Source organism: Falco punctatus (genome assembly GCF_963210335.1).
Source record: "Falco punctatus genome assembly, chromosome: 4".
NCBI lineage: Eukaryota > Metazoa > Chordata > Aves > Falconiformes > Falconidae > Falco > Falco punctatus.
In genome coordinates, this window is record NC_137583.1 from 47,435,445 (window position 1) to 47,715,412 (window position 279,968).

The window sequence follows — 279,968 nt, forward strand, 5'->3', positions numbered from 1 at the left end:
GGCTCGGTGCAAAGCCCTTCCAAGCCTCAGGACAATCCTGCCCTTGCTTACGCCCACGCTCAGCTGCACAGCCCGGTGTCACCCCAGCAGCGGTGATGGAGGAGCCACCCGACAGGCAGGACCCTCTCCCCTCGCCTGCCTGCGCCTTTGGTGGCCGCAACAGCCTCCCTAGGGGGAAACAGGAAAATAAGCAAAAAAAAACAAAACAAAAAAAACACCAGCCAGAAAGTGCCTGGAAACTTGGTCCCTTTATTGCCCGTTTCTCACCTGAGCTCCCCAGCCTGTGGTCCCCTCAGGGCAGTGCCCCAGCACTGGGGGTCGGGGGGCTGAGCCCCTTCCTTAGAGCAGCCCCAGTGATGCCACTGGGGTGGTGTGAGCTGCTCTGGACCCCGGGTGGGCACAGTGGCCTCAGCATGGCACAGCTCCCGGTGCTGCTCAGCATCTCGCCTCGCACACTGACCCTCCCCGAGCATCGTCCTTGCCCCAAACTCCTGTCCCCTGCAGCAGCTGCGCCACCACCGCCCGCAGCTCTCGGGGGCCACAGAGAGTTCTGCTGCTCGAGAGGAGAGAAAAAAAGAAAAAGAAAACACCCAGAACCCAAACGGAAAGGATCCTCAGTGCCGGAGGATGAGCAGAAGAGGTGAATCTAGCCCTGGAGGTGGTCTGAGGACCGTTCGCCACTTCCCCAGCCACGCTCCCTCGTTTGAGAGCTGCTGCAGCAAATCAAAGGCAGAGAGCAGAGCCCAGCTCTGCACCACCAGCACTTTGCCAGGACACAGACAACCCAAGGACCACCTCCTCATACACCTCCCCAGGGACAGCCAGAGCACACCCAGACACCCCCCACACAAAGACCAACTCCCACCCCAGCTGGCTGGCACCATGGGCCGCCTACCTTCTTGAAGGACGTCAGCACTTTGATGCTGACAAAGCCCATTTTGTTCTTCGGGACATGTTTCAGGAGGAAGGCATCCTTAGCCAGGTTCTCATCTGAGAGGTAGAACTCCACCTGGGACACAATCCTGCGGACCAGCTGTGGGTCAGGGATGGAGAAGTTGCAGTCCAACAGATCAGCTCCCAGAGCATCGTTCACGTTGCAGAAGCCCCTGGCAGGGCAGCAGGGACACAGGTGTGAGCTGGTGGCCTTTGGTACATGCAGCCCTGCTTGGTCTCAGCTGCAACGGTTCAGCGAGCGGAGACACCAGGAAGACCCAGGGCCACCCACCAGCTTTGCTCTGGCTGCAGGGGAGCGATGTCAGCCTGCACCCTGTGAACCTCCTGCGGAGCGATGGCTGTGTGCACAAACCTGCTCCAGGGCCAGTCCTCCGAGTGGGCTCTCCTCAAACGGCATCATACCGAAGATATTTTTGGGGTGCAGGTGAGTGCTATCATCCTGCTAACCAAACAAATGGTAACTCAATTCGGAGGAGAAAAGCTGCTTCTTGAACCCCCGTAACCTGTCCCCCTGTGGGAGCTGGAGGGAGCGTTCCCAGACACGATGACCAAGTGTGCAGAGCTCCTGAACCAGACAATTGAAGTGGCTTTGTAGACATCAATGTTGGCTGTCCCATTGATTTGGTCTACAAGAAGGTAAGAAGATGTTCTGTGGCGTGTTTTGCTTCCTTCAGTAGATGTTTGTGTGACCTGCCAGTCTGACCCAGAGCTCCCCGTGCATTTATGGGCGCTAGACTTGAGCGAGAAGGCAAATCAGTGGTCCAAAGAGCAGGGGACGGTTGCTGTCTCTGCCTGTCAGAGGCAGAAGTCGGAAAGGAAAAGAGCTGTCAGGGTTTTTCTGTTGACGATCCCTGTTTCTCCAAGTGTTGAGATGCTCCAAGCCTTACCTGCATCCCCTGAGCAGAGGGCTGCTGTTGGGCAGCTCCACGGAGGCCGGGACCATCCCCCCTCCCACGAGCCGTTGCCAACGAGCAGGACCAGGCGGGCACCTTTTGTGGTTGGCGCCCTGAGTCCTTGCCACAAGAAGGTCCCATCTCCCACCGGTTTTAGGAATTTCCCAGCTCGGTACAGCCACAGGCTCTTCCCAGCTGGTGTCCGGCAGGTGGAAACTGCCGTCAGGACAAGGGCTCCCGACCCCATCCAGGGATTTCTGCGAATTGCCACCGGGACACACACAACCGCCTCGCTCCCCACCGGCCTCCTCCTCCCCCCGAGGCTCCCAGCCACTGCGAGGGCTGGAGCTCAAACCTCCGCCGCCCCCCGGTGCAACACCTGCCGCCCCACGGCCCCCCGCACAGCCCCCCCCGCCGGCCCAGCGCCCCCGCTGGGGCTCCTTCCCCGTCCCGCTGATCCCCAGGGTGTCCCAGCTCGGGGAGGGGACCGAGGCTTCCAGCCGAAGGCACCTGCCCCCACCCCGAGAGCCGCCTGCAGCCCCTTAACCCCTTCCCTGCCGGGGGGCGGGGCCGCCGCGGCCGTTGGAGCACGGGGCGCCCCAACATCGCACCCTGGTTACGGCCGAGAGTCCTTGGCAGCCGAGGCCGGAGGGACCATGGTGCGGCCCCCGCTGCAGCTCCCACCTCTGCAGCTCTCGGGGTGCAGCCCCTGGGGCCCCCCGATGCTCCAGCTGCTTCCCAACTTTGAGCTCCCCAAATCCTTCTGCCCCCAAGGTAGGAACCGACCCAGCCCCCCAGCCCGGGGACGCTCCCGGGGGCACCGGTGGAGGCGACCCCCGGCCACCGCTCCTGTCTCTCTTCCAGGCTCCGCCAGCCCGTCCCAGCCGGCCAAGCAGGAGCAGCCCCCCCCTGCAGCCTGGGCACCCGAGGTCCCCCTGGAGCCCCCAGCAGGTACGGAGACTCCTGTCCCCTCTGGCACCCCTGTCCCCTCGGCACACACACACACCCCCCCCCCCTTCCCTGGCAGTTTCCGCACGGGGCGGGGGTTCAGCAGCCTGCACCAGTGTGTCTGCCCTCGCCTGCTGCTGTGTGCCCAGGAAATCCCATTTCCAGAGAATTCCCCGAGGCTCACGCCCCACCCGCAATTTGCGACCCTGTCCCCCCGGCACAGCTGCTCACCCCACGGGGAGCTCCCCACGCACCCGGTGCAGGGCTGGGGGATGTCAGCGATGGGGGCCGGCTGGGTCGGGGGGTGGCCCTGGAGGGTCCCCCCAGCTCAGCACGGCTCCCGCTCACCCACGCAGGGCTGCAGAGGGCTCCGTGCGGATGCTACTTTGATCCCCGCTTCTTCCATCTTCAGTGGACCAGCAGCATCCTGCCTCCACCAGTCACCGCCATAGCCAACTACAGCAGCACCTCTCTGCTGGGGGGTGCCCGGGGGGGCTCCGGGACCCCCCGGGGCCAACTGCCACACCTTGTGCCTGACGCACAGAAGGGGGGAGCCGTGGCCCCGGCGCCCCTGGTGCTGCCAACGTCCATCGCTGGCTCCCAGCTCATCCAGGGCCAGCCCGAAGAGACCATCTGCAGCACGGCCACCCCTGCGGGGGCACCCCCAGGCAGCCATGTCCCCCCCAGCCCCTCTGCTGCCCCCCACAACCAAGTGGTTGGGGACCTAGAAGACAGCTATGATGTGTCCGAAGAGGTGCTTCTTCAGGAGGCCCTGAGGCTCTTTGGTTTATCCTCGGACACGGCAGGGCACATCCAGGAGGGTCCCAGCAGCGTCCCCACCCCTGGGGACACCAGCCCAGCTGTGCCCTGCTGTGACTTGAGCTCCCTCGCCCTGCCTGAAGACCTGTTCGATGGCGATTACAGCGTCTCCGAGATGACGGACACCCTGGCGAGCCTGGAGGTGTTCAACACCATTGAGATGGAGCCCCAGGAGCTGTGGGGGGACATGGACTGGGACCTGTCACCGTCCCCACCTGCAGCGCCATAGCAGCAGGGCAAGAGGCAGAACACCTGGCTCCTGCCCCCCAGCAAGGGCAGAGCCAGCACCTGGGGAGATTAAATCCACATGAGGGATGGGGAGAGGGGGAGTCAGGGGAGGAATGTTCTGTACTGGGGGGAGTGGGAGCAAAGGGTGCTCTGTACTGGGGGGGATTTAGCAAGTTTGATGTTTTGGCAAGTCTTATTGTTTTCCATTAAATGTTGTTTCTCCATCCCGCTCCGTGCCTGTGTGGGAGGGAACACGGGGAAATGGCACCCAAGAGGTGCAGAAGCCCCAGGTCAGAACCAGGGAGCCCCAAAGGGCATCGAGACCAACCCCACACCCCACCAGGGCCAAGCCCCTGCCAGAAGACCACTCCCCTGTCCCCCTCCCCAGGGGAAGCAGCCCTTTGGGGAGAGCTACGACAGACAGGTCCCTGCAGGACCCATGGACACGGCCCCACACAGAAAGTGGCACAGAACCCCCGGGACAAGGGCAGACCTGGGGGCTGAGGGGGGGACTGGACACACACCACAACAAGGGCTGCCACCCCTTAGCCTTGAACACAACCAGTGTCCCCTGCAGCAGGGACAGGGCTCGGTGCAAAGCCCTTCCAAGCCTCAGGACAATCCTGCCCTTGCTTACGCCCACGCTCAGCTGCACAGCCCGGTGTCACCCCAGCAGCGGTGATGGAGGAGCCACCCGCAGGGCAGGACCCTCTCCCCTCGCCTGCCTGCGCCTTCGGTGGCCGCAACAGCCTCCCTAGGGGGAAACAGGAAAATAAGCAAAAAAAAACAAAACAAAAAAAACACCAGCCAGAAAGTGCCTGGAAACTTGGTCCCTTTATTGCCCGTTTCTCACCTGAGCTCCCCAGCCTGTGGTCCCCTCAGGGCAGTGCCCCAACACTGGGGGTCGGGGGGCTGAGCCCCTTCCTTAGAGCAGCCCCAGTGATGCCACTGGGGTGGTGTGAGCTGCTCTGGACCCCGGGTGGGCACAGTGGCCTCAGCATGGCACAGCTCCCGGTGCTGCTCAGCATCTCGCCTCGCACACTGACCCTCCCCGAGCTAAATGCACCCACCCCAGACAGCCTTGGACTCTGAAATTATCTGCAAAAACTTTTATTAGCTTCAAATAATTAAAAAGTGGCCAAAGCCCCAGCTCAGGACTGCCATGGGCCCTGGCTGTGCCACAAACAAGACACTTGAGTTACAATAAATAAGTCACTTCCCAGAAGAATGGCACACAGTGCTGTACCCCCAGGATTTGGGGCCATCCCACCCCTCAGGGGGTCCAGATACCCCTCAGTGGGGCACGGAGAGCAGCCTAGGGCCTGACAAGGAAGGCCAGGTTGAGGGCATCAGGGATGTGGAGCTCATCCAGGTGCAGGGGGGAGGTAGTGAAGGGCAGGTGCACAGGGAAGAGGTGGCTGGTGTCCACCAGGAGCTGGCTGGGTCCCCCTCCATACTGGTCCTGCAGCTGCTTCTGTGGGGACACAGCACTTGCATTCAGGGCTGCTCCAGTTAGGGGGGGGTCATACAGGACAGCCTCTCCCCCCCCCCCCCCCCCCCCCCCAAACTAGACCCCCAATCCTGCTTACCTCAACCCTGCTGATGAAGCTGGGGCTGATCCTCTCCTCCAGCCCAGCAGCCGGGGTGTAAGCCCGGAGGATCTTCACAACCTTGAAGGGACAGAGGTGACCATGAACAGGGAAAGGCTGGGCACATCCAGACCCTTCTGGGTACGGTGTGGTCCCCACCCCAGCGCATCCCTGGTACACCCCCTCCCCACCCAGTACCTGCTGGGGTGACAGCACCGTGCACAGGCTGCAGAGAGCTCCAGCATCCGCCTCCGTCACCTTCTTCACCTGCAGCAGCTGGGCAGCCTGGACCAGGGGCTCCAGCACCTCACGGGCCCCACTCTCCTGCAGCCCCTCTGCCCGCAGCCACTGCTCCACCTGGCTGATGTTGTACCTGCCAGGGACAGCAGGTCACAGGTGGCACAGGCCATGCCCCAGCTCCCCCAGCCATACCCATCCTGCACGGGCACAGACCTGAGCTGGATGCTGCGGCTCCAGGAGCACGTGTCCTTCCTCAGCAGCAGGTAGTTGAGGGTGGTGCCACTGACCAGGAAGAGGAGCTGGCGCAGGACCTGGTGCCCCACACTGGGGGCCAGCCCGTGGTGGTCCAGCACTGCACGGAAGGAGCCCAGCTGCTGCAGCAGCTCGGGCAGGGTGTGGGCAGAGGCTACTGAGGACCGGCGGTGGCGGGGAGGGCAGGAGAAGGACAAGCCCTGTATGGGCTCACTCTCCAGCATCGCTGAAACTGAAGGGTAGAAAAGGCTCGTTGTAAGGAGGCAGAGACCCTGCGTTGTGCCCCAAGCGACCAGTACACAGCTTCTTGGTTCTGTGTCCCAGTTGGGGATACAGGGGCTGATGACACCTCCAGGATAGCTGGCCAAGGCTAGGTCAGGGACTGGCCCTGCTCCATGTAGCTGCAGAGCATGGCATGGGGGAATAGAGCTCCCCATGGATGCAGCCCAAGGTCCCTGGGGTGCTGAGCCCACCTTTAGCTCCCCAGCCACCTCCTGCAAGCCAGGATGCTCAAGGAGCAGATGGTCCCTTGTAGAAGGCATCCCCCGGTTCAGAGCCTGCCTTCCCACTCTGGGCACAGCCCTGGTAACAGAGCCGGCAGCTGACACAGCCGAGCACACCGTTCCCTCCCTGATCCAGCATCCCCCGAGCACCCCCCAAGCCCTGGCCATACCAATCATGGGCTTGAGGCACTTCTCGGCAGTGCGGATGAGCTGCTGGTAGAGCTGGACAGCCAGGGCACCCAGGCTATGGCAGGAGCTCTGGGGGTCCACATTCTGCAGGCGATGTTTGTTCTGCTGCGCTGTGTTCCCCTGCCAGTAGCTCTGTGGGCACAGGCTGGGTCAGAGCCAGCAGGTACCAGGGGACAGCCAGGTCCCCAAGCAAGCACAGAGCAGCATCAGCCCCACACATCCTTGTATGCCTGGGCTGGGGTAAAGAGGATGCAGCCCCAGGTGGGGACAAACCCTGTCCCCACTAAGCTCCCACCCTTGCCAGGGAGGTGGCAGACCCCCTGCAGCCCAGCCCTACCTCATCCTGGCTGTACTGGCACAGGCAGTTCTGGAGTCGGCAGGTGTTGGCAAGCCAGAGTGCCACCACATTGAAGTCATCGCTGTGCTTCTGTGGGAGGGAAGCGAGAGCACCAGGGTCAGCAGGGCTCTGGCAGTGACAGCAGCAAGCCCTAACACCCCACGGTAGCCCTGTGAGCCACACTGAGCTAGCTGCAGCCTGGCGAGGGCTGTAGGACCCTCTCACAGGACACCTGCGGCACCCAGGGGCACCCATCACCCTGGGAGATGCTCAGGCTGGACACTGCAGCCAGGCACATGTCACTGCCCCAGCACCACCTCTGCCTTGGCCAGTGAAGTGCCTGCTCCTCAGCCCACCCCACACCCCCAAGCCCAGCACCTTCATGATCCCTTTGATGGCACCAATGGCTGCATCCAGGAGCGAGCGAGCCCGCGGCTCGTCGCAGCAGTGGTCTGCGTGTCGGAAGCACAGGAAGAGGATGTAGGCTGGCAGGTCTGGAAGTGCCCCAGGACAGCTCTGTGGTTTATAGTCTGCAGGGGAAAACAGGACAGTTGAGATCCAGGCAGCTACAGAAAACTGGTCCCGAACCAGGCAGGATGCTGCGCCAGCAACACTGAAAGTATGAGCTCACACAGAGGTTGGCAAGAAACCCTAGCAGGGACCAAGTTGGGGTAAAGAGTCCCCATCTGTCCAAACCCTACCTGTGATGATGGCCTTGATAATGCGCCCTTCATCCTCCATCCTCCATGCCAGCATGGCTTGGGACAGCCCAGACAGAGGTGGGACGACAGGGGACTGGGACAGGACCACAGCAGATGCTGCCAGCTCCTGTGCTGGCCTGGTGGCCTCTCTCTTCACTGGAGAAAGAGGAGCACAGGTCAAATCCTGCTGTGTCCTGGGCCGTGGGACCCAGATCAGGATCCCTCAGCTCAGTCCAAGCAGATACTCCCCAGTATCTCTGTCTGGGGGGACTCCGCTCCTCATGGCGAGGCTGGGCGATGCTCCCACCAGCCCCATGTCCCCATCTCATGCAGACACTTGCCTGCGAGCTCCTGGGTCTGCTTTGTGTAGGCTCTCAGCTGCTTCTGGAGCTTCAGTGTGATCCTCTCCTGCTTCTCCAGCTTCTGGGCCAGCTCCTGGGCAGGCACAACCCTGGTAGGGCTCAGCCAGCTCCCTCAGCTGGAGGCCCCCACCAGCACCCACCCAGTGAAGCTGAGCTGGGAGGATGCATCAGGGTCCCCTGCACCGCCCCTTAAGGGGCTGCTGCAGCTCACCACAGGGCAAGGGGGTGGGAGCCAGCCCCAAGCCCAGTCCTGCCTGTGTCCACCCACCCCCCATCACCACCCCCTTACCTTGTTCTCCTCCCTGAGCTGTAGGACATGCTGCTGCAGCCCCTCCTGCCCCTGGTGCCACTGCAGGTCCTGGATGAGGGCTGCTTGCTGCTGGCTCAGCTGCTTGAGTGAGCAGATGTCGAGGCGCAGCCCTTGTACCTCCTCCTCGTGCTGCTGTTTCTCCTCCTGCAGCTGACTCTCCAGCAGCCTGCTCACACGCACCAGGGGAAACTGAGGCACCAGCCTCCTTCAAGCTGCCGCACCCCATCCCGCAGGGAGGCTGCTGAGGAGGTTTTTCCTCCCCCCTGAAGCCTCAGAGCTGAGGACTCCCCCCTTGCCCAGGCCCTCCAGGGCAGCCAAGACCCAGCTGGACTGGTAGAGCATCTCCCCTCTGGCTGCACCCAGCCCAGGGACAGGCTCCACCAGCCTGCTCCTCTTAGGAGGCTCCTCTCGAGCCCAGGGTACCCGTTCTGCTCATGCAGCAGGTGAGGCTGTGCCTTGAGCAAGGTGTGCTGCTCCAGTCCCCCAGCAAAATACAGCTGGGTGCACTGGAAAAAAGGGAAGAGCAAGCAAGGGCTACCCCCCACCCCGCTGGGCAGTGAGGGGCAGCTGCCCTTGCTCTCGCAGCCCACCTGGGGCTACGGTGCCCAGAGCATTGGAGGAGGTGGCTGCTCCAGTGAGGATGTGCAGCCACCCAGCACCACTGCAGAGGCCAGGCAGCTGTCACACCAGCCCTGGCTGGCCAAAACACCAGAGAAAGCCCCACCAGCTCATTATGGGGACACCAGCCTATTGTGGGGACCACCTCCCTGGGACCACACTCACTTGTTAGCAACCTGCACTGCATCGTACGCGTGCTTCAGGTCATCATCCACTGCCACCTTCTCCGGGCTCTTACCCAGCCCCAGCATCTCAGCAAAGTTCTGCAGGGAGAGAGGAGCAGGATGAGGCTGGCCTCGCCATCCTGGGTCTCGCCCTGCTCTCAGCAGTGGGACAGGGGCTCACCCTGCGCTTGAAGAAGTCCAACAGTTTCCTCTCCTCTGGCTCCACAGGAGCCTGGGACCGCCGCAGCTCCTCCTGGGTCCGGGCCAGCTCCTCATTAGCAGCATTGAGCTGCCCCAGGAGGAGGAGGTATGCCTTCTCAAAGGGATCCTGGCTCACACCACCGTTCAGCACCGCCTCACTGCTGGGCTGCAGCCGCGACCCCTCTGGCACAAGCTGCCACCGCTCCTCCTGCCCCTGGGTGCAGAGACAGGGGCTGGCACAGCAGCCCGTGCTGGGCACCAGCACCAGGATGCCTGCAGGAAGCCCTCCCTGATGGCACTAGCTCCCAGCCAGTAGCCCCAGGGTACAGTTGTCACCATCACCAGGGGAAGGGACAGCCCACTTGTGACCCCCACCCCACTGTCCCAACCAGTGTCACCACTAGCCTCAGCCTGCTGGTCAGAGACATCTCGTGAGGGAGCCGTGGACATGGAGGACAAGCAGCTGCTCTCGGAGCCCAGGAAGCTCTCTGAGGAAGGGGACCGTCTCAAGGTGCTTTGCTGAGTGGGGAAGAGAAGGACAACGTTGTTCCCCCGCACCCCAAACATCTGCTGGGGCAGAGCAGCGACAGCCTCGAGAGGACACCTCAGCTTGGGGATCCCCCGGCACGTGAGCTGGGGAGCCCACTTCTGCCACAGGAGTGTGCCCTGAACCAGCCAGCACTGCCTACTCCCTTCACTGAGCTGAGGGAGGGGGTGCCCTGAGCCCCCCCCTCACCCTGTGGAAGGCCATCTCATCCCGCAGGTTCTCATAGCCCTGCTCCAGGCGGGTGTACTCCTGCACCAGGCTCTGGTAGCGTGCCCGCTCCTCTTCCAGCTCCTGCAGCAGCCCTCGGCTCTCCCTTGCTGCACACTGGTGCTGCTCTGTGGGGACAGACACAGCAGGGAGTGGGGACAAGCAGAGCCACGTCCCCTCTGCCAGGGAACATGCAGGAACACACCAAGCCTGCAGGACCAGCCCATACCCAGGGGAATGAGATGAGCAGATCAGCGGATCCTTCTTACCTTCTAGATCCTGCGACCGCTCCAACACACGCTGGATCAGGGCATCCTTCTCCTCCTCCAGCTGCAGCTTCGTGGCTTCCACCTCTGCCAAGCGCTGTGGGAAAGCAGAGGGGCAGGTACAGCTACAGCCCTGCCTGGGGCCAGCCCTGGCTGCCAGAGGTTTCCTCCAGGGACCCCCCCAGCAGAAAGCGCAGCATGATGCCACCTCCCTGGAGAGCCCCATGGAGCCCCAGCAGAGTGAGAGCATCCCCTGGACAGACTGACCTGCCTGAGCTCCTCAACCTCCTGGACCAGGCAGCTCTTCATGCTGTGCCTCTCCAGCTCGGCCAGCCGTTCCTGCAGCTGCTGGACCTGGGCATCACGGGTCGTATCCTCCCGCAGCCGCCGCACCTCAGCCCGCAGGCACTGTACCTCCTCAGCATGGGCAGCGTTCAGCTCTGAGAGCTGCTCCATCAGCTGCTGCTTCTCCTGGGCCTTGAGCCAAAGAGCAGAGCATGTCAGGCAGGTGGCTGGGAACAAGGGCATACCCCTACATGTCTCCCATCAGTAAACGTCCATGCATACTCATGGATAATACACTCCTAGCCCATGCATGCTTCCCTTCTGCAAGGAACCTGGGTACCACGTATCCCACCCATCTGTTTGGATCCCTGAACCTCTGGTGTCACCTCAAACCTGGGAGAACAGCTCTCTACAACATGTCATCCCACACACAGCCATGCATGAGCTCTGCCACAGCTTTGCAGCCCACCACCCACCTCCTGGCCAGCCTCAACAGCAGGATTTACCAGCCCTGCTTCCCCCCACCCCCAGAAACAGGATCGCAGCACAGGAGCCCTCCCTTCCCCTCCACAGACACCCCCAGAAAGGGAGTGGGGACAGCTGAAGCAGAGACACCCAGATGGTGACAGCAGATGCTGCCAGCAGGAGCACGGTGGGACAACACACCATGCTGGAACTGCTCCGAGCACATGACACTGTGCTGCAAGGCTGCACCCAGCCAAGCACCCAGGAGGGTGCCCATCCCACCCCCAGGGCCACCAATCCCTGCATCCACAGGGAGCACTGAAAATCCAGGAATGAGACCCAACTCCTGCCTGGAAGCACATGTCAGGCAGGGTTAGCTCCTGCCCTAGGGCTGGGAGAGGACTGAAGACACCAGCAGGCATGGTTTTGGCTACACAGGGACTGGTAAGAAGTGGTCAGCAAAAAGTAGCTACCCCCACGCAGGGATGAAGCCAGCACCCACCTGCTCATCCAGCCTACACTGCAGCTGGATCACCTTGATCTCCATGCCCTTGTGCAGCTGCTTGTAACGCTCAATGGAGCGTGCCTCGACACGCAGCCGCCGCAGCTCGCGGCGTGCTTGCACCCGGCGGTAGCAGCACTGCAGGTAGATGACAGCCCCACGCAGGCGGCTGTAGCGGGTCCGGGCCAGCCAGCCCCTGACAGCAGCCTGGATCACCACGGCTTTCTGGTGCCACACCATCTGTGAAGCAAGAGATGGGGCAGTGGTACAGTGTCCCCAGGCGGGATGGGGACACCTGCTGCCCTGCCAGGTTCCTACCTGGTGGTAGAGACGTCGGGCAAACATGCCCCGGGCAAAGGCTTGGATGGTGATGATAGCCTGGCACACACGTAGGTAGAAACGTCGTGCCAGAACCATCCTCACAGTTTTCTGCAGCATCACAGCAGCCCTGGTCCTTCGCAGCATCCTGGTGAACCTGCAGCGAGGGCAGGGCGCTGGGCAGGGGGGTGGCAATGCCCCCCACAGCCCAGCCCACACCACAGGGACACCCAGGTCCAAGCGCAGCCCAACGCCAGCCCAGCTGCCAGCTCACCCCAAGGCTGAGCTCTGTCTCAGCTCATTGCTGCTCCCCCCAAGCCCCATCCCTGCTCACCTGCGGGCCAGCATGCCCCGGGCATGGCGCTGCAGGCAGATCGCTGCGGCACGTGCCCGTCCAAAGTGCCTCCGTGCCAGCCAGCCCCGCAGGTGCCTCTGCAGCAGGACACAGGCTGCCCTCATCTGCTGGTACCGCAGCTCCTCCAGGTGAGCCACTTGGCCAGCCCGGAAAAACACCTTGTTCTTCCCACACTGGTACTTGCTGGGGTCCTGTGTGCAAGGGTAGAGTCAGTCCCAGAGACAAAACGTACCCCAGCCAGGCTCCCCCAAGAGCGATGCTCCTCATACCACTAATCTCCTCATCCAACCTTCCTGGAGGTTGAGTTCCTCCTCATCTCATCCACTTCTGTATCCCACCGGGCACCCACACATGGTGAGAAAGGTGCCCACCCCCCACCTGCAAGGGATACTCCGGTACCACAGCTGCACTCCCCCAGCAGGACCCTTACTCGGAGCAATCTCTCAAGGGCACGGCTGCAGGTCTGCTTCTCGTCAGTGCCCATCAGCTCCTCTCTGCTCACCAGAGCCCTGTACCTCTCCAAGAACTCCTGGTATGTACACCTGTGGGGGACAGAGGGGGATCAGAGGTGCTGTGGCTGGAGGTGGGGGAGCCCCCAGGGTGCTGCTGAAGCAGGGGGATACCTGGAGGGGTAGCCTGAGGCACTGATCTGGATCGTCTCCAGGATTCCGCAGGCTCGTAGCTGCTCCACTGCTCGCCTGGAGTCAAACCTGGGGCAAAAAGGTGCTGAGCTAGGCTGGGTCCCAGCCAGCTTGGCATGCTCCAAGCTACGTAGGAGCAGGGCAAGAGGGACACAGATCGGAGGGACAGCGGTGCCCTGCAGTGTACCCATCCCCTCCCTGGCCGGGCACTCACACAAAGGGCTGCTTGCCATCATTGGGCTTGATGCAGCGGATGTAGTGTGGTATGGTGCTGCTCAGCGTCTCCATCAGCTGGTTCAGGGAGGCTCTGAACTGCCAAGGACAAGGCAAGCGTGGTCAGGAACATCCTGGTGCTTGTAGGGCACACACAGGTCCCCCTTGGGGCTGCCCCAGCTGTCCAGGGCCAGCACACGTTTCTCCCTCCACACCACCACCACCATACCTGGCTGGAGATGGAATTCTTCTTGCTCTTTTGGCTACTGGGCAGCGATCTGCTGCTGGGACAACCAGCCATCCTGGGCCTGCCGGACCTGCGGGACTGCAGGGACGTGGGGCCATCCCCTTCCTCCAGGAAGAGCTCAGTGAGCAGGGCAGACTGCACAGAGCAGAGCCGTGAGCCAGGCAGACCCTGCAGCAAGCACCACCCAGTACCTAGAGCACCATGGCCACCAGGAGACAGCCCCAAGGGACCAAAAGCTCCACAGCGGCCAGCCCAGTGCACAATCCTCTGACCCACCACAGCCCAGATGTGCCGGATTCAGCTGTGCCCCTGCCTACTGCTTCCCCCAGGAAAAACTATGTGTGAACCATGGACACCTCCCCAGGCATGCTTGAGAGCCCTCCAAGGTGTCCCTTACCTTCTACCAGGGACACGCAAGGGTAGAAGGGACAAGTGACAGTGTTACAGACCTGGAAGCAGCAGGACCCTCCAAGCCCTTGCATCAGGGACACGACCAAGATGCTCCCCAAGGTAGGAAAGCTCAAGGCAAGGTGGGGAGCACCCACACCTCAGGGCACCCTGCCCACGGCCAGCACTGCCCTGGGCTGTGCCAGCAGATCAGACAGGGATTTATCCTGCGTGGCTTGTATCCTCCTGCACCATCAGTCCTTCCACCCAGGCTCCCAGGGCCACAAGCTAGCCAGGCTCTGCCCTACACAGCCCCTGCTCAGGGTGGCTCTTACCTTGCTGGCTCGCAGCAGCCCCACCAGCTCCTCGGGGACAGTGTCCCTGTTCTTCTCCACAAACCCATCACACTGGTATTCCACCTGGTGGGAGACCAGGCAAGCCTCAGTATCAGCCTGCAGCTTCCCAGACTGTTTTTGTGCAGGGCTCTGCTCGGACACAGGCAAATGCTTTTTGGAAGAAGTCCTTGCAGGAGTCAGGGCTGGTGGCCACACCGCCTAGCTCCTGCCCTGCTGCAAGGCTACTGATGGGACCCAGCAGAGGGTTTCAGAATTTTTACCCTCAGTTAAAGGGCTGCAGCCCAGCACCCAGCTGCAGAGCCAGCAGGATCCATCCCCTAGCCTGAGAGGCTGCAGAAGCTACAGCCATCTGCTCTGGATGGGTGCCCACTGGTGCAAAGCTCTCCCTGCCCCTGCCTGCACTGCCACAGCTTCCCCTACCTTGCCAGCAAAGTGGCAGACAACGAAAGCATCCGTGGACCTCTTGGGCTTCTGGAAGTAGGAGCTGCTGAGATGCGTCTGGTAAAGCTTCCGGGCCCAGCTCCCATCACTGCCTTGGGGCATCTAAAGAGCAAATGGGTCAGAAGGGACAGCTCCGGGTGGCCGTGGCAGCCTGCTCCCAGCGCCCCTTTGCCCACCTTGCACTCCTCATTCAGCAGGCTCAAGATGCCAAGCCGGCCCTCGATGAGCTCAATGCATGGCTGGTTGTCACAGAAGTCAACAAAGACCCAAGGGATCTCCTCGGTCACATATTCCTCCTGCTCCAGCTTGAAGACATGCTAAAGGGCAGGGACAGCAGAGCAGGACTGAGCCAGGAAGGGACAGAGGTGGCCAGCCACCAGGCAGTGGCTTGGGTTCTGTCAGACACCCTTCTCCTGCAGCAGGAACACTTTGGGAGAAAGGAGGGGACCGTGCCCAGCCCCAGCAGCCACATTCAAGGCAGAAAGCACCAGAAGCAGCAGCGCAGCAGGGATGTGCGGCGCCCACCCTCACCAGCTCCCAGCAAGGGGACATCTCTGTGGTACCCACCCGGTTGAAATGCTGCTGCAGCTTCTCGTTGGCATAGTTGATGCAGAACTGCTCAAAGCTGTTGACATCAAACATCTCAAACCTGCAGGTGGCAGAGACCTGCCTGAGGCAGCTGCCAGGGACACGGGCGCTGCCCCACATCCCCACCAGAGCTGTTGGTGGCTGCAGTCCTACAGCCTCAGCTGATGCAGGAACAGGACTCTGCTCTTCCAGGCAGCCCAGGAGGAGGGAACTGCTCTTACCCATAGATGTCCAGGATGCCAATGGAGTTATGGTGGCCCTCCAGTGACCGCAGAGCATGGTTGACCCTGCTCACCATCCACCTGAAGATCTGCCCATACAAATACTTGGCCAGGGCATCCCTTGAGTCGAGCGCCTGCTGCCTGGAGAGGGGCTTCACGTAGGTCTCACCAGCAGTGATCAGCTTGCGGTGGCAGAGCCAGCGTATCACCTGCGATGCCTCAGTGCCCAGCAGCGTGCAGAACAGCCCCAGGGCCTCATCAGCAGGCTGCAGAGGGACAGACCCTGTCACCACGGTACTGCTGAGACCAGCACAGCTCAGGGGCCAGGCTGGCACGCAGGGTGGGGGCAGCAAGCTCTTGCCCACCTCCACGAAGCAGCCATCCCCACGGCGGTCCCTCCCTCTGAGCACGATGTTGCCCAGGTGCAGGATGGCAGCCAGGACACGGAACAGCTCCAGCTGCTCCGCCTCAGGGATGCCTGCAGGCACAGCGCAGGCACCAGGTTAGCCAGGCTCCCCAGTACCGGCTCTGGCACCAGCACTCCCACACCAGCGTGGGGGTGAGGGCAGCAGGAAAAACAGCCCTGGGGACCAGCCCTGCCCACCCCCTCCCCACCGTGCCTGGCCAGGACAGTACCCAGGAGTGAGAAGGCATGCCGCGTGCTGTCCAGGTCAGCTGCATCATCGGTGCTCTGTGCCACGGCGCACTGGCCCTGGCGGGTGTAGTGGAAGGACTCTGCCCCACCTGCGGGTGAGATGTTTTGGACTGGGAACCAGCACAACCTGCCCCACAGGGCTCCCAGTTGTCCTCATCCCACCCTGGGGTGCCCAGCAGCAGCAGAGCCCCCTCCAGCACCCAGTGGAGGGGGGGCAGGAAGGTCTGGGCAGTGCCAGCACAGGGTGGGCTGGCACCCAGCTGTGCCATGGGACTCGTGGGGGGGACACAGAGGCACTCACAGAGACCCAGGCCCTGGAGCTCGGGCAGGGTGGCGGAGGCACAGAGCTGGTAGAAGATGTGGTAGTTCCTCTCCGCTTGTGCCTGTGGATGAACAAGAAAAATCACTGAGAAACCAGGTCACTTTGGGCCACCCTGCTCATCTGCAGCAGTGCTTGCAGCCCCAGATTTGGGGACAAGGGACACCTTCCCCTCTCCCAGCTTGACTCACCAGTGCTGGGGTTGCACCCCTGAAGGATGCCCAGGAGGAGCACCCTCCCGCTCTGAGGACTGGGGCTGCCACTCAGTCCTGTCCCCATGCCACCCCAGAGGCCCACCTGGAAGGTGACACGGGACTTCTCCAGCAGGTAGGTTTTGATGGTGGCCCCTGTGACGTGAGCTTGGCTAAAACCGATCTCGATGTACTTCCCAAAGCGGCTACTGTTGTCATTTCTCGTTGTCTTTGCATTCCCAAAGGCCTGGGAGGGGAAGGAGGGCAGGAGGTTTTAGCTGGCTCCAGATCTCCAGGTGCTCTGGGGAAGTTCAGTTGCTGCCACCCATTTTACAGTGGGGGACACACAGAGCATCACATCAGGGGCACAGGCCACAAGGAGCACAGGGACACCCCAGTTATCCCCATGCAGAGCCTAGGGACTCTGAGGGACCCACCTCCATGACAGGGCTGGAGGCCAGCACCTTCTCCTCCATGCTGGAGTCGCACAGGCAGCCCCCGATGGTGGTGAAGTATCTCATGGCATACTTGGCCGATGCAGTCTTCCCTGCACCTGACTCCCCACTGATGATGAGGGACTGGTTCTTCCCAAACCTGCCGGAGAAGGACACGAGCTGGGAACAGCCTGTGACGGAGCAGGACTGCTCCATGCAGACACAGCACGGTCCATGGGGGGCTTCAGCCCTTCCCCAGTGCAACCCCAGGGATGCTCCCACATCACACTCACCTCACCATCTGCTTGTACGCCTCCTCCGCCAAAGCAAAGATGTGGGGATCCATGTCCCCAATTTCACGGCCGCTGTAAGCATAAATCACCTCCTCTTCATAGATGGGCAGCGGCTGGTAGGGGTTGATGGCGACGAGGACGATACCTGGAGGAAGAGGGCTGTGCGAAGGGCAGGGCAGGACGGGCATCTGCCCCGGGGAGCCAGGGGAAGTGGGACAGGGTGGGGAGTAGGAGGGGGTGCACCGGGCTCACCACAGTAGGTGTAGATGGTGTTGGCCTCCAGGAAGCGCCGGCGGAGTGAGTGCAGCACAGCCGGCTCATGCAGGTAGCTCAGGGCCACCAGGTCATCAGCACCTGAGAGGCAGTCAGGGTTGCAGAGAGGTGGCAGCTGGAACTCAATGGGGTAGGCCAGTGCCTGCAGGGATGGAGATGGAGCAGGCTAAGTGCTGAGCAGGGTCGGCCAGCCCCACAGAGGCGGGATGGGTCTGTAGGAGCAGGACAGATACTGTCTGCAGGCCATGCTTGGGCTGTTAGTCACCAGGAATCACAGCAAGCCAAGCTGGAGACCTTCGGGGAAGTCAGGCAGGAGCAGGCGGTGAGGACCAGCTCCCTGGGCAGGCAGGGGACACGGGACACAGTGAACCAAGCACAGCCGCAGTGGCCTGGGCTGCTGCTTGGTCACCTGATGGAACACATCCAGGCAACATCTGAGCCCCCCTGTATCCTGCTGAGGACCCCAGGCTGGGTTGGGAGCGCAGAGGTGAACTGTCCCATCTGGGGATGCCCGACCACGTGGCAAGCGCAGGAGGGACGCACTGGGCTACGCAGCTCCAGCCTTACCGAGCCATCTTCCAGGCGGAGGTGGAGAACAGCATCTCCTTCCTTGTAGCCTCTGGTTATTTCTGCCGCCCTCCAGACTTCGATACAGTCAGGGATCCAGATGCGGGCACCCTGTGGGGACATGGGAGGGAGGGGACCCCTGCAGAGTGCCACAGCCAAGAGACAGGGACAGCATCTGGCCACCACCAAGCCAAGCACGGCAGCCCGCCCCACGGTTCTCACTTCAGGGGTCAGCCTGAGCTCAGCATCACTGCAGTGGGGCGAGCTGAGCAAACAAGCACCGAATGGGCTGGAAGCCTGGAGAGGGGGAAGGGAAGGAAGGGCTGGGCTTGGGGTTCACATCCAAGGAGTCGTCAGAAGAGCGGAGCATCCAAATTTGTGGTTGGACTAACTTGGGCAGGATGGGGCTCAGGGTCCAGGGCTCTGCTGAGGAGCAGCAGGAGGAAGCCGTTATCTTTTATGAGCAGTAGCCGCCGGAGGGAGCAAAAATTGCCTGACGTACAGCTTCCCAGCAAGGCACGAACGGATTTTAGTCCGAAATCAGGAGCTGGACAAAAAAGCATCCCCGCTACCATGCCCAGCTCGCCCCTCGCTCGCTCCCCTCCGAGGGTACCAGTATGGCACCAGTGGGGTGTGCTGGGCCATAACCTCAGGGCCGGGCTAAGCCACTCATGCAGCCACTTCTGTCCCAGTCTAACCAGTGACATGGGACAAGGCAAGTTGCTCTGCCTTCAGCGCACGAACCTCCTAGCTTCACCCAGGCAAGCACCCCAGTCACGCCACAGCGAGGGATGCTGCACCTCTGACTTCCACGGAAACCTCAGCACCCTCCAGCCTCACAGGCAAACAGGGGTCACCCTGGGAGAGAGGACACGTCCAGGGCCTGCCCTGCGGCTGCAGCTATCACTTTTGATACGCAGCAGCAGAAGCAAGAAGGAAGAGCCTGTCCTGTTGCCTGCACGCTGCAGGAGCATCTCCAACAGGCAGAGCTGGACCGAGGTGGAGGGAGGACGATCTGGGCCAGGGTCCTGGAGGTGAGAGCACCCCACCCCCCCACCGGGCAAGAAGCAAGAGAGATGGGTGCCCAGGCAGCACCAAGCCCTTCTCCTCACCCGTGACAAGCACCCCTGTGAGGTGCTGTGCTTGCCAGGCCATGGGTCCCCGTGTGCCAGGGAGCCCCACGGGCAGCCTAGGGGGCTGCAGCACCCACGCAGGGCGGGCAGGCAGCCCACGGCTGAGGCACCTCCCCCAAGGTGCCATCCAGCCAGGTGACCAGTGGGGAGGTGGCCCTAAGGGACACACAGACCACAGCACCCACAGCTGCTCCGGGTGCTGAGCTCTCAGGGGAGGCACAAGACACCCCCCTGCCCAAGTCTGCCACAGGCACCCCAGACCCGCGGGCTGGGCTCCCCCCCTCCCCAGCTGCACGGTAGGGACCCTTCCAGCCCCCCCCAGGCCAGGACCCCCTGAGCCCCCTCACCTGCACATATGGCCCCCCCGCAGCCATGGCAGCCCCCCACTGCTGCCAGCACTCCCACCCCTGCTGCCTACAGCCCCTTTATGGGAGCTAATTGCCACTAATTGGAGGGGCCGGTAGTAGAGGTCCCCGCCCCACTCCACCTCCCGTTCCACCCCACAGCCCTTCCCTGGAGCTGCTGGGACTGGTTCCCCCCCACCTCTGCAGGGTACCTTGAGACCCCCCCATTCAGGACATCCTGAGAAACCCCATAAAGGGCACCCCAAAATCCCACTTGGGACACTCTGAGAAACCTTATCTGGGACCCCCCACCCACACAGGTCACTCCAAACTCCCCCACTAGCTGGGACACCCCAAGAGCCCATCGAGGGTGTGCAAAGTCCCCTCCTATCTAGGACACCCCCAAACTGCCCTCATCCAGGGCACCCTGTCCCCTGATCACCTGCGCCACAGGTTTCCCCCCCCCAGGGTGCTCCCAGCACCCACGCATCACTGCAGCCCCACGGCAAAGCCACCCCCACCCCCCCCCCACCCCCCACCCCCCCCCCCCCCGAGAGAAACCCTGATAACGAGGAAAACCTGCAGCGAGGTAATGAGGTTGGTAACGAGGTATACTGACAGCTGTCTGGGTGCTGCTGCCCATGGGTCCCCATGGGTGCCAGTCCCTGCAGGTGCCACTGCCTGTGGGTGCCACTGTCTCTGGGTCCCCACTGCCCATGGATGTCACCATCTGTGGGTCCCTACAGCAGGTGCCGCCCACGGATGTCACTGTCTGTGAGTCCCCACTGCCCAGGGATGTCACTGCCTGTGGGTCCCCACTGCCCAGGGATGTCACTGCCTGTGGGTCCCCATTGCCCATGGATGTCACCATCTGTGAGTCCCTACAGCAGGTGCCACCCTCCATGGGTGCCACTGCCCACGGATGTCACTGTCTGTGAGTCCCCACTGCCCACAGATGTCACTGTCTGTGAGTCCCCACTGCCCAGGAATGTCACTGCCTGTGGGTCCCCATTGCCCATGGATGTCACTGTCTGTGGGTCCCTACAGCAGGTGCCACCCTCCATGGGTGCCACTGCCCATGGATGTCACTGTCTCTGGGTCCCCACTGCCCAGGGATGTCACTGTCTCTGGGTCCCCACTGCCCGTGGTGGCTTGGCCAGCCCCACAGAGCCAGGACGAAGCCTGGGCAGCCAGCTGCCACGCGGAGGTGGCTGTGGCTGGGGACAGTGACAAGGGAACGCCCTAGCAGGGTGAGAAGTGGGGGGCAGCAAGCAGCACCACCTTGCCGGCAGCAGGAGCAACTGTGGGGACAAGGAGGCAGCCAGACCCACAGTGGGGTCACTCGGTGCAAAGAGGGACAAATCCACCTGCTGGGAGAGGGCAGATGTCCCCCCCCAGTGGTGGCTCTGGTCCCTGTCCCCAGCACCCAAGCTGGCACCTGCTTTTTCCCCAGCTGGGAGCTGCATCACTCGGGGGAAAGAACGTGCCCCCCAGCAGCCTCGGGAGGGTCCCTCGAGGGCCGGTGGCACCTTCTGGCAGCTGCCTTGGGAGTCTGGCAGAGCACCCAGGGGAGCAGCGGGACCCTGGGGTGCTGGAGGGGTGCCTTAGCCCCATCCCAAGCTACCCTGGCTGCAAGGTTTGTGGAAAGGGGTCTGTGCCCCCATCCCGCATCACAGCCCATGGCCAGGAGGACCAAAACCGGGGCTGGTGCTGAGGATGCTGGAGCAGGCGCCGAGAGGCTGCAGGAAGCGAGACACCGCAGGCAGCACATGAATGCATATATAGTAAAAAGTCTTTATTAAGAAGGCTTTGAAGTCAAAAAATAAAACTCTTGATACAATTTTCATAACCGTCAAGTCAGCTCAGCAAATATATAATCAGTACTTTAGCCATGTAAGGTTAAAGGTCCGTTATTTTCTTTTTAAAATAAAATATATTTTAGTTTTTAAAATTTATTCAATAAAGTACATATTTTCCTATAAATTCCCTACATATACATAAAGAGGTAAAAAATAAAAAAATAAAACTAAAAAAAAAAAACCAACAAACAACAAACAAACCCAAAAAACAAAACCAACCACAAAATTAAGAAGGAGATAGAAATCTGTCTGGGTTTTGCAACATGGCATGGTAACTGTGCCCACTCCGTCCCCCCCGCCCGGCCTGGCCCCCCCAGCCATGCCCCCCCAGCCTCTCATCGCATGTTTTTTGGGCAGTCTTCACATTGGCAAAATAGAAGATAGACCTGCGTTACAAAAAAAAAAATATATATATATACGTATTCATAGAACTGTCAAGAATCATCCAAAAAAATAACTACATACAAAAAGAAAGACGACGACCAAAAAAATTATAATAATAATAGAATGATTTTAAAAAAATAAAAGACAACCCTTGCGTGTCCTCAAATAAAAAGTGCAACCGGACCTTTTCTTTCTGTTTATTTAACTTTGCAAACTGAATACTGTTATTTGGGAAGGACTGGTGAAGAACAGCTGGGCTTCCTCCTCCCAGCCGCCACAGCTGGGCAAAGAGTTAAAGCTATTCTGTAAACATCGGAGTTTCCTCTTCTCTGCAGTTTCACACCCCTTCTTCCTCATCGTCCTCGTCGGCCCCTTCTCCCCCATCCCTCCCGACCCCCCGGCTTTCGGCCACCCCCCCCCGCCCCACCGTCCTGCCCTCTCCGCCTCTCCAGCCAGCAAGCAGCAGCCTCTCCTGCCCCCCCCCACCCCGTGCGCCCATCGGATCCGTTATTAAATAAAAAGGTTGATTTCAACAGTTTTCAAGTCCTTAAAAAGCTGTGTTGGGGGGGAGGGGAGGGATGCTCGGGCGAGCCGGAGACGGCTAGGAGAAGATGTGGATGGCTTGGGTGGCGGGAGTGTGGCACGCGGGGCACTCGGGCTCAGCTTTGCCGCAGATGCGCATGGCGCACTCCATGCAGAAGAGGTTGTGGCCGCAGGGCACCAAGGCGGCGATCACCTCGCTCTCGAAACACACCATGCACTCGCGGGAGCTCTTGCGGTGCCCGTCGGAGCTGCTGGAGTCGGTGGGCGAGCCCGAGGCGGCGGAGATGCTGCCGGGCAGGGAGGAGGAGGAGGAGGAGTAGCCGGTGCTGTTGGAGAAGGAGGAGAGCGAGCCCTGGGTGGGCAGCCAGGACAAGGTGCTGACGGGGTCGCTCTGGATGCGGCGGGCTAAGGGGTGGTCCAGGGCCACGCCGCCGCTCTCGGGGAGGGTGGGCGAGTGGCGCGGTGTGGCCGCGCTGCTGTTGCGTCTCTGCGAGCCGTTGATGGAGGAGCAGCTGCTGAAGGCTTGCAAGGGGTTAGCCGAGCGCTCGAAGGGCGACCAGATGGTGGTGGGCGTCGTGAGGTCGAGGGCCAGGAAGTCGAAGCCGAAGTCGCACTCCTCCGAGCCCAGCGGGGCCGGGGGCTCGCTGAAGGTGAAGCCACTGCTGGTGCTGTAGGGGCTGGTGGGGCTGGCGTCCGCCACCCGCCCGCTGTAGTAGGACTCGGTGGAGGCGCTGCCCAGGGAGCTGAGGCTGTCGTTGCGGAGGGCGGCCGAGGGGCGGTGGGCAGGGTGGGGGGCCTTGGCCCACAGGCTGGCCGTGCTGCCCTGCAGGTCGAGGCAGACGTCGGTGCCGTTGGAGTGGAAGTCGTTGTCGGCGTTGACATCGATGAAGGAGCCTGTCCGCATGGTGATGTGCGCCTCGATCTCCTCCCTCGCCCGGTCCACGTTCTCGGGCATGCCCGTCACCTCGAAGACAGGCTCCTTGTCCCGACTGGGTGTCACGATGTAGGTGTGCGTCTGCTGCTGGATCCGCTTGATGGTGGCTCCCTTGGGCCCCACCACCAGCCCCACCACCCGGTACGGGACCCTCACCTGGATGGTGGTCTGTCCCGGCAGGTTGGGGGGGCCCTGCATCGCTCCTGTCAGACCATTCACTTTGTTGCGCGTCGCCCGGATCATGGAGAAGTGCTCGGCGGCCGAGAGGATCTCCCTTTTCGCCATCTCCACGTCCTCCTTCCTCCCAGTCACGATGAAAACGGGCTCCTCGCCCCTGACTGGCGTCTTGATGTACGTGTTGGTCTTGGCACGTAGAGCTTTGATTTTGCAGCCTGCAGAGCAAGAAGAAGGGGAAAATAAAATGACACGTCAAAGCGGAGACTGCGCAGGGACCCCCTGCCCACCCGGGACGGTGAGATGCAGGACCAGCGGGTCCCTTGGGTTCCGCACCCGCAGCACCGACACCCCTGGAGCAAGGGGGTCACCCCCACTTCAAAGGCAGCCAGGGGCTTGCAGTGTGGTGCTGGGGGGCTGCACCATGCCAGGCTCCAGCGTGACCCTCTGCCACTGCCCGCCCTGTGCCGCAGCGGGGACTGAGGACCTGCAGGATGCAGGGTGCAGCCTGGCTCCGGGGGGCTGCGACCACACGTGGGCAGAGGGGCCGGGGCCAGCAGCCACAGGGGCACCTCCTGGGCTGTTGTGGGGAGGGGGAGTCGGGTTTACGTGAAAGGTGTTCAAGGAGGTGCAGGATGTCAGGGAAGTGGGATCCTGCAGGTGTGCCGGCACCTCTCACCACCAGCTAAACCCGAGGAACAGCCCCAGCTGCACCCCGACGGCAGCAGCGACGGAGCCGGGGCACCCCGCAGCTGGGCGGCACAGCCCCCCCGCCACCCCCTCCCTGCCCCCAGGGAGGGAAGCCCAGGGCAGCGAGGCTGGGGCAGGGGTGCTCACGGGACACCGGCTCTCCCCGTACTGGAAAGACCTGCTTCCTCCGCCCCAGGAACATGATTCAGCAGGCAGAGCCCAGGCTGGGCTGCAGGAGAGCGGGACTGGGCTGCCAGCTCTGCCTTCACTTCGCAGAACCCTGGGCAAGCCCCTGCCCCTCTTCTCCCGTGGGCAAGCTGGGCTCCGTGGGCAAGTCCCTGCAGTGCCCAGCTGGCCAAAGGCTCCTGCCCGCGCCGGGGTGGCTGCCACTGCCCTCGCCCGCCGGTGCAGCCCCGCTCCCCGCAACCCCAGCCTTGCTAATTGCATCCGCTCTGCCCGCTCCGGTGCATGCGCTTAATTAAACCCACATGAGCCAGGAGCTCAGCACCACCGGCTGCCCTCCGCTCCCGGCACACGAGGGTGAGTGACCCCCCCTGCCTCCCACCCCCCACCCTGAGCTTTACCCAAAGCAAAGTAGGGAGCCCGGGGGGCTGGAGGCTGCCCCAGCAGAGCCCCAAGAGCCAAGAGCCACACGCCGGCGTGGAGAGCTCGGTCCTGGCAGCCACAAGCCCTGGCCGGCTCCTCTGCAAAGGGCTCAAGGGCTCGCTCCGGGCGCTGCTCCTCCTCTTCCCAGACACTCCTGGAGGATGGGCAGAGCTGCTCTTCCAGCTGGAGAAGGGAAAGCCCTGGAAGGCTGAAGGGACCCGGCCAAGGGGGTGGCACATGGCACTCAGGGACGTCTGTCCTAGTCAGGCAAAGCAACCCGTGCTCGCTACCAGCTGGGAGCACGGGGGGCACGCTCCTCCTGCGGACCCCAGCGCGGGGCATTTACTGGGGTAGGAAGCATCATGAAGAACAAGAAATAAAAAAACCTGCCAAAATAAGCGAGCTGCAGCTGTCCCAGGGGGCACAGCCCGGCTCTTTGGAAGAGCTAACCCCTCCGAGAGCAGGACACCAGCCTCTCCGGACACTGCCTCCAAAAAACCTGGAGAGCAGCCCTGGGATGCTGCAGCCCTACACCCACCCTGCTGCTGCCTGCAGGGTCCCGGGATGGCGACAGGCGGACGGGAGGGGCAGTCTGGGACGGAGCAGGCAGAGAAGCAGCCAGACGGACCTGGGGGGCTGAGATCTCCCTCCGAAGGGGGGAAAACCCTCTGGGTTTCTTACAAGCCAGGCTGGCAGCGTTGGAAGGCCACCTCCAAGCACGTGACGTTGGAAGGCCACCTCCAAGCACTTGATGCAATCAAAGCAATGTCCACCCTGCCTTGCCCCAAGGATTTGCTCCCGGCCTGGGGCAGCGGGACAAGCCTATGTCTGACCCTCGGTGTGAGCCCGGCCAGGCAGGGCTGGGGACTGGGGACACACGGTGCTGCCCGTTCCCCAGAGCCGGGGAAGCCACCGAGCGGCTGTGGGGACGCACAGAGCAGGAATGTGGGTGGAGAAGGGTTTGTCCAGGCTTCTCCTAATTTAGGACAACAACTGGAAGGTGTATTTGTGGCTGGGGGCAGATGGTGGGGAAAGCAATAGCCCAGTCACTGGGGCACAACCAGCAACCATCAAAAGTGGTTTTCTTGGTTGTTTTTTTTTTTTTAAGTGTGTGCCAGCTTCTAGAGGCTGTCCAGAGCGAGGTGCCTCCAACTCCCATGTTTTCCTCCCCAATTTATTCTGGTACCTGCTATAAGCTCTCCCCCTGCTTGGCAAACTGGGATGAGCGTGGTGGCAGCGGGCAAGGGCAGCCGCCCTGCGAGCCACCGCGGGGCTCTGCCGGTGCTGCCCTGCACACCAGCCTCGCACCTGAGGTCCAAAATTTGCCCTTCGCAGTAGGAAGCTGCAATTCCAAGATCCCAAGGTATCGGCAGCCGCCAGGAGCTGCAAACAGGAGTTGCCTGGGAGCGTGTCCCATGGGGGACACGGCACAGCGAGGCTTTTCCTCGCCCCACTCCACCACGCCGGCTGCACTGGTGGGACCGAACTGATGCTACGGCAGCACAAAATGGAGGAAGAGCATATCCTGCTGCTCCTTGCCAGCCCTTCCTAGGGGCAAAGCCAGAAACCTGGGTTAAAAATTAAAGGGGTGCCCGGCTGGGCCAGCTCCACTCTCCTCAGACAAGCAGGGCAGGAAAAACACACACGACCCGCGGCTGCCAGATGCTGCCGGGGCCACTCATGGCACAGCAAATCGCACTGTGGGTCAGAGCTGGTTTTTCTAATCCTGGCGTAAAAGAGGACGGCAGTGGGGGTGCTGGCTCGCCCCCCTGCCTGCCTGCAGAGCCACGCAGGGAAACCTCATGGCACAGGAGGCAGCCACCGGGGGAAGTTGCTTGCTCGAGGCCACGTGCTGGCATCTGCACCAGGAACCGCGCTTGGAGCCTCCATCACTGCAACACCCTGGCGAGGGCTCCCAGATGGCTGCGTCAGGGATGTGGTGGGGGCAGAGCCAGGACCACCCCATCCCTCAGCCACCCCTCGGCCGCGGGGACCCTCGGGAAGCAGCAGGTCCTAAACGCCCTGACTGGGAAGGATGCGCAGCCCCCCCGGGGTAGGGTTCAACGAAGCACCTAACCCGCCCCCGGCACAGTGAGCTACAGGTCTGCAACACCAGGACCTGGTGAGGACACCCCGTCACCGCAGTACAACCTACCCGCAACGCTGTCACACCATGCCCAAGCCCCCCGAAAGCCAGATGTACCCAAACCGCACAGCACAGGCGGTTTAACCAGCAACCTGCAACTGGGGGAACGATCCACACCAGTACAAGGTATTTCAGTTGCGTCCCCACAAGCCCCAACCTGAGCACATCATCCCGGATGGCTGCATCCCCGTGATACGCTGCTGTGGCACCAGCATCCATCCCACCGGAATGGGGCTGGAGCGGGGGCCACCAGGCGTTGCCGGCAAACCCACCACCTCGCCCTGGCACCGCCGGACCCAGCACCTCACCTCAGCCAAGTGGCAGCAGTTGGCATCCCCAGGTCCTAACCTTGCCGAGGGCCAGCACGCAGCGTTAATGATGAGAGGGGAGGAAGACAAGGTGCCAGACTTTGCTACACGGCTATAAAGAAGACAGCTTTAAAATCACTTTTCAGATCCAAACCAAAAACCCAAAAGCAGGGTGAGGGGACGGGGGATGGGGGGCAGCCCCAACAGACCCTTCTCAACACCACAGCCTGGGTCTCACCAGGGCCCGGGGGTGGCTCGGTCCCCACGTTACAGAGCTCAGAGTCCCTGTGGGGCCAAGTTCATCACAACCCATGGCCGTGCTCAGCTGCGAGCCAACATTCCCATTCTGGGGGTCTCAAGCACGTGCAACCCCACCGAGCCCCAGCCCCTCGCATCGTCACCCAGCTCTGCCTGCAGAGACGGCACCAATGGGAGGGTGTGTGAGCCGGCTGCTCCTCTCAAACCCTCCTGTCTCCACACTCTTCCTCCCACTGCCACCAGCTCCCAGCCGCCCTCTGCCCACCCCGTGCAGCTGCCGGCACGTTCTGCTCCGCAAAGCTGCCTTGCAGAGCCACGGTGCCCTAGCTGCACCATCCCACCTGCCCTTGGGCTGGGAAGTCGTCAGTTTTGGACAAGAAACAGAATCCCAGGGGATTCTCCCTGGGATGATGCATTGATGGAGGCTGTGCGCCCTGAAGGCCCCCTGGGCACCACCAAAGAGGACATTGCCCCCTGCAGGAGCCCCAGTTGGATCAGGGCTGCGAGCGTCGCAGGAGCCCACGCAGACCCGCAGAGCACAGGCTGGGAAGTGCCTCCCCATCCTCTGCGGTCCGGCCGTTCCCCAGCCCAGGGAGAAGAGACCTGGTGCAGCTCATCCGCTCGCCGGTCCCCGGCACGTCCAGCACCTGCTCCGACGGAAAGTTGCCTCCTCCACCTAATACGGGCAAAGCCAGCTGATCCCCTTGGCCAGGCCACGTCTCCGTGTGCCCAAGGAGCTCTGCAGCTGCAGTGCCCCGCTCGGAGCTACAAAAACCCAAGCAGGAGCCTCTGATGGCATCAACCAGGAGGACTGTGTTTGTCACAGCCTCCGCAGCCCAGGAGCCAGCTGATGCCTCATGCCCAGCCCTCTGGAGCCTGCTACCCGTTGCAGAAAGATGTTGCCTTGCCTCTTCCCCAGCTCTGCAGCATCTCCCAGGCTCCGACCCGGCGTTACAGCCCTCACACTCCCCTTCGCTGCAGGCGAATGGCACAGGACGCACCAGGACGGGGCCAGGGGCAGAAGATTGTTGCACCTCCATTGTATCTCACCTCCCCTCTTGCCGGGTGCTTCTTCCCACCTCTCTGCAAACAGTAATTAATTCATACTTGCAACCACACTGCAGGAGGCAAGCACATCACACCTTTGCTGCTTCTTCTCCAGACACCAGGAAAAGCGAGGCAGGAAGGCTGGGCTCCGCGCCTCGGGCCAGAGAGGAAGAAGCTCGTGCCAGAGCCAAGACGTGCAGGCAGATACTTCAGCGATCAGATCAATCTGCGCGACCAACTTCAGGAGTTTCTGGCTCTGCTGTGACTCGGAGAGCTGGGCGGAGGCAGCCGGGCCAGCCTCAAAGGATGCAGCGTGATGGGCAGAGAAGAGCAGAGAGCAGCAGCCCAGGTCTCAGAAATAACAAGAGGATTCACGGCGGCCTCAGCAATCCACTGCAAGTTTGCAGATGCTCGGGCTGGCCCAGAAACTGGGGCCTGTGGTCTCCCTGTGCATCCTCCCAGCGCTGAAACACCCGCCGTGCTTTGCCAGGGAGGAGAGCTGCTGTATTTCATCCTTCCCTGGATCTCCCCTTCAAGCATCCCAGCATCTTGCATAAACAGCAACTTTCCCAAATCCTTCACAAAGCTGCCAACAGTCCCTGCATGTCGCAGATGGGGAAGCAGAGCCCGGGAAAGGAGCTGGGTCCCACGGGAGGCACGTGGCGTGGGAGGGGAGCAGAGCCTGGGGGGCTCTTGGCTGCGCTAGCCACCCGTCACCCCCCTGGCCTCGCTGGGGTGCTGCTGGAAATGCACCTCTGAAGCCGGGACACCGGGGAGCGGTGGCAGCACGGTGCCGACACAGGAGAACCAGGGTGACTCTGACGTCCAGCCCGCCCCACGCTCCCGTCTCCCCTTCCCACAGCGATTCTGTGCCCAGCACCGCTCGCCCTGCCGGTCAGCAAGCTGAGCCCGCACCACTGCCCACAGCACTTTTTGGAGATGGTCCCTCCCACGGCAGGAGTCATGAATGGGCTTGCACGCAAAGGCACGGCCACGTAACCCCGCCAGGCCACGCTGCCTTTTGCTAGCCAGCCGGGCAAGGAGAAGAAACGCTGCAGATCCCGGCTGGCAGATGCTGATCCGGACGAGAGGTCGTAGCAACAGCCTCTCCAGCCCAGTCAAGAAAACACAGATCAGCTTTTACACAACAGAGATTGACATGCTGAGGTGCTGCTGCTGATCCCTTTTGGAAAGGGTTAAATTAGCAGGTCTGGAGGAAAGAAATTGAAGAAAAAACAGAACTCTGAGATATCATGTCGGTCCAACAGCCTCTGCCCCACCTCAGCCCGCGCAGGACAGCCACGTGCTGGTCCAACAGGCAAAGCTGGGACCTCCCAGGATGTCCCTCCTCGCCCTGATGGTGGCAAGAGGCCACCAGGCTCTGGGGACAGCAGGACCAGTCCCAAAGCTGTGGGGAGAGACAGCCAGCCTCAACTCAAGACCTTTCCAGGGCACCCAACACCCCCATCTTCAGCCCTTCCCACACTCCAAGCTCGGCAGCACCACACGTGCCAGCTCTCCCTGGGCTGGGCAGCGCAGGAAAGAGGGGATGATGGAGGAACACAGTGAGGGAGGCCAGCCCAGCCCTGGCACACCTCACCAGCGGGGCGATGCCAGGCCTGCCAAAGCACCCCCAGACTCAGCCCCACGCTGCTGCACAGCCAGAGCCCTGCTGCCATGGGACTGCCGAGGGAAACTCGCGCAGAGGGACCTGGGGACCAGAAGGACCCGGGAGCCAGCACGGCTGTGGGAGGAAGAGACAGGTAGGTGGGCTCTGCCTGTTCTCGAGCTTGGTGCGAGACCCAGCGAGGCGGGCAGCTGCGGGCGACCACAGCATCGCCCCTGCTCGTGCTGCCCTGCCCTCACACACCCCTGATTCAACGCAGCTACCGGAGAGGAGCTGGAGCACAAAGATGCTCCTGTCCCCTCGGATGCTGCCCAAGCACACCTCCTGCCAGCAGAACCAGGGCTGGGGGGTCCCAAGCACCCCCCTCCATGCCAAACACCCAGCACAATGGGCCGCGAGCTGCAGAAAAGCCGAGAGCAGGAGAGGGGCAGGAACAGGCTGTGGGGAGAGTCACTCCAGCCCATTACCAGCCGACCTTCAAGCCCACCGGTGGGCCACGGTGCCCCCCGGCCCCCCTCCTCAAGCTGGTGTACTAATTGCTTTCACAGCTCTCTTCTAGGAGTGCCGTGAGCCCGCAGAGCTCAGCAAGCACCCGAACCCCGCACCAGGCAACCGGGACAGGTCCCTGGGTGCACGTTTAACGTGTCGGGGTGCCAGAGGCGCAGCACAACCCCCAGCCCCAGCCAGCCAGAGTGCCAAGCAGCAGCTCACCGGACTCGCCGAGCCAACGTGGTCCAGACCCCGTGATGGGTTTTCCCTCAAGCTGCCAGCCCCCCCGGGTTGCATGGAGCCCACTGGCGAGGCCACAGCATCCAGGTCCCCATCCAGCGCATCCAGCAGCACCATCCTCCGGAGCAGGGCGCGGCGCTGAGCTCCGCTCCTCGGGTGCCATCAGCGGGCTCCGCCGTGCCGCTGGGGTACCCCGGTGGGGCTCAGCACCCGGGTGGGGCTCAGCCCCTGGGGTGGTGGGACTGGTGAGGGGTGTGCGGAAAGTTGGGGAGCCGGACGCGGGGCCGGCTGGGAGGCGGCGCAGGCCAATGGGAAGCGCAGAGCATGATGTCACCGCGCTCATCGCAGCGTGGCTCTGGCTAACAAAGAGAACAATGAGGCTGCCCAGCGCCCCGCTTCCCCCCAGGAAAAACAGACCCTCCAGCCCCCTGCCCCGCAGTCCCCCGGCCGGGGGAGGAGGGGGGGAAGCCGGGGGCAAGGCTGACCCTGCGTGGCCGAACCCCCCCGGAGCCAGGCTCGCCATCGCCACCGGGATGCCTGCGGACCGCTGCCCCCCTTTCTGATTTTTCCCCCCGAAATTCTCCTCCCCGGGATCTTTTTTTTTAATTTTTTCTTTTTTTTTAAAAAGGTGAAACTTTGGTCCGGGGCGATTACGGCTCTCCCGGAGACAAAGCCCCGGCGGCACACCCACCCGGGGGAGCGGGGCCGAGGCGTGCCCGGGTCCCTTTGTGACAGCTGAGCGGGGCTCCGCGCCCCCCCCACCCTCATTACCCAGTGGATTAATTATCGTTGATAGCCAAAGCCCGCGACACGGAGCGGCGCTGACACGCCAAGACACGGAGCCGGAGGGAGTGGGGCGGGGGGGGTGGGCGGCGCCCGGGTACAATGAACCGGAGCCTCCGCCGCGCTCCGGCGGCTCCCACGGTCACGCGTGGCGCCGGGTACACGCCGTTACCCCGCAGCGCCGGGGCCCGGGCCGGCACCGAGCGGCGCCGCTCGCCCTCCCCCCCCCGTTAAGCTGCCGCCCCCGCGCCGCCGGGACAAAGCCCCGAGAGCGGCCCGAAGGCAGCGGGGGGCAGGGGGGTCCCCGCGCGTCGGGGGTTACCTTGCCGGCCCACGATCTCGGCGACGTGCTCGGAGCTGGGCACGGGCACGCACTCGGTCATGTTCACGCTCTTCTTCCTGCTCCCCGGCGCGCCCAGCGGCTCGGCCAGCAGCGCGCCGGCCGGCGCCAGGTGCGGGGCGAAGTTCCCGAAGGCGGCGGGCGGGGAGGCGGGGCCGGGGGCCGGGGGGGAGCCGCCGCCGCCGCCGCCGCGTTCCCGCACCTGCAGGCCGCCCGCCGCCGCCTCCGGTTCCGCCGGCCCCGCGCCGCCCGCCTCCGCCGCCCGCCGCCCGCGCTCGCCCGCCTCCTCCAGCCCCAGCAGCGAGAGCTGGTCCAGGGCGAACCTCAGGGCGGCGGCTTCGTCCTGTGCCGGCGGCGGCGGCGCCTCCCGCTCCCGCCCGGGCTCGGGCTCCGGCGGCGGGTCCTGCCCGGCGGGCGGCGGCGGGCTGAGCAGCGCCAGGCAGCGCGGCGGGCCGCGGGCGGGCTGCCCGCCCTCGGGCTGGTAGATGGAGCCGGGCATGGCGGCGGAGCGGCGGCTGGCCGGGAGGGAGCGGAGCGGGGCGGTGGCGGTGCCCGGTGCCCGCCGCACGCCGCCTCCCTGCGCGCTCCCCCCCCCCCACCCGCCGCGCCGCCCCGCCCCGCCGTCACCACGCCCCGACAATGGGCCGCGCCCCGCCGCGCGCATGCGCCCCGCCCCGGCCCCGCCCCACCGCAGGAAGGGGGCGGCCCCGCCCCGCCCCCGCCCCGCCGGCTCCCGCGTGTCCCACCGCCTCGCTCCCCGGCCCGTTGCCCCCCCGCCCCGCCCCCAGCCCCGCCCCCCTCCAGACACCGTACCCCCCGTATCCCACTGCCCCCAGCCCCACTCCCCCGCGTGCCACGCACCCCCGGGCCCCGCCGCGCCCACACCCTCCGGGCGCCGTACTCCCCCCCCCCGCGTCCCATTGCCCCCAGCCCCACTCCCCCGCGTGTCTCGCCGCCCCCAGTCCCCTCCGGACACCGTAACCCCCCATGTCCCATTGCCCCCAGCCCCACTCCCCCGCGTGTCCCGTCCCCCCGAACGCACGAAGCCGGGTCGAGCCCCGTCTATTGCGCCACGGCAAAACGCGGGGGGGGGAGGGAGGGGGGGCGGCGCGGGCAGGGGGCCACGGGCCCCATAACCAGGTTGCAGGGCACAGCCGCGGCAGCCCCCTCCCTCCCCCCACAGCTCCCACCCCGGCGGCTGCTGTCCCAGACCCCCCACGGCAGGAGGGCGCAGGCCAGAGAAGGGGGCAGAGGCTGGAGGAGGGGGCGCTGCCCTGCGCAGCCCCTTTATTAATAGACACCAGGGCCAGAAGGGGAGGCCCCCCGCTGGCACCAGTGCCCCCCGTGCCAGCGCCACATGCACTCAGGGGCGCAGAGCTGCAGCCAGCGGCTCCTGGGGCACCCCAGGGTTCTTCCCTCTTCCCGAGTCGCTCCAGAACTGAAAAATTTTTGTCCCGTCTCCCACCTTTCTCCCTTGGTTCTTTAGCTGCCGCGCGGCAGGACTCAGCAGCTGCTGCTGCTTCAGAGCCAGGATGCCCCGAGACCACTGGGATCTCGCCACATTCCCAGGCCACCACTGCCAGGGCTACTGGCCCCACGGCAGCCGCTGGCCCACTGCACAAGTTACCTCCAGTCACTTGTTCCACCTGGAGCCTCCACAGATGGAGCTTGATGGAGCTTGTGGAAACCCCGGCGGCGATGGCACAGCCCACGACTTCACTGTCGCAGCATCGAGACCATGATCAGCTCAGGTGCCACCTCAACTGCCCAGGCGCTCCACAGGCCCTGTCCTCAGGCTTCATCTTCTCCGTCCTCCCGGGACTGTCTCCCCCAGTCGCTGCCTTCGGGACTAATACAGCCATTTTTCTTGGGATTCTCTTTAACTGCAAGAACCATCGGTGTCTGGTCCAGGAACCCCCATGGCAGATGTTTCAGATGCTGGGAAACATCAACTCTCCTGGTCAGTGGCCCAAGTGCATGAACCACGTGGCCCATCCTTGTGCCCCCAAGTTTGGCCCTTCAGCCAGTGACACTTCTATGGGGAAGGACTTTCACCTTCTGATACTCGCAGGGGGTGACCTTAAACTTCTGTGGGATCTTTCCAGCGAAAGAACAGCCACCAGGAACTGCCGACTCCTTTCCATTCCTCTTACGTGCCAACTTAATGTCTTCCAGGTGCAAAGAAGTTTCTCAAGAACAAGCAAGCAGCTTCTTCTCCTCCTGTTTTACCTCTGGAGGCCTTGGCACCGAGCTCCCATCAGCTCATTCTGGCTGCCGCAGGCGACTTTAGCAACTTCTGTTTTCCCCCAAAGTGTTCATGGCTCAACTTCATGGAGATCCGTCCGTCTGTACCCATCCAGACTCCCGGGTGTTTACACGGCACGAGCGCAGCTCCGGGAATCCTCCCACTTCAAACTCCTCTTCCCCACGCCACGAGCTGCTGGGAGAGCGGCAGGCTCCGGCATGCTGCAGGCAGCTCGCACCCACTGCGGGCTGGAGCGTCTCCTCCGGGGACACATGCAGCAAAATCAGCAGATTTGAGCCACGCAAGCTGGCGGTGAGACATCTCCTGCTCTCACTTCCCGAAATATTTAACCTAGTAAGTTGAAACACCTCACTAAACTTCTAAAAATAGTGGCATTTCCATTACTTGAGACAGAAGAGCACAACCCCTCCCTTCTGAGTTTCTCCCCTTTGCAGAAAATGTAGAAAACTTGCTCATGACCAACACTGTCTCTGCTAATTTCTCTGGGCCACCTGCACCAACACCAAGGGCTACACCTGCCTCTGAACCTGCCTGCATGGCTCCTTGTGTCCCTGCAGCAACTCTGACACCCACTGCCATGCTCCTCGCCACCGCGGGCCACCGTGTCACCGTCTCTCCACCCCCACCAGAAGCGCTGCACCGTGCAAACTCACCTCGGGACCTGCAGTGCTGTCCCCAAACGCTGCCATTTTTGCCTACTCTGTGTTCAGTCCTCTGGGGAAATTACTACATCAAGTCCAACACCACCCAAAGAAACTGCCAGTTGTTATTTTAAGTGCTTTTGGCAAACTTGGTTTGTAAATCTTATGCCTGTGATCTGCTCCATTTTCAGTAGAACTAGCTCGCATTTTCCTTCTTAGGAGTCTTACTTTCCCTCCTGACATGAAGTTGCCTTTGGGTTTTTTTTTAACCTGAGTAATTAGCAAGTCTTTAAGAGACTCCTGTCTTCCATTAACAGAGAAAATGGATGATACAAATCAAAGAAGTTCTTTAACACGACTCCATTTCTTTACGAAAGCACAACCAGACAGAAGTTCCAACTTCCCTGAACACAAGAGAAGAGAGAAGGCACTTCTGCTTCCCAGACCATCCCTCCGGCTGGTTTCCCCGTTCCCTAGCAAGGCACAATCCCTGTACATTAACAGGGAATTAAGGAACGCCGGACTAAAAGCAAAGCAGAGGTGTGACACCAGGCTGTTTTCTGTATGGGGAAACAGAGCAACGTAACTACAGCAGAGTAATCGGTACCACCACCGCTATGCGAGCCTAACTCCCCCAGGTACAATTCTGCAACAGCCACTCTTACTCCAGGTCAGGTGTGCAAAGGCAGGCGTTACCACAACCTAGCTAGGATATTTATTCTCCTATAAAACCCATCCTTTTATAGACCATCGTAAACCTTAAACTGACCAACACCCCACCCGCCCCTGTTATCCATTTGCCTAAATCACTGCACATCAGCCAAATGTTACAAATGGGATCCAAAGTTTAGAGGGGAAAAAAGTACTTTTAAAGAACTATTGTAGTTGCCCCTCTCGCTCTTCAGGAGATCAAACTGCTTTCTGCACTGTTCTTCAAGCACATGCAAACATAATGCAAAAAGCACGGGCTTTGAGCACAGCACAGAAGAGGTGGTGCAGCTTGGAGAAGAATTAAAAAAAAGTCCTTATTGTGTGTGGGAAGGCTTAAGGGAATATTTCAGCACATCAGGAGCTGAATCACTGCATGTAGGTGGAGCCAGACAGATTGACAAGATCTCTAACTTGAAAAATGACCTAAGTCTGAGATCAATCATCTCACAAAGTAGCTGACTGAGGGAACAACATATGGAGACAGCTCAAGGTGATGAGGCTCAATGTCAACATGACATGCAGAAACTGTATTAGAGAGACACGCTGCAACTGACCAACTGTTTTATAACTCAAAACATGGCCCCCTGCGATCCTGTCGGCACCAACGGCTGAGCAGCCTTTTTTCCGTTACCACCACCACGTTTCCTTAATGGAGCTCCCCGCCACAGCAGCGCGGAAACCAGCCGCCAGCAAACAGCTCTTCTGCGTGCATTAAATTAGCAAAGAAGCTGACTTTCAGGGAATGACCCCCGAGAAGCTGTGGAGTAGCTACTCGATGGAAAACTAAGAATTAATTGCAGATCAGACAAAAGCATGAAAAATAAAAAGACGGTACACCAAAGCTTTCAAGTTTTACAGCCCTTCGGATCACTCAACCCCACAAAATGTGGTTGACAGGCTAATCCAGGAACTGGACTCAAGTTACAAATGAAACCAGGTAGTAACTTTTTAGTATTCCTCTCCTTCCAAAAGCTTAGACGTGGGGGTCTATTTATCAGAAGACCTGTAATTTGCATATGCAAATGAAACCAGATTCCTACAGCTAAGAGTTCCCACATCTCACTGCTAGAGACAAACCAGTTCAGAGGCTGTTCCTTGCCCTACTATTCCAATTCTGCATGGTTTCCATGTGTGACTCTGCAAGGTAAGAAAAATCCACTAAACGTTAAGAGATGTATTTAATGAATTAATTATTAATTTACAATTCTCGGTAAACATTATTTCTTACTAGCAGTTCATGTTGTACCATTTCTCATCAATACTAAATTAGATCGCTAACCAATAACAATTTCAAGTGCAATTTGGCGGGTCCTTCTGAAGGCTGAAATCTTTTTTTTAACTCCTCATTCTCATAAATGCTCTGTCACTGTAAACATTATTTAGCAAATGCTGTTCTGTGCTGCACCCTCACATACTCCGGTCAGTCATGGGGTCAAACTGAAGGGTAACGGTTTTCCCTCATTAGCTCAAGGGAACAGAGTTGATCCTGCTAATCCGAGAACAAATCCAAGTTTTTAGCTCACTCCATCACATACAGGACATTATTTTCTGTGCTGCAGAATCAGTAGTAGGCGCCTTCTCATGGCTTATCTAAAGCGGGGAGTTAAAACATGCAACACTGGGAACCTTGACGAATGACAAAGGAAAAGTCTGTTACAAAGCAGCTCCAAGCGTACGCAGAAATGTCTGTTCAGGGTGCCAACAGCTAAGAATATGCATTTTATCTGATAGTGAGGAAGTGGTATCATCCAAAGATTTGCACGGGCATCCGGACTCTTAAAGACTATTCTTATGGGCATGATCCCAAATAAACGGGATTGTCTGACTGGAGAGTTAATCCTGACAAACTTACTTTTTCTTCATTAAACAAATATCCTCCTGTTGCCTCCCCCTTGAAACATGTTATCATACCTCCTTTTTGAGGACCGGGAGAGTCAGTCTAGGTAGAATGGGCTCTCCACGACAAAAAGGACGTGACTCAAGAGTGATGAAAGACTAGTTATCCTTTCTGATGTTCTGCTTCATCTACCCCCTGCAGGTAGTAAAGAGCAGGAGGTGAGGGGAAACCCCAAACCCAGGCCACCAGGCACAGAATCAAAGGAAGAACCGAATGCGCAGGCAGGTTATCAGACCTCAGACCCCAGGAAGAGATCTAAACAGAAGGCAGTGAAAAATCCAGGTGCAGATGACACGGCCACACTTCCTTTAAGTGCGAGACTTTGCATTCGAGGTCCCAGGGCCTCCTGCCATTTGCAGCGGCTGCTCTGACCCTGCAAGTCCTGCTGGGGAGCCTGGAAGGAGCCGCTGGGTTGGGCACGCTGTCCTTTTTCATCGGAGAGAGCTATCGAGGGGGTAAGATGCTAAAACACGCTCCCACATACAGCAGTGGGAATGTTACCTCTAAGGCAACTGTCAACGGCAAACAGCAGAGAAGAAAGGCAAGAACATATTTCATAATGATCTTAAAAGAACAATTAGAAGTTGACATGCAGGAGCTAAGACAAAGTTAGACAGGGATGAATACGTATTAGGTCAGGAAATTTAAGGGGAGGGGATTAGAAGTAATATCCAACAACAGAAATAAGGCTGGAAAGAAAGCTTCAGGTGAACAGCTAGCTTGTCTGTTCTGAAGGATAAAGTCTTAAGCCAGGGAGACCGCTACTACAGGGCTACACAACACATAGGACAGAGACAGAACAGCCCCGCCACTCTGTACAAGGTGCAGCAGCATCCCTAGATTTGAAGCCTTTTAAACATACGCAGATGCAGCCTTGAGCTGTGCAAACGGGCGCCTTTTGCAGGACTCATTTGACACAAGGAAACATTTCACTAACAGGATAGCTTGCTGTCACTTCCCTCCCTTCCTCAAATCACCACGGCCAGCTTGTACAAGACTAGTTTTCAACAAGACAGCTGCAAAATACGTTTGTTTTTGTTTTTTTTCTTAGAAAATCTCTTGACTCATACTCGCATTCAACATTTTTGTACTTTACAGAAAAGAGCAGCAGGACAATCTCTTAAAGCTATAAAGAAGCAAAACTACCTCAACCAGGAGCTGATAAACCGGCATTGATGAAAAGCTTTCATTCAGCAGTCTGCCTTGTACACAGCGGGTGTTTTCAGTTCCCACACTTACCAGTTTACTGGTGAAAACACATTTCTGATTTGGGAAGTTCATTTCAGCTAGCCTCCTTTCACATGGGAGTATACTCTTACCCATGAATCCTAACTTCAAAAATATTTTGGATGTAATATTATCACTAGAAAACAACTCGCAGCCATGACACCGAAGCCTCCATAGACAGGGTTTAACATGCCTACATTCCCGGAGTCCAGCCATGTCACTCATGACTGTTTTCCTTTCCTGATGTGCTCAGTTTACAAGCAAGAAAACTCCTCCCTTTTCTTGCTCAACAGCCAGTTCAGCAAGTTCAATTTCAGATGTGAATCAAGCTAACTTTTCCTGGGCAGAACCACCTACAAAAGTTTTGCAGGCCAAATCCAGACTGTACCAATATCCATGTAAATTCATTACTTTTTTTTGACTGCACAAAATTTCATCCAACTCAAATTCAGTAAAAATAACACCAGTAATACAAACAGGGAGACAGTTACATTCCCTTTAACTATGTTAGTTTTGCAAAACAAAGCAGAGGAAAAAAATAGTTGAGCCATCTTAATGGAACAGCTCCAACACACTTTGCACAAGATAAAATCGGAAGTTTTAAACAAGGAGTCACTTTTTACAAAGTTCCCTTTGAAGAGTAAAACGGCATTTTGAGGGTTTTCATCCTATCTACCAACATCAACAAAACCACCTCCGCATCTCCTCCAACCAGTGCCCTCTAGAATGAGGCAGGCTGCTGTTTCCAGATAAAACAAGAAAAACCTGACTGAGCATGACACAGCATAAGAAATGTAGCTTTTTGAACTCGGGTGGTATGCATCCAAAATTACAGTCTACAGAAAAAGATGCAAAACCTTAGCTGTACTGGACAAGATCCTACCCCTTAGTGAAGCTGCATAAGGACCATTAAAATGTTCTTATCTATTCCCTCCAAAGAGGATTAAACCGTATCAATGTAACTATTGATACTGGTGCTATTGTTTTAGTAGGAAAAAAAAAATCACAATAGCTTACCAGTGCAAACAGCGTGCAGGACAACCCTAAGGCTATTTCACACTGCAGCTCCTTAGTACTTACATTTATAGTATCTGAGGGCAACAGGAAAGTGCCATTATCATCGATGGAAAGAACTCCCAGTTTCAAAAGCATCCCCTCACTAGCACTCCTCCAACGGAACAACAGACACCAACATGTTAACGAGTTCCCATGTAACGACTGCTGGATATTAACAGAAGGTTAAGTTTTGCCCTAATTCCACTCCAGTACTTTTCTTAAGTATGTTCTCTACTAATCATCTGCTTAACAAGATATACCTCAAGTAACAAGTGCTTTCTTCATCTTGGGGACACAGTCAATGATGGCAGACCACTCTAAGCCCATCAGTCACGTCCACGGCAGCAGGCTGTGATAAGACAAACTAATCCAGTTATTATGGCAGCAAGGCCAGAAAGAAATCAGGTTCATTTAAAAGGAATATTTTATTTACTTACCTGTCTTGATAAGCAGGTAGTTATTTATGTTTCTTTGGATGCGACAGAGTCCTGGGGCCCTTTTTGGTACACTGAACAATCAACTCCTCCATACGAATGAAAACATTAACAAACTTTTTAAAGGACTGAAGGAAAGAGAGAGCTTGACAGGGAAAGTAGAGTGGTGAAAACGCAGGAGTTGGCACATAAAGCTGCCAGCAGTTTAAACTTGATATTCAATGCATCAAAATATTAGTATCAACATCTCAGTCATCTAAGTTCTGGTGCTACATATGCTTTGAATATATTCAGGTTCAAATAAAAGTAAGCAAAGCCATCACTAGATACTAAACAAGTTTTAAAAATGAAGTCGTGTCAGAATGAGATTGCCATGGTCAAAAGAACACCCCTAGTACGGCTTAAAAACCGCTAGAGTTGAGATTCCAAGGACCGTATCAGCAACTTGCCCCCTAGACGGGACACCCTGGCAGCCTCTTCCTTGGTGAGGACACAGGATGGCTCTACAGCAAGAATGGACTGGCTTTCCACAAGTTCCACTCTGTACGCCCCTCTGCCAGGTCCCAGATCTCAAGATCTCAATCTCAGAAGGGAGCCCTCAGCAAAAAATGCAAGAGCGTGTCCGCTGAAATTACTGGAAGGGGCATAGCACAAAAACTCCGGGTAGGGGCTTGACGCAGACTAGGAGAATCTCCGCTTTGTGAGAAACATTTAATTCAACACAATGAATTACAAGAGGACAGATTTACAGAATAATAACCGTAACAGACTGTTCAAAAAGGAAAATAATTTTCACTGGCTGCAGTACCAGGTAATGTTCCCCAAAGCAAGACTTGGTAGAGCAGCAGCAAAGTACAATTCAGTCTTCTTGCAGTACTCCAAATGAGCAATAGCAAAGAATTTTGTATTTTCAAATCTTTAAGAAAAGAGTTCATATAGTATCAATCACTTTGCCATGGGATATTTTTCAAGGAGCAAAACCCTATTCAGATCACTAAGCTGAACTACTCCCAAAGGCTATTACTTTCCAGGCAATCCCCCTGGTCCCTTGCTGTCACTGCTAATCATTCTTACATGATAAAGGCTCTGGGAGCTACTTTCTTCCCCAAGTTTTGGGATACCAATAACTTGTACAATTGGTTAGTGGCACAATATTTAATCCACCAGTTTATACTGTACTCTCAGCTGAGACGTCCACGCATGAATTATGCAACGGATACCACCCTAAGACTAAAATAACTTTTGCAACCTAGTCAGCACATCCTCCAAGCTATAAACTCTCACCTCCTCCCCATCTTCTCCTCCCCTCTCCCTATCCTCCCTCCCCAGGTAAACTCATTTTTAGCCACAAGTTACCCCAATGTGCTCACAGATGTACTAGAAGAGACTGAAGAATCAATCAAGGTACCCACGGTGAAGCCAAATACTTATAAACACATTAAGGCAGGTTTCACATCATTTCATTTTTGGACACAAAATGCTGGTCACTTCACTGCACATGCAAATAAGAAAGATTTAATACTTAATAAAAAGCTTTAAATTCGTTTTTAAGATATCAATTATAGAAAAATCAACCTTTTTCCTTTCTTGTTTTAAAAGAGGTCAGAACATTACTGCACACAGAAGTAGATGTGTAGACACACCTATTGGAATGGATCCCCTTCCCTCCACACACACAGAAACAGAGGTCAGGGTTCTTGGCACCAGAAGAGAAAGGAGGAAGTTTTCCTCATTGTCAGTCAGAAATGAGGCATCCTTCCATTCTGAGTTGAGAAGGTCCTTCTGACTGGACTTAACCCAAAGTAAAATATACCACAGAGTGGGTATATTTATCTTCGAACTTTATTCGGCTACACTCAAGACATCCACACAGCTCCAGATCAAAAACGTGCATGGTAGTGCCTTCAGCGTGGTGCTGGAACTAACTACAAAACTGATTGCCATTGATGTAAGACCAATTCCTCAAGCGTAACTACCCCTACTCACCAAAGGTGGAGGAGGCACTGGCAGTTCATCTCTGAGACTACGCTTCCAAGACCAATGTGGTCTTGCGAGGAAAAGGAAATTCAGTGACCCAAATTGACACATGGAATGACAACCCACAACATAAAATGACCTCCCTACAGTCTGGTACAAACAGGTAGCCTACAGCAGAGTAGCCAAGGAGTGAAACAGCATCTCTCTCACTTGTGTTAAGAGAGAAAAGTGTTTCTATGGGTCATTGTTAAAAGGTACTTTGATAGAAAAGTTTAAAAATGTATCACCTATCACTGACCCACAACAAAAAAAGAAAAAAAAAAAAGACAGGAAATTTGGTTCCTTGTATTTTCCCTCCCACTATTTTATATTCCTTTATTCCCTCCCACTTTTGCATTTCCGATTACCCTACCCCTTTAGAAAAAGGAAGGGGAGTAGAGTTTAGTCAGGTTCCATCTTCAAAACTACCCAGCAATTAATGAACCATCAGCTTCTCAACGTTTCCTGAAGTGTACATCAAAATGGTCACAGGTACAGTTGGATTGTTGGTGCAATTTACTCGGCAGACACTCTTGGCTTTGTAAATAGTTGTGCTGACCCTGCTGATAGGGTTTATACTGGGAATTCTTAGATGGAACTCCCTAGAAGAAAGAGAAAAAAAGAGCTTGTAAGTCAGTATGAACTTTTTATACCTTTATAGAAAGTCTGCCTTTAAATGAATAAGGCACCACTGCCATAACATATCCATTCATTTCTTTATCTCCTGGTTTTCACCTTCAGCAGTTCGCTCTGGTTCTTTGCTGTTGCCAGACCTTTGTAGTAGAAAGGAATGCAAGATATTCACTGTCCAAATAAAGCTACCGTTCATGGTGTGGTAAAACAGGAAAATAGAAAGCCCAAGATATAAGATGGTATCTCCCAAAGGCCAAACAGATTTCATGTTATAATCAACCTTCCAGCTTGAAGGATTACTTAACATAAATCACTCTTCCTTCTACCTGAAATACAGCTGCCACTCCCTCCAAAGAGGCTTTTCTTTTCCTCTGCTATTCGTGCTAAAAATTGCTTTTTTTTTTTTCCTCCCTCCACATTCTTGACTCTTGCCTCACAGGCTCTCGGATGTCCATAATGGAAGCACCCAGGGTACCGGCTACCCCATTTCAGTGACAGAACACTAATTGCTTTTCTTAGGCTAAAATTTAAAACGATCAAAAATTCAAATCAGCAAGTTCTGTTTTCATCTCACTGCATGAGCTCCGCTGACGACACGCACAGCGCTCCTGGCTAGGGTTACATCAAAGGAACACAGCAAGGAAAAACTGCTTCGTAGCACGGGGTGCTGTCCCTGCCCAGCGCAACACGCAGCAGCGAAGGGAACTCCTGTTGGTGTATCTTGACTTGACCTTACAGATCTGCCTTTTTCTGCATGGCTACACTGTAAAAATTCATTATTCAGAGCTATTTTGGCTTACAAGACAATAAAAAAAGACTCTAGTTGCACCTTTAAAAAGTTCCACTGCAGAAGTGCAAGTCAGAGATCCACCTGAGAACAAGCAGTAAGCCCCCTGTGATACTTTCAAGGGATGCACAACGTAAAGGCACGTTTCTGTGCATCCTGCAGTTGTATCGTTACACAATTTTAAACTTTTCAGACATTTCCAGAGTTTAAACATATACATTCTTCTGTTGCTTTCAGTTTAGAAATTCCCACCATGCCTAAGTTTTTTAGCAACTTCCCTCTTTTGGTAATCGGCTTGCCTTTTTTCTAACTTTCTGTAAATATGATTTAGAAAATTCCATAAACATGCCCTCTAATATACCCTGCAAGAAAATGCAAAAGTGAGAGAAAAAGGCAGGCAGAGGGAGAATCTGAGTCCACGAGATGTCAGCTGTCCTTTCTGCCCACAGTGTCCTCTTGCCTATCACAGGCAGGAATAAATAAATAAATAGGGGGGTAAGTAAATGAATTTTTAAGAACTGATCCACTTTCAAGACAGAATCTTTAAAGTGTTTACGGGCATGCTCTGGTTACGCTTTCAGCCCATCTGACACAGCCCTAAGGCCCAGAACACTCCGTGACCACACAAGCACTCACCAGACATTACTCATCAAAATACTTGACTTGTAGCTGAAAGCAGGGCTACTACACCTTTAAAAGTGCACGATAAAAAGCAGATCTGTCAATATGTACTACAGGCCCTTCTGAAAACACTTCTGCCTTTAATGTAGTACAGTTTAAGGTGAGAAAGGATGCTGCCACGTTACCTGGACTATACATTCTCCATCTCCTGGTCATGGTCCTGCTCCTCCTCCTCCTCTTCCTCTTCTCCTTCTTCCTCGCCTCCTTCTTTCTCTGAAGGAGCTTCCCCATCTCTTGCTATTTCCTCTACGTGGGCAAGCATGTCAGCCATCAGGGCTTCCTCCAGCCTCTTCCGCACCTGCTGCACCAGTTCCTCTTGCTTCCTGCCCCAAATCAACGAACACCAACATCAACCCTCAAAGCTGGCTCTTTCAAGGGAAATTAATCTTAAATCACTCATGCATGAGGCTCGGCAGAAAAGCGCAGCTTTGGAAGAGCCCTCTGTAAGAAATGCATATTTTAAAAAATTGCCTGGCATTATACTATAAGTGAAGATGAAATAAACACTTTAAAAAAAGTTGTCCAATATTTTCTGTTACAAGTCCTTAGCATTGATTGCAGCATTTTTAATTCTGGCTGAAATTTGCTTAATCTAGCAGCTGACTCGAGACCTTTTTTTTTTTTTTTAAACTCCTAGTACTAATATTAATTTAAACAAGAAAAAGTCAACCTACCCTGCTCAGATTTCCAATAATGAAACTGGAGAAAATTAAGTTTCTGACCATTTCAATCTTTTTGCTCATTTCCCTTTTGGGCCACAATCTTAAATTTTACAGCTCCTTTTGTGTCAAAGTCATCGTAAAGAAGTGATCAACAGTCAGTGGCTCGCGGGACTCCTGGTTCATCTCAGCCACAGGAAATCATAAAGTTACAAAAAGACCATTTTCCCTGGTCGTTCATGTATAAATCCAGCACAAAAAAAGGCATCCTATTTATCAGTCAAACAGTCAAAACAAGTACTACCTTTAAATGCTGTTAATGAATGCAAAGTAGCGTGCTTTCAGGTTAGTGTCTTTGCTATATTCAGTTCTCTATCAAGTGCTTAAAGCTAGATTTGACCAGGCTTGATTTAGCAATATAATTAATTACTGAAAGCAAGCTATACCTAAATACATTGCATCCTTGTTCGCTGCCACCGCAGCAGTTAGTGCTTTTATTTGGTCCTGTGCTGACACAGTAAGGTGAAGAGAATCGAATCGCACTCCTCAGGATTTCTCCAATCCCTTCTTGGCTTAGAGGTGCCTTAATCAAGGTTACTCCAATTCAGACGCCTTTTTCATTAAAAGGAGACGTACTCTGACATGAAAAACAAACATGAACCTGAAACCTCAGAGTAACTGAGCACGGTCAAAATAAAAAAGAATGGGCTTCAAGTACATGCCTGTATGACAGCAGCTTTGTGTAACAATTTTTTTCTACTCTACTGATAAAGAGGCATCCAAATTAATTCAGCAAGCCACAGTGCTCCATCGGATATTTATAACTTGCCATTGGGGAAAACAAAAGAAAAATAAAAAAGGGTACTGTTTTACCACAAGAAATCTTGTTCCAAGACAGTAAGCGATATTTCTAGTTAATACCTAATATCTTCATCTGTCACCATAAATGCTTTGCAAAGTGGCTGTGAGGTATTTAGCCAAACTCCAGGATTCTTCTCTACGGCCGCAGACAGCTGTCCAGTGATCGGCATCGTGCTAGTGTGCAGAGCACTAGCAATGGCAGAGAGAAGGGTTTCATCAGTGCAACCAGGTCCAACCCCTGCAAGCAGGAGGAAGAGCTGTGATCAGCTTTGCACAAGACAAAAGAACAGCGCATCAGGACAACGGGCATTATTTTAGTTTTAATGGCAAAGCACGCACCGTCATTTAGAAATCTAACACAATGTAAATCCCACTCCTCAACATTTCTAACAGCAGCTGTACAACTCTCTCCAATGTTGTTTAAATCAGATGAATTACTGATTTTGTTACAACAAATAAAAAAAATAATGGGGAATGGAAGCTGTTTCCATTTTGCTTCTGCAAAATGAACAACAACAACAACAACAAGTCAAGAAGCTTTGTTTCAGCATCTCCCCAGGATGAAGGGCACCGAGCCTTCCAGCCAAAGCACTAACAGTTCCCGCTGAAGCAGGAACGGGCCCCAGCACTGACAAGCACTGGAGAACAAGGAGGTCAAACACAATACCTTCAGATCACTGCTGATTGGTATCAAAACGCCACCCTTGGAGTTAAGGGCAGACTCTTGATTACCTTGTAAACCTTTTGGAAGGTCCATTGTTTTCACCAGCTCCTCTGCAATGTCAAAAGCATTCAGTCCACTTAATTTCTTCTCCCAGAAGAGCTGACATCAAAGAAAGTGTTTATTGGCACAAAACAGAAATGGAATCGACAACTGCACAAAGCACCTGCTTAGTATCAAAAGAGGGAAAAACACTGCTGCAGACAATTTTATATTGGATTTACTACAGAAGGGGTCTGCCACGTCTGATGGCAGGGAACTATCCTCACAACAACTCTGTCCTCATCTGCTGCCTTGAAAAAGACTTTCTTTTCTGCAGGGACCGGTACTTTCACTGCTTCTGAACTGGAACAGCAAGGCAAGGCTTGCTGGCTTTCATGTCAGTGCACGTAGTGTCGGACAGCCCTTTTTACACTCCCGTTCCTCTCTTGCTGTCCCACATACACCACAGAAGTTAAGAAATGCAAGAATTGTATCCAAGCTCTTCCCAAGGTAAAGCGTTAGTTCATTCCTCCCCAGCTGTTTCTCACGACAACAACCACGTCTGATCCTTTACTGTATTTTGAATCACAGGTTCTCCTCAAGCTTAGGCATGTGTGAGTGGATGGCCTGGTGGGAAGTCAAGATACTTTACCTAGATACACCTTCAACTCTTAACTTACGTGTGTAAGGATGATAAATGAGTAGCTACAGTACCATTCCTCTTGCAGGAAAGCAATTTTATCTAGGCATTGAGAAACCAACAATTTACCCCAAGCAGTCCACAAACATCCTCTTTGATCCTGCCAAAATCAACCGAACCCACACTATTTTTCCGATCACCAGTTCCCAACAAGGGGAACAGGGACAGTCCCAGCTAAAGCACACGGGCTGGATATTCTCTATCCACACCTTTCAAACAGGTGAATTTTAAGCCAGCACATGACGGGACTCAGCACTGCTTTCAAATTCTGAAGAAACATTGGGAGTTGTGCTGACCAGGTTACAATATGCTGCAGTCTGGTAAAATATTTCAAAGCTGTAATTCAACAGGCCCTTAGATGTATAATGCAGAGAAGGACACAAAAAAGAGCAATTTTGCCCTATTCTATGCTATATCACAGAAAATGAAATATACAAACCAGTACATGTATATATATTACAATACAGTGTATATAGATATATTTGTTATATCTACATACATATACAGATAAAAACTTCTACAGGACCTTTTCTCAGAAAAGGGACTCCAGTGCCACCATAAACAAGAAAAGACTACATAAGGAAAGCACAAGCAGAGTCTAGGAAGCTGCATTACAACAAGTAGTAACGGGAGCAGCGAAAGCACACAGATCAGGTTACAGCACTTTTGCTACCGGAGCTGATCTCTGCTGTCTAACAGATCGCATTCACACACCAATCTGTACTCACATAGCAATATCTTCCACAACAGGGATACAAATCTCTATTCAGCTCAAAAGTTTTGCATATCAACACCGTATCTTTAGTGTCATCTTGTATTGTCTTAACTAGCCAAGGAATAGCAACGACGTTATGAACACGTACGCTCTACCTCCTTAGGAAACCATGCTAAAACCTTACCAAAAAAACCCCTGCCCCAAAACACATAAAAAAACCCCACCAAAAAACACGACAAAACCAACCACCCAACTCCATTTCAAATGGAACCTATCACACATTTCACAAAGGTAGAGTTTAAGTACGCAGAAGAAGTTTTCAGTGTGAGAGGTGGGGTAGTTTATAGGGTATTTTTGAAATTTATTTTGTTAAAATCACCTTCCTTCTTGGATTGATGTGTTTTAATTCCGCTAGACCCGCAAGAGTTTGAAATGTACTGATAATCGATACCGATGACAGCATCTGAACAGACTAATAAAGCTGAACATCTTGTTTCCGTAAGGCATAAAGATGGACTCGTTACAGGAAAGGATTCACAAACCCTTTGGTGTGAGCTTTGCACAGGACACAGCATCACAGTATGATAAGAAAACCACTTTGATTTTGTATTGTAACAACATCCCAAGTGGATTTATGACCTCATTCATACAGGTAGAGTTAACTACTAATGATACATGCATCTAAAAAAAAAAAAGGCCCACGCAGGGGTCACAATCCCTTGCACTACATCACAAACACCACATTGTATGTGGTCTGTACAGGAACAGGAATTTCTCGAAACACAGAATTCCTATACAACTGGAACATTTGATAGTGATTCTAATCACAATGTGAGTGTCCCCTAAAGTAGTTATGATGTCTGTCTAAATTTGTAGATAACACTTGATTTCAGCATTAAGGAAATGAAGGCTTAACTGCAACAGAATTGTAATCTAAACGAAGGCTGGAGTCTAGTTGTAAACCACAGTGCAGACAGCACATCGACTATATATTGGAAATGGGGTCTGGCTCAATTGTAAAAGCTGGGAGCACTGTAAGTTATTGTTTCTGAAATATGAGAGACTTCAGATTGCCACGGACTATCTGTTCAGCATCACAAATTAAAGCAGTTTATTTTGGGACCCTCCCAGCAGCAAAATCAGGAGTTTGGTAGTCCTGGAGAAGTTACTAAGCTGCACGCCTTACCTGCCGGGGCTGGTCCACAGCTTTCTGAGGGTCACTCTTCACCTTATTGCTGGGATGGTTTGTGATCTTTGTGACGGGTTGTTTGAATATGGAGGCTGTCTGCCTAACAGGCAGTGCTGTGTTCAAATCAGGCTTGCCCTAAAAATTTCAAACAAAAGGAGGGGGAAAGCCCACAAAAAGTATTTTCAAGTTTTTGAAATACTACTACAGCCATAAAGATATACAGCAGGGAAGAGCAGAGAACATGGACTTGAAAACTTGTCTGATCTCAAGCCATGTGAGATAGACTGCTAAAAATGCATAACTACATTCAAATCTTGCCTTAGACCTATCAAAATCAAACATTTTCCACTCTTTCACATTCTACTTAAAATGCTAGCCTCCTCTCTCTAGTTTATACACATTAGTTTTAACAGAAATTTGACAGAATTTAGAAGTCAGAACACTGAGTTTGCACGTTGATGAGCCACTTGTAGAACACTAGAACAAAGGATTTTGACATATTTGTAATAATCAGAAAAATCATGAAGTCTGATTTAGAAAGCGTTTTGTGAATCCAGAGTTTCTGAACCATTCTGTTTAAATCCAGTTGTGGACACCAACAAGCAAATCAATACAGGTGGAACCTTGATCACTTTTTCTACCTTCAGTTCTTAAGAAACCTCAAGTTTTTAAATGGAGCTTATAACAATCAATTTTTCACTACATGACTGCGTTTTATGTTAGTGGAAACACAGGAAGACTGTTCCGCATTCCCAAGATCTAACATGCAAATCTTGAAATGGCTGTAGGACACACTTTGTTCTTGAGGATGCAGACACCGCATCTGCTTAACATATTTATTCATGAGATGTAGAAAAGATGTATTCAGGACAAATATTCTGAACCATCTGTGTGCTAATCCATTTATAAGCCAATGATAACTATTCATACATTTATTAGAAGGCCTGGCCAGAATTTTTAGCCTGTGAGATGTGTGTTAGCTGCTGGTCTCTGCATCGAAGGCATGCTTCTTTTAAAATACCACCACAGCTCCTAGCGCTATAAGAAAATGCTCTAATCACTCTGATGGTGATGATTCTTGACTGGTTGACATATTTAGAAAACAAGCATTAGACTGTTTTCCACATTTAACGTTTAGGTGCACAGGAATAAGCTTTTGGGTTCTGAAAAAGCTTTTAGCATCCAAGGAAGATACTCAAGAATGCCTTGAGCCCATCTATCCAGACAAGCAGTATACCAATGTCACTGTAATCCTGACTAAACCTGAGCAATCAAAATTACCAGGTGGCAAATGGACTCTTATTTTGTTCTACAAACAGGCCTTGCCACCCTCTTGCCGCTTCAGCTTTTTGCCCGCAATGCATGCCCTCCTTAGCTCAATTCCAAAGCAGAGACACCAGCATGGCCTACGGAGAGTTCCAGGGAGCTGCTCGCAGGAGGCTGCGTTATCTCCTCATCCCTGCTGCCCCACACCACTCCTCTTCCCCAGAGCAAACGCTAGCGCAGAGCGGAGCCACTGCACAGACACAGGAGTCAGCTGGAGATCCGGGGCTCTGGAGGAGATCCTGCTGGAGAAGGTGATCTCACACTCCAGGAAGGGGAATAAAGATGCCAGCCCTCCCTCCAGCCCTTCTGTACAGAAGATTTAGCAGTTCCGCAATATTCTTCCACGGTGTCAGTACCCTGGAAGAATCAGTGAATTGCAGTATTTGTCTGACACCTCGTAACAGAGATGTTATCTCATACAACTTGAGTTACACACATTAATTACAAAATGCTTAATTTTCATGCTATCACAGATACTGTTCCAAGAGGCAGTCAGGCCAGAACAATAGAAGACAGAAAGGAGAAAGCTGCCACTGCCTCTTAATCTTACTTTGGCTTGGTTGGAACAGTCATAGCGCATCCTCTGCCTGTTCTTGTTCATTTTATTCATCAACATTTTTCCTGTGCGGAAGTCAAAAGTGCTCAGGTCCATCGAGCTCCCCAGGTAGCGTGCCAGCTGGGGCTTACTTCGGAACTTTTTACCACTTGGGCTGAAAAAACACAGAAGAGAAACAAGGAGGAAAATTAAAACCCTTTGGGACTTCAATACCAGCACTCGCTGCAACTCAGGAGAGGCAAATTTTATTTCCTTCATGAAAAACAACACAAGCTGAACTTCCCAGAATAAAGCTCACATTAAACTCTAAATGGATATTACTGCTTTCATATAACTCCTTCTCACGATTACTGTGGAAGAGGCAAATTAAGCGCAGGTCATGTTAAAATGTTTTTATACATGAAAAGAAAGATTCAGACCAGGTATAAACAAACATAGCATAATTCACACAGTAAGTGCCACGGGAGATACCAGCACTGATGCACTTATCACTCAGTTGTCTCAAAAAATAAATGCCCATTTCAAGTCTAACTTCCTCTCCCGGGGGTGTTAAGTTTGAGTAGCACCACAAACATATTGGACTCCTTCCCCCTCTGCCCTGAACAGTACATTCAGGGCTGACCACAAGTCTTTGGAAGCATTCTGAACACTTCAGGATTACACAGGAGTGAGGAGGAAGAACTGATGTTAACTGCTGACAAGCTGCAAAGCGAAGAATTACAAATCTTCAGCGATGCAAAGATAGAGGTCAAAACCTTGGAAAACTTTCCGTTAGTGGCAAAATGGAAGAGAGATTCTTTTTAAACACCTGGTTTCACAGGAAAGACTACAACCTGGCAAGGAGGCACAGTTACTCCATCTCCTCACTGTTGCTGGTTTTGTGTTTGGTTGTTTTTTTTTTTTAATAATAGAACATGACCTTTTGCACTACTTCAAAAAGCACTGCTAGGTAAGCTCTTTATTTTTTTATGCATACAGCAAAAATAAATTAATGTGTTATGATTGCAGTATAGAACTGTAAGCATGAAGTATTCTTCACATTCTCATTTAGCATCATAACAATGCCTCTTTTTATTCCCTTAATTTCTCTCATTTCTGGTTTTCTGCATCTTGCTACTTGCATATTCAGTCTTGGTACCCATCTAGGAGAAGCTTACTCCACACACCAAGCACAGGTTAGTTGGGTGAAAGGCATTTTAAAACCAGAAATGCCAGTTACCACCCCACTCCTATTTATCCATTTTCTTCTTTTAAAGAGCTGTTAGTAGCGTTTGAATATTTTTTTCAGCCATACTGCATGGCAGCAGGGTGATCTCCTCCCTCGCCTACAAACACCCTCCGCTCTCGGTGTACCACCACTGAGAAGAGGTAAGGCCACTTCCCAGGGAGACCTCACTGACAGGCACCCACCGTACGCCGTGGTGGTACCTGCGAGTTCAACAACTCGTAACTTCACAAAATGCCAAGCGTTGAACTTCAGGTGACTGGAAGCAACACCTACATATTAGAGTCTCTCCCTGGTTTTTCTACTGAGGAGAGAAATTATATCAATGCAACTTAGACCTGCCAGAGACAAATCAATGCCAATGAGGTTCAGATGCTTTCTAAGGACAGCTGGAGCTCTGTAATTAAGGTTACCTTCTGTCACTCCTGAAGTCAGAAATGCAGGCTATTTGTTGCAAGGTTTCTACTTGAAGGCCAGGAATAACTTGAAATAGTAAAGTCCTCACAGGATGAGAGGAAAGAAGCATTACTATCTCAGCAGCATAGACTCTGCTCTGCCACAGGGGTGGTGTTCCCGTTGGTAAGATACCAACGGTCTCTCTGGGGTCTTCTCAATGGAAAAAAAAAGCTCAAAGGAAAAAGCCTCTTTTCCACACATTAGCTGCTTCCCCAAAGCCTTTATTAGGGGAAAGGTCTGAAAAAACAGCATAAGCATACAATTTCTAGCACGGGACATTGGTAAACCAATTAGTTCAAGTCAGACTGTATATGCAAAAAAAAAAAAAAAAATTACAAAAAACCAAAACAACAGAGAGAACCAAAGTATTAAATGCTCTCAAAAAACCTGAAAGCCAAGGTTAATACGAATAATACTAAAACTGAAAAAGTCTTTCAAAGGGCTTAATAACCAAAAGGTTGTGATCACCCCCCATACAGCATCTGCTCAGGAAGCTCCTGGCCCCAGTTGCTCCCAAGCTGCTTATCCTGCCGTGTATCTGCTCCCTGCCACCACCGCTGCTCAAGCATGAAAGCATTCATGCAAATGTACAGTTACCCAGATGGGGAAAATAATCCATCTTTAGAAGGTAGGGAGAAGAGGAAGAAACACTTTATTACTGGTTATTCCTCAGCTGGACCAGTTCACTGCAGAACTGCACAAATACTCAGGCCAGAAGATGACACACAGAGTAGGGGTAAGCAGAGAGGAACAGAGACTGGATCCAGACTCAAATCTGAAACCACTTTTTAAAAATGTAAAGGGAGTTATATGCCTCTGTCCAGAAAAAGTAATAATAACCAACTCCAGCAGCTTTCAGGCCAGAGCCATTGCTGCCATCAGGAGAAAACCCTGCTATATGAACAACGTGACACTGCTTCCTCTTCCAAGATCTGCAGCTCTAGTTTATGGTTTAGTGTCTTAATAGTTTTAAAAACAATACATTACAGCGAATCGTGCACTTAAAAGCACAGTGTAACTTTCAGAACAGAGCCAGACATGCTCAGAGACAGTATATTAAATGAACATAGCCCTTCAGCTTTTTGGTTCAGTATGTGTTCTAGTAATTTTTGCAACAAATCTGAAAAGCTGCTCAAAGTCCACATACATCTGAAAAAACCCACCTGAAATGACTCAGAGTCCTGTCTCTTCCTGGGGAAGCTTGGCCCAAAGGAAAAGCACTGAAATGTTCAGAAGAAAAATTTTTATTATGTCTTGAAAAAGGCATAATTTCTGGAACAATGGGGAACAAAGCTAGAACTCAAAGCAGACAGTAAAGTTGCTCAGTAAACACAAGCAGAAAGGAAGCAGCCGGTGTGCTCTGGAGCTCCTGGGGTCCCCGCCGGCAGCAGCGTGCTTGGTAGGACACCACCACTGAGGGCACCTACAGACACCGGAGAGGGTCAAAGGGCAGGGTGGGGGCAGCCAAAAACCCACAAAACTTGAGCAGCTGCGATTGCCTGCTGCACACCACAAGGCACAGAAACAGTAAACCAGCACTTACGGATTCTGAACATTGTTCAAACACTTACGTGCCCTTTAAATGTCACAAAATAGAAAATTTACCCCCTTCCACTCCAGAGCAAAAGCTTTGCTCTGCACTCGTGTTTTTGATATGCAAAGACTTTGAAGAGACACACCTTGGTATGAAGCTGCAAAAGCCAACCTCTTCTGAACAACGCTGATACTGCGATCGCCTTGTACTTGGTTCCTGAATTAAGGTCTTTCACACTTCAACATGTTACGAAAAGCAAGGCAACTGCAAAGTTGCAAACGATTTTACATGCTCGTCCATCAAAAGCTCCGACACATTATCTGCTGGCACAGCCCGCCTAACAAAACGAACCGAAGAGGACTGAGGGGTGGTAGGAGCAGACCCAAGCCACCCTCATTTATTATTCACAGACTTTTTGGGCGCAGACTAAGCTGAATGCTTGGCAGCCTATTGAAAGGCCAGGAGCTGCCAGGTGCCTGCTGCTCTCCATGTGCAGCTCAGCCTTTGTTTCCTGCCTTATATTCTTAAGGGGAGACCGACTGCAAGCCCAGGCCCTCTCCCCTCCTCCCTCATTACACAAGTCTCCTCCCCTCCGCTCTCCCCGTTTAGCCTACACAGGATCTGCACAACTTAGAAAGCAAAGGACAAAAGACAAAAAAAAAAAAAAAAAAAAAGCCACGAACAAACCCAGATGTCGCCTGCCTTTCACAAAAAATGGAGAGAGGAACAGCCTAGGTAAAAAGGGTGATCAACAGCATATACTCAAAGCCTCATCTCCTCGGTGGAGGGGTGATGGGTATAATGCAAAATGTTTTTTCCTTCCCTGTTTCAATCGTGCTTCCTCCTGCACAGAGCTGGGGAGTCACAGCCCACCCCAGCCTCCCCCCCACTGCACTTCTCTCCCCATCTCTACTCCAGGCAAAGTGCGGCGTGGGGGGCCCTTTGGGTACTGTATCCCACCAACACTGCTTCCTACGGAGAGATGTGTACCCTGGGACACCTGACAGACTGCCACTGCTGGTCCCCCCTTCCTGCAGCATCTGCACCAAGTCCTGCCTCAGTGGTCCCACACTCCACCAATTCTGTTATCCTGGGACAGGCCAGCACAGACACTCGCAGCTTTCACCAGAGCACATAACAAGCATTGGTGTGAACAAGCAAGACCAGGCGACTCCTCCAGTTGCCATAACCCACCCCACAACTTCACAAATCTGAACAGCAGCATCTCCCCATCCCTCCATAAACGGGTGCCCTGCATGGAGCAGCCGTGGGGAATCGAGCTGTCCCTTGCCAGCACAGCTGTCCCAAGCAATATTTACAGGCACATGGCGGCCCCACACCACTGCCAGCAGTGGCGTGTAAGGGATGCTCCCTGCCCCACAGGGCAATGGGGTTGTCTTTGTTCAGTAACTTGGGCTCCGACCACACAAAACCCACCAGAACAAAGAACTTTGATACAAACTCTCTCAGATTTCCAGAAGCACCTCACCCCCAAACAAGAACCTGAGTGGCAGTCCCATAACACAGGAACCAGTCCAAATATAACCATACATTTTTATAAGGCTCATCTCGAGTATCATAACAACTTCCCTGGGGGTGCTGCAGGTAAAACAGAACAACCAAAAAGGACCAAAGTACAGGCCCAGTAAAAGCATTCTCCTCCACAATTTTTTTTTTGGGGAAAAAAAAAGTATATAGACCAAAATACACTTTGATTGTGTTAAAAACACTTTCTTCAACTTTTTAGGTAGGTGCTACATAGGTAAGATATTCACAACAAAATAAGCTTCACCCAAGAGATTAGTCAAGTCTTCCAGAACACCGATTATCAAGCAACTCCTTGAAGCAGAGATGAGCAGCAATCCCAAACTTCTTGGACACTTCGCCATCAAACCTTCAGCAGAAAAACACTATGAAGAAAAGCCACACAAAGCAGCACTAAATTCTCCTTCCCCTAGTTGAGAACACTGAGTTTGAAGAGAGCCTTTGTAGCTAAAACTCTCTCAAAGATGACCCACCACTTCAACAACATCCTTGATACACTTCCCCTCCTGAAATCCTGCATCCCTGCATGTTTCCTGCTCACTCTGAATTTGGCCCACAAGCCCCACCGCATCAGCCAGCCGCACTCCTGGGCTTCCCAACAAGCCAAAGGCAGATGAGAGAACACACTCCAGCTGAAAAACTTCTGCACAATCAACAGCTGGTAAGCACGAGGTTATAGGCCTGTTCCTAAAAATCTGCCCAGTGACTTACACCTCAAGGAGGGTTTAATTTCCAGCCAGTGATCGGCTCGCACAGCCTCAAAACTCACAGGCTGAACATACTTGGCACAACCCCATTTGTCTTGCCACCCCCAAAGCAGAACTCGACAGAAACCTTCACACAAAAAGCACGTGCTGCTAGTGCTCAGGGTTACAGAAGGAAATCTCCAAACAGCGAGCACAGCAGCCCTAAACAACGGTTCGGGAAAAAGCAGTAACTGCCACCCCGCTGCTGACCACCTCGGCTCAGCATTAATTCTCAAGGCTGGTTATTGCAGACATGAGCGCTCGTTCCCAAACCATGCATGCAATTTTCCACAAGCACTTATTGCATCTGTACAGTCAGGGTAGCCAGACAAAAAAAATCATCCAGGTAAACAACAGGCAGAAATAGCAGAGGGATTAATAAATTGCCACACACATTTTTTCTGCTCTGAGGTACAGCAAAATGCAACAGTAACCAAAAATTAGTGCAGCAGGGCCCTATTACACCTTTGATCTCTGTCCAAATTGATATAAAGGGAAAATCCATTATAACTCAGGAACAACAAATATGCTAAAAAACATCCTCTCTCCCCCTCTTTTTTAAGTTCAGCTCTGAGACCACAACTTTACAAATGAAGTAAGTTCTTGGCAAAACAGACATCTTTAAAGCTTTCAGCTGCACCTCCTCTAGTTGCTGCTGGTGGTCTTTTCTTCTCCCTGCAGACTCCTAGCTGCAGTGACGGAGCCAGCACCTCCAGTTTTACACTCTACAGGATGATGTTTGCTGGTTCACCCGCCACCCAGCATGGCACGCTTGCCTCACCACCATAATCTGATTTTTTTTAAAAAAAACCCATGCAATCTAACACGCGCAGGAGTTGATCGCATACGTTTTGCTGACTAGAAAGGCCAGATAAGGACACCTGGATAACTTCTGCGACGCTCCTGCAGCTCCCGACGGACCTAAGTTTCACACATCAGCTCACGGGTGCACTGAGGCTGCTTCTTATGGGTGCAGGAAGGATCCATATGGCCCACCTACAGCCATATGAGACACACACGGGTATTAATAGCAATCCTGCAGGCAGAGCAAGCGGCTCCCCAGCCACACGCTTCCCCCACCGGCAAGACTTTCAGGATAGCGCATCCTGAGCCCAGCCCCTCGACTCCCACCTGCAGCAACAGCCACCACCGCGGGCAGGTGCTTCTTTTTGATGCTCCCCCAAATTCCTCAGCGGACAGAAAAAGCAACGGACGGAGCCACGGGGCGGCCACTCGCGCCCGGGGCTACTTCACACACACACCTCGCTCGGCTGCTGTTAAAATAACCCACCTGTGCTGGCCTGGCAGCAGCCCCCCGAAGCGGATGAGCAGGGGTCCCCCCAAAGGCCGCTGCCCCTCCACACTGGGTGGCTGACAGCTGGGCTGGCGGGGGGTAGCGCAGAGCCCCCCACGGTGGTGCACCCCCAGCAGTGCCCCCCCGGGCCGCAGTGTCCCCCCAGCAGTGCCCCCACCGGGCCCCAGTGGTTCCCCCCCCCCCAGCCCCAGTGTCCCATCAGCAGTGGCCCCCCCAGCAACAGACCCCCGAGACTCAGTGCCCCCTCAGCAGTGTCTCCATTGAGCCCCACTGCCCCCCCCCCCCAGCAGTAGACCCCCGGACCTCAGTGCCCCCCCAGCTATGCCCCCTTCGAGCCCCAGTGTCTCCTCAGCAGTGTCCCCCCCCTGCAGTAGATCCCCGGGCTTCAGTAACCCCCAGCCGTGCCCCCTCCCCAGCCCCAGTGTCCCCTCAGCAGTGCCCCCCCCCCCGCAGTAGACCCCCGGGCTTCAGTACCCCCCAGCTGTGCTCCCTCCCCAGCCCCAGTGTCCCCTCAGCAGCCCCCCAGCACGTCCACCTGTAGCGACAGGCAGGGCCCAGCGACCCCCCGCCGCGGCCTCCCGCCCCGCCCCCCGGCAGCGCGGCCCGGACCCCCGGGGGCAGCGCGGCCCGGCCCGGCGCTCCCACCTCTTCCGCTCCATCGCGGCGCGGCCCGGCCCGCCGCTCCCTCCGGGCTCCGGTCGCCTCCGCCGGCTCTTCCCGGCCGCCGCGCTCTCCTCCCGCCGGCGGCTGCTCCCCGCTCCCCCCGCCCCGGGAGGCGGCGCCGGGGCCGCGGCTCGTCCCGCTCCCGCCCGCCGCCCTCGCCCAGCGCGGCCTCCGCCGGGCCCTGGCTCCGCGCTCCGCCGCGGCACTCCCGCCTCCCCGCGCCGAAGGCGGCCGCTGATCTCCGCCCGCCCCCACGGTTCCGCTCCCTCCCCTGCCACCGCTCCGCCTCCGCTGGATCCCTCCGCCCGCGCGCGCCGCGGCAATATAGTCCCTCCCCACCGCCCCGCTCGGCGGGAAGCCAGCCCCGGCGCCCCCCTCCCCCTCGGCCCCCGCCTTACTCCAGCGCCGGGCGCCGCGGCCCCCCCCGGTGTCCCGGCAGCGCCGCTTTGGGCATCTTCCCCGCGCCCGCCCCGGCCGGACTGGCGGCGGCTCGGCCCGCGGCTCCGCTGGCGCCCCCTGCAGCCCTGCACCGGCGCGGCAGCCCGGCCCGCTCCAGGGGCACGGCTGGAGGCGGCACCCCCGGGCACACGGCCCCACGGAGGGGCCCCACGGAGGGGACCCTCGGGCGCACATGGCCCCACGGGCATATGACCCCACAGAGAGAACCCCCCAGGTGCACGGCCCTCCAGAGGGGACCGCCCCCGGCGCATGGCCCCAGGGGCACACAGTCCCACAGAGGGGGGACCCCAGGGCTGTACGGCCCCCCGGCAGGGGCACAGCCCCAGAAGGGACCCCTGGCTGCATGGCCCCCCCAGAGGTAACTGTATGGGCACACGGCCCCACAGAGGGATCCCACAGGCACATGGCCCCATGGAAGGGACCCCCCAGGGCACACGGCCCCATGGGCATCTGGCCCCACGGAGGGGCCACTGGCAGAGCCAGGCCTTGCCCGGTGTTACCTTCCCCCGGGCCGGTGGGCTCCACACCACGGCCCCTCGCGGGGGCTCCTCCACAGCAGTGGCTCCACGCAGCGTACGGAACCCCCTCTCCTGGAACAGTGTCCAAAAGGAAGTCCAGCAAGAAAGAGAGAAACCTGCTCCGGAGGAGATGATGCGAAGACAAAGCAATGACAAGTTTTTCCAAGAAAAAATGCAAACCACAACCTACGGCGGATGGCCAAACCCCACCACAGCACCCGGAGTGTCGGGCATCGCTCACCCTCTCCGAACCCACGTGCTGGAAAACACCAGAGTGGCCAAAGCATGTCAGAGTCTGTAATTTTCCCCAACGAAGGAATGACATAATAGGAATTATTTTTTTTAAGAATCCTGCACCGACCAACAGTGCCAAAGCGATAACCATCAGGCTTCCAAACAGCGGCGATGCCAGGGATCCTGGCCGCAGGCACCGCTCCGCTTTTCCAACTTTTTCTTTAGTCCATTTGAACCTCCGCTGCTTCCTCCGGCCCTCATCTGTGCAATAAGCTGGTGGTGTATTTACTTGTTCGGGTTTCTTTTTTTCTTTAAAACAGAGCTTGCTCATTTGTCCCAAGCTCCAAAATTTGGAAAACAGCAGGGAGTGCGAGGAAAGATACGCCAACGTGTCGTGGGTGGGAGAAAACCCAGAGCCCCCACGCACAGGGTGCAAGTTGGACAGACTCTGGGGTGCAAATTGAAAACTACTTCCAAGAGCTGGGTGCGCCTGTAGATGCTGGGTTACATTTGCTTTGTACAGGAAGATTTTTATATTTAAGATATGGGATGGTGGGAATTTTGTCTTTAATTTAATCAATACAGTTTTCTGTTGCCCTGAAGGCACTCCATCTCTCTTGCTTGTTTTTTGTTTTGGTTTTGATGGTTTGTGTTTAACATGGTCTCCTGGGCTCACACTTATGAAATACTTTGCTCTGCTACCACCGTTATTTCCTGCAATCTCGAACACACAGGTCAGAAAAGTTCCAATTGCCAGTATTGCTCAAAAGCATGTTATTTTTTATAAATCCACTTTCCCTTTCTGTAAAACCAAAAAAAACACACAAAAAAAACCCCCAAAAACCCCAAAACCAACACCTTGTAACCCAGCCAAACTCATACTATTTTAGCCAAAAACTTCTAGTGAAATACAGCTCGATTAAAAATGAGCCTATAAAGGCAAAGCGAGGCACAGAGGGACGCAGTTAGCTCTTGTTGAGCACAGCAAACAGCGAAACTGGGTGCAGACCTCAGTAAGGGCGAGACTGCAGCACCCCCCACATGCTGCGGGGTTCCCCTCTCGATCCCACTGGCAACTACATCTGGGAGCAAAAGCAGAAGCAGAGTCCTGCCCATATCTCACCCCCCTGCTCCAAGCCACCAGGGATGGAAACCTGGTAGCCCTCTCTTTCACACGAACCACTTCATTTATTTTTTTTTACCCTCTTTTGCTAAATAAAAATTAAAGCCCCCCAAAAGAGCAAACCTTTCACTAAGAAATGAGATCGTGCAAGACACACCATTCACGTTGGGATGCTGCATTCTGAGAAAGACAGGGAGTGACTGGAAGCAAGCCAAGAGGAGAGTGATGAAAATCATCGGCTGTCTACAAAATTACCTGTGATGGAAAAGGGTTGTTTAGTCTCAAGAAAACAGCTGAGATCTCATAATAGCCTTCAAATACATAAAAGGGAAAGAATTACTGGGCTTGTATTGCAGGAGGGGAGGCGAATTTCTTTTTTTCCAGACATATGAACTGAGAAGTCAAGCACAGAAACGGATGATGTAGAGGGACCGTGAAATGTGCCTCAATGGCAGAATAATAAGAATAAACTGGAAAAGCTGGGGAGCGGATCCCGTTGTGGGGTAGGAATGGAGAAGGTGACCTCTTAAACATCCACTGAACCTCAAGCTCAGGGTAGCAGGAGTTCGAAAATCGGTTTTCACTGATAATTGGCTCAGCAACAGCTTATAGAAGGAAAACATTTACTCGCCTACGACCACATGAAATGTTTGAGTAGGAACTCTCCCTTGAGCCCAAGGTACAGACACGAAGGTACTTGCAGACACTGCCACCAGCTGAAAGCGCATACAGCTGCCAGAAAGCCCAAGTTGTTCCAGAACTAGTAGATAATCCAAAAATCACCCAGGTCAGTTGTCGTCAGCCATGGAAGCACGCCACAGGATATCCTGACAGGAGAAACACCCCGATTTAGCCCTGCAGGTAACCAGCTGAAAGCTTCCCACTCCGCAGCCACATATCCCAGGCCCAAGAGAGGAGCCTATTCCAGAGCAGGATTCACTGGGGAGTTCCCGACCTACCAGCCCCTGGAGAGGGGCATAATCTGAGGCTGGTCCAGGAGAAGAGACAGACAAGGGCTGAATGTAGCAGTTGTCATTGCAACCACCTCAGCACTGTCCAACTGCCCTGTCCCATCTCCACTCATACCCCTCCTGATGAAAGTACAGTGGAGGTACCAGCATGGACAGACGCCCCAGAACGGCAGGCAGGAATGCGAGCTTTCCTTTTCTTGGAGGTGGTTTTGAAGTTACATCGTTAACCCAGAGCTGAAGATGCTTTTTGATTTCTGTAAATCCAAAGCCCTGTGAGCTCAGCTGCCACTGTGCCCTCCAGTGGAACTCGCCAGGTTTTGCAGGAGACGCTTCTCTGTCGGGTCATTGTCTTTTAACTGATTTGTTCATACAAATGTATGTGACATTTGGTTAGCTCATTCTGAAAAATATTTAACTGTCAGAAAAGAGGCAATGCTACAATATTAAAAATGAGAAAGATCACTCATGACGCTTGAACAGTAATTATCTGAATTTTAACAGAAATTTGCCCAAGAATGCACAAGATACTTGTAATAGCATATTTCTGAAGTGTGCTTGGTCTTGTGGAAGGAGAAATACTAGAAATTAAATCAGTTATACACTAATCCTAGTGTTAATTAGAGACAAAGCTATCATTTGAAATGCTGCAGAAAACACAAGCAGCTAAACAATCGCCAAAGGGCAAACAAATCTAAAGTCTGTACGGTTCTTGCAGTGCCTGCCTGTGCAGGTTGGTATTTTAGGCATGTTTTTCTCCTTTAAGTATCTTCTAATCTTATCTGCCGTGCACGATGTTATCGCTGGGGCTTCGCTAAAGGTAACTCTCACTAACGAGGACTGCAGCCAGATGAGATCAGGGTCCCTAGAGGAACAGGCAACACAGACAGACCCTCGGCTCGAGGCCTGAAAAGCTCTCAGCCATGCGAGCAGAGAGGCTCTCCCACCCCACAGGAACAAGCCAAAACTAGGTCATTTCTAAAGGCAGCAGCATATTATGCCCGTCCTGTCTAGACATGTTAAACAGAAAAGTAAGAGCAGAGACTCTAATTGTTCGATTCTGAACTCGCAACCCTGATGACATGCAAGCGCAAGCTAATATAATGACCACTTCCGAGGCGTACTTTGGCTGAAAATGGATCAATATCGCTATAAATAGCGTAAGGCTGTTGCTGTCAAGCATTGCCACCGAGAAAAACTTCCTGGGAGTCAGCCAGGAGTTCAGGAGCACTGCTGCAGCAGGGCAGTGGGACAGCCTGAGGAAATGGCACGCTTATCCCATTCAGCCATAAGCTTTTGTCCCATCTTATGGGACACAGTAGGGCAGCAAGGTGAGTTTTGCACGTGAAAATTATATTCCCTGCCCTCCTCAATTAATTATTGGTGGTGCTGTTGAAGCAATGCTAAAGAAATTATTTTGCTAAATAAGTAGTTCAAGCATCCTGCGCAGTGCCACTGTTTAGGCAGGTTTTACAAGAGTTTTCCATAGAAACATCACTCAGAAACCTTCAGCCCTGAAGGTGACACCCGAGCACCACAGCTGCTACAACTGAGATTTTTCCCTAAAGAGATTCAAACCTTTTATTACAACCAGAAAATTATAACAAGGTGAAGTTTGGCACTAAACAGAGAGAAAACAAGCGATCCTGTTCTTACACAGAGAGAGGGTTATTTGCAAATTCTAGTCTTTGCAGAAAGGGATGCACCCTCCCCCCTAAATCCAAGTAATCTGCCGTGACTTAGATGCAGAGACCAGATCAAAAATAATCCTTGTACTTCCTTTTCCTAACAGCTAAAAACTTTTTCATCTAAAGGGTACTGGTAGTGGGTTGTTTCATCACCAATTTACGTTGGCAAATGTAACTACACCTATAAAGTATTGATACATACTCTTTTCCTACTCAAAACCCACATTAAGAAAGTAACTGAGCAGCTCTCTAAACCACTGGTTTTCACCCTGGTAGACAGAAAACCTCCCAGGGTTTGCAGACTGCCTTCCTTGAGCCCTAGATTAAGTCAGAAAAGCTAGCCATTCTTCAGGCAGCGCACACTGCTTTAAAATGGTGTGTACCCAATCAGACAGTTTACACGGTCCACAGATTGATGTTAAAAAGAAACAAACCTCAGGAATGTGCATTACCACGAAATTCCGTGATACTGGTTGCACGCTTGAGTCCACAGTTGCTACCGATCTAGGAACGATTAGCTTAAAATCAACACATCCCCAAGAACAGCTGAAGAACTACAGCAGTATTAACAGTGACGAGCAACAAGGATCTGAGGACAAACAAAAGGCTCATCAAATCCAGCAGCCACTGGCTGATGCCTGAGAAACCTGCCCAGGAAGATGCAAACACGCAGCAGGCCTTCCTTCAGGCACACATCCAAAAAAAGACATAACCCAAACCAGGAGTCTAGTCTAAAGAATGTGAACTACAAAGGTAACACAAAAACCCCCAAAATATCATTGACTTGGTTTATTTTGTACATCAGGTTTATAAGTAACTCCCATTAGGACAAAGATCTGCTGTGAAAGTGATCAGAGGAAAAGTACTAGACAGGCTGGTCAGTAAAATTAAATTCGTTCACAATCAAGCGGTCACAGCTGTTCATGGGAGAGAGGGGGACACCACAACCTGTTGCAGAATCTGTACTGGGCATTTCAAGTTCACCTCAAAGCAGGATCTCAGCGGACGGATGGCTCCAAAACATTCTATCCAGCAATAAATTTCCTACAATAAACACAAAGCAATCATTAAGTAGTGCTTCCTGCAAAGTGCTACAACAGCCAACACTAACAGGCAGATTTCAAAAGCCTCCAGTATCCAGGCAAGAAGTTTCTGTGACAGAAGCTGGTACAGGCGCAGCAGAACGCAGGCATGCAGGCCCATAGTCTCTTTGGAAGAAATCACAGGCCACCAAAGAAACATCCTTTTTCTCTACGCCTCTTCCCAGATGATTTATGCACAATGACACATCAAAGCTCTTGCTTCAAAACACAGAACACAAGCTGTGCTCTCAGGAATGTATCCCTGATCCAACTTACTACTGGCTAAGACAATTTTTAAGTACAGAAAGCCCTTACTATATAATTTAATTGCCTCTACATAACTCAAAAGCTTTTCCACTGACTGGTCTGTAAACGTCTACAGTCATTCCAGATGCTACAAGTGCAGCTGACTTTCACAAAAGGTTTCTTTCATCCTTTGGTTACACAAACGATCTGTGTGATATGTATTTTGAAAATGGGGAAGACACAGTAAATTGTTTAAACTGCAGCAAGTATCTCTGGAAAAAGAGACTTACAAAAGTACTAACAATTTGCTCTGTGACTTCCAGACATGCTAATTTCCCTATAAAATCCCGTGTAGCTTGAAGGTGAGTATCTTACTTTATCAGCATTTAAATGTAACTGTTATTTTGACCAGAAAAAACAAGTATTGAAATGTATGCAGTTTCCTCCAGACCTTTTACCCATCAGCAGCCTTTAATGCAAAGCAAAAATCTTCCGAACTGCCTTCTATCTGTGGCAAGGAATAAAAAAGTTTTAAGCCTGCCTACCACACAGATACGCATTTAGAAGCCCAGCAAGGTATTGTCCAACAGCTGCTCTAGCTCTGTGGATGGTCAGTCTTATAGAAGATTCAGAACAGCACATTTCATACGCAATTAAAGAAGGGGGAAAAAAACCTGTGAGAAAGCCAATTTTCCAATTAATTTGTGGTACACAGCAACCAGCTCTGAACTTTTGATAACAGTTACAAAGAACAGAAAGGAGTCTGAATTTGCCTAGCAACAAAACTAGTCATGAGCTTGAAGCCATTCTACCTAGGAACAGAAGGGAACAGAAGTAAACAGACCGGCCAAGTTCCAAATTACTGCAGAACACCTGATTTAACTTCAAGAACCTATTAAAGTTGTGAAAAATCCATTGCTTGCAAAATAATCACTTGAAAAAACATATTCTTGCATCCTCCTGGCGCTCTGTAAAGCCAGATGAAAAAAAACCCGACAAAACAAATCCCTAAAAAATGCCCTGAACAATCAAACTGAGCAGGTCTGGTTTGGACCAACAATAAGATTGTGCCCTGGCCAAAGAGGACACATTAATGTCATGCTACCGCTTAAGCAAAGAGATGCACAAACAAAACTTACCATTAGAGGGAAGCTTAGTCTTCAGTTTTAAACTTGCCACTGATGTAGGGAACATACTGAAGAATCAGCTTCCAGTCTGTGAACCATATTAAACCAGTACCAGCTACACCACCCCATGTAATGAGGGTGGGAGTCCTAAAAAGAGAGACACACACACGTGCAGGTAAACGACATTAATTCTCCACTGGGAAAGGTTGGGCAAGTGCTGAAGGAGGTACCGGGGAAAGTCACTGCCATCGAGAAAAATGCCCGGCAGATGTCTTGAATCTCACACAGAGAAAAGTATTAGTGCCCAGAGTGGTCAAGACACTTAACAGGAAGAGGCTAATATGCTTTTATTTAAAAGGGCATTGCCAAGGTAAGAAAAGACACTTATTTAACTATCCCACTGTGACAGCCCGTGTCCCCTCGCTCGGCCTGCAGGCTGCCCCGGCCTGCCGCACTCAAGCAGCCGGAGCACGGGGGAGGACCCCTGCCCCCCCCAGCCCGGGGCTAGCGGCCCTCACGGGGACACGGGTGGGGGGCACCAGCCGCAGGGGGTGGCAAGGAGCTCGGGATGTCCCTTCAGTGCGCGGGGGGCTGGGGACAGGGAAGGGGGAGACGGACAGGTCCGGGGAGGGGGGGGCTCGGAGACAACACGACAGCGCCGGGCAGGGGGGGACGACACACGACACGACAGCAGCACCGGGCGGGGGAGGGGGGACGCGACGACACACACGACACAGCGCGGGCTGCAAGCGGCGGCGGGGGGAGGGGACAGCGCAGGCCGCGGCGGGGGGCGCAGCGCGGCCCGGGCCTCACCAGTTCTGCAGCAGCTGCACGTAGCGCGGCCCCACCAGCTTGCTCAGCATCCCGCCGCCCTCAAAGTCACCCCCGCTGCGCATGCGCGGCCGCGCCGCCGCGCCTCGAAGGACCCCGGGAGCTGGGCCGGGTGCCCGCGGCGCTGCCTGAGCCGGGCGGCGTTGCCATGGCAACGGCCCCGCCCGCGCCTCGGCCCGCAGGCGTGCGGCCCCGGCCGGAGCCGGGACAGGCTGTCCCCATGGTGGAGAGGGGACATGAACCTTCAGACGGGCTGTCCCCGTGCTGGAGGGGGGACAGGAGCCCTCAGAGGGGCTGTCCCCATGGTGGTGGGGTGACAGGAGCCTTCAGACGGGCTGTCGCTACACTGAAGAGGGGACATGAACCTTCAGACAGGCTGTTCCCATGGTAGTGGGGGGACAGGAGCCCTCAGACAGGCTGTCCACATGGTGGAGGGGGGACAGGAGCCCAGAGGGTGGGACTGGCCCCGCATGGCACTGGGGCTGCCCCTCATCCCCCACGCTGAGCCCCCCAGTGTCTCTGCAAACCCTCCCGCCTGTGGCCCAGCCTCTCCCAGCTGGGCCGGGGGTTTTGAGCCAGCTTTTTCAGCAGAGGGTCCTAAACCCACCACCAATCCCACAACATCCCCCAGGCCTCGCTCCGGGGCCACTCAGCCCCTCCTGAACCTCCAGAAAATCCCGGGGGACACGGGATCCTGCAGCGCTGGGCTGCTTGCTGCCTGCGGCTGGGCTGCCACCACCACCGAGGCGCAAGGGAGGGTGAATGATGAATGATGTACCACTTATCTATAGGATGATGTACTTATGTTTATCTGAAAGTTGGGAAACGTCCAAGGGCCCTTATTGCTAACATGCGGGATGTACTAATTGCCAAGTCCTTGGATTTGTCACCTTTAAAAAGGCTATCTGGTCCTAAGTTCCTGTGGTTTGTACAACGTGGCAAAGACAAGGAATTAAATCATGGTCACTAGTTTAGTGAGATATGTAAATGAGTTCCTGGAATTGTAATGAATATGTAAATGAATTCCTGGGAAATTAATGAATATGTATGAGTTGCTTGTATAAAGAGGGGACTGAAAAATCCCCTCGGGGTGCATGACTTCGGTGGAGCGATCCCCCATGCACCCAGCGCTGCCGAATAAAGATAACCTCCGCTCACTCGAATATTGCTAATTGATTCTTTAAATCAAGGGAGCGAAGGCGAAGAGGATGAGGATCAGCCCAGACCAGGAGACCCAGAATTTAAAGGACCCTCATTCCATGCACTCGGTGCAGCTCAGGAAGGGCAGTGCCCGGCCTCAGAGCTGCTCACTGCCAAGAGAAGGGCAGCCAGGGTTTAGGGAGATTCAACTGGTGGCCAGAGCCACTGCTCAGTTATTGGACTGGTTTTCCAGCTCAGCCCTATGCGGACAAGTCCCGAGTTGCAGCAGCACAGGCAGCAAAAATGAGAAAGGAGGGATGCTCTCAGGCAGCATCTCCTCTTCAGAACCAGGGTCTCCCAGAGGATCCGCGAAGGCTCGGTGCTCCTGGATGCAGCTCTGGTTCCCCCCCGAAAGTTTGTCTCTAACGCACTGAGCGAGCTGCTGGTGGAGGGCTAACCCAGCCACCACGAGGGCTGATGATTTGGGGGGGAACACCTGCGATGAGGGGGGCAACACCTGTGTGGTGAAGCTTGGAGGCTGAGAGCAGGGAGAGCCTGGCTGGGCAGCACAGCGCAGCAGTGGTTTGAAGATGCTGTGGCCGAGGCTGAGCCCTCGGCAGAGGGTGATGGAGATCCCACATGATTCAGCCCCACAGCAGTGGTGTGAAGATGCTGTGGCTGAGGCTGAGCCCTCGGCAGAGGGTGATGGCGAGAGATCCCACATGATTCAGCCCCACAGCAGTGGTTTGAAGATGCTGTGGCCAGGGCTGAGCCCTTGGCAGAAGGTGATGGAGAGAGATCCCACATGATTCATCCCCGCCATGGCAGAGCCTCCCTCCACAGATGAGTCTGGGAGGGTGAGCACCTACGAGGCTGGGCTGTCTCCTGGTACTGGATCAAGCCCCTTCTTGCAAGGTTTAAACCCTCGTAAATGCTCTGCCACGTTGTCTCCTGCATTACCAGTCTGTGCTGGGCTCCTGGTACAGGCTGGGTGCGTTTGACCCGATTTCCAACTTGCACCCTACCAATACCACCCTCACTGGATGCTGCCCAAGCCGCCATGCTGCAACACCCCCTCCTTCCAGCCAGGCAGGGGCCGCACTCTCAACGCAAATTTTTCCAGCAATAAAAATTAAGAAGAGATCCCTGCCACGTGTAACCCGGGCTAAAAGGCACCCTGCCCCACGCGAGCAGCACCCAGAGGCAGTAAAGGACCCCACTGAGCACAGCAGGGGTAAGTGCCCAAATCCCACGGTGATGGGCAGCGCTGGAGACCCTCACCAGAGGCCATGTGCAGGGGGGTCAGAAGCACTCGCAGTGCACGAGTTCATGGTTTTGGGTGGGCAAGACCTGTGCCCAGAGCACAGGAGCAGCGAGAGTGGACAGTGTTGGAAAACCTGTCTCGTCTTTTTTTTTTTTTTTTTTTTTTTTTAGTACAAGGTAAAACCTTTATTACAACTTTTCATTCATAGGTATACAACATCTGAAAAACAGATATGGGGAAAAAAAGTAATATTGTTATAAAATGTCACATTTATTGCTACATTACTGTTATATACAGGACAGTTCTCAAAATCTACTTTAAAAAAGTTAGGATTATTTAAAAATTCCAAATAATCCAGCCAGCTGTTTTGACACTTGTATAAAATTATTTAAAAAAATGAAAACAATTCATATCTTGAGGCACTCAGAAACACAATTTTATCCCCCAATTGTGATTCATTTCAAAGAACAACACATTTCCCCACCCCCAAATACTTTATTTTTTTTATGTTTTTTTTTTTGCTGGGTTAGGCATATATATATATATATTTACTATATATATAGTTCAAAACTATAATGTGTATCTGATTTAAGAACAAGGATTTCAGCCACTTAAGTACATCTGGATTTACAGGTAGGCAGCATAAACATCAAAAGCAAGGACCATTTTTTTAAAGGCCAAAAACCCAAACCCAAAAACAACCCAAAACTTTCTACGGGGTTAAAAATAAACTTCCGCAGGCATCTCCCATCTGCTCTCCCACCCCCCGCCCCGTCCTACAAAAATATATAGAAAGAGCAACCCAGTAACACTTTGTTTCCCCAACAAGCTGGAGCCCTCCATAAAAATGGGTCATTTCTGCAGACCACGAGGTCCAAGCATATGGTTGGGGTCATCCCTGCTCCGCTTCACCAGGTGCCTCTTTCTCCTCTCCCGACACATTAAGCACCGCCGGTTGGAGGGTGCACAGCTTCCCACAGCTCCCTCCCTCCCCAAGAGGCCCCGTGTTACCAGGTTTCCTCAAAAAAGCTGGTGGGTTTCAAGTGATTTGGGAAGACGTGGCACCAGGAAGGGGGAATCACGGCGTTCCCAGCTCGCTGCTGCAGGGAGCTCCACGGTCCCCTCGGGCACAGCCCAGGGATGTGGGGCTCTGGGATGCTCTTCAGCAAAGGACACCCTATTTTGAAGCACAAACTCCTCTGCACTCCCGTACTGGTGCCGGCAGCTGCGCTGTGCCAAGAAACAGGGCACAAATTTTATTCCGTGGTGGGTGCTTGGCTGGACCGGGGTGGGTATTGCAAGACCTGAGGAGCAAGAGGCGTACAAAAGCAAGAGGAATAGAAATACCAGCACAGAGGCCCATGGCAGGGCTGCCTCTTGCCCCTGAGGGTGGGACGCAGGATGGACGCAGAAGGTCCAGCAGAAAGGACACCTGCAGCCTGCACCCCCCTCCTGCCCAGAGCCCACCTCCACGCTCGGCTCACGCGGGAGTCCCGCAGGTAAAGGCACTGCAGCTGCTGGCTCCCCAGAGGGGGGCATCACCCTGAAGATCATTGAACCTCTGCACCGAGCACCCTGTTCCCCCCCCGCCTGCCCCAAGGACAGCCGTGCCGCAGGACTGACCCGCAGTGTCCACCTCCCAAACCCTCCCACCTCCGGGCAGCTGGTGGCAAGGCTCTACCCCAGCCACGAAGAAACCCACGGTGGTTGCATGAGAAGGAAAATGGCTCAGAGGTGCTGGAGAGACTGGGGAGCACAGGAGGAAGGGAAACACACCGTCAGGCTTGAGGCAGCTGAAGGAAGGGCAGCCAAGCCAAGCCTGAGGCTTAGGCATAAGCAAAACGGTCCACAGAACCCGGGAGCAACAAGGTGGGACACAGCATCTCCGTTCAGGGGTGCTGGGTGAGATGAAGGGTGCTGCCAGCGAGCCACCAAGCGTTGAGCAGAAGGCACAGGAGGGTGAAGGGTGCATGGAGGAGCCCTAGGACCAGGCCTTGCCTTCTCCAATTCAGTGCTCAGCTCCTGCAGCATGAGCTAGAAGGAGTGTTCCCACCATCTCAGCCCTCGTCCACCCCACCACCCGCCCAGCTCCAGGGCACAAGTCTTGAAATGCTTTCAGAGCTGCTAGAAATCAAGCCGGACCCTGAGAGCAGCAGGCAGTAGGAACTTGTCATGGGCAAGAGCACAGAGAATGGGATGGGATGGGATCTGGAGAGTCCCAGGGGAGAGGAGAGGGGGTTGCATAGGATTTAACAGGGTAAAGAACTTGTGCAAGCTTGTGATATGGAAAGCAGGTCTTGCTATTGCTGGTGTCGAGCAGGAACAGGGGAATCCAGCGGCCACAGCTGGCTCCAGGTTAGCCAGCGCTGCACCTCGGGGGCTGATGGCTTGCCCTGGCCCAACTCCAGTGCCAGCTTTGCCTCACCTCCCCATTCTCAGCTCTTTGCTCAAACCCCATGCCAGGGGCTCGCTTTAACTGGAGCCAGCTAGCCCAGTCACCAGCACAGCACACAACAGGGCCACAGGCACCGGAGCTGGCAGCCTCCCCATGGCACCAAAGCTCAGGGGTGCAGGGGACTGGGGGCTTCAGAAGCCTCCTGTCTCTCAAGGGCCTCCTGCCTGCCCACGGGGAGGATGCGCTGAAGCACGCTGCAAGCGTCCAGGGCCCAAAGGCTCTGCTGGCTTCACTGGGTACACGCATGAGACACAAAGGACCTTTGAGAGCGGCTTCTGCACTGAACCTGAAATTGTAGACTCCTGGGGAAATCCCAGCCTGCTTCTGCCCTTCCTGCTCAACTGCTACCAGGCAGAGAGTGCAAAACCTCTAGGAAACGGGCTCATCACCGACAGGGGCTAGGGGGGAAACCGGCTCGCTGAAGCCACAGCCGGGGAGGTTTCACATCGTGCTTCTGCACTTCGCTGCTGGAGACAGCAAAAACCCCAACTGCAAAGCACTCAGATCCCTGGCCCTGGCGCGACGGCGCACAGGGATGGGGCAGCAAGTCAACCCCACCATGGGGGGCTGGCAGGGACCTGCCCCCCAACAGCCAGATCAACTGCCCCGACGCCTGCAAACCGTCTGCCCAGCCACTGCTGCACCCCTTGCTCCCAGGCTGCCGCTCAGCACAGGCAGGAGGGGCACAGACTGGGACCCTGATGTCCCAGGTCCTGTCCCTCCTGCCAGCACACCTCCAGAGGACACCAGCGCGAGCCGTACAAGCAGAGAGCCCGAGGAGATGTTGGCAAAGAGCTGGAGCTGAACTCAAGCCAGTAGGTCTGACTAGTGGGTCGCAGGCAGGGGAGCAACTGCCAAAGCAGGGGGTTAGCTGGAATTTTGCTCCCCAAGGGCGCTGGCAGCGGGAGCAGGCAGACTGCCACTGCCTCCCGACAATGCCGAGTGCGGCCGGTACGAGACCATAAAGGTGCAGTCTCTGGGAGGCTGCAGCTGTTTTGCTCTGGGGCAAAAGCAGGTGAAGAAGGCGGGGGGGGGGGGAACCGAACAAAAATCTGCAATTTTTACTGTTAATAAACTGGATTCCAGACACTCCCCAGCACCTGGCGGCATGCAGAGCTCTTGGGTAGGATGTGCAGGGAGACAGGGAGCAGCTCGGGAGGGGGGAAAGAGGAGGTCCCTTGCACCACAGACCCCAGTTCTGCTGTTTGACCACGATGCAGCTCAGCTACTGCAGCCTGGGAAAGGAGAAACAGGACAATGCACCCAGGGGAAGGCGGCCCCTCTGCCAATTCTCTCTCTGATGAAGGACGCTTTGCGGAGGCTCTGTGGCCCCCAGCGACGAGGGGCGCACAGCCCAGGAGACCCCACGCATGCAAGGCTGAGAGAGGAAGCAGAAAGCTGAATGCCACCCCGCAGCACGTCACCCAGCCGCGACACCTCTCTTTACAGAAGCACTGGTGCAAGGGACACGCAGAGAAGCGGTTTGGAGAGAAAAGTGATCCCTAAGATTGCAGGGCTGAATGCCAGCAGAGCCGGGGGCTGGGGAGGGCGCAGACCCTGGCCCCCCCTGACGAGGAGAGTTTCATTGCAACAGGCTGGTATTTCAGGGTGGTATTTTGGGACAGCAGCTGACTGCTCATTTTCAGAAAAGCCACTTTCCCTAGCAGGTTACAGGCACCACATTCACACTGTGCCAAACACAGTGGGCAAGCCAAAGTTATTTTTTTCCTTGCTGCACTCCAAAATTGCTCCCTGTGCACCTGGAGAGCAGAGATGCCACCGAGGCACCCACAGCAAGCACGACAGCACCCAAAGCACCCTGTGGCATGGAGGCAGCTCCCGGGCACAGCACCACCAGCCCCTGACATCACACTTCCCTGCTGGAGGATCCAAGATCTCCTCCAAACCCTGGCACTGGGGCTTTAAGCTCAAGGACCTTCATCCAAGCCTCGCCACAGAAGTCAGCTGGTTTTGTTGTCGAGAAAACAGCACCTAGATCACCTCAATGCAGATGAAAAGCCCCATCTCTGTTGCAAAGCCTGGTGGCTTGGGGATGACGGGAAAGGCTGCATCTCATCAGGAGTCCCCCTTGGCCTGCAAAGCATCAGCCAGGACTCGGAAGGGATGAAGGAGTTCAGCAAAATTTTGAACAAATCATAAATCTTCTCAATTTTCCAATTTTGCTGACTTTCTGGATTTTTGTTGACTACAATCTCTTGTCTTTAAATCCAGTTGTACATGACTGCTACTCAAATTCTTGTTGCAAAATGGAAGTGTTGGGGAAGCACTTTCAAATTTTTTTATACCATTTCAAGCTTGCCAGGGCTGGGACATTGCTCCATCCCTCCCTGGTCCTGGGGCAGCAGCACTGAGGCAGCAGAAAACCCCAAGCAGTGAGCGCCCTGCTGGGTCCAGCACCATCCTGCTGATGAAGCAGAAATGTTTGTGGGATGAAGCAGCCTCTTAAGGCTGCAGAGAGCAGCCGATGCGTCCCCGGTTCCTACCCCAGAGCATCAGTCGGGGCTGTCTGAGCATCTGGGCCTATGGAGGGGCACTGCCCCCCTCCCTGCGTGTTTTACCATCCCCGAAAACCAAACTCGCTCCAGCATCTGAAGCACAACCCAACCCAGCAGGATGCTTCAGGAAGACATGGCTTTTGCTGCAGGGGAGCTCCACAGGGGCAAGGCTGTCACACACGGTGGAAAACCTCATCCGTCTCACACTGCTCAGTGCTTAAGCAGGCAGAATAACCCAAGGGAGGGGAAGAGTGTCATAACCTGACGAGCTAATTAGGCTGAAATATGTCTGTTGACACAGGCGAGAAGAACACGTGTTCCTGGGCTGCAGGGACCACAGCCACTGACCTTTCCAAGCCTTTCTGGGGACAGAGCTGGAGCCTGCTGCTGTCTCAGGTCTCACCACACAGAAGCGATGGTGGGAGCGGCAGGCTGTGGGCAGGGAAAGCCAGAAGCACCCAAAAGCCTCAGAGCTACAGCTGGATGTTGCAGAGCCCCAGGGCAATGCCAGGGGCAGCAGGGAGAGATGGTCCCGTACAGCTCTGGCACTTGGAAGTGGCTCCTCTCTGAGATGCTACAGGGGCTGAGCCCACGGTACCCGGTGTAGGTGGGAGATGAGCGATGTCCTGAGCATTTCCCGCAGGCTTTGCTGGAGTACAAAGTATAGCTACAAGCACAGAGGAGCACCAGGAGGTTCTGCCGAAGCCTGAGGTTGCTAGGAAGTGCCACAGGACCTAATCCTGTTTGCCAGTCCTTCCCTTTCCCTGTGCCTAAACAACACAGCTTCCCCAGGAGCACAGGCCAGAGAAGCAGAGGGGGGAAATGGACCCTGCGGCTGGTGGTCCTGCCGTGCTCACCATCCCCATGTACCCCCAGGCCCGTACCTGTGCCCCACAAGCTATCCTGCCTGCCTGGGCTCTGCCAGGCAGCTCTGGGCAGCAGCCGGCCCCACATCGACAGCACCACTGACACCGCTGAGATGGGATGTAACATCCCCTGTCTGCCGGCACAGCTCGGAAGAACCACGGACAAAATGTTTCTGAAGGGGAAGGAGAAGGAAGAAACAAGAATAAATTCCCAATGGACGCTTTTCTATTGCCAACTCCAGAACGGCTGCTGCAGCTCAGCACCACCAAGCACCTTTGTTTGATCCCACATCTCTGGGGCACCCTGCCTTGTGGTGGGGCTGCCAGGGGTCTTCCTCCCGCTGAGCACACTGGAGCGGTCTGGAGTGACTCTGGGAAGCCCTTGGAGCAAAGGGATCGTTGGCCCAGCTTGGCTGCTGGAGCATCTTCCACAGGATGGGCGCCTGCTGCTCCCCTCCTTTCCAGCACGGAGAGGGGAGCCCACGTGCAGGTGAGAGCGGCCACTCTGCGTCCCCACGGCATGCCAGGCAGCATGCCGAGCCCAGTTTGCCTCCAAGGACGCTTTGGAGATAGGACAGCGGGTGAAGGTGGCGTGCGACACCGCCCCTCTCCCCAAGCCTGCAGCATCTTGCACTGCCGATGGTGGTGACTCCAGTGCGGGGAGCAGCCGTGTCGAGACTGGGATCCTGCTGCCGGTGGCGGCTTGCTGAGGGCTGGAGCGAGCGCAGCAATGCCTCCCCTTCCCGCTGCCAGCATCTGCGGGTCCGTCTGCTGCAGGGGCAGGGGGCTTGGTGTCCCGCTGCTGCCTTTGCTTTGTCCGCCTCTGCCTCTTCCCACTCCTCCAGCTTTGTTCAGTTCCTCTTTGTTCAGTGCTGCCCCGACAGCGGCATTAGCTCTTGCGTGGGCAACAGGTGCCTTCCTCCGGCCCCGGCTTTCCTCTTGCATCCGTGTGGCTTCGTTGCTTACCTTGGAAGCGCCCTAGTCCCTCGGTTCTCTTTCACCCCCCCAAGGCCCACTCTCTCCCGGCAGTTCGTCCTCCCCATCACGATGCTCTGGGACAGCCGTGGGGCACCTCCTCTCCCAGGTGGGACCATGGCCTCCAGGATCCTCCGACAGTAAAGCAAATCTTGCAGAGACCCTCGATGGACCTCGGTCACCTCCCAGGGGGAGCGGGAGCACCGTTGAGGGATACTGCTGCTACTTGCTTTGCTGTTTAACTTCCTTTTCTCAAATCAGAAGCGGCCAAAGCAAAGAGATGGTGAATTCAGCACGAGTTTGTTTTTTTTATAATGGAAGGTACAAGCCAGGCAAGGAAGAACATCCCCTCGCTGTGGCTACATTCGCTTTTAGTGGCTTTCAGAGCCGAATCTGAGAATTCCTCTCTTTATATCCAGTCTCTCTTAATACAATTTTAATATTCTGGTTGATCCTAAAGATGCAACGTTAACTATAGAAACAGCAGCAGAAAAGCATGGGGTACAAGACATTTTTTTATACAAAAAAAAATTCTTTTTGTTGCTTACAAAACATATGCAAAAGAAGCTAAAAAAAACCAAAAGGCATTGCTATTTGTTCTACATAAAAAATCTCATAACTAATGTTCTTTTTTTTTAAAAAAGAAATATCAAGCTTAGGCACAATTTTGCTGCTGGCTGCTTGTGAACAAGCCAAGAGAACACGCCACCCCCTCCTAACTGAGTGATATGTATTGACTGTTCTGCACTTTATACTTAAGGCAATTTTTTTGTTTTCGTTTTGTTTTTGACAAAGTGTTTTTTCCACCCCTTACGTCATGCCAGGATCCGTCCATGTGTGTCAGTATTAGCAGTACTAAAGTTTATGGTTCGAGAAGGTTGCAGGTCACACCGAGGGTTTTCTTCCTACAGATCTCCGTATCCAGAGGAACAAGAAGATCTACAAATAGAAAAAAACAAAAGCCTGAAGTGAGAGAAACCCAAATGAGAATAAAACTTTGCTCCCTGCAAGGGTGGGGGGTGTCGCAAGCCCCAAGAAAGCCCCAAGGCTCGATGTGGCTGCAGCGGAGCCCAGACATGAGCTCGCTATTCTGCTGAGACAACAGCTTTGCCTTTTTTTTTTTTCCAGGGCAGCCCCAGGCAGCCACCAGCACAGGGGATGTCAGGGGACCACAGCCCCTCCACGTGCCTGAGGGGGTTCAGCCTCTGCCCCACCGCTGTGGGTCTGCTCAGTCCCTCGCTGACACCCCTGTCACAGCCCAACAGGCTCAGCTGCTCCTGGCCACGCACCATGTTCCCTTTCAAATGCAGACAGCCCAGCAGCGCCTGCCACGGTTTTGCTGGGGGGTGGGGAATGTCACCTTCTGTGTCTCTCTTGGCATTTCTAGGACCTGCCCATTCCCTCCCATAGAGCCATCGGACAAAGGAGTTGCTGGTTTCCAGTAGCCAGCTGTGGCAGGGCTGGGAGGTGCAGAGCAGAGCTGAGCTGAGCTCACTCAGGATGGTGGGAGCACCAAAACCCTCCGTCCTGGCTACATGGCTGCACCTCTCCTGTGGTGCAGAGGCTCTGGATGTCCACGGAGGAGCAAGTGACATGCGTGTGCAAGTCATTTACTTATAGTAAATTAAGAAGGACTTGGCTGGTGCTGAGCACATGGGGCTGAGCAGCCAAAGCAGAGCAGCGTGCGTTGGCAGCAGGCTGGAGCTGCAGCAGGGTGCTGGGATCATGCGATGGGGGACGGTACCTTTACATGTGTCCAACAGGGTTGTGACCATCTCCTAGACCAGGATGTGAAGCTGAAAGTGTCATCTGGGGATCTCCTACTACTCCGGACACTTTCTCCTCTTCCCGACGCTTCAGGCAGGCTGCTTTAGGGTTCAGATTGCGCTCTATGCCAAAAACAGCAAGGGAGGGAAGGAAGCAACCTCAGTTTGGGCAACAGCGTCGCGCACGGTAGCAGCATCCCAAAGAGAGAGCGAGGACAGAGTCCCAGGACAGACACACGGGACCATGCGAGGAAACAACCTCAGTGCAAGCTGCTCCTTGCAGTGGCTGCAGTAACTTGGCTGGACCCCTGCTAGAGCAAAACCCCCTGCCCAGCTGAAACACCGTGCCAATTTAAACATGTGCTTGCTTACAGAAAACCCCCAAGTGCCTCAGCCAGCTCTCGGAGCCCAGGACTGAGTTTTCCAAAGCTGCTTAATGGGATCCAGGTGCCAAATTCCCCATTAAGCATGAGGGGAGACGGACAGAGCGGCCTCAAATCTACCCCAGGCCGGGGCTTTGGAAAGCTCAGCTTGCCGCGTGGTGCAGCCGAGGGTGCTGCTGGCAATGCAAACACACGACCTCGCGCCGAAAGCAGGAGTCACAACAGAGATGCACACGCACACAGAGATGTGGGGGGAAGAGAAAGGCCCCGAAATGCACCTGCCAGCTGGTACCATACCTCGTACTTGCTGCTCCAGGCCCAGAATGACCTGCACCGCTTGCTGTAGGATGATCAGTTTGGTCTGTGCTTTGTCCGTTTTTAAGTGCATCTGACACATGCGTCCCAGTTCTTTAAAGGCCTCGTTAATGTCCCGCACACGCACCCTTTCCCTGGCGTTATTGGCCATTCTCCTCTCCCGGTCCCTCAGATCTTTGTCCTCCAGTGACAAGGCCTCGTCTGTACTGCTGGGTTCATAGCACCACAGGGATTAGTCAGGGGGGTGGTACCAAGGAGGGGGGCTATACGTTGCCGTGCTGGTAGTGCTTCTGGTGTCCACTGGAAACGGCTCAAACAGCCTCACTTTGCAAAGCCAATTGGTCTCAGGCGCTTTCTGGAGCAGCCCAGGCTCTCTGGGCTGCGTGTTGCCTCTGCGAGCCACGTGAAGGTGCTGCCAGTACGGGGCCAGGCGGCCACGGGGCCAGAGGGTGCTGCCGGGGGTGAGGGTGGGCAGTGGATGCAGGATCGACACCGACACCTTCTCCCCTCTGCAAAACTTTGCCTTCCTGTTCATTTTTGCTTTGAAACTATAAGTTCCGGGGGTGGTCTCAGCCAAAAACATCGGCTTCATCCCCCAAGGGAAGACTTTTTGACAGAAAGCAAATCCCTCTTTGTAAGATTTCCTTCAAAAATCCCATCTGCAGCAAAATCCTCCCAAGGAAGGCACCTGGGGCAGCCGTGCGAGGCAGCCTGGCCTGGCACCCTCTTACGGGTTGGGGGGCAGTACCAGGGGCAGGAGCCAAGTGCCCTGGCTGCTGCCGAGGGTCAGTCTCAGATGCACAGACACTGAATCCAAGTCTTTCACCACAGCTAAAATCACTCTGGAAGGGGGTGATTTTCTTTTCCAGGCACGGCCAGGAGCTTTGGGAGAGCCCCCACCACTGGCAGCACCCCAGGGGTGTCCAAAACACACAGTGACAAGGGCAGAAGGCAGAGTCGTGCTGGCAGCATCTTAAACCATGGCCTCACCTGCAGCCCATCTCCTCCAAACCCCAATTTACTGTACAGACGACCTTCTCCCCCAGAGCAAAAATTCTTGCAGGAAAGACACCTATCTGAGGAGGGTCCTTGGGTGAGACCTGGAACTGGGACAGACTGGCCTTTGGCTCCAGGGGAGCCCTACAGGGATAAGCCTTCAGCGAAGAGGGGCCGCAGCATCAGAGCCTTCCTGGGTGTGCCGGGGGGGCTGGAGAGCCTCCAGGCGGTGCCCGATTGCGTGGAGCAAAGCAAGGGCTCCCCAGGCAAGCATGTGCCTGTGCTCACTGCCCCTGCCTGCCTCCTCTCCTTGCTACCTTGTCCCTGCCTGTGTCCCCTTCTCACTGCCTTGGTGCCCCGACCGGCACCGCTACTTTCTCTCCAGCGCGCCCAGGGTGGCCAGGGGGAGCGGAGCCACCAGCCACCCCAGTACCTGAGCCTGCCCCGCTCGTTCCTCCGAACACAGGCTGGCGGCTCCCCGCAGTGCAGACACAGCTCCAGCAGCGCTTTGCACGCCACAGCGGGGCAGGATGGAGCCGTCTCCCTGCCACCAACAACTGCACTGCCGTGCGGGGTCCTCTGGGTTACAGTGATGTGCGGTGCCTTGGCTGCCTTGTGCCCTGCTCAAAGGGGGCACTGACCCCCACAACACCCCTCAATCTTCACCTGTCCCTTCACACCCCATTAGTCGCTGATGGCAGCAGGAGGATCCTGGCAGCCCACGGCACACGGGGACCGATGGCCCCCTCCCACAGCAGCCCTGCAGGAGGGGACGTGGGGGTCGGCTTCTCTCCTGCAAAGCAGCCCAAAGGCCAAAACCACCAGAGAAGGGGCACCCTATCTGCCTGCTGCCGGCAGCACGTGGGGCTCGGCTCGCTTCCCCGGCTGCGTCCAAGAAGGGTTTAAAAAGGGACAAGCGTGGGAGACCAAAGTGAACACGGTGCCAACTCTGTCTAGCCCCTGCCCCCCCGCCGCCCCTCGGCTCCTGCCTCGATCCGCAAGCAGCAAGTACAAGGTAGAGAGTGGGACCACCGAGAGGTCACGGCTGGGGACTGTCTGTAGGAGATCGGAAAGAACAGAACCAAAAAATAAAAACTCAAAAAAAAAAAAAAAAAAGGAAAGGGAAATTAAAAAAGAGACAGGAAAAAATATACATGTTATGAAAGGCAAAAAATTACAAACTGAAGAGAGGCACAAAGGACTCCAACATCAATGCAACAGCAGAGGCCAGCAGAGAGAAGCACAGCCAGGCACAAACCACCGATGCGTGTTACAACAGCCTCTGCAGAGAGAAAGGGGGTTAACCTGCCACGGCACCCCAGCAGCAGCGGGCCAGGAGCGGGAGCATGCACTGCGGGATGCAGGAACAAAGCAGCAAAGTCCTCCAGAGCAGGAAGCCAAGGCCTCCGCTTCCCCTCCCGCTGGGACGCAGCACCCGGGACAAGCACCAGCAGCAGAGATGGGCACACGCGCCGGGGAAGGGAGCGAGCGTGCCCCGGCCAGGGGGAGAGCCTGCGTGCGCACACCTGCAGCTCCGGGCTCTGCTAGCGATGGGCAGCGCTCCCAGCTTGCACCGGAGCCCTGGCTGTACAGGCAGCAAGGGCTGCTCAGCCCTGGGCTCAGCGTCTCCGTCCCCTGCCCCTCGCACGGCTCCAGCGATCCCCAGGGGTCTGCCGGGTGCCCACCAACCTAGGGTGCAGCGGTGGGGACAGGAGCGCAGAGCGGGCAGGGAGGACAGGGCGTCACTCACTGCTGCTGCAGCTGCAGGCAGAGATGGGCTCTGTGCTTGGAGCAGCCCTCAGAGAGACGTCAGATCTGGGCCCCTCTGGCAGATTTGCTGGGTTTGGGGTTTGAATTTCCACCCCCCCTCCCCACCGCCCCCCTCATTCTGTTGGCCAAGCAGCTGAGCAAAATGCCTGGCTGCAGGAAAGCAAGGACGGCGCAGGTGCCCCCTCCGGGACCAGCATGCAGCACGCAGAGTGGCAGTGGGGAACAAAGAACAGCAGGGATGCAAAAAAGGGGGGGACGGGGGAGGATGGGGGGTGGGGGGTGGGGAAGAAAGAAAAAAAAAAAAGGAGAAAAAAAAAAAAGACATCAACAGCCTTGGGAACTCAAGGCCACAGGGGAGACAGACAGTGCGAGGCACCACAGCACGTCACAGGAGACAGACAGACAGACAGCCCCGTGCCGATCAGATACGTAAAATATCACCACTCCGGGACCCTCACTGACCTCTAACTTGTTGCTCCAGGTTCAGTATGACTGATACGGCCTGGTGTAGGATTAGCAGTTTGGTCTGCGGTTTTTCGCTGTTTAGGTGGAGTTGGCACATGCGTCCGAGCTCTTTAAAGGCCTCGTTGATGTCACGGACCCGCAGGCGCTCACGGGCATTATTGGCGACCCTCCTTTCTCTCTCTCTCTCGGCTTTTTGCTCTGGGGGAAGAAGATCGTCCTCCTCATCCTCATCTTGACTAATGGTTTAAAATAAGAACGAGACAGGGACATTCCTCGTGTGCACTCTCAGCACTGGTCAACTCACAGAAAAGAAACACATGTTGAGGCACCGAGATGCCAAGCCCCGTGCAAGCCGGGGCGCTGCACCCTGCGTGCTCCCACCAGGACATGCTGGCCCAGTGCCCCACACTCAGACACGGGGACACGCAGTGACTTTGGAGAGAAGCAGTTAAGGCCCTTCTTCTGCCTCTTTGCTTGTTTTGGTTTTAAACAGCAAGGATAGAAACCACAACAATGCGATTAAGGCCTGAGCTTGTTGCCAGGAGGTTGCAGCGTGGCCCGGAGAAGGTGAGGGGGCCAACACCGGTGTCCCAAGCTGGCGTTTTGGGAAGACCACCAGGGTAGAAGGTGGCTGCAGTCTGGCAGGAGTGGAGCTGGCGCTGCCCCTCCGGGCAGCATCACCCTGGTGAGGTCTCCGAGCCGATGGCGAGGTTGCAGATAAGCCCGCACGCTGGAAGGACTCTACCTGATCCACTGCCACAGATCTGGTTGGATGTGACAGAGGATACAGCAGCCTGAAGCAGACCGCGGAGACGACCTGGAGCAGGGAGGAGGTCAAAGCCTTCCCCACCCCTGGCTGAGGGAAGCTGAGCGTTCGGTCCGTCCTTCCCATGCACAGCCACAAGCTACGCCCTGAGTGACCACGCAGGGGGGTGCAGCTTGTGCAGGTCAGGCGCACGCCCTCTGCTTTACCAGCGCCAGGAAGGCCTGTGGCCATGGGGATGGGAGCCAGCAGGAAAGGGTGGCCAGGAACCTTCCCTGGCACGGCCCAAAGCGGCTGGCCACGGGGAAGCAGCAGGAGTCCAGGCTGTGCTGCCTCTGTACGAGGACACACAGGACTCCTGCAGCGGGCAGGGGCTGGCGGTTCTGCGCCGCAGGACAACCCCCAGCCTAACCAGGCTGAGCCCAGCGCCTGGTGGGTCACCGTGGCTGTACCCCAGCCCAAACGCCCCCAGCCTGGTAACAGAGTAAGTGAAGGGAGAGACCTGTTCAAAGAGCACCTTGTTCTGTTCCGGGAGGGTTTCAGCTCCTTCTTCTCCTCTTCCGAGTTATCTGCTACTGATGTGTTCTCTTCGTCCTCCTTCTCTTCCCTCTTTATTTCGCTGGTTCCTGTGGAGACGCTGCTTCGTCCCAGACCCCCTGACAAGCCTGCTGAGGAAGCAGAGCCAGACGATGGTTGGAGGGGCCAAACCCACACGGAGGGCTGGGGGGTCCCCAGGCCCTGCTCCTGCTGTGCTGCACTGCCAGTGTGTGGCCACCCCGACTCATCCTGCATCGCCTGTCTGCAGCCAGAGGAGCTGGAGGGATGCTGCCTCTGCCCTGCCACCACTCCCTGTTCTCCCCCACGCCTCCTAGGCCCTCCAGAACTCAACCTCCCCCAGCAGAGCAGGGCCCAGGGGCTCTGTGCACCCACAGCTGGCAGGAGGGACAGGAACATGTAGCTCAAACCTCTGGAAAAAGCTCAAGGTAGAAAGTGCCCTGCAGGTGCTGCAAGGAAGCCCTGACCTTGCAAGAGCACCCATCTCCCCCCAGGGCTGGACCTAACGGTGCCCTGCATCACCCCCACAGCAGGCGAGCCCCAACCGTGCATGGGTGCAGAGCTGCCTTACCGCTGTACGTGTCTTGCTGCCTGTTGAGGTCAGGGAGCGAGCTGGGCTGTGACGGAAGCGCGACGTGGTTGTGGAGCATGCTGGGGTTGCTGGACAACCCATCTTCGGGGTGACCTCCTCCCACCTACAGCAGAACAAGCAAAGCAAGCCTTGAGGGGGTGGGAGTGTCACGGCCGGTGGGCACAGGCATGGTCACCCCGAGCACAGGGGGCAGGACTCAGCAGACCAGGCTGAGGTGGCACCGCGTGTCCCCTCGCACACTCCCACCACCCGGAGCGTGGACATGCCGGAGGGAAGAGCCAACCTGCTCCAGCACCAGCTCTCCCCCGGGGCCACGGCAGGGGCACTGCAGAAAGCAGCTCCATGCCCTGCACATCAGCTGGACCAAGCAGAAAGCCCCCATCAGTGCTGTCTCCCCCCACCATGGAAAAGCCTCTCTCTGCCTGGACATGAGGCTGGCACACTGGAGAGGACACCCTGCCTGGGCTGCACATATCCCATCTCCATCAAGCACCAAGGTTTCTGCCACCTCCCCAGTGCCACCAGAGCAAGGGACATCCCAGCAGCGTGACCTTCACTCCAAAGGGCCTGGATGAAAAGGGGGAGCATCAGGCAGCCCCTCTGAGCCCACCCCCCCAGGCTGCACTAAGCTGGCCAGGGACCAGCAGGATGGAGCCAGCCCTGCCGCAAACACTCCTGTTTCTGCATGCAGACGGCAGCAGTTTGCAACAGAGGACACGGGTAATTCATCGCTTAGTAGCGGAGTCTGGGGAGTTTGGAAAGGAAGCACATCTGGTTCTCTAGGGAGACTAGAGACCAGTTACTGTTTGCTGCAGCAGGCAACCAGCTCTGCCAAAAATGCGCTTCTGTGGTCATCAGCCTCTGGACAAGAGGGGCATCGTGGTGGCCCAGCATGGGAACCCAGCATCCACATGCTCAGGGCACCCAGGACCTGACCTGCCACGCTCCCTGGAGCCTGAATGAGCCCCCACATATCAGCACCCCCCAAATGCACGGAAGGATGCGGTGCCTGCCCGAACAGTTCAGAGCAGAGAAGTCCTGGCGATACCTGGTGCTCTATACCCGCAGTCCTGCCCTGCGCCAGATCCCTCTCCTCCTTCTCCCTGTATCCCCCAGTGATGGCTTGAAGCTGTCCTGAGGGATTTCCATCCACGTTGCAGGGAAAGAAGAGCTTTCACCACCTCTGCCTGCCCTGAGAAGGGGCATGAATGAACTGCACATGGGCTTGTGCCTTAGAGCCACCACTGCGCTGAGTGCGGATTCAACCCTCCCTGCATGAACGTGGCAAGCCACTGTACCTCTGGGCACGTCACCTGCTCAAAGCTGCCACAGCTGACCCAAGCTGGTCCACACCGAGCTATTCTCACACCAAGGGCAACATCGCCAGATGCCAGGGCACCCCATGACATCTGTCCCTGGCATGTCCCTGCCAGCTGACACGATGCCTCCGCACTTACCAGACTCGGGTGCCTGTTCCCCAGGGACATGACCGAGGCGGGGAAGGCCTGGCCCAGGCTGCCCACGGTGGCACTGTGGGCTGGTGCCGAGCCCAGGAGCCCATGCATGTCCCCATGGTTGCTCGGCATGGCGGCTGTCTGGCCCACAGCGTGATTCCTCAGCACGTGGATGGCTTCGTCCAACCTGTCTTCCATTTTGTTTTGCTTGAAGGACAGGACAGAGAAACAGGTCTGCGTTAACGCCTGTAAAGCCGGCGCCCACTGCAGCTCTCTGCGCCACGGAACAGCCGGGGGCAATCGTGTGCTCAGCTATCGCGAGGCAGTGCTGTCCCCCAAAGGCACAAGGAGTCCCAAAAGTGGAACTGCCCAGCACAGGGAGGCAGAACCCAGCCACAAATCTGTTCGGCTGGGCCAGACGTGACGTACACGGGCCGTACACAGGGGGTGGGTGCAGGGCAGCGAAGCTCCATCGAGGCTCAGGGAAGCAGAGCCCAACTCGCTCAGCTGCTTCTAACCATGTCCATCTATTGACCGGCCACCCTCCTTCAGGCCCCAGATGTTTAGGGGAGAGGAATGTACCCCAGAGTCCTTTACTGCCAGGTGCACAAGGGACGGAAGAGCAAAGAAGTCTTGCAGCATCACTTACTAAAGTGTGGAGGCTCCCTTCATAGCTGGGAGATAAGGCACCCTGTCCGCTCGCTCGCGACCACTGGGATGTGCCTGCAAACAAACGGGGAAAGCTTGGGACCAGGCTTGGCTGCCGCTAGATGGGGCTAGAAGCTGGGCCACCAAGCTGGGCACAGGCCACCACGGCACGGGGTGGGCCACCACGGCACCGAACGGCGCAACCGGCTGGCCTCTGCTCTGCCTCAGCAGGAAACTGAGCTCAGGTCCTCAGACCTCAAGAGGTTTCTAAATTTCTGTCACCCCCGGGAGCGGGCAGCCAGCACACACGCTGTGCTTGCTCCCACCCCAGGGGAGCAGCGGGCTGGGGGGTGCAAAGTGCTCCGCACCCCGGGCACTGAGGACCTTTGGTGCCAGCTGTGCTGGGCAGAAAGGAGACCTCTCCTGCTGGATGGCAGCAGAGCTTTCTAGGGGTGCTGAAAATGGTTTTTAACTAGTTGGCTGCTTCACAGTTCCCACCGTGCTCCTTCCATGGGAGACAAAACCAGGGACAAGCCCCCCCAGCCTCCCTGGGACGGGACACTCGTGGACAGGGTCCATCTGAACAGCTCTGAATGGGGGGAAAGCTACAACCGACTACAGCAAAGGGCTTAAACGTCTCCTGTGAAACTGTGTGTCCAAGTTCTACAAGTTTGCTTGTCCTTACTCTTCACTCTCCTGCTTTTAAAAATAAACTGGATTTGGCAAGATTGCCAAAAGTGTCTTTAATGAGGGTCTGGGGCTGACCTGGGATGTACACTGCCTTGGACCCCCCCAAAGGCAAACCTGACATCCCCCTTTACGTGAAGAGCAACGTTTTTTACCTACCTGCAAGGCCCTGAGGGGAGCCGACCGGTGTAGAGGGGTTTGACGAGAAGTTATTGCTAGAGTGATCGGGGGAATAAATCTGGAGCGAGAGAAGCAAGGCATGGTCAGCAGCGCCCACCCCTGCAATGGCTCTCCCCCTCCCCAGCAGCATCGCCGAGCCCAGGTGCAGTGAGGACCACACAATGGGACCACAGGACCCTTCCTAGATCCACAGCAGCTCCCAGCCCACCAGTCCCCCCGCAGCTCCCCCATTAATGCTGGGGTCTCTCTCTGTCCCCACTGCTGCCACCCCTGCAGCTACAGCCTCCATTCTTCAGGTCCCACCTTGGAAGCAAGCAAGAGCCCCAGAAAATTGCTGCAGGGTGTAGTGCTGGCGAAGCAAAGGTCCCTGCACTGAATGGGACAGAGGCAACTTCAAGTTCTGATAGCCCCGTGGGACCAGTGCCTTCCAGTCTGAACTAGCACATGCAGGGCCAGGACTACTGGGACCTGCAAGTCCTGCTACGAGGGCTGCATCTTGCCAGACGAGTAGCAGGGTCCATGGCATGGGTCTGTGGGGCCACCATAATTTCCCCAGCTGCCCAAAGGTGCTTTTGCACAGCGCCAGGACACAGGGTGGCAGCGCACACAGCAGGGAAAACCCTCCCTCCTCAGAGGCTGCTGTGGTTTTGGGGTGAATTCACCCAAACTTCTCAATATGTCCATCTTCCCTGCTGCCTAGGGGGTCCCTGTTACAGAGGGGAGGTCCAACATTGCAACAGGACAGGGATCAGCGTCAAGGATCGGCAGAAACCCTTACTGAAGCTAGTGCCTTCCCGAGCGCATCTCCTGAGCTCCCAGCTGTGGTTCCTCTGTTACCTGCCGAGAGAGGACAAAGACATCACTGCCAGGGTGCCAGAAACCCAGCAGGACAAGGCACCTGTACAAGCCCTTCTCTGGGGTCACCGGCTCTGAGACTGAAATTTCTTGCTCTTACTGCTTTGCTTGAAAATTAAACGGATGCCCAGCTCAGAGCAGCCTAGATGAAGGCACCCACGGGGTTGCAGGAACGTCTTTATAAGACACTGGGTCAAAACTGTCATACCATCAACAGCGATCAGGTATCTCTGCTGCAGCACAGCCCATTTTCACAGGGCATCTTAAGCCCCTACAATGCCCAACTTGCTTCCCCTCCTCTAAACAAGGGGTTTTCTATGAATCAAGGTCAAGATCCTCATTTCCTGGGGAACACGAATCCATTTCAGTAACAGGTTTTGTAACAGGTTCAGCAGGGTTAGAGATTAAAGCACTCGGGGGTTTAACATGGTATCCAAATGCAGCACAAGCATTCCTGTTCCGGTTTTAGCCAAACAGCTTCACACATAACCCCCGCCTTCCCTCAACGCAGGTGCAAATTGTTCCCGCAACTCATTCAAGCCACAGCACCTCCCGGAGATAATGTCACAGCTCCTGGTCTCCTCCCAGATCCACCCAGCGAGGTGTAAACCCTCAAGCCAGCACCCTGTCTCCTACAGCCTGCCCAGCTGTCCGGCAGCAAAAACCTCGCCGTGCCTCTTCCCCACGCAGTCACCCCATGCACGGGCGACACGCAAGGGATAAATAGTGCCTGGGTACGTCAGACACAGGCATCACAGGCTCGGGCAGCTGAGGTTTGCATTTTCCAGTTAAGGCTCTGCAAGGCAGCGGAGCGAGGGGGGTCACGCTGGGGACCACCATGCGCCCGGGGGCCGTACGTACCCATCATGCTGTCTGTGCCACTGATTGGGGGCGTATGACTGGAGACACCGTACGGCGTGGAGGCAGAGGAAAAGCCAGACACAGAGGGGAGTCCGCCGTTAACCTCTCCTGAATGAAGCTGGTAGTTCTGGCAGAGAGGGGGAGAGGGGTGAGAAGTGCCCTCGAAAGGCTGCCGGGCTTCGGCATCTGGCCAGGACCCAGGTCCTCCCTGTCGGCAGCCGCCCTGAGCCGACAGCTCTGGGACGAGGTGACAACACTGCCACTGGCCAGCCAAGCAGAGCCCCCCAGCCCGCCCACAGGGCAGCGCGGGGACGCATTACCATGCGTTCGTGCTGATGTAAACTGTTGAAGCCGCTGGACTGTGGGAGCGGGGAGGAGGAGCTGCCCAGCATGGCACCGTAACTCGACTGGCTCATGGCACCCGGTGAACTCCACAGGTCTGGCGAGTTATGGAGCCCGTCTGGAAGGAAAAGCAGAGCTGAGCAGGGCTGAGGCAGCAGCCCACACAGGGACAAGTCCACCCAGGCTGAGAAGCCACGTCTGTCCCCACCACATCCTGCCTATGCCAAGCATCACCCACCGAGCAGATCAGAGCCATTTTGGGGCTGCTTCGTGTCTCAAACACTCCTGCCCCAAGCTCCCTCCATCTCAAGTGCTGTGCAATTCTTCCTGCTGTTTGCAATGGGCCAGGCAGCCCCTGCTCTGAGCAGCCCGCAGGACACCGGGGCTGGTAACAACTCACCTGCCATATAAAAGGCTCCGGGATACACAGTGCTGGGAGGTTTCGAGGGAGTATATCCAGCTGGATCCCTGCTGTAGTCATCACCTGAGTTGGATGGATACACCTGTGGGGCAGGGAAGAGGTTGAAGAGAAGTGCTCGGCCACTCCACGGCCCCACATCCTCCCCATGGGCCACCCCGCTCCACGCTGCTTCGCTTTTATTCATTATAGCGGATGACAGAGTCCCACAGCAAAGCCGAGGCGGGGGGGGCAAGGACGCCAAAGTCACGACAGCGGCACAGGGGACGGGGCCATGGTGCAGACACAGCCCGTCTGCCTTCCCGGAACCGCGCGGATCCCCGCAGCCCCCTCCGGCAGAAGACGCACCGCGGTGCCAGCAGAAGTTTCAACTCTCTGCTCTAGTTCCTTTTTCTGCGGTTGTAACTTTTTATGGGTAACCACAAAAGCCATCGTTTCTCTGTGCTATAACCCCGCACCCAAGGAAGGTGCCGACGGGGACCAGCTAGGCTTCGGGACCTGCTCACCCCCACGCCGGCCCTGCCGCATGCACCGTGACGGCAGCAGCTGCCTCTGCTCAAACCCTTCACCGAAATCAGCCCGTCCTGCTTGAGGGGAAACTGAGGCACGGGGGAAGCTGAGGGCTGAGCAGGTTCCTCAGAGGGGATGTCACATGGGAGGGGATGGCTCTCAGAGAGCTTCTGACCGGATTTCTCCAGCTATGTTATTTAATTAATTGAGCTATGTTATTTAACAGCATATAGAGCAAAAGAAAAGCTTTTTTCTTTTTCTTCTAAATTAACCAAACCCATCCTAGAAAGCCCTTACCGAAAACCATCTTCTGCCAGTGCAAAAACACTTTTTTTTTTTTAAACTCAGAAATTCAATACACAAAGAAACTGAAATGCCACTCAAAATTACGTGAGAACTTTTGTTACAGCTTATTTTCATACCCATTGATTCATTCTGAAACCACTAATCGTGTTTTTTTAAGTAGACACGAAAGCAGAGGAGGGTGCAGGGGCCAGCCGGGCATGCTCTGCCAGCTCTGCCTGGAAGACACAGCTCTCTTTGGAAAGGAAACCTGCCCCCAGTTTCTCTTTCCCCACACCCAGCCAGCTTCTTCTGACCACTTGTCCTCACCCAGCAAGAAGGGGCAAAAATCGCTCTTTATTTCTGTAACTGCCCCAAACATCAAGAATTTTTCTTTTTTTGGGGGGGGGCGGTGGTGATAATAGAAAATAGGGGTCTTTAGCCTATCTGGTTAAAACCAAAGCAAAACAAAAAGCTCTGCAAAGCACCAGCAATCACACTTAAATATGTAACTTCATTTTATAACTTCATTTTCCCCCTGGCAGCCGAGGTTCCTGCTTCTCAGAGCAGCTTCTCTCAAAGCTGGGGGGGTTCAGAGCCCCAGGGGCAGCCCCAGCCCCTCGCCACCCATCAGCTCTTGGGCAGCAGGCGACTGGACCCCGCGGGGCGAGGGGGAGCTGGAAGCCACTGGTGCTACAGACTGAGACTGGGCAACTTGGAAAATAAAGAAGAAATAAAAAGAAAAGAGGGGGAAGGGAAAAACCTGACAGATGATGGCAGCTGCCCTTCACCCCTCGCTTAAGAAAGAAAAATCAGGGCACTCTGCCTTTGCGTGGCGTCGCAGGATGGTGCTGGGGTGCTGCGGGCACACGGAGCCGCGCGTGGGCAGCGCGTGCGGCCGGGGAGAGCAGGGGAATGGAGGAGGCTGCAAAGAACAAGAATCCAGTAAATTGACTTTTCCTATAATTTGATTAAATAGCGGGAGCTGGGACAGGGAATCGAATGAAGCACGTCTAATAGCCCCGCGCCATCTGCCAGGGGCTGGCACCTGGCCAGCACGCGAGGCAGCTGTGCAGCAGCGGAGCGGGCGCGGGGGGGGCGCGGCGAGCTGCAACATCCATTTAATAAATCCAGAGCGAAAATAAGAAGAATAAAACAGCAGGGATGAGCGGACCAGGATTGCAAAGCAGGGGGGAGTTCGCCTTGCTGCGTCGCCACCCTGCTCCCCCATCCGCAGATACACGCCCACCCTCATCTCCTGTTGGGCCCCCAGGGGCCAAGTTTCACCCCAGGAGTGGCTCTGGCCCCTCCAAATCTTTCATTTCCCCACTCGGTGCGGGGGGAGGCTGTGAAAAGCCAACTGTGCTCTTCCCCACACCGGCCAAGAGCATCCCAGCCCCGCCGCGTGTGGGGGAGCCGGCCGAGCCGGGGGCCGCCGGCCAAGCACTGCAGGAAACAGTAAATCAGTGCCAGGTCCCCCCTCCCCACCCCGTGGCCCCAGCCCTTGCGCCGGCAGCTCCGGCCGAGCCGGCGGTGGCCTTGGGGACCTCCAGGTGAGGTCATTTCCTCCAGTTAAAATTGCCAGCGCGGCGAGAGAGCTGCATGAAAAGCCCCAGTGCTGGGATTCGCAGGGCTTTGTGGTGTTGGGTTATTTTTCCCCTCCCTGCTTTTCTTGCTTAAATGCATGAACTGGGGTGGGACTTCAGGCAGACTAAAGCTAAACAGAGCAGTGACCAGACTGTGAATTCACAGGCTGAAACGGCTCCCAGCCACCACACTCACTGTGGCAACAAAATCCTACAGGAATCAACTTGCACAAAATCCCTCCCCAGCTTCCTCCGGCAAAGCCAGACGACGTGCAGCGGGGGCTCGGGGGCCTCATCCAGCCCCAGGTCCTGTGCCTGGACATGCCAGCCTGCAGGGGAGCATGGCCACGAGCACTAACCCTGCTCTCCAGCTCCGCATTGCGTGTTTCACACTAACTAACCCCAAAGGGCCGTGGGTTACAAGCCCGGTGCCCCTGCCCGTAGCCCCGGCATCGCTTTCACATCCCTCTTCAACCGCCTCCAACGCCGCCAGTGCCTCTTGGTGCCTTTGGCAGAATCACTCCTCTTTCAGCCACCCCCAACTATTCCATCCACTGACCTCTCCGAGTTTCAAAGCAGCGAGGGAATTACAGATTAAAGCATTTTATTTTAATAAGATGCTGATTAACCTATTTATTTTGCACAGGGTCCAGCGATAACACGGGGCGGGCTCCTGCGCAGGCGAGTCAGACAAGAAAGAGCCTTTGATCCGCTGCCTTTGAGGCCGGCAACTCCTTTTGCTCTGCACTTCTGGCGCTGCCTCGGTACGGATTTTGCTCCCCAGGTGTGGAAGTCAAAAACCAAACTGAGAAGCCGGAGGTCACAGCAAAGAGAGGGCAGCAAGCACCAGCCCATCCACCAACAACTGGAGCTCTGCGGTCAAGGGGCAGCCGAGGCGACAGCCAGCGCTTTCTGGGCTGGAAAAGCCGCTGTGCAGCGTTGGCTCAGGCACAGGGAAGGCGCTGAGCTCTGGCTCTTCCTCTGGGAATCGTGGCCCTTTAGGGCACTGCCAGCACAGAGGGCAGCGAACCCCATCACCTTTTGAAATCGGAGGTCAATAAAGGGCCATTTGTTGGGAGCGATGTTTTCCCCACATGTCGACCAGGATGTAAAAGCCCTGCGTTTCACACACCAACTCGACGCAACGCGACGGATTCTGCTTGGCACAGGTTTTCCCTGTTAAAACGCAGATTGCTGGAGCAACTGAGCGCTGCTGGCTGGGGCTGGTTTCTGCACGACGAGGGTCCACACGGACCCTCCAGCCTGCAAACCCCATCTGGGCAGCCCTCTGCACCCTCCTCTCCCTCCATCCTCCCAAGAGCAGCATCTCGGGGGGCATTTCCAAAGGCAGAACCACGGCGGAGGTTACAGACCAAGCTTTGTGCGAGCAGCGAGGGAAAGGCAGGGAACAGCATGGCACGAGACCTCCCCCACGGGTGGACGCACACGGGTTTTCCCCCAGGACTGGGGGAGCGGGCACCCGCTTCACATCGCATCAGCGGCAACTTTGGCAGCCAGCAGCACGACGTGCTTGGGCAAGGGCACGTCTCCAGCACCGCCCCAGCCTGGGCTCCAGCTCGCCCGCAGGATAGAGCCTGCCCGTCCCCCTGCAAGCACGCAAACGCTCCAGCGAGGAATGCAGCCTCGGCTGCCGCGCAGCCAGACAGCTCCCATATTCCTGCAGGAACCCTCCAGTCCACTCCAATTAGCTTTTCTGGAGATCCCATTACTTCTAGCCACAAAGACATTGTTCAGTTTATTCCCCTGTAACAGCCGCAAGAGCATGGCTAAGATATTCCTACAGGCTGCTCGGCTTTCTTATAAAACAGCCCAGGCAGTGCACACACCTGGAGCAGCCCCAGCTGCCTGCCCGCATTACAACTGGTTTGGTTTCCCTTCTGGAGTGAAATCTGATCGCATAAAATATTACATTTCACTCGGGCACTCACGACATAACATCAAACAGACGAGAGCCAGCAAGGGCAGGAGGTGGTGGGTGCGGGCTCTGGCCAGGGAGGTGCCACCACCAGCCGCTCCATCTCTCCAGTCAGTCCCCCGGCACTGCAGTCCCACAGGGCTTCCCCATTTCTCCTACACAGGAAGCTGGAGTTGGGAAAACCCTTCCCCCATCCTGCTAAAATCCAAGCCCTCAGTGTTTGGGGTGGCTGGACCCGTAGGGCCAGCAGCTCTGGTGGCAGAGGGAGCCAGGACACCCAGGGGATGGAGGAATGGGGAGGAGATACTTGTGGGGGAAACGCTCCTGCCACTTACCGAGGAGGGGAGTCCAGGAGGCACCTTCCGAACCTTTTTGGGCTGTCCATCTGGTTTAAAGAAAAGAAGAGAGGATCTAATTTTTGAAGGGGGTTAGTAGGAGGGAAAACAAGCTACAGCTTTGAGTCTCCAAGGATGGAAGACACAGGTACAAACAGGGCTCAGATCCCAAATGCCCCATAGCCAAGGAATCATCAACAGTGAGAATGTCTGAGGATGAAATTCTCCTCCTCATCTCATCTGCACCCTTCAAGGGTGGGTTTCACCCAAAACCAGAGTTCACAGGGCAGCCCTTCCCAAAACACCACGGTAAGAGGCACTCGCCATGTAAAGAAGGGCTGAGCTTGCTCTTTGGAAGAGACTGAGCCCATAAGTAACCCCTCAGTTGTTTGGGGTGTTTTTTTTTGAAACAATTTAACTTGAAGTGGGTTTGCAGTGAGAAAACAAATGCAGGGATGGGGTTGCATTTTCATTTGCAAAGCGTCACTGCTGCAGGAAGGCGGATGGCGCTTGCCCTGGGCCAGTCCCTCCCCTGCCCTTCTCTCCAGGTCCAGCTCCCACGCAGGAGGACACATGGTCCTGGGGGGGAAGATAGCTCAGAGGGAGGTGGGGGGGGTAAACACCCAGCTGAGTGGCTCAGGGGGGAAGAAGCACCGGTTAAAAATTTGAGGGCTTTTTTTCAGTTCGTAATTAAGGAAAGCCCCAGGTGCGGGGGGTGCAGGCTGCTAACACAGCAAGTCTGCCAAGCCAGGGACTCTGCCAGGTTGCAGCTCAGGAGGAGAAATTCATCACACAGAATGACCTGATGCAAAAGAATCGTTTTCCTGGCTGATAATATAAAGCAGCAATGTTTTAAAGTGCCAGTATCAAAGTGGATGCCTTTTTCTGAAAAGCACTGGAAAAAATACATGTAACATACGTCACTTCTGGTTTCATTTGTTGGGGAAAGCCCAAAATAACAGTAAGAAAGTGACTTTGGAGGGTGCGGAGAGGAACTATGACAAGAAACACAAGTTCTGGAGAACTGGGGCTTTTGTCTTCACTCGGAAGTTAAATTCACACCCAACCTTAGCTTTCATTAAAAGCAAAATGGCTTATTCCCATGTAGATCCAGATACGGGCAACTCCTGCTGTGGAACACCAAAGCCGGCAGGTAGGCAGGGAGAGGTGCTGGAGCAAACGCAGTGTCCCAGGGCACAGCTCCCCCAGCCCTGGCAGAGCACCCCCACCTCGCACCGCTTCTGAGAGACTTGTTCCTGGCAGCCCCGGTCGCTTGCAGCAGGTCAGGGGCTCCCAGGAGGGCCACCGGCCATAAAACCAGCCCCAAAGGTGGCCCAAGGTTTTCCAGGAATGACTACTGATGTGCAGCGTGGCTGAAAACGTTTTTAGAAGAACCTCAAGCCCTGTGCTGCTTCCACCTAATCTGACATTTTCCAGAAAGAAGGAAATTCTACACGACTCCGAGCCCAAACCCCCGCTTTAATTTTTTTTAATATATTATATATATATATTTATATTTTATCGCCCTTCCCCCCCCCCCACAGAAAAAGCAAATGCCAAATTCACACCTACGTGCACATATGGCAACATCAGCGCTTTCATTCCCGAAGGCAGATCCCACACGGGCTCCTGCCCAACCAACAGCCCCTGCGGTTGCTTGACCAAGCGGTGGCACAAACCAGAGCAGTGGCATCCGAAGGTGACACGAAGCGACTTACCTATGCTGCTGTCAGCACCTCTCCTGCGAGGATTGTTGGGGTAAGAAAAGTACTGAGACCCCCCTTTCACCCCGGTGGGGGAAAGCGTGCTCGGACTTGCGATTCCCATTTCACTGGGCAGGAAACCAGCCTGCAAACAAGGAGACAGAAAAGCCCTTCCATATAATTATGCTGGAAAACCACCATGGTGACTGGGAGAGAACAGAGCTGCCTTGAGCCACCTTCATACAAATTCAGCTGAGGGGAAAATAGAAAAGACAAGCCAAGGGGCCAGAAGGAAAAACAAATATATAAATATGGGGGTAGCAGTGGGGGAATGTACATGCAGCAAAAAAAAGGGTCTTTCAAGCTGTGTTTTCTTGCTGGACCCCAGCAAGGAACCTCCCTACAAACCAAGGATGCAAACTGGCAGGTGTCATTGCGGGGAGCATCGCGGTCCCACACTCACCTCGCTGACACGGGGGCAGGATGAGACCCTGCCGACCGTTCTATCGGCCCAGCCTGCTAAAACCAAAGAGGAGGCAACTGTCGGGCTGAGGGGCTCGTTACACAGCGCTCCCTGCTCTGCCTTGTGGACTTACTCAGGACAAAACTCCTACAAAGAGTTTACAAGGGATTACAGTTTCTGATGCAACCAGTGCTTTGGCGCCTGCGGGCACAGCACGTCCACCCATCTTCAAAAGGTTCATCTGACCAAACAGCCCCAATCCTGCCCCTCGCCTCCGCGACGCTGCTGGGGACCCCCAAACAGCCCCAATCCTGCCCCTCGCCTCCGCGACGCTGCTGGGGACCCCCAAACAGCCCCAATCCTGCCCCTCGCGACACTGCTGGGGACCCCGCCGGGGCAGAGGACAAACACAGCGCTCGCCCACCAGCAAACGCAGGAGCCCCTGAGGCTGTCACATCCCTCCACCACCTAAACACAAGAGACAGGTCACGCAGCCAGCAGCTCACCTGACCATGCTTCTCCCAGTGCCCCCCCGTGCTTCTCCCAGTGCCCTCCCAGCCACAAAGCCCAGCCCAGAGAGCCGGCACGGATGGTTCCTCTCCCATCCCAGTGCTGTGCAGCCAGACCCACTGCGGAGTCCAGAGCTGCGATGCCTCTGGGGGTGGTGGTTTTCTCTTGCATTTTATCAGGGAAAAGTCGAATCCCTCTTTCTAAAAAGAGGAAATTCCTCCCTCGTGTTTATCCCAGCTGACCTTGGGCACGCTGGGAAGCAGCAGGAGCCGGAGCCCAGGGTGCTCGCTGGCTCCTGGAATGGAGAAAGCATGCCTTGACCTCCAGGAGCACACCCGTCAGCATCGCCCCTTTCACCTCAGAAGCAAGTTAAATGTATTTGCACGGAATTTAAGAGGGCTGGCAAACGGCCTTTAAGTAACAAAAGCTTCGCTTTGACCCATCTTCCGAGGGCAACACATTGAAATAAAGGAGGATTTCAGGCTTTTGAGAAACTGGAAATTAAAACCCACTGCTTTAAAACTGTCTCCTCCAGAAAGGGGTTGGGGAGGGAAAGAGGAGCTCATGTATTCACAGCTGGTGAAATTCCTGCAATCTGTTCCACCGGTCATATTACCTTTGCACTGAAACCGCTACGCGCCACGGAGCTGCGTGGCCAAGAAAAGCAAGCGGCACAGCACCCTGGAGGAGATCCCGGAGGGCTGGGTTGCTGCTGCCCGGTTCCTCCAGCAGGTATCTCTGGAGCAGCACTGAGATTATAAAGCAATTTCCCAACGAAAGGGATTTTCTTCCTATTCCCTCTCCCTGGGGATGCCTCCGGAGATGGTGAAGGGTTAAACAAGGGGGGAGCTGCAGCTCTGCCCCCGAGGAAGGCATTTTGGGGAGGAACTGCTCCCCATCCAGGGCATCCGCCACTGGACAATTTTCCAGCTCTTTTTCAGAAAGGAAAAAAAAAAACCCCAACAGGTCAATGCCCCACCCCCCAGGAAAAAAAAAAAACTGGAGCCAGAAGCAACAACTGTTCTGGGGGCCACAGCGAAGTGTGCAGACAGCCCCACTCGCCTCCCACCACCCCACACAAGAGGGGTTTTGTCTCCCCCTCCACATCAAACGGTCTCAGTCTCCCGCTCTGCCACCTGATCCGGACCCCCGTGCCCACGCCAGGGCCTCTCCCAGCCCCCAGCACCACTTGCCCACCCCATTTCTGTTACTTTATATCTCCCCCTCCTCCACGAAACCCCAGCAAAACCATAACATTAAAAAGCAAGGCTTGGCATCTGTCCCATTTTTGTTTTAGCAGCTTCAGTGGTAAATTAAATCCACTCTGGCACAGACAGCCAGCACAGCTGTTTCAGCAAAGGAAACATCCTCAGTTCAGAGAAGAGGAAATTATGACAAATTTGTGTAAAATTAAAACATGTAATATGTGTGTGTGTACATGTATAAAATAAAAAGCTGTCCAGCCAAAAGCTGCTCCCTTGAATAAAATGGTGGGACTGTTTCCCCGGGGCCACGCTCGGGCACTGACGGGGCAGTTGCAGCAACACATCAAAGCGGAGGTGCTCGCTCCTTCCCGAAAAACTATTTCTGGATGCTGGTGGCAGCAGGCTAGATTATCTCAGGGCTGGTCAACTGCGTTCCCGGGCTCTGATTGATGCCTGTGGTATTCCCCACAGGAAGCAAGTTTTTCCCCACGGCACAGCCCTGGTCCTCCTGCCAGGGTTCACATGGGGTGACCCAACAGGGCAGGGATGTTGCTGCAAGAGGTGGATCTCTCCCATGCCGTGTCTCCCCCCATATTGTGGATATGCGGGTCCTGCAGCAACAGAACCACTATAAAACCAAAAGGCCACCCAATATCGACCAAACCGATGCTACAACGGCACAGAAACCATCTCACAGATTCTTCCTTCCCTCATCTGGCGAGTGGGGGGACATGGGGACGCTGGTCAGGGAGGGGGAGCATGCAGCACCAGGCGTGGGGCTCGGAGGCAAAGCGAGAGCCTCAAGGCAAGCAGCCAGAGGGAGAAAGTGCCTCCTGGAGCGCTCCTCTGCCTGCAGCCACCCTGTCACAAGGAAAGGTGTTGCTTGGATCTGACTCATTGACACCCCCTCCGAGGGCAGCGTGGCTAGGTCATATCTGATTAAATACAAATCAGCTAGAAGCAGGATTAGCAATAACAGAAGAAGTGAGCCTGAAGAGGTTTTTAAAAGAACTGAGAAGCTGCTACAACCCCATTTTCTAAATTCTGACAACTCCTCTGAGCCAGCAACACATGCCTGCATAAACCACTGACACTCAACAGACGTTTCTGAGCAGAGCAGAGGCTTTCCAGGACCTCGTGCAGAGGGGCAAGATGCATATCGCCAGGTTGCTTTTCATTCCCAGGCTCCTAGCAGCTTAGCCAGTAAACGAAGCAAAAAATCTCAATGCCTTTTATCGTTACCTGGTTTAGTCCTGGCATTCCTGCGTCTCTTCCAAACGTGGAGTACGAGGCTCTTTCACTGCTCTTCCCTATAGTGCAAAAAAGAAAAGACAAGGTTTTGTGTAAGAGGGAAAGGGAGGTTGTGTGTGTCCCTCAGGGTGCGGGGTGTCCCGCCGAGGTGCGAAGCCTGCTCTCATAATGCAGCTTCCTCCATCCGTCTGCAGAGGTGACTGCCTCCCGTAATAGCTCATGGCTAAAACAGGAGGCTCTTTTTAAGTTCACAGACAGCAGGGATCGGCTGGTCCGTAAACAGCAAAACCCCAAAACTGCAGCAATGCAGGGAAGTGCTTGTGGCCATGGAAACTGGCCGTGTCAGACCAGAGGAAAAAAAAAAAAAAAAATCTCCCTCCAGACATATTAAAAAAAGCCAGGCAAATTTGGCAGAGGCAATGACAGAGCAAAGCCAGGCATGAGTGACCAGACTCTGCGGGCGCTTTCCATACAATAGGAAATACAATTCCAGCACGTGCTGAGCAGCAGCGTGTGGAGCTGAGCTCCTGCTCCATACGGCGCAGGAATTACCTTCTTCCCCTTTCCTGGTGGAGATTCAACTTTCCAAACCCCCATCCAGATCTAAAGAGCAGGCATTTGATAGAAAACCCTTTCCTTCCTTTTCAAGCCCCCTCCTTTAGATCCCACCAGGCAGGTTCCTCCTGGACCGTAGGGCTCCTTGCAGCCGAGCATCCCCATCGCCCGGGATGCCGCCCCATGCAGCCAAGCCCACGTGCCCCAGCGCTACCACATGAACTTTAGCACCCAGCGACGGCTTTTATCAAACATGCTCAACCTCACCCTGCCCACACGCTGCTGAAAATAGTGTTTTCACGGGGGGAGGGAGGAAAAAACCCACCCAACACACATGGTGAAATGTTTCCATTCTGAAATGCCCTTGCAGTCTCTTCCTTCGCAGTCACCGCCCCGGAATACATGGTGGTCCCCCAGCACCCATGGGTGCCTGGGCAGTGCTGCAGCCCTGGGGAAGAACCCCAGGCCAGGGAGAAAGGGAATGGTTCTAGGGAATGGTTCTACACTGTCTGTCCAGGGCAGCCAGAAGCACAACAGTCTGCTTTGGTGTTTCCCCCCATTCCAAAGCAAAACTAGGCATTTTTCTAGTGGGGAACAGACATGTTTTCATTGAAGAAAAAAGAAAAAAAGAAAAAAAACTGGACAGAAAATATATGAGGCATCTTCCCCTGGTGTTAGGTACGGCCTATTAATGGCACCACCAGAGAAACTAGGAATAAAGAGGGAAACAGGAGATGATGATCCAAAAGGCTTTGAACCCATGGCAGGATGGCACCGCTCCGGTGCTGGGCTCTGCCAGCACCCCCCTGCCCAGGCAAAGGCCCTTCCCTGAAAAGGGGTGATCGCATCCTGCCTCCACTCCGGCTTAGTAAGCAAAATTGGGAGGGGGAGGATTTTGCCAATCTGCTTAACCCAAAGCCATCACTGAAGCCTGCTGAGATGCAGGTTAATGCACTGGGGCGACATTTGGGCTGGCAGGCAGCTCCACACACGGCTAGGAGGTTTTGGGGTGCAGATGAAGGCAGGGGGGAAATGCAATTCCCCAAACCAGCTCCCCTGAAGGGCTGGGCAGAGATGGGAAGAGAGGGAAGGCTGCTTGGTTTTGCAGCCTTAGCACAGGGGCCTTGAACTCAACCCAGGTATCTCAGTGGGTTCCCCCACTACAAGCCCCAAACCTGAGACACTCCCCTTCCCAATGGTGCCGGGGGTCCAAACACGGCACGCCAGCACCCTGGCACCCCTCACCTCCAGCGACAGCCGGATGCACCGGGCACCATCCGCTGCCGTTTCGCTTCAGAGGCTTAAACGTTAAGTAAACAAAGGTCAAAATGTCAGAGGATGGATCTCCTAAATGACCTAATTTTTAAAAGAGCTTAGCAGCTCTATTTGCCGCAGTGCCGGCAACGTTACACAAATAACTCAACAGGTTGTGGCATCAGGCAGATCACAATTACTCCTAAACCAGAGGAAAGCCAGGGTAATGTCACGCTAGTTTATCTGGTCAGCAACTGCCAGGACTCCCATCTGATCATAAACCGCCGCTTCCACGCGTGGCTCGAGTGGTGAAGTGCCGAGCCAAGTGCCTCTGCCCTCACCAGATCAATCGGACGCTGAACCAACAGGGCTCCTGGCATGTGTGCGGCAAGAAGGACCGGCAACCCAGTGCCAGCTCTGTGCCACACTGCTCCTCATCCTGCTGCCCTCGCCTGATGGTCTTTCGTGGGACAGCGAGCATGGCCTGGCACCTGCAGGCTGCTGCACGCTCAGGCATCTCACAGGATGGGGGAGGCTGGGAAAGGGGGGGCAACCCCCAGCCCCTGCGCCCCCCTTTGTCATTACGCAGGCAGGGGAAAAAGCAGCAAAACCCTCAGCAGTAGAAAATTTTACATTTTGTTGTCTAAGAAAACAAGGCAGAAGGAAGAACAGAGTTTTCTGGATCACAATGTATCTAGCCTACTGAAATATAAAAAAAAAAGTTCACGAGTTGGGCAAGAAAATCGGAACGTGCCAGCAGAAGGTGCTGCTTTCGGCTGCCAGGAGATGCCCCCTGGCACAGGCAGCAAACCCAGCTGCACTGGGACTCACCCCTTCACAAGCACATCCCAGGGGCACCGACCAGGAAAGGTGGCGAGACCCCAGAGCCACAGCAAGGACCAGGGCGCAGGCAGGGCTCAGCAGAAAATGCCAGGAATCTCCCCGAATGCCATCTTGCTCCTGGGCCAGTTACTGAAATCCTGCAGAGAGGTGCTAAGGGATCTTGGAGGAGGGGGGGGAAATAAAAAGTCAGGAGATACTGGGAATAAAATCCCTTGAACGGGACAGGGATTTCCCTTGGAAATCCTATCTTTGGATTTACCTCTGCCGATTTTAGCGTGCAAAGGTGAAGCGCAGCGGATGGCACCTTGAGCAAGGTGCACCCAGAGACTGACTGGGAGCATTTGGCATGTCCAGCTCTTTACGGCGTTGCTTCGCTGCGAGTTCTGGCACCCCCTGCCTTTCCCACCCCTGCCTTCAACCCTGCTTAACAAGCCATTTCCCAACCTCCCTCCTCTCCCAGCATGTTCTCTCTTGCAGGATCTGGCTGTGCCGGGCTCAGACGAAGCCTCTCCCATGTCTGCCTTCACCCTGGGCTTCTGCAGAGAAACCCACACACGCCGGCTGTGCTCTCTCCTCCCAAGAGCAGATTTGCTCCCGGGCTCAGAGACAAGATAGCAGAATAAAAACTCCGCTTTCCCGAGCTTGCTGCCAGCTCTGGCAGTGGCCGGGTTTGGCCTCGGCACCCAGGACCATGGCAGCATCTCACCTCCACGGGAGCAAACCGTGCTTTGAAATAAACTTGTGGTTTTACCATTTCTCTCCCCAAGGTGCATACAAATCAGCCAAGAAGAGGTGATTCAACGCTGCCTACAGGTTTTGCCGGTGCCTGCCGGGAGGAAGGCAGGTGCCTGGCCGAGGTGCAGTGCCCCACACTGCTGCCAGCCTGCGGGGAGTTCACACTGGTGCCCCTGCATCACCCCGTCCCTGCTCCAAAACGGAGCCCCAGTGCAGCCCCCCCAGCATTCACCGCCCCAGCCACCCACCACGCACCTCCTCCCCCCAGCTCTGCCGGTAATTCCATTAGAGTTACGGCCTGGGGAAAAAGGGGAGTAAAAACACAGCCGGGGATTAAAAGGGAGGAGAAGAAAAAAAAAAAATGTTAAAAAAACAGGAGCAGCAAACCCTGTTGGTGGGCAGATTAAAACCATTGTCCAGGAAGAACCCAATCCCCAACAGCTCACAATACACACAAGATTAGAAACACTCCTCTGAAAAGAAGCTAATTACTAGAAATAATTACTAGAAAGAAATCTGTTATGGCTTATCAGTTTCCCCTGCTGTTTGAGCAATCCCCCTCCCCCTCCTTCCACTGGAGATGAATGGTAAAATAGTGGCAGATTTTGAAGACTGGTGATTTAAAACAGAAAAGCCCTCCTCACCCTCTGGGACAAGCCAGTTTGTCACCGTGCAGTGTCCTGGCAGCACCCCAGGTGGCCAGGGATGGTCCCCATCACCTTTCTCCACCCGAGGCTGGCATGCTCAGACCTCACTGGTCCCGAGTCCTCTGGGGAACAGCACCAAGGGATCAGCACGGAGTGATGGAGCTCGCAGGCATTGCTACTGCACCCTGCTCATCAGGTTCAGTGACCCCTGCCCAGCAGCCTGGGCTGATTTTTATTCAAAGCACTGAAGATATTTCCATTCAGGGACTTACTTGCTTTTTCTTTTTTTTTTTTTAAATTTAGGTTATCCTGTCCAGTGCAACACAGGCCAGACCTCTTCGCCCAGCTAGCCTTGCAGACAGCTCTGGTTTTCCCCATCACCTCGTGGAGCTGAAGTTGTGGCAGGGAAGGAACCTGAGCTTTGGAAAGCTGACAAAACATTGCCCTTGCACCATCCCCTTCATCAAGGGCATGAGCAGCCTCACCTGCAGCTCCTGGGGAGCCCAGAGGACAGGGGAAGGCCAGCTCTGACAGCAGCACCCACAGGTCCCAGCAGCCCCTCTCCTGCTCTGCATCCAAAGTGTCTCCCAAAGCCAAGCTCCCATCGTGCCTGATGCCGTATGTTCATCTAAAAGAACATCCATAAGCCCCAAATACCACATCCCTCTGTCCTACCTGACTAGAAGCCAGGACTTTTCAAAGCACGGTGTCTGAATTCAAACCGGTTTTGGACTAGGTGTGCACCCCGCAATCCGCAGGGCCATCATCCCAGTGGGGATGGGTTGGACTGTGGGCTGGACTGGGGCTGCCTCCAGGTGAGCAGGCAGCAGCCATCCCTCCAGTGATGGTGTCTCCTACTGCCAGGACGGCTGCTGCTCGCAGGAAACAACAGGCACACTGTCCCTCTGGGATTAAATCTGTCCGGCATTGCACAGAGCTTTGTGCTCACCCAGTTCCACCCTGGGATCTGAGCAGCCCCCTCCACACTGCACTTGGGAGGGGGACCCTGGGCAGGGGACAAGGGCGCGGGCTGGAGCGATGGCACAGAGCCTTGCAGGGCTTTCAGGGATGTGCTGGCAGTGCCCTCCTCCCACCAAACACAGACCTGCTTTCCTTCTCTTCTGGGCTACACAAATCCCTCTAGCCCAGCCCTTCTCATGCAGTTTGTTTGCTGCCCTGGCACTACTCCCAATTTTCCACCCCTCTAGCTAGAATACACCTGACACCAAGGCTCTGCACAGCTTCCACGCACCATCATCATCACCGCTCGCAAGCCAGACCCACCTGCAGCCAGAGCTCCCCTGGCCGGCACTGCAAAGCCAGCTCCCAGGGACGCACCGCGAAGAGATTTGGATGAACAAGCTCACACATTCCACTGCTCCTTTATCCAAACAGCCACTACACTCTGCAGTTCCTGAATCTCTCTCCTCACCCCCCCTGCTTGTGTCAGATCAGTTTGTGAGTGCCGAGATGCCTCATGTGGGAAGGGGAGTGCTCAGCTGCACCCCTGCTCCTCTCCCCATACACCACAGCCCCGAAACACTGCCAGTCTTCAGGGGCAGGTGAAGTCTCCGTCCTCAAAAGGATGCCACCAGTTTCAAAGCCCAGGCTGCCAGGAGCTCCCCAGCCCACCGAAGGCTGGTGCCAGTGGAGCCTCCTTTCCATTTGTATGCATGTAGAAAATAAGAGCCCAAAAAATCAGTTTACCTCCATTTCTTCAACAAGCGCTGCCTGGCGAGCAGTGTCCCTTCGCTGCGGGAAGGCTGCTCAGTGCCCCAGTGCACACCGTTAAGAGGGGACACTGCCCTGACTCAAGAAACACAAAAGCTGGAGGACACAGGTTCCTGGAGGAGGCCAGCCCCACCCCAACGGAGTGGTAGCTGGCACAGACCAGTGCTCAGAGCCCACGCCAAGGGGGGAAGCCAAGGTGCACCTTTTCCTGGTGGGGCCCTTTCAGCTCAGCCTCCCACTCTAGCTGGCCAAATCCAGCATTTCCAGCACAGATCACGTTCCTCCTGAAATGTTTCTTACAGCAGCTTCTGATCCTCCTTGAAGAAATAAAAGGTTGAATAGGAAGGAGACATAAATTCTGATTTTGGAGAAGGACTTAGATGATCGTCTCACACACACCTTTTGTCCACCTGGTACCACTGGACATGTCCATACCAATCTGCTCCTTCCATCACCTCACATTTTAAACCCCACAGGTTCCACTCAATTGCTTCATTAACACGAGCCTGCCCAGCCTGCTGCCCCCAGGGGGGACCTTGCTGGACACCAGGGACTGGCAGCTGAAGTGACATATCTCTAAAACTCACCCTTCCCTCCCACTTTGCCACTGCTTTTAGGCTATTGTATGCAAAAGCCATTATTTATCTTCTTTCTGCTCTCCTTTCTCACTCATTTTGCCACTAGAAAAGTTTCCAGAAGCAGCTTGGGAAAGAGGAAGAGAAAATCCCACCCATGGTCTTCCTCCAGTCCATCCTTCTCAGCACATAAGCACAGAGGCAAAGTAAAGCTTATTTATGTATTTTGGAACCTGCTCCAGGAATTGATGTTTTCTACTTTAACCACATTCAATTTTAGGAACAAAAGCATCTCTGAAACGTGAGGAGCCCCCTGCCCCTCCTGGCTGCTCCCTCCTGGCCTCCCCAGCCCCTGTTTCAAGCAGCAGAGCTATAGTGCTGCACCCAACCAGCCAGGCTGGTGGCCAAAACCTCACACCAGCGCGGGGGGATGCAGTCCCAGCAGGGACTGGAGCCTCGGACACAGTGCACGACTCCGTCCTGCCGGCCACCGGGCTGCAGCTTGCCCTTTGGGCCCAGACAGCTGGTGGAAATGACCCGCCGGGGCAGCAGAGCTGCAGCTCCACGTGCTGGGGACTGGTTGGGCTCGCAGCCTTGCCGGGGAGTGCCGCCACGCTTGCCAAAGACTGGGAGCCCTGTCTTTGAGAGGAAGCCAAACGCGTCTTCCCTGCACACATCAAAGGGGAAACCTCCGTGTTCCTCCCCGGGCAGCTCCTTCTCAGCTGGAAACTCTCAAGGCTGCCTTGGCCCCAGGTGTGGGATGGGTCCCCCCCACGCACACCCCCAAGAAACCCTGCTGAACTGCATCAAGGGTAGCCCGTCTTATTAAGATACGTCTCCTCTGCTTTGGTTACATTGTCCTGGGGCAGAAAATGAGAAGGAATAACCGTCCTTGCAGAGGGATGGGACGAGCCACTTGGAAACGCTCTTCCACGCCTGTGCAGGACCCCCAAGGGGCAATTAACCTTTGTTGTCTCTCAACAGCAAGAGGAACGACAGTGGCGAGCAGAGCCAAGAGCGAGCCCTTCGCCCCAGACACCCAGCCAGGTGGGGCAAACATGCGGCCACTCGCTTCCCAGCATGACCCCGCTCCTCTCTTCCCCTTTCCGACCAGCTCCGCAGGAGGAACCTCCTGGTGGGGTTTTTCTGTTTCGAACACAACTCCCTCTTCCATCCCCACCCTTCAAACCACCACCACACGCCGCGAAGCTACAGGACCCTGCCCCAGCACTGCTCCTGCCACGCTTGCTGCAGGATTTTAACCACCACTGCGTGGGCAAAGGTGGGGAGGACTAGCCCCAGCTCCTAACGTCATTAGAGCTCTCTAAGCCCTTCAGGATGGCTATTTTTTGCTCTTAATCTCTCCTCCCACCCCCGAGCTGGGAGAGGTAACTGGGTAAATTGTGGCAGGTATCTGGTCATGCACGATCACCACCTCTGGTACTCGCCAGTCCCCACCAGCTCCTTGTGCTGCTCCGTTGCAGCAAGGGATGGAGGAGCCAGATGGAGCCTTTGCAGGACACGAGCAGAGGCCCTCCAAATCCCACTGCAACGAGGGGGAGCAACTCCAGCTCTCAGGAAGAGCAACACCAGTTCTCTTTGGAGACTGCACTGCCCTGGGGCTGCCAGGCTGGAAAGCAAAGCAGCCACCAGCCTGTTGGAAGACCTTAACGATGAACGTGTCTTTTCTCCCCCTCTCTCCTGGCGCTTTTTCCACCCTTGATTACCAGCTCCCAAGAGCAAACTCAGCCCACCCCGTGCCAGCATGGCAGGCGTCAATCTCCGCTATTGCCTTTGGGTGCTACTGTAAAGCAGGGAAAAACAATCACACACATAAAATACAGCAGCTGTCACACACATCAAGCGCTGAGGAGACCCTCTGGACAGCAGCTCCTTCAACCACAGCTTTGGTAACACCTGGAGCAGGTCCAACATGGGGAACAGCAACACCGGCCGGTGCAAATGCTCCCACCACAGCGTGCCATTCTGCGGGAGGTTTCCCCTGCTCTGCCCAGGCACCCACCAGGCAGCTGAAAGGCTCTTACCCACTAGTCCAGCTCCCAGGAATGGCGATGAAGATATGCTGTTGTGAGACGGCAGGTCCCTGTGCTCGCTGTAGTGGGGGCCTTCCCCATAGCTCTGCTGAAGCAACAAGGGAGAGTTACCACGGGGCGTCTGGGGATGCTGAACCCAACGCCAGAATGCAAGCGGAGCTCAGTCTCTCTGATAGCAGGAAGGGTCAAAGTCAAAGGTTCCTTGTAAAAAGGGCATAGAAATGATTTTATCCTCACAGCGAGGGTGAGCAAGGCAGTGCAGCCATGAGGCCATGGCATTGGGAGGGGGTATAGCACCAAAGCAGGGACGTTTGCCCTGTGCTGGGGCAGCTTCTGCCTTTGCCTGGCAGGTGAGAGCCAGGCAGCCCCTCCCCAAGCCGGGGAGGGGGGCAAGGGTGTGAGGTGAAGGTCTATAAAGATGAGAAATGACACCGCAGCGCCTGCTCTGCCACTGACCTAAGGGAAGGGAAAGGTACCATTGCAAAAACGAATCACACAAACCCAATAAAACATGAGCATCTGTCAAAATAACACCGTTTCAATTAAGTTAATGTTTCTTCCCTCCTCAGGCCCCAGTTACGCACTGTTGCAGCCTCGACTCCTTCCCTGAGAAACCCTTCCCAGGATCTCCATCCCCACCTCGGGCTCCTCAGCTGGCTGGGGTGGTAGATCCCCTCCCAGCAGCGCACCAGTGCACAGTGGGTGCCCAGCAAGCGTTGCTGAAGGCACAGCCCGTCAGGTGAGACCCCTCAACCTGCTCGGCCACAGCCCCACGTGGGGACCTCTCCCAGCCCGTGGCCAGGAGCCCCCCACTCCCCACGCAACAGCCGAGGGCCGGGAGGGGAGCCCACATGGGGGGGTGGGCCTAGGGGAGCTTTTTGGAGGAAAAGCCTTCTCCAGGGGGACCTCAAGGCAGCAAAGCCTGAGGAGATAGGGACTGGGGGTGTGTGTCCATCCCTCTCCCTGCTGTCGTCCCCACAGGGTTACAGAACCGACATCTGAAACAGGGCAAGAAAAGCTGTTTCAGGTTTAGACCCAACCTGGGCACAAACGCACACGCCGAGAAGCCACGGTTAAAGCCCCCGTTTATTTTGGTTGGAGTTCAGTGTTTGTGCTTTATCCTTACCCTTCCTTGGTCAAATGTGGAGCTGTTTTGATCTCCCGTTCCCCAGGAACCTGATCCCGGTCTTTCATCCAAACCTACCGAAAAACAGGAAGAACAAAGGTTACTCTTGCTTTATCAGCAAAGCCTCAAAGGTGTTCTCACAATATTAACTCTTCCTTCTACAAACAAAACAATATTTTCATTAATAAACCACTTCCACTTGGCGTGACTGATCCTCCCCTCTACCTCCTCACCTTCCCACTCCAGCTGGGAGTTTATTCCACAAACTTCAAAGCAAATCCCACCACAGCCTGGAAATGCTTCAAAACACGGGACAGTGGGAAGAGGAGAAACAAGTATTTTAACTCGCTTTATTCCAAACAGCACCCATGCACCTCTTCTCCCCGGAGACCGACACTGAAGAGGACTATGAATTCCAAACTCATCGCACCCATCCCAGTGCTCCAGCAGGACCTGATTTTTGCCCATGGTGCTGCTAGGTCATGGACCAAACTCTGGCCTCCATTGCAACCAAGCAGATTAAAAGAACTGAAAGCCTGAGATGAGAATTGCTGGGGTTACAATGTTACCTGTACTGGTTCAAGGGCATTTCTTATTTAAGCCCCCCACGGTCCCACGGAGGAAGCCGGGGTCCCACAGGGGGCTGATCAGAGCACACTCCTGTCCATCTCATTTTTAGTCCTCCCAAGCCTATCCCTGGCAAAGTGTATCCGACCCCAAATGGCAAGGGACCAAACAGGAGTGTTTTGCAATGTGCCTGCACACAGACTGCGGTAGGAAATCATCTCCTTTCATGGTCTGCCAGCTCCACACAGGCTGTGCCCCATGGGCTACCAGCACAAGAAGCACCCACGGAAGATGGTGAACATCCACCTGGACACTAAAAGCCTGGGGAGTCGCATCTGCAAGGCTCTTGCCGTTCAAGCTGGTACCATGACTGCACAGATGAAACCTTTCCTGGAAGACGAGCCTTGACTCGACTCAGCATCAGGATTTCCAGCTGTGCTGGTCCATCTCCTCCACTCCAGCAAGTGACCGGGGTTCGGGGGGCAGCAGTCAGCATTTCCCCGTTCAGAGGCTCACGGGGTAAGTAAAGCTGGCGATCTGAGAGGGGGCCAGACAGGGCAGGTCCATCGCTCTGCCCCACGGCCAGCCCCTGGAGATGCTACGAAGACACTGCGAGCTCAGCCAGGGCAGACATGGAGAAATCCCAGATCAGCAGGGGGCTGAGCAGCGTGGGTGGCATTGGCCAGAGCCACCTCTCTGCCTCGTCCCATGGAAGCCCCAGCCCCGCTCAGGGGGTCTATGGCCACACTTGCCACAGGGCAGCACGAGAAACCTCTTGCAGCGACTGCTGGCAGCACCCAGCATCACCCTGTGTCACCCCCAGCCCCAGGGGCTCTCTGCGGACCCCTCTGCAGTGGCTCTTCCAACGGCAGCCACGGTGCCAGCAGGGCCTTTCAGGAGATTTTCTTTGAGGAGCAGAGACCTGCTTGCAGCAGTGGTGCCAGCGGTGGCGTGGGACAGCGGCAGGGACAGGGGTGCATGCAGGAGCAAGGACACGGAGGGGCTGAGGTTGCAGAGCACACTCCAATTTCATTTTAGCAAAGCTGATTATTATGGCAAACACGCCGTGTATTTGTCTCCTCCGCTCCCCTTACTGTTCATTTAACCAGAAACTTCTTTCAAATTACATCCTTCTATTTCTGTGCCTTTGTGTTAATCATTTCCCCAGAGAATTGGTGTTTAATTGCTGTCTAATTTGCATAATTATGCATATTAATCTATACACCTAATGAATATTCATAATTCTCATTTAGATTTTGTTTTCTAATCAAAAATTTCCAATGTGATTACTGTGCAGAGCAGGGATAAGCCTCTAATAATACCTTGGATACTAGGGAGAATTACTGCCAATTCTCCCACCTCCTACTTCCTAGAATAAACTTTTGCTTTGCTAATGTGTTTTTCTAAAGCAATTCATCTGCATACCCTGCAAACACCAACGGAGATCAGGAGGCAGAAATGCTCCTTCTATTCATTTTGCTTTCACGGGTGTTTTTAAAGCTCCCCAACGGTTCAGGGTGAAAACATGAGCAGGAACTGCAGCCTCAGACATCCTTGGCAAACCTGTCCTTCCAGCGCAGAGGGGCAAGGACTTCAGCCAGTGTCCCCACGAGGTGCTTCAGGAGCCCTGGAGCCAGAGGGGACAGCTGAGGCACAGGGGGGTCCTGATCTCCGTGCCCACCCCTGTACCATGTAGGACAGGTATTTGCAGGCCCTGTGTCACCCTGCCCTCCTGCAGAGCCACCCGGTCCTGTCTCTAAGCCACCCACAGCAGAGGAGCATCCCCAGGCCAGGATGCACTGGGTGAGGATGCTCAGTGGGACAAGCTGCAGGGGGGCTCTGGAAGGAGTTCAGGTGCCTGGAAACCCAGAATTAATTTTTAGCCAAAATTCCTGAAAGAAAAAAAACATATCACTGCCAGGTCTCCCCAAGGAAGGAGGGGAGAGGAGATGGCAGGTGTTACGGGTGACAACAGCTGGGGCCAATAGTCCCCTAAAGACAGGGAAACCCTCTGTACAAACCCTGCTGCGGTATCATCAGCACACCCCAAAGAGGGGTCAGAACCGCCCCAGGTGCTCCAACAGCACCCAGGCACCACGGCAGGCTGGGAGGATGAACCACTCTCCCCGAACGTGTGCGAGTCCCGGGCACCACTCCTTCCCTGCCCCTGCTCTTGGGGAGGTGCAGAGCTGGGGACAAGCAGCCCCCTGCCACTCTCCCCACAACAACCAGGGAAACCCTGATCTTCTCCCATCAGCTCCACAGCGGCCAAATCCTGCAACAGCGAACCCAAAAGGTTGTTTTTTTTGTCCCCTCAGGCGCCTGTGTTCATGTGGTCGCACAGCTGCCAAGGTGAAGCAAGGTTATCGCTCTCCCACCCGAGCAGCACGGAAAGCCGCCCACGGCTCTGGAAGCAGCCCCCTCAAGGCTCGGCCACCCCTGAATATGCCCGTGCCAGCACAGCACCGCACGGCCAGCCTGCTGGCCAGTACCTGCTGGCAAACAAGGTCTCACGCCTTCCCTGAGTTGCAGTCACTAGCATGAAAGGTGCTGGCGAAAATGTCCCATTCTCAGCCTGCAGGTGTTTTAAGAATTCAGGGATTTCTGGGATGAAGCCAGGAAAAAACAGACTGCCCGCTTTCAACTCCTGGCATCTGTCCCACATCCAGCGCCAACCTGCTCTTCCCTCCCTTCGTAGCCAAGTCAGGGTCTAAAAATTTGGCAGCAAATACCCTCTGCCAACCCTGCAAAACCCCAAAGCCTGGCCAAAGGGAGGTGCTTCTGGAAAAGCCCCCACCAGCAGGGTTTTGCTCCACTCACACCATAAAATCCACCAAGACGGTGCCACCAATCAAGGTGGTCATGCATTCCCCAGCCTGCAGCACTCACCGGCTGTGCCCTTGAGCCCCGTCTTCCCGCGGGCACTGCCTGGCACCCAGCAGTCTTCCTCAACCCAAAGGGAGGAAGAGAAGGAGCAGAAGACAGGGGAGCCTGGGGTGAGAAGGGTCAGCCCCATGCCAGCAGCCCCAGGGCTGTCCCCGAGCGCTCGCCCAAGGACACCCAAGCGTCCCACCCGGACCCTTCTGTCCCAGCAGCTCGGGAAGCGAGGCCAGGCACCCAGGGCACGGTCAGGAGCACCTTGGGGCACCTGGCGATGTGTCTCCTGCCTACGGGCATGGCTCACATGCTGCTGGGCTCCCCCGGGTGAGATGGAGATCCTGCAGGCATCCCCCTCGCCCCCCAACTCTGCCTCATCCCTGGGCACAGGTTTCCTGTGTTAAAGCATCCACAGTCCCAGGCAAAAAAAATATCATAAATCCAAGTCACTAACCGAGATCGGGTCAAAACTCACGTGCCACGGAGGTGAATTACGTTTGCACAAGTGAGCTTAATTCTGGCATAGCCCAGCTCTGGAGTGCTTGGCTTTGCAACATTTACAACTCTCTTCCAGCGCAGGGCGTGTGTGCAGTTTTAGAGACGCCCACGTGTGCACGCAGCTGTTGGGAGCCAACTTTATTTTAAAATAAACCCGTTTTCCAACTAACCAAGTTAAGGCACACTTTCCAATTCAGAAATGATGAAAATAGGAACTACCTCCTCTCTCCATTAATACAGTTATTAAAAAGCGTACAGACTAATTGTGCATTTTAATAACCCTGATCATGAATATTCATAACACATTTCTTGCTCATGTTCTAATTAAAACATACTAATAGAATAAGATGTAGCTGTCAGACAGTAATTTTTTTTCCCCTTACGATTTTTGTGCCGTAGCTAGGAAGAGCTGATAGACAAGAACCGTCCTAAGCTCTCCGCATGGGTAAAAATAATTTGCCCACATTTAGTCTCCGCAAAAAAGCCCTTCAACCAACAGCGAGGCGTAGTAAAAAAAAAAAAAAAAAAGGTGACACACAGGTGACCAGCGACACAAGGCACTGGGAGCCATTCCTCACCCAGGAGGAACAAAACCAGTTCAAACACACAACTCTGAACCAAGAAAAGGCATTAAGGAGGGTGCAGTTTTCTGCCCCATCCCCACACCCCAGCAGCCACTTGTGGTCCCTCCTGCTCAGTTTCATCTGTGGCTTCCAGCTCCCCCCCCCCGGGTCCCTGAAGCCAAAAACGGTCCAAGAGATGCTGCACCCAGAGATGCTGCTCTGGTTTCAATAACCCGAGCCCCAAAAGCTCCCTGGGCACACGTGCTGGTCCTCAAGCCAGCCCTAAGCCCCGAGGTGTTCTGTAGCTCTGAGCCCCTCGACGTGAGCACAGCACTGGGATGTGGCTTGGGAGGGAGCGTGGCATCAGTGCCAGCCCCTGCTCTGCCCACCTGGAGACTCCCCGATGTAGGGGCTTTGCATTCAGGCCAAGGTCTTTCCAAACAAGCTCAATCCCTACTGATTCCTTTGCGAGCAAAGCTCCAGGGGTGGGCAGCCATGCCTTCAGACCTGGAGGACATGCAAGGATGCAGAGCAGCACACAGAGCTCCTGAGACCTCTCAGACCCTGTTTGTACAGCAAGATCCAGAGTTTTTGCTCTGAAATCCTGCACAAAGGGATACCCGCAGGAGAACATGAACCACTGCGAAGCTGCGACCCAGCAGGCTCAGGTGGCTGAAGGTACCTAGATTTTGGTGTCAGGAGGATTCAGCAAGGGGTCTATCACGGCAGCCCCACGGGTGACAGTGGGGGTCACTGCTGGGGATGCTGCTGCTGCTTGAGCTGTGGCTGAGCGGGGCTGAGCATCTCCCTCCCCCCGGCCGCCCCTGCCCCTGCAATCTGCCAGCATCAAAGCACCCTCCCTAATCTGATTCCCATCAAAATGACTAGGCTAGGCATTTTTTTATTTATTTCTTTTTTTAAGTCTATTAAAAATATTTAGGCCAAGCCCTTTGTGTGGCTGGGCAAGGCTGGGGAGCAGCCGTAGCTGCCATGAAGATGGCACCTTCCATCTTCAAGGGTCTACTGACCACAAGGTGCCCACAGCGAGGCTCTGAAAGCCGGGCAGCAAATCCAGCTCTGCAGCCGCAGCAGCACCCACGGGCCACAGCAGGACAGGGACGTGGTGACAGCTGGGAATAAAAACCCCGCTGGCAGCGGCACACCACACTTATGTTACAAACACACTTAACTTCTGCTAGCCCCAAAGCTACCCCAGGAGAAGCACGGGGAACCCTGCTCCCTGCCTGCCTCCGTCGGAGGTGGGACAGCACGAGCCACCACAGACAGAGACACTAGTGCCACCGTAATTTGATTTGAAACCCAGGTGACAGAAGGCTGCTTGATAAACACTTCCAAATTAAGCGGCTTTGTGTCCTAATCGCTCTGGCGATCAGCCTCACAGCAAAATCTCTGCTAAAAGGGATTTGAAATCAATAAAATTAGTTGACTAGTAATTAGCTTTAGTCCCAGTCAAACCAGCAAAGTTGTTTTTCCTGGGAGAGTTGGCTCCCTGGACCCGCACATCGCTCAGCAAGGCAAACCCCACCGACACACCTCGTCACCTTGGTATCCCTGGGGAAAAGCTCCTGGGCAGAAGCAGAGCCCCAGTGAAGGGCAAAGTGGGCGCTGGGAGCGGCCACCAGCTCTGCCTGTTTATTTACCAGCCCTGTCCACCCCCGAATAGGAAAAAACAGCTGTGAATGGAAGGCAGCCGGTAGCTGTTTACAGGACGTCGATTGTGGATGGGACTATACAATTTGTTCACTTCCTTTTCCTGGCGCACGACAAAACAATTTCAAAAAAAAAAAAAAAAGGCAAAAAAAATCCCCCAAAAGCAAGTGGTGCCGAACACCTGGAGGGCAGCACGGGGGCCTTGGCAATACCCCCCTGGAGGTCCCTCCCCACGGGGCAGACGGGGACTCCTCACCTAGGTAGGGGAGCCCCGTTTCATCCCCTCCACAGCTTTCAAACATGAGGTTGGACCACAGCCGGCTGGCCAAGGCAGCCAGCACTCTGCTGCCTGGGAAGCAAGCACGGATTTCGGTGGATCTGGCTTGAGAGTGGGTGGTTTCGTGCCTCGACCGCAGAGCCTGTGCTGCCGTGCTGGTAGCTGCAGCCCAGTTGGTCCTCGGGGAGGGATGCAGCGTGGCGGGAATGCAGGAGGGATGCAGGATGGCTTAAAGATCACTGCTTGCTGGGATGCGCTCCCCCAAGCCCACAATTTGAGTGAGGGGCATGGGGGTGATCCCCAAGGATGAGCACTGCTGTGTCACTCCCCCCCAGACGGCAAGGTGCCAGCCCTGAGCAGAGGGACCCAAAGCCACTGCATTGTGCCCCAAGAAGGGGATGGAGCCAAACTGCCGAAGAAGCTCACAGCTTCTCAGGCCCCAGCCTGGTCTTGTCCCCTGCCCCTCCATGCTGCCACTTCCCAGCCCATCCAGGAGAGGCAAGCGGGCCAGGCGGCACAAGTGGATGCTCTAGACCATGACAGCCTGGTGAAGCGGAGGGAAGCAATGCCATCCTCCAGGTGACGTGGTGCCCAAAGAGGGGACACATGCAACTGTGCCAACACATTAAACAAACACATCATCTCAGAGCCCATTAACACAGAGCCCTGCAAGATTTACAGGGCAGACTCGGCCCATTTATCTTTGTGGTGACAAATGTACCGAGAATTCAAAGCCAAGACACGCACATCCCATCCACCCCGCACAGGTCCCCGTGTCCCTGTCCCCAGGGAAGCGCCGCTACTGCTGCCTCCCCAAATGCACACTCAGGGATAATTTTTGACTTAAAAAAAAGCTGATGCCACCACTTCAGTGATCATTAATTCCTCTACTTAGCATCTGCTCTGGCATCTCCTGCACCGTATTCTGGTTCAGCAGTTTCTGCACAATCCACACTCGGAGCTGGGGTTTAGGAAAAGTCTGGGGCTGGTGAAAGATGGGAGCGGTACCAGACAGGGAGATGATGCATTCCCTACTGGCTTTGGATAAGGGATGAGTATGGAGAGAAATTACATCTACAGCCAACAAAAAAAAAGCCAGAAAGAGGGGGGAGAAAAGGGAGCCAAAGAAGTATTTAGTTACTCCTGGTCTTTTGGAAGATGGTCTGGGAGATGATGCACAAGGCGTTTCAAAACAAAGCTGCATTCTCAGCTTCTGCTGTGGGTCAGGATGCTGCTTCACTTGCATGTCACAGCCCCTGGGTGGGTGGCTGCAACCACTCTCAAAGGACGGGGCAGGCTCCAAGGCAGCCCCCCCAGGCTGGTTTCAGGGGTGCTGGGGTGACATCCCAGAAATGCCCCAGAAGAAAAATTAAGTGTATGAAACAGGGCCCAGCACAGGCGTGAGGAAGGTTTGGGGAAAAGAAACAAAAGAAGAAAACAAGAAATCCCAACAAGCAAATTCAACCACCTTTCACTTTAGAAACAAGTGTTACTTGCAGGCCCTACAGGCAGGTCCCCACTGCATTCTGTGGGGTGGCTTTTTGGTAATCAAAATGAAAGCCTGCCTGCTTAAAGTAACAATTAAGGAAATAAATCATGTGGACTAGCCCAAACCTCATCAAGGACTTGCAAAACAACTGCACGCAGCGCCAGTGGCAGGAGAGCACTGCACCTTGGCACGGCCACCACCACCAGTGCCCACAACTCAGCCAAGGACCGGACCCAGAGCCCCGTGGTTCATGTCGCTGGCAAACTGCTGGGCTACCCTCTTCCTGGAGGGTTGGCTGAACTGGACAGCATTTATTAAATGAACGAAAAGCCAGTGAGACTAAGCAAAGGCAGCAAAGGCAGCGAAGCCATCAGCTCTGCCCAGCGCAGGGAAGAAGCCCGCTCCCTCCAGCAGAAAGGCACAGAGAGCAGAGATGGTCCTGCCTCCCAGCCCCTCGGAAAGCCAGCAAGATGCCACAGGGAGAAAGAAAACAAACCTGTGACGACAACAAGAGGGAAGAAAATAAACTTTAAAGCTCAAAACACTTCCCCCAGCTGTGAAAACAAAGACACAGCAATGACCAAACAAGAGCACAAAGGAGCAGCATGAAAAGGGGACGGAGGGTAACACAAGGCTCAACCAGTCAGTGCTTTCGAAAGGTCAGCAGCCTGCGGGGTGAACCCCCCGCGTCCCTTGTCCCCAGCCTCTCTGGGATGAGCCTACCCATGTCCCTTGTCTCCAGCCTCCATCGAAACCCAACAGCCCATCCACGCTCTGCAAGAAGCAGGATGTCAAGGAGGGTCTAAGGCACAAAAGTGCAGGGAAATGGACCAAGAATAACATTGCTCTGAGTCAAGACTGGTAACAGGTGTCAGAGAATTCCCTTTTATCTGCTAGCACCTCGGGTCAACGCATTTCGGAGGAGCAGCCCTGCCACCCGCCTTGCAGATGGAAACAAGAGGCCCAGCAAGAGGCAACAGTGGGAACCCCACTGCCACTGGCCGGCCAGCCCTGTGGTCCCACCGCATCGTGACATTGGCAAAGCAGGGCTGCAGGGACTGCAGGGGAGGGGAGAAGCATGGAGGGGCTGCCCTGAGCCCTGGGGATGAGCCTACACCTGTGATGAGCCACCCACAGCTGCCGGGAGCAGCTGGGGATAAACCCAACCTGACAGAAGCGCAAGGAAGCGGCTCAGACCCGACCACGGTGGGACCCCCTTCCCAGGAGGCTGCCACCAAGCACCTCAGCCCTCCCCAAAGTGCTTTTCGACAGGAGGCTGGGGAACACCCCCATGCCTTGAAAGCCAGCTCTAGCTCAGGGCTGCTAAATGTCAGCGGGGAGAAACACAGCGCTGGACCCCGGCACCTCTCCAGCAGCCCCCCCCCCCCCCCCCCCCCCCCCCAGCATGGCCCACACGCTGCTCCCCACGATTCCCAAACCCACACACACCACTCATCCAGGTACTCATGGGATAAGATTAATGCCTCCTTTATCCTGTTTTTTTTAAAGCCAATATTGGGGGGCCTTGCTATTCAGACAAATTCCAAATCCCTCCCATTCATTCTCTAGGATTTTTTTGTGATCAAGGGGTTTCAGCACATCCAGAACAACCAGAATAAGATTACAAGTTCCAGCAACTGCAGTGACTTGCCATCCTCTGCCTTTACCATCCTTGGCACATCCAGGCACGCAATTGGAAAATGTTGAATTAACTAAAGATTAAAACCCACGGAGCTACAAGGAGTTATCTCCTCGACCTGAACATCAGACTCATGCCACACAGGAGCTCCCAGCTTGAAAATCGTTAACGTGTGTCTACAGGAGCTCCAATCTTGCCAGCAAACCGAAACGCAACGACAGCCCTGTAGAGAACTTCTCCTCATGTTCTGCATCACACGCATTCAACAAGATCAACATGTTTGCTAGCACAAAACAATTTAAAATCAGTAGATACAGGCTTATTCGCAAAGCAAGGGGTTATATTCCATTAAACAGAAAGCTTTGGGGCGAAGAGCAACGGTAAATCCACATCCTGTTTTTTCCAGCTCATTTATTTTACCACAAAGTTGCACACTCATGAAAGATGCAGACACTCGACACTAACGCATGTATTGTTGTCCAAAGAAAGAATTCATTTTGCTGAGCGCGCACAGCAGCCCGATGCCAGTGAGGAATGAAATATGACGGCTGCGGGTCCCCCGAGACACCACTTCTTGACCTTTCGTATTTCGCAGGCAATTGTGTATTTTGCGCAGAGACGCAGATGCACAGAATAGGTGCATACACCCCCGGCTACTTTACTTAGAAGCATATACCTCTATTTCCGATCTGATTTGCATCTTTCCAAGTATTGTTTAATTTGCAATGTAAAATAAAATTACGGTATCAGTGATGCAACCAGAGTCCTTTTGCTGGGGAATAGAAACCTTTTCCCACTTGTTTTCTGTTACTCAGCAAGCCAGAAAACAGGGGACAAAAGCCTGTTTACTTATACTTGACCAAAAGAAACCCAAAAGGTTGCAAGAGAGGCATTTTAGATCAAACAAAAAGGCTTTCCTTGGTGGTTTCCCCAGGCCGTGTCAGACAGCAGTGCCAGCCATGCGTACGTGAGCCCATCCATCCCACCGCCACTGCCAGGCTCCAAAGCCAGCAGGTAGGGAGGCTGGAGGCAGTTAAAAATTAAACAAATTAAAGACCTTTTCCAAATAATGTGGAAATTACGCAGGGAAATGGCCCAACACATGCACGCACAACCACAGTGGCCTTGGTAGTTTATTTGTAAGTCTTCTCTTACCAGGGAGAGGGATGGTGGTTAATGACTTATATGATCTACTGCTAACAAGCCAGCCCTTACCCTGCAAAGTTCCTTGGAGCAAGGGGAAAAAAACCCAGATCTCAAAGGGGAGAGGAAGGCTGAAGCAAACGCACATCCAGGAGCGTTTATTCTGACCCAAAATGCAGGGGCTGCAATCCTGCTGAGTGCTGGGCAGCCCAGCACCCGGCGGCTCTGCCAGCAGCACAGGATGCCCCAGACCGCACAGGATGCGGCCATGGGGCTGGCTAGGATAGCCAACACATTCGCCGAGACGATGATTCAGCCCACAGGAAGGATCATCTAAGAAGAATTGTTCGACACAATGAGAAAAACTTTCCCAAACAAAGTGTTCTCAACACCACCTGCCTGCCTGCCTCCCTCCGCGGGGCTGGGGCAAGCCCTCAGCTCCAGCTTTTGTTTGCAAATAACTTCAAGACTATGGTCACCACAACAAAGGTTTGTCTTTTTGCTTTCTCCTTTCCCAAGGCCAGCATCGCTGCGTGCACCGCGAGCTCACGGCTGCCATCCTGCCCCCGGAGAGCAAGCCGGTGGGCAATGCAAGCCACCAACACCTGGCTGTTGCCAAAACCCCGGCCAGGCCCTGTTACGGTGCAAACTTCAGTAGCTGAATGGGACCAAAACATACACACCAGGCTTAACTAAGGCATCCCTAAAGCAAACCCAAGCGCCAGTAGTTTATACATATACAAGGTGCAGACTGTGGGGGATAACTGCACATACAGCCAAGGAGTTTGCCCTACCAGGCACTAGTTCTTACAGAATTTGGTCAACATGACACAGCACGGGGAGATATTTACCTTAAGAACAGTTTAAGGACAGATGTAACCTATTTAGAGCTCTGCCAAATATTTCTGTAATTGAATATACCATTGATTATTTAAATTGCATTAAAAAGGGCTGTATTTCATCTACTTGCTGCTAAGAAGCACCATTTCCATGAACCACGACTCTTCCCCCCCCCCTTTAAATATAAACACTTCAAGATGTTCACTTGTCCCCTTCCCCTGTGAAGAATCCACGTCTTTGCATACCCATACACCGTGCCCCAAATTCCCATTGTAACCCTAAAGCCAACAGGACAATTCACAGGAAGAGCTTACCTGAAAAAAAAAAAAATAAAATCATTAGCTTTGTTTTAAGGTCTGCAGAGGCTTATGGTGTAGAGTCCATCAGGCAAGGTCTGTCAGCCTCTTGACCTCTAGAAATCAATCATGTGCTGCACCTAGGGTTTGGGCTGTCAATTAACCTCCGAGACCCTGTTTCTAATCACACGTCAGCAGAAGACACCAAAAAGCTGCTCCAGCCCCTCATGCCCTGGTTGCCCTTGTCTGTACAACCAGATCACGACACTTGTCACCAAGCAGTGCATTTGCCCAGATGCTGGTAAAGAGATTAAGGGACCGAGTTGGAGGTGGTGGGCTGGTTTTCTTTGAAAATCATGACCTGCCACCTGGTCTGGTTCGGTATGTAGACAAGTATCTGGGCCCAGCTGAAGGGAGAGGATAAGAACGGAGGGTGGCACAGCTTCTGCCAAGAGCAGCCTGGATGCATCCCATGTTAGATCAGTCACGGAGGTACGGTACAAAACATCCAGCTCAGGCTGGGATGTGTCAGCCTCAGCAGATACCTGCTTCTGGGCTCCTCCTACACTGGGTAGGACTACAACTTGCTTGGACAATGAGGACATCGCTCAAGGAGCGGAGGGGAAGCCCACCCTTACCGCCCCTTCATCCACAGGCCGGCACACCAAGCCCTCCCTCCGTAAGTGCCACAGCAGGTCCCACGCTGCCAACCTGCACAATCGCTCTCCCCGGGCAAACACGCCAAGAACATGGATGAGGTGCCAGCAGATGGCACTCAACGTGTAGCCCGGCTCCTCAGTTTTCTAAGACTAACCAACATTTTTTTCCAGCGTGCGCATTTCAAACCATTTCCTGGGTGCAGCTTTAGCATCACTTATCGATGGCCAGCAGGAGCTGGTCCTCCTTGCTCTGATCTCTCACGATGAACAACAAAAAACAGCCCCACGAAAAACCTACCACACAGTTCTTAGGAAGGCTCCACGAAGACCTCATGAAAGTGGGTTTTATTCTTCTGACGATCAGAACATGACGGCGTTAACATTTCACCTAATTTACATCTTTCACATTACCCTGGGCACGCACCGACCCATCATTTGGGTTGCGGACAGGTGATGCAGCGCTGCCGGGAAGGGTGGGAGTGGGGTTTCTCGCCCTGCTCTGCAGCCAGCGTGGCCAACCCATGCGTGCTTCCAGCCTGGCTTCACACTCCATGTCCAAGGCCCTTAAATGCTTTTCACATCAGGGCTGTGTGCTATTCAGGGGAACAAGGTGCAGAGAAAAAGCAACCTGTAAGATTACCTTGTCTGCATCTCCTCTACACCTTGTTCCGTTTTCTACTGCTTTTGCCTAGACAAGCAGTAACACTTCTTATCAGGAATACTAATATAAATGTCTAGGAAAACTGACCATTAAGAAGTTTCTCTGATATTTTGCTCAAAGCTTGCTTTCTTTTAACTACGGGAAGCTCAAAGGAATTTTTTCCTCCATGACCAAGAAAAGCTGCATCAGTGCCCAAGTTGTAAAGTGCAGAAGCTCTGGGTTGTCTGAAGAGGGTTAAAAACTTGGAGCTCCACAGTTTGTTGGGATGGTAAGAGCTGAGCCACGTGGGAGACACCCTGTGTGCTCAGGGTGAGAAGCTGCTGCACCACAGAAAAGCGGCTGCATTTTCAAATGCAACTTCGGAAGGAATAGGTATGTATGTATAAAAATGAGGACAGGGGGAGAAAAGGAGTGAAAAAAATAAAATAAAAGCAGTGACTCCTAGCCTCAGTGCTGCAAGGAAAATGTGAAGGACCAAAGTCATCACCAAACAACCGGACTGCCCCCAGCGCACAACCTCTGCCGGCAGCTCCCACACCAGCCATGAACCAAGCTCCCTCCTGTTCCTCGCTGCACCAAGTTCATGAGATGATGCAAGGCACTGCAGTACTCGCTGCTCTGGAAGGAAAGGGCCCTTCTTGCTCTGCATTTATCTTGAGCAAGTTCTGGGGCTCACCGGACTTTGCAGGGGCTGCTGAATGTGTAAGACAGCAGGAAACCCAATAAAAACCAGTTCCCCATTTGGAGCAAAACATGCCCCAGAAGCCCCCAAGATGGGGCAGGCCAGGATGTAAGGGAAGAGGAAGACCTCAGCCGGCAGCAAGCGACCAGCAGATCAGCTGTTTGCAAAACTACAGCTCCACACCTCTGAGAGCCCCATTTGCTTCTGCCACCGTGGCAGGGGGAGCGGGTCAGCGGCTGGACGTGACACCACCTCCATGCAAGCTGCCTCAGCAGCTCCACTGGACCCCTCAACCCCAGACAGAACTGAGGGGAAAATAAGCTGCTTGTAAACCTCTCTGGTGCCCAGGTTCCGTCACACTCGAGGGTTTGGCTGTCCACTCCTGCCCACAATGCTCTGATGAGGACCAGAAGCACACATCTACCTCCAGTAACCTCGGGCATGGAGGTTTAACTCTCTCAAGGGAAGCCAATTCTGGGCTTCCACAGTTTTGTCCATCCTGCACATTCCCCCTCATCTCAGCAGCATCCCAAAGCCTCAGTTGCTCCCCAGCATCCCAGGGAGAACCCTGCCACTATGTAGCATACAGCATGCTGCCTCACTCAAAACACAGGCCACAGTTATTTAAAACTAAGAGGTACAAGTCCCCCAAGAAGAGCAAGAGCCCCTGTAGCCCACCTCATTTCAAAGCAGGCAGCATTTGTAGTGATTCAGGTTTCTCTTAAGTTAAAAACTAGATATGCACAAGCCACTTGAATTCAAGCAAGACCATCTTCAGAGAGCTAGTTTGATTAATTTCTAAAACCAGTTGAAATGAAAACAATCCCACCAGCCCCATGTAGGGTGAGGAAACCCCGCACCCAGGTCACGTTTCCCACCCAGCGAGAGCAGTAACCGTGCCAGCTACCGGCTCAGGGCACAGGGACCACAGGTCACCATCTCACCCAAGAAACCCTCGGCTATCAATTAACTTTGTTGTGTGCTGGAGCCAGCCCCCAGCTATGTACCCTTCTCTTCTCACCGTGCCACTCGCCACAGCGTGCTTTAATAGGTTTTCAGGGACTTACGTATACATTATGGGGGAAGCAGCAGAAAAAGACGAGCTATTCTTGCAGAGCCACGCATCTTGCTCCCAAAACAGGATCATGTGTCCTCAAAGCAGCATTAATACTCTCTGCTCCTGCCCAAAAGCAGAAGGGTACTGAAAGGCAGGTACTCAAGAGTGTGGGGAGGAAGAGAGAAGGATCCCTGAAGACTTCCAGCCTGACACTCCAGCCCATCTGCCTCCAAATCCCTCAAGAGGAGAATTCCCAACTGATCCATTAAAAATTATTCCTTTGCGCTCCCATCCTCCCACCCTCTGCCAAAAAAATCCCAGTGTCACCAGATGCCTGGCAGGACGACCTACCCCAAACCAGCTTGTTCTGGGTTGCCATGTCCATTGAGTAGCTGGCAGCGGAGGAGCCCAGCGCCCCGGTGCTGAGCGCCCCAGCCACAGCCCGCTCCTCCCACCCAGCCAGTAGCGCCGGGGAGGAGCACAGCTCCCGGTTCCTCCGTCCCTGCCCACTCCTGCCTGCCTTTGTTTGGGGGACTATAAAAGAGTTCACTCTAAGGACAAGCAAAGGCAGTTAAAAGAAAGTTAGCAAGGTTTATGGAGTGGATTAAGTTTACCAGGGGATTTTATGATGCACCGTCCGGAGAGCAAAGAGCAACTCGGCAGCATCTCTCCCAGAGCAGGTTTGCTCCCAGGAAGCGCTGGGACAGCCCGAGAGCACCCCAGGCAATGTGAAGCATGAGGAAAAACCCACCTACGTGTCTTATTTGTGCTTTTACCCACACATGTTATCAAGGCCAGGGTCAGGGCTTAGCTGCCCCTCTCCTGCTAGCCGGGCTCCCAACCGAGTCTGCAGCAGTGCCTTCTGGAGCAGTTGTTTGCCCTCTAGCAAAAGCCATCTCCACCCAATCCTGCGTGGCTCTGTTGTGGTGATACAGGGTATTTCTTTGGCACAGCCCTGGTCGCTGTTTATTGTCTTGCTTTCCTTTATCTGCAGATCTCAAAGCATTTTATAAATGTTAAACCTCAAAGCCTCTCTAGGGAACAAAACTGTTTCTAGCTATTGTACATATGGAGAGACTTGCCCAAAAATTAGGGCAGAGCTGGAAATGCAGCAGCAGAGACCAAAGCTGAGACAGACTTTCTCGGCACAATATAAAGCCACACAGATTATCCCTTAAATACCTGTGTGGACAAACACATCTCCGGCTATTAACCCACATGTTGTCGAGCCACCTCTGGGAACAAGCACTCGCACTCACCAGGGTTGAAAAGCCTTGCACGCCAGAGCACACAAACATCTTTACAACTGGCAATCCAAAACCACAATGTCTCACTAATCTTTCAGTTTTCTTCTTTGGGTAAAAAAGCACCAGTCCTACAGTTTCAACTTTTTAGAGAATTATTTAAAGAAAACAGAACAAAAAACCACAATGCCTTTAAAAATACAAAGCAAGCTGGGGGAGAAGGGCTGTTCTCTATTTTTGAGCTGACCCAGAAGGGCTGGAAGAGGCAGCGGGCTGTAGGAGATGCTCATGCCTGGCTCTCCCTGCCATGTGGTGCATGTCCTGCTGTCACAAGTCCTAAGCTGCAGTGGTTTCACAGTGGGGAGCGTAAGTCGCAGCTCCCCATCTTTTTCCTCAGCTTTATTTCCCGTGCATTTCAGTTGAAAGGACCCTGAAGCGCAGTAGGATGTGGGAAGTCAGTGCCATCCAGGGTTGGCTTTTCCCACCACTCCAGGGAAACGCTGCGGTGAGCTGGATGGTACAGGAATCATACCAGTGCCTTACTTGGGAGATCACTGCCTGCAGACTCCAGCTAGGGGAGAAAACTGAAATAACCCAGCACTTGGGATGGGAAGGAGCCAGCACACGGGTGCCCTAGCTAGGGAACCGCAGCTTGAAAACCTCCTAGAAATGAAAGCGATCAGCAGTGGGAAGCAGCCTAGCAGCTGCCACAAACATCCTTGTGGATGCACGAGCTCCTGTGCGACCTGGAACCGCTTCGCTTAGGCTGTAAAGGCTTTGGGACCAGCTCTTACAAGAAGCGAGTTAAGTGCAGGGCTCAAAGGAATTCCAATTTGACTGCAACAAGGCATCTAGAGAGGACCCTAGGAGTCTGCTGTGAGCTCAGGGCTCCAGGCAGCAGTTCCCCGAGATGCCTCCATTCCCAGGCCCTTCTCAGAGCATCACCTCCTCCCCTGAGCCCAAGATCTCACGCAACCCTCCTCCAGTTTCTGACCCGCACCTAGTGCTCTGCACCACAAGAAACCTGGAAAACCAAAACCAGCTACAAAAACTGTAAAAACCCTACAGGACAGAAGTCAAGACTTCTTTTCCTGCTCACATCCAAGTGGCGTTTCCAGTGCAGCGCAGCTCCATTTGGATCAACTTCATGCTTCCCTGCGGAGCCAGGCAGTTCCTGGAAAGTCAACGCCGGGAGAGCAACACCATTGTGCCACGAGCCCTGACGAGGGGGAGAAGTGGGGACAGGCCAGGCAACTGCCAGCCCCTTCCACTGCTTCCCTGCAGCCCGCCTGGAAGGGTCCAGAGCCAGAGGGGCTACAAGGCAGCTTTTACCAACACGGCAAGGACAAGCGAGGGCTTGCAGGCACCTTGGCTAGAAACAGCAGCTTAAAAATAAATGAGCACTAAGTTTTGAGTTCTGAACTAATAGAAACCGAGAGGACTTCTGCAGGATCTCTGCTGACCACAAGGCAGCAAAGACTTCTTCCTCTTCAGCTGTTTCACCCTCAGGTCGCTTTTGCAAGGTTGTGGCTGCAGCCGCTCAAACCTCAGAGGCTGCTCGTTACATCACGACCGAGAAGAAGCTAACGAAGGAAACGCAGCCGAGATGGGCACCACCGAGGCTCCACCTCAGAGCATCCCACTCAGCCAGAAGGAGAATTTGACCAAACCAAACCCAAAGCGGGAGTCTCATGCCCCAATTTCAAGCAAGAATATCCAAAGCGGACCTAGGCTGTTTGTGCAAGGAGGAGCTGCGGACGGCAGCTGTCAGGGCCCTGGGTGTTGCTCCCCAAGGAAGCTCAACCTGCAGATCCCCCACAAAGGTTCAGATCAGCTCACCAAACCACCCACTCTGCCCCTCTCTCCATTCTGCACACCTTTACTACCCACTGATTTCCAGGGAAGGGCTTTAAAACCATGATGACTGCTGAGTCTTGCAATACCAACAGTGATTTAACTGGAGGCAGCTGGGCAGAGAGAAGGAGGACAAGAACCAGGAGAGCTTCAGGATTTAGGGTGAACCCTGCTCAGATGGCACCACTGCGACTGGGCAAGTGGCTGCACGTGCAGGGAAGGAGCTCAGGACCTGTTTCTTCCACACCCATCGCTGCCACATCCCTGGGGCGCACATCCTGAGGCATCCACAGCACAAGGTAACCCCTGCAGGTGCAGAGGCACTCGCCCTCCCGTTAACAGCACTGCCAGAGCCTTCTGCCTTGGTTCTCAGCACCTGTGAGTCCGGCTCCAGGTCTGGCAAGAGCTGCTCATGCCACCTGCATGCAGGTGCCCCAGCCCTCCCAGGGCACGGACCCTGCCTTTTCCTGGGAGTCTTTCTAAGAGTTAAAGCAACACCGGTAGTGGGATTGTCAGCAGCACAAATGCACAATCAGGAGGGGAAGATGTGGGGGGAAAGCATCCAACTGGCGAATATAATACTTGGAAGGAAAAGCAGATTTAAAAAAAAATAAAAAATGAGGGGGTGGTAAAAAAAAAAATATCTCAGGAAGTCATCTAGTCATTCCTGCTCTTTGCTGAAACAATAGACTCGGGATGCTGGCTAAGTTATAAATAATCCTGCTGGCTACACAACACAAATACAAGACAGGAGCAGGGTAACTATCGGCTTGATGGAAAGTGACTCATTACCTTCTTACAGCATACCCAAAGAAGGGCAAATTCAGTGGTGCCGGGGCTCGGCCGGCCGGTACCTCTGCCCTGGGAGCAGAGGAGCAGCTCGGTGCTTCGGGAAGCCAAAGCCCACATGGCTCCGAGACATGGGCATCCCGCACCACAGCACGCCCTCGCAGTGGCGAGGCTGTCTCCAAACCAAAGCAGACCACACAGCCCGACACTGGGGCACCAATGGCGAGAAAACGCTTAAAATGGGGAAAATAATGGGAAGCCACTGACCCCGCAACATCCTTCTCTTTTTAGAAAGGAAGCTGCCATCGCGAGACGGTTTGTCTGAGCTGTTTTCCAGATCGCTCCTCCGAAATCTGAGAGAGCACGAGAGATGCGCAAAGCCAACACACCTTGAAATGCTGGTGAAACTGCCCCAGGGAAGGGCACGCGTGCAAGGGTCTCTGCCCCGAAAGTGGCACTGGGGGTCATACACGGCCCCTTTGGCCTGGCAGCTCTCTTGGGGAAGGGAAGATCCACCTTTCTGGGCATCCAGGACAACCCTGTGGTTGCTCTGGGTTTGTGGCCGACCACAACATGGAGCATGAAGTGCAGCAGCCTTTACACCAGGACCAGAGTGCCGCACACATGGCCACAGTAGCAAGGAGCCCTTGTGTCAAGAGTAACTGAGAAAGGGGAAGAACTTCCCAACTGAAGATCTGAAGATTTGGATAATTTGGAAGTGACATAAAATTCCCTTTCTTTAAAAAAAAAAAAAAAAAAACAACACCACAAAAAAAAAAACTGGGGGGGGGGGGGAAGAGCTTCCTGACTTGTTTTCCATTACCCAAATCTGGAAATGTAATCATATTAGTTCAGCTGCATTAACACAACAAAAAAAACCCAACAAAAACTGTCTTAAAGATTGAACTGATCTCCAAGGGGCCAGGAGAAAGGAGAACAAAAGTCAGAAACCTGAGGCAACCAGCTCCCCCTGTGAGCACCACGGCCAGCCCGGCACCCAAGTGATCCTCTGAAGACAGATTCACAGAGGCAGAGGATGTGAAATAATCAGGATATAAAGTGATTTTTAAGGGTTTTTTTTGCCAGGTAGGTGAGGTAAAAGGTCACTAAGAGCTGTGTGAGCACACCCAGCTCAACAACATAATGCTGAGCTTGTTACGGAGCTTAACTCAGTTTAAATGTATCTCAGACAAGGAGAAAAATCCAGCCTGCAGCCAAGTGGAGAGTCCAGGCAGCTCCAAGGGACTGCGGGGATGTGCTGCCACAGACCCAGCCACCATACAGCCCCTAAACCAGGTTGTCTTCCAGCAGTCCAAGCAGCAGCAAGATGCCACTGCTCCTGTTCTACAGCAGCTGGGGAACGCTGCTGGTGGAGCAATGTCCCCAGAGAAACCATGGCCCCAGCTGGGAAAGGGCTTGGAGCTGCCACCACTCCAACAAACAAAAAATAAAAAGCCCAAAAGCTTCAGGCCTGGTTAGAAAGCTGTGGCCACTGCACTTTTAGCAAAGCCCTGCACGCGAGGCACATGTGCACAAACCCCATCCAACGTCAGGCTAGGAAAACAAAGCCAATAACCCTCACCATGCTCCTGCTGCGGAGGCAAAAGCAACTTGGAGCCTGCACGGCCAGGCCATTGACTTGCCTCTTGAAAGAAAAGGCGCCTGTCGATACCAAAGCCTTTTTTAAGCCAGCAAAGGAGGTTACAAACCTATGAGGTACAGAGCAGCCCCAGGTAAAACCCAGAAACACGGGGAGGCTCGGCAGCAGGCTCATCTCCTGGCCCATGAGTGGAGCTACCGCTGAAAATGTGTTGCTTAAGAGTAAATCTAGTCCTGCTCCCCCAGGGTCTGAAGCCTCTGCATTTCAGATAATGTTTTAGAGGAAAGGTGCAGTTTGAACCACAGTACAAGAAATAAAGGAACCCTGCTTTAAAATTTTTTCTTTAAAAAGGCGAAAAAAAAACCCAAACCAAACCCAACCATATGCGATAGGGAGGCACGTCCACCTTCCCACAGCCTCTCAGGCCATTCATCATTTGGATAAAATCCAGTTTCACATTGAAATTCAGCTGGACTTTCAAATGCAAATACAAGGAGAAGAGCAACATATGGTAGAGGTTAGTACGTATTTTTCCTAATTAAATGGCATACTGCTGTTTTGTATAACAATGTTAACGGGGCATTAAGAAGCCTTTGGAAGAGAGACCACCTCACTTCAAAAAAAAAAAAAAAAAAAAGTCCCAGAATGCAGAAGGGGCCCTGTACCTCCCCCTCCCCTCTGTCTGAAGAGTGGTCACACACTCACCACCACAAGGACGGGTTTTGTCACTTGTCACAGCCAAGCCACCTATCCCCCTCGTTGTGCTGGACAAGGCAGAAAGGTGACTGACAACACCAGTGTCCTCCAAGGCTTGTCCTGCAGGACTGTGGCTGGGTCCCCTTCCAGGCTAGGGCCATGATGGGTTGTCCGCTGGGACATTCCTGGATGCCACCATGTCTGCGACCAAAGAGCACCACAATGGAGACCCAGGAGGGCTTTTGGAGGGGGAAAAACCTTGCTGATTCCTCATCCTGAGGGGTCAGGGACAAAGGATGGGCTTGAGAACTCTTTGAGGAGAGGAACAGCTACACCTCGAGTGGTGGCCAGCCAAACCTGCTGCCCACCGCTTCCCAGGAGAGGCAAGTGCTGCCACCTAAGGAGACCCCACGGCTCACTGGCAGCCCCCAGCACCCCACAGACAGGATCACCTGCTTTCCTGGAAGGTTCTTTCCTTTTAGGACCAGCCAAGGTTTTGTAGATGATTGTCTTTGCCCCTCTTGGTATGAAACAAGCCACCTCCACACATATACTGGGGTGCTGGAGGCTGCCCTTCCTCCCAGCCTCATCCCCAGATGCTCTGAAACAAGGACTGTTTATTTATTTTCAGTCTCTGTCTAACCAGGAAGACTCCCCTGCTAGAAAAAGCTTGTGTCATCTTAATGTCACCTCTCTTGCTCCTGATGGAATCTCCAGCTAAATTTAGAGAAAGATGTTGCATGAGGTCACTTTGGAGGGAGCGATGTGCTTCTTAGGGTTAACAGGTGGACGGACAGTACTTTTTAGATTTTCCTCCCTGCTGGCTTTGGAGCTGGGCTACCTGGAGAGTTAATTGAAAAATTCAAGATTATTAAAAAAAATGAAAATAAAGAGGGGGGGGGGGGGGGCACGGGGTGGGGGCAGATGTCCTGGATTGACTCTTTCCCTCTTTTAGTGGGGGAGCAAGGTGCTGCGAAGACATCCTTCCTCCAGAAATGTTAACTGCAACAAGAAGAGCATCATAACAGCTGCTACAGAAATCCTCTTCATGCACAGTTCAGCTTTTTCCTCTTCTGATGTTTCTTCACATCTATTTCCACCCAGGACTGACAACCCCATAATCTCTATCTCTATAACCAGATGACAAAACTACCATCCTACCCCAAACCCAGGTCAAACCAGATTTAAGATGGCAAAGACGCAGAGGCCACGGTGGCGGCTGCTGCGTCCTGGAGGGACAGCCCCCAGTGAGCCACAGGCACGAGTCTTGTCCAGCTGCTTGAATCTTGCTCAGGGTTGGATCCTCCAGCAAACAAAAAAAAAATACAGCGACAAACCCCTGGGCATGACAGCATCTTCAGACATCTTCCACTTCGGGTGGGGAGGTTGCTCCGGTCCCAGTTCCCCTGGGGAATAGTGCTGGGGTGTGTGTCCCCCATCGGCTTGCTGCTGCGGGCGGAAAGCCTGGCTGCACCGCCGCTGCTACAGGCACACATCTTGGTGCCACGAAGGCTCTGTGCCCCAGCTTGCCTCAGGTGATCTATCCTCAGCGCTCACTGCGCTCCCAGTCCCCCGTGCAATTACACATTCAGCACCACAATATATTTCACACTCTATTTCATGCCTCATTTGGCAACAAAATTAATTAAACTTTAAGTCAACACTGAAGGAGTGCAGTACCTTTCTTCCCTCCATGGCATATATAACTCAATTTGTTTAAGCTAATGCGCTAATCAAGACTTGAAATTTTTGGGAACCTTTTGGCAGAAGGGCCTCCAAAGCACGCAGTGAGATGCTCTCCGTGCTGGCTGGTCTCTGCTCCGAGGTCCGGCAGGGCACAGGCATCAACGGACTGACAACAGGCTGTCTGCAACCACCCTCTGGAAAAGCCCCACTCTCTAAAACTGTAATCCCTTCCCCAACAGGTGCCTGCATTGAGGCCAGCACAGCATCTTAGGGGTTTTCTGCAGCCTCCAAGCTGCCCGCTAGCCGGGAAGCGTGACACCAAGCGGGTCACTGCCCATCCTCGCCTCCCAAGTTGATCAGGTTCAGGCAATGGCACGTATCCAGCTGGGCTGGTGGCCTGGGGATGTGCCAGGGAAACCCCAGCACCCAGTCCTGACACTGCCCAGGTCCCTTGTCCTTGCCACACAGGAACAGGCGGGTGAGCTGCTGCTTCTCCTCCGAGCCCGCAGGCTGCCACCCCCTTGCCATGCTCCTAGGATTTCTCAGCTATTTGGAGGTGCTGGGAGAGGGCAGGATAATCCCAACCCACGCAGCTGAGAATCCGAGAGGCAGATGTGGGCAAACTTTTTGGCATTACTCAGTTGCATCAGCTGCACATTCACCACTGGCCCACCACTCGGCAGCCCTCCACGCTCTGGGGGGGCTCTGGGCAGCTGAACCCCTCCGCTCCTGTACCCGCCACAGGTAAAACAAGCCAAGCAGAAGCAGCAAGGAGCCTCGCTGGGAAGCAAAGCACCAAGACAAAAAAGAGAAATGACAGCCCACAATCAGCAACTGGGAGTTCAGCTGCACCATGATCCCTGCACCACGGCAGAGAGGTACCAAGCACCAAGCCCGCTCCCAGGAGCGCTGCGTGTTTTTCAGGCACAGTCTGGCTCACGCTGCTCCTGGGGCAGGTTTTCCAGCTGATGCAGCCAGATCACCTCCGCTCCCACTGTTAGCCGACCATGCCACATTGCTGCCAACAGGCAGCCCAGCTTAGACCACCACCATCTCACATCAGCCTCATCAGTGAGGGGATGCGGCATTTCCCCAGAGGGCTGCACCTGCCCATCAAGTTCAACGGTCTCTGCTCGTGCTCTCGGGACCGCAGCTCAAAGTGCTCAGGAAACTCTCACTACTTCACTCCGATGACCACAGGGAGCCTTGTGTCAACATTCCCTTCTTCCAGCTAAAGTGGTAGATCACCATCATTTTTCTACTGTGAAAATGTCGCTTGTGAATAAGAGCATTATCCGGCCAGGTTCAGAGTCTGCTCTTGTGTTAGAAAAGCATCGAAAATATCACCTTTACCAGTGATTTTGGGTGCTTGTGAGCACGGCATTTATAGCATCCTTCAGCTGTGTTAACACCAGAGAATGTAGTGCCAGGTTAGAGACGAGGCCATGCAGAGTAACAGAATAGCACTATGCATTATATCCACCCCCTTAAGACACCCATTTGCTGTCTCAAATTAAAAAAAAAAAAAAAAAAAAGTAATTCCACTTTGAGTTTCACTGCATGTAAGCATTAACAATGGAGATGCAATAAGCAGAGTAACTGGTCACACGCAGGACACGTGCTGGAGTAGGGCACCCTACAGAGCATGCAGAATTTGAAATTAGCAGCAGCAAGGTCCAGCAGAAATTCTTGCCAACCCTGCTGGGTCCCTTCCAAAGCCATCTCTCCCCTTTGGAAAGGGCACAACAAGCGTGCAAGGCCTTGAGCTGGGATGCTGAGCCAAAGGCTCAGCGCCGCACCAACACATATGGCTCAGACAGTCCTGTACGAGCAGGATTTGAGGTGGGCTGAGGCAGAGCTGCTGCATCCCAGCGCCAAACCCGAAGCGTGCTGCCCTCCAGATCATCATTTGTAAGGAGACCCCGGCCCTTGCAACTGAGAAGACAGTGGTACGGAGCAAAGCAACATACATTAGGCATGCAATTAATACACAGCCAGCTCCCCTTATTAAAATAAAAGCAGGTGCTTGAGCTTGTACACGTTCTTCTGAAACACAGAAGGTTCACTCCTAGCCCAGCTTCACGTCAGCCTTAATCCAGGCAAGGCACGTGATTTTTACATAAGATACACTCGTCTCATCATAACCCCTCGAGCAGGCACAGTTACACTAGCACTGAATTGCCTCACCTAGGGGAGAAAAAAGCTCTGCCGGCAGGAGAGCTGTACGGCTTGAGCTCTTCTGGGAAAGTTAAAACCGTGCGCTTAAACAAGGTCTGTGTCAAACTTGCAGTTTCTAAACATAAGCTGTCACTCATCTTGCTACAGCTTCGGCTCTCTGGCACCCCCAGCACTCTCAGTGCTCTTCCCTAGTTAAAAATCTCAAACCCAGGCAGGAGGACTCTTCGCTGAGGTGGGAGAAGAACAACCCCCCACCCCAAAAGCCCTAAAATCCATCCCCTGGAAACGGACACCTTTCACCCCCTGAAGTTAAACACACACCACGACAGGGACCAGGCTGTATTTGCCTCTCCCTCAACTGCTGGAGAAGCATTGAGCTGCTGTCAGAGCATCCCCACTGCCCCAACAGCCCAGTCACCCTTTTCCTGCTCTTCCCAGGCTCAGTCCTCATATGTCCGTTTAGAAACCAGCAGTGGCTCTGGCAGGGCACCCTTGCTCTCAGCCTTGCCCAAAAATTCAAGGAAGAGGCGAGAGAGGGAGGGAGGGATAGAAGAGGGAGAGGAGTGGGAGAATAAAGAGGAAGGCCTTCACCTTTCAACCTCACTGCAAAGGTGCAGGAGAAACAGCCGCCCAGGTGGGGAAGCCTTGGAAGCAGGAACACGCACCCCAGGACGCAAGGATCAGAGATGCAACTGGGATGCGATGCTGGACTAAGGCAGCCAGGAGTGAAGACCTTCCCCTGCCGTTTGCTCCCCCATGCTTGCTATCTCCTGCCGACCCACGCTCACTGGCCCCAGCTTTCAGGCCCCCCAAGCCTTTTTTTCCAAACCCTGCTTTCTGTATCCTGGTTAACAGGACCCACCCCATGGGAAAAACAGGGAGCAGAAAGGGGAGAGGAAGGGGAACAGGACCTTCCCGAAGGCAGAGGGGAAAACAAAGCAGAAAGCTGTCTAACGCACTTGACTAGCACGTGGGAGACGAATGAACTTCACTGGAAGTCCTCCAGGCTTCGTTACTGGAAAGGTTGGGACTGCAGCACCCCGGCTGCTTCCCTGCAGTGCCCTCAGCACACCCACAGCATCCTCCTACACCCCAGGAGCCAGCAGCAGGAATGGAAACGCTCCAGGGCTGCGGAGGGCTGCAGGGATTGTCTCTTCCCAGGCGAGCAAGACCTCACAGCTTTGCAAGCTTGACTTACCCGTGGCAAGGCTTTTTTTTTTTTCTTTTTTCTCCTTTGATAATAACTAAAAAGTAATATTTACTTTGAAAGAAACAGTCACACCAATAGACAGGCAAGTAGATTTTTCTTGCTTTGACTTTTTTGTTGTGGTGGCTTTGTGTTTAGTGACAGTTTTGCAAGCCTGCTGTATGGGCACGCATGCAACCGCAACATAAACAAGCAGCCTTAAGTATGTACTTTAATGGAAAGTGCCAGTTTTAAATATCAAGTCCCATATTGCACACCTCATGTCTGCCTTTCATCATCTATCAAAATAGCAAGCAAAGCCCATCACTCCCACTTCACCATAAGCAAAACACGTGGGAACTAGAGGCAGTTAGTAGGAAAACGTGATACATCCTTACTAATAAAAGCTCCTGCTTTCCTCACTATGGTAAACAGTTGCAAATGCGTTTCTGCAGCCTGAAACTCAATTGCTGACAGCATGGCAACTGAAACGCTGCGCTTAGCTCTTCGCAGCTCTCTAACTTAAGATGCTTTTATTGCAAACTACCCAGCCGGCTGCTCCATGAGCAAAGCGGAGCCCAGCGCCGCTCCTGCGTTTGCAGAGCTGCCGGGGCAGGCACCACACTCCCAGCCCGTGCGCCAGATCCTCCCTTCCCCACCTTGGAGCTTCCTAATACAGGGCTGCATGCACACACAAAATAATTAAATCTTCAAACAGCTCTCCCATAGCACCAATTAAAGAGACAACCTCATCTTTCATAGAATTTATTACTTTCAGTGCTGTTGCCACAGGTATCCAAGTTTGAACGTTGTTTAAAGCAGGCTTTCAAAGGGGATACAGACTCACCTACCTCCAGGGAGAATGCATTTACTTTGTTCAGTAGACTATAACTTAAAATTTGTTACATGCACCAGCTTGTAACTCTTTGAAAAACTCCCCAGTCCGCCAGCTTCAAATGTATTTTATTAACTTCCCTCGATCAAAGCAATTCCCTCAACAATGAGCCTCATCTCACCATCTCACTAGCAAAAAAGCACCGATCAAATTTTGGTGGTGGAAATCACAGCACAGAGCAGGAGGGGACTCTCCCTTCCCAACCCACCTAAGAGATCCCAAGCAAGGGAGCTCCCTTCAGCACAAAGCAAGAAGGAAAAGACATTTAACGATGAATTCACTTACTCAAAGTCGGGGGGGGAAGCTTTTTTTTTCTCAGAGCTTTTATGTGTTGCAAGCAGAATCATCTGCCAGCAGGAGACTGCCCATGCTCCTATTTCAATAGGACACAAACCTGGCATCGTGCACTGTTTCCGACACAAAGGGGAGATGGTTGCACACCCTCCGTATTAACCATGGATGCAAAGTGCTGCTCATGAGCTACTCCAGGAGATGCATTACCTCGCACAGCCATTTGCCTCCATTTCCCTGCTCCACAGAGCCCCAGCTTATTTGCTGAAGCAAACAAACAACTGGCACGCAGTGACCCTACCGAAAATGCAACAACCACAAGACGACAGCCCCATGCCCCTGCAGCAATGCCATGCCCCAGGCTGGGAAGAGACAACAAAACTTCTTTGCCTCCTGCCACTCATACCGTCTTAATGTCAATTAAAAATGGTTACTTCCATGTGAAATTTAGCACAAGTGGTTTCCTGCTAGAGACACAGTTCAATATGGTGCGCTGGGAGGGAGCGCGTTTCTGATCAGAGTTGTCATTTACGAGCTGTGACACAGGGGGGATGGAGGGCAGGGTGTAAAATGGTTTGCTGCTGCAAATAATAAACAAACAGTTTGGCAAGGGGACAATGAAACTGCTGCCTTCTAGGACCAGGACAATAGGCATATGCTGAATGTTCCGGCTAAAATAAAATACTAGCAGCAAATGACATGGCTTAAGCTGGAAAACACAAGTTGCAGCTCAAAGCCCCAGGAAGACCAACTTCCCCGTGGTGACCTATATGTGCTATAAATGCTGCAGACACGGTCTGCGTGACGTAAACTCCATCCTAGTGGCAATTGTTGGGTTTCGCCTTGCCAAGAAAACGCAAAGCGGAGGTGCTGAATTGTCCATGCGGCAGGGTAACTAAACCAGTTCCTCCCCGGTGCATTTAAGGACAGAAATAAGGGAAACAGTGGCAGAGCTTAAAATAAAATCAGAATACAAATATAAAAGCAAAGGGATCTCAAAGCTGGAGGACTTGCATTGACACTTTGAATTTTCCTGGCCTGGGAAAGAGAAATGGGTTCCCCTTCATGAAGGGGCCGCCCACACAAGCGCCAGCAGCTTGGCCAGGGCAAATATTAATTAGGATTTGAAAAGGATTTGGATTTGGGGCAATTTTATCACTGTGATTTTCTAGTAGGACTGTTTCAAATTACTGCACTCCCTTATTTACCAGTTGGACTTTGGAAGCAAGAACCTCATCTTGGCAAGTGAGGCATTTTGGCCAGGAGTCCTAAGAGTCACTGCCTTGCTCCCTCCACTCCTAACTTCGCCTGGGCAGGAAAGAGCCTCGAGTTAATAGCTCCTCCAGAGGGGAAAAAAATATACAAGCTACGTACTGCCCCAGAATTTTCCCAAGGAGGAGAAAGATGAAAACTGGGAGGCCACGAATTCACACATCCAAGGGTGGGCAGAAGCCTGAAACACTAATTTTTCTGGCTCAAGACAACATCAGTTTATTATCTTGGGGTTACTACAATAACCCCAAATAATGAGACACTGGCACCAAGGTGCACATTACAAAACTAAAAACTAAATGAAGTTATGTTTGCTCCCCCTTTCCAGGCAGCGGGATAGCAGTGGAGGGGAAATGCTGCACTACCTTTACCAGGGCTACGGGACACTGATGGAACAGGTATCTGAAAAACACGAGGCGCATTCAAGATGAAGCCTAGGCCTTCCTGCAAGGCAAGAAGATTTAGGGAGCTAATCTCCAGGTCCAGATTACGGCGTGGCTGCAAGGCTCTCTGCTTCCTCAGCAAGTCCAGGTCCCCAAATCCAAGGGCCATCTGCTCCTCACCCTCTGACCGCATCAGGGTTGGTGACAATTCGACTTCAAATGAAATTCTTAGCCGGATGGCTGGCTATGCCTTTGGGGATGAACTAGTATCTGATTGTACAGCACGTCAATTAGTGAATTAGGCTAAACCAACATCAAACAACTGTGGAAACAACCACTCGCCACTATCTAGGACGTAGTTTATACACCTTAAGTCCTTCTAATAGACACGGTGCACCCCTGTGCATGGCACATCTCGTTAACATCTTAATGCAATTATTCACCTCACCCAGCAAAAATCAATTGCCAAACATTTAGGACCAGAGAGGAGTCACCAAGCCAACACACAAATAAAACATGCCCCCCATGCTCCAAAGGTGAGGCCAAGGACAGCTGGCCAAGGGATGACTGCTGCTGGAGCAAAAGGCTTCCCCTAAACAAACCCCAAGCTGTGTTTCAAACCCGGGACATCCACGGCAGGACAAAAGAGTGAATGCAGAGGCCCGGGACCGGGACAGCAGCGATTGTGCAATGCCTTCAGTGCAGTTGTATAACATCAGTGCACTGCTTTTATGAACTGCTCACAGCCAGACGCAAAAAGCAGCAGCCCAGAGGAAGGGTGGTGTCAACATTACCTTTCATTCACCCGAAAGAAAAGAAGCCGAGCGGGGGGAAAGTAAAAGATTTTGTGTCATTTCGGCTGTTGCACAGCCAAGCAGAGGCGGGGGGGGGACGGGGGGGACGGACCGGCCACTGCACCGGCTGCACCGCAGAGCCCTGCTCGCAGCCTCTCCTTGCTGGCCAGCACTATAAACCCGGCAGCCAAGCCAGCCTCTGAGCAGGAAACAAATTAATGTGAGCTGCTCCATTACTATTCTCTCACTAGCATGTAGCGCGTCTTTTGTGGATTATTTTAACAGCAGAAGCCACACACAGGAACACTCGCTGGAGAGATCAGCTTCCATCTGGGTTAACCTGAGAGTTTTCTCCCCTCCAATTTCCTCCAGCACCCACTCAACAGCTTCCCTCCCTATAAAAATATTTGCTCAAAACCATCTTGACATGCAGCTAACAGCCCCATCTGAAAGCAACAAATTTCCCTGGCCAAAAAAGGGCAGGAGTGGGGCAGGAAAGAGTATACTCCTCCTGTCCTGCTTCTGCAGGTTTCCCCCAAGAGCTGCCCCACAGCATGTTGTGGCACCAAAGCCGCTATCCAGAAATCCCACCCTGATCTCTGGGATGCCTCCTGGTGTTGGGGCACGGCTGTTCCAGATGGCCAGGAGTTTCCCTGGACAGCTTGAGTCAAGCCCAGGGTAGAGAAGGTCAAATTTTAACCATCCACAAAGCATTCAGCATGTTTCAGCAAGAAGGGCAAATTAACCGAACTTCCTGCGTGCCAGGGGCTGCAGCGAGCCCTGCACAAAGCGGCTTCCCCAGGCATCAAAAGCCTGGCACAACACCGCGCCGTCCGCCTGGCCGGGGAATTCTCTGCTTCAGCCTCAAACGAAGCAGCGGCACATTTCCCAATCAGACATCTAAAGCTATGCGCCCTTCAGAGAGTCTCCTATCGCAGCTGGATCACCAGGCTCCCTGCAGACGCTCTGCTCCCAAAGCCCTTTGATGCTGGCACCCCTGCCCTCTCCTCTGCACCCCGGCCAGCAGATGCGGCCATGCAGCGCTCCCAGGGAGCAGGGCCAGCTGCTGGCTTTGGGGACACTGCGGCAAGGTGGAACAAGGGAGGCTCTGCTTGACAGCACCCCAAAGTCACAGCAGGGTCCACACCTTAGAGGCTGGTGAAACAGCTCCAGCCACCCTTGCTGTCAGCCTCTCTGGGGTGGCTGTGCTGCCTGGAGGCACCTGGCCAGGAGGGCTCTGCAAAGGTTCCTCTGGGAATGCCGAGATCCCACCCAACAGCAGGGAGCTGCTGGAAGGGTTGAATGGAGCAGACACCCAAACTGCACACCAGAGTCTCCCTCTGGGCAGCTGAGCCCCAGACCATGTATGTCTTCTCGGTGACGTACAGCAAAAGTCTTCCAGAGCGCACATCTAAGCAGCTTAAGAGAACAGCACTGACTGTCTGCTCTCAGACTGCTTCAATCAGAGTGACGAGACAACCACCTTCAGCTCACGCAGTGACTTCTTAACTGGAGACAGATCGGCAAAGAGCAGCTTTGCCTACCCAGAGGCATGTGGAGCAACAAGAACATCATCCAGAAAAATAGTAGCAGACCACCATCAGAAAAATACTTAACACAAAACTACAGAAATTCCTTCTTTTGTATCTCTGGAAGCAAACACAAATTTATTGCAAGAAACATTATGGTGTTAAGAGGAAAAAAAATTTAAGATGACAGTACCTGATCCTCCAAACTGAGTGCTCGCTAGGGTCGTGGGTCTGTTTTTTCCATTAGCCACTGGCAGGGGAAACATCTAGAAAAACAAGAAGATGAGAGAGAAGGGAAGAGAAAAGAGATTTCAGTATGTTAGTTTTACTGTGCTGCTGCAAAAGGGGTCAGACGGGCAGGCAGTGGGGGAGGAAAGGGGGAAGAGAAGCACTTTATTGATGCAAAAAACTTTCCTCTCCTTGGGTCCCTGCTACATAGATCAGCTGCAGGAGGGACAGGAGAGCAGCACAGCTGTGCGCTAACATACACATGCATTCCTACGTGCACGAACTTCTCCTGTGTACACAGTGTGTCTGGTTCCTTAGGTACAACTGAAAAGCATCCAAGAAGCATCACTGCTGTGGTCAAAACCAATAGTTTCTTCCCTAACTAATTCACCGAGGCTCAGACTAGAGGGTGTCCCTGGGGCCGTGGAGAAAGACCAACTCCATTCATAAAAAGCTAGCAGGGAAACAACAGCACCCCATCGAGACTGCAGCACCCAGCAGAGCTCATTTTATCTCTCAACACCCCAGCACCCGCAGTGGTCTGGGTCCCATCCTACGTCTCGCACACCCCCAGGCCCATCTCTGGCAACGTGCAGTGCGTGAGGAGGACGTGGGCTGGCACAGACAGAAATGACTGAGCCACATGCAATGGTGAGGGAAGAGCCCTCCAGCCCCTGGTGCTTCGGGGGCTCTGGCAGTGCCATGGCCTAACACAGCCCTGGGGTCTGGTGGGAGAAGCTACGCCAAGGGCAAAAGTATTTTATCACACAATTAGAAAGATTAACGTATTTTACAGTATCAGTCATTCTGGCTACTTGTTTGCTATACTGCTGCAGCTTCAGTATCACAACTAATCTTCTCCTGCCAGGGAGCTTCCTCAAAAATACTGCATACCTCATCAGCTAACCTGTATAAATATTTTTAATATAAGTTGGGAGGGTTTCAGAAGCTGTTATTTAAAAATTTATATGCACCTGCGTGCAGCAGAAAAGAAAACTAATTCTTCTCCACACAAATGGAGCTCCAGCCAATAAAACAACTGGTGGGAAAACGCTTAGTGAATTAACATTTTAATATCCTTTTACTACTCAACTCAAGATACTTTCACCACCAAGTCATTTGAATTTTTATTATTTTTAGCTTTGCAATGTCTGAGTAACTCAAAAGTTTAATGCTTTGAAGATTAAACAATGTAATGGCACAAGAGCCTACAGAAACGCAGCATTTCATGCCCTGACATAGCTGATGTCTGGCTGTGGTCAGAAACATTCCTTTGTACAAAACCGTCTGCCCAGCTTTGTTTTCACAAATGCCGGGGAGGAAAAAAAAAAAAAACAAACCAAAAAAACCCACACCAACAGTTAAATGTGGTAGAGATGCAAAGAGAGCAGTTAAGAAACCAACTGCCATTCAAAAAAACCAACACAAATTTGGGATCATATATATGTATGCACAGACGCACGTCATGCATATGTTGTATGTATGCATTTAAATAAAGGTGTAAACAGCGTTTAAGTATGCAGCTCGCGTGTGGACAATTCCTCCCGCCAGCAGCCAGCCTGCAGACACCTGCCTTCCTATGGTTTCGCCCCCGGCCGTAACCCCCCTCTCCTTACACCCTCCCTAGACACAGCGGGGCAGCGAGAGCCACCGGACGGGCACGGCTCGGGGGGCTCCTGCTGCAACCTCCAGGAGGCTGCTGCCCACCCGGGGTGTGCTCCAGAGTCATCTGGGGTGGGCCGGCAGCCCCACCATGGAATATGCCTTGTTTCCTCAGGAAGGAAGCTGGGCTAGAAAACAAAAACAAACCCTGAGGACACCAAAGACTTGCAGCCTACCTTCCTCTGGGATGCTACAGGTTTCTCCTGCCCCCTACCCTTGCAGGGCAGGGTCGTTTTCAGCAAAGATCACCAAAATCACTGAAAAAGGAATTTACAGGGTTGATCCCACTCAACCCGTGCTCACTCCCCTCCTCTTAAGGTAGGGAAAAAGATTAGGTGGTTCAAAACCCCCTTTCCAAGTGGCAACTCTGCATGCGCAAGCGGGAGGGATGGAATGTATGAACATAATGGTACCGAGCAGCAAGAAGCAAGAGGAGGATTAAAAAAAAAAAAAAATAGAAAAAAAGAAAAAAGGAAAAAAAAGCACTGCTGGTTCTTTTTTACGAGCATTTCTGCTTAATACTCGCTGATGCTGAAAAGCCCAAGGTTTGAGCAGCAAACATGAGTGGAGAAAATGAACCGCCTTGTTCCATTGTGCAACGCACGCTTTCTACTTCTGCAAAAAAGGTGGTGTGTCCCCCGCCACCGCGCTTGGCAATCCCCAGCACGCCCCCGCACCCGGCCCCACCAGGGATGCCCTCCCCACCGCTCCCCTTCGCCCGCCTTTGCCTGCTTTGAGAGATATTTCGAGACTGATGCAACACCTTCCTGCTCTCCCTCCCCAAAGGATTAAGAAGTCACAGACCCCTTTCCACACCGAGGCGAGCAGGGATGCTAAAGCAGGGTGATGACGGGGAGGGGGGAAACCCTGGGTTACCCCTTGCCTCAATACAGGCTCCAAACACATTTTTCGTTTGCCAGCTCCAGGAAATGTTTTGTTTGGGTTTTTTTCTTGCTGCCAGCTTGTTTTTCCACTGTGGTGTGGGCTGAAGCAGACCTGGTACGCTGCCTCGAGAAGCCTGGCACAAGTCGTATGTGAAGTGCCGGCTGCCTTTGCCGGCGTATGTCACTCAAAGGCAAAGTTCACCCAGCCACTGCGAATTTCCTTTCTGCTTTAAAAATATACAGGGTGGAGGGAGGAGGCCAACGGGAGCTGGCACGAACCGGAGGGACCCAGGCATCAAGGAGGGACCCAGGTATGAGCATCCCAACAGCTGTAACTGGGTCATTACTTGGCCTTTGTTGGATTTGAATAATGTAGATTTAAACAGTTAGGTAAAATCCCCCCTCTTAAGTCTCTGTATTTGGTTCCTCAAGCCCTGTCTCCAGCCTCCCTGACAGCTCACAACTTCTGTGTACCCTTGGAGCTCAGTTTCCACCCCTCCCAAAGAATTTATTCTCCCTGGCTAAAAGATGCAAATCCAGCACATGGGAAGATCCAAACACCTGCACCTGCCACCAGGGAGGTTATAGCTAAGAGACCCCATGCTTTCAACAGCAAACTCCTAAGGCAAGAAAGGGAATTTGCCAGACAGAAGTACAGTATCAGCAGCATTTCATTTATTGCGCACTTCTACCAGTGCATCGGTGTTTTCAAATTAAATAGCTGTTTTCACTTTCTCCACTCTTCCACCTTATGAACTCCAGGCTGAATCAACCTCAGGCCTGAACTCAAAACCTGAAATCTATTTTGCAGTGTGGAAAGTATCCAGCTGTTAATTCAGAGAGAAGAGGGAATTGGACTCAATAAACATTGCCAGCAGGATATTTTATACGTGTTCATTTAAGACAGACCTTCCTGACTACAGCCCCAAACATCCACCACGGCGTAAAGTCAAACTTTACAACTGCTTCGCTCTAAACAAAAGTGAGAGTTTTATCGTGGAAACACAGGCGATGCACCTCGGTTGGAGCAGGGTGCAGGGCACAGCTTCAGCATCCTCCAGCAGGGCAGAAGCATCAGCAAGGGCAGAAGGAACTTGCTCAAGCCCTGCTTGCTGGTAACAGTTTGGCTTTCACCCCCAGTTTGATGGCTGGAGCTATAAGGGCTGGCATGCAACAAGAGCAGTCACTTGCCGAGAAATCAGACGGCAGGCCCTATGTGACTGCTCAAGCCCCTGCCCACCCTGCAGCATCTCATCAAGCTAGAAACCCACCCTGACAACTAGCATCCCTGCAGCATATGGTTAATACTCTGCTAATAATCACGGCTGTTAACAGCATTTCACTTCTGCCAGAGACCTAGGCTGGCACAGAGCCGCCTGCCTCTCTGTCGAGCTTGGCAGGCGTGCCCTGCAGCACGGACAGGCCCCCAACCCCGTCCGCCTGCCTGGGCTGCTCCATCCCGGCTCCCCCCATGCCACGGGGTGCCTCTGCCCTCCGAGCACCCCAGCCCGGCCGGGATACCTGCCCGTACCTTCGCACAACACACCAACAAGGGCAGCATGGCACAGCCGAGATGCCACCCAGGATAACCATGGCGAGTCCTCGTGGCCGAGCATCTCCCGACAGCACAGACCAAAGGTAGCCCCCGCCGTACCATACGCAGCCCAGGCCAAGCTGCCGAGCCAGGCTCAAAGGACAACACACCCAAACCCACACCTAATAAGTTAAGCCGGCAACTCAAATCTATAGGCAGGATGCTTTCTCGAAAGCTCTCCTCCAGATTTGCAAGCCCGTCCTGGACAACTGCCAGGGAGTGGTGGTGAAAGAAAGCTCACAAATTACCTGTACTTTGGGGCAATTATAAAAGGCAATTTGTTCAGAGGTAGAGGTAAGCATGCTGCCGTGCACACCCCAAAGCAGCGATGAGACTACACAGCTGGGTGTCTGGCTCTGCCTCACTTAAGACACACGTTACAGGTTCCTTTGATTTTCACCCTTATTGGCAAATTGCATTGGCACAAAGCTTCGGGTGAGTGCTTTGCAGCTCAATAACTACCCAATGTATTTATTTATTATTAAAGGCACCAGCCTTTCTTTTCAGGACCGTAAGCTCAATTCATAGCACCTCACACACCCTGCCATTTACTGACCCCACGAACTCACATCCTGACTACACAAGCCCATTAGGGCCAGACCTTAAAATTCACTTGCTGCACAGCAAAAACACAGTGCAGACCTGAAGCAGAGACTACTGGGGTTCAACGTATTTTCTCTAGAAAAAAGGAATTAAAATACTGATCTGAAGCAAATGCTTCCAGCTGCTCCGAATCTCTCTAGTCTTCCCTCCCATCTACTCTCCTGGAGAGAACTAGTGGACCGATGCTCTACTCCTGCTTATTCAAAGAAAAATATAAATACACTTGAAAGGGTGAGCTTTGTGGTCAAAAAGCCTGCATCCCAATGACACGGGGAGAGCAACCCATGGAGCAGCCTCTCCGACAGACCCGCACGGTAAGCTTGCGATGCCAGGGTGAAGACAGTCTGCTAACTAGGAAGCTTCGCGGTTTAGCCACTCATCCTTCAGGAGAGATGTTAATATTCCCCTTATGCAAACTCAGGAGAAGAGTGTGCATGTGCGGAGATGAGGGTTTGTGAAACAGATCTGGCTCAAATCCAGACTGTGTCGGAGCCCATCGGCCAACTTATCCTGGAGGGAACATCTTCAAACTATTTGCTGGCAAATGACATTTGCAGGCCTTGATCCTGCAAGCAGCCTCCCCCAGTGCTGCCGCTGAACGCGTGAGCCTTACACGAACGCAGAACAAGTTCTGGTCATTCCCAGGTTGAGACCAGCATAAAAAGCATTGGAATTGAACCCAAATTCAACCATTCAGATTAACCTCCAACAACAGAAACATTAGTGTACAAAGGGAACAGGTCAGGATCCCTTCAGGGAACACAGCTCTCAGCAGGCAGACAAGGATGGTTCGCTAAATTTGAAAATAAGATCTTGGCGTTTTCTTTAAAGCTCTGAACAGTGAGTGCGAATTGATTTTTTTCTAAGGGGGAGAAAAAGCAAAGCAGGAGCCACTGCAGTCCCGGCCAGGGAGCAAGATTATGGGTTACTGACCTGGAAAGCTCCAGGGCTCCTGCCAACCCACCAGACCTCTGAGATGAGAGAGGGACAAATAACCACGCACCACTCCCCCAGCAAGCCCTGAACATGCTCCTATTTTCAAACACACACCACCAGGGCAGTCCCCCTGCCAACTGTAAAACATACTACTGTAACAATACATCACTGGTAATTTAATGGAACCAGCCTCCCAATAGAAGCAGGAAACTGGGAGAACTGGGCCTCTCTTGCAGAAGTGCTCTTTGGGGAACTAAGAGACCCCACCACTGACCCCCACCTCCAGCATGGAGCCCTGCTGGGACAGGTACAAGCCCCAGCCATATAAAAAGGTTTATTTCCTGGGTTTGTTCCACTGTTAAACCTCAGCAGCTGAGTCTCACAGGTACCAGGACAGCAGGTGCCCCTAGCTCTGCCACTGCTTTTCCCCCTTTACTCCTTCTCCAAGGGGCCAGAAAAATCAGCCCAGCAGGGACATGAGCTGGGTGACCCAGGACAGCCCAGAGCCACAGCAGTGACACTCATGGTTATTCCTCCTTGCGGAGCTGTTTTTTCTATCTTTGCAGCACGTTTGCTTATCTAAAAAGCAAGGCGCACACTTCAAGTGCCATGAGGGTGCAACACACAACACAGGAACCCAAGAGAAAGTTATTTTCTTTTGAACTTAAGCTCTCCCCTCCACAAGTCAGCTGCCAATGACAGCCAGCGCTGGTGCAGCAAGCGCACAGCACACACATCGCCAACCCTGGATGGCAGCACAGATGGGGACTAACCCTCGCTCTGCTACAACTAGAAGGGGCTTCTCCTCCCTCTGAGCTGTGCACACCCTTCTGCGGGAACTCTTAGGTCCTGTTTCTTTGAAAATAAACAGGTCCTAAATGCAGCTAAAGGTTTCCAGGATACAGAAGAGCAGAGTGTGGGGAACACAAGTGTCCAACTCCTGCAAAAATCATGCGCTGGAAAGCTTGGACACATTTGAAACTGTGACAGAATAACCTGTGGGAGCAAAAGTTTAATAGTCTGAATCTGGGGAGAGGAAAAAAAGCTTGATTAATCAGCTACTGAAGTTACATCTTTGCATGGCTTCAGAAACAGTCCACCCAGCCCATTTCACAGTGAGCATTTAAACAGAGAACACACAACTCCATCACATTTCCCCAGGATTTCCCACCAAAAAAATCCCAACAAATCCAACCCACCTCTCAGTGCTCCCTGCAAGAACACAATATACGGGGGGGGGGGGGGGGGCGGGGGGGGGGAAGAGGAGGGGCAGAGGCTTTGCTTTAACTTGAAAATAAACAAGTTGCAGCACATGTGCACGCACACAAACAGGGCACATCTGAAACCCATCATGTCCAATTTACAGGCTCACATTTCCTCCCCTTCTGCAGTGCCAAAACACTGCGCACAAGCAAAGCCCCGGGGCCTTTAAAGCCCCCCGGCCGCGCTCCCTTACCATACTGAAGTCCAGCAGGTCACTGAGCTCTTTGTCTGTCCCAACTGCAGCCATTCTCTGCTGCTGCTGATTCATACTCCCACAGACTCAACAGTGGCAGTCCTAGAGAAAGCGAGGGGGAGGGGAAAGAGATATTTTAATGACTACGGCAAACTACCCACCCCATTGATGAATATTTTAAAAAGACAAGAGAGAGAAAGGGGCGAGAAAAGAAAAATCCTTTGCGTGTCTCCAGCATCCAACTTCTCCGCTGAGAGCACAGTCGGAGTCCTCACATAGCACCCAAAGGCAGGAACAAGCACTCTATTGACCAGACACACTTGTATGTTAGTTTTTTCCTGCCAATTCCACTAGTTCGGGCCAATTCTGTTCCTGGCGTGTGGCAAATGAAGGGGAAAAAAAAAAAAAAAAAAAGAAGAGTCAACTTATTTATCAAAGGGTTCAGGCAAGTTATCACTCAGGCGCTTGTCTGGCTCAGCTTGCCCCCACTCCTTCCCCCACGCTCTCGCTCCCCGCAGGAGGCTCTCTTGTCCTTGCCTAGTTTTGTTTTAAAAAAAAAAAAAAAAAAAAAAGTCTGATCTTATGCCTCTTTCCTTTGGGTTGCCGAGCACCTGCAGCTGCTTTTTCAGGGGCTGAGTTTGGGGATGCCCAGCCAGGCTGTACCCAGTGAGAACTGAACCTCTCTGCTCCCAAAAGAGATTGGGAAAAAAAAAAAAATTTGTTTTCGGAGGGTTTTGCAAAAATAAAGCCCTCCAGGCAACCTTGCAAGATAGGTAAATATTATTCTTCCTAATTTTACAGATTATTTTTTTTAAAGGGAGACTGATCTTTTTGGCCAGCTCACTATGATAGAAAAATATTTCTTTGGGAGGGAGGAAGGGAGGCCTGGGATGAGATAAAAGATTCCCTTTTTTTTCCTTTTTTTTTTTTTTTTTTAGGAACTCATTCATGGTTACAAAGGGCAGCTGGCCAATAAATTTAACTCATTAATCATAAGGTTAAAAAAAAAAAAAAAGGGGGGGGGGAGAAAACTCTGTGCAATCCAAAATGTTTGTAGGCTGTGCCTGCTCAGTCACCACATTTCAATGAAGTTTGAAAAAAAAAAAAAAAACAACAACAAAAAAAACCTCAAAAAATGCTGAAATCAGCCCAGCATGTACAAACCCTTGGCCACTATGTATATATATAAAAAAAAAAAAAAAAACAAAAAACAAACCAACCAGCCTGGGGATTTTTTTTTTTAAACTTCTTTTCTTTAAAAAGCCTTTAAGTGTCATCGATGCATCTGGTCAGTATTTTTAAAGCAACTTTACCAACGCGCTGCCCCAGCCTGGGGAGAGACGCGGTTAGAGCCCGGAGGGACCCCCGGTGCTGCCGGGGGGAGGGGGCAGCCCCTCAGCAGCCCCCCCAAACCCCGCACCCCTTGAACAACACCCCGAATTCAGCGCGGGGGGTTATTTTTACATCCACCCCCCCCTCTCCCCGCTCCTATTTTTAGCTGCCCCCGCAGAGCGCGGGCAGGCTGAGCCCGGCCCCGGCCCGGCAGGGCTCCCCCCCCGGCCCGGCCCGGCTCCCCCCGCCGCGGCGGCACAAAGGCCGGGCAGGACCCGCGGCGGAGCGGGGTAAGGCGGCAGATGTCCGCGCTTCCCCCCGGCCTCGGACAAAGGCCCGGCCGCCCCGGGACACGCGTGGGCCCGGCCAGGCCGGACCGGGCCCAACTAGGCCGGACCGAGCCCCGCTCGCCCCTCGCCGGGCCCCGCCGGGGGGGGGGGACGGGGGCAACGGGACGCGCGTTGCTTCCCCCCTCCCCACTGCAGGGGGGACGGCGAAGTGGGTCACTGCCCCCCGCCGACTACCCGGCCGTGGGGGGGGGGGGGGGGGGGTGTCACAACGGGCTGCCCCCGCCCAGGGCGGAGGGAGGAGGCCGACTCGGGCCCCCACGGGCTCCCTCGCTGCCGCGGGTGGGAGCAGGCTGCTCGCCGCGCCACGGGGGGAGGCCGAAGCAGCGCCCCCCCCTCCCCAGCCCCGTTGGCTCCCCCAACTTCTGCAGCCCCCCGCCGCCCCCGTGTGCCCAACCCGGGCTGAAGTTCGCAGCACGACCGCGGGCCCGGCCCCCCACGCCGGGGAAGGGGGGGAAGGGAAGGGGGAACCCCCCTTCAACGCGCCGTACGGACCCCCCAGCACGTCCCGCTACCCTCCTCCGCGCCCCGGCAAACTTTGCCGGGAGCCGGCAGCGCCCGGGACAATGGAGCCCGGCCCGGCCCCGGCCCGGCAGCCGCACAGCCACCGCGCCGGGACCCCCACCACCCGCGACACCGGCGGGCACGCTCCCGTACTGCATTATTCGCTTTATTATCATTATTTTTTATTCTTTTTTTTTTTTACCTGTTCCGGGGCAGGTGCGGCCCCCCCGTGCGTGCGCGGGGGAGGGGAAGCGCATGAAGGTCCCGCGGGCGGGCAGCGGGGCGGGCGGCGGCCGCGGCGCCCAGGGCCGGCGGGCGGCGGCGGCGCCTATTGTTCTCGCGCCGCCGGCGGATACAATGTAGCGAAGCGGCGCGATCGCCCCGCACCGGGCGGCGCGTGCGCCCCGGCCCGGCCCGCCCCGCGCCCCCGCCCCCCCCCCCGGCCGCCCCGGGCCGCTGGGCCCTAACGCTGCTGCTGCCGCCGCTCCGCCTCCCGCTCTTGCCGCTGCTGCTGCCCCCGCCGGCACCGCTGCCTCCGCATGGTCCCCCCGCGGCGGCGGCGGCGGCGGGGCGGACGCGACGGCCCCCCCCCCCCCGGCACACACCCCCCGCACACACCCCCCGCCTCACAGCCCGCCCCTGCGCGGTGCTCCGCCTCCCCCCGCTGTATCCCTCCGCACAGGTGATGAGAGGAAAAAGGCTTCCCTACGCGTACCTCGCGGCCGCGGGGGTAAGCGGGGCGGCAGCTGTTGCGGCAGGGCGGGCCCCGACGGCAGCGCGGAGGGGGGGGGAGGGGAGGCGAGGCAGTCCCCCGCTCCGTGGGGGACTATGTTTCTTGGCGGAGGGGAACGGAGAGACATAGTACCGAGGGGCGGAGCGACGCGGCCGTGACGACGCGGGACCTCCGGCAGATGGACTGATAAGGCCGCAGGGCGCCGTCCAACAGGAGGGCTACGCCGCTCCGAGTGGCAGGCCGTCTGGCCAACCAGAGTGCGCCCTGTCCCGGTCCCCGCCCACCGAGCGCGGGGGCGGAGCGCGGGGGAGGCCGCTGGTTCACGTCGCCGCCCGCAGCTTCTCCGGCGGGACCGGCCCTGGGTAGGGGTTCCGCCGCGGGCCCGGCGACACTCCCGGGCCTACCCCCGCCCCGCCTGGCAGCAGCCGCCTTACGGCTGGACGCCCCCCCAGTGCCCCCCGTGGGGTGGCATCGCTCGGGGCAGCCCCGCGCGTGGGATCGAGGACCCGGCGAGACCGGCCCTGCGGCCGCGGCCTGGCCCTGCCATCCCCTCAGGGTGTCCCGGCAGCCTCGTGGTGCTGGGGCCGTCGGGTCAGCTCGCCACAGGGCAGCCCCGCCGGGCCTGGCCAGGCCCAGCAGCGTGGGGTAACGTGGGCAGTACTGCGGGGGCTGGGCCGGCAAGGCCTGCCCGTGCTGCCTGCACTCCTGCTCATGCTTCTGCCCATGTTGCCCATGCTCCTGCTTGTGCTTCTGCCCATGTTGCCCATGCTCCTGCCTGTGCTCCTGCGCATGCTGCCCATGCTCCTGCCTGCACTGCCAGCACTCCTGCCCATGCTACCCACACTCCTGCCTGCGCTGCCTGTGCTTCTGCTTGCACTCCTGCCCACACTGCCCATGCTCCTGCCTGTGCTGCCTGGACTCCTGCCTGCCAGCACAGCCTCAGCTCCCCAGCAGGGCAGCAGGCATTGTGATGTAAAGTCAGTGTTGTAAATTATCTATATAATGCATACTGTATATTACCTCTGCAGCTCTGGGCCCGTTTTCCCCCTGGCTTGGTGGTGCAGCGGGCTGCTGGCAGGCAGGGCCCATAGGGGCTGGGCTGTGTCGTGCTGTGCCGTGCCAGTGTCCTGCTCGCTGGGCCAGGGGCAGCCACTGCTCAGGGGTTCCCCCGGTGCCCGGGGAGCTGCTTCCCCCACGAGGCTGCTCGCTTCTTCGGTGGCTTTTTTATATGCTACCTGGGGAGAAGGGAGTGGGGTTTGGGGACTCAGGGGCTCCCCATGGTGCAAGCACAGAGGCAGCAGCATGTGGTGTGGGCAGGGGGCTGCCTCAGCCAGCCCCACCAGCATCTGCTGGGGGGGTTGCAGGGTTAACATGGATGCTACCCGCTCCCCTGCTGCCTCTGCCCTGCCTGCTCAGCTTCAGAGCTGTGGGTCAGCAAGGCTGCTCCCATTTTTTGCTTCGCCTGACCCCCCCTCCACAGCCAGGGTCCTGGGCCAGCTGTCACCTGGACCATCAGGCCATTTGGCTTTGTAATTTTTAATTATATTTTTTTAAGCAGAAAGAATTGTCTGCATTTAAATGGGGTCAGGGACCAAAGTCATCTCCTGTCCTTGGGGATGGACCTTCCCAGGGGTAAGAGCAGCCCCCGCCCCGATTTGGCAAGGCCAGGGGTGTCCCTGGGCTGGCCTGTGGCAAGGTGTGCCATGGGGCTGGCACTCACACGGCCACTGTGCCCCTCCGAGAGGAGCGTGCTCCCCTGGGAGGTGGGATCCAGCTACCCTGGGCACATCCCGCACCGATCCCAGTGTGGCACGGTGGGCTGAGCATTGCTCTGGCACTGCCGCTTCCCTGCCCGCAGCCAGCCCCGGCAAGGACCCCAGCCAGGGGAATCGCTGCCTGGCTCAGGGCAGGAGGATGAGCAGGGCAGGGATGGGGCTAAGGCGCTACAGGCAGCTGATGGCAGGAATCAGCATGGGGCTTAGCCTTGGCCTAATGAGATGGCAGAGATGCAACCCCCCAGCCTGTGCTACGTGTTCCCCCTACTCCCAAAGGAAAGGGAGCGCTGCCTCGTCACCCCGCTCTGCGGAAAGAGGCTAGTTGCCTTTTTCTTCATGCATGATGCCCCTCGGGTGGCTGCCCACCCTGCAGCGCCCCAAGCCCAGCTGCTCTCCCCCACCGTGAGGTGTGGGGCCAGCACCTCCCGCCAGCATCACCCCTCTTCTTCCGCTCCCCCTCTGCCTTCCGCTCTTGGGGATGACAAGGAGAAGATGAAACATTTCCCTAACACAATTATATTCTAATTTTGCGTCTGTGGCCATCATTTCCCTGTCAACAATTATAATTAAACCTCAGAGCCCAGCTATCCTGCTGCTGGTGGCCATGCAAAGCCACAGGACACAGAGCCATGGCGGGCAGGACCCTTGCAGGCATCCCCCGGGCATCTGCGGCCGGGACAGCAGCGGGTGAAAGTCGAGGGGAGATTTTCTTGCTCTGAGCTGTTTTGGTCACTGTGCATCTTTGGCTATGTTGAAAATCGACTTTGAAGTGTTCTCCTTCCTGGTGGCATCGTGGCAAGAAGCATGTCCCCAGGCCTGCCTGTGGGGAACCAGGGAGGCTTAAAAGTCCTTCGGCATCATGGGTTTTTTCTTGAAGATGAGAAGTTCCCCCTTCCAGTTCACAGCACGGCCCTTCAATTTCCTATTTCAGGCTATTTTGGCACAAGACAGGAGGAAGCAGAAGGGATGGGGGGAATACAGAGAGGGGTACCACCAGCATGCCGTGCCGACATCTCCTCCCAGGACACTGGAGGGGCTTCAGTGACATTTCCTACCTGGACATGCACTGGAGCGCCTATCACCATATTGATAAACATTCTTTGGAACTACTCTTGACGGCAGGGGTAAGAACAGGAGTCAGTCTATTAGTACCTCAGCACTTCTGTTTCCAACCAATTTAAAAAAAAAAATAATCCACAAGACTTTGCTGCCAGCCTGCCTGGCTGGTGTTTGAATACTGATTGTATTAATACTCATGATGTGGTGTGAGATACAGGCCAACCCCAGCCCCTTGCCCTTGCGTAGCGCATAAAACACAGCGGTGTGACATGGGCGGCAGCTTGAGTTCTCATTGCTTCCACCCCCTGAATCTTTGGGGTGGGGGTGGCAGCCTTCATCATCTTCGCAACTGTTAGCGCTAATAGCATACAGCTAATAAGTCCATGGAACTGAGATCGTATCGTAGTCCTGCAACAACAAGAGCTGTGGCTTAAATAAAATGCGGTTTCACAATGACTCTTGTGGTACTCAGAGCTGGTGATGCCAGGGAAAAAAAACCATTGCAGGTTCCAGGGCAGGCACCGGTCAAAGGAGGACATGGCATGGAGACCTTCCCCCACCACCACCCCCCGGCCCCGGTGGGTTATCACCCAAGGCTCGGCTCCTGGCTGAGCCCTGCTGGAAGGGGAAGAGCCCACTCGGGGAAGAGCCCACTCGTGCCATGCTCCCTCTTTGGAGGAACAGCAGCTGTTGTTGCAAAAGCATTTGCTACCTTTGAGAAGGGCTTTGCAGCCCTGGAAGCCAGTGGTGAACCCAGCACTTGCTGGTGGGGCCAGAGCAGCCCAGCCACTCTCCAGGCATCCAGTGCGGACCCCCAGCAAAGAGCCTCCAGCTCCACCCGCGCTGGGTTGGCCATCATCCCGGCAAATCCCATGGAAACGAGTCCCTTGGTTGCTGTATATAATGCAGCTGATGTCCCTCAGCTTTGCTTTCAGGACTGCTCACTGTCCCCTTCCCAAGGTCCCTTCCTGGTCCCCAGCTCCAGCCCTGCATCCCTGCAGCAGGGCAGGGCACTGGCTGCCCTGGAAAGTGCTGGTGAGTTAATAGTTCTGCAAGAATCAAACAAATCCCGCTGGGGAGCCAAACCCAGGTTCATCCGTCACCTCCCCCCAGTACAATGCCGTGTTGGCAGCGCGTGTCAGGAGAAACAACAAGCAGGAAAATAGCAATAAGCAACAGTGCTGGTGGCGGTGGCGTGGTGGTGCCTTCGCCAGCCTGCGCAGTGCTGGCTTTTCTGCTTCCCACTCCGGGGATTTCCCCGCATTACAATTTTTTGCAGAGAAACAACATCCCCTTATAGCCCTTGACTGAGGTCCAGGGGCTTTGGCCAGCTCTGAGCTCCAGCCGCGACGCGCTCCCTGCCCCGGGTCTCACTCCCCACGTGCGCAGTGCAGCCGTGGCAGGGCTGGGCGCAGCCCAGCAGCTCCCGGCGCAGCCACCGCCTCCTTGCCACTGAGGCCCGGGCAGGTTGTGACATGCAATAAGGCAGGAGTCAGCAGACGCACCGTTCTCCACAAGAAGATGAAAATGACTCTGGTCAGGTCTTTCTGTTTTTCTGTGGCCTCGGTTCCCCCTCAGTGCAGTGACAGCAGGACCAAACCACTCATGTGAAACCCTTGGATGCCTCTGTAGGTGCAGTTGGGGATATGGCAGTGGTGTGTCAGCCCACACCAGCATCCCCAGGCAGGGGAGAACCGAACAAGCCCCGTGTTGGAAATCTCACGGCAGAAACCTGCCCTGCATCCCAGCCGCATTCCCAGAGCCCAAACCAGCCGAGCCATGTAACTTGTCACCGAGGAGGCACAGGACCCGTTGCTGTCTGCAGGGAAGGGGCTGCTGGTGCAGCAGAAAAGGCTGGAACCTGAAGCAGGCTGGATGGACACTTGCCCAAAGGTGGCTTTGGGGCAGGTTGTTCTGCCTCCGGGCTTGCATCCTGGCCTGTCATTGTCCTCATGTCGCCTTCTGGTGGCTTGGGAGGGTCTGGGAAAGGCTGGCTGCGGTCCTTGGCCAGGAGAGCCTGGGAGTGCTGGGCTGGTCCCGTCCAAGTATTGCGGCAATATCTGGGGGAGGCTCCAGCGCCAGCGGGGGCTGCGGGACACTGGCCACCACCACTTCCCTCGGAGCCTCCCACCCCCTCTTACAAAACTGAAAATGAATGAAAGTTCAGGCCAGTGCTGGGCAACAAAACAGGCTTTAAAAAAACAGACACCGGAGCAAAATCCCCATTTCCCTGGAATTTCCTTCGAGCAGGGCTGCTTTCCCAGGATGTGACATGATTCCTTGGGCACGGCGCTGCTTGCCGGGACCTGCCCCCCATTTGGGACCCAGACTCTTGCCCCTTTAACGACTGGGGACATGGTGTGACAGCCACCCACACCGCGAGGGACCTTATGAGACGGGTGGGCCAGGACCACCCAGCAAGGCCACTGGCTGCATGAAGTCCCTGTGCAAAGCCCCCCTGCCCCTAAAAATCCGGGCAGACTGAAGAGGTCCCCTCTGCAAGAGGGACAGTGAGGGGCAGGACTGGGCAAGCAACTCCCACCCAGAGCCGAGGGTTGGGGGTGCCATCCTGCCCCCCAGCCCCCACTTCATTCCAGTTTCAGGGAGGTAAAACAAACTGGGAGGTGCAGAGCATCGCTGGTTGCTGGCATCATGGAGGATGCTCCCACAGGTGCCCGTCCCTGGAGCCACGGAGATGTGGACCAGCGTGTGGCCACCTTGCTGGGAGTCCCGGGGCCAGGGGGCCGGTGGGAGCTCAGGGCTTCGTGCTGGATCCCAGCGACTTTAAGGAGCAAGTTTGAGTTCATATTTGCATTTAGTCACAGTGTGAGTCAGACATTCCAGCCCCGGCTGCCGAAATGCCTCAGCTCTGACTTCTGATTTCCCACTGCAACCTCGGGGGGGTTTTTTGGTTGGGTTTTTTTTCCCCTGCTCTTTCCCTTTCTCCTCTTTTTCTTCCCTTTCTAGCCTATCCTTTCTGGCCAGCCCCCTTTCGAAGGCAGGTCAGGCTCCCGTGGGAGCAGAGCCAGCACTGGGCACAGGGCAGCGATGATGCTGCCGGGGGAGAAAGGACAGGGCAGCGGGATGGTCATGGGCATCCCAGAAAATTTATTTTTCCCTGTAGCATTGGGGAGCCAAGGAGGGGGTTAAACCCTGCCACACAGTCCAGCTGTGGAGGGGGTTGAGCCAGAGAGCCCCCCCACATCCCTCCAGCAACTGTGGATGGGATGTGGGGGGTGGCAGGAGCCCTGCTGAAGCTACCGGTAGCTTTTGGCTACCCCGGCCATCACAGAAAGAGCCCAGGGCAGGGCAAAACTTGGGGGGGGGGGTGGGGGGGTGGAGAGGGGAAGGAAACGGGGACCCTCCCTGGAAAAGCCCACCAGACCCCCTACGCCATTGCAGGATACGTGCCAGGCTTGCACAGATTTATTTGTCCTCAGCAAAGCGCCAGTTCTTGATTCGTAACGTTTTTAATTCAAAAAGCTCTGTTGGCACGGAATAGGGATCCAACCAGCCTCCCCCCTGCCCCCCACCCCCCAGCTGCCCCTTGCTGCCTCCCTGCAGGCACTGGGCACCTGGAGCCGGGTCCTGCAGGAGCATCGGGGATGCCCAGCCCAGCCCTAGGGGTGCTGGACCCCCTGAGCCGGGGGCTGGGGGAAGGAGATATGCTGAGTATTTGGACAGAAAGGCAGTTTTGTTTTTGGTTTCCTGAATGATGCATTCCACATGGCGTTGCATCACGCACAGCTGTTACATCACTTTAGCCAGGAAATTTAAAACAAGTGGCCTGGGCTGGAAACGGTGGTTTAATTATTATTTATGGACAACAACAACAACAGGGAGAGAGAAAAACTTCCTCAAACCTCTTTTTTTTTTTTTTCCCTTTTTTCAAACCCGCCCATCTCTCACATTACAGCAACTTGGTCCCCAGCTCCCTCCCAGCCCGTGTGGTAGTGCAGCAGCCAGGACGCCACAGGGATGGGCTCTTGGCGAGGACAGGCTTTGGGCTTGGCTCACGCTTGCTTGGCCAGTGGCTATGGACCCTTTGGCCATGCTGTGCCCCTGTCCTCCAAGGGTGCTCCCTCCTTCCTGGCCACCCATGCAGCAGAGCAGGGCACCCTTCACCCCTGGCCACTGCAGGGGTGCCACTCGCCCCAGGGTATGGTTGCTTCTTCTGCCAAAGGGTGAGCAAGTGCCACTGACAGCTGCCTGAGAGCATCGCTGGCATCACTGAGAGCATCCCTTCGGGTGCCATTTGGTACCAGCGATGGCCTCCACAGCCCCCCATGACATGCACCGCTGTTACAAGCCCATCAGCTGAGTCATGACAGTCGGTATCTCCTGTGGGACACTCTGGAGTCGCACGGCAGATCCCAGTTCATCCCTGGGGCTACCCATCAGTATGGGCTGCCTGCATGTCTCGGGGGACTGGCCCTTGGCACAGCGGTGGGGGACACCAGTGGCGGTGATGGGTCCCCTTCTCTGACCTATTTTGCTCCTTTTTTTCCAGTGTGGACAGAAGTGATGCCGAGAGCATGACCGTCCTCCCTGCCTTCACATGGGGGAATTAGGGACCTTCTTGGCCCTCTCTTCTTTCATCCTCTCTTTTGGGCACTGCATGGAGCAGAGACATCAGTGGCTGGGGGAGGCACTGGGGGGAGCTGGGCACAGCGCAGCCCTCACTTGGGACTTGCTGGGAAGCCAGGTTGTGGTGGGACTGGCCAGATCCAGCCCTGCAGAGCAGCATGGACACAGCATCCACCTCTGCTCCCCTCCCAGCCTGGGGCAGAGCTGGGATAGAAACTTCTCAACTGCACATTGAAAAGCTTCAGGGCAGCTCGTTGGAAAACTCAGTGGGGAATTCTGCTGTGCGCAAAATGCAAATGTTGGAAATGCAAACATGCTCCATCAAAACACTGCCACTACGACGACAAATGCTCCGGCTGCCTCCCACCACCCCATGCCCCTTCTCTCCCTGATTACACCCAGAATCACGTTTTCCAGCCTGTCATCTGGAGACTACTGGGTGCTGATGGGACCCCTGAGAAATGCGAGGTTGCGCCGCTGCACAGCACACCCCAGCCCCATGGGGTCTCCCAGGGGCTCAGGGGAAAGTGCTCCCCAAACTCTGATGCTTAGATAACTCGGTTGTAAAGAAATCCCACCCTGAGTGCCCCAGGTCAAGGGCGCCTTTTGCCCCCCTGGCAGCAGGATTGAGCCCCCCAGCACAGCAGAGCCTAGGGATGCTGCCTGGGGGGGAGCTTGGAAAAGCTGCCTTAAAATCAACCAAAACCCAGCTGGGGTTATGAGAGAGCCCTTGGCACGGTGTGCTGGAGGAGGCAACGCGGCGGCCCCCCAACCCCAGGTGGAGTTCCCCCCCCGCCGTGCCACTGCAGCCCGCGGCCCAGGATAGCATCCGCCTACGAACAGGAAACCCTCTGTATGTGTTTGCCGGGGCGGGGGGCCCAGGGAATCTCCTCTGAATGGAAAGAAAAGGCACCCCCGCACCCAGAGACCATTTCTGCGCCTTCTGCAAGGTGTGGGGGATCTCCGAGGGTGCCCTGACCCCGGTGCCCTGCGGGGGCCGGTGGGGACCGTCTTCCCCTGCCAGGATGCAGGGGCAAAGGCTGCTGCGGCTGCGACAGCCCGTGGGTGGGAGAAAGTTAATGGCAGGGGAAGATCCTGCTGGGAAAAGGTTGAAGGGAGCCTGGTCCCCGGCTGAGCAGGCAGCCCCAGCCTGGGCAGAGGCTCCAGGGAAGGGGGATGGGAACAGGGAGAGGGAGAGGAGGGAAGGAGCGAGAGGGAAAAGAAGAGAAAGACGGAGGAAACAGCTGTCACAGGGGCTGGGTGCAGAGCAGGGGATGAGGACGGGAGCTTTGCCCATGGGTGCTGTCCAGGATGCCAAATAGGGTGTCCAGCACCTCTTCACAGGTGAAAACAGCAGGATCTGAGGGCAGTTGTCAAACCTGGAGGTAAATATTCCCCATGGACAGGGAAAGTGGCAGCACCCATCTAAAGGACTGCCAATATAGCCCCTGCCAGCGGGAAAAGCCCCCTCCACCCCCGCAAAAGCCCCGGTGAGGAAGGGCCAGGAGGAGATGGCAGGTTTTTGCCTTGGCTGAGCTGGGGGTTTGAAGGCTGCTGGGATGTAAATGTGTCATCAGCAGGGTGCCTTCCCGGCCTCTTCAAGCTAAACAGCTAAATAAATACGTCATTGCCATGTGTGAGCCTCCGAAAGTTTCAATTTGCAAACGTGACCCAAAGCGGAGCTGCTCCGCACGCCGGGACACCAGGGACCTCGGTGGCCTCTGTGCCTTTTCCGTGGGGGAAGGAGAAGACATTGGCAGTGCCTCTTTGGGACCGGCCAGGGGATTTCCCTTCCATACCCAGATTTCTTCCCTTCCTGGGTTTTGTGATACAATGTCAAGTTTCAGCATCATTTGAGGAGTAATAGAAACCAACCCGGTGAGGTGAGACCCTGCTCCAGGCTCCTTCCCCACCACGGGGCATGGCCAGGGGAGGGGGTGCCAGATCGTGGGGACAGCTCTCACCGCAGCAGGGGTGGGCTCAAGCCTCTGCTCCAGCAAAATAAGGGTTTGCTGTGGGTCCCATCTCAGCCCCATTTTCCATCCTCCCTCCTCTTAGCCCAGGTTTGGGCACCGCCTGCCCCCCAGCTGCCTGCCCGCTGCTGGATCCAGCCCTATGGGCATGGGGGACATCCAGTCTGGCCCCATCCTCTTCTGTACTGCTCCAGTCTTTGACCTCTCTGTCTGCACCGTGTCCTCGTCCCACTGCAGGTGGCTCTGGGATGGGTGGAAGATGCTGAAAACTCCCCCAAAATCTGGGCTTGGGCACAGGAGACCAACCTGACCGTGAGCAGGCACCCGAAAGCCGACCTGCTGCCCTGGAGAAAGTGGCCCTGAGTGACCTAAATGTATAGCTCAGCACCTCAGCAAGGGGCTGAGATCAGGATGTGCTTCTCAGGGCACAACACAGGAGCCCAGGCCACTGCCGGGGGCTGGAGCCAAAGGACACCCCCCGAAATGCACCCGTCTCTCCGGGAAGGGCCAGGCACAGGGACAGCATCGCTCTGACAGCGTTGGCCATCCTTCACCCCACGGCTGCAGGTGTGTGTCTGCTGCGTCCCCCCACCCGGCCCGGCCCGTGGAACCGCTTCTCTTTCGCTTCCCCGCGTGTGGGTGGGGGAGCCAACCGCGCTGGCACGGTGGTATAATTAGATACCGGCAACCCCGGGAGCTTCACGTCACTTCGGTAGAGAGGAAGGAGAAACAGAAACTCCCGGGGAGGCTGAGCTGCTGGCAGGGGGCTGGGGGGGGGGCTGCGTTTCAGTGGTCTGGGGGTGCCCAAGGGAAACAGAGCATCCTTCCCCATGCTGTGCCCTGTATGGTGGGGGCAGAGGTTGCTGCCGGGAGGGCATCACCGGGCAATGTCTCCGTGGGGGAGCAGCCAAACACCCCGCAGCCCAGCTGTGGGAGCCTGTTCTGAAGCTGTTGGGTCCCTCCCTGCCATTTTGCAGGGTGCTCCCCCCCATCCCCCATGTGCAGCTTTGCAGGGTCTTTGGGGAACAGGGAGGTGCAGAAGGGAGATGGGACAAAATCCAAAGGGGAGTTAAGGGACACCAGAGGAGGAAGAGGAGGAGGAGGAGATACTCCGTCCTTGGCATGTGAAAGGACAGGGCAGCAAAACCCATCTCCCCTGGCCGTGGCCAGCAGGCAGCAGAGGGGTTTGCCAGTGTGAGGGGGGCGAAAGGGGATGTGGGGACCCCAGGGCTGGGTTTCGGGCTGTGCCCAAGTGGCAGGGGATGTTTAGGATGGAGCAGGGTGCTGTGATGCTGCCCATGGGCCGATGGGTTCCCAGCAGCCCTGCCCAAAGCTGGGGGCACCTGATGACCCCCATTGCACTGTGGCCCCCACCCTGTGTCCCCGCAGGGCCCTGCCAGCCCCCACCCCAGCAGCGGGGAGCCCTGGTGCAGCCCCAAGCCATGGGGAGGTGGGCTGGGGGGGGAGGGTGCAGGAAGCCAGATTAACGGCAGCCAGTCATGAAATCTAGGGCAGACCCATCTGTCAGGCGTCTCCCATTTGAATCCAGCTGCGATGCTTCCCCCGGCATTGCCCCCACCTCCTGCATCCCCTCCCCACCCCACAATGCGAACCTGCATCCGGGGGGGGCTGCGGGGAGCATCCTCGGGTGGGGAGAGGAGGCCTCAGGGTAGCGAAGGGACTTTTTACCCTTAATAAACTCTGGATGTGCCTTTTGCTGCAACAGGCAGCCCCTGGCCCGGGCTCCCAGATCTCCTCCAACCCAGTTTTCAGATCCCCAGGGGCTTCCTCCTCTTCTGAGGTCTCCAGAAAGCTCCAAGTCAGGAGAGCGGGGGGTTCGTGATAGCTTTGTTTCAAATCAGGAGCTTAAGGGAGGAAAAGAGCACGTTAGGAAAGAGGAGAGGAAAGGGCAGAAGGTGACCCTGGCTGTGCCGAAGGCTCTGAAGTGCCCACACATGCAGCCGAGCCCTGGCTCTGCGGTCCTGGACAGCCCCTGCTTTTGAAGCTACTTTCAAAACTTTCAGTGACTAGCAACGTCAAAGCCCCCCCAGGAGCTGCCAGGGAGGGGGCACAGGGAGCCAGCTCTGCCACCCCCAAGGGTGCCAGGGGTGCTGCCAGCCCCTGGAGATGTCGGGGGTGCTGCCACCCCAGGGGATGCCAGGGATGCTGCCAGCTGGGGCACAGAGTAGCCGGTGCATCAAGGCGGCTGGGAGCTGGCAGGATTGTGCCCTGACAGCCGAGCCCCACACCAGCCCCAGCTCCACGCCAGGAGGGGAAGCCCCCGACACCCCACTCGAGCTGTGAAGCAGAAGCCTGGCTGCCCAAGAAGCTGTTCATCTCCCACAGAGCGACCTGCTCAGATTTTGAGCAAAATCAGGTAACAAGTGGCTGGGAAACCCCTGGCACTGCCATCAGCTGCCCTCAATGCTTGGTACGGTGGGAAAAGGGGCCTTTTTACCAAACTGGCCGGGAGAGCCGTGTGGAAGGACACAAATCTGCCTGAAATGAAAATATACATCTGGATGTGTGTGTATGTGAGCTGGGGCTGCAGGGGCACGTTCACCTGCCTGGGTTTGCAGTGACCTCAGTTTAACTTGGCAGCCGGCAGACGCCTTATCTTATCTCTGCATCGAGCTCTGCTCACAGCTAAACAAGTGCCAAGTGCCTTGGCTTCCCCTGCTCCTGCCTGCTGGGGCACCCACACAGCACCCGTGGGCTCGTCATTGGGGTGGGGGGCATAGCTGTCCCGCACAGGGTGCTTGGAGCTGGCACTACAGCTTTCCTCCGGGGTTAATTCAGGGGAACGGGGAGTGCTCCCCTCCCCGCATCCTGCCTCCATCCCCCAGTTTGAGGTGCCAGGTATCATCCTTCTATTTATTTTCATGAGCGCTAAAGCTACAACTGGCTGCGCTCTGGGTCCAGGGGTGCCCAGGGCAGGTGGGTGCTGAGGTGTGTGCAGCCAGGGTGCTGGGTGATGGGCTGCGGGGCAGATCTCGCCGCTTGCCTCCAATCCTGCCCCTGCACACACGCTCCCAAAATAAATCTCCGATGCAAAAGGCTTCACCTGCTCCAACCTGCTGCTGGGCAGGAGGATGTCACCCCGATTTATAGCTCACGCTTCTCCTTCCCTGGTAGCTCGTAGCCCTGAACATTGGCAGCTTTTTTCCCCAGAACAGGGGAAGGAGACAGGGATGGGGAGCTTGGGAAAGGCACCTGTGAGCTCCTTGCCCCACGGTGTGCCCCCCACAAGCCGTGCAAGGAGGGTGGGGGGCTCATTGGCACTTGACTCATCTTCGGTGTAGTCATCATCTTTTGGGTGCAGCCGGAGCTGGACAGGGGTACGTGCCCCCCCAGCCCTGCCTCCACTGCCTCTGCGGTTTCTCTACCTGCTCCAGGGGCCCCCCGGGCTGGGGTGACAACGAGACGCAGAAAGCAGGATGTCACCTCAAACCTCAAGAGGAGCTGCTGCTGAGGGGGAGGGTGGGGGGACGGGGGGGATTTGCAAGTCCCTGTGTGTAAACACGGGTGCTCCTCTCCCAGCCGCCCTCTTCTGCAGCCTCCCAGCCTTGTGGGGGCCATGTGGCTCTCACATCCCCCTCCCGGGACAGGGATGGGGACATGAGCCTTTGCTGGGACCATACTGGGACCTTGCCATGGGGGTGACTGAAGAAAATGCCCCGATGCCCTCGGGGGTCCCTCTCAGGGCGGTGGCATGTGGGTGTACCCTTCTCATAACACCCCAACAGCTCAGCCCCTGCCATCTGCTGTGAGATGGATTTGGTGGCTTTGGGACAATGGTCAGGGCCCCCTGTGACCCCCTATGTTCATGGTGGAGGAGGGGGTGTCTGTCCTCAGGGCTGGGGGGGGTAAATCTGGGACTCTGCCCTCAGCCTGCTCCATTTCTGGGCTCCTCAAGGGCTGGTTCCATTTCAGTTTGCCAGCCACCACCACTGCAAACCCCTTTTGCTCATCCATCATCCGTGCAACCCTCTGACACCCCCCCTGCAGCCCACCTGGGGCACAAGCCCCCCAAAAAGTTGGGAAACCCAGCACCCCCAACCGCATCGGGCTCTGTGACCCTGGGTGTGGGGCTGGGACACAGCCGGGGGGGGGGCTGTGCATGGTTCCCCTGAGCCCCCCAGCACCCTGCCCACGCCTGCTGGCCCTGGTGGAGCTCAGGAGGGTGGCAGGGAGGGGGACGGTGCCCATCATGGCTCCACAGCTCTGATGCTGCTTGGTGGAGGTGTCGCACGGGGAGGGCACCCACCTGTGCACCCACTCACAGAGCACCCAATGTGCCCACCTGTGCACCCACCCACAGAGCACCCACAGCACCTGCATGTGCAGGCACCCAGGAGGGGTCCCCCCTCCCTAGGGATGGGGTGTCGGAGCCAGGAGCCCCGCCTGGGACAAGGAGCGATTTCTCGGTGAGAGGGTGAGCGTGAGGAGGAGGAAAGGGAGGCAGCCCCCTGCCTGCGCCCCCTCCCCAGCCCCCCTGCGCCCCCGCTTCGGGCTCCACTGGGGAGGTGAAGGTTTCCGGCTTCACAGGTGCACGGTGGGGCTGAGCGGGGTGGCGGGGGGGGGCAGGGCCACGGCGGGGGACGACGACTGGGGGAGACCCCTGGGTTAGGTCTGTCAGCTCGGCTGTGAGGCACCTGCATGCCACCCTGGGCAGGGCCACCCAGCCCTTGGGCATGCCGAGGATGAGGATGGTCCTGTTGGGAATGGTAGGTCCATCCAAACGCTGGGTGCCCCGGGCAGGAGGACCCTTCCCTGCGGGCAAGCCAAGGGGATGCCCTGGGGTGGGACGAGCTCAGCTCTGGCTCCCTGAGCCCTCGGATGGCAAGCACAACTTCAGCCTTTGGCCACCAGCTGTCTGGCCACGCTCGCCTCGGTGGCACGGGGCAGGGGGGGCCATGGCAGGGGGCTCCCGAGCCTGCGAGCGAGAACTTTTGTGGCTTTGAAAGAAAGAAAAAAGCCCTTCATCTCCGGGGAGCAGCTGCTCCTGTTTGCCTGTCTCCTTTCCTGCTTTTTTCTTTTTTCTTTTTTTTTTTTTTTTTTTTTTAGCTTTTTTTTTGTGTTTGAGAATCTTCTTCTCTCGCCTCGACCACAGCAACGCTAAGATGGAGCCGGTTCCCTTCTATCTAACCCATAACCAGCTCCCCCCACCTCCCCCAGCCCACCACCTCCACCTCAGGGATGACAATGACAGCTGCAGAGGTTGCGGGTGTCCCTTCCCCCCTCTTGCGCACCCCTTCCCATCCCCCCTCCTCGTCCCCAGCCCCCCCCCCCCCTCCCCAGCAACGAGCGCCCCGAGCCTGGCGGCCCCGCAGCCTTTCGCCTTGACATTTGAAAAATGCCAGGCTGAGCCGGGAGACGGCAGCTGCAGGGTGGCACCCAGCCAACTATTTCGGTTTGGGTGGGTTTTGGTTTATTTTCCGTGGCGGACACCGCTGGCGGGAATGGAAAGGGGAAGGCTGTGCCCTGGCTCGCACCCGGGGTGCTGGCGGGGGCTGCTGGGGGGATGTGACACCCATGGGCAGCTCGCGGGAGGGATTTGACCCGGCAGATGGGGACCAACCTGGTGGTCTTTTGGCTGGTCCATCTCTTCCATGGCACAGCAGTCTGGCTGCCCCCACCACCCCAAACGCTGGGGGTACCCATATGTCATCCCCACAGCTTGAGGTCCCCGCCATCCTGGTGTCCGAGGGTCTCTGTGCGCCCCACCACCAGCCTCACGTGGGCTCGAGCCCCCAGCGTGCTCACAGGGAAGGCACAGACAGAGAAACTGCCGGGAGTCCGGCCAGGAGCGGGGCAGGGGGTCCTGGTGGGTTTGGATGCTGGGTCCCCATGGAGACACAGCCCTGGGGCTGGTGGGGGACCCACGGAGGACCGTGGGGGGAAAAGTCACCCCTGGCTTGGGTGTCCCCAGTCCCTCTTTGGCCCTTGGGGAGATGGAGAGCCGGCACAGCCCCAGCACAGGGCTCAGCGCCGGTGGGCACCACAGGGGATGTCACTGGTGCACTGCTGGGTGGTTGCAGGGTTTGCTGGGGGATGTGGTGCAGAGGGAGGGGGCAGGGAGAGGCTCCCCCCACCCTTATTGCAGGTATCCAGGTCCCCTGGCTGCTGCCTTGCCTTGGAGATGGGCAAGGGGCGGCACAAGAGACAGGGACGTTGTGCCCTGCGTGCCCTGTGCCCTCCTCCACCCGGGGCAGGGGTCTGCAGCAGGCAGCAAGGACAACGCTTTGATACTCATATTTTATATTCATGTAAGCAACATAAATCCGCCTGGCTGCTCTTTCCCTGACAATAGAATTCATTATGATGGAAATATCCTCCGGAGGACTGCAGCTTAATTACCTCCTGATTTGCATTTTTGCATATTAATGACTGCAGAGCTGCTAATTTTGCTGCATTATTTTAAAGGCAAAGCAACCACTCTCCTCCGTTGTCTCGCCTGCCATTTTCTCTTCCCCTCGCTCTCTCCCCGTTAGGGTCAGAGGGGACAGAGCCCTTTGGTAGTGACCCCAGCACGACAGCCCTGGTCCCACTCTCGGCAACATCAGGCCTTCCTCATTAGCACGGTGCCCTCATCAGTGGCCACCCGGCAAGGTGGGACATCCTCTGGGCGGGATGCCCAGGCCAGGTGCCCTTGCAGGGTGTCCCCAGGGCTGTGCCTGGCTCCTTGGCGAGCGTTGGGGGCAGCGTGGCCTCTTGCGTCCTCCGCGCTCCCGACTATTGTTCTGGTGGTGGCTTTTTGGGCAGCGGTGTCACCGCGTGTTACTTCCACTCCGTGGCTCCAACCGCAACAGGCTGGGGGACAAGAAGTAGGGATGAGCAGGGGTGCTGGCCTCCCCCTGGTCCCCCCCTCACCAGCCCCACACATCCCTGCTGCTGCTGGCACCCCGGGATGGCGCAGGGCACCGGGCTGGGCGTGGAGGTGCCACCTCCCCAAATAACTGATGGGAAGAGGAAGGATCCAGGGGCCGGGGAGGATGGCTGAGCCCCCCCTTGCCTCCCCCCAGGCCCCGTGGTGCAGGGCAGCCCTGGGGTGCCGGGGACCCCACTGCTGCCCAGGTTGGACGTGGATTGACCCTGTTCCAGCTTCCCTGGTGGCAGCGGACCCCAGCCTGTGTGTCCCTGTCACAGGGTGGTGGTTACGCTTCACGTCCTGGCTGCCAGGAGCCAGCTGAACCCCAGGCAGGACCCACCGGGCAGGACCCACTGCCCAGTCCCAAACGTGCCCCAGCCCCCACCCCTTGGGCCTGCGCCTGTCTCCGCTCCCGTCCATATCTCACCCCACGTCAGCGGAGCAGAAGCAGAACCCAGGACTTCCCGGCCCCGGCCACACATCCCTGGTGTGCTGAGCCAGGTGCCACCAACCCGGGGCTGCCCAGGGTGACTCAGCCTGCCAGGTGCCACCAAAGGCTGGTGCAGGGAGAGCCTGGGGGTGTCACACACCTACAGGATGCTGAGCATCAGCCCAGCATGGGGCAGTGGGGTGGGCACGGCAGGCAGGGCAGGGGGACAGGGCTGGGGCTGGAGACAGGGCTGGGGACTGGGTGGGGGCTGGGGACTGGGTCGGGGACAGCGACAGGACTGGGGACAGGGACAGAGCTGGGGGCTGGGGACAGGAACAGGGCTGGGGACAGGGGACTGGGTCGGGGACAGAGCTGGGGACAGGAACAGGGGCTGGGGACAGGGACAGCGACCTGGCTGGGGACTGGGACAGGGACGGGGCTGGGAACAGGGACAGGGATAGGAACAGGGCTGGGGACTGGGGATTGGGACAGCGACAGGGCTGGGACTGGGAACTGGGTCGAGGCTGGGGACTGGGACAGGGACAGAGCTGGGGACAGGGACAGCGACAGGGCTGGGGACAGGGACAGGGCTGGGGACTGGGACAGGGCTGGGGCTGGGCACAGGGCTGGGGCTGGGCACAGGGCTGGGGCTGGGCACAGGGACAGGGACCAGGCTGGGGTCGGTGCCGGTGCCGGGCGGGGGTCGGGGCTGAGCCCGCCCCGTTCTGGCCGCCGCGCGGCCCTGGCGGGCTCGTGGCGCCACCTGGCGGCCAGAGAAAGCACTGCAGGAGGCGCGGGCCGGGGGCAGCGGGGCCCGGGGGGAGGGGAGGGGCCCGGGGAGGGGGCCCGGGGACCCCCAGCAGCGGCCCGTGGGGCAGGACCCCCGTGGGTGCCCCTGCGCCCCCTGGCGCGGCCGTAGCGGGTGCGGAGCCGCCGGGGCGCTGCCCCCCGAGGGCGCGTCGGGCGGTTTAAGCCCCGGCCCCGCCCGCAGCTCCCGCCTCCCTCCGGCCCCTTCCCCCGGGGGCGTGTCCGCGACGTGTCCCCCCGGGGGGGGACGGCGGCCCCAGGGGTGGCCCGGTCCGCCGGGCTCCTGGGCCGGAGCCGCGGGGGGCTGGGCTGCCGGGGCCGGGCCCCTAGCGCGGGGGGCTGCGCCGCGACGGGCGCGCCCCTGTGTCCCCCCCACGGGCCCCCGGGACGGGGCGGGGGCGGCTGCCGGGGGCTCCCGGGGCGCGGGGCCGGGGCCGGGGCCGGGGCCGGGGGGGAGCTGCCCGCTAGAGGGCAGCGGGAGCCCAGGAATGGGGGGCCCGGGCGGGACTGTGTCCCGCACCCCCAATTCTGCACCCCCAACCCGGCACCCCTCTATCCTGCCCTGCACCCCCCACATCCCCACCCCTCCTCCACCCCTTCCCCCCTCCACACCCCGGGGCTCCCATCCGGGACCAGCACTCCCGGGTTCCTGCTGCACCACCCAGGCAGCCCTCCGTGCCTCAGTTTCCCCAAGGAACACACTACAGCGACCCTCAGCGGGGGCTCCTGGCACCCCCTGCACCCCCTGTCCCACTCCCCTCGGTGCCACTCGGGCCGGGAATTTAACCCCAAGCCAGCAGCATCCCACTAACGCAGCAGCTTTGACATGCTGACCTGCCCCGGCACCCCCCCCTGCATCCCAGAGCACCCCAGCCACCCGTGGGGACCGCTGGTGTCACCGTGGCAACCAGTGATGGTCAGCAGCCGGTGACCTGGGTGCCCTGGAGGGAGCCCTGGCCCTGGCCGGGGTCACTGGGGTCAATCAATCTCATTGCTATGCACAGCGCCCTTCCTTACCCCGCCGCAGCGAGTGCCAGGGCTGGCAAAGCACAGGAAAAGGAGAGAAAAGGGACAAAACGGGGCAAAAGAGTTATAGATGAGTGACTCACGGTGCCCTCAGCCCCCCTGTCCCCTCCCAGCCCTCGCCCCATTAGCCTGAGGTGGGTCCTGCAGGGACCCCAGGGCAAAGCAGCTGTGGGGGTCTTGCAGCCGGGCAGGGACATGCCTGGGGTGGGTGTCCCCAGGCAGGGTGGGGGTCTAGGTGTCCAGGGTCAGGCTGAGATGGCAGGGAGGCCATGCTGCCCTGTACACTGGCGTCTGGGGGCTGCCAGTTCCTGAAACCCCCTGCCCTTGGGGGTGAGCCCACTCCCACCGGCGTTACTGCATCCTGCCGGAAAGCGTCAGCAGGCGGCTGCGGGAAGGGGCAGCAGAGATGGGGGGGCTTTGCTGCACCCCACCAGCCTCCTCCTGCCCAGTCCCGGAGGGGGAGGGGGGCAGGCAGCCATGTGCCCCCCAGTAATGGGGAAACCACCCTGGGGAGGGCATAGGGGTCCCTGCTTGCCGAACGAGGCAAGCTGATGGCAGCCTTCCTCCACCCCTGTTGCTTTGAGCCTTCCTCGCCCTCCTGCCATGCCAGCTCTGGGCTGGGGGCTGCGGCTGTGGGGCCTCCTGGCCTGGCTGAAGCCCAGCAGACTCATCTCCCCGGTGGGATCCCTGCCCACACCTCCTGCCTGCGGTGGGATCCTTGCCCACACCTCCTGCCTGCGCTGCCCCAGCGCTCGGCTGGGTGCCATCAGCGGCTGCTGGCTGGCCCTGGCTCCAGGCGGTGCAGGGGTGGGTCTGGGCAGCAGAGCCCCCTCCCAGGCAGGGGATGGGATGGGGCACCAAAATCTTCCCCCAGATGGGGTCCTGCTCCTCGGGAGCACCCTGGCAGGGCAGGTGGGAGCATCCCTGAAGGCTGTCCAGGTGCCAACCGGGTGGGAACCCCAACTCCTTGTGCAGCCTCCCATCTTGAGATGCCCTCGGGGTGCAGCTCCCCCCGGACAAACCTCAGCTGAAAAAGCCACCAGGTCCCAGCAGAAGATGCTCAGGATGACCAGGCCCTGCATTGCCACCTCCTAACCCCCAAACTGAACCCCCAAGGGAAGCCCAGGGCTTGGGGGTGGAGGGGGCGGGCTTTGGGGGGGGGGGCAGCCGGCCATCCCTGGAGCTCTGCCACTGCCCAGCATGCCCCCCCACCCCCACCCCCCGGCTCCCCCGCTGCTCTGGTCTGGGGCTGGAGCCTGCGAAGGACAGACACGGCGTCTCCAGCGCACAACCACACTCACCTCGGGGAGGGGGGCTGCTGGGAAAAGGCTCCCCCCGCCTCTGCCGGGTTGCCCGCAGGCAGGGGCATTGCCGGGATTTACTGGTACTGGGTTGACAGCACCGTCTCCAGGCCTTCCCAGTTCCTCCGGGGCCTCTCCAGGGAGGCAGCGGGTCTGAGCCCCTTGGGGGTCCCGTGCCCCAACACCCCAGCCACTCGATGCTCCTGAGGACCCCTCCATCCTCGACCGAGGTGTGATGCACCAGCAGGGCAGGAGCTGGGTGCCAGCAGTTGCTTTTTTCCCTCCTAACATTGCCCCAAGTTCCCAGTTTGGCTCCAGCCCTAACAGGGACCCTGGGGACCCCCCCTGGGACCGGCAGCACTGGATGCTCCTGCACCTGCTCCCCCTCACCCCCAGCACCCCGCGCAGAGCCGCACGTGAACGGCAGCAAAGGCAGATTGTAGCTGACGGCTGGAAGATGGATTTATTGCAATGATGCAAAAATTAGTTTATAGAATATATATAAATAAAGATTTCCTTCCTTGATGGGCGAACTCAGCACAGCAGCAGCTCTTCTGGCAGGATTTATTAATCACCCTGCCGTGCTGCTTGTGCAGTGGCAACTATTTCCCTGGGCAAATAGGGCCGGTGGTGCCCCAAGAGGGGACAAAAAATCCTCGGTTTTAGCTCTCTCCTTAGCCCAGATCCACTCACCTCTGCTGTGAACAGGCCCGGCCCCAAGCCCGGGCAGCCTGGCAGAGCAGGGCCTCCCCTCACCCCAAACCCAGATGGAAAGGAGGCATCCTGCTAGTTAAACATGGGGAAACTGAGGCACGGATGCAGCGTGGCTTGTCTAAAGCCACAGAGAACCAAAGGGAGGATACGAGAGCCTGTGCTGTCTGGGATGTGCTGCCTCTTAGATCTGGGGGGGAGGCAGAGCTGTCCTGGTGTGGACCCTCCCCATCATCCCCCCCTGCACCTGCCCCCCAGCCCCTCGCCTTTGTCGAAAAAGGAAGAAAGCCCCCCAGGGTGGCCACATCCCATCACTGCTGCTCCCAAGCAGCATCTCCCCATCCCACGGGGGACCAGGGCTGCGGCGAGGGTGGCCGGGTCCCTTGGGTGCCCTGCGGGGCGCCGGGCGCAGGCGGGGTGCAGGCTGCTGCTCTCTGTGTCTCCTTGTTGTGCGGTCGATCCCCAGACAGACTCCTCGCCTTGCTGCGTGTGCTCTTTCGAGCCCATTGATTTCCCTGAGTAAGTGAGTTTGTATGGATCATGCAGCATGCAGCCCGGGCTGCCCAGCGGTGCAGCAGCCGGCGGGGGGGAGGGCGTGCGAGGGAGGGGGAGCAGGGGGGAGGAGAGCAGAGCCGATCAATATGGACAGTGTGAAGTGAATTAATGGAAGACGTAGAGGCTGGCTGACAGCGCTGCCGAGGCCGGGCTGCCCTTCGGGGGCTGCTTGAAGGCAGCTGGCAATGCCGTGAGGGGTCCCCGGGGAGCCTGGCTCCAATCCTGGCTGGGGGACGCCAGCGGGGCAGGGGACAGCGGCTTTAAGAGCTTCTCCCCAACAAGAGATTTGCGATCTCCTGATTCCTGAGGGAGCCCCTTGCGCCCAAGCCCTGACTCTGCCAGCCGCTGCCAGGGCAGCAGGGTGCCCAGGGCACCGCAGGGTGCTCAGCTCTGCCAGAGCATCTGTAGCCACTTTCCCAGAAGCCAGGCACCTTGGGTGTAAAAAACAGTATTTTCTTGTGGCAAACAAAAAGCTCTTGGGGAGGCCGTTTGGTCAGGATTTTCATGAAAGCATTTGGTGGGGTGCGTTGATAATAAAAGGAGAGAAAAATCCCCCTCAGCTTCTAATTAAAATCTATTGTCTCTTCTTTCAAGAGGGCTCCCCATAGCCAGAGCAGCCTGGTGTAACCAGGACCCTGCCTACAACCTGCCTGGAGCAGGCACACCAGTTCCCAACAGCTCATCTGCCTTTGCAGAACATTTGGCAGCGAGCTTGAAAAAATGTAAAGCCTCAGAAATCCCTCCCCCCCAAAAAAAGTGCTCCCCGCAGCACCGAGGCACCAGGAGCAGTGGGACAGCGCCCCCCCCCCCCCCCCCCAGCAGCATCTCTCTTTCACAGGTCATGGTCCTTCACCACTCTGCTTTGGGTGCAGGTGGGCAACTCCTGCTCCTGCTCGTGGAAGTTAAACAGAACCACCTGCCGAGCATGTGGTGGGTGCAGGAGTCTCCCAGACCTCACCCCAGATGAGGCAACTTGCCATGCCTCCTGCTGAGGCTCATTAGGGTCTTAGGGAATAATTAGTCTTCCTCTTTCTGACATGTCTTCGCTGGGATTGAGATATAGAGGAGGCAACCTCAGATGGCATCATTAGGTTTCAGTGTTAACGCGCCCATACAGACTCAGGGAGGAGCTGCCTGGCTCATTTTGCTCAGGCTGCGCGGTGAGGGCCTGGGGGAGGCACCGTGGCCACCTGAGAAATTGTCTCCAGCTGCTGCTGCTTCTTTTTTTTCGCTTTTATAGTGGGAGCAAAGCAGCACCTGCCTGGAAACCTGCTTTGGCAGGAGGTGGAGGATGGTGCCTTGAGGATGCAGTGTTGGGTCTGGTAGTTTGTGGTACAGGATGAGGCCCATTACGGCAATGCCTGTGTTGCAGTCCGGTGCAAGGCTGCTCTCGGGAGGCTTTTCCCCAGGGGTGGATTAAAAAGCCAACAGGGGCTGGGCGGGGGGGGGGACGACTTGTCATTTCTGGGGTGTTTGGAACTTTTTTTTTTTTTTTTTTTTTTTTTTTTTTTTTTTCTTCCCCCCTTGGTGTTGGAGCAAGAGAAAAAGCTATTGCTAGTGATGCTGGCACCTGCCCTGGGGCTTTCTGTGCTACCTGGGGGTCTCAGGTGCTTTGGCACAAGAGGGGCAGCTACCCAGGGGGTTGCCTGCGGGCAGTGGCCAGTAGGGTGCTGAGGTTCCCCCCTGCCATACCTGCAGGGCAGCGTGCCCACGGTGACAGCCACGGGGAGCCACTGGGCAGGGGCTGGAGTGGCTCTAGGTGCTGCCTGATGCTGTGCTGCAGTCACAGCCTGGACGCTGTCAGCTCCCAGGAACTGGAGCGGTGGGAAAATCAAATCCTGGGGAGCAGGTGGACTGGCAGAGCGTGACCCGCTTTTTGCACGCTTTGACTGCTGCTAGTGCGAGCGCGTGTGTGCACGTGGGGAGGCTGCTCTCGAGGCTGCTGTGGTCACGCTGAGGAAGGAGAAGCTGTGTTGGTGGTGCAGCTGCAGAGCAGGGTAGATGCTGCCGAGTGGCGAAGGCAGAGCCATGTCCTGGAGGCGGGTGCCCCGTGTCCATCCCAAGCTCCCAACAGCGATGGGCTGCAAAGGGGGTGTGATGGGTGAAGAAGGGTGTCACCATCAGCCCGGCGGTGCATCCTGTCCTGGCATGTGAGACCTGCGGGCAAGTGGCATCCCTGGCCCCAGCGCTGGATAGCACAAGGCAGATGGACCTGGGGAAGGGGAGAAAGTGGTGTGCTGGCCCTTTAAGAGAATAATTTCGGAGCTGGCCTACTGAGTTATTGATTGGCGCTATGGTAACGTATATTAGATTATGTATGGCTGGAAATGTGTTGTGGACTGGGAGGCTTGTTTGGGAAGCCAGCACTCTTCTTCTTGTAAACCAGCTCCCCGCAGAGGGTTTGGGTTGGGAAGGGTCTGCAGCGCATCAGCTCAGTTGGAGCTGAGGACGGGCAGCGCTCGGTGCACGTGTGGGAGCGTGGGATCTGCTGCTCTGGGGCATGGCCGGGGCAGCTTTGGGTCGCAGGGATGGATGCTGAAGAGTTTGTGTTGAAAAGGGCATTGTCAGATGGATGGGAGTACCTGTGGAATTGGTCAAAAATGGGAAATTCCTGCAGCCTGGCCCTTTCCTTCCAAAGCAGCTGACAGTGACTCCCACCTCCCGTTTTCCTTGGGAAAGATGAAACTCCCAGGGAAGGACCCAGCCCCGTTGACACAGTCTGGGGGCGATGCCCGGGTTCAGCCCAGCCTCTCCAGCCCGTCTGCCAGGTTTATTTATTTTTATGCTTTGGGTTATTTGCACGAGCTAGCAAAACTCAATTATTTTTCCTATTGCTGGGGCACAGAGCGGGGAGGTGGGCTGCCAGGGAGGGGAGCTTCCCAAAAACCCTCCTTTGCCAGCCAGCTGCTGCCCGCAAGCCAGGCTGCTCAGCGAGCCCAGGCTCTGCAGCTCCACATCTCAGGTGCATCCCCCAGGTTTGCAGGGGGGGCTCCTTCCAGACCCACCCCACGCCTCTGGGCAGAGCCATGGGAGCAAGGTGAGGAGCTGTGGATCAACCCACACCTCTCCCTTGGGAATGCCGTGAGGGAGCAGCTCCTGTTTGGGGGGGGTAAAGCTCCCAAATCCCAGTAAAAGCCCTCGGTGCCCATTCCATCGCCAGCCGGCTGGTTGGAGAGGACAGGGCTCATCCTGCTCCCGCTGGATGGGCGCTTTCCGAGGGAGATCCCAGACGTGTGCAGGGATGAAGGTGCCACATTGATCCCGGCCTGTCACCATCACCTTTTGGTGCTGACCATGGCTCAGCCGCGGGGCAGCTTGGCGAGGCAGCGGACCGTGCCGCCCTGCTCAGAGCGCAGTCGGGGTTATTGTGCTGGAGTAATTGGGCTTGGAAAATGAGAGGCTTTGCAATCGTTTAAAAGTGGGGAGGGAGGGGAAGGTGATGGGGAGAGGCAGCTGTCCGAGGAGCCGAGGGAAGGGGGGGTCAGCCCAGGGGAACATTGTGGAGCTGCTGGGGGGTGGGATGTACTTCGGGGTGCCCCTGCAGCAGCCCTGGTGTTTGGGTGGGACCTGTGCCTTGCTCCCCTCTTTTTTCCACTCCCAGCTGCCCTAAAGACACCCCTTTGCTCTGGGGCCACCCCAGCTCCTGGTGCAGTTGGACCCGGGGCAGCGGCTGTTGCATGGGGGGCCCTGCCAGCGTGGGGGTCCCCAGCCATCCCCACTGTGGTCCTATGACCCACAGCTGCTGTGCCCAAAGACAGGGAAGTGCTGGGGACAGTGAGCAAAGGGAAGGGGACAGAACCCTTGGGGCAGGGGGTGGTGTTGGTGTGGAGTGCTGGGGCAGTGGGGCGCTGGCTGGGGATGGGGCAAGGGGGCTGGAGGGGGGAAACAAGGCTTTTTCTGGCACCTTGCAGGGCTGCCTTCTGCGTCTGGTGCCAGCGCTCACAGCCGGCGACTCGGCGCTGAGACGGGGTTCTCTGGTCCTGCGGCCATCAGGTACCGAGCCATTGCACTCCAAGCAGTTATCAGCATTTGCTCCAGTGCTAAATACACTGTCTTCTCCTCCGTCGCCTTCCTTCCCTCCCCCCACCCCCTTTCTTCCTCCCAATGTAACATTAAAACCTATCGATCACTCAGCTGGGTGCTCCGAGCATGCGTGCAATGGGAGGGAGACAGATTTAGTCGCTGGGGCTGCCCAAAATGCCAGCGGCTGAAGCAGCTGCGCCATCTCCATCCCGATGGCATCTCCCAGCTCTCTGGGGGACAGGCAGAGATGAGGCTGCCAACTCGGGCTTTGAGTCAGAGCCAGGGAGCCCCGTGCTGTCCCAGGAGCTGCTTGTCTTTGGTCCATGGGCAGGAGCTCCAGGCTGGTCCTGAGGTTGTGGGGAGCTCTGGGAGCTGAAGCTGCTCGGAAAGGGGTTGCTAATGGCCAAGTTGGCGTCTGTTTGTTTAGAGCCTTGGATCCAGAATTTTGGGAGATTTCTAAGTGCATTTCTGGCTTTTCCATGCACAGGGAATTGCTCAAGTAGTTGCTTGAAAGGCTGGAAACCCTGGTCAAGCTCCTCCGTGGGTTTTGAGAGCTCAGAGCTGGGATGGGCCCTTGGTACCACAACCACAGCAGTGCCAGGGCATGTGGAACCCCCAGTTCCCAGCTCCTGATGGGGCTGGTGGCTCTGGGTGAGCATCTGAGCTCCAAATACTTGTGCAGAGTGATGATCCCTGATTGTCCCTCTTTTCCACGAGTCCTGGGAAATGGTGTGTGGGTTGGGTTGGGGTTTTCTGCTTTTATTTGTTTGGTTTTGGTGGTTTTTTTCCCCTCCTTCCAGCTGGCTTGAGCTGCTGTGGGGAAGGGTGCCCAGTGCCAGAGCCAGCCTGGCAGCGTTGCATCCCCTCTGTGGGCAGCAGGTATTGCTTGTGCTGGGGGAGAGGAGAGGAGAGGACTGCGCCGGGGTGATGGATGGAGGAAGGCGATAGCACTTGGCTCCCCAGCAAATCTCCGATATGCAGCTTGGAGCACTTGCCAATCAATTAAGCCAATGCGCCCGGACTCCTTCAGATCTATTTAAAGAGTCTGGCTGCCTGGCCCTGAAAGGGAGAAGCTGCTAATAACCCCCCTCCCCTCTGCCCCATCCCTGCCCCTCACTCCCCCTATCCCAGGAGGTACCAGGATCCTCCCGGCTCAGCCTCCCTTCCCTCTGTCGTGAGGATGTGCCAGCCTTTCCCTGGTGTCCCCAAGGGTGCAGCCCTGCTCGGTCCCACCTGGGCCAGTGACAACTGCTGCATCGCCCTGTAGCCCCAGTGCCGGGGGACCCGCTGTGGCTGATGGGACCCACCAGCAGGGACAGGAGGGGTCCTTCTGGTGACCCTCTCCATGGGAGAGGTGGCCAAGACCTGAGACCTGTGGGGATTAATCCTGCCTGAGGGCCTCTGGAGGAGAGGGGAGCCTGGGGCAGTGGGTTCTGGGGGGGACAGGGATGGGGACAGAGGCACAGCCCAAACCGATGTTGGCACAAGGAATGGGGTAGTCTCAGGGATGGCAGCAGTGCGGCGTAGCTCTGGATCTGGCCCTGGCTGGGCAGTGGGTACAGGCAGATGAGGAGGCTTTGAAACCACCTGGCTTTGGGGATGTCTGGAGAAGATGATGTGTGTGTGTGTGTGGTGTGGTTGTTTTTTTTTTTTTTTTTTTTTTCCTTTCTTGAGAGGAGCTGGCAGCTCTGGACCCAGTGGGGCATTAGGGAAAATAGATGAGCCGGAGTGAAGAGGGAGAAGCCCTGCTTAGGCTGCGTCTGTCAAGATCCATATTGGCATGTGGCCCATCCCTCAGCAGCCCATTAGACCTGGGAACAGAAACAGGTGAACATCAGTGGGGAGGGGAGGGGGGGAGGAAGAGGGGGGAGGAAGGAGAGGTAAGGGGTGTTCAGGGGCATCCCCTGTGGCGTTGGTGCAGGGCTGGTACCTGCAGGCAGGGCAGGATCTGTCCCGTGTGGAGGTAGAGCCGTGTGCCGGGGGTTGCAGGGACACCCCCTTGCTCACCAACACAGCCGTACCCCCGCGCTGGCGCAGCCTCCATCCATCCCGCATCTCGAGGGGACACGGAGACGACACCGAGGACCAACAAGGGCCTTGGCCAGGGACCTTCTGGCTGATGAGGTTTGAAGTGAGACTGTTCCTGCAGCGCTGGTGCACAGGACACGGCCCCAGCGTGGGAAGACAGTGCTCCCAGTCTGCCCCAGCACCCAGGGCTGGTGGCACTGGGGGTGCCGGTGCTGGGAGGCAGCAGGGAAGCCAGGGGGGCTGATAGCCAGGCTGCTCCCCCAGTGCCAAGGCAGGAGGGAGGTGATGGTCCCCCCCTCTCTGCGTGGGGTGGTGCCAGGGCTGCCATTGCACTGACCTTGGCAGTGTATGTGGGAAGGGAGGAGGGAGGTGAAGGGGGGGGGTGCCGGGGTGCCCTGATAGTGTTCGTAGAGATTTTCAGCCCGGGAGCAGTGGGCGAGGAGGAGGCTGGAAGGGGAAGCAGGGTGATGCCTATCGACTGTGCCGAGCATCTGACCTCCCCCGGGAGTAGGGGTCTGTTCTGAGGTGCCTTCCTCACCTCTCCACCCCGGGAGGGGAGCACAAACCTTTCCCTCCTGGGGGAGAAGGGCCAGTGGGGCTGTTCACCCACCGGTGAACATGTGGTTTGGGGACAAACACAGAGAGCGAAAAGGAGGGTTGACTTCTTTGGCTTTAAATGCACCCCTTTGGCTGCAGGGCAGCAGCATCCTGGGGGGGATGCATGTCCCCGGGGGGAGCAGAGACCTGCACCCACCAGCTCCCATTGCGCTCCTTGACACTGCGCTCCAGCTTTCCTCTCCTGATCCCCTCATTAGCTGCAACATGGAAAGTGTTTTGAAACCTTTGCAGAGGGGTCTCTCCACCCTCCCAACCCATATCCCCCCCCACCCAGCCTTGGCCACTTTTCCCGTCACGCTCATTAGAGCCCTGAGTATCAATCAGGCGGAGATGAAAGCCAGCTGGGGATACATTACAACACCTTGGGAAGGATGAAAGGGCCTCTTTAGTCCTAACAAACCTCTCGAAGCCGAAATGCATATGGATGCAAGCCTCGTGCATGCCTTTCATCTCAATTTTCGCTTTTTGGGCTGTTTGGCTTTTGCCCCCACAGCAGCCGGGCACAGCCATCCTGGTGACACCACGGGTGGTGGCCTCGGGTCCCTGGGGATGGGTGGTGCAGGGTGCTGGACGTGCTGGAAAGGTATCCGAAGATTTTATGGGTTTTCCTTTGCCCATCTGTCCCCTGTGATATCTGAGGGGTGAGAGGATGACCCAAAACGTCACCAGCCAGAAGGACCCTCCACGGATACCTCTGGGTGCAGTGCCGGTCCTGTCCTGGCTCCAGGGATGGCTCCCACCGAGGGAGGGTGGGCAGGATCAGGCCCTCACTGTGTTGCACTATGCGATGGATTTTAAATTTAGAAATTGTTCAGATTTGTACTTTGAAAAAAATCCATGGGGCATTAAATATTTACAGAAAATCAGCAGCTGTGTAAATAATAGAAAAATCCAATATTCTGCGAGTGGACCGGTTTTCAATAAATTTGAAAATTTTATGATATTGTTATTATTATTTATTGCCTATTTTATTTGTCGGTGTCTCTTTTCACAGGCCACATGGATCTGGGTGTTTGACTACCTCGTGCCAACCCCGCAGCCAAACTTCCCCTGCCAAGAGCCGCCGGCTCTGCCCCAGCACCAGCTGAGACCTGGCTCGCTCGCTGCACTGGTGGGTGCCCAGGGATGGGTGTCAGGATGAGGTCCCAGCTCGTGTCCTGCCCCACCAGTACTGGCCACCTTGGCCCAGCCCCGCAGCGGGGGGACACGGCAGCATGGAGGGGTCCGGCAGGGCCAAGGGCGCAGCGGGAGCCCTGCGGGGGTGGGGGGCTGTAAAGGGTGACGGCGACGTAGCACCTACTCTAATGGGATCCTCTCCACAAGTAATTAAGCCTCGGCTAATGCTAACCGTAATGTGATGTATGTATGCCTTTAACTAATCATTTATTAGCCTCGTTGATGGTTTGTCAATATTAATTCATTTATTTAAACAACTCCGAGCTGTAATGAAGATGTTTGCTTTAAGGGGGGAAAAAAGAGATGGAGCTGCCAGGAGATTTTTTTGTTGACTCGATGGATGTCGCCCTGCCCTGGGTGATAGGGCTGTGGTGGGATGAGGAGCTGCTGCTGCTGCTCAGCCCCAAGCCAGTGGCCTCTGGTGCCACCCCGGGGTGCGTGGGGAGCTGCCACAGTGACGGTGGGTACCAGAGCAAGCTCAGGGCTTCCCAAGGGGAGCAGGATCAGGCCCTGCTCTTGGCCTCAGGGTGATGGAGCACCCCAGGGGGGATGCCAGGCTCTGGCACAGCCTGCTACGCTGGCTCCTGTCAGAGCATCTCCGGTGCTGAGCAGCTCCAGCTCTGCCACCCAAGCAACTTTCTTTGGAAGAATTTCCTTTGGTTTGACCTTAAAATGTTCAAGCTGTGCCTCAAAGCCTGAAACCAAACCCAAACGTGCTGCCTGACCCAGAACAATTGGGTTTTGCTGGACTTTCGATTTGCTAATGATTTCAAACTGGTTTTCATTTCAAATCGAATTACTTCTATTTAATTTTTTTTTGAGGCAGGGAATGGGAAATTGCCAATAAAGTGGTGGGGGGAAAAAAAGTGTCTCTGATAAGACCAGGTTAGATCAGATGTGGTTCTTTTTCTGTACCTTTTGGGTGTTAAAGGAGATGGGATGCCCGAGAGGGAATGGCTGCGCCTCGGGATGCTGCCCGGGGCAGACAAGTCCTGCCCTGGGACCATGCAGAGCAGATCCTGAAACGGGGCCTTTGGCCAGATGTTAGATCAGCTGCTTCCAGCTCTCCTCTTGGCAGCTTCTTAATATCAACTAGATCACAGTATTAAAGTTAACTTTCTCTTAAACAGGTTTAATTAGCATCCTTCAGACAAACATAAATTAATCCTGGGTTGCTCTGGAGGATGCGAAGTTTCCCCTTGATCAATGGCCAGCCCTGGCTCCGGTGAAGTTCCTTGGAAAGCCAGGGCCATCTGTAACGTCGTACCCGGGAGCTGGCAGCTCATGTCCTTGGAGGTCGGCCCTGTTCTAGGGTGTAGACACAGGCATGTGGCTCAGGATGTCACCACAGCCATGTATGACCATGCATGAGCATTGACCACCATGCAGGACGGTGTATGACCATGCATGACCACTCACTGCTGTCCATGACCACACATGGCCACGTATGACCACGTGTGACCATGTACAGCCATGCAATATGGTGCAGAGCTGTGGATGTCCACACATGACCACTTACCACCATGCGTGACCATGCACAACGGTGGATGACCATGCATGACCACATCTGACCATGCATGGCTATGAAATGACCACACACCACCACCACACATACCGCCACCCTGCCCCAGCTGTTCTCTTGGCCCCCCAGCTGCAGGGATTCCCTTGCTGGGTTGGTGTCTTGGCCACGCACGGTCGTGGATGATTTGTCTCCTGTGAATGTTCTTCTTGGTCCTGAAAACCCTTGCAGTGCCTACAGCATCTTGCCATTGCAGGGTGACATATCAGTGGAGAAGGACCTTTTCCTGCACGGTTTGATCCTGCTACCTGCTCTTCTCCTGGGCTGCCCTTTATTCTGTGTGAGAAGGGCCAGAAGAAAGTGGTCTCTTCCCTCATCTCCTTCTCCAGGGGGAAAAAGGGTGAGGATTTGGTAGGAGGTCAAAGGAACCTGGGGTGAAAATCATCATCTTTTGGGAAGCTGCTCAAGGGCTTCCAGCACAGCAGGAATGCTCATGGATCCCCCAGGAAATGGGGATGGAAGAAACTGGGTTAACTCAGCTTGAGCTGGTGGTGGCGTTTGCCCATTTCGATAAAAGCAACACCCAGAGCTGCCTGAGCCTTAGTCTTCAGGTGCCTCCAGTGTCACTTGCAGGAAAAGGATGGGGGAAGATACTCACTTTGCAGGCAAGGAAACTGAGGCATGGGGGATTTGATGGGCTTTTTGGGGTGCAGCACCCATCCCAGCCCCAAAGTCCTTGAGCAACAGGTTAAGACCCTTGAAAGTCACCCAGACCAGAGCAGGACTTTTCGGGATTCACCCAGTGCTGCGCACGGAGCAGCTCCGAGGCTGTATCCTGCTCAGCATCACTCAATGAAGCAGGGAGGGGAGGCGATGGGGGCTAAAGGGGCCGTGACCATGGGAGGACACGGTGCCTGGGTCCCTGTAGGGTGTCAAGCAGGCAGAGAGCGAGGAACCTCATCCTGGCTGCAGATGATGCAGGGATGAACCGGCGAGCAGGCAGGAGGAAGCGCAGGGCAGCCAGAGGCGGGGGAGCTGCCCAGCCTGACACTGGGTCACGGAGCTGGGAGCATTGTGAGGTGCCGAAGGGATCAATAGCAATTCTAATATCATACGAGTCAATTTTGACCTGTCATGGGCAGCTCGGCAGGCTGACTCCAGAGCTGCAGGACCTGATAAATGGGCTCTCAAAACCATATTTATAGCAAGAAAAAGCTCATAAAATTGAAACAAGGGCAGAGCACGGGGAGGAGGCTGCAGCCCGGCCACAGCCTGTCCGTTACACTGACCATGGGAAGGGGAAAAGGGGGGGCTGCAGGGTGCAGAGGGGGGTGGGAAGCTGCCCACCATGGGCTGCTCAGGGGTTGGGATCCAGTGCTAGAGTAGTTGTGGGGTGGAGACCCGGCCCATGGGGCAGGGGAGCACCAAATGGTGTCCTGGGTGGGGGCCAGGGGTGAGCCTGGGGGGGACGTGGCTGTGCATGTGGGGGTTTTGGTTGCTAACCCCAGCAAACTTCTGCTCCCCAGCCCTTTGCAAGTCCCCGTCGGCTACACGCACCCCAGGGAGACGGGTGCTGGGGGGCAGAGAGCTCGGGGTCCAGCCCAAGCCCCACGGTGTGTTCCTGACCTATTTCAGGGGGGGGACACGGGGAGAAGGTCCCTTCCTCTCCTTATTGCCCCCAGGGCAAGCGGGATCTGCAGCTGCTGCCAGCACAGCAGCTCCCCCGTCCCATCCCTCCAGCTCCCTGGCCCACAGGATTCCTCCCCGTCCCATCCCTGCCTGGCATTTCCAGGAGCTGCAGTTTTCCTCCAGACCGTGATGTGGAAAGACGTTTCGAAGAAGAATTGGGGGGAAAAAAAGAGGGGAGATGGGCTTGTGCAGGGGTGAGGAACAGAGGGAGCCCCTGCCCTGCTCGCCAGCACCGGGCTGGGCAAAGTGACGTTGGCTCCTCTGTGCCCCAAAAACTCTGTCCCAGCCAGGAGGACATCCCAGGGCAGCCCCTCTTGCAGGGACACAGCCAGGAGAGGCATGAAGAGCCATGCCCTGCCCTCCCCCCCCCCCCCCCCCCCACTGATTTACTTCATCCCTCTCCCCCTTCCTCATCCTCCTTCCCCCTGTTTCAAACCCCACACAGTGCCGGGTCATGACTCCCTTCACCACCTCTTTTGGCGCTTTCCCCTGCTGTAAATCCTCCCGCAGATATCACTCCCAATTAGCCAGGGAGATTTATCACTCCCGAATTGCCCTCCCAGGAGGCTTGAGCCCCGCTCAGCACCCCCAGGGGTGGGCAGGGTGGAGCAGGGAGAGGTGAGCATCCCTCCATCCTCCTGGACCCCTGAGGATGCCCATGGATGCTCAAGGAAAACCCTGGAGACAGGGCATCCCCGTGACCTGTCCCTGCTGCTCATGTGGCGTTAAGTGGCTGTCAGCCGAGCACGGTGGCTTTGCTGGGTTTGGAGCCCACCATGCCCATGTGTTACTGGTGTGATGAGTTGGCTGGTCTCAGCTGGAGTCCTTCGGGGGGGTGTCTGTGGGGAAGAGTTTGGGAGAAGATGCTGAGGGAGGGTGTGAACATGAACATGGCTTGAATTAGAGCCCCAGGTCCTCCAGGGACTGGGACTGATGCTTCTCAGCCATGCTTTTTGCACCAGCTCCTCTGCATGCCTTCTCATTGGCATTTTCAGGATGCTCCAGGCTGGCACTGGGATGTGTCTGCCAGGAAGGGGGGTATCTGTTTTTTTGCCTCCTTCTAGAGCCATAGAAGCGGCAGAAAAACACTTGCCTTTGGATTTCCCCCTCTTCTTGCAATTTTCTCCCCTCCCAGAGCTTTTCTTCCCCTCCCCTGTGCAGCAAAAACAATGTCCTGATAACACCAGGATCAATGCAACCTGAGTCAATCACCCCAAGAGGGACTCCGCTGGAAACCCATGCCCTGTCCCCCACTGCTCCTCCCTCCTCTCCTTCCTCATCCTCCTCCCAGCGGCCTCACGCTCCCCTCTGGATCCCTCCTGATCCCTTCCGCAGGGCTTGGTGGCAGCCTGGGGTGGCTTCGTCACCCCGTCCCCAGCTCTGGTGGGGTGACAGAGCGTTGACTTCTCAGGCTGCTGTTGCGTGAACCGAGTGTGCCAGGTCTCAGCTCCAGCTGCTGTGTGCGGCAGAGCCGTGGGGCGAGGAGTGGGTGCACCCCCCCGGGCTGATGCCATGGGTTCATGAAACCTGGGGAGCTGCTCTCCTGCTCTGTGCCTCGGTTTTCCTTACAGCCCAGGAGGACAAAACACTTTCCTTCCTTATAGCCTGCACTGGGGGCAAGGTGGGACTCCGCTGTGCAGAGAGAAAACCCTCCCAGGAGTATCCCTGGTGTATTCCCGGACACCGGCATCACTGCAAGCTGCAGCATGGTTCATCTGGGATGGCTGCAGTGAGGTCCAGGCAGGTTTCACACGTACCGATGGCTGACACCAAGCAAGGGGAGTCCAGAATGAATAAAAATAACACAAAACCCAGGGATTCACGGGTGGGATGGTCATTGCCTCACTGCTGCCGCCTTGTTCGCCTGCTCCTGCTCGGGAGGAGGGCTGAGGGCTCAGATGGGCAGCAGTGATCATGGGGAAGAAATCAACTGTTTGCTCCATTTTTGCTTCAGGTTTTCCTCCAAACTGGGAAAAATTCTGCTTCAAATAGGGGAGGAAAAAGGAAAGATCAATATGTTGAAACAGAGGATTTCAGCCCTGTCTTCCTCCCTCCCTTCCTAGCAAATCCACTGGTTTCTTTAAGAATTAGGCTCCCAAAGAGCGCACCTGGGTGTTTTTAAGTTAAAAAATGCATCATTCCCTGCTAAAAGATTTGTATATGCATTTTTAATTATTTTTTTTAACCGTCTATGGGAAAAATTGGCTTTGACACCCCATTTCCCACCACATGGGTGAACTTATCAAGCAGGTTGGTTGGCAGGGGTCTTGGTGGGGGTCTTGGCAACACCTTTGCCCCAGCACCGGTGCTTCCCAGGAGTCGTGGGCAAGTCCGAGCACAGCCCAGCTCCGCACAGCCACATTTCTACCTGCAGGCACCAGGGAGGAGCTCGCTCCGGCGCCCACCTCCCTTGGAGAGGCACAGATGACGAAGGGCTACGGAGGTGGCTTGGATGCTGCTCTTATGGACCAGGGGAGGCTACAACGGGGCAAGGAGAGATGCTTTTCCCAAGCTCCTTGCTGGTAACTGCCAGGGACAGGAGTTTCCAAAAGGCAGCCTTTGGGATGAAGCCATGTGGGGAGCAGGTCGTAGGACTTGACAGGAGCATTTGGTCTTGATCAGGGTGTTTATTGCATTGCAAAAGCCCTCTCCAGTCCTGGCTGGGTGAGACCTGGATGGACAGGAGAAAAATGTCCCGTGGGGCTCAAATGCACCACTCCCTTTTGCAGAGGGAGCCCTGGAGCTCTGGTCTAGCGAGGATTTCAGGAAAACATCTGAGCAAAAGCTGGGCCATTAGGACCTGGTTTCCCCCCTCTCCACTTGGTGGGTCCCTGAGGACCTGAGAGAGGCTGCCTGGCTGCTGGGGGGGGCGTGTGGGATGGCCACCCCTCCGCTGTTGGGCATCAAGAGCTTCACACAGAGATCTGAACCCCCCAAGAACTGCCAACGTGCAGGTACCAGCACCCTGCCTCACCCTGCCATCCTCCCCTCCACATCGCTACTGCAGACACAACCAAAGGCTAGTGACCCCATCCCCCATCCCACCTTCATCCTGCCCCACATGCTTTCCCGATGTAAGGGAGGTTATTCCTAGCTGGGACAGAAAGAAGGCAGGAAATATCAGTTTGGAGCCAGTATCTGCAGAGCCACCACTATGGTGGGAGATGAACTAATGACCAGCATCTCCTGGCCCTAAATGAAGCAGAAGAGCTTCTGGGTGTCCCTTATCGCTGTGCTCATGGGGACTTCTGAACATTCACATGGTGGTGGTGGGCAGCTCCCTGTCGCCAGTGACGCCGTGACCACCACCAGCTGCACCACCTCTTACTTAAAGGGTCTTCCACCAGCATCAGCCTGGTACCAATACCCCAAGAATTCAGCACCACAGCAGCAGCTCCTGTCCCTGAGGATGGACACAAAAAGCCCAAGGCAAAGGCCAGGAAGAAAGAGTTTCCTGCAACGGTGAGAAGCTGAGTCCAAGCTCCTGAGATGTGGTGCTCCTACCATGATGCTGTGGCACATTCCCTTAAAGATGGAGACCGATGTGTCCCAGAGGTTCTGCTCCATCCCTTCTGCTCCTTGGCTACCTGGGAGACCATCTCCTTTGGTACAGACAAGCACTCAAGCCTGGCCCTTTGGTGATGACCCAACCATGGACATCCCAGGCCTACATTCTCCAGCTAGGCCCATTCTCCAGGCCCCCATTGCTTCCATCATTCATTACACTTGGGTCCCGCGATGCCAATGTGCCTCTGGAGAAGTGGAAGAGGTGGTGTGGAGAACCCATGCACGGCAAACAACGATGAGCATTGGGAGAGGACAAGCTCGCATCTGGCCATTCTAGCAGCCCTTATCTGGGGGAGGCACATCCGGAGGAAACAAGGAAGAGCTGAAGGGGACATCTGGCTGCTCGAACCCTTGGCCCCCATCTCCATGTACCAGGTGAAGATCCTGGCGTCCTCTTGACTGAAGCTAGGCAGAACGGCTGCATCTCCGGCCTTCCTATCTCCTTGCAAAGCATGGCAGTTCCTGAATTGCCCGGCCACGGCGGGCCCTAATGGCCCAGAGCTGATGTTTTATTGTCGGGTTTAAAAGTGTAATTAGTTCAAGTGTAAACAAAAAAACCTTGCTTAATTAAGAATTTTTAAACAGGGCAGAGAGAGATTCCGGAAACATTAATGAACCCCAGGCAAGCACCATAAAATTGATCGAGGGAAGAGAGACAGCGGGGAATGGGGGAGGGCTGGGATGGGGATGCGTGATGAGAGGGTATTACCACAGAAATCGCCTTCAGTTTACTTTGGCCGCTTAATGCCGGAGTGCATTTGGAAGCCTGTGTTTATGGCGATGGGTCTCCATAGAAATACCTAATGATTTTTTATGCATTAATGGGAACGATGGACAGCAGTAATATATTGTTTAAGGAGATGGAGAGGATCCTTTTAAGGCTGACATGTTATAGATCAAGAGCGACGGGACAGGCCTTGGGCTGAGGTTCCCCGCGCCATGGCCTGTTGGGCCCCATGCCTTCACAAGGATCAAGCGCCAGCCTGTACCTTTAAGAGTCCATAAAAAGAACAAATAAAATCAAAGTGCTGTTTTCCCACCACCCCATCTCTCCCTTCAATGCTCTTTTTGGCTGGTGCCAAGAGAAGCTAAATATATCCACCTTTCCCGTCTGCGCGCACTCGGCTGGGTGGATGGGAAGAAGGTCTGAGCATTTCCCATCCAGGCAGCTCCCAGGACCGAGCGGCAGATGTGTGTCTCCAGGTTGGTATGTGCTCTGTAGGTTGAACCCTCGTAGGCAGGGCAAGGCGCCGGGAAGGTCCTTCTTCTTCCCATTGACTGGGAAGCAGCCAAAGGCTCTACTGGGCTCTGCTGGAGGCCAGCTGGCTCTCCCTGGGTTGCTTGGCATGAGTTGCCAGTGAAGGTCGGCAGAAGGAAGAGCCCTGAAGACTTTCTGTCCACGGGTGTCCTCTTGAAGGTGATGGGCAGGAGAGCTGGGAGGGCCTGGAACAAAATGGAAGAGAAAGAAAAGTCAACTTCTGCCTTGGGAAAGGTCATCCCTCTTATTCTACAAACAGAGGTGAAGAGCCCTCAGCTCAGGAAAGGAGTCCTGTCGTCTGTCTCTCTTGGACCGAGAGCCCGGCTCAGCTCAGAATGAAGAACAGCCCATGCACCTGGCAGCTGAAGGACTTTGAAGATCAAGGTGTGTTTTGGCTTTTGCCTTCCTGGTCTAGCAAAAGGCCCCAGGTCAAAGACCAGTCCTCTAGAGCAGCCAGGTCCTGGAGAAGTTCAGCAAATTTCTGTCCTTCTGCTCAAAGTTCCCTCTGCCAGGCCTCCAGACTACAGGCAGCATCTCTTGGAGTTCAGCGGGAACATCCAACTTGTTGTCCCCCAGAGCTCCGCAACAGTCACATTTGGTGCCACCACTGGCCACCAAAATCCTCCAAGAGAAACTGCCTCCTACCCAGGAGCCCACCTGCAACCTTGCATGGTTTCTCCTGTCCTCCTTTTAGTAGAGATGGAGAAGAAACCAGCCAGTGCCCTGTCTCATTAGGCTTGCTGCTACCTTCTCCCTTCTGGAGTGCGTGAACTCACCGCCTTCCTGGCATTATCTCGGGGTAGGAAAGCTGAGGTTTGGGGAGCTCAGACCCTACCTGCTGCTTAGGCAGGTACAGCACTAGCGCTGCTGGGGCAGGGATGGCTCCTGCCAGCAGAAGGAGGTGGAGTTACACCATAAGGTGGTGAAAGAGAAGATCTGAGGTCAACAGATTATTTCCTGCATGCCGTTCGGGTCTTGCTGGGGTATTTCTGACGGCAGAGCAACGTTCATTACTCTTCACGCTCCTGGCCACAGTGGGCAAGGAGGGACAACTCAGCAGCGCCCATCTAGGGTGTTTGGCAGCTGCTGTGATGCTGAGGGTGCACACACACCTGCAGCAGCGAGGGAGCCTGCACCTCCTGTTCAAAAGAGGACTTAGAGACTCATAGAGGCACCAGGAGGTCCCTGCCATGCCCTCACCTCGCCTGTCCCGTCAGACCTTGCGGCAGACGAGGCGGCCAGGGCCACGCACTGGCACAGCACCCACCGGGCAAGCTGAGCTCCACGGGGCTTTGTCCTCCCGCCTCCTCTTCCGTCCTCTCCTCTGCTTCTTCCTTCATTGCCTCTTCCTTCATTATTTCTCTGCTCCTCCCACCCTCTCCCTGCCTCTCCTCCCTTCCCCTGGCTTTTGTTCCTACTCTCCTCTTCCCCTCCCTCCTCCCAGAAGCCTTCCCCCATCTCCAATCCCTGCTCTGGCTGCCCAGCCTGTGTCAATTAAGTATCGATCCCCTGTTCTCTATCAGTGGTCAGCTGAGCTAACCAGTCCTGCTAGGTGCTTTTCACAGTGATGAATAATAACAATAATAATAAAGGGGTAGGGGGGGAGGCAGCTGCACTTCGTGCCTACAGCCCTTCACCTCTCCCTACCCCGTGCACGCCCGCCCTCGCCCCCTCCACAGCTACAGGCAAAATCGATAGCACGCGGAGTCAGGAATGGAATATTTTTATCCTCTAATTGGGAAATGTGCTTTGACAAAGCCCAAGGAGCAGGGAGGGGGCCGGGAGATACTGTACCGAGAGCCAGGGAAAGCGGCGGAGCACGGCCGAAGCGGGGACGCCGGGGATTTTCTGCTGCAGGGTGACAGCTGGGAGGAGGTGGTGGCCGTGGGGATTTTGTTGGGGTCCGGGGCACAGCTCGGGAGGACTGCAGCACTGCTGGTCCGGTGGAGGAGCCCGTCTTGACCCAGAGGCTGGCAACACGAGGATAAAAAGAGACAAAAAAGCCCATTCCCCACCCTGAACTCCCTGCCACCGCTTTGCTGTTGCAGTTGCATGGAAGAAAATGTGTGTGCTACTCCCCGCTGGCATCCAGGGGCTCTATGTCCCATGGCACGATGTGCCACGTGTGCTTGCCCAGGCCTGGTGGTGCTGAGCCACTGGGACAGTTGTGTGTGGGACACCACAGCGAGGTGGCCCAGGAAGCCCCCAGCCCTCCCTGGGTTCACCTTGGGGAGATCTTTATCCTTCAATGCCCAGGGCAGCTGGTACCAATGTGCCTGCAGAGATGGAGGTTGGGCTCAATGATCTTAAAGGTCTTTTCCAACCAAAACGATTCTGTGATTCTAAATTCTAAGTGATTCAATGCCTACATGGGTGGCAATCCTGCAATGAGCCTCACGCTGCAGCTCCAAGTTTATTATGTCTAGAAATATCTTCCTGTCTCCAGCTGTGTGGGCCAGGTGGGTTGCACCATCTTTAAATAACCCTTTCCTCTGGTCAAACCGGCTACGGGGGGCTCTCAGGCATCACTGGGTCTCCAGGTACCACGAGCCGTGTCCTGGTCCAATGCACAGGGTGCAGCTTCCCTGAAGCTGAGAGAAGGGGTGGCAGGGGAGGGCTACAGCCCCGTGCAGGGGAGGGTGGCCAGGATCCCTGATGGCTGAGCCCTGGGAAGATGGCTGGAGACCCCGAGGAGCCTCAGCGTGGCTAAGGAGACCAGACAGGTCCATGGAGGGATGCCAGGACACAACTCCTTGTCCCAGGTCAGCCTCCCCCTGTCAGACCCAGGCACTGGCCTTCCCCACTGATCCTGTGGTGCTCCTTGGTTCCAGCCCCATCCCAGTCCTGCTTCTGGCCCAGAGACTTGCCTTCCCCACCGATCCTATCCCACCACCTGCCTCAGCTGAGACCAATCCGGTCCCACCTCAGCGGGTACCTAAGGCCATTGTGGCATCCCCTCCTCCAGGGATGCTGTTGCTCTGCAGGGAGAAGGAGGATGAACATTTTCAGGGCTCTGTGGAGCCTATTTTGGGGTGAGTAAATGCAATTCTTCCTTGGGAGCTGTGACGCACCAGTGTCTCTTTAGGGCTGTAAAAATGAGGAATTCTGTTTCTATTGCTTCTCCTCCTGAGGCTCCTACCGCCTGCCCCAGCCAGCCCAGGGTTGTGGGGCACGAGCAAAGCCCAGTGGGGTGCAGAGCCCCCAGGGTCCCCCTCCCCAAGGTCAAGGGCTCCTGGAGCCACTACCAGCCTGAACACTGGGGCTACGCTGGGAAAATTCTGGAGATCAATGGACATAGAGTCCTGGCTCTGCAGCAGAGCCCCGCTCCCTTCCTCCGGTGGCAGAGTTTGGGGTGAATCAGTCTGTTGCTTCTCAGTTAGGTTGTTGCCTCTAAATTAGCCTTCGGTCCTCAGATTGGGAACATGTGGTGTTTTGCTCGGCTCTTAATTACAACACCGGTGTTTAGGCAGTATCAGGGCTCAGGGTGATGGGCTGGGGAGAAATCCAGCTGGCGAAGTGTGCCAGGCACTCAGGACCTCGTGCTTTAAATAGCCAGAGAGGCAGGAGCTGGGTTTGAGGAAAGCTGATGTGAAAATCAAAGCCAAGATGAGCAGAAATGGTTTGGGGACTCGTGCAATGACAAGTCCTTCATCAGACAAATAGCAGCAACAGTGTTGAGCCGAATGAAGTGTGTGACGGAAAGCTCCGAAAGCGAATGTCATTTAAAAGCTGAAATTAAATACTTTGACCTGCCAGCACAGGATGTTTCAAATGATACTTAATTTCCATGTTTAAGGTGCTTATAATGTTTCTGAGTAAGTTATGTTACTAGATTTTAGTCTAATTTTATCATCCCCATTTTTATTGCATAGGGGATGTTGATAAGTTGTAGTTTAGGGAAAAAAAAATAATTCTAAAGGCTGAAGATTATATTTCTCGTTACTTTGAGACCCCTGGAGGCTGGCTGCTCCCACTCAGCCTTGTTGCGCTGGTTCTGAGCAGAAGTGCTGAGCCTGGCTTACCTGCTCCAAGTGGTCCTGGTGGAAGCAGAGTGTGACCCAAAACCCTGGCCTCTCTGCAGAACTTGGGACGGATCTTAAAACCTACAGAAATTTTGTTTTCAGCAATGAATGGCAGGTTGGAAAAAGCCAACAGAGTCCTCGAGTGCTGGTGCAACCTTGCAGGAGCATTTCAGCTGGCCTCAAAAGGAAAGAGTTTGGGTAAAAGTTGATCCTAGCGAGGCACCCACAGCATGAAACCCACGAAACAGCACCAGAAACATCTCCTCACCCCTGGGAAGGAGCTTGTGAGTGAGATCTGGGCTCACCCAGGATCTGAAGGAGATGGGGCTGGGCTGGCCAGGGACCCAGAGGGGTGACGGCTGCCTGCGTGCAAGGCAGGGTGCTGAGCAGACCAAGTCTTACCCATCTCATTTACTTTATTCTCAACCAACAATCTCCTCGAGGAGTCTGAAGTGATCTGGAGGAGCCTGGAGTGTTTTTACACCATGCAGTGGCTGCCTTTTTGATCTGGTTTTAGGTGTGCTTTCAAACCTTTTAAACATCTCATCTTCTCGCAGCCAGCCCATGCCTTCGCCATAAGAGCACTCTTTGTCTGCCTTTGGCATCTCTGTCTTGTTGTGACTGTGCCTATGGAGCCTTTGCATGGATAGAGGGGGAGACCCAGCATCAAAACCACAGCTCTTCTCCTTTCCACCCAGCTCCAAAACCTTGCAGCCCTTAGATCTGACCTGCTTCTGTCTGCCCCTGCCCCCGCCAGCCATGCCCAGGGCTCGCTCTGCTGCCTGCGGGTGAGATGCCAGTTTGCCCACTCAAGGAGAGACTGGCTCGGTGCATGCCTTGGGCTGGGGCCGAGCCAATCTTGTCAAAATAAAGACAAATCGGCAGCTCTGCCTCCCGCAGGAGACCAGGGAGTGATTGCAGTTGCCATAGCAGTGGGCACAGTCCTCTCCCTCCAGCCTTCCCTGGCAGCCTGGTTTGTTTTCGATGATTATTTTCCAGGCTGTTTTGAAGGAAACCAAGAATGAGTTGGAGGGAGAAACAAAGCAAAGTGGGGTTCCTCTGTTTCTCCCCATGTCATGGGGAGCCGTACGGCAAAGGCAATTGAGCAAATTGGCACGGCTGTGGGGCTGCTGCATCCTTCAGGCCAGGGCATGGCTGAAAGCCAAGGGGAGGTGATGCAGCATCTCCATGACTTGGGCAGGAGCAGAGATGAAATGAGATGCCTTCATTCATGGGATAGCCATGGGTACAAATGCCAGACCCTTCCTCTTTATATAGACTCCCTGAGAGCAATCGGATCCCTCTTTGGGGAGAAGATGCCTGGATTAGGAAGGTATTTGCCTTCACCTACTCCTGCTGTTACAAACCTCTGAGTAGCAAGGAAAGGGCAAAGACTTGTGCCAGGGAAAATAGGGTGGGTCATGGGCAAAAGAGCAGCTCTGAATTCCCTGCCCAAGGAGACCCCCTAAGCATTAAGCTCGAAGGAGGTGCCTCGAAGCACCTTTGCTGAGGTTGGCGCTCTGTGCTGTTACCCAGCTGACCCAGTCCCAGGGATCTGGTCTGCATTACCTCCGCATGATCCTGGAGATCTTCAAGGGCCCTGCAGACATTCCAGGAGAAAATCCTGCTCTGCAGGTTCCCATGTCAGAATTGCTCCGGTGGGATCCCAGCCCAGGGGATGGACGAACCGGACAGACCTCAAGACAGATGGACATGCCCATGCAGGACAGCAACAAGGGCTCAAAGGCAGCATCTGCTTGTGGAGAAGCCTTGTGCCTGGGTGAAGCCCTTCTTCAACATTCCTGATTATCTTATGGGATCTTCTGCTGCTTACTTCCATGTTCTTCAAAACTAACCCCCCTTCTTATGCAGTGTCCTGGGTTTACCTGAAATAGGTTTGCTTCTCCTGGAGAACCTGGGACAAGGAATGTGGCCAGGCAGTGCCTGAATGTCATTCCTTCAGCCTGAGACTGACCCTCATGCAGGACTTCCATGTAGGGCTCACAGGGATCAGCGCTGGGATGCACTCTGATCCACATGGTCTTAAATAATCTGGGAATCAAACCAGAAAATACAATGGTAAGACTTGGTGGGGAGGCAGAAATTTTCAGGGTAGTTTTCACAAAGAATGACTGGGAAAGTTTGAAGAAAGATCTAAGGACACAAGGAGACTGGGCAATAAAAGGGCAGGTAAAAATACGATGTTGATAAATGCAAAGTCATGCACATGAGGAAAACAACCTTAACTACCTATATACCACGATGAGTTCCAAATTAGCTATTACTGCTCAGGGAAGAGCTCTTGGAGTTAATGTGGGTAGTTCTCTGGAAATGTCAGCTCAATGTTCGGCTGCAGTCAAAAAGGCAAATTGGATGTTAGCAATGATTAAGAGAGGAACAGAGGAGAAATCGGAACACATCATTATAGTCCTGTGTCAATCCATATTCGATACTCCCATCCCCTCCAGCTCCGGGAGCTGAGAAAGGAGAGGCACTAAGGGTAGGGTTGGCTGGTACCCTTGTGTGGGGACGATAAGGGGCATATGAGGGGCTCTACAGATTGCGAGCAGCCTGGAGAAGAAGGGAAAGGGTTATTTTCTTGTTTTCCTAACAGAAGAATGAGGCAAACCCCCAAATCTCTCTGATAAGCAAGCTCAGAGCAAACCGAAGGGAATCCTCTTCCTTCCATGTTTCCTTGTGTTTAGGAATTCCCTGTCTCTGGGCTGCCAAGACCCAAAGCACAGACGTGTTTGGAGGGGCTAGAATAAGCCCTTGAGGGTGGTTACCTGGTATGGCCGGTGCAGCCTCAGCTAAACAAGTCATGAAGTTGAAGCTCAGAAGTGGTTCCATATGAGAATGTTACCTTCCTTCTTACCCGCTTTCCCCCAGCATCTGTCCCCAGGGACAGGGGTGTGCTGAGGGTCCCAAAGGTCTCCTGGAGCTCAGGGCAGGGAAGAGCAAATCTGTGGGGTGGGAGCAGGGTGGCAGAAGGAAAAACCTCTCCCCATGAGACCATGGAAGCCTGTCACTGCTCTGGGCTGATCTTGGTGCTGGGCTGGGAGTGAGGACTGGGTTTTGTCTGTGCTGCCCGAAGTGAATTCCAAACCCAGGAGACATGGTCCTCCATTCCCTGTGTAGTTGCCCCCTTCCTGATGCTGAGCAGGCATTAGGGAATCAGCTGTGAAAGTCCCACCTTCCTCTCCCACACTTCCCTCCTCATCATGCAGGAGCCACAAGGTCCCCCTTGCAGCCCAAACTGGAGAGCTTTAATGCACAAGAAATATCTGAGTAGGGGCCTGAGGGGCATCCCTCCTCTCCCAGCTATTTGGAGCATCATTTATCTTCTCCTCACCTCAGTTTATCCATCTGTGTGGCACAGAAGACCACAGGACACAATATAAAAACCAGAGGAGACACACTGCTGGCTCTTCAGAAGTGGTCTTTGGAGAGGGGGTGTTTGCGCTACTGCTCCTGCCGTTAGCACTTCGGTTAATGCCTCCATACTATGTTGTCTTTCAGTGGCAAACAATAAAGCTCAAGGTGAGCATCACCTCTGCCCTATCTCTTAGATTCGCCCCTCTCCTGTCCATCCATCACACGCTTGCTCTCCTGCAGCCGATTGCAGCCGACCTGCATCAGCTATTGATTTATTGACAGAGGCCGGGTCTGGAAGATTCAGGGAAGCAGCTCCCCACAGAAACGCTTTTCAGAAGTAGAGATTTGATTTTTTATTTATTCTTCTCTTCAATGTATGGATTTAACAAGCTCTAGGCAACAAAGAACTCACTCCAGCACGCAGGCTCTCACACCCCCTCCATCTCCCTTTCTCCAGCGGTAAAGTCATCTTTAAGGGATTAGTTTTTAAGGGCAAAAGGCAGCCCCGTAGGCAGAGGCAGCCCGCGGCGTCCCCAGGGCTCAGGTGCTGCACAGCCTCTGGGCTGGCCTCTTTCGAAGGGGTAAACGTTTCCCTTGATCTCCCTGTTTGTTATATGTATGTGGTGCCAGTGAGACCAAAATTCCCTTTCCCCCCCCACTGTATTGCAACGGTAAACTTCCAGCCCAAACAGGCGCTATGGACCAGGGGCACCCATGGGTGCAGGGGTTTCCCCAGGACCACCCGCAAGGCAGGGCACAGCTGGCAACATCTGCATCTTTCCCTTTCCTGTGACTGTGAGGGGATTGCTGCTTGGTTTGGGTTTTTTTTCCCCACTCTTTCCCAGAAGCTCACTGGCCAGCAGTTTGGAGAGATGGAAAACAGGGGGAAAGGCGCCTTTGCCCACCATGCTCTACCCAGGGTGCCAGCCTGGCACCCAGGTTTCAGGTCCCAGCGATCCTCCTGCTGCACGAGCTGGGATGTCGCTACGGGCTTTGCTTCTGCCAGGGCATCCCCAGCCCCACGCGTCCCTTCCTCTACCAGTGCCTATGGGTGCAGCGGGGTCACCCTGGAGCTCCAGGGTGGGGTGGTGGGTGGGCAGGGGTCTGTGAGGAGGAGGTGATGCTCGTGGTCAGCCCTGAGGCGAGGTGCTGATTTAGCAAATTGTGAAAGGTGATTCCCCGGGGACCCAGGAGGGCTGGGTGTCTGTTGCTGACCTTCGTCCTTCCCAAACCCATAGCTCTGGTTTTGCTCTAAATACACCAGCTGGGTGGCAAAGCCATCCCTCTCCACGTGCTTTTCAGGCTGGTAAAAATGCCACACTCAGAGCACGGGTCTTGGTGCTCCCCAGTGACCCCAGTCCCCCCATCCCCAGCTCACGGCCCTAAAGAGGTGACTCCAGCCCCTCCCTGGCTCCCCCTGCCCTCATTCCAGGGGGGATTTATTGGGCTGATCCTTTACAGACCTCTTGGTTTGAATAGTTAATGATGGGTGATTTCATTTGTGGCTGCATTAACCATCTGATTACTCTCCTGTGGAAGTCTAATTTGCAGATGATGGAGACAGATGCTTCTCAAACTATCAGCCAAAACACCTGACTCCTGCACACACACAAAGTTTTTAAATTTACTTCCTGAGTGATTTAAAAAAAAAAGAAAAAAACATGTTTTAAGCAAGAGCAGGGGCCAAGTTGGTGCTAAGGCAAACGCTGCCAGAGGGGCTTCGAAGCCAGCTCTGCCCACAAGCTGTCAGCACCTGGTGCATCTGCTTTGGGCAGCAGCTCCGGTGTCTCCAAGTGTGGGATTTGCTCATGGAGGACAGCTGTCCAGCTTCAGGGATGGATAGGGGATGCTCAGGAGCTGCTGTTGAAGGTCTCAAGTTGTGATCCCCTGTGCTTCAAGCCTGCTCTCCTTCAACCTGGCTTCTCCCTGCTCTCCTCCCACCGCCCCATGCCCCTTCCTTGCAGGAGCAATGTGCGTGCTTCAAGCGTGGCTTGGTCACGGTTGCTACCACCAGCCCTTTGACTCCTCGCAGCAATCGCCTGGGTTTGGAGGAGGCCTGGAGCCACCAGCCGCGTGGTTCTGCCTCGCCAAGGTCAGCTGCTTTCTGCAAGGACATTTGCAGCAGTATCTAACTCGCTGCCTCCCCCAGCTCCACGCAGGCTGCATTGCTCGTAAGGGCTTAATGATTACCCTTAGATAACTTTATTGGCTGAGAAGTATTGGCTGGCTTTGCTGCAAAGCCAGCCTCCTGCCTCTCTGCGCAGCCAGTCACAGGTGAAGCCCAGCATGAAGAGTGGGGGAGAGAACCCCAGAAGGCTGAGGGCTGGGTGAGCCCTGGAGGGGTGGTCTGGGGGGCTTCAGTAGGGCACGTGGCCCAGGGTGTCTTTCCTTGCATGGGAACAGAGCAGGGGATGTCCATCCATCGGCTAGGCAACCACTGGGTCCATGAAGGTGTCAGACCACCTTTCTCAAGTGTTCTTCATTTCCAGAGCACTTTAAAGACATGATCTAATTAATACCTCCGAGCTCCCAGGGAAGGAGGCAGGTAGAGAGGTGGAGCTGGAGATCATGCGTGGGTGGTGGGGAGATGTGATTTCAGCTGTGGCCTGTTGGAAGAAGGAAAAACGGAATGAGGATTTTCTCTGCTGCTGGCCGTACCGTGGTGACACCCCACATCACATCATGTCAGGGTCCTCATCTAGCCTGCGGGCAGAGCCAGCCAGGGGGGCTTGACCCCCATTGCTGTGGCCATGAGGGCAGCTGGACCCCCATCACCAGGTGGAGAGCCTGGTGGGATGGCTGCCTTGCCTTAGGGTGCTGAGCGGGGTCCTCAGCATCACTGCAGAGGATAGGGTGGCGGGAGAGCAGCCCATCGCCATGGAAACGGTACATCCTGTGGCGATGCGCATCCTGGCAGGGTTGGTTGGTGGGGGTTTTTTTCCCCTCCCTTCCTCTCTTTCTGCGAGCCCTCGGCATTGATCTGGGAACGTGCTCTTCGCATGTATGATCCATGCAAACACCGTGTTCCTATTGATCAGGCTCCTTTGCTGCTTGGGGTCTGCGCTGGCAGCAGAAACAAAGGCCAGAGGAAGGAGGGGAGAAAATTACCCAGCATTGCACTGAGCAAATAACATTGGCAGCACCTACAGGGTCTCTCCAGCACCACCTCCTCATCCCTTCCCATTCCTGCCATTTGTCCTCTGTTTTCCCCTCATTCATCCCTTCTCCATCCTCCCTTCTGCCATCCCACTCTCACTCCTAACCACCAACACCAGCCAAAATCTCCCCGCATTGCTCCCATGGTGACTTCTTGAGAGTTATTTCCAAGAACCAAGGAGCTAAGGTGTCCCCGCATGGCAGGGGGACCAGTGTCACTGCCACCCCCCTCCCAGCCCTGTCCAGCACAGGGGGGACATGCAGGGTCCCAAACCCACCTCCTTTGCCAGCCGAGCTCTGTGTGAGCCTTAATAATTACAATGAGTCAATAACAATTAGGCCTAACAGCCACTCAGCAGAATTGATGCAAATTATTTTAATTTTATGTTTCTATCAATGAACTTTTCCAGGTTGGCACCTTCTCCCCCCCCTCCTGCTCTCTGGGGGCACCCCGCTGCCAGCACCCCCAGCCCAGGCAGTGGCTGCTGGAGGACCAGCGGGGGCTCTGCCAGCTTCTTCTCGCATCCTTGCTCCAAAAAGCCAGAGCTGCCTACAGGAGAGGTTGTTTGTGCATGGGCAGGTTTCTTCACTGGGGAGGAAAACCTCTGCTTTCCCAGGGAAGGTGGTTCCCAGGTGAAGCTGCTCATCAGCACGGCCGCCGGGAAGAGGCTGGTTTGGGACTCAGTTTGCTGGGGAGCGGATGCTTTGTTTCAGAACGGGGTGCAACCTCCTACGACACGATTTTTCTGATGTTTTACACACAAAATTTCTTGTTCATGATGGGGGACATCACATCAGGTTTTGCTGGTATTGGTTTGTGTTTCTTTTTCACCCGATCCTACACAATTGACCCACTTAATATGTTTACGTTACATAGAAATGGTAATGAATCTAATCAAAACAATGTCTCAAAAGCAATCATTTTCACGAGCCCACATCTAAAGCTGCCTTCAATGGCCTCGTATGGGAAATACAGCCACCCTCCTCCTACCCAGAGATTACAGCTCATCCTGCAGGTTCAGGGTCTGTGTCCAGGTCTTTGCTCTGCATCCAGCCTTTCCAGCAGCCTAAGAAACCCCGCAGCATGGGATGTGTACCCCCATGGGCAGCCATTCATCAAAAGCACGCAAAAAAGCTTAGATAAATATTATTAATTTTTTTTATGCTGGCTGACAATCAGTGAATGATTCCTTGGATTTTTTTTCTTTCCTATTTACAGGACCAAACAATTAATGGCACAACCTGTTCCACATCCCCTGGGATACTGGGAGCTGCCAGAGCTCTGTGGACCAAGGGGTGACCCTCAAGCTGTGGTCATCAAGTCTCCCACCCATCCCACAAGGGACCAGTGGGGAGACTTCCCATGGCTCCTTTCCTACTCCTGCCTCTTTGGGTGTTTTTTTTTCCACCTCCCTGGAGCTGGGAGCTGGCATGGCAAAGCTGTAAATTGCCAGCATCCCCATCGCTGCTGACCTGCATCTTTTCTCTGCTCCTGTCATTAGGGCGACACAGTGGGTGACAGGTGCTCAATTGCTCCTAAGTGGCTCCCAGATAATTGGAGAGGTCTTTAGCTACTTGTAACTTCCAATAATAAACAACAGAGAGGGGGAAAAAATATCCACATGGAGCACTTAACTGATGGCTTCGTTGTCAAAACTGCATTAGGGCTCTTCTCCTTCCCGTGAGCCAGCCCCAGGCCATCGCTTGTGTGACACTGTGCCACCTTGACAAGCAAGAGCCACCTCCCTGCCATCACTTTGAGATGGTGGGTGATGAAGGATGAGACCCCAGATTCAGCCCCATCACTGCTGGGTGTCAGGAGCTGGGGGGGTTCTGCAGGGGCTTGGGGGACGGAGATTTGTGAAGCCTTCCTGGATTTTTGGGGGTGGAGGGGATGCATGTCCAAATCTCAGATCTGAAAGCTAAGTTTTACATCTCAGGAAACGTTGCTGAAGGAGAAGCTGATCTGGAACCCCCCACCTTTGGTGCAGGCTGCCGGTGGCTGAGCCCGCTTTCAGATCTTTCTTTAAATCTACAGCCAGGGTGTTGCCTCTGCTGGCGCTGAACCATCCGCAGTAGATCACCTTGTGAGGTCCCTCTGCTCTGAGCAAGGCTCTTCCTATCCCAAAAGGGGCTGAGAAAGAGCCATTTCCCAGAGCTCCTTAGTGGCTCTGCAAGGAGACCTGTCCATGAAGCCCTGACCCAGCTGCTCGGGTGTTAGCTGCTGGTGGGGGGCTCATCCGGGGGGGGGGGAAAGCAGAAAGGAAGGATGAACCTCTTCAAAACTGCTCAGGTCAGTGGGCAGCTGCGTTAAAACTGCAATTCCCTCAAAAAGAAGCTCTCCAAAACACACCTCCAGTTCATCAGCTGGTGTAAATTGGCCCTGAGAGTCTGGGGGGGGCTGCAGCTTCCACTCAGTCAGGATTTGGCCCGTGTGCTTACACAGGCCAGGCAAAGGGGGGCCATGGACCCACACGATGTGAACCCCGCTGGGCAAAACCATCCCCTGCCTTTTGGAAAAACCCCTCTCGAGAGCAGCAAGCTCACAGAGCTGCAGGGTTGGGATTTATCAGACAGATGCTAGAGCTGGAAAATACACCCTGCTGTCCCTCGTCTCCCCTGCCCCCTTAGCAAGCCAAGACTGCCTGTGTTCGTGCCATGGATTAGTTTTCTAATTAAGATCCAACTCTTGGGAATCATGCAAAGAAATAGCTTCATTCATTTTGGCTTGGGCTGGGGAGGGAAGGTCCCCCAGTGTTGTCTCCTCCTCCAGCTACTTGAGGGTAGACCAGGGATGGGGATGCCAGGGATGGGATGGATGGGATGGGATGGGATGGGATGGGATGCAGGGCTCATCACAGCATTAAATACCCACACAGAGGCAGGAATGAGATTTCCCCTTGCCCCTCTCCAGGCTGAAGGAAGCACAAGCTGAGACCTTGGAGCCATTGGCAAAGCTGGGAAGAGGGTTGGGGTCTTCTCTTAGGAGTTTCCTTGAACTGCTCAGCAGTACCATAAAGCACTGGAGTAGCTGCACCATGCACAGAGCTTTCCTGGGAGCGTTGCTCTGCTTTAAATTCCTCTAGAAGAGCTTTCTCACAAAGTTAAGCCCCTGCTTCCAGCAGGCAACCCCAACTTCCCGGTGAGGATGTGAAGAGACATCTCAGCTGATGCTGGGGTCTGCCAGGTGACCTCTGGGCACACGTGTCCGTAAATGTCCCCGTGATGGGGTGCTGCCCCTGGCTCTTCAAGTGTTGCTGGGGGATCTAAGGTCATTGCTCCTACCATGAAGCATCCTAACCTTCCGCTTCTGTGCCACCCCCTGGCAAGGCCAGGCTTGACTTTGGCCAACAACAAGTGAAATCCTCGCAGCTGCACCTGGGGCGAGGAGCTCAGTGCCCGGAGGCATTGTGAACACCCCAGTTTTTGCAAATGCTGCTGTCCACACAGTGAACACCCCCCCAGTAACGGAGACCCTCTACCATAAATCGCCATTGATTCACCACGAGAAGAAAAAGGCAACAAATATTATTCCCAATGAATAATTCAAGCAGCTCTAAGCCATGCGTTGTGCGTTCATTACCCTCCACGAGGACCTGGGGGATACAGCTTGAAAGGCCCTATAAAAGGAAACAGGGGAAGATTTATTTTTAAGGTTGGGCAAATCCTGATAACCCACGGCAGGAGGGGTCTTGCCTTGCACCAGCGCAGGGTTTGCTCGGAGGCCGTCGCTCTGCTTTGCCCCCACTCCCGTCCTCCCGCCTTGCTGATGCTTTGTTAAAAAAAGAAAGCACTTACGGTGCTGTTGGGGGATCAGTCCATTCGCCTTTCTTCCCTGCCGAAGCTTTCAGGGATGAAAGCACTCTAAAGTGCTGGCTTGGGTGTTTGGAGCTGAGTAGTGAATAATCCCCCTCCTTCATCCCTCTGCCTGCTGGGGAGGCGGCGGCGGGGTCACCGCGCTCGCACCGGCCTTTGCAGCACAAGCCCAGAGCGAATCTTCGCTCCTCAGCATGCCGGAGCTGGCACAGGGTGCAGTCAGTTTCTTAGGGTACTGAGCGCACTGGGGTGCTGGGACTTACCCGGTGCCACCAGGAACCGGGTACCGAGATGGACAGCACGGTCAGGCATGAGCATCCTCCTGCCTAGGCTGTCCTGGGGCAGTGATTTCCATCCCATTCCATGTCCTGCCAGTGAGGGGGAACCAGGCATGCTGTTGTGGGATGTGACTTCACGGTGCTGCCTTCTTTGCACAACCCCTTTAATCACCCTTAACCCCCTCCTCAGGGAAGCCAGGACACCTGGAATTTGGATTTCTGGAGGGACCTTCCTGAAGCCCCACAGAAAGGGAGTCACTTCTCCTGGAAAAGCTGCTTTTTCCCTTGCAGGAAAGGTACAGAGCTTTGCTTTTTTTATGTTAAGAGAAGTTGATAAAGAGGCAGGATCGTAGGGTTTTGGTGCAAGTCTGACACTGCTGAGATTTGGAGTCAGAGGCACCAACTGGCCACTAGATCCGCAGCTCACCAGTGGTGGCCACCTGCCCATGCTGCTGAGCTCCTCAGAGCAAGCACTGACCCCTCCTGGATATAACCCCCTCTCAGGATGCTCCTGGAACAGAAATAACAGCTTGTGGGGACCTCACTTACCTGCTCACTCAAATAAGCAGCACCACGTCGCTGGAGCTGGTCTTGCCATGCCCAGGTGGACCAGATCGCCTGGGCTGGGATGCTTTTGCTTCCCTGACTTGTACTTCCCGCTCTCCTCTCTGTTTTCTTTGCCAATAAAATCTGCTTCTGAGATTGAGCCCTTGATCAATGATGGCAGGATCCATCTCCCATCACCTGAGTGGGATGAGAGCGAGGTGGCCAGGGCGGCTGGATGAGGAGACGTGGCCTCCTCGAGAGGACAATTCATTCTGGCTATCGGACACCAGCCGTCAGAAGGGACAAATGGCTCTCTGAAGCACAGAATCATTTAGGTTGGAAAAGACCCTTAAGAAGGTGGCAATCCTTCTCTGCCAGCCGTCAATGCAGGCAACTGGTCGGGTTTTAACACCTTACTTTTGGGCAGCCAAAGCCCAAGATTCAGCTGGGGAAAACGGCTGCTGATCCGACCTAGTGGGTGTCCGCTCCACCACAGCTCCCATGATTTGAGGGGACAAGTGCCACCCAAGGGCTCAGCTCATTGGGTTTTCAGTCCTGACAGTCCTGGAGCAGGAGGAGGACTCTGCCACCTGCCTCCAACTCTAACCGATGCCCTTTTCACATTTCATAGAGGCAGCAGGTATCTTTGGTTACTCACGTGTGGTTTGACCCATCATCTGTGGACGCCAAGGGGCGATTCCCCATTGCTCCCCAGGCTCAGCGCTGTGAAGGCCACCAGGACCATCACAGGGGGCTGCTGCGTGTCCATCTCTGTCTCGAGCCATAATTCCTGTCCACGCCAGGGCACACTCAGCAGGAAGGTGTCCAGTGGCGACTTAGAGTCCAAGTGATGGAGAACCTATCTCAAGCGCTAGATAACTGGTGGTGATTAATTACCCTGGCTATTCAGAGCATCCACCCTGTTCCCAGCCTGGATGCCAGGAGCACGAGTATCTCATTAGGTCTCTGTCACAGAGACCCCTCTTGGTATCTGCAGGACAAGCCCATCCTTCAGCCCTTTCGCAGCCTCAGGCTCGTGGTGTGGGTGTCAGCCTTTGCCAAAAGATGGTCCAGCGGTGTCAAACCCCAATCCCAGACAGAAGAAGAGGAGATGCAGCACTGGGGGGGCTATATATCAGCTGGGAAAAGCACAGCAGAAGAGTGGCCTCGTGCCGTACGTGTGCCCGAGGGGGACTTTGCCATGGCACAGGGCTGGAGGCTCAGTAGGAGGACAGGGACACCAGTTCCTCCCCCGATCAGGCTGCTCGTGCAAACGCTGTCACCCACAAGGCAAACTTCTGCCCCTTCCCAAACCTGAGCATCGCATGGGATGGTCCTCAGGGGTGGCCTCCATCACTGCTCCCCACCAAACAGCACGGCAGGGGCAGGCCCATCAAGTGAAAGGTGGAAAAAGGTAATTAATCTACAGAGAAAAAAGTGTTAATACCTCTAAGACACCGGGGACACTGGCTGTCAGCTTCCACCAATTAGTCACCTAAAACCCTGCCTGTATGATCTCTGTGGTACAGCTGAGTTGATTACTCTAATTAATTTTGCATTGATCTGCATGGATCTGCAGCACCAGGGCCTATCACAGGCGAAGGAGGAGATGGATGCATGAGCCCTGCCGAAGTGTGGAGGAGGGAGTGCATCCCAGGCACGCCGCTCCCGCTTCCGCAGCCCAGTCCTGTGGCTCATCCCGGTTCCCCTGTCCCAGGGCTCCAGCGGCCGGAGGTGGAAGATCTGCCCTCAGAGCAGGGTCAGAGGGGAAGGAGGCAGAGACTCGTTTGGGGACCACCTGGCTGGGGGTGGGACATCCCAGTGGCTCTTTTCCCATCCTCTTCCACCCCACGGCCATCTCTACACACACTCCCGCACCCTTTGCTATTTTCCCCATCTCCTAAGCAGTACCTCAGAGTCCATCTCATTCCTTCTTTGCACCATGCCGAAATGCCAAGCTTTATTCCACCACAGACAGGCTCGGCATCCCCTTCCTGGGGACTTTTCTCCCTGTGTTTATTCTGGGGGACGTTTTGTGACAGTAAAAAGCCAAACACTTGATTCTAATCTTTTTTCTAATTTTTTTTTTTCCTTCCACACATTTCCCCCCTCCCCTCCTCCCTGGCTGAAATTCAACCCAAATTCACAAATGCTCTCTGAACATCCCAGGAACCCCAAACCCTTCTGCACCCTCCCTGGGCGGGCAGCGTTGGCAGGACCCTCACAGGGCAGGACCTGGCACCACCCTGCTCAGCAGAGGTTCTCTTCCTATTTAGGGGTGATTTTCTCCCCTCCCCAACCCTTTCTTCAAGCCTTGCAACAGGAGGGATTGCTGGCTGTGGTGCTGGAGGTTTCGTGGCTTATTTTCCCATCTCCTAGGGCTCTGTGCATCCCGTGCTCCAACTGGCCCTGGGTACCACTGCTCATCCTCCCACCCTGCCCCAACGGCACGGCCAACGGGCTGCATGAACCCGGTGTGCTTTGCTGGAGGAGCGCATCCTGGAGGCCAGGACAAGCAGGTCCACAGCTCTCATGTCCCCAGGCAGCTCATGGTATCCCAGGGACCTCTTGCTGCCTTTGATGTGGTTCTTGCCAGGGAGGCAGCAGTGGGTTTGCAGGAATGCTGCCGCTCTCGGCAGTGCTTTGATCTGCTCTTCACACTTCAGGTGTGCTGGTGGCTGTGGCCACCTCCCCGCCACACGTAGTTTGGTGCAGGGACACACAGCTCCCTGCTCTGCCTCATCCCAGAGCTACGGACCAACAGGATCCTCTGGGAGCAAACCCACCCCCAGGCCAAGGTCCTGCAGGACCCCCAGCAGCCCTTCAGCCCGCTGCTCCCACTGCTTATCCCCAGGCATCTCCCTGGCAGTTCGTTAAAGGTTCAGTGCTAACAAAAGCTCCTCACTCAGTGCATTACCCAGTGCCGCTTTCAACTCAGGGTTTACTCATCTTGAAGAAGAAAAACTGAGGCACAGCGAGATGTAAACCACCCAAGGATAGGATGAGGCAAGTGAGCAGAGCATCCTCCTCGCACAGCCCTAGCACGTAAAGAGTTAGCCACTGCCTTCATAAACATGATTTCCTGGGATTAATATTAAAAATGTTTCTAATGGCTCCCACTTGTTTACTAAATAGCCAGTGTGGAGATAAGTTATCAACTGCGGCTATAATTCGCTATTAATCAAATATTCAAATCAGTACTGCAGTTGGCCGCAACGGGACACACACATAATTCTCCAGCTCTGGTAATAATTAATCTTTTTCCCCCCCTTTCTCCCTTCACTTTGGACTCTTGCAAATATCTTTTGGTGTTAAGAGGTCCCCAGAGAGACCTGCCTCTAAATGAGGTGTAAAAATCTAAGCCGCACAAAAAATAGCATGCAGCTGGGATCGATATTCTCTTCACAGCTACATCGATTAACAACAATATTCTTCATTTATTAATTATGAAGGGGAATTTTCCATCCTTGCATCTCTTTCTCTGCTTGTTGCTTGGGTGGGTTTAGCAGGGCCTCGGCATGCCCTGCCATCCCTCCCCACGCATCCTCCGGGTACCGGCCAGGCGAAAGGGGAGATGGAAGCTGCGGGGCAGAGGGAGCAGAGATGCTTTTCCTGGGAGGTCAGGCTGGCTGGAGGCAGCCCTGCGCACTGGGTTGAGACCTTGCATCACGAGCTGATGGGCAGGAGAGGGGCTGGAGAGCAGCTCCACGGCTGCAGAAGGAGGAGGGGAGGATGAAGGAAGGGGCAGAATCCAGAGCAGCTCATATGCTGGGGGAGCGGGGTACAGCCTTGCCAAAAGCCTGGCTGCTGCCTCCAGCCCCGGTTTGGCAGGGTCGGTGTCCAGCAGCTCCCTGGGTGTTCTGCTCCCGTGGAGGCCACCTCCAGCAAAGCCTCCAGTTCCTGCCAAGGCTTTTGCTGGGCTGCAGCAAGACCATCCAGAGCCCCCAGCAGAGCTCAGCCGTTGCCGTGCATCGTACTTGGCTACCGCAAGCTCTGCAGCCAGATGGGGAGATCCTGGCTAGGTAGATGATTTGAGTCCAAGCAAGACCATTGCCCCGGCCGATCCACTGGGAAATCCCCCATGGAGCACCCAGGCAGCTCCTGTGGGAAAACCCACTCTTCAGCAGAAGGAGACAACACTGCAGAGCCAGCAAGGTGCACAGTGGTGACTCCTGGGTCCCAGTTTGGGGTCAGGGAGATGGGAAATGGTAGGGGCAGAGAGCAGGAGAGGGCAGGGGGATTGAGAGGAGGTGGGCAGTAGGGTCAGAAACCTCAGGAGCTGAGCCCCTTTCATCGTGCAACATTTTTTCTCAGGGTGCTGTCAGGAGCCCTTCAGCTCCGCCTGGGAGGTGCTGGGTCACGCTCTGGGTTTCAGAGATGCTCCTTTAGCAAAGCCCCTCTGCAAGCAGTGGCAAAGCTCATGTCACCATCTCTGCTTGAAAGCTGCGTCAGGCCTGGCATCAGCACTTCCAAATAAAAACTTTGCCCCAAACCCCTTCTTCTAAAATATAAAAAGGACGGACATTGTGGGTTCAAATAGGAATTGCACTTGTGGAGCACCGAGCACCATTACTTGGGTCCTGCCCTGAGCGAAGACAGCAGCCAGGGACTGCTCCTCACCACTGCCAGGGGTACTCGGTCCAGAGCCCAAGCACACCTTGTACTTTGAAGCGCGTAATCGTTATTTAAAGTGAAAATTACCACCGAGCTCTATTAGACTTTAAAATAAAAATTAGAGATTTTTAAAATAGATTTTCCCTAACGAGGAGCGTGACGGATGGGCATATTGGAGACCATGCGAGTGGAGTGCTGCTAAGTGAAATGAAATGGCATTAGGTAGCATCCCTTGCCCTCCCCACTGCTCTCCTCCCTCAAAAATCCATACCAGCACTGTCCGCCCAGAGTGGCATTGGGATGGGGGCCAGGATACATCCTCCCTCCAGGTTAAAGTGAGTAAAGACATTTCCTTCTTCTCCAGATAAGACATTTCCCTTCTCCTAAATCAAAGGCAGCATTAGAGAGGCAAACACTCCATCCCTTCAGTCTAAATTCATTTGCATCTCCCAGAGCAGCACGTGTCCCCAGGCACGGGAAGCAGCCCTGGCCAGTCGTGTCCCCCCCCACGCCCTCATTCCCAAATGCCCCCAATTTTGGAGCAGAGTTCTGGTTAGACGGCAGATTTCTATTAAAAATTCAGCAGCATTAAAATACAGTTTGGTTGGGGGTTTTTTTCTGAGTGACTAAAATCTGAAAACTGGAGCTGTGTGAGAGCGGTAAAGGTCAGACCTGGGGGGGTGCGGAACAACGTTTGGGTTTTGTTTGGTTTCTGCTGGTTTTCCTGTTTAAAGCACGTTTTGCAAATCAACGTGTGGGGCTTTCATATCTGTTCCAGCACCAAAGCATTTTTGTAGGGAACGTGGAAATGAGGTCTCTGCAATTCCAACAAAATACAATTGATGTTTTCCCCAGCTTCATTAAATGTGCTATTTTTACCTTGCAAGGTGTAATATCTATCCACGCCTCGGTAGTGAAGGGGTTGGGACATGTTTAAAGTAGTGGCTTTTAACATGAAATTCTGTTTAATTTCTGTGTTATCTTTCCAAGCACCTTATCAGCTGCGCTGGGATATCTGCCTTCTGGATCCCTCCCCTCACGGGCTGTCAGCGAGCTGGAGGATGCTAAGTGTGAAGATCCTTTTCCATCAAAACTTCAGCACAGGCGATGCTGAGCCAGCCCTTGGCCAGCCCGGCCGAGCCAGGAGCGCATTCCATGGGTTTCTCCTGGGAGCTGCAGGAATGCTGTCGGGGCTGAGGACCTCCAGAGGTCCCTTCCAGATGGAGCTCCTGCAATGCCACTGAGCATGGGGCAGGTCCTTGCTCATCTTGCCCTTTCCATCCAAGCACTGCTGAGAGGGATGGGCTGTTGGAGGGTTCCCTCCTCCCCCCATTGCCTTCGGTTCAGCCCCATGAGCTACAGTCATCCTCAGCTCTCCTTTTCCCACCATCATGATGAGCCCAGCTCATCCTTCCCCATCCCTGGGAATCTCAAAGCTCGGGTCCGCCTCTCTAAGAGTCTCTGAACCCCACAACTTGTCCCAGAACAAGGTGGTCCCCAAGACTGAGGTATGAACCCACTGTGAAGAAATGCCCCCAGGAGCTGCTATCTCCCCCTTCTCCATTGAGCTGAAGGTGCCACCAGTGACTCGAGCCTGCAAGGTCTCTGCTGCCTCCTGGGAGCGGGCTGGGTGCCCCTGACCACCCAGACCGGGTGGCCAGGACACATGCTGGGAGGGGGCATCATGGGTGGGTGCTGAGCGTGATGGTGCTGGGGGAAAGGAGGTAGCTTGGGGGGCTCCAGCATGAGGTTAGCACTGAATCCGCAAAAATCACCGTACCTTGAAAAGTGCTCAATACACCTATTGATCAGTCCTTTCGCCTTGATCAGTTTGCTGGTGTGTGCTGCCGCAGTGCTGCTTTCGGGAAGGGAGGGAGAGGCAGAGGAGGAGGCAGGGAGGTGAGAGCACGCCTGCGCCAGAGATGCTCCAACTTCCCAAGGCCAACTTGGTGTTCTTCTGCTGGCCGCAGGGCCTCTCAGCCCTCCCGCGGGAGGCAGGTTGAGCTCTGGCCTCGCACGTTGGCTCTGGGGGTGTTTTTGAGGCAGGAGGGTGGGAAGAACAGTCCAAAAAGCCTCCTCTCTCCTCCCTAGCATCCTTCTTGCCAAAGCCTCCTTAGATGCCTAAAACTGGGCATCCATCCAATGCCAAGGGAGGGAGAAGGTAGGTGTGATCTCCTTTCTGGCTTGGAGACCACTACTGAGGGCACCCAAGGGAATGTGGGGAGCTGTAGGGCACCCATTCCTGCTTCCCAGAGGGCCCGTGTCTATAGGGCAGTCAATGTGTAGGAGCAGATATGGGGTTGGGGTGTCCTATCCTGCCCAAGAACCTGTGCATGGCAGGACCAAGGGACAAGCAGATATCCAGAGGCAACCAGAAAGGTGTGGTGGGGCAGAGCAGAGCAGGGAAGGGGCGCTGGGGGTGGGGGAGCATCAGAGAGACCCTTTGGGCTCAGGCGTAGGGGTGTGTGAACACACAGGACAGCTCTGGGTGTCCAAATAGCCTGGGTTGGGGCACCTGCATCGTATGCCATCCCCATCATTCAAACACCCTCAGCAGCCTTAGGGACATCTGCCAGGAGCTTGTTCACAGAAGCAGCCCCGTTTCTGCTGAAAGGACTGGTAAAATGCACTGGGTTTGAGAGTGGAGGGAGGCAGGGAGGTAAAAACACCCCCCCAAAGGTCACGGAGTTAATTTCCAGCTCGTGTCCCCCTCTCACACCTCGCTGATTAATAATTGAAGAAAATGTATTTCTTTTTCGGCTTGGCATAAATCAAAAATAAACACAGCATCCATATTCTGCCCCAGGGAGAGAGCAGGCGCGTGGGCTGGAAGATGCTGAGCCGGCTCTGCAGTGAGGTCCCCCCAGCCCCTCCAAGCTGCCTTGGAACAGGGGGAGGATGGGATGGCAGTGGGGCTCTTTGGAGAAGGCTGGCATTGGCTTTGATCTTCTCCCATTGAAATCTGCGCTAAAAGGATTCATGACATGAGACCTGAAAGAGCCAGTGGAGCTAGGCTGTGAGCCCATTGCTGCACGGAAAGCCTGAGGCATTCCTGGGCACTTTACAGTGCCCAGGTCCTCCATCCCTCCTGCTCCCAGGTCCTCCATCCCTCCTGCTCCCAGGTCCTCCATCCCTCCTGCTCACAGGTCCTCCATCCCTCCTGCTCCCAGGTCCTCCATCTCTTCCTGCCCCACTGGCAGCCTCTGGGGAGACCAATTTGTTGTTGCTGGAATAGTACTGGGGGAAGTCACCCGCCGGAGCCGGCACGTCAGTGCCTGCCACCTGCACAGTCCAGGGAAACCTGGAAAGGAAGGAGAAAGAAGGGTAAGGACACTGCCCTGCTTCTACCAGGGCCACCTGCCTGCGCAGGTCTTGAGCACCAGCCATCCCTCCTTGCCACTGGTTCCTTCTCCCATCTCTTAGGATTCCTGCCCGAGAGGATTTTGGCTCGAGTGCAGCTGTACTGAAGCGCCTCCCTCTCCATCCATGCTTCTGGGGGTGACCCCAGTCCCCGGCTGCCGCCTCCCCGCTGCTCTTTATTTGTCCCCTCTGCCGGCACTGGGTCCCTGCTGTCCATCCCCGGGGCTGCCCCCCAACATTTTGACTTGCGGAAACATCCATCTGCTATGAACCAATTGAAGGATGCCCCCCACCGTGCACCAGCAGCTGGGGGGGGGGGGGGCCTCGGCCACGTGCAGGGGGGCAGTGCTTGAAACATAAAAAGGCGATTGCATTTTCTTTCCTCTGAGCAACAGGGCCGTGGTCCGGGGAGGCTTAAAGATGCGATGGGAAGGGAGGGAGGGGTGTGGAGGATAAATCAGAATCACTTATGGCCCAGCTGAATGGGGCCACGCGGGCACCCAGGCTGCCTGCTGCCGTGATGGATGCTCAAGGAACGCCCAAGGAAGATGCAGGCCTCCTCCGCCGGATCCAGCTCCTCCATATTCATCTTGCAGTTGTCTTGGGTGTGTACGTGTTGTCTGTAACCTCACATCTGGGGCTGGGTGCTGGGTGGGTGTGCAATGCTTCCACACGCGCACATCATTAATGCAGATCCCTGTGAAGGTGGAGCTTAATTTTGCCCTTCCAGCAGCGGTTGAAGCCCTTTGTTCAGAAAATGGAGTTGTGCAGGTACAGTGAGGACGGGGTGGAGAGAGACCTCGCAGCAGAAGAACTGCTGGAGAGCGGGGTGCTGCCACCGACACCCACAGCACCCTCCCAGCAGGGCTGGGACCGCAGGGCTGCGGGTGCTTGGGTGCATCCGCATCCCCCAAAAGACCCCGGTGAGCCTGGCCGCTGGTTCGTGCAGCTGGGAGGGAGCCGGAGGACACGGCTGTGCCAGGGCAGACCCTGGGGGCTGGGTTGCTCTGATTTCTGGTAGCTGCCTGCCAGCTCCCTCCCCTTTTGGTTAAATAAAGCTTTGGGCTGTGATGAAGCCCATTAAAGTCAGAGGCGAAGGTGTGGGATTGAAATGTAGGACAGCAGCCGCTGCAGAATGTGGTTGCATGGGATCGATGGGAAATCAATACCCGGCTCAGCTTCGTGGGTTCCTGCCAGACCCTGCTGCCGCTGCGCTCCCCAGGCACCCCCCAACATCCCACACCCCACGGAACGGCCCCCGGTGAGAGCCCCTGCCCCAGCACCCCCCAATGCAGCCCCCCAGAAGACATTAAGGAGGAGAAATGTTGGCATCCTGATGAGAAGCTCCACCAAGCTGCTAGCATAAGGCTAAGGGCAAATGTCTGCATGGCAGCGGGGGGCTCTGTGCTTTCCAGGGGGCTCAGGTGGGGCTGAGCCAACCCCTGAATCCCCAGCGGGACCCAGGGGGACTGGACCCCCAGCCAGGCTGAGCTGCATTTCCCCAGCTCATTCAAGAGGTGCTGGGGAAGGAGCTCCAACCTTCAGAGAGGGTTAGGATCTGGAGCCGGTGCTGGCTCCGGTGTGGGGTGCCTGCTCCCCGGGACAGGCGGAAAGCAAAGAGCATCCAGCAGCTCGGGGCATGGGGCTGAGCCTGCTGCTGCAGCCGTGGGCAGCGATGCTGAGCAGCATAGCTGTGGGATGCAGGAGAAATGCACCAGCAGCGCAGCCATCTGCTTCTGCACTACTGCACCTGGGGAGGAAAGCACAGGTGGTCCCTGGGGGTCATCCTCACCAGGCTCCCAAGCACAGCGGTGGTCCACACGGCACGGGCCACCAAGGAACCTCCGCATCCCTCCAATGCACCGCGCCTGCAGCCAGAGACAAGCTGGCTGCAGCAGAAGGGAGCACCCTGCGAGCCATCGTCATCACCCTCAGCCAGAGCAGCCCGGCAGAGAGACGAAGACACAAAGGGATCTATCAGAAATGATAGTTTAATTGGAGGGAGGTGAGCACAGCACTATTTAACCACCGCTGCGCATTGATGGATTGATCCAAGTCTAGTTACACTGTGTTTGTGACATTCAGAGGGCTCCCAGCCAGCGCCTGCCAGCGCCGGTGATTTTGGCTGGATGGAGACCTGCACAGCTGGGAGCCACTCCTGGGAGCAACGAGCTGGGGACGGGGCCACTGACCCCCTCCCCGGTGGTGACACCCACCCAGTGGTGGCACCCACCCGATGGCTGTCATCCTGATGCCCTCCATCATGGCAAGGGTGCCCACCCAGAGCACTGCTGTCACCCAACCTATGCACAAAGACTCTAGGACTGCCTGCTCCCGGCAGAGCCAGCCCCCCCTGAGGCCCCACCATGCTGTCCCCCTCCCCAGGAGGTCTCCTGGGGGTCACCTCTGTCCCCCCTGCAGGACAGGGGACAGCCCTGGGGAGAGCTGGGCACGGGAAGGGATCTGCAAAAGCACCATGAAACTGTCGGTTTTATCATCCCAGCTCACGTGGACACAGCAAAACCGTGACATGATCAATCAGGGCTGAACATTAATTATGATTACACCCTGGGATCTTGATTGCGATTGATTAATTGATTCCTGGGCCCCTTGCAGCGGCCGACACTCCATAGGAATCACAGAGTGGTGGGGCGGCTGGGCTGGCTGTGGGTGAGATTTGGGGACGGTGGCTCAGGGGATGCTTGAGAGGAGAGAGGGGACGTTGTTTTTGAGACGAGGAGAGAGGGAAAAGCCAATGTCCCCTCTCCTGCCGTGCCTGAGCGCTAACACCATGGCACCAGCTGCCTAATGTCACCTCCTCCAAGCAGCCACCCACAGCAGAGAGGGGACGCAGCCTCCGGGACACCAGGCATCACACAGCAGCTGGGGACACAGGTGAGATCCTGAGAGCAGATCCCAGGGTGGGATCCCACTGAGCCACAGGCTGACGAAGCCTCTTTGTCCCAAGGTCCGCACACCCCTCCCCGTGCCTCCCCGCTGCTGATTTCCATTGATCTGCTATTGAAATCGATGCTGGCCGTACCAAGCCCTGCTCCAGCGGGGAGGAGGGATGGGTCTGCAGCACCTAACAGGGATTTTTCCATCATCAGGCTCCTGAAGGAGATGCCTCTGGGCTGCACATGCTTGGTACATCCAGCAGTGCTTCCCAGCCCGGTTTGATTAGCGAGGGCAGGAGAACAAAGCCGCTGCCGGTGCCCCAACAGGGTCTGCGCTGGGGATGCCGGGATGCGGGACCCTGCTCCAGGCACCAAGGGGATGTGCCTGCAGGGCTGTGGTCCAGCATCCTCCTCCTCGCCTCAGCTTTAAGGCTATCTTTCTAGCTTGGCATCTCATCAAACCACCCAAACCAGCAGTCTGTCAGCTCCAGGCTGCTCCGGGCTGGCACTTAGCAGGGCTCCAATCTGCTCCCACAGCAGTATCGACCCCCGGATAAAGCACGGACGCAGGCAGAAAGAGCAAAGCCATCAGCAAACGCTTGCTGAGCTCCCATGTGGGCTTCTCGACCCAGTCTATAGGCTGTGCCTGGCCCTCACCGTGGTCTCGGGCACCGCGTGCCAACTCACCTGTCCCTTCCAACAAACCGCTGCCAAATGATGCCCAGGGATCTGGCAGCCTGTGGTGCTGAGCTGAGCCAAAGTGATCACTTCTGGGGGCAGCCAGGCTGCCTGAGTGGTGGGAAAACAAATGATTTCAAATAAACTGGTATTAATAGGATATTGATAAACAGACCGGGGCAGCGTTGAGGGGAAACAAGTGGAGAAAAAGCTTCCTAGTGAATCTCCGGGGGAAATTTTTGCAAAGGTTAAAAAAAAAAAAAAAAAAAAAAAAAGGAAAAAAGAAAGGAAAAAAAACCCTGGACAATTAATTTATTTTGATGGTAATTTTTCTGGCTGCCATTTAAGGCAGACACTCGGGAAGTGCTGGGTTATCGACATACAGACCAAGGAGATGGCAGGACCTCCATCCCCCTGCCCCTCTACAGCAGGCTGTAAGTGGAGAGCCTGTGATTTATTTAGTATCCATGAATACTGAGTGAAATCAGAATAATGGGGCACTTAGCCATGTTACTGAGAAATCACTATTGTGATGCAATTTACTTCAATTAATTAAGCCTTTTTTGTTACCATTATTCCTTGTTTTACATTTTGTTTTAAATTTCGAACGATTGGGCGCTTTGTGGTGGGAAGCTGATAGCTCTGGTTAAAGCCGTGCGGCAAGAGGCCATAAATACCCCCTGCATGATTCCCAGTCCCTGGCTCCACTGCCCTCCCCAAAACTCGGCAAATGCAACTCCCCCGGTGCCTGCTTCAGTGCTCCAGTGGCTTTAACGTGATGGTGATGCAGCCCCTGAGGCTTCTCTGAATTTTGCTTGCAGAGGAAAAGCCTGAGCTTTGGGTGGGATGAGTGAAAAGGAGGGTTTTTTTCTCCCAGGTTGAACAGGGAGATACTGGCTTGGCTTTGGCAGCACGGAGGGAAGGATGCATCCCATTCCCTGGCTGCAAAAGGAGCTTTTTCCAGGATGGGAAGGCAAATTTCACCGTGTGCACTTGATGTTTCCATGCTGCTCCTCCCCAGGAGACCTGGGCCAAAGCCCAAGCTCAGGGAGGAGAAGCCACCAGCAGGACAGCCACCAGCAGGGACCACAGAGCCAGGCTGGTGCCGGGGGGTCAACATCTCCCCGTGATGTGACTGAAGGGCAATAACCTGCAGCAGAGAAGCAAAACGAGAGCTGGGACCACACTGGTCCCTGCTGCCCCCAGCCCTGCACGCAGCTGGCAGAGGAGACCCATGTCCCAAGGGACACCAGGGGCTCCACGCTGCTGCGAGTGGGCGATGAGGTGAAGCTTCAGCTGGTTTGGGTGTGCAGATGAGCTGCTGTGTTTCTGTTTTCCTCTCCTGGGATGTCTGGGGCTGCGTCACAGGCCTGAGGATGTGGCTCTGGTGGGTAGGACATGAGCACTGAGAAGTTTGAGACTCTCCTGCTTGGCCACGCTGAGCCCTGGGAGGCGGTGGGGACCCTGTGGGTTCTTCCCCAAGGTGGGCTCCTCAGCATGAAGGGCTTAATGTTAAACTTGACCAGAATGTCCCCAGAACCCTGCATGCTGCTGCCTTCAGCCTGGATCTGTGGTCAAGATGAGTCCCTCCTGCAGTTATTGGTCCCCCACAAAGGGATCTGAGGCTCAGCTACAGGGCACCCAACCCGGGTAAAGCCCAGCACCATGGGGACTGCAGTCCTCCCACATCTCCAGCTCAGCAGCCCTGGGACCTGCTCAGCATCCCAGCACCTCTTCCCTGCATCGTCCCTGCCCCTCTCCCTGCATTCCCAGCCACCAGCATCACTCAGGGCCAAGGGATACAGGAAGCCACTGGCAAACGTTAAGAAGTCATTTGCTATGGTCAGGAGTTCTCCTTCCAGCCCTCTGGGTGATACCATTTAACCTCCCGTGATTTTTATCCCCTGGGTCATCATACCCACTGTCATGGTGGAACTCCTGTGATGAACGCGTGAGGGGCCTCTGCATCGGGCTGGTGCTATCTCTTTAATGGAGGGGAGAGAAAATATTGGTGCCTCGGACCCCCCTGGGAATAAATTCATACTGCCGTATCGATTCGATTTTTTTCCTCCTTTTGCCTGATTCTTACAGCCTCCTGGGTAACGAAGATTAAGCTTCAAGCCCTTCTGATATTACTTTGAAATGCAGAAGCCTTCAGAAAAAGAAACTACATCTTCTCTCTTCTTGGAAAACAGCAAATATCTTTGGGGATGGGGCAGTGCTTGTCTGTTTTCTCCTTCTCCCACCTCCAGAGTGACTGAGACACACGTGTGCACACACAAACACACGCATGCCCACAAGCTTGTGCATCCATACGGAGGTGCCTCCATCCCCTTTGCTCCCTCTCACTGTGGATCATGTTAAAGATTCAAGGACTCACTTGATTTAACTGGTGTTAAACTGCAGCAGGGAGCTCGGGTGAGCACAGGAGACAGCCACCTTAATATCAGATCAATTAATTATCAGCCCTGTTATGACAAAGGCTGCTGAAATGTGGGTTGAGAGAACTCAGAGTGCAAGCAAAGAGCTCTCATTTCCCCCGTCCCCTGATCGCTGGAGGCAGCCTGGCCTGTGATCTCGGTTACACGGGCATAAATCTGGAGCAGCTCCAGTTATTTGATTGGTGTCGCTTGGGAATCACCAGCGATGCGATGGAGAGCAGCATCCAGCCCTTTGGATGGGATCCTTGTCCTTCCTGCTGGCGATTGAACTGCATTGACCGCAGCAAACGTTCAGCTGAGTGACAGCAGTGGCTGGAGGCTTCACCGTGCACGGAGCTGGAGGTAGAAATTTAGGACATTTAGGAAATTGAGGAGAGAATGGATAACGCTGAGAAACAGGGAGCAATAGCTGGAGAGTCCCGAGCCCCTGGGGCTCCTTGCTGCAGGGAGGTGGAGGCTGGGGGAGGAAGGGGGGATGGAAATGCTGCAGGAGGAGGATGGGGATGGTCCAGGGAGCAAAGCAGCCACACACAGAGGGGTAGAGGGGGGACAGGGACAGGGACAGTGGGTTCTGACATGGCCATGGGGTGTTTGTTTTCCAGGCTTTTGGCCTGCAGTGGGCTGGTCACTGCAGCCCCCAAGCAGAGGGCAGCTGGAAAACCCCAAGCAAGGGAGGGTTTCACACAAGCCTGGTCCTTGGGCTGAGCGTATGGAATCCACCAAGTCAAGTCTTTGTCAGTTGAGCTTCCTTGGGCTCTTCCTTGATCTCAGCCACATGCTTCCCATGAAAGTAGGTCCTTCAAATGCTGCCCTGCATCTCTTTCTTTGACATCAGAGTCCTGGATCAGTGCAGACTCCTCCTTGTCTGGTTCTGCTGTCAGCCTTGGCCCCTCGCTGCAGCAAAGCAAGCCCCTCTCACAGCAAGGCCAGGTCTGCTCCCTTCCTCTTCCTGAGCATCCTGCAGCTCTGGACGTGTCCTCCATGCTCTGCAGCACTCAGACGCAGCTCTGCTGCCTGCCCTGGCATCTACAAAGAGGGGACTTCACCGCTCCCAGCCCCTTCCCAAGGCTGGCCTGGGTTTCATTTCTCTGCAAGGAGGTTTAATGTCCCCTTTCGTCTCCTGGAGATCTGGAGGAGACTCATCAACTGAGTCTGAACTCCTGGATGGGCTTACCTCCATGTCTGGTTCAAATGTTCAGCCCTGGACATGTGCACTCCCTCATAAGCCTGGCCCTGGTGAAACTGGCTTTGAAAGACCTTGTCATTGAGTCTTGGACATGGCCAGGGAAGCTCAGGGGAGCTGGAAGCCACGTTCGCCACGTGTGTCCATGGGTCGCTGCTCTGCAAAGCCAACCTGGATTTTTGAGGCAGGGACTTTTCCACTCCAAACCCTCCCAGGCTGCGAAAGAAGTGATATTCTGACTCTTTATTTTTCTATCAATAAAGTTTATTGTTCTTTTCTTGCAAACCCTTCAGCAATTAAAAAAAAAAAAATAGAAGAAGAAGAGGAAGAAGAAGACAAAGGGAGTTGATGTTTGACTGCTGGGCTATCACTTAAGTCCTTGTTCCTGTTTACTCAGGACTTATTAGAGCTCATTCAATGCCTATAGCATGGCTGGATCAATACCTGCTGGGAGCAAGAGAGATTCCACTTGGCCACTGTAGCCCATGTTGCAGAATTGATCTGCTTGGCTGCTGCAATCTGAAAATCCATCTTTTTGCGCTCTCTGCCTCTCTCTCTGCAGCGGGTTGCTAAGCAACGGGGGCTTCTTTGGGCAGCCATTGGTCAGCGCCAGGGCCGGCCGCCGTGGTCCTCCCTGGCCACTTGGCCACTTTGGGCTGCAATTCCTCCTCCAAGGATGGCTCCGGGCCGCGGGGAGGTGGGGAAAGGGCAGGGAGGAGGGGAAGGGGCCGGGGGGGTGGTGAGAGGAGGGACAGGGAGAAAAGGGAAATCGATATCACCTCACATTTAACCTTTCTTTAAAAAAAAAAAATCTTTGAGAAAACTATATTGACCCATTCCTTATCACTTTGCGCCACTGCAGCTTGCTCGAGCGGGGGCTTCGCTGCCTGCACATGTACTTCATACACACTTCTCCCTGGCCTCTTTTTAGGGTGGTTCATACTGCCTTCTCTCCTTCTCCCTCTCCCTCTCACCTTGCCTGGACACAAAGTTATCCCAGTTTAGCTAAAGGTGTGTTTTTAAACTGATTTCATTAAACTGGGGCAAAACCTTTGTGCGGATGTACTGAAATCAATGTAAACCCCATTTGCATCGATTTCGCTTCGCTTTGGTAAAGGAATCGAATTATACAAACCAATACCAACCTGCTTTAAAATGATTTAAGAGTGTCTACACAAGACCAATTTTGGCTTGCAATTTTGTGTGTAGACAAGGTCCATCCCTCCTTTCCAAAGAGCCATTCATTAGGCAAATCTCGCTGCCACAACCATCTCCCAGCTCTTGCTCCCATGGCCAACAGCCTCATCGCTGCAGCCTCCAACAGCTCGCCCTAGAAGCGATGCCTGGGCTTTGCTTCCATCAGGTGAAGGTCAGGGGTTGCGTGGTCATTTCCCAGGTACTGTAGAGTATTTACTGTACAGATATTGATCCTGCTCTCAGTCCATCCCACGGTAGATCCATGCATCTCGTGCGTGTGTGTGTGTCTTCTAACGATGCCCGTTACTATGGTCCCTAGGTGATGCTCTATCTAGATCCCAAAGTCCTTGTACAAGAGCTTTACAACCCTTATTTTGTTAATATCTTTCCTCTCCCAAAGGACAGAGGGGTTAATACCGGGCCACAGGTGCTCACAAGTGGGTGCTTTCCCTTGTGAGGCACCTACGTGAAGTGGCCTCATTCCCACAAGTGCAGGTTGGCTCCCTCAAAATCCAGGAAAAGCCACGTTTCTCCAGAGTCATCAAAGCCAACCCCTTTTCTTAGCTACCACAAGAGGTAATTCAAAGATGCTTCCCAGACAGAAGACATGAGCCCGATGCTTGCCCAGCGGATAGGGACCTCAGATCCCAACCCTCAGCACTCAGCACAACCCATCTGACTCCATCGCAGGGTCCCCGCATTGGTACGTCCATATTATCACTGGGTCAGGTGTGCTCTGGGCCACCTCTTTGCTCAAGTTTTTGGGTTCGACACACGACACTGGGGCTCTCCATCATAGGAGTTCAGGGTGACCCTGCAGGGGAGAAGCTCACGAGCCCATTCCTGGTGGGATGGTGAGGGAAGGACCTGCCTTGCACCTGGGTAGCTCACCAGTGGAGACATGGACCCGGGCTGGATGGGTCTTTGAGCTGACCCCCAGAGTGTGCAGGTTGATGGACCCTCATCCGACCTTGCACCCTTCAGCCAAAGGAAGAAGCATCAGAATGCACATCTATTATTATCCTACTTTAAAGTTGTATTATTATATGTAAAGATATATTGTTATCTTTAAAGGTAGGTTATTATCTTCATGTAAATTCAAAATCCCACTAGTTTCTTCTCAGCTAGGAGAGCTGAACGCAGTTCTGAGCTCTCACTCAGACCTTACACACGGGCTGTATCCCAGCTGTGGGTCCCATCCTGCCACAGGGTGACGAAAGGAGCCCAGCCCATTGCTGAGAAGGGTTGACCTGACTCTGCTGCTACAACCTTCTCCTCCTCTGCAATTACCTTTTTCGAATGTTTTTGTCCTACGTTAATTTTTCACCTGGAGGAAAGCAGGACACAAACCTTGGAGGAGAGGGAGGACAGCTTGAGAGCCCTGTCGGTGTAGGGCTCCATTCCTGGGAGCAGCTGAAGTCCTTCCCCATCAAGCAGAGATCAGGGATACTCCAAAACTTTCAAAAATCAGAAAAAAGTCACTTCATCAAAATGAATCCGTTTCCCAAAGGAGCCAGCTGCTCCATTAAATCTCCATCTTCAAATATTTCATTGGCCACATGAAAAGAGTGGGAGTCATCAGGCTGTCCCGTTTCAGCATTTTCCAAAAGAATAGTTTTCCTCTTCCAGCTCTGTGTGATTTTAGTTTTGTTTTAAAATAATTATTCATTTACACTAAAAGGAAATTTGAAAAAACACCCAAGCTTAATTTTAGCTACAACTTTAAAGCTTGTCAGAACCACCTGCTTTGATTGACAATGTCTGTAATGGTTCTGATACTTTTTTTTTTCCAGTTTCTTGCTTTTTTCCCTAATTGAAGAGATTAAAATTCACATAAATTCTCACAGAAGGCAGGACCCATTGCCTGTCAGGTCCCAAAACTCGCCCCCAGATTCCTAGGGGGGGTTAAGCAGGTACTTACAGGCTCTGATGAATAGCACCACTTCCTTAAATTGGGGTAGTGCTTTTCCTCTTCCCACTGGGATTTTTTTCAGATATTTTGTTTTATCACATGTTAATGGCTGTTGAATGATCACTTTACTAAGCAGCACATCAACCCCTCGCGAATCGTCCACCCCAGGTTCTGCGAGGACTCCCCACGCCAAGAGGATGGCTCGGGAAGACCATTAACTGATTTTTGCTTTCACTTAGAGCTTGCAACATTGACGTGCCTGCTCAATATGTGACAAGCTCTCCACTGGCCCCAAGAGCCGAGCAGTGTCTCGGGAAATTATTCCTGGTCTTCACCGCCACAGAAACCTTCTGGTTTGATCCTGACCCACAGCATCCTGGCAGGGATGATGCTCTTCTGCACTCGCAACCACCTCTCCCCGGCTCTCCGGCTCCGGCAGCCCATGAACAGCTCTGCCTTCAGGAGCTGCTGGATGCCAGAGCGATGGAAAGAGGGTTTGATCCCCAGCTCAAGTCCCTCCCGGTGTCCCCACCAGGGACAGGACTGCGGCATTCCCTGCCCCAGCCTCTCCCAGTCTTCCAGGCACTGCACTGGCATGGAGGGCATTCCATAACCGGCTGAATTCAATCGCCTGCTGCTGTGCCGGTGAATTGGGATCCTGGCTGGCTGCTCAGGGAGCCCTAAGGAAGGTCCCACCAGAAGTGGCCCAGCTGCTGCCTACAGCCCAGCCAGGTTTGGAGGGGGTGAGGGAGGGTCTCCCTGGGCTCAGGCACCTGCCACTGGGTTGGATCTTGGGGCACGGATTTGGCAGGAAGAGGGGGAGGTGGCATCTTGGGAAGGACCCCAGTCCCCTCCAGTGAGACTGCAGGGAGTGCAACCTTTAACCAGCTGCTTGGCTTTCGGGTGGAGATTAAACATGGACATCGAGCTCAGCATCCCATGCACCTGGGCACTTGGCCCTTGCAGGCACCTGGCCAAGTCTTGCTGGAGTACCGGGGCTGAGCCCTCAAATCCTGGTGGCAATAGCCCCCCACCTTGTCCCCACAGCCTTGGAGCTGCCCGAGGCTGCACAGGGACACCTTCCTGGGGAGCTCAGGCCACGTGCTCTGAGTTCCCTGAAAGCCACACGCCAGGTTGCACCCTCTGCACCGCAGCATCCAGCACCCAGGGGAAGGGATCCCCTTCCCTGCAGAGATCGCATGGGTGGGAGATGAACCCTGAGAGGCTGTTAAAAAGCTCAGGTCTGGAATTGCTGAGGATTAACTGGCTGGGTTTATTCTCTGCTTGTTTTCCATTGAACAGCTTCTGCAGGCAAGGCAAGGGAGGAAGAGGAAGGGAGGTGAGTGGGAGGGAGGGGAGGTGGGGAGGGGCAGAGAGTCCATTGACAAAATGAGGCTATTAATTTTTCAGAAAAGAAAATGCATTCTACGTTTTGAGGGGAAATATTGATACGTGTTTTAATGCTCCTTTATTTCTTTCCCACTCTTCTTTTTTGCTGTATTTTTTGATCTCCAAGTCCTGTGTTTTCATAAGTCCCTGTCCCCTTGCAAGCCCCCAAACACCTGAAAGGCTCTTTTCAAATTCGCTTTGAAGCTACAGTTATCTGGGGGAGGAAACAGCAGCTCTCCCTTCTCAACACACTTAAATTTGTTGTGTAATTAACAGGAAACAAGTGTTGAGAGCGGAGCCCACAGCAAGAGATCTCCCCCGCCCCAGAGATCTCAGAGCAAGCCTGGGCAGGCAAAGGATGCAAGAAGGGGATGACAGTGTTGAGATTTGCTCCCCAGGTCACAGCCAAACCACCCAGGTAGGGACCAGGGGGGCACCGGGCTCCAGCCAGCACCTGCTCAGGCAGCATGGCCTCAGCATCACCTCAGCATCACCTCAGCATCGCCTCAGCATCACCTCTGGTCCCTGTGGGGCAGCAGTGCCAGGCTTTGCTGCGGCTGGGGCTCTGTGGTGGGTGCGGGTCACCACAGAAGGTCTCCAGGCTGGTTGGAGCTGGCACCTCGCTTTCCCTGCTCAGGTCCCTGTGAACATCGTAGCTGTTGCTCTGGGTCTCTGATGTTTTTCAAGCCTCTTTTTCCTCTTCGCTCTCCTCTGCATCTTTTTTTGCAGCCCGCTCCTAACTCACAACCCCTGGGGGTTTTTAACCCACTGCCACTGGCTCTGCTGGCCCAAAGCCTCCCTAAAATGCCACATCAGGGACTCCAGTGCCCAGGGGAGAAGGAAGAGCGACGAAATAACCTCCACAGCCAGGTGACACCAGGTCTGTTTGTGCACCGGCTGGATAAATCAGCCAGAAAACTCAGTGTCCGGAGCACACGTGTGTGCATTTAGCCCTTTATACGCTACATAAATGAAGGGCAGGAAACAAAACCTTCATCCATTAACATCATGACAGGTATTTCCCTGTTCTTAGGCCAGGCCTAGTCGAGCAAAACACTTAAGTACATGATTAATTTGAAGTCTAAGAGACTTAAGCACATGCTTAAGTGTTCTGCAGCCCTGGACCTAACAACAGAGGTTTCTACAGAGCAATCCCTGCTCACGACATGTTACGGTGGTGCTTAGATGTATGGATTAAGGGTGCCATAAACAGTTGAGATATTCTGTTTAAACAATCATTTGTTGACAAGACTATTCTAAGCCCATCGAATCCCTAAGTGATAGATGTATGTTGTCTTTCTGAGTCTCATGCTGTATCAGCCATTGATTTTTTTTAGCCTGGATGCTAAGGTAACCTTTACCTGAGAGCTTAAGCAGAAAGCGATGGGTGTATGCTCACCATACCCGCCACTGTTTGCATTGCTGGAGCCCGGACAAAGCAAAGGCTCAGCTTTGCATCCATCCACACAGCGCGAGCCTGGACCGCTCTGAGGGCTGGGAATGAGGGAGCACAGCTGGTCAGCATCGCTCAGCGCTGCAGCACCCAGGCTGCGGGGGGGAGGCTGGGGACGCTGCCCAAGGAATGCATTCCCCCACCCCAGAAGCAGAAGCTTTTCCTCGGCGCTTGCTCCAATGTGAGTCGTGTTGCAGGGCGCTTTCTCAACCCCGATCCTCCACAGGCCACCCTGGGGAGCAGCAACATTGTCCTGCCATCCATCTCCCCACTTCAGGAGATGTTTGTCTCCAGGGTCCCACGGATGCCCCGATGGCTCCGTCCCTGTGTGGGCATCATGTTGGGACACCCTTCTTTGAGATCTGTTTTAATCACATCTATACAGTGTAACCAGGGGAAGGAATCTATTGACAGTCTGTCTTCACATTTCTGTCAATTCTTCTGGAGACATCATTAAATCCAAGAGTGGATCTTAATTTAACGTGTTAGCTAACGGGTTATTTAATTAGTTTTCAATGCCTCCCCCCCCCAAAAAAAAAAAAAAAAAAAAAAAAAAAGGAGGTGGTGGTGGGGAAATGGGCTAAGTTTTAAGGGGAGAGAAAAAAAACAAAACAAAACAGAGAGCAAGATGATGAACACATCCAGGTTTCCCGGATCTGCAGAGAAATCATCTCCTCAGCCCCTTCACCCCTTCTATCTCAGAAGAAAGAGCCCTGTTGCGTTTCCCCTTCTCCCCACTGTGTTCAATAATAAATGAAAATGGTAAAAAGCAATTCATACACAGGCTAAGCGTCTGGATTTATTATGAAGACAATTACACCGAGGAGAATTCCCGGAAAATTACTCTTCAAAGTCTTTCTCTGCCACCCCCTCCTAGTTTGGATAAATACAGCAGCAATTACTGCTGCAGGAGAGAGGAGGGCACGGGGAAAGGGGTGCCACCACCTCACACCCCAGCCAGGCTGGCTCTTGGGGTGGCATCTGCCATCAGGGTGACACCTGCCATGGGGTGGCTTTGTGTCCAGGGCAGCAGTGGATTTGGAGGGGGGTCTGGGGGCAGTGGCTGCGCTTTCCACTTGGGCAGGTCTGTGCGATGGTTATCGGCTGCGGCAGGTGAGCGTGGCTGCATGTGTCACCGCTTGCTTGCGGCTGCGTGCAATGGCCCGGCGTGGGTATGAGCCACTTCGGATTATTGCAGTGACAAACACCCCAGGACCTGAGGTGGGTAACAGGCAGGCCCAAGACCCCCATCCTGTGGGGACCTGCTGCCCATCCCCACGGGGCCCAGGCTGGCTGCTTGGGCTGGCTGGGGGTTGGCAGGTCCCCCTGCCTTGTCCCCTGTTCCTGCCTCTGTTCCTGTTTTACCTCATCCCCAGCCTTGTCCCCATCCCTGCTTCAACTCTGTCCCTGCCTTGTCCCCTTCCCTGCCTCATCCCTCTTCCTGCCGTGTCCCTATCTCTGCCTCATTTCCCATTTTCCCTCACTGCCATCCATGCCTCGTCGTTGTCCCTGCCTGTCCCCGACCCTGTCTGTCCCTGTCCCTTCCTGTCCCCATCCCTGTCTGCCCCTGCTTGTCCCCATCCCTGCCTGTCCCCATCCCCTTCTGTCCCTGCCTATCCCCGCCGCTTCCTCGGGGTGCGCCGGGTCCCCGCAGCCCCGGGGAGCGGAGGGACCTGTTACGGGGGCTGAGCCCCCGGGGCCGGGGAGGGGGGTTGCGGACCGAGCAGTGCCCCCCCACCACGGCACCCCCAGCCCTGGGGCCGCTCCGTGCTGAGGCCGAGCCGAAGCAGGGGGCGGGGGGCGGGCGGGGGCGGGGGCTGTCGTACCTTCCCGCTGCCCTCGGGCTTGGGGAGAAAAGTCTCCAAAAACGGGACCTTTCCGAAAAAGCAGCGTCGCTTCCCGAGCCAGGAGAAGGAGTCCTGCGGCGCCAGGAAAACAGCTGCGGGAAACACACCGAGACAGAGAAAATATAGATATAGATATAGATAGATAGATATCGCATATATATAAAATAAATACGGTCTCTTTCTTTATATACCCTTCTATATATTATGTATAAAATAACCGTATAGACTTTGAGCGCGATGCAGGAACGCTGAAAGCGCCCGGTCCGCCGCCTCGACGGTTCACACCGGCCCCGGCCCCGCTCCGAGCCCCCGGCCCCGCTCCGAGCTCCCGGCCCCGCGGGGGGCTGGGCTACGACACACACACACCCGCCCCTCCCTCCCCCCGAGCCCTCGGGGAGCCTTTGGGGAGCTCTAAGCCTCGGCTTGATGGTCCCCAAAATGCACAAGGAGCGAGAAGTGGGAGCTGGCAGAGATGGGGGGCATTTCGGAGGTCTGGGGGACACCCCCCCGTCCCCCCACCCCCACCCCCACCCCGCAAAGCACGGACAAACTCGTTGGGTGTCTCACCTTGTGCTTTATAAATCCACCCGCACCCCAGCCCGGCTCGGGAACGGTCGGGCCCGAGAGGGGAAAGGCGGAGAGGGGATGCGAGGGAAGGCGAAAAAATTAGAAAAAATAACCAAAATTCCCACCTCGGAGCTGTGCGAATTCCCGGCGAATTTCACCGCTTTTTCCCCGAAAGCCCCGGCGGGGCCAAGCCCTCCCCGTGCCGCTGCCAAGGTGTAAAGTTCAGGGCTGCTCCGCCGGGAAGTTTTGAAAACAAATTGCAAATGAAAGAGGCTCCCGGAGGCCCCCGCTGGCTCTCCCGGAGCAGGGGGGGGCGGGGGGGTCCGGCCCGACCCCCGGCCTCACAGGTGGGTGCGGAGCCCCGGGGGCGGCCGCCCCCGGCCCGGGCTGCGCCGAGGCTCTGCGGGGCCGCTTCGTTCGGGGGAAACCTGCGGGGGCTGCATCGAAAAGAGCAACCGCCCGTCCTCAAAGTGCCCCCCGGGGGCGAAATTGGATAGACACCCGCCCCAGCCCCGCTCCCCCCCGCCGCCGCGGCCGCGCCGCTCCCGGCCGCCGAGTTTCGGGGCGGCCCAAAGTTTCGGGGTAAACGAGAAAAGTCTCCGGAAAGGCCGGGGCGGGGAGCGGCTCCCCCCTGGCTTTCCCCCACCCCACCCCCCGCCGCCCCCCCGCCTGATTTTCCCCCGTTGCGGCCGCTTTTCCCAGCTAGCAGCCCGGCCCGGCCCGACCACTCGAGCCCGCGGAGGGGGGGTACGCTCCCCACCGGGCCCCGGTCTGTCCCTGTCCCCGAATGCCTCCGGGGACGGTGCGGCAAGGAGGGGGGGAAATTTTCATAGGAGGGAAATTAAAATAATAAAATAAAATAAAATAAAATATTAAAATATTATATCCTGCAAAAAGGAAAGAAAAAGAAGCCGGGAGCGGTCGGAAAAGGGCCTGATCTTGCAGCTAAAATTCTCTTAAAATAAAAAAGCCTCCGAGGGCTCAAATCGAGGGGGGGGGGGGCGGCCGGGGGCAGGCGATTTTAAGCAAAAGAAAAGGTCGGTGGGGAACGGGCCGGAGTTTTTTCCCGGCTGGATCCCTGCCCGAAGCGCCGCAAACCCCGGCGCAAGGCGCTGGGAGCCGCGGGGAAAGCGGGGAAGGGAATCCCGCAGCCGAAATGGCGGGGGGGCCGGGGGGGGGGGGCAGGAGGTGCGGGGCTGTCCCCGCCCGCGGCCGCCACGGGATGCGCGGAGGCAGTGCGGAGCCCCGGGGCGGGGGCGCGCACCGGGACCGGCGGGGGCGGGGGCTTCGGTCCTGGCGCTGCGCCCCCCCAAGCGGGTTTCCCTTTATCCCGCTTTAATAACCCCAAAACCGGTCGGAACTTTTCCGGCGTCGCTGTTTTTTTCCTGCCTTGTTTTTGTTTTGGAAGCGAAAAGTGTTTGAATCCCCTTCAAGAACCGGTATCAAAGTCTCTTTTTTTAAAAGCTATTGATTGCAAAAGTCTTATTTAAACCAACACATTTTAGTTTCTCACATTTTAAAACATCATCTGGGGCCCATTGTATGGAAAATCGATTAGCAGAAATTGCCACGCTCTTTGCCTCCCGCTTGATTGTTGTAAAATCGAGACATCCATAGGCAAAGGCTGGGCAGGGGAAGATTTGGAACCGAAATGAAAGGGGTTGCGAGGAATCTATAGGCACTAAATAATTCACCTGCCAGGCGATGGTGCTGTTATTTGGAAGCCTGAAAGAACTTGAAGGAACTTGGGCTGCGGTGGGGCAGCGCTATGGCGGGGTGCGCGGGAACCACGTTGTCGGCTTCTTCCCCTTCCCTGCCCGCTAAAACCAAACGCTTTGTCGCCTGCCCTGGTACCTGGTCGCCGGCTGCAAGAAATGGTGCCCGCAGGTGCGCGCCCCGCTCCACCGGAGGTGTTTCTGGCCGTGTCGTTTGTGCTTTCGAGCTGTTCCTAAGTGGGGGTGAAAAAAAAAATTAAAAAAAAAAAGTAAAAAGATCTGAGCGCAGTCCAGCCGCGGCGCAGCGGCACGGAGCGGAATACGGGGGTGCGGGCAGGGACCCCCAGCGCACCCCCTCCCTGGGCTGCCCCACGCTACCTCCAGCCCGGTGCGGGCAGCCCCCAGAGCCGCGTTGCTTGGGGGACGGCGAGTCGCAGGCGGGGGGTGGGGGGGTGGGGTGTGTGCTGCGCGGAGCTCTGCGCTAGCAGCGGGGTGTGGGGTTGGGGGGGGGGGGGGGATTGGGGTGTAACTGGGTCCGCCTGGCTGCGCGTCTCTCCCCGTTGGTCCCGTCTAAACGAAGCCGTCGGTGGCTCCGAGGGGCTGCGGGGGGGACCGGGCCAGGGGGGGCTGCCCTGGGCCCGCGCTCCCCCTCCACACTTACCGCTCTCCGCCCCCGGGGTGCCAGCGCTGCCCGGCGCCTTTCGGAGTGCTGCCCGGGCGGCCGCGGAGGAGCAGAGGGATGGGAATTAAATCGGGAGCTCGGGAAGAAAGAGGAGGCGAGGGAAGGGATCAATAGGATCCAGCTGGCGAATGGAGACCGGGCCTCTCCCCCGCGCTGCGCCCCGGCCCATCGCCAGCGCCTCTGGGCGCTCCGAGGGGCTTCCCCAGGGCTGGGGCTCGCACGTGCCCGCAGCCGCTCTGGCCCAGGGCCGGACCCCGGGACCCCGGGACCACGGCTCGGGGAGCGCCTGCTGCCCCCCCGCTCCCCCGGCCCCGCGTGTCTTGGTGCCTCTTGCCTAATGATATTGCATCGATCGGGGAAGAGTCGGGGGCGGGGGTGGGGGGGCGCGGGGCTACCGCATTACTCAATTATGTCTCACTAATTACTAAAAAGTCTCTCTCTTTTTGTTGTTTGCTCGGTGCAAAGCTCGGCGGAGGGCAGAGTCCAGCGGCTGCCCCGGGGGTCCCGGTGCGCGGCCCGGCGGTGGTGGGGCGGGGGGCGCAGGGACCCCGGCCCGGGGCCGCTGTGCGGGACGCCGGCCGCGATGGGCAGCTGCAGGGATGGATCTATCGATGGGCGGTCGATGGAGCAGTCGATGCGCTATCGCCATTATTACACTCAATGAAACCCTTCCAGACGCGGCTGCTTCATCCCTGGTTTGTTCCCCAAGTCCTCCTCGCTGCGCACCCCGACACTCCCCCTCAGCATCCTTCGGCGCTGCCCGGCTGCGAGACCCCTGCCCATCCCTACCCGGCTGCGGCCCCCGCTGCCCATGACTCTGCGGCTCCGAGCCCCCCGCCCATCCTTGCCCGGCTGCGTGTCCCATTACCTGCTTGGAAGCCCACTCCCCCGCCCACCTGAGTATCGGGGACATCTCATCCCCGCCGGGGCTCCCGAGATGCGGCTCCCTCCCGGTTTCGGGGTCCCGCTCACGGCCTGTGGACCCCCCCGGCAGCGACGCACCGGGGCTGAGAACCGGGAGCGGGGCACGGACCGGGGGGAGGCCGGGTTTCCCCCGTATCCCGACTCCAGCGGGATGGACCGCAGTACAAGGGGGATAAAAAGGGCAGAAAAGGCGCTGAGGGGAGACACACACACCCCTCCCCAGGGTCACCCTCTGCCCCACGGTGACCGCCGTGCGCCCGCGTCCCGCGAACTTGCGGGGCAATTTATTGAATTGGGCATTTAACCGGCTTCCCGGGGGTGGGATGGGATGGATGGAGTGGAATGGGATGGGATGGATGTGGTGCATGGGATGGGATGGGACAGGATGGGGATGGATGAATGGGACGGATGGGATGGGATGGGATGGATGGGATGGGATGGATGGGATGGGATGGGATGGGATGGGATGGGTTGGGATTAATGGGGTGGATGGGATGGGTTGGGATGGAATGGGCAGGACGGGTTGGGTTAAATGCACTCAGTTTGGGTTGGATGTTAATTTTTGCTGAATTATTCGCTGCGAAGCCGGGCACCCGGTGCCAGCCCGAGCACCGGCCCGAGGCTCCGGCCCTCAGGGGAGGGGGGACCTGCTGTCCCGCGCCCCTCACCCCGCAGCCCCCTCGACCGTGGGAGCCGTCTGGAGCCCAGCTGTGACAGGGGACCAAGCAGCCCACGCGAGGCTGACGGGGCCCACCCGCGGGAAACGATGGTCTTCATTTTTTCGATATGTTCGATAGAGCTCGGGAAAGCGGCTAGTCCCGGCCTGGAGGACCGGGAATGCCGGGAATGCCGGAGCTGCTTCAGCCGCTGCTGGCCGGGAGCCGGTGGGGCCGGGGCGGCGGGGAGCGCGCGGGGACAGCGCGTGCCGGCCCGCCGCTGGCCCGCACAGGCTCACGGCCTCCTCATCCCGCTTCCTCTCTCCCTTTCCCTTCCCATTTTCCCTTTCCCTTTTCCGTTTTCCTTTTCTCTTTCCACCTGCCTTTCCCTTCCGATTTCCCCTTTTTCCATTTTCCATTTTCCTTTGCCCTTTCCACCTCCCTTTCCATTCCCATGTCCCCTTTTTCCATTTTCCATATTCCCTTTCCATTTGCCTTTCCAGCTGCCTTTCCCTTTCCTTCGTTCCTCTTTCTCTTCTCCACCAGGGCTGCCCAGGGCCCTGCAGCACAGAGCCGTGTGTCACCCCACACGTGTCTCTGTCACTGCCACCACCACTACCGTGCCAAGGCACCCCCCCACCTCCCGGTGGCCTCTGCTGCCCTGGAACGGGAGGCAGCGCCCACCGGGAGCCGGGGAAAGGCGCTGATGCTGGGGACACGCGTGGGGAAAAACGGGTGTGCGGGGACAGTCACGCTTGGGATAGACAAGGGCAGCCAGGCCCTTGGGAGGGCGGAGGGGCCGGGGGAGGCAGCGGGGGGGTTGTGGGGGGCGCTGGGGACAGGCGCAGCCAGGTGTGGGGGCAGCTAGATGTGTGCACGGGGGGGGCTGGGGGCAACCAGATGTGCGGGGAGCAGGTGGGCACAGCCGTGCCGCGCCGCCGGGTGCGCGCTGGGCGCCGGGGGTCACCTCGGTGCGGGGGAGTCACTCCGGTGCGGGGACACACACACACCCGGTGCAGGGACGGTCACCCCGGTAAAGGGGTCACCTCGGTGCGGAGAGGGGTGTCACCTCGGCGTGTGTGTGGGTGTCACCTCGGCTCGGGGGTGGGGGGCAGGTGCCGCCCCGTCGGGGATTGGGGGTGCGGACCGCTCTCCACGGTCCCCCCGCCTGTGCCCCCCGCCCCCCGCCCCGGGATGGGGGGGCGGTGCGGCTCGGTTCGGCTGGGGGGCGGGGCGGGGCGGCGCTGACGTCACGCCGCGGCCCAGAGCGAGGCTGCCGGGAGCCGGCGGCCGAGGCGCGCCGCAGCCGCCCCGAGCGCACGCACCGGCCCCGCTCCGCTCCGGCGGCCCCGCTCCGCGCCCCGCGCCCCCGCTCCGCGCCCGGCCGCGGCCCCGCGCCGCAGCGCATCCAGGCGGGCTGGAGCGGGCGGGCGCGGCGCATCATGCTGGCCTGACCGCGGGGCGCGGGAGATCGATCCCCGAGCGCGGAGTCTGAATTAATCCGGGCAGCCGGCGCGGGGAGGGGGGGGCGGCGGTGGAGGAGGAGGAGGAGGAGGAGGCGGCGGCGGCGGGGGGGGTGGGGGAGGAAGGCAGCGAGCGAGCGGGCGAGACAGCGGCAGAGCCCGGCGGCCACCATGGAGCTGGCGATGGAGAACCTGGGCAGCCTGCACGGCGTCCCGCACTCGCAGCCCGCCGAGCTGCTGAGCCCGGCGCACGGGCGGCAGGGCTCGCACCGCAACCTGGTGCCGCACGGCCGGCCCGCCATGGTCTCGGGCATGGCCTCCATCCTGGAGGGGGGCGACTACCGCGCCGAGCACAGCCTGGCCGCCCCGCTGCACCCCGCCATGAGCATGTCCTGCGAGTCACCCTCCGGCATGAGCCTGAGCAGCACCTACACCACGCTGACCCCCCTGCAGCACCTGCCGCCCATCTCCACCGTCTCGGAGAAGTTCCACCACCCGCACCACCACCACCACCACCACCACCCGCACCAGCGCCTGGCCGGCAACGTGAGCGGCAGCTTCACCCTCATGCGCGACGAGCGGAGCCTGGCCTCCATGGGCAACCTCTACAGCCACTACCCCAAGGACATGCCGGCCATGGGGCAGCCCCTCTCGCCGCTGCCCAACGGGCTGGGCAGCCTGCACAACGCCCAGCAGCCGCTGGCCCCCTACGGCCCCGGCGGCCACTTGCCCAACGAGAAGATGCTCTCGCCCAACAGCTTCGACTCGCACGCCGCGATGCTGTCCCGGGGCGAGGAGCACCTGGCGCGGGGGCTGGCGGCCCCCAGCTCGGCCATGATGCCTCCGCTCAACGGGATGCACCCGCACGGCCACCCGCACGCCCAGCCCGGCGGGTCCCTCCTGGGCGAGCGGGAGCGCCAGGCCTCGGCCACCGGCTCCCAGCCCGGCGGCTCCGGGCAGGTGGAGGAGATCAACACCAAGGAGGTGGCCCAGCGGATCACAGCCGAGCTGAAGCGCTACAGCATCCCGCAGGCGATCTTCGCGCAGAGGATCTTGTGCCGCTCCCAGGGGACCCTCTCGGACCTGCTGCGGAACCCCAAGCCCTGGAGTAAGCTCAAGTCGGGCCGGGAGACTTTCCGGAGGATGTGGAAATGGTTGCAGGAGCCGGAGTTCCAGAGGATGTCGGCGCTCAGGCTGGCAGGTAGGGCACGGCACGGCACGGTCTGCGACCACGGCCGTCCGCTCCGCACCTCCGGGCGGGGGGCTGAGGGGTGCTGCGGACACGCGTGGGGACCCCTGGCTCTCGGGGTGCCACCGCGAGTGAGGGCTGGGGCTGGGCCGGGGGGGACCGAGCCAACGCGAAGCCTGCGGAAGAAGGGAAGGAGCTGATACCGGAGGCGAATCGTACCGCAGGGCCCCCCCCGCCCCGGGCCTGCTCCCGCCGACGGGAGGGGAGGGAGCCCCGCCGCCCCGGCCGCCCGCCGAGCTCCTGCGCCGTCGGTTTGGCACCGCTGCTCGGGACCGCGGCCACGCCGCTGGGAAGCTCCGCTGCGTCCCCTCGCTGCCCCACCGCCCCCTGCGGGGCCGTGGGCTGGGCGGGGGGAGGCCGGCGGCGCCGGGGCTGCGCTCCGCTTCCTCCGGGGCACCGGCTGCGCCCCCCTCCCGGTGCCTCCGGGCCTCGCGGGGCCGGCTCGGCTCAGGCCGGCGCTGGGCCGAGGGTTTGCCGGGGAAACGCGGCTGCTCGGCACGGCCGCGCTGTGACTGCGGGGGGCGGGCGGGGGTCGCGGCTCCGCGATCCTCCGCTCTGCGCGGAGCCGCTGCGGGAGAAAGGGCCGAGGGCCGGCGGAGCGTCCCCGTCCCCGCTCCGGCCTTTCTTTGCCTCGGCTCCGTCGCGCCGTGCCCGGCGGCTCCGCGGGAACACGCGGTGGTGGCCGTGTGGTAAAAACCACGCATGTATGATTTTTTTTTTAATAAATTATTTTTATTAAATCCGAGCTCCCCGTGGAGCCGGGCAGAGTCCGGCCCACCGGGCGCTCGGCACGGCGAGGAGCCCGCCGTTATTCATGGAGGAGAGCAGCGTTCATATGTATTTAGTGTAATTCAGTTGCTCTTTAATTAGGGCAGGGTAGTGGCATCTTTTAGTTCCAGTCGATGCCCTATTGAAAAGCAGTTAATAGAATGCAAATTGTTCCTGGCTTTACAAGGTTCTGGTAAATAAAGATTTAAACACTGCCGCGATCGGCCGTTTAATGCCCGCGTTGTTCGGGCCAATTGAGCAGCGGGGTGGCTAGTTCCTCACTCGCCAAAAATTTGAAATACTAGCCACGATGTTGGTGATAAAAGCGTGGCCCCGGCTGGGGAGCCCCTGCCCGCCGGCCCGGCACCAGCCCCGGCCCCGCTGCTCCTCCCGCGGCGGCGGGGAAGGGGTTTTCTCCCCAAAATGGTTTTTATTCCCCAGCGCCGAGTTCCCCTCGGCCCAGGGGCGCCTTGGAGGCATCGCTTAGGGATATTAAAGCCCCACATTTCCTGAGGACAGGGCTTAATTCTTTGCTTTCTACGAAGACAAGGAAAGAAAAAAAGAAAAAAAACAACCCGCCCAGCCCCGCCGTGACTCCGGCCGCGCTCAGCCGGGCCGCGGCCGCCCCACGCCGCCCGTGGGAGGGCATCGGCCGGGCCCCGACGTGGGGGGGGGGCGCCCCAACCTGCCTGCGGCCCCCCCCGGCCTGGCCGCTGTGTCTGCGGCCACGCTGTCCCCCCACCGGGCCCCGCTTTCGTTTCCCTCCTGACGTCCCCCCGTCCCGCCGCACCCGCGCGTGTGGCAGGGTCCAGCCCGGCTGCCCCCACAAGCTGGGCTCTGTGGGAGGGGGTCGCGCTGAGGGGGGCCGTGCCCGGGTCCCGTCCCCCCCCCAGCCCCAACACCCCGATCGATGCAGGCGAATCCCCCCCGACCCACCCCGGGGCCACCTGTCCAGCCTTTCAGTCCGCCCCGGGCTGGGTGGCTGGAGGGGCCCGGGGGGCTGCGATCCCCCTGGCAAGCAGGGAAGGGATCCCTTCCCCGCCTAGGCGGCGATCGGATTTTTTTCCTCCCAGGGCGAGCAAAACAACGGGTGTTAGACGCGGGGCACGGCCAGGGAGGAGGTTGGTCCTGGTCCTGGTCCTAGTCCTAGTTCTGGTCCTGAACCTGGTCCCAGTCCCGGTGCCGCCCGGCTGCGGAGCCCATCTGATGGGTCAGTCCGAGTCAGTAAATCGCGGATCAATAAACACGCCGGGCCCCTATAAATGGCAATTGCCTCTTTTCTCCTCTTTCCACCCCAGTTCCCCCTACCGCCGCCCCGTCCGCAGATGAACCATTAATTATTCAGCCGGGACCCGGGCAGTGCCGCAGCCGGGGGGGCTGCAGCGCCCACCCGCCCCGGGCCCCCTCCGGTCCCGCTTGTCCCGCGGGGCTCTGCAACACAGGAGGGTCTCACGGGAAAACATCTGGGCAGCAGCTGGCGGTGTCCGGCCCGGCCCCTCGGGCCATCCATCTTTGCGACCCGCTGTCACGGCTCCAGATGCAGCTCTACAAACTTCGTGACGCTCCCCCCACCTCCCCACCCCGCCCCCCCGAGGCCTGCGAGGGCCCGTGGGTGGCGGGGAGCTTCCAACGTGGCACCTTTGGGGGTCCCTGCACGGCAGAGTGGGGCTTCGACTTCCCCAACCCGTGACACCCCCGCTCCCCAACCCCGTCCCTCGGTGTCCTGGGGGAGAAAAAGGCACCGGCTTCGTTCTCGTGGGGTCCTGTGGGGAGAGCGTGGCTCCCCGTGCGCCCACGCCCGCGTGCCCATGGAGAGCAGTGGGTGCCTTCCAACCACGCGTGTCCCTGGGTGCGCTCCCATCCTGTCCCCGCCAGTGGAAACCCCCTCCCCGTCAGGGATCTATTCCGACACTCAGGATTCGCTAGTTCACTCGTGATTATTTCTCAGGAGGGCGACGACACCGTTGTTGTCCCCTTCGCGACACTGCAGCTCCGCTTTCGTTCCCCCTTGACTGGAAGGAGCTCTCGGCTCATCCATCCTCCCGGGTTTTTCCCCGACACGCGTGGCCGTGGCCGGAATTCACCGGCGGGACCGGCAGCTCCTGCCCCAACGTGTTCCCCGTGGCGCGGAGCCGGGGGACGCGGCCGCGCTGCCCGTGGGAGCCGACGGCTAGGAGGGACCCGCCAGCCGCCTGTTCGTTTCCTTCTTCTTTCACATTTTCTTTTCCCTCTTCCATTTTTATTTTGCTTTTCCTTTAGCTCCCCACCTTCGTTTTCCCTTTTTGTTTTGTTTTCTTTTTCTTTTCGCCTTTTCCTTTCCTTTCCTTTCCTTTCCTTTCCTTTCCTTTCCTTTCCTTTCCTTTCCTTTCCTTTCCTTTCCTTTCCTTTCCTTTCCTTTCCTTTCCTTTCCTTTCCTTTCCTTTCCTTTCCTTTCCTTTCCTTTCCTTTCCTTTCCTTTCCTTTCCTTTCGTCTTCTCTCTCTTTTTTTCTTTTTCTTTTCCTTTCTTTTCCTTTCTTTTCTTTTCTTTTCTTTTCTTTTCTTTTCTTTTCTTTTCTTTTCTTTTCTTTTCTTTTCTTTTCTTTTCTTTTCTTTTCTTTTCTTTTCTTTTCTTTTCTTTCTTCTTTTCTTTTTTTCCTTTCTTCCTGTACTCCCAGAGCTTTCTTCCCTGAGCAAACTGCCGCTGCAGCACAAATAGTCGTTATTCAAAAAAAACCCACCCCAATCCACCCCGAAACTGCGAGCACGATCGCGGAGTGCGCCAAGGCAAATGCCCGAGAGCTTTGGCAACGCCAATAATTCACGCTGCTAATTAATACTGCGAACTAATACACAGAAGTGCTAGGACCAGGGACAGGATTCCGCTGTGTAAAAAACTCGGGAAATATGTTTTAATTTTTATTTATTTTTTTTCCACGAGTTCTGTTTGAATTTCAGCCTCTTTCAAACGACTTTGGCCCAACGACGGCTCCTCCCCGCCGAGCACCGGGACGGCTCCGGCCCGGGAGAGCGGCAGAAAAAGCGCGGACGCTTGCGCTGCTTTCGATCCGCGCGTGTCCGCGGGGCGACGGGGAAAACGGGCGGGGCTGTGGCGTTGGGAGCGAATTATTCGCCGCTGGAAAATCGAGGAAAACCGGAATTTGGGGCTCCAGGCGCCCAGCACCCCCCCAGCACGAGGGGGTACGAGGCAAGGAGGCGGGAGAAGAGACAAACCCGTTTTCCGCGTCGGAAAAAAAAACAATCCTTCAATTTCTTCATTTATTTCTTCGTTCTTTTTTTAATTTCTTCATTAATTTCTTAAATTATTATTATGATTTTGATATTTTTTTTTTTTTTTTTTTTTTTAGCACGTTAATAACAGGCAACTTGCTCCGCCGGCGCGGAGCCGCCAGGCTGGAGCAGCCCCCGCTCCGTGCCCCCAGCTCCGCACCGCACCGCTCCCCCCTGCACCGCACCGCGCCGCTGCCCTTATCAGCGCGGCGGGGCCGCCTCGCTCCGCCCGCGGCTGTTTTTCTGTTTGCTCCTAATCTGCGCGTCAGAAGGGGCCAATAAACCTCCCGTCGGTTAAACATTAATTCGGTTTCCCCCCCCCGCCCCCCAACAGGAGGAAACAACCTCCCGCTCTGCGGGGCGGCAGCTCCGGTACAACCCACCCGTGTCCGTGGGGGGAGCCGCCTTGTCCCCTGCCCGGCCGGGACCCCACAGTCCCCCAGTGGAGCTGGCGCTGGGGAGGTGGGGGGCGAACCCAGCGCCTTTTTGCCACCCCCGCATTTTTGGGTGCACACTTTGGGTGTCTTCTTTAAAATTATTTTTTATTTTTCTGGGCGTACAGCGTGGGGGTGATATATTTTTTTTTCCCTCCGTCCTGTCAATCGCCACTGAAACCATAAGGGAGAGATAACAGAGAAGAGAAAACTCTCAGAGTGACCTTTGAATCAATTTGAAAAACCTCATTTAACTGATAAGTCTTGAAAGGCCCAGAACTAATTTGAAAATACATCTATTAAAATCTCATTGCCGCTGCCTGGGAGCTGCTGGGAAGGGTGTGCGAAGCGACTTCCCGGGGTCGGGGAAGCTGGGAGAGCAGGTTTAAGTCCTGGTCAACAAAGAGATTGCAGAGCCACCTGCAAAATGCCGGGGCTTAAACCAGGAGAGAAAATAAGAATATGAAAAGAAAATCAGTCTTTCTTCTCCAGCTGGTGGGGAAAGGGGAGATTTACAGCATTTTCCTGCCATAACCAGGCGTGGAGTCTGGGATTGCAGACAGAATATTGGATTTTTTTTTTTTTTCCTTCTCTCCAGAAAACAAATCCAATATTTTCTCATTCTGCTCAGATGCGGTTGCAGGGCCGAGGAGCCTGTGCCTCTGGGAGGGGGCAGCCGTGCCCCCCAGGAGCTGCCACCGGGGAGGCTCTGCTGTGCCCCCCATCGTGGGGTTTGCTGCCCGGCTTCCTTGGGGAATGCCAAATCCAGGGACAAACGCGGGGTCTGCCAAAGCAGAGGAAGGAGAGGGATGGTGAAGGCAGGAGAAGACCCAAGGCAGGGCCCAGGCACCTGCTGTCCTGCCCTGAGGACATCCCACCCTGCCCTGAGGACATCCCACCCTGCCATGGGGACATCCCACCCTGCCCTGGGCGCTGCACGTTGCCCCTACCAGCATCCCTGTGGCATCACCTGGGTGTAGAGGAACCAGAAATTCCCTATGGAAACCTCCTGGGCACGCGGGTCTCCTCCTGTGAAGCCTTCACAGGGTTTGTGGCAGGGTGGTGATGGCCCACTTGCAACACCAACAAAAAAAAAAAAAAAAGGAGGAAAAATGAAAATAAAACCAATCCACCAACCTGTCTTATAAGGGCTGGGGCTTCACAGCTCGGTGGGGATTTGGAGACCCCAGCTGTCCTGTCCAGCCTTGGGACAGGCTGTGTTTCCCATGGGAATTGCTGCCTCCCTGGCCACAGCAAAAGCTGAACCTATCACCTCCCAGCCCCAGCAGCGTGTTGGCTGTGGGGGAAGAGCTTTCCCCATTGTGCCTGATGCCCTGAGGTTTCTTGGAAAGGCTCGGGCAGAGGGAGAGGGGCACCCTGAGTACAGACGGAGGCGTTGGGCAGCTTTGATCTGCCCTCATCCCACATCCATGCACCCACGTGGCTCTGCCCCAGCTCCCTTTTGGAGCTGAGCTGCACAAATCCTGTGGCTCAGCATCAAGCTGAGGCTTCAGTCACCCTGGGATGTGTTCCATCATCCTGGGATGCGCTCTTAGTCATTGCCCTTCTCCTGCCCAGCACTAACAGCAGCGCAGAGGCGCTGGGGTCAGCACCCTGGCTTTGAAAACCAGCCAAAGTGGGAAGTTGGAGCCAAAAATGTTCTCCATCCCACCCATCCTCAGCCAAGTGCGGTGCCGTGTGGGTGCAGCGGGAGCGATGCAGGTCTGCGCCGGGGCGGCGAGGGGCTGCCGAGCAGCCGGCAGCAGGTTTTGGCAGCCGCGTGCATTTATGACTGGCTCCGTGCAGGACCGTGGCCATCGAGTGGCAAGGTTTTGCTGATTAAATGGAAATCCAAAAATCTTGTTAATACCTGGAATGGTATAAAGCATCTTCACCAAGATTTAAACCAAGGCAGGGAAGGACAGGCAAAATAGATGATGGATTTTTAAAACATTTGGGTTGTTAAAAAAATAGTGAATCATAGAGGCAACCTGGATTCTCTGGTCCTGGAAGGAGGAGCCAGAACATCTGAAAAATAAAGACCCAATATTACAATTGAGACACATTTGCATGGACATGGGTAGGATTTCAAGGATTACCTTAATAACTGTATCCTAACATATAGATATTCCGTAAGGGATATGCACCGTTGCTCTAAGTACTGGTGGTTTCTGCAGCGTGAGGTGAGGAGGTCCAGAAATTATTTGCAAGGGATTCAGAGGGGTTCAGGGTGTTTCACGGGTGGTGACGTTAAGGCACGGAGAGGGCAATGCGTTGCCAGAGTGAAAGCGGGTCTGGAGATGCCGCATGGTGAGAGGAGGTGCATGCATATACACCCACAGCGGGTGGGATATGGACAGGGGTGGTGGGCTGGACTGGGCAGGGCTGCAGCAAGGATGCTCGTATTCCCCAGCCCCATCCCGCTGTGGATACCCACTCCTTTGGGATCAGTGATGTCCTTTCCTTTGCCTTCTCATCCCCGGGGTTTTGCCACCACCGCTGCCCTGCGTCGGACAATGTCGCTGTCAGGAGACCTGGACTTGCCGTCCTGCCTCGGTTCTGTATCCCTGTGATTGTCCTTTTTCTGTTCCCAAACCAAGGGTAGAGGCATCACCCAACAGGAGTCACCCCTTTGGGGTCCAGGAAACCTGGTCACACCTAGCAGGCTAGGGGTGGCTCGGCCCTGCCCAGCTTGGCAGAAGGAGCCGTAAAATCCCCATGCGGGAGCCTGCCAAGGGGAAAGCAGGGACCGGCTGTGGGAAGGCACTTGCTGGGACTGGCCACCATCTCCTTGCTTGCAGAGCAGCAGGAAAACCCCCGATATCTTGACCAAAAAGAAAAAAAAGTAAAAAAAAGAAGGAAAAGCAAGTTGCAGCTTTTTCTGCTGCTGTCTGACGGCACAGACAGCGATAACCGCTGCAGCTCTGCTGAGCCCAGATCTCAGCAGGAGGAGGCAGCAGGGGGCTGCTGGTCGCCCACCCAGATTGGAGGAGAACTGAGGTCTCCTGCTGTTGGCATGAATCCAGGGAACCCTAAATACTGGGGGCTGGTGGGCTTGCGGTGTGCCGGGAGGGCTCAGTGTGTGGCATGGCTCCGCAGGGCGCAGCTGGGAACCCCGATGCATCAGGTTTAGCTGTCAGGGACCTTATAAAAAAACAAAATGGACAAAATCAGGGGAAATACCTCATATCAAAGTGGTCTTTAAAGGGCTGCAAAGGTGATGGTCTCCTCAAGGAGCCCCCGCAGTGGTGCCCGGCATGAGGAGGACACAGCCTGGGGAAGCTGAAAGCTGCGGCAAGGTTGGCTCTGGCCGCTGGGAAATGTCCCAAAGCCTCATCTCCCCTCCCCATGCCAAGTGCCACCATGCAGCTGAAGGGACACAAGCTGTGACTTGGCCGTGGGTTGACAGGTTGAGCATCTGCAAATCCCTCTGTGCCTCAGTTTCCCTGCACATAAGAGTGGGGATGACAGTGCTTTTACAGTGCATGAAGGCACCAGTGGCGGGTTATTAAAGCCGAGGAATTCAGTGATGCCACGTAAAGGGCCAAACCTTTAAACTGGAAGATGGTCCAGAGAGCAATGCCCCTTGGTGGGAGTTACACTACCCTCAGCCCATAAAGAGCAGGTAATGAGCAAACTCTCTCCATTAGGGATAAAATTGCAAATGTATTGGGAGCTGCTGACGGGTGATAGTATCAGGGGCTGACAGAGACATCAACAGCTTTGCTTTGCTGCCGGCGATGGCTGCTCCCACTACAGAGCATCAGGGACCCCGGCGCTCAGTGCCTGTCACAGAGCTGGGGAGCGCAGCAGCACGTGGCAATGCCACCAGTGCCTGCAAGCAGCGTCCCATCCCTTGCGATTTCTCTGGAGCTCTGGCCCTACTTTCTAAATTTTCCCTATCTTCCAAGGGTCCCTTGTTTGCCCTGGGCCTGGCAGCCCCCCCACCAGGTAAATACCAGCCTGGGATGGAGAATGGATCCCTGTTGTGTTTTGCTCAGTGGATGGTCGGGAGATGGACCAGCATCTGGCCCAGTTTGGCTCCAATGTGGTGTTTGAAAAAATGATGGGGTCGATGCTGTGGTGGTTTGTGCTTCCAAAGCTCCTCCGGGATGGAGAGGGATCCCTTCCCCATGTGCCTCCCAACTTGCAGGGGGTGAGGAGGAGGAGGGAGGGTGTGACGGTGGCACTGCGCTGCCGGGCTTTGGAGTCACCCAGAGGGACCCAAGGCTTCAACAAGAGGCTTCTGGAAATGGATCCGAGCATCCATGTCCACCTTGAGTTCTCTTTTGGGGGCCAACTTCAGGATTTTTATGACATTTCTCATGTGGAAGGCAGCAAACCCCTCCCTACCTGGGTATTCCCAGGGGAGCTGCTGTACAGGGGGCTCCTGCTGGACCCCCCCAAAGCCACTGTCCCACCTGCCCGCACGCGCAGGCAGGCAGAAGTGGGACCACGCTTGATGTTGGGCATTGAATTTGCTTTCTCAAAACAAAATTTGAATTGTCGTGTGTTTGTCATCTGCGTTGCAGCTGTGGGTCAGAAATGGGGCGAGAGGTGGCGAGTCAAGGATGTGGCAAAGGGTGCGGGTACCGTTGGGTGGTTTGCACACTAAGAGAAAAAAAGAAATTGAAAACTAAGTCACGCAAATCAGGGCATTTATTCAAAATAATGGTGATTTCAAAGCAGCTTGCTTCTCCTAGAAAAAAATTCGGAAGCATCTCCCCAAAACTTAACAGTCTTTTCTGCCCCAAATGGATGATTCCCAGCCATTCCGCATCTTTCAACGCTTCCAAGTAAAAAACAAATTATTGCTTTGATTTTTGGCACCATTGCCAGGCGGTTGCTGGGACCTTTAGCCCCGGGGGTGCCATTACACCATCGCCCCCCCTGGAAAAGGGACCTCGGGGGGACATTTGGTGAATCGAGGGACTCAGGTGTCTCTCTTGGCCTCCAGCCTGGGAGATGTCCTAGTGGGGTTCCTGGCGGGTTTGTACTTTCCCTGGATGATGTTTTCACTCCAGCCAGCCCCTCTGATGCTCCTGAGGGTGCTGAAGCCCAGCCCGGGTACCCGGGGTGCTGGGGTGGGAGGGGGTGGCCCCCCAGGCGCCACCGTCACCTGGCAGAGACTGTCCCTTGGTTGTCCCCTGGTCCCTTGGCTGTCCCCTGGTCAGCAGGAATGGGAGGAAGCAGCCAGGAAGGGGAAGGGGGACGGGATGTGGGGAAAACAAAGGGGCTGCTGGGCGTAGGGCTTGGATGGAGCTGCAGCACCCGGCTGGGATGCCCGCTCCTCTCCTTTCCACCCTTTTCTCTTTCTTCTCCTTGTTTTCTTTTTCTGTTTTTCTATTTGTCTTTTTTTTCTTTTCTTCTCCTTTTCTTTTTTCTTCTCCCTCTTCTCTTTTTCTTTTTCTTTCTTATTTTTTCTTTTCTCTCCTCTCTTTTGCTTTTTTTCTCTTCTCCTTTATTTCCTTTTTTCTTTCTTTTTCTTTTTTTCTTTTTCTTTTTCTTTTTCTTTTTCTTTTTCTTTTTCTTTTTCTTTTTCTTTTTCTTTTTCTTTTTTTCTTTTTCTTTTTCTTTTTCTTTTCTTCTTTCTCCTTCTTCCGTTTCTTTATATTTTTCATTTTCTCTCCCCTCATCCCCTTTCTTTCCTATTTTCCTTCTCAGCCCATTTTGCTCCCCCCCCCCAGCCCCTTTCCCAGCCACCGATGAAACGTGGCAGACAGAAACCATTCCCCTTAACCAAGCTCCCTCCTTTGTGGAGATGCCCAGGTCTCACCCAGGGAATAACCCCGGGGGATAACCCCACTCCATCGAGATGAATCCCCCCCCCTCCTGCAGCCCCTTTCCCTTCCCCTCCCTCCCTGCAAACCTGCCAGTGAGCTCCCCGCCGGTCACGTAGCCATCAAACTGATGTGCCAGCAATATCCAACACGCAGTTAAAGCCACTCGTGGGAGTTTCAATAAAATCGACCAGGCAGGATCAATGGGCTGTGCTGGCCCCATCCCCACACACACACATGGCGGGGGGGGGGGGACAGGCAAAATACCCAGGGCTGTGAAATGGGGGTGGTGGAAGGGGGGAGCTGATTACAAATCCATCCCATACTTGCCATGATTAATTGCTGCTTTACCAGAAGGAACAGCTCTGCGTGGGGGTCATTTTTAAAGGTAACGTGGAAGTGTGTGTGTGTGGAGTTTCTTTGCTGTATTCAGCTGGGAGGAAGGAAAAGCCATTTTCCCATGGGAGTTTTCCTCTGGGCAGGATGGGGTTGGCGAGGGGCAGGGAGCAGGACCTGGGGGGCAGCAACAGCAGGCACAGCCCAGGCTGCCTGTACGTCCCCCAGCAGTGATTTGGGAGTTGGGAAGGGCCCTCCCCAGCCGCTCAGGAGCATCCCCACCTGCTCTGCAGCCATGGGGGGATGCTGAACCCCAGCCAGCTGGGATCACTGGTGTCCCAATGCCAGAACCCTGCCGTGGGGCTGGCCGAGCTCCCAGCCAGGGAATCGTTTGACACTTGGTCGCCCAGTGGGGTCCAGGTTTCTGGCTGCTCCTCACCCTAAACCCCCTCCCAGGCAACTGGGCAGCCCCTCCATCCCATGCTAGCGGCACGGTCATCCAGCCAGACTTGAGCATCCTTGCCTGGTGCTCAGGGGTCTCGGTCCCTGCATTGCCCTCCCTGCAGGTGCCTGGCTCGAATTAAAACATCATCCATCGTTAGAGCGGCAGCGCGTAATCCCTGGCAGATCAGTGCAATTACTGCGGGAAATACCTTGGGAGCTGAACTAATAACGCCAGAGCGGTGTATTAAGAGTCACTGGCTTAGTGCTGGCCGCAGCCGTGCCAGCCCCACACGTGTGGGGGGACAGGCTCAGCACCCCGGGGGCAGGGGGTCCTGGGGGGTAGGGGGATTGTGTGGCCGTGATGGAGGTGGTGGGGTGATGGCCTGGGGGGCAGCAACTGGGCAGCATGGGGCAGCAATGGGGCAGTGATGGGGCTGTGATGGGCAGTGCTGGGCCAGCCACGGGGCAGCTGTGGAGCAGTGATGCGGCAGCCATGGGACAGAGATGGGACAGTGATGGGGCAGCCACGGGGCAGTGATACAGCAGCCATGGGGCAGCGATGGGACAGTGATGGGACTGTGATACACCAGCCGTGGGGCACCCAGAGGTTCCCCGCCCCGCAGCTGGGCCGAGCGGTGCCACTCCCGCCGCTCCGGGGCTGCTTGGCACCGTCACTATCCCCCCCGGAGACGAGGGTGGACCGCTCCATCCCGGCACGCCCCATGTGTGCGGGGCGGCTGGAACGGCCCATCGCGCTGAGTGGCGGGGGTGCGTGTGTGCGGGGGGAACGGCCCATCTGCGTCGTGGCGGGGGGCGGCCGCAACGCGCCATTGGCTAGCGGCGGGGTGGGCGGGGCGAGCTGTACCACTGCCACCGCCCCCCGGGGGGGGAATGCGCCCGTCCGTCCGCACGGGGGCGCCAGCGCGGCGGGGACGGCCCATTGGCTCGGGGGGGGGGGGGCGGGATAAACCATTCCCCGCCGCGCGGGGGCAGTGGGCACGAGCAGCGCTCCGAAATGGCGGCGGGGCCATGGGCCGGCGGTGCCCTCTGCTGCCCGCCGCCCCCACCGCCCGCACGGAGGCCGGGGCGGCCGAGAGCCCTTTGCCCACCCCCGGGGTGAGAGGAGCCCGGTGTTACCCTGGGCCGGGGCCGGCCTGCGGGGGGGACGACGCGCCCTGAGGGAGCAGGGGCCGGAGCGGCTGCCCTGTGCCCCCTAGGCCCCAGCAGCCCCCGACTCCCTCAGAGCGGCAGAGCGGGGCGGTGGGCCCCACCGTTGTCCCCAGTCCCCTCCCCAGTGGAGGTGACTGTCCTCGTGCCATGAGTGGCTTCGTGCTGGGTGTGGGGAACCAGTTTACGCTCGAGGTTGGGCTGGCAACTGAGAGCGCTGAGGCCTCCAGAACAGGGCCTGGTGGCAGTGAAGGGCTTGATTCTGGAAGCTTCCCTCCTGTGACACACTGCTGGAGCTGAGGGACTGCTGAGAGCAACCGGTGTCCCCGCTGGGGCTATGCCACCTGCCTTCAGAGCATCCTAAACCTGGCGAAGCACACCTCCAACGCCCCAGCCCAGAGGATTACAGATCTTCCTGTTTATCACAGCACTGTAGAGCAAGAAAGCCAGCAGCCGTCTGAGAATTGCCTCCATCAAACTGTAAGGGAGGTTCCCACCTCACACCCAATAAATCCACCTGAGACCAGACTGAATCAGGAAATGCAGAAAACTGTTGTCCCACCCCCCACACTGTTTTTCCTGGCTATCCAGCAAATGTTCCTCGGCTGGTAACTGCTCTGGGCCCTCTCTGGACACCATCTCTCCACCAAGAGCAGCTCAGGAGCAACATGCACTTTGAGGAAATATGCTTCATTGATTGCTGAATTTGTTTATCATTCCTGCTCAGAGACCCAGATCTGGGAGCTGCAGAAGGCATCTGGAGTTTGGCAGGAGGAGCCGTGCAGGAACAGGCTGATGAGAGTCACTTGGCAGCAGTCTGTGCTGATGCCAAAGGGAGATCCTTGCTGCTCCTTTGCTGTGCAAAGGAGCAAGGACAAAGGTGGGCTGCACAGGACCCACAGCCACATGGGTCACAGGGGTGTCACTTGCCCCGTATTCCTGTGGTGAGCTCCTTGTCCAGTGTTAGTCAGTTTTCCTTATTGTGGCATGAATTGAACCCCAGACTCCCTTTTTCTCTCCAGATTCTGCAGCTGGGGCTCTCACACCAAAGCTGAGCGCAAGTGTCCCTGACTCCAAGGAAAACCTGTTTCAGGGATTGGAGGGTTTCCAGCCATCCCCCCCGACCCATCCGTGCATCCTCCCTCTCTCCCAGAAGGCGACGACCTTCCCCTGCCACTGCCATCCCTTGCGGCACTGCCGGCTTCTGCCTGCTGCGCTGCCTGACTCCAGCACTTCATTAGCACCAATTTGTTCTTGTCACACTAAGTGGCAATGACTCAGGAGAACAGTAAGGAGAACGGAGCAGCCAGGAGGACTCCCAGGGCACCTCTGCCTGGCCCTGCCTCACACCAGGCAGCTGGTCCCATCCTGGGCCATGCTGGCAGCATGAGCACTGAGCAGCTCGTGATGGCAGTGGTCTCCATTGCGACAATAAGAAGCAGCTGGTCCTGGGCCAAAAAAAGTCCTAGAAAGGGAGGAAATGGGACAAATGGGACAAAAGACTGCCAGCAGACGTAATGCCAGAACTGGGTTGAGCCCAGTTTTCCTGGGTGCCGAGAAAAGCAGAGTGGGGCACCAGGTCTCCCTTTATGAACGTCTCCAGAAAAGCAAGTGAAAAAAGGCTTTTAACAACAAACTCACATTTTTAAGTAATCTGAAACTGTTTCTGCGTCCGTGAGAGGGATCTGCTGCAGCTGGCTCAGCCCAGGGCTGGCTCTGGTGGAGCTGGTAGCAGCTTACCTGGAAAGGACAAGAATGAATACAGGGCAGACATGGAGGGACGGAGCCAAGCACACCTGCAGCTGCCACAGCTTCTTTGTGTCCCTTCACCTGCCCTGAGACCAGACAAACTCCTCTGCTTCAGCACTGGAAATGCTGAAAATGCCATGCCATGAAAAACCAGACAACACTTGAGAAGTGCAGGAGAAGCCAAGCGAGGCGTCCTGCGGGGCTGGCGTCGCTGCTCTGCTGCACATTTGGGTGGCTCTGCTGGTCTCCTCCAGTCTCTGCGGGTCCCAGCTGAATCCCCCTGTCTCGAGTGGGACCTTTGTCGCCCAAGCAGAGGAGTGAGGACCTGTGCTTTCATTTTCAGTCTCTTCCCTCCGCCTGCCAACCTGTGCTGCTCTGAAAGCCCCTGGGCTGCTGGGGAATGGGCCGGGGAGGTTGGTGCGGGTGGCTGGTGATGCCTCACAGCCCCGTTTGGGTTGACTGGAGCTGCTTGCTAGAACGAGTTACCGAAACCCTTTGCGAGGGAAGGAAAATGCAGCCAGCGACGCAAAGGCGAACGCTTTGTCTCATCTCATCTCCTCATTTGCAGCATTCAGAGGAAGATTTAATTTGCTGGGCTCGGGGAAGCAGCTTGCCCTGCAGCGCGCTGGCTGCATACCAATGACCAGGGGCTCTCCCTGGGCCACAGGACTCATCCTCTGGCAGCTCCCGGGGACACCAGTGGGGAAGCCTGTCACCACTGAGGCAGGGCCACATGGCACAGGGACGGGAGCTCTGGCCAGACCATATCACTCCAACCCAGCAGGACCTTGAGGTTGCAGCTCTACAGACATGTCACAGCTCCTAACCGCATCTCTGATGTGCTGGGTGGCCTCTGACGCAGTTTTCTGAACCTGTGGGTTTCTAGAGCGGGGCAGTTTTTACTGCAGCGTGGTCCAAAGCTGTCAGATGCTGCAGGACCTCAGTCGTCAAAATCCTCCCAGGTCCTGGAGCCTGGAAAGGGTTTTTCTATCATGTGCTGCTGAAGTCTGGGGGATCACAGTGTTGCAGTGTTGCAGGGTGGTGTTTTCAGGTGTGGGCAGTGTGAAGCAGGCTCTGTGCTGGTGGTTGTGTGGTTGGCACTGCATCCCCTTTGCCTGTGTGTTTGTTAGCTTTTGGAATCAAATCAGGTTTCAGAAAAAAAAAACAAAACAAAAAGAAATTTGGGGTTTGGTTTCTGAGCACTCTTTCTTCCTGTGTTGTACGCTACTGACTCTCCCATCAGCATTGAGTCTGCCCAGCTAGAGAAGATATGAATTTCTACTGGAGAAACCTATTTGTGACAAACCTCTTTGGGCTCTTTTCCTGTAATGTAAAGAAAAGTCAAACAAACCTCTCTGGCTGGCCCAGCTGTGGATCAAAGGGTTTCTGTTTTGCAGATGAAGCCCCCTGATCTTTGGTTCAGACTCTGCTCCATCTTTGGGGAAGCAGATGCCATGAGGTTAATTCAACTCGGGATCAGACACCGCTCTGCTGTGGGAGACACTGGGCTCATCCCAGTTTGCTCAGAGCTGCAGTCCCCAAAACCTTCCAGAATAGCGGGGCAGGGTCTGAACCAGAAACACCCATTGTACAACCCTACACCCAGTTCCCCCCTTCCCTGTGAAGGAGGTTGAGATCCCTCTGCCCTTTAAAGGAGAGAGGGAAACTGAGGCAGCCCGGGGTCTAGACCCATCTTGAAGGCATGGAGAGAAGCCAGCTTTGCTCATGGCCATTTCCAGCCCGGTGCCCACCAGTGAAAAGAGCCCATCCTGCCCCTGCACCGAAGAAACCTGTCCTGACCTGTCCGACCACGTCCAGGTACCCCCTGTCCATCCCTTCCTCCACCTCCCTTTGAGCCCCCAGATGTTCCTCAGTCCCCTTGCACTGCTGTGAGCTGATTTGACAGGGAGAAAAAGAGAAAAGCTGGTGGTTTTTTTTCCCCCTAACCTTGCTTACAGCTAGCATGCTGGCTCTGAAAGCCCCTGGCTGTCTTTTGTGATTTCAACAAATCACCAGCACTTAAGCAAAGTGGGCAGAAAATTACAGGTTGTATTGCAAGTGAATGGAGAGGGAGAGCACGCTGGGGCTGAGAAAACAGAGGTTTGCGGGTATAATGGAGAAACCAGTGTCTGTCAGGCTGTGGAAGCCTGCAAAGCTATCAGGTATTAGTTAAATGCTTCGTGGAGTTCATGCTGCGAGGCATAATCGCAGTTCTGAACAGCAGCCATTTGATTGTCTCCATTATGTCCCTTTAGAAATGATTTGGGAGATATTTTGCTTTGAGCTGTCAAGGTTAAGTCAAGGAAAATGCGCTCTGTCTGACATAAGTCTCCAGGGAGGCAGAAACCCTCAGCAGAAATCCTCTGGGGAGAGCAGGTGGGATGCCTCTGCTTTCAGAGGTCTTTCCTCCTGCTTTCTCCCCCGCACCCCCACCCCCCCCCCCCCACCCCCCCCCCCCGGGTTTTCTCCTTGCCTTTGCTCCCAGTGGTTTTCCTGCAGCCAGGTCAGCTACCTTAGGGATGAAATACCGCTGGGATTGCTGGCGTGCCCGGTGTGTGGAAGGAAGGGGCTCTGTGCCTTCACCCCATCTCACTGCATCTTGTGTTCCCTCCTTGTCACTTCTGCACTTGTCGGCTGGTTTCAGCCAAGCCTGGTGGAGCTGTGGAGGTCTCAGAGGTGCAGGCGTTGTGAAATGAGCTGGGGAGAGGTGGCGAGAGGAGAGAAAGACCTCCATTGTGGGCGAGCTCAACCTTTACTGGCCAACAGAGCATCTCCCCTGGCCACGGGGACCCCAATCCATCTCTCCCACTACTGCTGCTGGTACTGCCAGGGTCTCCTGTGCCCCAGGAGGAGCAGGACAAGCCAGGGAATAAAGCCTGTGCTTGGGGCGTTTGCTGGGGAGGTAACACAGAGGCAGGGGTGAAAGCACCCTGAAGCGTGTCCCCGTCCCCATGGACTGTGGCCAGGCCCAGAGACCTGGGAAGGACAAGCAACAGCATTAAGCCAAGGATGAGTTGTTTGGATGTTGCGACTCGGAAAAAAAGAGGGTTTAAAGCACAAAGAAAATCCCTCACCCTCTGCTCGCCTGGGTGGGAGTCAGAGCCGTGCCCCTGGCTGCCCCCTGTCCCCAGCCCTTGCTGCCTGCGGGGACACGGGGATGGCCACCGCCAGCCTGCCTGGGAAAGCAGCGCCCGGGGGATGGGGAATAGGAAAAAGATCCTCCGTTGGGGGGTTGATGGCTGCCGTAAATAGATCTGACCAGCGTCACTATCGATTTTTGTTGTGTGGAGCTGTAATTAGATTGAACTGGGGAAGAGGGGTGTTGGGCTGCGTCAGCAGAAAAAGAAATTAATAAATAAACAAACGAGCACAGGAAATGTGGGATGCGGCTGCCGGTGGTGTTGCAGGCCAAAAATAATGGGGGGATCAAGGGGTGCAGAGCAGGGTGTCACCTCTGTCTAAGCAATACTCGGCACCAGCTTTAATGCTGGGTCACAGTTTTACCGGCAAGGCCCTGATGGTTAATGTTTGCCTCGGAGCTTTGAGTTATTAATGGCAGACTGATTTGTAATAATTACTGCTAAAAATTGAATGGAGGGGTGTGTGTGTGGGAGGAACAGGAGGTTGAAAAGCTGAAATGCTGGGTCTCAGGCTGGCTGTCCAGCACCACTGGTGGGAGTGGGTGCCAACAGGCAGGGGGACAAGAGGACAACCTGGATCTGGGTGGCTTTGCGAGGGTTAGAGCTGGGTCAGCATGTCACATGGCAGGTCCCGTGGGGGTATGGATGTATTTACACATACCTACGGACATTTGTAGGTACCTGGTGTATATATATGTATGGTAGAGAGATGCAGTGTGTGCCACTCACGCAGAACAAAAGCCATGCTCACAGGGACCGGGTGAGGTGCCCGCCATCGACATGAGGTCCCACCCATGCCACCAGCAAGGGCTGGAGCCAAGCATGCTGGGGGGATGCTGGGAGGGCACGTGGTGGGTGGGTGAGGGGTCCAGCAGGGTGAAAACACGCTGCTCTGAATGTGCACGTACGGGGGGGGGGGGGCTTTTTCTGTTTGTGGTTTGGTTTGGGGGGAGTCTGGGGGTCTCTTTTTGTTTGTTTGTTTAATTCATGCCTGGGAAAAAGTCAAATTTTCTATAAAGACTTTTTTTGTTTGTTCTTTTTGCAAGCATCTGATGGTCATAGGGTAGGTTTCCACTAAACAATTCTCTGCTGGCTGTTTGAGTAAGGTACCCCTGGGACAGGGTCCCCCAGCACCACCAAGGCTCAGACTGTCCCTTGTCCCTAAGGATGGTGGTTTGCAGCCAAACCTGCCTGGGGGGGGGCGGGGCGGGGAGAAGGGGAGGGGAAGGCTTTCCACTAACTGTCTTTAGCAGGGTCGGCTGATTTTGACTGAGTGTGGTTGGCTGTGCCGAGCTTGGTGCCTCCTGTCCCCTGCCCCAGTGGGAGCAGAACCGATGTCTCCCACCAACTGCATGGGGACGGGGCGAGGAATGAGCCCAGCAGCCAGGGAAAAAAGGCTCAATTGGTTGGTTAAATGATCTGCTTCACCGAGCTCTAGATTTCCCCAGCTTTGGGTGGAAGGGGTGGATACTAGCCTTTTCTGTTAGTTCAAGGTGATGTAAAGAGGACTCGTAGTGCAGGCCAGCTGAAGAAAAATCAGAGGAAGACCTTGCTTGTTCTCTAGTGAGGAAGAAACGACTTCAAACACCCTCCCGTTACTCCTAGGTGACACAGCTGCCTACCCTTTTACTCAGCCCGGCCGTGGAGGTGTGTTTGTGTAGCAGGAAGGTAGTTAGCCCAAGGGGAATACCTGTCCCGTGCACCCAAGATGCCATTCCATCGCTGTGGCAGCGGCTTTCAGCCTTGGCCTCTGGTCCCTCCAAGGTCTGTGCACCAGGTCGAAGAGGCTCCTGGAAGTGCCTGAGAGAAGCAAATTGAAATCTGTCATCCAGCAACGTTCCAACAGCAAATGTCTCAAATGACCTGTGCCCTCCCTGCAAAATCCTCTGGAAGATCTGAACCAAGAAACCCCAAAGGCTGAAAACTGCTGGGGCAAGAGCAGGACTTCCCTTGGAAAGTCTTTAGCCCATGGTTTACTCAGTCTTTTCTGAGCTTTCCAGGAGGAAACGTGTCCCCAGCCTTGGAGGGCCAGACTCATACCCTGCTTTGCCCGTGGGCATCTTGCGCTCCTGCAGTGCCCGCACATGTCTGGCCGAGTCCTGAGCCACCAAGTCCCTGAGCATCCTGATCCAACCTCAACAGCTTCATGGTCGGCCCTGCTTTGAGTAGGGACTAGTCCAGCAACCTCCACCAACTTCGGTTATTCTATAATTTTCTAGAAAAACATCGTAGCAAAGGGCACCTTTTCTCATCACTTCCACCCAGTGTGCTTGATATTCCCACAATTAAAATGCATACATTTATCACAAGGTGCGTACTCACCTCCCTCCCACCCTTGCCTGCAGCAGGGGGGTGTCAGGGGGGTGTTCCTGGCTCTTGGAAGCCTGTCTCCATGTGACGGCACCTTTGGCCTGACCTTTGGCTCAAGCCAAACCTGTGGGGAAGGCTTTTAATTTGCTGCTGGCTCAACCTGACACACATGCCACAGGATCCAGCAGCGAAGGCATGCAGGGACAATTGCATTTCCCGGAGCTTCGGGTGGCTCCAGCTGATCTCCAGCCTCCAGAGGCAGGAAAACCCCTTCCCAGAACAGGTGGAACCACAAACAGCCCTTCCAGGCTGTCTGCCATGGGATATGGGGACCGCAGACTGGACTTTTCGTAATGTCCTGGTCCCTGGCTCTTCCCTGCATTTCAGAGCTGGCAGCTGGATGTGATGGCTGAGAGACACCAGTTCCCTGAGTCCTCCAGCGAGATCCACAGCGGGGATGAGGAGGCAATGGGAGACCATCCAGAGCGCAGCAAGGGAGGGAGGCTGATGGATGAACCCCAAAATACAGGGATGGAGCAGGTCCCAACAGCCAAGCTGCGGGAGCAGAGTCAGCCCGGGAGTTTCCTTGGTCTCTGGTCCTGGGGTTAGCTGGAGACGCCAAGACTTGGGCTTTTCCTGGGCATCTGAAGAGGTGATGAGCTTCACCCAGGCTTTTCCTGTACTGATGTCACCAGAGGCTGTTGTCCCATCCCAGCAGACGCTCAGGAGGCACAGGGAGGAAGATGAGGGAGGTAGCCTAGGGAGTGGTGGGCAACAAGCCAGCAGGTTTACTGGAGGGAAGGGCCTGTTTTTTTGGGAGGCAGCCAGACAACCTACAAGCGGGCCAGGTTGGTGAGCACCAATTAATGGCCCTGTTCTCTCTTTTGAACATCTAGCTTGCAAACGCAAAGAGCAAGAGCAGCAGAAAGACAGGAGCCTGCAGCCCAAGAAGCAGCGGCTGGTCTTCACGGACCTCCAGCGCCGCACCCTGATCGCCATCTTCAAGGAGAACAAGCGCCCATCCAAGGAGATGCAGATGACCATCTCACAGCAGCTGGGCTTAGAGCTCAACACCGTCAGCAACTTCTTCATGAATGCCCGCCGACGATGTATGAACCGCTGGCAGGAGGAGCCAGGCACCAACCCCGGAGTCCCCTCTTCTTCTACAAGCACTTTCTCCAAAGCATGATGTCCCCCCAGCCCTCCCTGTCCCTTTCTGGACATCCTCCTCATGACAAAGCCAACCCCAGACTCACATGCATGTCCCGAGCCCAGCGGGGTGGGTGCTTTTGGATGCTGCCAGTCCATCAGCTTCCCAGACCCTCAGCTGGGCATCACCCCTGGACATGGGCCTCGTGCCACATCCCACTGTCATGTCCTCCCAGCTCGTGGAGCAGGGAAAGAGTTTGCAGCTGGGTCAGCTCCATCCCCCGGAGGGCTCGGAGGAAACCTGTGTGGAGTGAGGAATGACGTGGGATGGAGGGCGAGGTGCTGTTTGGAAGCGTCCCTGGTCCTTGGGGACCACAGAACCTTGTCTTCACCTGCTCACCAGGGTCTTTGGGGAGAGGGACACACCCTGCCCCCCCCCCCCCCCCAACCTTGATCCCTGCCACAGCCACCCTTATGGCTCCTGTGGTGGAGGGGTAAAGGTCGGGGAGATACAAGAAGCAGAGTCATGGGGTTGGGCTCTGGCACAACCCCACCGAACCAGGGCCAAACCCCTCCTGTTTTGAAGGAGGATGAGCAGGGAAAATGTTCCCCATGTTCCTGGAGGGTGACCGGGCTCCTGCCAGGTCTCCGGCTGCTGTCGCTTTTCCCCCCCGGAGGTGCAGCAGGGCTCCCCACGGCAGCCAGACCCTCTCCCATCGGCACACGGGGGTTTGAAAACCTGGTTGAGGGCATTTCTGTAGCCCCAGTCTCCTCCACAAGCGTCTTCCTCCGACCCCTCCCCGCTCCCCAGTCACCCCCAAGAGCACCCATCCCCTGCCCCCCATGCACACACACACCCCAACCCACAAGAGCACCTGTCCCTGGATCCCTCCCAGAGAAACTCCATGGCAAAGGAGACACTTCGCCATGGCCGCCCGCCTCCATGCACCCGAGCATCCCCCAGCGCCACGGCCGGAAGGGGACCGCGGCTGCACCGCGTTGCCTGGCGCCCAAGCAGGTCAAAGAAGCACATTTTAGCTACAGTAATCGGGTATTTAAAAAAATAATTGTTTGAAAGGAGACGGGAGGAGAGACTTGGAGCGAAGGATCTGACCTTTCCTGGTGACTGGCTCGACCATTCACTGCTGGATTTCTGGTTCACTTTTCGGTTGAGGAATGGACAAAGACAAAGCAGATCTGTTGGCTTTTTGTCTTGCCCCATCTACCCCTCGACACACACTATTTCCCCCTTCCGTCCCCCCTCTTCATCTCTGTTACCAAAGAAATTACAAAACCAAAAACCCAACAACAAAAATTCCCTCCCGGGAACCAACGTCGGTGTACGGTGGGAAAAGAAAAATCCGAGGGATCTGGTGGTGAAATCCAGCCCTGGGTGTGAGAAGGGGGAAAACTCCCCGACAAAATTGAAAGGGAAAAAAAAAACCAACCTAGAGAAAGGAATAATCACAGAAACCACAACCAAACAAGCTCAACGCAAAGACCGGCAACTTACCAAAAAGACGCCAGATGTTTTGGTTTGTTTTTTTTTTTTGTGCCAATTAACAACCTGCCTTAAAACGCGAATTTCTGGAGCAATGGTACTAGCTTCAAAACGATCGTTTCCTCCGAGCTCTCGATGGTGACTTGTGCCATATAAAAAAGCAATCATGAGGCCAAACCCTTAGAATCAGCCCTCGTCCCAGCTGACCCACGGGCTCCTCGCCAATCTGGGGTGTCCTCGGAGGAGCAGGAGGTGCTGCCGGGGACAGGGGAGGGCTGGGAGAAGCTTGGGGTTGGAGGGGGAGGCAAGGTCCCCTCCTCCCTCCACCACCTGGGGAAAACAAAACAAAAAAAAACATCCTCCAAAACTAACCGTCAACCAAAAAAAAAAAAAAAGAAAAAAAAAAGAAAAAAAAAAAAGGACACTATTGAATTTATGCGGGTAAAATAGTACCATCTGTGTTCTAGCGCTATGGTTTCTTCGATTCACTTTACTTTGAGAGTGATCAGTTGTGTAACAGGAAGGCACCTTGTTGAAAAGAAGGAAAAATGGAAAAAAAAAAAGAAGTGTATGTGTTCACCAAAAAAAAAAAAACCAACCCCCCAAAAGCACCCCAAAAAAAGAGGAAAGAAAGGACAAAAGAATGAAAAAAAACAAAACCCCAAAAAACAAACAACCCTGCACATGAAGCCCTGACCAGCTGTGGTCACCAGTGGGGTTAGAGGACACCTTTAACCAAAGAGCTCCTGGGGTAGGTGGGTGGCGGAGGGGTTGGGGGTGTCGGACTGGACACGGTCACACCAAACTAAACCAATTTATTGCTGGAAGGAGAGCGTGGGAGAGAGGGAAGGAGCAGGAAGGGGCAGGTGCCGCAGCGTATTTTGCCAATCACAACCCAAAAACTAATGGCAAAGCAAATCTCATCCCCCCAGGACCCCACTCCCCGCCACTAATTTTTTCCCCTAACGTTGTTTCTTCTTGTCTTGTCGTGACGTGGTGACGATGGTGGTGGACTCCTGAACCCCATCGAGTAGTATTCAAGGGCTGAAAAGCCAGGAAGGGGGCCTTGGTTTGGGAAGTGAAAAACACACAGGAAAAAAAAAAAAAAAAAAAAGGGAAAAAAAGGAAAAGAAAGAAAAGAAAAAAATAAAAGGAAAAAAAAAAAGAGTAAATGCCACAGGCCCTCAAGGATGCAAAGACATTTCTAGTGAGAACCCGAGAATAAAGGCTACCTCACTTGAGTTTTCAATTTTTGTGATTTGAAAATCACGTCTGATACCAAAGATTTTGTTGCCTTGTCTGGTCTGTGCTGGAAACGCCACTTTCCCTGCTCCCCGCAGAGGGGCCATCCGAGAGCCCCCCTACCCCGGCCGAGAGCCCCTCCCCCCCCCCCAGCCCCCCCCAGCCCCCCCAGATCCCTAGAGAGTGAGGGAGAAGGCAAGCGAGCGACTCCGGGATGGCAGTGTGGTAGATGAGTGCCTTTTTCTTGTACCAAAGGTGTGTGGCCATTTCTTTGCTCCTCTGCTTTGATCCTAAAGACTCACTGTTACCTCAGCTCTCCAAAGGCACGGATTTCGGCAACTCTTGTAGTCTTTGGGTGTTGGGATGAAGGAAAGAAACCCAACCCTTGTCCTAATTGAAGAGAAAGCATCCCCCCTGCCACTCGCTGCGGGAAAGGTGCTGGTTCCCCGACGTGTCCCCCCTCTCTCAGATGTCCCCATGGTCCCCCAGGTCCCTCCATCCATCCCCTCTTCCCCAGGAGCACTGACCTGGTGTTCAGGTCCCTTCGGGGCACCGTTCCCGGCGAAAGGCTTCACTCCGCATCCTTCCCCAGCCCAGCTTGGTGCTGGGACCCTGCAGAAGCCCCCCCGGGTGAAGATGTGGGTTTCATCACGGGGTGTTTCTTCCTCGCCCAGCTCAGCCTCGGGGCTCGGTTTCCCTCTTTGGTCATGCAGGGAGGGATGGTGGCATTTCTGTCTGGAAAGATGAAGGCAGGAGCAGTGGAACGTTCTCCAAACCCCTCCGTTAGGGAGTGGTTTGGAGTGTGGAACCTTCCAGCAGGAACCATTCCTAGAGTCCCCCGAAGGGGCATTTTTGGCTCACTGGGGGAGATGGGCACAGCCGGCTCTGCTCCGGGAGGACCACCGGCGAAGCTGCCCTCCCGCAGCGACTTTTCCGAACGCTTCGCTTAGGGAAACCTGCCCTTGAATCAAACCTACTGGCTTCAGGCTCTGGCTGAGGCGGCTCCTTTTGAGTTGGACCAAACTTGCCCAGGGCCAGCCCCCCTGGTGACAGCAAGCCCGTCCAGGACCCCCCCAGGGTCCTCCATCCCACTGGGCAACCTGACAGAGCAGGTCAGAGCATCCCCCACCCCCATCTCCCCCCCCTGCCCCCCCTCCACGCCACTGCCTTGGCCAGATCTTGCCCCCCCCCGCCCCGTGGCCGTGCCACCCCACTTCTACCCGACACCCCCATGGCTTGTGATACCAAAGACGTTCTCTATGCAGGAGAAAGCCTTCTTTTCCACCCAGCACAGACCTTACAAGCCTTTGACAATGTTCTCTGAAATACCTCAAAATATTTAATGTATAGTTTATGTGATAAAAATAAAAAAAATTACTTAGCTAGTTTTTGGAATTTGTGACTTGAAGCTTTATACTGTTAAATTATAATTTTGCAGAAGACGGCATGTTCTTATTTCTTTGACGCGTTCAATGGGAGACATATTGAATGTTAAGGAAATGAAAGCTGGATAGTTTCACGATTTTAAAAAAAAAAGAGAGAGAAAGAGAGAGAGAAAGAGAGAGAGAAAGATTAAAAAAAAGGACCCTTGGAGTTTACAGATTTCATATTTAAACAAGTCCTTTTAAAAAAAAAAAAAGAAAAAAAAGAAAAACTAATAATGATGACAATACCTTTGCGTTCAGATGTGTTACTTTTCTCTGAGTCATGTCGTACAAGAGTATTTATTATATGTGTTCTGTGTTCAAATGTAATTTAAAGAAGACAAAAAAAAAGAAAAAAAAAAGACAAGATGAGAATTTGATTTATGCATGAAAAAAATATACTCTTTCTTGAAGTAATGTAATAATTATTCGGGGAGGGGTGGTCGGGTGGGAGCGGGAGGGGACAAACTGTGCTTTTTTTGTCCACGAGTTTTCAGTTGATGAGGACTTCTCTGCATGGATCACGTTTTTTTCCAACTCACGCAGCCACGGGAGAGTCGTCGTTTATCCCCTTGGTTTCTTTCTTTGCCTCTTTTCTTCCTTTCCTCACCCTGAAAATCCCACGGCAGCGATGCTCGGGGGTCCCCCGGGAAGGAGGGGGTCCTGTGCCCGGCAAACAGGGTAAGGGTATCCGGGGCATGGGACCCTGGCGTCCCCCCGCCGCCGTGGGGTCTGGCTCCTTGCTGTGCTTTGGGTTTGGATTTTTGTTGGATTTTTGTTGTTGTTGTTGTTGTTTTTTGGCTTTATCCAGCTCTGTGGGTCAAATCCCAAGCGCAGACCAGAGGAGAGACCATCAGCCTCCACAACCTGAGCCGGCAAAGCTGCGGGGCTTCTCGTGTGCTCTGAGACAAGGGAAACGACCCCCAGGCACCCCAAACCTCTCCCCCGGGGCTGAGACCGTTCCAGCTGATGCTCCCAAGTCCCTGTCACCCCTGGGGTGACCTCACAGACCTGCCGCTGCCCTTGCACGGAACAAGGTGCTGATGATGGTGCCGCATCAACACCCAGCCGGACCTGGGGATGGACTAGAGCGACCTGTTTCTGAGGTTTTTCTCCCCAAGGATGTAGCTGGGGTCAGAGGTAGCACCCAGCACCCAGTGCCTGTCCCTGCCAGGCTTTCCCAGCCCTGTACCCGCTCGGGCTGGAGGGGGAAGAAGTGTCCAGCTGGTGGAAGAGGTCCTGGAGACCCCAGCCCACCAGCAGGTCTCAGGGGACTTCGGAAGGTCTCCCTGCTGGCCCTAGACAGCCAGGGACCTTTCTGCAAATGTCCAGAGAGCCCCCCCTGAACAGGGCTGCATCCCCTGCTCCTTCCTCCCCCTGCTTCTCCTCTCCTTGCTCAAAGACAGGAGGAGAGGAGCAGTAAGGGGTCACGTCTTTGGAGGTCAGGAAAGTGAGGGGGGCCCGGAGGCGGCAGCGGTACCTGCTGCTTTCTGCTCCCCTGCCCTTACCAGAGCATTTCCCTTAAAACGCTGGTTCCTCAGCCTGCTCCAGCCTCTTCACCGCTCCATCCTTTGCCTCCCTCGCTGAAGGTGGCCCCAAAGCTTAGCCCACAGCAAGGAAAGAGGTCTCAGCTTCTTTGAGCCCCACCAAAGAAGCCCCCAAAAGCAAAGTACATTTTTTTTTTTCAGTCTGCATCTCTTGCCCAATGCACTGTCCCTGCAGCCTTCGCCGCCTTCATGGCCAGCACTGGGTGGTGGTGGGGGACATGGCTCAGTACCAGGTGGTGGTGGGGGACACTGGACCCACTGACCCAGGACCTGGGTTTTAGGCAGACGTGATGCTTATTCCTTCAGCACCGTTCATCTGCTCATCTGCTAACCCACCTTCCTGTCCTCTGGGGAGCTTTGCCTCACCCCCGTGTTCCACCCATGAGACTTTTCCAGCATGAGAAGCTTTGGTGCTTGGAGGCCAGGACCTCATTTCCAACCACAAAGTCTTACCACACTTGGATGCAGCCCACAGTACCAAATCCTCGGACCTTACAGACACCAGCTGGTTTCCATCACAAACCCAGAGGAGCCAAGTGCCCTCCCCTGCCCTTCAGCCCCCCAGGACTTGCTGGACCATCCTGCCCCACACCAGACCCGCCGTGCCTGCTGCCCACATCAACCAAAATGCCCTGAGGAGCAACTTGCCACGATACCAAAGATTTTTTTTTTTTTTCCCTGCAGGTAATGACAATCGGAGCTCTGTCCTAAAGACAATTCTCTCAACCAAGGTTGCCCCCGAAGGGCGTTTTTGTGCTGTGGGGAGCAGGGGCAAAACTGGGACCCCAGGGGCACCTCAGAGGGTGATGGGGATGTGGATAGTCAGAGGGTGAGAAACAGGAGGGGACCCAGGTTCTCCCACCAAGACCTGCTGGTTCAGCCTGGCCACTGCATTCTACTTCAAATGTGCAAGTTTTCAGGGATTTGGGTCATTTCATTGTGCCCCCCAGGCTCTCCGGTTCTGCCTTGGGTGGAAGGTTTCCACCAATGCCTTTTGTGCTTTGAAAACCCAGCGCTGGCAGCAGGACAGCGCTGTCCCTGTCCCGCCGGGCAAGCAGGAGGAACACAGGCTCCCCAGGATCCCTGACTGGGGTTTAGCCATTGTCACCCCACTATGGCACAGCCAGAGCCAAGCTTTTCCTTCACTAATGGTGGCTCCATTGATGGGACATGGCCATGGAGCGAGCCAGGAGATGGCGTTTCTCCACGCCGAGAAATAACTTTGCAAAAAAAAAAAATAATAATTGCCACCCATCCCTTTTCCTGAAGCCTGGGTAGGGAAGATGATGGGCTGCTCAGGACCCCTGTCCCCAGCCTGCTTTGGGCACTGTGAGGATGCTGCTGGGCTGGGTTGGCTGCTGACACCGTGACCCAGTCACCTTCATCGCCGCCACGTGTCCCCGTCACTAAATCAGCTCCTTTTCCCTTGTCTCAGAGGACACCCGCAGCCGAGGTGGGGCTGGACCTGCAGATGCTGCTGCGCAGAATCCGGTTCCTCTTGCGTCTGTCTTTCTTTGGGGTTTTTAAAGAGAGGAAATTAAAAGTGCAAACCACAAAACACAGTTGTTTTGTTTTGTTTTCTTTTTTTTTTTTTCCCCCTTAAATTTCTAAAGGAAAAAAATAAAGTCAGAATCAATCCCAGCCAAGAAGAACCCGCAGCCTCGGGTTTGCCAGTCCAGCCACCTCCAGAAAGCACTGCTCATTTTTCTGGATAGCAATAGACGACACTCGCCCTCGTCCCGCATGGTCCGAGGGCTGCATCTCTGAGTTTTTAAATGACTTTTTCCTTCTAATTAAATTGAATTTTTTTCCTGCTGCTTCATCGTTACTCTCATGGGATAGGTTTTACTCTACAGCGAAATGCAATTGTTACTCCTCTGTGTCTTGCAACTATATTTGTTTAAGCTATTTACAAACGTTAAAAAAGGAAAAAAAAATTAAAAAAAGAGTCTTATGTGTCAGGCACTTTATCCAAACTGTGCTGTGTGCTCTGGAGTTTGTTCCTCGTTCTTTGCAATGACTCATGCAGGGGAAGTTATCAGGAAATTTAACTCCAGCCTGTCAACAGGTTTTAAAACAGAAAGAAAGAAAGAAAAAAAAAAATCTCTATTTGTTCATCCTCTACTGGTCATGACTGTGTTGTATTTCTGCAGCTTTCTGTTTCTTCAATAAATTATTTTCTAGTCATTCACCCTGGCGCGTGTGTGTGTCCCGCGGTGATGCTCGTGGGTGGGTTCCCCACGGCAGGAGGGGGGCTGCTTTGTGGGACCAGCCCCAGTTTAACCACCCTGACTCCTCTCCCCAGACCTGGCCGGAGAGCATCGGAGGGGGGGAGGTTTGGGGATTGTGCCCAGGCGGCTGGGAAAGGTTCCTTCTCCCAGTTTCCCACCTGGTAGCTGCAGGGGTGAGAGCTTTCCCAGAGGAAGCCTCGGATACTTCTATTTCTTGGCACTGTCTGCACCCTTCTGGCCAGAGCCCAAGGAAAACACTTTAATTCTCACAAACTCTGTGCAGATGAGGCCAAAGCACTTGTTAAACAAACCCATCAAGCCGCGCTTGCTGCAGGCAGGTCCAAGCCCCCCTGGCTGATTGAATTATTTCTCTTTTTACCTGAACGTCTTGTCCTACCATGCGTTTTGCCATGGCACAAGTGCTGGCAGGTGGCAAAGAGCTGGTGGCATACACCAAGGGACCGCAGGACCCTTCTGTGCAGCTTTCTCCCTTGGTAGCACAACAGCCAGTTACAGGAGAGGAGAGAAAAGCTAAAGTCCTTTTAATTAAAAAATAAAACCAGTAAAAAAGGTGATCCAGTCACCCGTCAGTCGTTCACAGACAACTTTTCCAGCAGGCAATACTCATGTCCCCAAGGTGACGTGTGCTGCAGTGCCTGCTGGGCAGAGCTGATGCACGGCCACCCCCAGACTTTGCCCTCCCCCCAAAAGTACTTTGCAGGGCTTTGCAGCAAACAGCCTGTGGCCACAAGCTGTCCCCAAGGATGGGGACATCAGTCCTGGGGGAGTGGGACGTGGCTGCTGTGGAGAGGGGCATGGCACATAGCAGATGCCACCGCCACGTGTCCGGGGTGGCAGAGACATGGAGGAGCAGGTGGCGAGGAGTGAGGAGAGGCTGCGAGAAGCTGGGCTGGTTTGGCTGGAGAAGAGAAACCTGCAGGTGAGCAATCGTCCGTCAAATTGTCCTCCCGAAAATTTTCAAATTACACTGCTCCGAGTCCAATCCATTGGGATGATGCTTGGGAAAGCCACGGGCACTGGATCCAGCTCCGCGGTGGGAGGGCGGCTGATGGGCAGCCTTGGGAAATCGAGGTGAGGGTCTTCATGCAGCTGCTGCAGCTTGGCCCCCGGCGTGGGAGGGAGGGAGCTGGGGTGAGGGGCTGCGCCTGCCACCCAGCCCCCGGCCCGGGGCTTGCGTCAGGGCATTGTATTAATTCACAGGTGGAATAACGAGCCTGGGACAGGAGAGCTGCTGTTTGTGGGTCCAGCCCCAGCTCCAAGGGGGCTCAGAGGAGGGAGGGGGGCTGGGATGCCAGCCGGGGAGTCGCAGGGCGAGGGGCCAAGCATGGTGGCAGAGCTTGGTGGCTTTTATGGCCTTACAGGCTCCTGCAAAGCCCACCACCCATGGCACAGGGGAGACGGAACTGCTGGTGGGACACATCCCGGGGCTCAGCACCTGCAGCAGCAGCCCCCCAGGCTGGGCCAGCCCCTCTGCGGCCACGGGAGCTGCCTGCACTTCAAAACCATCCAAATAAGATTTTTAAAATGCCCATAAAAGGAGGAAACCAGCCAGTTCTTGACAGCGCCTCACCTGTCCCAGCGTGGTGGGAGGCTGATGCTGGCCAGGACAGCTATGCTGAGGGGCTGGGGAGGGAGGGCAAAGCCGGGGGTGTCTCTGGGTGCAGGAGGCCTGGGGTGATGCTGCGGGTGGCCCTGGCACGCAGGCTGTCCCCGCGGGTGATGAGGCCAGCATAGCCCTCCTGGTGGGAGAAGGCGTAGCTGGAGCGGCGGTGGAAGGAGCCGCGGGGGACGTGGGCACGCAGCTCCACTGCGGGCTCCGGCTTCTGCTTGGCTTTCAAGCAGATCTTCTGCAAGGAGACAGAGAGACCAGGGCTGTGGCCACATCCAGGCAAGCCCTCACCCCAAGGCGGGACACACCGGGAGCACAGGGACACCCTCCACCAAGACGTGGTTTGGCTCCCAGCTCCACCATGACCTGAGTTGCCATGATGGGATGCATAACATGGGGACCCTCCTGGGGGTCTTCAAAGCTCTCAGAGCTCTGGAGCACAATCTCAACCCCTGCTCTCATCTGGGTCCTCTTTGCACCACCAGGAAGGTATAACCCACAACCCACATGGGGATGAGCTCTACCAAGGCTGGGGGTGGTACCAAGACCTGCACCAGAGCCCAGTGCCTCCTAAGTGGCTGGTCTGGGGCATCCTGGAGGCCAGTTCCTTACTGCAGCCAGAAGCAGACCCGCTCCAAGAGCTAGATCAGGTCTCTTGCTCCAGGACCTCTTGTGGGGCCATGTGGGGAGGGAGCCCTGGTGCCACAATTGGTCACTGGTGTCATGAGAGACCACCAGCAGGCGAGTGGTGCCACCCAGGAGAGGTGACATGTCCCACCACTACAGTCCAGGCAGTTCCCTGGGGAATCTCACCCTTCCCATCACCAGCAGCGCCCTGGCCAGCCCCAGGCACCGAGGCCAGCAGAAGGCAGCCCCCTCCCCAGGCAGCCCCCGCACACCCCCCACCTGCTGGATGCTGGGTTTGCCCACAATGGTGTGGTACAGGTGGACAGTGAGCGAGGGGATGGTGTTCACCACCAGGGACAGCAGGACCACAAGCAGGACGTAGGGGTCGGTCAGGGCGTTCTGGCTGGCATCTGTCAATGCAAGAAGTCAGTGGGTGATGTTTAAGTAGGGAAGGTGGAGAAGACAGAGGGATCAGCTGTTGAGGGGCATGCTCCCACCCATGAAGGTGTTGAGGGGTCTAAAGAGGAGATGGCATATAAATTGGAGTCAGAAATGAAGACGGCAGGATCAAGAAGGGGCAATGAAAAGATGATCTACAAGGTGGGAAACAGCTGCCAGCACCAAGCCCAGGCTGGGATCCCCTGGCTGGGGAAAGGAAGGACCATGGGCACCCCCAGGGCATCTCACCTGGGAAGCGGAAGATGGTAGGGGCTATCCTGAAGGCATCAATGCTTTGGGTCAGGAAGGAGAAGAGGCAGAAGAGCAGCAGGCTGGCTGTGACCGTCAGGAAGGACAACACCGTCCAGAACTTAGTGTCCAGAATGATCTGCAGGGAGAAGGGTAGGGCGCACAGCATCTCATGGAGGCTGCAGGGACTTCCATTTGGCCACTTGCCTCAGATTCCTCCCCTGCCCCAAGGGAGATCATCCCCCAGCCACGGAGCTGCTGCGGGTGGTGTCAGAGCACCCAGGGCTGCAACCCTAAACATCTGCTGCAGGGCCAGGATGGGGAAGGGCAGGTTGGTGCTCACCTCCACCAGGACCGACAGCAACGCCGACGTGGCCACCGTGATGGCGAAGGACTCGTAGTCGCCAACAGCCTTGCTGCCGACGTGGTCCTCGAAGGCCCAGAGTGCGATGTAGAAGCTGGCGAGTGAGGTGCTGACCCCGTGCAGGAGGGTGACACCAAAAACGCGGTAGTTGAAGAGCTCGTCTTGCTGCCCGATCATGTAGAGCTCAGGGAACTCCAGGCTCTTCTTGGCACTCACGTCCTGCCGGGAAGGCATCAAGCATCACCTTCCCCACCCACAGTGGGGAGCAGGATTGGGCCACCCCACCCAACACACGCTTCGGGAGACCTGCAGCAAGTCCCTCCACCTGCTTGCTCTGTGGGGGACGACACACCAGGACCGGTGGTGGGCTCCCAGCGCAGGGTGGGTACCACATCCCAGCAGAAAGAGCCACGCAGATGGGGTGCAACAACTGCTGGGCCGATTCGCATCCGCCAGGGATGCAGCCCGGAGAACCCGTACCTGCTCCAGAAGGCCCACGGACAGCACGGGGTAGGCAGTGTAGAAAATGTTGTAGAGCGCGATGAACCAGCCTTCGTACAGAGGCTAGAAGGGAGAAGAAAGCAGCTGTGAGCTCAGAGGAGCTTTGGAAAGACTCAGAAAAGGTGCCCAGGCACCAGGGGTGGGTCCCAGAGACCCACATCCAGACTCCGGGGAAGCCCCCATGGCCTTGCCCCAGGCTCTGCATCAGCTCCACGTTGTCCGCAGCAATCGGTGGGCTGGGGGGCCTTGCTGCAGGTGGAGATGGGGGGCTGGAGCCACGCAGTGGTGGTCAAGTCATGCTGATGGCCCTTGGGATAAATGCTCCCATTTTGGTGGCAACCAGCTTAGTGCACGTGGGATCTTTCCCTGCATCTGTTCAAGGCTGAACTGCAGCTCACGAGGACATCCCAGATCTCCCCAGCGTGCTTTTCCCAACGCAGCCAGGCAAAAACCAGATAACTAGTTGCATCTCAGCCAGGCAGTCCCAAAAAATTGGACAGCCCAATACCATGGTAAGGGAGAAGGGAGACCGGGGTGGTGATGTGGACATGTGTCCATCGGGCAGTACCAGGCATGGGACCTGCATGGGATCCTCAGCAGGGGGGTTTGGAACACGGGTGTGCAGCGCCACCCCCCCCCCCGCCCCGGGCTGGATGTGACCCATGCTGATGGCTGCCTCCCTCACCTGAGCCGTGAATCCGCTGTGGAAAGCAAACCAGACCTGGGCCATGAGGCCAGCAAAGGTCTTGTAGAAGAAGTAGCGGAGGAACTTGCAGATGCGGAGATATGCCCAGCGGCCGTGGACGAGCAGGAGGCGCTGGAGGTAGGAGAACTGCGCCAGGGCGTAGTCGCTGCACTGCACGGCTTGCATGCCCTCCAGCCCGCTGATGCCCACCCCGATGTCAGCGGCTGCAGAGAACAGGAGGGTGTGAAAGGCTGGGGGGCAGGTCTTGGGGGAGCTGGGTGCTCGATTTCCCCGTGGATTGCTCCCAGGCTGATGGGCAGAGGGTGAATGCAGGAACGGTGGACAAAGGGAAGCCCCCTCTATCACGTGCCGAAGCTGTGGGAGTGACGTGCCAGGTGTGGGCACAGCCCCGTGGCAGGGCTGCTGGAGAGGGGCAGGGATGTCTCTGGAGCTGCCCACACTGGGGCTTGAAGCTTCATCAAGGTTCATCCCCACTGCCAGAGCGAGCAGTCCCACCCTGCTCTGGTCCCAGGCTGGTCCTGGACCTGTGCCTCACGCCCCTCCCGGCACAGCAATGGGGGGAACTGGTTTGGAGGTTCCCCTCCCAGCTCCTCCCCTCAAAGGAGAGGATGAGGTGGTGGAGATGGCAGATAGGGCACCACCACTCCCCACCAGCGGGTCATGCCCACCGAAACCCACGCTCCCCCTGCCCCGAGCCTCACTTTTGATCATGTTGACATCGTTGGCCCCATCCCCAATGGCCAGTGTGATGGCCTTCTTGTGCTTCTTCACCAGCTGCACGATGAGGGCTTTCTGCTTGGGGGTCACCCTGCAGCAGATCACTGCCTGGCAGCTGGTGGCCAAGTCCACGAAGGACTTCTCCACCAGACTGCCCCGCTCCTGTGAGCCCGGAGCCCTGCAGCAAGCCAGCCGCTGCCAGGGCCAGCCCTTCTCCTCCTTCAGCACCTCTCCTGTGTGCAGGATTTTGTCCTTGGGGGAGAGCAGACGTGGCTGGGACCTCACCCACAGCCTTCACAGCACAAGAGCCCCCAGTTCCTCAACAATATTTTTCAATCTTGTAGATGCTACGAAAACGTGAGCCCCATTTTCTTCAAGTTCACCACGCAGTAGACACTGACCATGAGATCAGTTTGCTCCAGTATGACCAGAAGAGCACATGCCAGCCTGCATCATCCCAGAAGACTGGTAGGGCAGGTGCGGTCAAAGTCCCCCAATGCCAAAGGGTTGGTGCAAGGTTGTCCCCCTCTCCACTCCTCATTCCCCAGCACAAAACAGGCTTTTCCCACCCCACGGGCAGGAGGGACATCACGTCCTCTGTGTGCTGGTGCCACCCAGGACTTTGAGAGCACCAGGGCAGGACCAGCAATCTGCTGGTGCAAGCAGGGAGCTGAGAATTGCATCCCAGTGCCACCTTACCAGGAAGTCCCCACTGATGATGATGGCTCTCTTCTTGTGGCACATAGGCCCTGGGCGCTGCTGGGAGAGGCGGCTGCTGCACCGTGCTTCCCCGCTGCCGCTGAGGTTGTTGTTGCTCACCCAGTAAGCCTCAAGAACCTCGCTGTGTGAGGAAGGGGTGGCTGGAGCTGAGCTGAGGACACTGGGCAGGCTGCCCAGCTTTGACCGAGACCTACAGTTGGCCTTTGCCATCTCAAAGCTCCAGGGAGATGGAGCTGCTACCCAGTGGTGGGAACAGGGGGAGACAGGGGGGTCCCAGGGCTGCACTGATGCCAGAAATCAGCCTCTGTCCCTGTGGTTTACAGGCTGGAGAGACAGCTTAAGCACCTTCTGGTCAAAGCCTGCCAAGGAGGAGAAGGGGCAGGAACAGATGGGGAAGCCTGGAAAAGCATCTGCAGATGAAGGCCATGGACATTCAGGCTGGGACAGGGAAGGAGAAGCATCATCTCAGGCAGACTTGAGCTGTGCCCAACCTGCACAGGTCCCTATACCCTCAGGTGTCTTCAGTAGGGACGACAACATCCTGAACCAGGAGGTCATCATTCCTCACCTGATCTCCTTCTCCTCCAGGATCTCCATGTCATCCGTGAGCAGCTTGCATGCATAGCCAATGTTCATTGCGGTCTCTGCAACACGCAGGTGTCAGCGCCCAGGGGTGCTGTCCCCCACGTCCCCGGGCAGCCCCCAGCCCTCAGGTACAACAGCCCTTGGTGGGCAGCGGCTGCTGGGGGCTCTGCTCCAGCTCCATGCCATCGCGCAGATGGCTTCCCCTGCCTCAGTTTCCCCACGGGTGACATGACCTGGGGGACGTGCTGCTGCATTAAAGGGAACAGCAGAACACTCCCAGGGTCTCACCTCTTCTCTGGTCCTGGGTAGGGGAGAAGCTGAAACGGGGTCTGGGGTTGCCTCCACTGACCTTGTTTGTCTCCTGTCAGCACCCACACTTTAATGTTGGCCAGTTTCAGCAGCTGGATAGTCTCAGGGACTCTGTCTTGCAACTTGTCCTCAATGGCTGTGACCCCCAGCAGCTGGAAGGAAGGTAAGTGGGTGTCACGCCACGGGGCAGGGCAAGATATGGAGGTGGGAATTGCCCCTGGGTCCAACCAGGAGTCCTTGCCCATGAGCAGACACAATCTGACAGATATCTACCCCAGTGTCTATTGGCATGTCACAAAGTCACCCCTGGCGGGGGTGTGTGTGTGGAACTCCACCTGCCCTCCCATACAGGGGGTGGGGTGTTGGGCTGGACACCCCCCTCAACCCAGAGAGCTGAATGCCACACTCCTGCCCTCTGTGGGACCAGCACAGCCGGTTCCTTCTAAACCCCGGCCTCATCCCACCTGCAGGTTCTGCTCCATCTCCTCGTACAGCTTGTCCAGCTCCCGCGCGCGGTCCTGCAGCAGGACACTGGCCTCCCGGTGCCTCCTGCTCCACGTGCTGTACTCAGCCTCGCTCACCTCCTTGCTGGCCAGGCATAAAGTCCTCAGTGTCTCCTCTGCAAAGCGCTACAGAGATGAGACATCAGGTCTCCCTTCCCTCAACCAGGATGACTCTCATGGTGGACCAGGGCACCATGCCAGCCAGCCACGATGCCCCCATGGGCACAGCCAGAGACACTCCAGGTTTTGAGGCTCTCCCACTGGGCTCTGGCTCCCTCCCCATCCTACAGCATCCCCATGAGCATCCTTGCAATGCTATATATTGCAATGCCATACATTGCAATGCTCTGGTCCATACAGAACACCGAAGGTGGATTTGATACCCTCTTAGCCCCTGTCCCATATGCAGGTGAGGCTCGTAGAGCAGAAGGAAGAAAGAAGGACCAAAATCCTGAAGCCAGAGAGAGAAAGAGCAGCAGGGACTGCAGGACACCCAGCCCAAAGCCAGCAGCAGGGAGACCAGCCCTCTTCGCCGCAGGCTGGCGTGGGACTCACATCCAGTGCCATCTCAGTGAAGGTCTCATTGGGCCCTCGACTCTGCAGTCTCTCCAGGATGACCGTGTCAGCCCCCTTGGTGTAGAGCCGGATTGTGCCCTGGGGGTCTCGCACTGGGAGGAAGAGGAGGGACAGCCTAAGTCCCCAGCGAGAGGCTCCCACTCATCGCTGTCCCCATGTGATGGCCACGCTGCAGAAGGCACCACAGGGGACGCTGGTGCTTTTCTGCCAGCAGTGATAGAAAGCACAGGGATTTCCCCAGATCTACACCACCTCGAGGCAGGATCGGGCCTCAAGGACTGACAGTTCCTCACACAACTCCTCTGAGCCTCTGATTTACTTGGTCTCTCTTGGCTGCTCAAACTTTTGCCAGCTGCCTTCACCAAGGTGTCAGGGTGAGCAAAACTGCAGGGATGCCCAGGACGATCCTTAGGAGCCCCTGTGCCGGTCCATTGCAGCCATCCCGGTGCCATCCCTTGTAGGGCTGAGTACAGAAGGGACCCTCTGTGTCCCTGGAGGGCCCCCCTGAGCCACCCTGTCCCGCTCACCCAGGACAGACATCCTCTTGCGATCACTGTTGAAGTCCAGCATGGCCAGCACCTTGTACGTCCTCTTCTTCCCCAGCTCACTGATGGTGATGGTGTCTTGCGTTCGGGACAGAAAGACGTACCCCAAGTCCCTGGCTGCCATCACCAGGGCTTCTTCATCTGGTGAAGCTGCCTGATAAACCAGCTGGTCTGCAGGAGAGGAGCAGGGATTAGGCAAGGAGACCTCCCAGCCAAGCGACACCTGAAACACCCTGGTCTTGCCCAGCACCGACATTATCTATGGGCACTCTAAAGCCCAAGCCACCAGGCTAGGGAAACTCAATCCTACTTGTCTCATCCCTTCTGCTCATTGCCCCAGGCAGGACAAGTGCCCGGACAGGGATGGATTATCCCCCCCAGTGTTTCCGTTCCAACTAATTAGCTTTAAAACAAACCCAGATGTGCACTGCTGTGACGCCAGGACAGCGCACAAAGTGTCCCTGGGGTCTCGCACCACCTGCTCCCCACACAGCAGAGCACAGCTGGGTGATGGAAGGAGCCTCAACGCCCTGAACGGCGGCTAGATCCCACACCAAGCGTGCCAACCCCCATGGCCAACCCACCGCCCTTCTCCTCCACCATGACAGTGTGGCAGAGGGCCAGCAGCCTCAGGAACTCCCTCAGCGTGGAGTCGTTGTCCCGCTGGGCAGCTTCCACCAGCATCCCATCACAAAAGTCCAGCTTCTCCCCGTGGTGGTTCCAGGTCGATCCCAATCCCTGCGAGAGGCACAAGCAGTTGTCTCTCTTCATCAGACCAGATGAAGGCATCTGAGAGAGAGATGGAGCATGGGGTTCTCCACCAGGGATGCTGCTGGGGGGTGATGCAGTGACCCCGTGCTGGCACGGTCCGATCCAGATTGAAGTCCGTAAGCAGAGCTCTGCATCGCCTACCCCAAGGGGGTGAGTATAAAAAGGTTGGGAATTTAGAAAAAAAAAATTAGAACTGCATTGTTTTATAAACCCGGTTCCCCTGTCCTTAACTGGCAGCTGAGGACCAACAAACTTGCCAGCCCCAGGAAACACGGGCACTTTCCGACAGGATGGGACCCGCCCCCAGCAAACAGGACACCAGGCAAAAGGCTGTGCCTGCTGCTGGTGTAACCACCAACTGCTGCGCTTTGGCCCCAGGAAGGGGCAGCATCTAGCCCCATGTGACGTGGGAGGGGGGAGTTACGCACCGATGGCTGTTTGTTCTCATGGCCTGTGCCTGTACCTGCCAAAATAAAAACAGTTCAATTAATTGAGAGCTGGCAGGGAGCATCACTAACGAGGGCCTCGGCAGCTCCTCTGGAAGGGACGGCTGCTCTGCTGGCCGAAACACCGACAAAAAAGGGACCGGTTTGCAGCATCTGCTGGCTGCTGGTCATGAGCCAGGCTCCGTTAGGATATCCAGGTCTGATTTCTTTGGCTCTTGGACCGATCAGACTTTCGACACGTTTTTAATGTGAAAAATCCAGTTTCACCCACATTTCCTCCGCCGCTGGCCAGAGACTGGCGGGATTAGAGCGATGTTGCTGTTGCAGAGGCGCAACACGATCCATCAGGCAGGGCAGAACTGGCTTTATTCCTGCTTAAAAACTTTGCTAGATCTTTTCTTTTCCCCTCCTCTGCTTTTGCTTTTATCACTACCCGTTTGTCTCAAGTGCCTGATACTTATCTCAGGAAAAGGGAGCTCTGTGCTAAAGCTCTGGCCTGCCCTGCTTGCTAAATTTCACTAATTAAGCACTGAGAGAGCTCCCAGAAGCCAGCCAAGAGCTCAAGTAAGTATGGCAATAAGAAAAAGCCTTGGTGATTCTCAGGTTTCTATGGGGAAAGACAAGCAGAATCATTAAAAAAAAATAAACAGCAAAGAGCAATTACATGCATTCATTTTAAAGAAACAACGCAAGGGGAATGATAACTTCTTCACCTCCTCCATCCATCACCTGAAAGCCTCAAAGTGCCCAGAGCTGGAAACCAAGCTAGAGATTCACCAGAAAACAATGCAAAGAAGTAAAGCAAAACCTCCTTTTTCTCCAAGACCTTCACAGGAAATGAAAATCCATGGGCTTCACTGGCCCATCACCCCACGGCTCTGCTCTACCCTGTCCTGGCCACCTGGGCCAGCATCAGCCCATTATTTCAGGAGGGATCCACCTCACTCAGACTATGTGTTTGTCATGTGGCTTTGCTGGGCTCCTAACCCCAGGCTTTCCTTATTTTGTCGGGGAAAACCTAGCTGATCTCAGCTGAGTTTGGGGCATGACACATCTCCTGAAAGGTAGGCTCCCGTTTTAGGGGGCAGAACTGTGCCCTGACTCCGTGCACTGGGAACATGAGCCAAGCGCAACCGCAGGCACCGTGCTCCCTGCAAAGCACCGATAACACGGGGGATGGAACAACCCGAATTCCTACAGCAGCTTCCATCTACACACCCGACCACCAAGGTCAATCCACATGCCCCAAACTCCCCAGCAAGCCAGGAGGAATGGAAAGAACCAGTTCCAGGTTCACCTAACCCGTGAGTCCCTACAAACTTGCTTCCGTCAAAAGTTACCATAGATGGTCCCATTGATGCAGCATTTCTTGAAGCTCATAATGTTTTGCGTCAAGGTGCCAGTCTTGTCCGAGAAGATGTATTCGATCTGGCCAAGCTGATCATTGAGGCTGGTGCTTCTGGCTTTTGCCGGGATGTCTTTGGCAGCGTAATACATTTCCAGATCCCAGTTGATAAAAAAGCTGTTCACCAGATAGATGAATTCAAACCTAGGGAGTCAGGTAGAAGAAACTTCATGCTGGGGAAGGAGATCGCGTTCCTCACATCCCGGGGCACCTGGGGGACTGACACGGGGAGAGAGGGCAGAGGGGAGCTCCCCACCTGGCTCTGAGCTTGGGGGACACAAGGGGGTTTCCGTTGCTCATGGCCAGGCTTCCAGAAGGCTCATCACACGAGACCGAGAGCCCACGGGGACCCAGGCAACCGGGCTCCCCACTGGAAATCTGGCCCTTGGTGCCAAAATACATAGAGAGGGAGGTTCGGTGAAGGGCCGAAAAGTCTGGAAACTGCTTCTTCCATCACAAAAAATCACAAACTGTGATTATTGCCTGCTCACAACGGCTGTGCACTTCTCTCCCCCACCCTGCTGCTGCTCGGTGGACAAACGCCACCTCCATGGGTCTCACCTGCAGCCTGCCCACAATTTCCAGTGCCAGCCATCTCTTTGCTGGCTTTCCTCTGAGAAGATCTCAAAGTACCTCATCAATGCTTGGAAGATACGCACCCCATCCCTCCATAATCTCTCATGGCTAAGGGGACACATGGGGATGACTCACTCAGGGTCACTGCTGGCTCTTCTGTGCAGCCCCATTTTTTGGCTGTAAACCAAGGTGCCAGCCGATGGCCAAGCACAGGGAGAGGGGTACTGATCTCTGATCGCTTCCAAGCTCTATTGTTCTTACGTTATATACATGGACATGGGTATGATGATGCTCAGGAGGATCGTGAAGCCCCAGAAGTTGAAGAAGGCCTGCTGGGCAGGAGTTGTGTTCTTGTAGAGAGCAGAGAGGTAGCTGTGCTTCTCCTGGAACATCCTGGCCCAAAACCCAGAGGCAACAGCGAGACACAGCGATGTGACCAGCAGCACCAGGAAGATCTGAGATGGGAAGCCAGGGTGAGAATGTCCCATCACACCAGCGCCCACCAGACTCTTTTCTAGGACTAACCATTGCCCCTTCCAAACGGCCTCATTTAGCTGCAAGCCTGGGGAAGGCTGTCCCTGTGCCTGAAGCTGGTTCTCAGAGCTCATCCTGGGCTGGGGTGAGGGATCGCAGCACATATTCCAGATGACACATCTGCAGCATGCACAGAGCAAACCCCAGCTTTCCCACCCTCCGAATGGCCGCAGACACTGTCTCCCAGGAGCGGGGCTGTTCTGCAGCTTTCCTGCTGAACTGTCGGCAAGCAGAGCAGTGGTGGTGGCCGATCCGAGGAGTGATGACACCCAACCACCGAGAACAGGAGTAAGAGCCATCCAACTCCTCGTTACGCCCACGCTGCTTTGCTTCCCACAGAGGAAAGGTTCCTCCTGCCCCTGGCCTCCACCTGCCTCCATCGGTGCTGAGCCACAGCCTGCTTGTCCCTCAGCACAAGCTGCCTCCTTGGACCCGCACGGTTATGGATTAGTGCAGGCAGGAGGGGCTGGAGATCCTGAACGCTCTGGTTCCCTAAGCCAAGGGGCTGCTCTGCAGCCAAGGGCTCAGAGTGGCCAAGGTCCAGGGTTTAAGCAACACAACCACCATGCACGGTGCTCCAGACCCAGCAGCTGCCACTCCCTGATGGGAACATCACTTGGTATTTGCCCATTACCATGATAAACCCAAGATATTTTGAGCAAAATATTGCAAGCTGAAGAAAATCAGCATCACCCAGGAGATGTTCCTGATGATCCATGAGATCAACTCTCAGGAGAAGACCTGTGATCAACCCCAGGCGGCTGGTGGACCAGGGCAGGAAGTGTTTGAACCACACTCACTATGATCACCAGCCGGTCCATCATGCAGTCCAGCTTGGTTTTCTTCCGCTTGATCTTTCCACAGTTCCTCATAATTTTGGAATCAAATCCTGGATGAGAAAGATCTTGGAAGTAAAAATGCAAGTCCACAGCTCCCAGAAGGTTGCCTCACAGCTAAGTGATGCTGGTTGCCTCCATAACAACATCTCCCCACCTCTGATGACTTTGGAGGACTGCAGCCCTTGATCTGTGGATAACCAAGCTGTGCCTCACTCTCCAAGTGCTGCTCCCACCAGCCCTCGCCCCTCCCACCTGCCCACAGCTGCTGGTGGCCAAGCTCTCAGCCACACTGAGCCACAAAGTGCAAGAAGCCACTGAGCAGAGTGAATCCAGGACGATCCTTGGATCACATTTTGTAGGTGAGATCTAACCTGGGAGGAGCAGAGGTTGGGTACCACTGCATCATCTCCTTGCCAGCAAGCCCACCACCAGCAAAGCTTAGGATAAACCACTGGGGGCTTGGTTCCAGCGCCAGGTCCTCCCACTTTGTACCAGCTGGGAGTGGGACCTGCTGCTGCCAGAAGCGCTGGGGCAGCTTAAAATCTGTGGGGAGCTGGGTGGTTTCTGCCCTCCCTGATCCGGGGCCAGGCGCTGACCTGCGTAAATAACCAAGCCGTAGCAGACGTCGGTGTTGCGAAGCCTGCAGCCTCGCAGCAAGATCCTTTCGCTGTCGAGCGAGTAGGTCTCGCCCCTCCACTCCAGCGTGCCGGTGAAGCTGTGCATGCGGCTGTTGGGCTCCTCGCAGGTCACTGTCCCTTGGGTAGAGGGCACGGTTCAGGCAGTGGCTGCGGGGGACACGGGACCTTCCTCTCCCCTCACCCCCACCCCACTCATCCCCTCCAAAGAGGGTCGCTGGCAGCTTCTCGGGGAGATTCAGGTTTTGTCAGGGCAGCTCCAGGTGGAGTTGGGATACAGAGGGTTCAAATCCAGGCTAAGCTGGAGGGTCACCCTGCGGTGCTGGGAGGGGGCTCGGTCTGGGAACCGCACTAGGCTGTAAAACGGGAGAAGGTGCAAACACAACCCCCTTCACCCCCAGAGCCTCCCAGAAGGGAGTCTGCGTCCTACGAAGGACCAAAGGAGAAAAAAATCCAGGGTCTGAGCTCAGGTCGGGGAAGATCCAGGGCGGGGGGAAGGTGCACAGCCCTGATGGAGCCAGCACAGAGCCACTCTGCTGGGGAAGGGTCTCCCCGCAGGTGCTTTGGCTCCGGGTGGGCAGCAGCAAGCGCAGTGTCCCGTTGGACTGATGGCACCCGGTGCCCGAGGGGACAGAAGCTTCCCGAGGCTGGACCCGTCCCATCCCAGCGGGACAGCCGCATCCTCGCCCGGCCGGGACACTCACCATCGAAGGCAGCCATGCTCTCCTCACTCACCAGCTCCTGGTGGGTGACCAGAAGGGCTTGTCTGAACTTCAGGTTCGTTTCCCTGTGAACAAGAGCCAGGGAGGGAGAAATGAAACGACCCTGTGGGGTGACAGAGCTGTTAATTCTGCTGTTGGACCCATGAGACCACGACTGCCGTTAATTATCGGGTGATTACATGAGTGATGGCAATGAAAAGTGAGATAGGGACCTATCGTGCCAGACATGGAGCACTCATGCAGGGAGGGAGCCCTGGCCCAAGGACCCTGCCATTAAATCATCCTGCAGATGGAGGTGGAAGGGATGGGCAACCTCTGTCGTCGTCCCCCCTCGCTGGGAGGGAGCCAGGAGATGAGGGAGATGCCCGAGGTCACAAGCTGCTCTGTGGAAGCCTTAAAAGTGGTTTTGGACTCCCATTTCCAAAATCAGGGGGCTCAACCCCCGTTTCGAGGGTGTCTGTAGTTTTAGCTTGCAGAGGATCCCCCACACCCCATGGGTTCTGCTGAACCCGCAGCCCTCCCAGCGTGCCTGACTCCCCCAGTGCTGGGGGGTCCCCAAGACAGGAGGCTTCATCTGTTGGCTGGGGTATCTCTGCCCCTCTCCCCCCATGGCAACAGCAGTCCCCTGCCCCTCTCCTCACCCATCGATGTCGGCAGTCTCCACGTAGCACAGGCTGCTGGGCTCCGAGCTGCACAGCAAGAGCATGTCGGCCTTGGAGAGCAAAAAGGGGGAGAGGGCATCTGGCTGAGCCCCTCCTCCCCGATACATCCCCCCCACTGCCCCTGGAGCAGCCAGCTCCGGGCACCACTCACCGGGACAATGCTCTCCTTACGCAGCCGGACGATGTCCCCGACGCAGATGTCGTGCCACTTCTGCCAGAGGAAGCTGCAGGAGAATTAGGGAGGAGATTTTTACCCTGGTGGAGCACTGGGATGGGGGCTGGGGGTGCTGCTGCCCTCTGGACCAGCCTGCGTCCATCCCAGCTTCTTGCGTGAATGGCGTCTCCAGGTTGGTGGTGCCTCTGCCACCGTGATGGCCTCCCATCTGCATGACCGAAGGATGGTTGGGCACTGAGGATGGCACAGGACCCACCGGTAACATACACATCCCCTGCACCTATGGGTGGCAGGGACTTTCAGACCCCTGGCCACAGGTGGGAAGTGTTGGTCTTTCCCCGGACCCATGTGTAGCACGGCCTGACTCTCTGGGTTAGATATGAAGACCTGGAGGAACTTTTGTGGCCCAGGAAACCCTCCTCCCAGCACATCACAGCAAATGAGGGCTTTTTTAGACCATGGCTGGAACGCAATCATCCCCACAGGGGACCAGCTGGACCTGCAGCAGATTGTGGGAGGCGATGGGATTTTGCAGAGTCAGGGACAGTCCCACCAAGACCCTCCTCAGCTGCTGTGCTCAAGGCTGCTCAGCGCTTCAGATGACCCATCGTTCCACGCAAGCCTGGAACACATGGGTACAGCTTCCCGAAGTCCCTCACCTCTTCCCAGAGAGGATTTCACATGGCCGGCTGTTGATGTTTTTGTCACTTTGGTGACGGCCCTGCACAGAGGAGAGAAAAAAAAGACGCCAGAAGTAAAGGATGGGCCAAGCCAGGCTTCCTTGTCCCATGAAAACAACTCTCTTAGTGCCACAACCTGCCTCCTCAGCCCCGGATCTGCTTCCTGAAGCAGTCAGAAGATGAATTCTGATGAATAAAAAGGCTAAATTCCCGCCCCCCCCCCCCCCCCCCCGGTATTTCTAGGGACCAACCTGGGAATACAGCCATTGGATAAGATATTAAAGATGATGGAGATGGGGGTCTAGATCCCAAGGAAAGCAACCGGCCGGTCCCATCCTTCCCAAGGGAAAATACAAAACGTTTTGGACATGGTAGAGTTAATGGTACCTCAGGAACGATGAGTGATGGCAACTCCCAGCTTTTCAGTTCACCCAACAGCTAAGGGGCCTCTTCTACTGCCCACCCCCCCCCAGGACCCGATCCCAACGCTCACAGCCTTTTGCTTCAGCTTGTACTCACAATGTCATCGATCAGGTCTCGTAGACCCCGGATGGTGAGGAGGCAGCTCAGGGGGAACAGCAGAGTATACCAGGGCAGCGTGGAGATCTCAGGGAAGGTCTAGAGAAGGAGAATTTTACACCACTGACATGACTTTCACCCCACCTTGGGACACTTGAGGTGACTGAGTAAGTCCCCCTCGCCCCCAGCTCCCCTCCGCAGCCAGCACCTGAGGATGGCAGGAACCCATCCAGGCAGACTCAAGTTGACATCCCTATCCACAGAGAACTGTTTTTTGGAATTTTCACTCCTTTTTAAAGTGGACCTGCAAAATGCCTGTGGGTCCCTGAATCTGGAGGTTAGGATTTCTGTTTAGGTGCGGTCTACGTGAGCTTTGCTTACACCCAAACCCAACCGTTTAGAGTAACCAACTTGACGTAGGAGAAACCCCTTCAGAGCTCATGAATGACACTGGAAAGCAGCATCCCTGACACCAGGGACACCAGAGTCCCCTACTCTGAACACCAGACCATCCTCCTTCACCGGACACTGGCACATGCTTGCTCTTACCTCGGTGTCCATCTCACCTGTAAGAGGATGACAAAGATGAAGTAGACGTTGGCCGTCCGGTGGAACTGCTCGTAGAGGTTCAGGGGCAGGAAGGTGAAGATGTTGTACTTGGCTGTCTTAATGGCATTGCCCTGCAGGAGAGAGGCAGGTCAAAGTCAAGGATGTGTTTTGAAAATGTCAAAAACATTTTAGGATTTCTCAAGTTTTCACAGCATAAGAGATGCCTTTGAAAAATTACCAAAGCCATAAGGAAAAAAAAGATTGATTAGAGCAAAGCACTGTATAAAACTGAAACAAAATGATTTGCTTCTGATCATCTAAAGCATACCTAACTGGCCTCAACTAGATGGTCATTATTTAGCTGGAAAAAGAATCGGTTTTGTTCAATCAAGACTTCTTTTCTTTTCATTTGACCATCAGACTAAAAAGTACCCATCACATAGCCCTGCTCCTTGTCTGACCACTTCAGAGGGCATCTGGGGCACCAGGCAGGGAGCAGCCTGTCCTCCTCATTGAGGATTATGCGTGTGACTCTCCATCCTACTGGAGATCACTTTGCAGCATCCCTGTCACGTCACCCCCGACCATCACCAGCTCAGGAATCACGGGCTGGGCCCAGGGCTGGCCCAGGCTGACTCACCGCATACTTCTTCTTGCTCAGACAGAAAGCGAATTTCTTCTTGAATTGCATGTGGTAGTTTCGGTCGTTGGCCCTCACCTCCCAGGTGAAAGCTGGAAAAGCAAGTGGGTACCCACCAGCTCTTAGCAGAGCCAGTGATGGTGCCGCTGGGCTCCTGGTGACCCACTGCTGGGAGAATGGGGCTTCCCACAGCGCGTCTGGACCTGGAGAGCAGCCAGGGTACAGCTGGGATAGAGCCGGGTCCTTGGGCTCAGCTGGGTCACAGAGCAGGCAGGAGGCCAGAAGCTTCCTGAGACGTAGGACTGCTGTGCACGCTCACTCCCGAGCCTCAGGCTCACCATTTGGGCTCAGGTTTTGGTTTAACAGTATAACCAGGCCAGGTGAAGGACAACTCCTCCAAGCACAGCCTTTGCTATTCTGAAGACTGGTCATTCCTCTCCTGATTTCATTTCTGCTCATTCATTTCATTCTGCTGATTTCATTTCGATCAGCACAGATGCCACCAAGCCATGTTCCCCAGCTCCTGGTCCATCCTTCCAGACCGTTTCACCCCAAACCTGTTTCTTCCCCATCTTACAACCCTGTCCCACATTCAACTTTCTCATAAACTGACTAAAAAACCCCCAGAAGACCCCTAACCCACGCTCATCGCACACTGACCTGGCAGCTGCTTCTTTCCATGCAGGCAGCCCAAGGCTGGGTCCTGCTCAGCGATGGCTCCCATGCCAGGACCTAGGAACAAGGACAACCGCAGATATTTGCCATGCTGAGCAATGACACCATGATCCCACAGGGATGCTCCAACGTCCCAAAGCTGGGCCCTCCCCCCCCCCAGGCAGGACATGGTGTGGAAGGGATGCTCTTCTGAGCACAGCTGGGGATGTAGGTCTTCCCCAGAGCCGCAGACTAACTCAGACCTTTTTACTGTCCTGGAGGTATGAAGGGACGCGCAATCCTCCATAGCCACCTGAAGGTCCCGGATCGGTGGCGTCAGGCTGAGCATTTGTTCAGAAACATTTGAAAGAAAAGGTCTTTCTTCCTTTGACACCTGATGCCCTTTGCCCTGCCTTTTGCAGGACCAGCCACAGCTCAGATCTGAACTGAAATCCACTTCCCCCCGTATTTTTTCCCCACAGATGCAGATTTGCCCTCCACGGGACCGTACGCTTACTCAGACCTTGCATAGGTGCTGGCGCCGGGGGCTGCCTGGACAGACCCCTGCATTCTCCAGGGATGCTCAACAGCTTTGGCGTGGATCATCTCTCAGCCCCACCTTGGCCCAGTCTCAGCTGCCCATGACAACTCAAAGACATTTTTCCTCTCGGAGGAAGTTATGGGAAATCATTTGAAGTCATCAGCAAGGAATAGAAACTCTCCCCGTCCTGCCATCACACCCGAGCATCCGTCATGCCTAAAGAGCAGCCACCTTCATCAATGACAAGATTTCCCTTACGCTCAGTAGCTCAGTGACCTTCCCTGCAGGGATGTTAGGGAAGAT

The 279,968-nt window shown here is 55.7% G+C and overlaps 7 protein-coding genes and 1 long non-coding RNA gene across 23 annotated transcripts in view; 2 read left to right on the forward strand and 6 right to left on the reverse strand.

Annotated features, from left to right (window-relative positions):
• Positions 1-21,330: 21,330 nt before the first annotated feature.
• Positions 21,331-32,708, reverse strand: MEX3D (mex-3 RNA binding family member D). The gene is made up of 2 exons (XM_080385267.1): positions 31,967-32,708; positions 21,331-23,668 (listed from the first exon to the last, which is right to left on the reverse strand). The coding sequence occupies exons 1-2, from the start codon at positions 32,646-32,648 to the stop codon at positions 22,401-22,403; spliced, it is 1,950 nt and encodes a 649-aa protein (XP_080241393.1). The 5' UTR covers positions 32,649-32,708; the 3' UTR covers positions 21,331-22,400.
• Positions 32,709-40,908: 8,200 nt separating this feature from the next.
• MBD3 (methyl-CpG binding domain protein 3) lies at positions 40,909-60,545 on the reverse strand. 8 transcript variants are annotated; one of them, XM_080383052.1, is made up of 9 exons: positions 58,509-58,753; positions 57,430-57,544; positions 53,887-53,943; positions 51,037-51,196; positions 49,158-49,295; positions 46,586-46,676; positions 45,914-46,091; positions 44,459-44,656; positions 40,909-42,834 (listed from the first exon to the last, which is right to left on the reverse strand). In XM_080383052.1, exons 4-8 carry the CDS (start codon positions 51,136-51,138, stop codon positions 44,464-44,466), a joined length of 702 nt encoding a protein of 233 aa, XP_080239178.1. In that variant the 5' UTR covers positions 51,139-51,196; positions 53,887-53,943; positions 57,430-57,544; positions 58,509-58,753; the 3' UTR covers positions 40,909-42,834; positions 44,459-44,463. The 8 variants fall into 8 exon arrangements, 7 of the variants coding, with proteins under 7 accessions (XP_080239178.1, XP_080239181.1, XP_080239179.1 ...); XM_080383055.1 differs by having other exon boundaries at positions 57,397-57,544; XM_080383053.1 differs by lacking the exon at positions 58,509-58,753 and adding an exon at positions 57,680-57,811.
• Positions 60,546-64,290: 3,745 nt separating this feature from the next.
• UQCR11 (ubiquinol-cytochrome c reductase, complex III subunit XI) lies at positions 64,291-66,913 on the reverse strand. The gene is made up of 3 exons (XM_080383056.1): positions 66,785-66,913; positions 65,984-66,118; positions 64,291-64,560 (listed from the first exon to the last, which is right to left on the reverse strand). Exons 1-2 carry the CDS (start codon positions 66,865-66,867, stop codon positions 65,998-66,000), a joined length of 204 nt encoding a protein of 67 aa, XP_080239182.1. The 5' UTR covers positions 66,868-66,913; the 3' UTR covers positions 64,291-64,560; positions 65,984-65,997.
• Positions 66,914-69,455: 2,542 nt separating this feature from the next.
• On the reverse strand, positions 69,456-149,813 carry TCF3 (transcription factor 3). Of its 9 annotated transcripts, none has more exons than XM_080383041.1 (20): positions 149,434-149,813; positions 147,049-147,150; positions 139,879-139,951; positions 108,370-108,443; positions 107,235-107,328; positions 98,841-98,908; positions 95,436-95,565; positions 93,718-93,767; positions 89,051-89,153; positions 88,629-88,768; positions 88,309-88,435; positions 87,371-87,429; positions 86,572-86,650; positions 85,727-85,800; positions 85,081-85,284; positions 83,603-83,726; positions 82,979-83,144; positions 81,711-81,949; positions 77,763-77,907; positions 69,456-76,957 (listed from the first exon to the last, which is right to left on the reverse strand). In XM_080383041.1, the coding sequence occupies exons 2-19, from the start codon at positions 147,121-147,123 to the stop codon at positions 77,765-77,767; spliced, it is 2,022 nt and encodes a 673-aa protein (XP_080239167.1). In that variant the 5' UTR covers positions 147,124-147,150; positions 149,434-149,813; the 3' UTR covers positions 69,456-76,957; positions 77,763-77,764. The 9 variants fall into 9 exon arrangements, with proteins under 9 accessions (XP_080239167.1, XP_080239168.1, XP_080239166.1 ...); XM_080383042.1 differs by having other exon boundaries at positions 82,979-83,141; positions 107,235-107,331; XM_080383040.1 differs by having other exon boundaries at positions 107,235-107,331.
• Positions 149,814-171,834: 22,021 nt separating this feature from the next.
• On the forward strand, positions 171,835-179,624 carry LOC308062098. Its single transcript, XR_013927469.1, has 2 exons — positions 171,835-175,052; positions 178,723-179,624. It is a non-coding gene; the product is annotated as an uncharacterized lncRNA (long non-coding RNA).
• Positions 179,625-228,098: 48,474 nt separating this feature from the next.
• Positions 228,099-256,723, forward strand: ONECUT3 (one cut homeobox 3). Its single transcript, XM_080383061.1, has 2 exons — positions 228,099-232,309; positions 252,650-256,723. Exons 1-2 carry the CDS (start codon positions 231,280-231,282, stop codon positions 252,940-252,942), a joined length of 1,323 nt encoding a protein of 440 aa, XP_080239187.1. The 5' UTR covers positions 228,099-231,279; the 3' UTR covers positions 252,943-256,723.
• A 2,421-nt stretch (positions 256,724-259,144) lies between these two features.
• On the reverse strand, positions 259,145-276,296 carry ATP8B3 (ATPase phospholipid transporting 8B3; the record flags this gene model as incomplete). Its single annotated transcript, XM_080387119.1, has 22 exons — positions 259,145-263,514; positions 263,792-263,930; positions 264,135-264,374; positions 264,636-264,719; positions 265,342-265,565; positions 266,064-266,331; positions 266,779-266,920; positions 267,368-267,443; positions 267,734-267,845; positions 268,158-268,322; positions 268,752-268,864; positions 269,300-269,488; positions 269,902-270,055; positions 270,517-270,551; positions 271,875-272,083; positions 272,777-272,970; positions 273,850-273,938; positions 274,485-274,643; positions 275,228-275,310; positions 275,887-275,957; positions 276,059-276,131; positions 276,238-276,296. The coding sequence occupies 22 exons, from the start codon at positions 276,294-276,296 to the stop codon at positions 263,258-263,260; spliced, it is 3,135 nt and encodes a 1,044-aa protein (XP_080243245.1). The 3' UTR covers positions 259,145-263,257.
• Positions 276,042-279,968, reverse strand: part of LOC308062102 (phospholipid-transporting ATPase IK-like) — a 6,343-nt gene continuing 2,416 nt past the window's right edge. Inside the window, exons 1-5 of the mRNA XM_080383063.1 lie at positions 279,131-279,968; positions 278,471-278,562; positions 277,848-277,961; positions 277,282-277,380; positions 276,042-276,803 (exon numbers count right to left, since the gene is read on the reverse strand). The exon at positions 279,131-279,968 is cut by the window's right edge and continues 2,416 nt beyond it. Coding sequence (XP_080239189.1) covers positions 276,738-276,803; positions 277,282-277,380; positions 277,848-277,961; positions 278,471-278,562; positions 279,131-279,473 — 714 coding nt within the window. The 5' untranslated portion in view covers positions 279,474-279,968 and the 3' untranslated portion in view covers positions 276,042-276,737. The remainder of the gene's footprint in view (positions 276,804-277,281; positions 277,381-277,847; positions 277,962-278,470; positions 278,563-279,130) is intronic.

Bases quoted from the DNA above. Each gene is read 5' to 3' on its own strand.
- MEX3D (XM_080385267.1), bottom strand. From the start codon at position 32,648: ATGCGCGCGGCGGGGCGCGGCCCATTGTCGGGGCGTGGTGACGGCGGG. The intron at 23,669-31,966 runs GTAACCCCCGAC...CTTGCTCTGCAG, and splicing joins CGAGATCGTGGGCCGGCAAG to GCTGCAAAATCAAAGCTCTA.
- MBD3 (XM_080383049.1), bottom strand. From the start codon at position 59,790: ATGCTTTGGCCACTCTGGTGTTTTCCAGCACGTGGGTTCGGAGAGGGT. The intron at 46,092-46,585 runs GTAATCAAGAGT...TCCTGCTTGCAG, and splicing joins CCTTCCAAAAGGTTTACAAG to GGGTTGGACCTGGTTGCACT. The intron at 44,657-45,913 runs GTATTAACTAGA...GATTTGGGGCAG, and splicing joins GTGACAGATGAAGATATTAG to GAAGCAAGAGGAACTGGTGC.
- UQCR11 (XM_080383056.1), bottom strand. From the start codon at position 66,867: ATGCGCAGCGGGGGTGACTTTGAGGGCGGCGGGATGCTGAGCAAGCTG. The intron at 66,119-66,784 runs GTGAGGCCCGGG...CTCTCTTTTTAG, and splicing joins GTGCAGCTGCTGCAGAACTG to GACTCCCACCCTCATTACAT.
- TCF3 (XM_080383040.1), bottom strand. From the start codon at position 147,123: ATGAATCAGCAGCAGCAGAGAATGGCTGCAGTTGGGACAGACAAAGAG. The intron at 98,909-107,234 runs GTAAGAGCCTTT...TTTGCACTATAG, and splicing joins CCTGGGAGCTGGACTAGTGG to GGAAGAGCAGTGAAAGAGCC. The intron at 89,154-93,717 runs GTAAGTGGCAGG...CCTGCCCCACAG, and splicing joins CTCCTGGACTCCCCTCCTCG to GTGTATCCATCCAACTCAGG.
- ONECUT3 (XM_080383061.1), top strand. From the start codon at position 231,280: ATGGAGCTGGCGATGGAGAACCTGGGCAGCCTGCACGGCGTCCCGCAC. The intron at 232,310-252,649 runs GTAGGGCACGGC...TTGAACATCTAG, and splicing joins GTCGGCGCTCAGGCTGGCAG to CTTGCAAACGCAAAGAGCAA.